The 255,000-nt window shown below is 35.1% G+C and overlaps 1 protein-coding gene across 2 annotated transcripts; it reads right to left on the bottom strand.

Annotated features, from left to right (window-relative positions):
* Window positions 1-98,775: 98,775 nt before the first annotated feature.
* Window positions 98,776-217,672, bottom strand: LOC149552258 (protein CONTINUOUS VASCULAR RING 1-like). 2 transcript variants are annotated; one of them, XM_089787781.1, is made up of 7 exons: window positions 217,318-217,672; window positions 182,778-182,830; window positions 182,497-182,606; window positions 143,400-143,567; window positions 142,853-142,950; window positions 142,509-142,635; window positions 98,776-99,304 (listed from the first exon to the last, which is right to left on the bottom strand). In XM_089787781.1, the coding sequence occupies exons 1-7, from the start codon at window positions 217,453-217,455 to the stop codon at window positions 99,210-99,212; spliced, it is 789 nt and encodes a 262-aa protein (XP_089643907.1). In that variant the 5' UTR covers window positions 217,456-217,672; the 3' UTR covers window positions 98,776-99,209. The 2 variants fall into 2 exon arrangements, with proteins under 2 accessions (XP_089643907.1, XP_089643908.1); XM_089787782.1 differs by having other exon boundaries at window positions 182,778-182,809.
* Window positions 217,673-255,000: the final 37,328 nt, after the last annotated feature.

Raw genomic sequence — 255,000 nt, 5'->3', positions numbered from 1 at the left:
ATTCATTTCTAAAATAGAAAGAAAACAAGCATATTTTCCTATCTCCAGTTCATTGGATTCTTGAAGTTGTCTCCATTCCTATCTATTCCTCATTGTATTTGATATTTGTGAAAAATAGAGTTTCAAGTATCTATTCTTGTTTTTGTTTTTTAATGGTGGATAAACTTGAGAATTAGTTAGTTATCTTCTAGCTCGGTCCCATTGAAAATTGAGCTCTTCATTCTTGCTCAGTCCCCTTAAAAACTGAGTTCCAATCCTAGCTTGGTCATTTATCCTATTTGTGTGTTGACCAAGTATTCCACCTATTAGTGTTGACCGAGTGCACTCATTCATTGTGTTAACTAAGCTCACTCAATCCTTACCTGACTGAGTTGTCCAAACTCACTCGGTTCCTTTTTTAACTAAGTTAACTCAGCTTAGTGTCCACAAAGTCTCAGTGTTGACCAAGCATACTCTCTCACTATAGTTGCTGAGCTAACTCATCACTCCTTGTTGTCACTTGACTCCTTATTTTAGCTAAGCTTGGTGCCCCCTTTTGGTCGGTCATCTCCCGACCTAGCAAATTTTTTTTGAATTTTTTTACATGGTATCAAATCTATAAGGCCCCACATCCTCATGATTTTAGGCATAGTTTTCTAGGTGTTTGACATGGTAGGAGATGTAGAAAAAATATGGCAACAACCAGCATCATTTAATGGACAAAATTATGACACTAGGTGAAGAAAATGAGAACCATTATGGTTTCAAATGACTAGTGGGAGTTTTTGGTGAGTGGTTTCAATGATGTAACTAACCTAGCACAATATGTTGCCCTCACCAATCATCAAAAGACTTGGCTAAAAGATTCAAAAAGAAGGGATGCAAAAGCATTAAGCTTGACTGAGGCATCCATGATAGAAACATTTTTTCCTAAGATAGCAGCAACTAACTATTGAAAGGAAGCATGAGATATTCTTGAGACAAACTTCAAAGGAACTGATAAAGTTCAAGTAGTGAAACTATAAATAATTAGAAGGGAGTTTGAGAACCTTAAAATGAAGGATAATGAACCTATTGTAAATCTCAACTCAAGAATCTCTAGTTTGATAAACTAGCTCAAATAAAATGGAGAAGAGTATGAAGAGCAAAGGATAGTGGAGAAGATATTGAGGAAGCATTTAGGAAGCAAAGGACCTCACCACATTGACAATAGATGAGTTGATGGGTACTCTTCAAACCCATGAGCACTGGATTAACAGGTCAATTACATATTTCCATGAGGAAGCTTTCAAAGCTCAAGAAAATTCAAGAGGTAGGGGGATAGGAAGAAATGACTCTGGTAGAGGCTCAAGAAGTATAGGTTGTGGAAGAAATGGTCAAAGGAATGCTAGAGGAGAAAGCTCAGGATGAGTAGGCAATCATGAGGGAGCAAGAAACTCTCATAATAACTTAGAGGAGGTAAGAAGAACTACAACTCTAACAAAAGAAATGTAGAATGCTATTAATATCATAAATTTGGGCATTATGCAAGTGCATGTTGGAAGAAGAAATGTGATCAGTCAAGGCAAATTAAAAATGTCACTAATGTGATCATGGGAAATTCAAATAATCCCACAAGCTTCATCATGTGTAAAATTGGTGAGGAAGGCAGCCTTGAGGTATGTTATTTGGACAGTGGTTATAGCAACCACATGAGTGGTAATGAAACCTTGTTTCCATTCATTGATAGAAATTCCAAGTCTAAAATTAAAATGAGAAATTATGGAACCATCCACATTATGGGCAAAGGATCTATCATGGTCTACACCAAGCAAGGTGAGAAGAAGGAGATATATAATGTTTATTTATCCCTAGATATGAAACAAAATTTGATGAGTGTTTGACAACTTATCCAAAATGGTTACAAGATGTTAATGGAAAATGACAAGTGTGTCATTCATGAAAAGGATGAGAGTAAAAAGATTCTAGCAGCAGTCCAAATGACAAAGAATCAAATGTTCCCATTGAAGATGGAGACATTTTTATCTTCTCAAGTCATTTTTGCACATCTCAAGCATGCATGTACAATAGTACATCATCAATTAGCTCTAAAGATTGTGATTGAAGACCCCTCCAAGCTATGATATCTTAGCTATGGACATCTATTCTAGAAGCAATTACCAACAATATTGGCTTTGCTAGTTTAAATTTATTGTCCAAGAAAAGAATGGTAGAAGGTTTGCCAAATATTACAAATTCATGTGATAAGTGTGAGGCTTGTATTTTGGGTAGGCAACATAGGCTTCCCTTTAATTTTGGTAATTCTAGAAGGGAAAGGGCACCATTAGAGTTCATGCATTTTGATTTAGTTTTCCCTATGAAAAACACTTCTATTGGGGGAGTACTTATTTTATGACATTCATAAATTATTTCAAGTGTAGGACATGGGTGTATTTTTTGAAAAGAAAATCAGAAGCATTTGATAAATTTGTTGAATTTAAAGCCTGGGCTGAATAGAAATATGGACACTATGTAAAAGTCTTAAGGTCAGATAGAGGAGGGAGTATACCTACAATTCTTTTGTATTTTTTTGTAGGAAAAATGGCATCAAGAAGGAGCTTACAACTAGTTATACTCTTCAGCAAAATGGAGTGGCTAAGAGGAAGAATAGGAACATTGTTGTGATGGCAAGGAGCATGATGAAAGCAAAGGGATTTTGAACTAAATATTGCAAAGAGGTTGTAGCAACAGCATTATACTTGATCAATAGGTGTCCTACAATGGCATTCTATGACAAGATTCTTTTTGAGGCATGGGCAAGATATAGATGAACAGTTGAGCACTTAAGAATTTTTGGGTGTGTAGCATATGCACACATGCCAAGGAGACAAAATGAAAAAGTTGGATGATAAAGGTGTGAAATGCATCTTCACAAGTTATAGTTTAGAATCAAAGGCCTATAGCTTGTATAATCCAATCACCAAGAAGATCATCATTTCAAGAGATGTTGAGTTTCTTGAAAATCAATCATGGAATGGCTCGGTGGATCAATCTTCAAGTACTTCAAGTAAAGTGTCAACTATTGATGAAGAAGATGATGTTGGTGATCGACAAGATGAAGGAGTAGCAAATATAGATAGCAATAGATAGAGGCAAAAAGGCAAGCAACCTCAAACATGCAGAGAATTAGTTCTTAGCATCTCTAGACAGCCCTGAATTGGTATGCAAAATAGTATCAGCAGCAATACTTAAAATTTTAATTCCACTCTCACCTTCCTATTGCCAAGTAATACTAAGAGTCTAAGGGATATATACCAAATGTATGATGAAGACTATGCTGAGAGTGTTAATTTTTCATTATTTTCTCATAGTGATCCAATCTATTTTGAAGAAGCCATGAAAGAGAAGAAATGGTGTAATGTCATGGATGAGGAAATAGATGCTATAGAAAGAAATAAAATATGGGAGTTAACTGATCTCCCTCCCAACAAACAAGTTATTGGAGTTAAATGGGTTTACAAGACCAAGTGCAATGTTGAAGGAAAAATAGATAAGCATAAGACATGATTAGTAATAGAGGGGTACAAGGAACAATATGGCAAAAGTTATGACAAGACTTATGCTCTAGATGCAAGAATGAAAACCATGCATGTTTTCATGGCAATTGAAACCCAACACAAATGGAAGATATATCAAATGGATGTGAAGTTTTCCTTCTTCAATGGTGTATTGAAAGAAGAGGTATATGTGGAGTAGCCACATGGTTATAAAGTTGCAAGTATGGAACACAAGGTGTATAGGTTGAAGAGAGCTCTTTCTAGGCTCAAGAAAGCTCCATGGGCATGGTATAGTAGGATTGACTCATACTTGATAAAAAAATGGCTTTAGCAAAAGTGATGGTGAGTCCACTCTCTACATCAAGGCAAAAAATGATAAGGTGTTGATTTTATCTTGTATATGATGACTTTATCTTCACTAGAAATGATAATTTCCTAATTGATGAGTTCAAATAGGCTATGAAGAGTAAATTAGAGATTATAGACTTAGGTCTTATGAAGTACTATCTAGGCATAGAAGTAAAAAAATGCATGATGACATCTTTATCTCTCAAGAGAAATATGCAAATTAGATCTTAGAGAGATTCAAAATGAAAAATGGTAAGGAAGCCCCTACACAAACAAGAGTAGGTATAAAGCTAAACAGGAAAGATTCAACAAAAAATTGAATCCAACATTATACAAAAGCATGGTTGGAAGTTTGATGTATTTGATAGCAACTCAACCTGACATAATGCATACAGTAAGTTTGATTCCAAACTCATGGAAACTCCAAAGGATTCCCATTGGCAAGCGAGAAAGAGTATCTTAAGATATGTGAATGGTACAAAGGGATTTGGAAGGAGTTTTTTATACTATTGATAATGACTTCAAGCTGATTGGTTACACTGACAGTGATTGTGGACTAGAAGTTTACATGATGGGAAGAGCACTTCCAGTTATATGTTTCATATGGGCTCAGGTGCAATTTCATGGGCATCCAAGAAGAAATCAATTGTTTCCCAATCTACAACAGAGGTTGAATATATAGTAGCAAATGCAATAGCATTTCAAGTTACTTGGCTAAGAAGAATCTTGCCATCTTTGAATGAAAAATAAGAGGATGGAACCACAATCTTTTGTGACAACATTTCCTCAATTGCATTGACAAAGAATCCTATCTTCCATGGGAGAAGAAAACACATTGAGATCAAATATTATTTAATCATAGAGTTAGTGGAGAATGGAGAAATCAAGATGGAATATTGTAAGTCTAAACAACAACTAGCATACATTTTCACTAAGGATTGGGCATAGAAATTTATGTTCACCTAAGAAGAAGTCTTGGCATAGTTGATTTGGATCAAAACTGATCCTTTTTTGTTTTCCTTGGTACAAAGAGGGAGTTTTGAAATATTAAACTATTATTTTTCACCTTGATCCAATTGCTCATTGTCATGTCCCCTTTTCAAATAAATAAAAATAATAAACTTTGTTAAGGCAAGCTGGCTCCAAAAAGGTGAAGTTTCAGCAAAAGGGGCTAATCTTTGGAAACCAATGGACTAATAAATAAAAATTATTATTAAATTATATTTTATTAACCCATCTTGGATGTGATTTAGGGTTATGCCCTCTTTTAAGGGGTTTGGAGGCATTTTGGGCTCATTCCAAAATTTGATTTTTGCTCGTTTCTTTGTTGTTCTTCAGAGGATGCCAAACCTGTGGAGAAGGAGACCCAAGAACAGGAGTTTGTAGATTTTTAGGAAGTATAAGGATAGGATTTTGAAGCCATTCCATGTGTATGCTCATGCAGAGTTTGCCTTTGTGTTGAATAGTGCAGATTTGTGGGTTTTCGGGTGTGTTTTTTTATAAGAGTTTGGTGTTTTCGGTTGAGTATTTCATATCAGTTTGGGTTGCTGCTGTATATTAGATATTTAGATGTTAAAATAAATCTGAATATATGTATTGGGATATGGTTAAATTCTGAGATAGATTATTAGTGTTTTTGTGGTGTTTCTGGGCATTTTTGTGCTAATTTCGAGAGCCTGATGAGCATGGTTTTTGTCCTACGTTTAGGAGCTGTTGTGTAAATGCTATATAGATCTGGAACTGTCATTTTGTAGGCTGTTATGCTGCTGAAATTTCTATAAAAATTTCCATTTTCAGATTTATTAATAATATGTGAAGTTGTGAAGTTTTTGGCACTATTTCGGACATACCCGATTTGGGGTTTATTGAGAAATTGGTAGATCTTTGTAATATTGGTTGTTTGATTTTGAAAATCTGATTAGGGGCTTGAAATATCATATAAAATCAAAGAAGGGACATTTCAATGGTATCAGAGCAATGATCTTGCGAGCCTGAGGGTTTGTAGAAGTTTGCATGTCAGTTTTGACAACTACCCAGATCTTGCATGTCATAATTTATGGTTGCATGCTACTTCTAATCATTTGTATGTTAGTTCTTGGTGAATTTGGTGGTTTCATGTTGCTTCTAATCAGTTGCATGTCAAAATTTATGGTCGCATGCAACTAAGTGAATGAGAAAAAAGATATTCGCAGCGAGAAAAGAATAAAGAATTTTTTATCAAACCTCCAGTTGAAAGTAAAAGTACAAAATCCAAGGAAGGGAAAAGTATGGCTGATCCAGATGAGATGGGAAAAAAAAATTTCCAAGACATCCAAAATACTCAGAAGAAAACAGTGGATAGTTTGGCAAAAACTAGAGAGGCTTTGCAAATATTGATAGAAAAACTACAAGGAGTTGCATCTATTAATGAGAAAGGGAGCACTTCAAAGGAGCCAAAAAATCTGAAATCCACACCATCTAAATCAACCAAAACTATTTTCTTGCCTGTAGATGAGCCACCAATACAAAATCTAGCCATTAATCTCATGCAAGAGGTTACAGGTAACTTGATTGCATTAAGAGCTACTTACAATGGCTTAGATTATGACTTTTGTAGTTTGGTTCCTTTTAGAGAATATGTGGATATGATGAACACTTTGATGCCCAAGAAAGAGAATAGGAGGGAGCATGACATAAGTGGAAGAGAGCTCAAAAATAAAATAAGCAAGTTTACAGCACCTACTTTTGATGGAACAAATAAAATTTCAGCTAGAGCATGGCTACAAAAATTACAGACTTTCTTCACACTTAACCCCATGAAGGAGAGTGATGTTGTTCAATTTGCAAGTCTACACTTGGAAGATGCAGCCTATGATTGGTGGTATCATGGAATGACTACTCAAGGTCATGATCAGGTAACTACATTTGATGATTTTAGTCAAAGAGTGATAGATAGATTTGACCTCAAGGATGATGAAGAATACTTTAAAGAATTATCAAAGTTGAGGCAAACCAAATCAGTTAATGAGTATATAGAAGAGTTTTAAAAAGTGGCTATTATGGTACCTGATGTGAGTGAAAAGAGGATTGTTTATCTTTTTCTTGATGGTTTAGAAGATTTTGTTAAGGGTTTGGTTAAGGCTTTCTCACCCTCAACCTTATAGGAAGCTATCAAAAGAAGCTTGCAACTTGAAACTTGCATACCTATGAAATCAGTCACTAATCAAAAACCCCCAAATCTTTGGCAACATAAGGGAAATTTTTAAAAAAAGACTTTCCCAACACTACCAACAAAAGATGTGATAAATGTGGTGAAAAAGAAGGTAGATGAAGAGACTAGGAGTGAATTATGAAGGTAAAAGCTTTGTTTTACTTGTAGAGAACCATGGGTTCCAGGACACAGATGTTTGGGAAAAGGTCAAGTACACTATATTGAAGTTGCTTTAGAATCTAATTCAGATAAGCATGAGGAATTTCATGACACTAAGGAGGAGGTAGAAGAAGAGAAAAAAAAATAAATCAGCAAGGATGGCACTTTAGCAGCATTATTAGGAGTCCCAAGATACCATCCCTTTTGAATTCGAGGGGTACTAGCAGGGAAAAGGTTGAAAATTCTTCTTGGTAGTGGGGCAACTCATAATTTTATTGATGAGGGAATTGTCATGAAAAGAGGGCTTAAAGCAGAAGATTTTGAGGGATTCAATGTTACTGTAGCTGATGGATTCACTATGCCTTGCACACGGGTGGTGAAACAACTCAAGATGACCTTAGGAGATTATGAGTTATGTGATGACTTCTATGTGGTTGGTATTGGGGAGACAGATCTTGTATTGGGTGTTCAATGGTTGCACTCTATTGGAGGCTATTACATGAACCATCAAACTATGGAATTTAAATTTCATTCCAATGGGAAAGAAGTCATATTGAGAGGCTTATCGAATGGAGCACCTAAGGCAGTCTCTGCAAAGAGGATGGAGAGGACTTTTCAAAGAGGACAAGTAGCATGGGCAGCAAGAGTCATAATCCATCCAACAAGCTCTCCAAAGAATCAAGATAATTTCCATTTTGAAATTCAAAATATTCTTGATAAGCATAGTATAGTTTTCAATGACTTGCCTCCAGGATTACCACCGGATAGAGGTTTTGAGCATGTTATAGAGTTAGAACAGGGTGCCAAGCTAGTTATAACAACCCCATACTACCATCTAAGAGGTTATAAGGAAGAAATTGAAAAAACTATTAAAGAACTCCTGGACATGGGATTCATGAGGCCCACTTTGTGTTCCTTAACATCTATCTCTGCTAATTGGAAAGTCTCCATAATTTCAGAGTATGCTAAAGATTCTTTTACCACTAAGATTTTGGATAAGTTAGTGGATGATAACAGGTACAAGGTTGTTGATGGATTGATTTATTAAAAGAACAGGATCTTCTTAGTGCCAGGATCAACAACTAAGGAGAGGATATTGAGGGCCTTTCATGACACACCTTTGGCTGGTCATCAGGGATACTTCAAGACATACAAAAAAATTTGAGAGTAGTTTTCATGGAAGGGTATGAAGGAGGATGTCCTTAAACACATTAAGGAATGTATGGTATGCCAACAAAGCAAGAGTGAGCAAAATTTTTCTGCAGGGTTGTTGCAGCCACTTTCTATTCTTGAAAAAAAATGGGAAAGTATTTCCATGGACTTCATCACTGGGTTGCCCAAGGTTTAAGGTAAGGATTGCATATATGTGGTGGTAGATATACTAACTAAGTATGCAAATTTCTTTCCTATCACATCTGATTTCAAGACATCACAAGTGGCCAAATTGTTCTTCAAAGAAATTTTTAGATCACATGGCTTGCCTAGAAACATTGTTAGTGACCAGGACAGTAGATTCCTCAGCTCTTTCTGGAAGGAGCTCTTTCATTTGGTAGGAACTGAACTCACTCCCAGTACTAGCTATCACCCTCAAACAGATGGACAAATAGAGATAGTTAATAAATGGATAGAGGGATATTTGAAGAACTATGTTTCAAATCAACAACATGCTTGGGTGAAATGGTTACACCTAGGGGATTATTGTTACAGTACATCTCATCACATGTCTATTGGTATGCCTCCTTTTCATGCTCTTTATGGTTATGATACCCTTTCCTTTGTTGATCTAATACTTTCTGATAGCAAAGTACCTATAGCAAGTGATTTCGTCAAGCAAAGCCAAGACATAATAAGGTCCCTCAAGGATAATCTACAACATACACAGAACCAAAAAAATTTATATGCTGATAGGAAAAGGATTGAAAGATCTTTTGAGGTGGGATATTTGGTATTTGGTAGGTTGCAACCATATAAGTAAAGCACCTTGAAGAGGAGTGGGGCAAAGAAACTCAAGCCAAGGTTCTATGGGCCTTATAAGATCATCAAGAAGGTAGGAGAGGTAGCTTATGAATTGGAGCTCCCACCAAATAGAAAAATACATAATATTTTAGATGTATCTCTCCTAAAGAAGGTTCTAGGCCAGAAAACCATGGTATCTATAGAATTACCACCTCTTGATGATGAAGAAAAATTAGTTTTGATACCAGAAGAGATTTTGGATACAAGAGAGAAAAGATTGAAAAACAGGAGCGTCATAGAGCATTTGGTCAAATGGAAAGGATTACCACTAGAGGATGCAACTTGGGAAGGAGCAAATATTCTTGAGAATTCCAACCTTCATTCCTTGAGGACAAGCAATATTTGGGAGGGGAGGATTTTTCATGTCCCCTTTTCAAATAAATAAAAATAATAAACTTTGCTAAGGCAGGCAGGAGCCAAAAAGGTGAAGTTTCGGCAAAAGGGGCTAATCTTTGGAAACCAATGGACTAATAAATAAAAATTATTATTAAATTATATTTTATTAACCCCTCTTGGACATGAGTTAGGGTTATGCCCTCTTTTAAGGGGTTTGGAGGCATTTTGGGCTCATTCCAAAACTTGATTTTTGCTCATTTCTTTGTTGTTCTTTAGAGGTTGCCAAACCTGTGGAGAAGGAGACCAAAGAACAAGAGTTTTCAAGTTTCTAAGAAGGCTAAGGACAGGAGTTTGAAGCCATTCCATGTGTATGCTCATGCAGAGTTTGCCTTTGTGCTGAACAGTGCAGATTTGTGGGTTTTCGGGTGTGTGTTTTTTAAGAGTTTGGTGTTTTCGGTTGAGTATTTCATATCAATTTGGGTTGCTTCTGTATATCAAATATTTAGATGTTAAAATAAAGCTGAATATATGTATTGGGATATGGTTAAATTTTTGAGATAGATTATTAGTTTTTTTGTGGTGTTTCTAGGCAGTTTTGTGCTAATTTCAAGAGCCCAATGAGCATGGTTTTTGTCCTACGTTTAGGAGCTGTTGTGTAAATGCTATATAGATTTAGAAATTTCATTTTGTAGGCCATTATTCTAATGAAATTTTTATAAAAAATTCTATTTTCAGATTTATTAATAATATGTGAAGTTGTGAATTTTTTGGTACTATTTCGGACATACCCGATTTGGGGTTTATTGAGAAATTGGTAGATCTTTGTAATATTGGTTGTTTGATTTTGAAAATCTGATTAGAGGCTTGAAATATCATATAAAATCAGAGAAGGGACATTTCATTGGTATCAGAGCAATGATCTTGCGAGCCTGAGGGTTTGTAGAAGTTTGCATGTCAGTTTTGACAACTACCCAGATCTTGCATGTCATAATTTATGGTTGCATGCTACTTCTAATCATTTGCATGTTAGTTCTTGTTGAATTTGGTGGTTTTATGTTGCTTCTAATCAGTTGCATGTCAAAATTTACGGTCACATGCAACTAAGTGAAAGAGAAAAAAGATATTTGCAACGAGAAAAGAATAAAGAAATTTTCATCAAACCTCCAGTTGAAAGTAAAAGTACAAAATCCAAGGAAGGGAAAAGTATGGCTGATCCAGATGAGATGGCAAAGAAATTTTTTCAAGACATCCAAAATACTCAGAAGAAAATAGTGGATAGTTTGGCAAAAACTAAAGAGGCTTTGCAAATATTGACAAAAAAACTACAAGGAGTTGCATCTATTAATGAGAAACGGAGCACTTCAAAGGAGCCAAGAAATCTGAAATCCACACCATCTAAATCAACCAAAACTATTTTTTTGCCTGCAGATGAGCCACCAATACCAAATCCAGCCATTAATCTCGTGGAAGAGATTACAGGTAACTTGATTGCATTAAGAGCTACTTACAATGGCTTAGATGATGACTTTTGTAGTTTGGTTCCTTTTAGAGAATATGTGGATATGATGAACACTTTGATGCCCAAGAAAGAGAATAGGAGGGAGCATGACATAAGTGGAAGAGAGCTCAAAAATAAAATAAGCAAGTTTACAGCACCTACTTTTGATGGAACAAATAAAATTTCAGCTAGAGCATGGCTACAAAAATTACAGACTTTCTTCACACTTAACCCCATGAAGGAGAGGGAAGATGTTCAATTTGCAAGTCTACACTTGGAAGATGCAGCCTATGATTGGTGGTATCATGGAATGACTACTCAAGGTCATGATCAGGTAACTACATTTGATGATTTTAGTCAAAGAGTGATAGATAGATTTGACCTCAAGGATGATGAAGAATACTTTAAAGAATTGTCAAAGTTGAAGCAAACCAAATCAATTAATGAGTATATAGAAGAGTTTCAAAAAGTGGCTATTATGGTACCTGATGTGAGTGAAAAGAGGATTGTTTATCTTTTTCTTGATGGTTTAGAAGATTTTGTTAAGGGTTTGGTTAAGGCTTTCTCACCCTCAACCTTACAGGAAGCTATCAAAAGAAGCTTGCAACTTGAAACTTGCATACCTATGAAATCAGTCACTAATCAAAAACCCCCAAATCTTTGGCAACATAAGGGAAATTTTCAAAAAAATACTTTTCCAACACTACCATCAAAAGATGTGATAAATGTGGGAAAAAAGAAGGTAGATGAAGAGACTAGGAGTGAATTATGAAGGAAAAAGCTTTGTTTTAATTATGAGAACCATGGGTTCCAGGACACAGATGTTTGGAGAAAGGTCAAGTACACTATATTGAAGTTGCTTTAGAATCTGATTCAGATGAGCATGAGGAATTTTATGACACTAAGGAGGAGGTAGAAGAAGAGAAAGAAAAAGAAATCAGCAAAGATGGCACTTTAGCAGCATTATTAGGAGTCCCAAGATACCATCTCTTTCGAATTCGAGGGGTACTAGCAGGGCAAAGGTTGACAATTCTTCTTGGTAGTGGGGCAACTCATAATTTTATTGATGAGGGAATTGTCATGAAAAGAGGGCTTAAAGCAGAAGATTTTAAGGGATTCAATGTTACTGTAGCTAATGGATTCACTATGCCTTGCACACGGGTGGTGAAACAACTCAAGATGACCTTAGGAGATTATGAGTTATGTGATGACTTCTATGTGATTGGTATTGGGGAGACAGATCTTGTATTGGGTGTTCAATGGTTGCACTCTATTGGAGGCTATTACATGAAACATCAAACTATGGAGTTTAAATTTCATTCCAATGGGAAAGAAGTCATATTGAGAGGCTTATGAAATGGAGCACCTAAGGAGGTCTCTACAAAGAGGATGGAGAGGACTTTTCAAAGAGGACAAGTAGCATGGGAAGAAGGAGTCATAATCCATCCAACAAGCTCTCCAAAGAATCAAGGTAATTTCCATTTTGAAATTCAAAATATTCTTGATAAGCATAGTATAGTTTTCAATGACTTGCCTCCAGGATTACCACCGGATAGAGGTTTTGAGCATGTTATAGAGTTAGAACAGGGTGCCAAGCTAGTTATAACAACCCCATACTACCATCCAAGAGGTTATAAGGAAGAAATTGAAAAAACTATTAAAGAACTCCTGGACATGGGATTCATAAGGCCCACTTTGTGTTCCTTAACATCTATCTCTGCTGATTGGAAAGTCTCCATAATTTTAGAGTATGCTAAAGATTCCTTTACCACCAAGATTTTGGATAAGTTAGTGGATGATAACAGGTACAAGGTTGTTGATGGATTGATTTATTACAAGAACAGGATCTTCTTAGTGCCAAGATCAAAAACTAAGGAGAGGATATTGACGGCCTTTCATGACACACCTTTGGCTGGTCATCAGGGATACTTCAAGACATACAAAAAAATTTGAGAGCAGTTTTCATGGAAGGGTATGAAGGAGGATGTCCTTAAACACATTAAGGAATGTATGGTATGCCAACAAAGCAAGAGTGAGCAAAATTTTTCTACAGGGTTGTTGCAGCCATTTCCTATTTCTGAACAAAAATGGAAAAGTATTTCCATGGACTTCATCACTGGGTTGCCCAAGGTTCAAGGTAAGGATTGCATATATGTGGTGGTAGATAGACTAACTAAGTATGTACATTTCTTTCCTATCACATCTGATTTCAAGGCATCACAAGTGGCCGAATTGTTCTTCAAAGAAATTTTTAGATTACATGGCTTGCCTAGAAACATTGTTAGTGACTGGGACAGTAGATTCCTCAACTCTTTCTGGAAGGAGCTCTTTCATTTGGTAGGAACTGAACTCACTCCCAGTACTAGCTATCACCCTCAAACAGATGGACAAATAGAGATAGTTAATAAATGGATAGAGGGATATTTGAGGAACTATGTTTCAAATCAACAACATGCTTGGGTGAAATGGTTACACCTAGGGGAGTATTGTTACAATACATCTCATGACATGTCTATTGGTATGCCTCCTTTTCATGTTCTTTATGGTTATGATGCCCTTTCCTTTGTTGATCTAATACTTTTCGATAGCAGAGTACCTATAGCAAGTGATTTTGTCAAGCAAAGCCAAGACATATTAAGGTCCCTCAAGGATAATCTACAACATGCACAGAACCAACAAAAGTTAGATGCTGATAGAAAAAGGATTGAAAGATCTTTTGAGGTGGGAGATTTGGTATTTGTTAGGTTGCAGCCATATAAGCAAAGCACCTTGAAGAGGAGTGGGGCAAAGAAACTCAAGCCAAGGTTCTATGGGCCTTATAAGATCATCAAGAAGGTAGGAGAGGTAGCTTATGAATTGGAGCTCCCACCAAATAGAAAAATACATAATATTTTAGATGTATCTTTCTTAAAGAAGGTTCTAGGCCAGAAAACCATAGTATCTACAAAATTACCACCTCTTGATGATGAAGGAAAATTAGTTTTGATACCAGAAGAGATTTGGGAAGGAGCACATATTCTTTAGAATTCCAACCTTCATTTCTTGAGGACAAGCAATATTTGGGAAGGGAGGACTTGTCATGTCCTCTTTTCAAATAAATAAAAATAATAAACTTTGCTAAGGCAGGCAGGCTCCAAAAAGGTGAAGTTTTGGAAAAAGGGGCTAATATTTGGAAACCAATGGACTAATAAATAAAAATTATTATTAAAATATATTTTATTAACCCCTCTTGGATGTGAGTTAGGGTTATGTCCTCTTTTAAGGAGTTTGGAGGCATTTTGGGCTCATTCGAGAACTTGATTTTTACTCATTTCTTTGTTGTTCTTCAGAGGCTGCCAAACCTGTGGAGAAGTAGACCCAAGAACGGGAGTTTGTAGGTTTCTAGGAAGGCTAAGGATAGGATTTTGAAGCCATTCCATGTGCATGGTCATGCAGAGTTTTCCTTTGTGCTGAACAGTGCAGATTTGTGGGTTTTCGGGTGTTTTTTTTGTAAGAGTTTGGTGTTTTCGGTTGAGTATTTCATATTAGTTTGGGTTTTTGCTATATATCAGACATTTAAATGTTAAAATAAAGCTGAATATATGTATTGGGATATGGTTAAACTTTTGAGATAGATTATTAGTGTTTTTGTGGTGTTTCTGGGCATTTTTGTGCTAATTTCGAGAGCCAGATGAGCATGGTTTTTGTCCTACGTTTAGGAGTTGTTGTGTAAATGCTATATAGATCTAGAAATTTCATTGTGTAGGCCATTATGCTGCTTAAATTTTATTTTAAATGTCCTTTTTTAGATTTATTAATGATATGTAAAGTTGTGAAGTTTTTTGCACTATTTCGGACATACCAAATTTGGGGTTTATTGAGAAATTGGTAGATCTTTGTAATATTGGTTGTTTGATTTTGAAAATCTGATTAGAGGATATAAATATCATATAAAATTAGAGAAGGGACATTTCACTCACCTACCTAGCAGACTATTTATCTCAATAGGTAAGTTCAAATTTGAAATGAGAGGGAAAATTTTGTGAGGATACAAATAGAAGGAATTTCTTCCATTTTTGCAATTAGAGAGAGATAGAAAAGTCAAAACATAGCAGAGATAGGAGAGTAGAAGGAGAAAGTTTTAGAGCAGCAATAGCAAAAGAATAATAGAGTTTGCAGCAGCAAGGTTGGATCTCTTTTTTGTATTCTACAAGTGAATGTTGTCCTATTGAAGAAATGATTGCTCCAAGACTTTATTATGTGTAACTCTTATAGTTGAAAGTTTATTTTAACAATAGGAGTAGCAGTTTAATGTATTTTGGTTCTGGTTTGAAGCCATATGCTCCTAGATCTATAATAGGTTAAATCATTTCTAAAATAGAAAGAAAACAAGCATATTTGCCTATCTCCAATTCATTGGATTCTTGTAGTTGTCTCCATTCCTATCTATTTTGCATTGTATTTTATATTTGTGCAAAATAGAGTTGCAATTCTCTATTCTTTCTTTTGTGTTTTAATGGTGGATAATCTAAATAGTTAGTTAGTTGTCTTCTAGCTCAGTCCCCTTGCAAATTGAGCTCGTCATTCTTGGTCAATCCCCTTGAAAATTGAGTTCCAATCCTAGCTCATTCCTTTGTCCTATTTGTGTATTGACTGAGAATTCCACCTAGTAGTGTTGATTGAGTTCACTCAATCACTATTTTAACCAAGCTCACTCAATTATTGTGTTAATCAAGCTCACTCGGTCACTATGTTAACTGGGCTCACTCAATTCCTTTCTATCAAGATAATCCAACTTAGTATCCACTAAGTCTCAGTGTTGACTAACCATACTTGGTCACTATAAGCACTGAGCTAACTCGTCACTCCTTGTTGTCACTCAACTCCTTGTTCTTGCTGAGCTCGATGCCCCTCTTGGTTGGTCATCTCCCAAGATGGTAGATTTTTTTTGAATTTTTTTACATAATGATGCACATCATGTAGGAATCTGGTGCAGTTATTAGAAATAAATAAAAACTACTTCGAACTACCAAAAAAATTTAACAATTGCATTAGCAATCTTCATTATTCTACAAATATTGTAAGTAAAAGAAACACATTGTTTGATAGACTATTGAAATATTTTTATCACCAAAAAATGAGTATTTGAAGAAAATTGTGAAGTGGGCTTGATTAACATATTGGCGGCAAGTTGAATAATCTTAAACAAAGTTTTCATTTCTAATGTGGATTTCATTAGTGCAGAATGTATTGTTATTTGTTGGAACCTCTTGAAATTCTCATGTGTGAGAAATTGATATTTTTTTTATCATTGGAATTAATAATCCATTAAGGGATTCAATATTTAATGAGACTTAAAGACTTGATTATTTTTCCATGAAGAGTAATCGAGTTTTTTCCTGGTGCATGAACTGGTGTTGGAAAAATATATTTAGTTTTCATTGTTGACCTAAAATTACATCAATATCAATAGTTTTCTAATGTGGCTTACAATTGATGTAGTTTTCTTCATTCTAAGGTTTAGTGGATGAACTATAGTTGTGTATGTGTATGCAGAGGTGATTGGCAAGTCATACTAGCACAAGTTTAACACTATTGCATGAACTTTTAGGATTATCGCAGAAATTGAAGAGAATACAATTCTTTAAGTCAAATATATGTTTGTATAAATCTATTGGCAAAAGCTAGGAATATGAACAAGAATTATTGAAAACTCTTTCCAAAATCAAAAAGTGTCACACTAAGAGAAGAGAACTTATGAACGGTCAAGTTACATTTTTTATGTTCTTGGTTTTTATGTATTCATTGTTGGACATAGAAATCATGTTTCCCTAATAGAGTGTTTAATATCAGTTCTAGTTTGAGGAACCTCTAATGTAAAAGACTGATGTTAATAATTGTCTTTATGCTCTAATCAACTAAACCTAGACTATATATTTTTCACAAGAAAATATGTATCTACTAATAGTGCACAGACACATCTCTACAAATAAGATTTTGTAACAATGATGAGTAAGTCATAGTCATACAAATGTTCATCATTGTAGATTCCTAAATCTGTGATAGCTCAAGCCATAAAGGAGGCTTTGAGATATTGTGAAAGACTTGCTATGAAGAGTGAAGTCAAAAAATCTTGAGCATTGGTGGAATCCATGTTCAAAGGCTAATATCAATTTAGGTGGATGCAGTGATTCCATAATACATGGACTTGAGAAACAACATCATTGATTATTTTTGCCATTGGGAGTATTTGTGTTGAAAAAAATAAATACAAAGTTGACTTGTTAAAAAAAATGAATAAATAGGAATTTTACATTGTGGGGGAATAATAATTAATATTTCATTTTAATGATCCTTAGATGGAGTATAGACAGAGTACTAAAACTATTAATATTATAAGAGTGGGAACTTCTCATTGTAGGGGGACATAATTTTTAACATTCTAGTCATGTTTATTATTAGTGACATACATTTATTTAGATTGTAAGTTCATACTAAGGATATTGTATAGTTAGCAATGTTAACCAAGCATTTTAGTTGTTACAAAGTTCTACAATTGCTACTGAGTCCTATGGATAGATTTCAATTTGCACTAAGAAATTACTTCTAAGGTGATGATCAACAGTGTAAACTGAGCATCTCAGTGTATGTCAAGTTTACCAGTGCAAACTAAGTTGTGCAGTGCTTACCAAGTTCAAAGTTGATGTGATGTGGGTCTAGTATTAACCAAGCTACTCAGTGTTAACCAAGTGACTCATTTTATACCAAGCTTCAGGTGATAGCATTGATCGAGCTATGTAGTGTGAATCAAGTGATTCAATTTATATGTTGAGTTTCACAGTATTTATTGAGTCACCAATACAGACCAAGTTTAAGACTACTTGGAAGTGATCAATATGGACTGAGCTTCTACATCTATCGAGTGCATGACAATGTCAAGCATTGATAGTGGATGTTAAGTATTAGAACCTTACTGAGTCAGTCTTCAGAACCCAAATTTCTACACTTTGGCCAACTTTGTAATATTTGTATAAACTTATATTGTGGCTAACTTTGTAATTGTGTAATTGGATTGATATATATGTAATATATTGTATAACATCAAAATCATCAAAGAGAAGTAATCCAATAATCAAAGAAGAGCAGAAGAGTGAATTACAAAGGCTATAGTAGTATAAGTAGCAGCAAAGATTTATCTATCACAACAAGGTGATTTGTACACTCAGAGGAATCTCATTCAACAAACTAAGTTGTAGATCAGAGATCAGCTACTACTTTATCCTAACAAGTGAATCAGTCAAATCCTTTAACAAGGTAGACCTAACAGTCTTATATAAATCTCTTTACCGAGTGCATACTTCATTGTATGTTTGTAAATCCTTTTGCAAGGTGGACCTAGCAATCCTTATTGTTCCTAATAGGGTAGATCATCTGAAATGATCATTGTAAGTCGTAATAGGCCAAATTTATACTACAATACTAAAGCTTTTGGGTATCATCCCCACCCCAATTTTACTTTCTATATGGAAGGTATTTGGGTCACCAAATCCTGTGTGTTAAAGTGTTGTGTATGCTTTCAAGTTTTTAGTTTCTCATGCATATAGTTAGATCAGAATATACATAAGGATTAAATGCTAATCAAGGATAAAGTTGTATAAAGTTTTATAAGTTACTGATTCACCCCTCCCCTCTTAGTAACTTAGCTTTTCATAATATTTCCAACAATAATAACCAATGTTTCATTCTCATTGTTTGGAAAATGCTTATATGGAGGCATTTTCTCACAAGTGACAGATATAGACCTTCATTAAAGCAACTTATCAAGGATGCATGGATAGATACTCATTATCTTTGAGTATTACATTTAATCTATTCATTGTATTTTGTCTCTTAATTGTATACGTACTATAAGAGTTATACACCTTGATCTTTTCCTTTGTGTCTCAAGATGTTCTTGTGGGAAAAGAAGGTTGTGATACTTTAAATACATGCTACCAAATATTGTGTAGACAATCATATGACAATAACTTTAAAGAAGCTTTGATCCAAAATTCATTAGTCATTTGATGATCAAACTGGATAAAGTAAGGATCCTTAAGAAAATATCTTTGATAATTTAGACTATGAGTACTCTTCTAGATTAAGAGGGAGTCTAACACTTCTTCAGAGGAAATGTAAAAAGATTGATATTCAGAAGGCACAAGTACATTTTGACTCATTTTTTGATGAAAACTGGTCAAATTTTTTACTCATGTTGGTCAAATTTTTGACAAACTATTGCTATTTTTTTCATTGAAATTTTGACCAATTTTCGCTTTAGTCAAAATTTTGACCAAAATGTCAATGATCGCTATATGTTATAGCAATAAGCCTCCTTTATCATTCAACAAAAACACTCATTTTCATGACTTATAGCAATATCTCCTCCCTTTCAATAAAAGAGTTTGCTATATTCTATAGCGATATCTCCTCCTTTTTTATCACTAAAACAATCATTGCCATGACTTATAGTGATATCTGCTACTTTTTGATAGAAGAGTTTGCTATATTCTATAATGATATCTCTACCTTTTCAATCACCAAAAACACTCATCACCATGACTTATAGAAATATCTCCTCCTTTTCATTAGAAGAGTTCACTATAATCTATAGCAAAATCTCCTCCTTTTCGATCACCAAAAAACCTCATCATCATGACTTATAGCGATATCTCCTCCTTTTTTATCACTGAAAACACTCATCACCATTACTTATAGCTATATCTCCTCCTTTTTAATAGAAAATATCAGTATATTCTATAATGATATCTCCTTTTCAATCATCAAAAACACTCATCTCCATGACTTATAGTGATATCTCCTCTTTTTCAATAGAAGAGTTTTCTATATTCTATAGCAATATCTCCTCCTTTTTATCACCAAAAAAACTCATCGTCGTGACTTATAGCAATACAACATCTCTATTGCTCATTACTATAATGATTATATTTTTTTCCATTTGTCAATGATCACTATATGTTATAGTGATAAGCCTCCCTTATCGCTCATCACTATATTATTTTTGTAGTTTCTTTGCATAGTGATAAAAGGGATTGCTATATGTCATAGGGATATGCTTTCTTCATTTCTCATCACTATGTCAAGATTGGGCCTTCTTCATATAGTGATAGAAGAGTTCACTATATTTAATAGCGATATCTCCTCCTTTTTATCACTAAAAATACTCGTTGCCATGACTTATAGCAATATCTCCTCCTTTTTGATAGAAGAGTTTTCTATATTCTATAGCGATATCTCCTCCTTTCCAATCACTAAAAAAGCTCATTTCCATGACTTATAGCAATACAACATCTCTATCACTCATCATTGTAATGATTATATTTGTTTTTCATTTGTCAATGATTACTATATTGTTTTTACAGTTTCTTCGCATAGTGATAAAAGGGATTGCTATATGTCATAGTGATATAATTTCCTCATCGCTCATCACTATATCAAGATCAAGCCTTCTTTGTATAGCGATAGAAGGGTTCGCTATATTCTATAGCAATATCTCTTCCTTTTTTATCACCAAAAATACTCATTGCCATGACTTATAGTGACACAACATCTCTATTACTCATCATTGTAATGATTATATTAGTTTTTCATTTTTTGATGATCGATATATGTTATGGTGATAAGCCTTTTTTATCGCTCATCACTACATTACTTTTGCGGTTTCTTTGCATAGTGACAAAAGGGATCACTATATATCATAGCGATATACTTTCCTCATCGCTCATTGTTATGTCAATACTAGGCCTTCTATGTATAGTGATAGAAGAGTTCGCTATATCTCATACTTTTTAATCATCAAAAACACTCATTTCCATGACTTATAGCAATACAACATCTCTATCGCTCATCATTGTAATGATTATATTTTTTATACATTTAATGATGATCACTATATGTTATAGCAATAAGCCTCCTTTATCACTCATCACTATATTGTTTTTGTTGTTTCTTCACATAGTGATAAAAAGGATTGCTATATGTCATAGCGACATACTTTCCTCATCACTCATTGCTATGTCAAAATTAGGCCTTTTCCATATAGCGATATAAGAGTTCACCATATTCTATAGTGATATACTACCCAAAATATCTTTTTACCATACTACAATTGCTATAGTGTATACCGACTCATGAAGCCTAATCAATGTAACTATAGTGGTATATGAAACATCGAATGAAGAAACAACATTTCTATCGATTGAGATTTTTGATGCACCTGTGCAAAATAAATCTCATTAACAATTAAATGAAATATTGAATAACAAATTCTAATCCTTATTCGATGGTTCGAGTGAGGTGGGGCATCAAAGAAATATATAGAGAAGTCAAGGCAAGGTTTGGATGAAACTATTATGTGTATAAATGTATCTGATTACATAATGAAAATATAGATGAAACTATTATGAATTTTTTAAATAATGACTCGTTAACAATATCAAAATATGGATGAAATGTAATGTGGTTTCAACCAACATGTTTTGTTTTAAAAAAAATACTGGAAGATAAATATCCCTAGAAATTATCGATGACAGGCTAGTTGGTGATTATTTTGGATATTTATCTTCAAGTCTTTGGTGGGTCTACCACAACCTTGAGATGAGATTTTAGAGGCATATATTGATGGCTCTACAAGTGGCTACAGATGGATGAGGTTCCCATCTATCAGGGTGTCTCATTCCCTACATCTAGACCATGAAGAGGAAGAAAATATATGTTGGGGTCGTAACATGATGGCCCACCTATACCATGAGTAGGCATGTGAGTTAATGTTATCCTATTGATGCTTAGCTCCCTCACACCCACATATATTCATAAAAATTAAGTAAAAAGGAACAAGGAACTAGTTTTCATGTAGGTCCTTGATCTAGGAACTCAGTATTTTGTGTCATGTGTATATTAAAATTTTAAGTCACCCTATGATTCATCATCAAGAAGATAACATAGTTTAAATAGAAACATTAATGCAAAAAAACATATAAAATTTTATCTACACTTTATATGAATACCATTGATACATATTTAGAATTAATATTGAACATTGAATGAGTAGAATATGTAAAAGGTAAACCAGAATAAACATGATTGAATCCGCACACAAAATAGAGGGTACCTAGTGCCACAATTGGTATCATATTCATAAAATGATTGAAGCTCCTACAAAAAAGGCCTTCAATAAATGATTAAAATGCCAAGATCAAATTGGGCCAATGTATTCGTATAATCACAGATAGCTTCTAGGAAAAGTTATTTTCAATGTTAGCAAAATATTAATTGATTCATTTTTTACATCATATGTTTTAGACAATGAGTTTCCATTTTGTTCTAGACAATTTTCCAATGAGCTTACACTAAATAAATCCCAATAAGAATTTCACAATGCACAGACCACAAATAGAATTTCATTAAATAATATTCCTCACTACTCTATGAAACTAGTACCCCCAATAAAAAAAATGATTGAATCCACACATAAAACAGAGAGTACCTGCCATATTTAATTTCATATTCATAAAATGATTAAAGCTCCTAGCATCACAAGGCCTCCACTAAATGATTAATGATTAAGGCACCAAGATTAAGTTGGCCCATGTATTTGTCTAATTATTGAATAAAACCCAATATGGCTTTCACAGTGCAAAGACCCCAAATAGAATTTTGTTAAAAATATTCCTCGCTGGTATAAGAATTCAATCTATTATTTATGCTCACATGCAAACAAAATGCAATCCATAAGTTGAAACTCTGAAGTTAATGCTTTCTTCATTTACATGTTTTCAAGGCATCATCATCACTTAAGATATTTTAGTTTCCCTTTAGCTTCTTTGATTTCTTCTTATTAGGATATTTAAGCCATAACTTTAATTGAGAAAAACTGAATGTAGAAGTTAAACATAAATTTTAACACCAAATCATTTAGGATGAAGGCAACTAGAATCTTATTATTGCAAGTACTCAATTTTTTTCAAGACGTCCATTCCCTCTATGACTTTTCCAAAAACAATGTGCTTGCTATAGAAAATCATAAAATGATTACTTTTTAGATAGTAAGGAGATGATAAAGATGGGAAGAGGCAAGAGAACCACATTTGTCAACCAAATATTAGCCTCACCCCATCAATATCATATATACCAATTGAACTGCACTATACGGAATAGCCTACAAAAGGTTATGAAGATTTGTAGGTCAGCTGTAAAAAATCAAAAAGGTGTTTGATGTTAATAGGAAACTACCTTTTTTTTAGAGGATAACAAAATTTTATTAGTTTGCACACAAACCCAATTTTCTATAAAACTAGAATTTATAAAAATAGGCAAAGCATGCCTTTTCAATAGTAAAACATAACCCGACTAACTACAAGCTTAGGATCAAGTAAATACCCATCAAGATGAGGTGTTGCAACAAAAGTAATAAAAAATTGAGATCCATTAATATATGCACCAGCATTTGTAATGGGCACCCTAGAAATACCCAAAAAATTGAACCAACTGCTGAAAACGATTTTAATGTCTTTGCATAGATTTCAATCCACATAACATGAACAAGAAGGAATTTATGAAAATTGAAGATTGAACCACTGCTAAAATCATATTAGTTCTCAAAATGATAAAATCAAATACATAGTAATGTAGTCCAAAGGCCAAACCCCAAGGTAATGACATCTAGAATTTTACAAGAGAGGATGAAAGTCCTCTAATGCCAAGACCAAATCTCTAACTCACACCTCCAAGCTTTTATCAAATGCAATTCACAATCATCCAATACTAAACAATGAGGCTCCCACCTCTATTTATACTTTCCCTACACCCTTCTAGAAGGAAATCAAATATAAATTAATTGCAAGTACTAGAGGCTTCCCCCTTCTAATAATTAATGCACTCTCTAGAAACTCCTCCCTTGCAATACAATAATTAATTGTGCTGCTAGAAAATTAAATTACTAGAGGCTTCCCTCTTTCCAATAACTAATACACACTCTAGAAGTTTCTCCCTTGTAATACAATAATTAATTTAATTAATTAAATATAATGTTACCTTTTAATTTTTAATTTATTTAATGACTTTATAGGAAATTAATCTAATTTTCTCTTATGCTCCACTTAGCCTTTAGAAAACGTGAAGGCTAAGAACTCCACTTAGTTACTAAAAATATGGGGACATTACAACATTTTTAATCAAAAGAATTCCAGTTTCCTCATGTTTTAACCAAAAATTATCATTTGCAAAGATTCAAAAAGTCAATTAAAATGCTAGCAATATGGTTTTACATTCAAAGTGAAGTAATAAATTATAATAGAGCAGACAATGACAAACCCGTAAACCTTCCACCATAAATACTTTCTCCACCAATACATGTATAAAAGGAAAGACCCAATCAACTAAAAGTCATTGAATCTAGATATCCAAGCACCTTTTCTATTTATTTCAAAAAAAAGCATACAGAATATATTTCTACTCATCATCATCATCACTATAAGAGTGGCCTAAAATTAGGCACTTTCCAAACACTTTTACAAAGACAATTGAAAAGATGGTCAAATAAAGTTGTACACACTAAAAAATTATTTGTTCAACCAAAATTATGTTAAAAATAAAGCTTGGTTAATTTCTTTAACAAAATGCTCCAAATTCCTAGTAACATCTATAATATTGAAAATTATATTGTTTGCTAGGTAGCATTATAGAAGTAGCTTTAATTTCATGCACAATTAGCACAAACAAAATATTTCCCATAGATGTTCAATAAATATTTTCATCATTTACACAGAAATGAAGAGAACTAAATATATGTGTCTAGAAAACAAGCATAAAGATTATATTTACCATTTCATAATCTTTTCAAACATTGTTCTCAAAAATATGCATTCAACAAAAAAGCAACCAGCTCTGATGAACAAATTGTCTTAGAAAAGAGGGGGAAACGAGATAATTTCATAATATATTATTTAGTATTAATATGTAAAACTTGAAAATATATTATATTCATATTATATAACCATATCTTCAACTTAAAGAAAATAAGAAATAACATATATTCATGGCACTCCAAAAATGGAGGAAAAACAATCAATCTAGAAACTAAAACTGATGGCCTTGGGTTCTACTTTAGCATTTGCAACATAAGTGTGATCCCCCTTAATAAGGAATTTGTATTAATTGTAATGGTTTCCAAACTATCTCTAATAAGAGAAAAGATTAGTTTTTTGTAAAATCTTTCCACAAGACAACAAATTTGAAGTGGAACTTTGTTCCAACTCAGAGTTAAGAAACTCAAGAGTTACACAGATCACTTACCAGTGTCCTTGTAAAGGAAGGAAAATATTTGTAGTCATGTCAATTGTTCTGAGTTCTAGAAATAGATACCCAATAAAATCATTTAGAATGACAATCTATTGTATGAACATTAAAGACAATAAAATTCACAAGACTAGAAACACCTATGCACTAGATGCAATAACTCTATCATCACCAAACAAATTTTGAGTTACAAATTATGTACATGAAAGCTTTAAAATAGGTCATGATGGGTTGTACTATTGAATTGCATCAAGTAAGACATTTTAGAATCATAGGTAGGAATTAATTTTTGAAGCATACTCTTCAAGCCCATTTTCCAACCCCACCACCCATCATCATAATGCTCCACATCTTCACTTTAGTTCACTTGTCATTGCCATGTGAACTTTGTATTGAAAAAGAAAACAAGAAAGAGGTGGACAACAATGCTGCTAGAATACCAGTTTTCTCAAATAACCAAGTTTCCACAAGACACAAGACTACTAGTACAAGTATAGGTTCAAGGATGGGAGCACCAATCAAATTAAGGTGTGCAAGAAAAAAAATGAGAAGAAAGCTATATTATATATAAATATGGTCACCAAAAAATATAGGAATGGGAACCCATACACTAACCACCTTTTAAAAATGGGGATTCTCAAAAACTAGGGTAGATAATTATAAGCAAAGGTAGGAGAGTCAAAAAAATGGATACAATATATAGTCACATGTATAAGTTGAATGTGCTCTATATATACATAAGATTCATCTATACAAATCACATAATCATCTAAGCCACAATTCATACTAATAAAGTGTTTAAAAGATAAAGCTTTGCACAAGAGTCCAACATCTATATGCTAAAATATTCAAATTTGGAAACATACCCCAATCTAGTAATAACCATAAGCAGCAAATTCCATAGTTTATTTTGTTAGGCTATGGAATTTTCATGTGTCAACTAAAATACCAAAAAAAAAAATGATGCAGGAGCATCCAGAGGTATAAGGGCAATCTTGTGTCACCCAAAAAAAAATGTACTTAGACTTATTTTTTGTTTCATGTGTTTTCATTTTTGGACACCCATTTGGGTCAAATAAAAGTTCCACTATCAGTGTGCTAGAAAATCTTAAAAAAATAGGAGCATGTAATTGGGCCATCATTTTGGTAAACTAGAAGGTGTGAATTGGTCAAATGAATGTAATTTTGATTTAGAATATTCCAAAAAAAGAATCAGGTCAAAAGGCCCCACAGTTTGAAAGTTATTGCAATTTTTTGAGTTTTGGAGACCTCCTAAGAATGCTTCAAAGTCAAGTTAGGGGCATTAAATGACCTCAAAAAGGGCCAAAAAATGGGGGACGAGTGAAGCTCATCCATAAGGCTATAGAGCACTTTGAGAGCTTTTCAAAAATGTAAACAGTTCGTCAATCAAAGCTACGGTTCAAAAGTTATGCCTCTTGAAAGTTCGATTACCGTTTTTGGATTCTTCTAGATTTGCGCCGACTTCTAACGCAGATTTTGGAGCCTTCTATTTGGTTGGTGGATGCCTACTAGCACCTTCTAGAATTTATTCCTAGTCCTTAACCCTCTGGGGTCTATTTAAGGAGATTCCTAGCATTGTAAAAGGCAGTTCGGAGTGGAGTTTGAGAGGAGGTACTGAAAGGAGAAATTATCTCCACATTTATGCTATTGTACGCCCTTAGGGCATGTTTTGAAGTTTATTTTCTCTGTACTGAATGTACTAGCTTATTTTTTAGTTAATAAAATTTCCCTTTTCTATTGTTTCCATTCTGTTCTTGGGTTGTGTTCCCATCAAGTGGTATCAGAGCCGATTTTCCTGAGTGTGTAGACAGAGCGCCGACTATGAGGCAGTTTGCACCAGGACTGTGTGGTTGTGGGTTCGAGTTAGAAGATGCCTCCATGAAGAGAACGTGGCAGAAGGGCCAGAGCTATTAATCCTAAGGAGGTTAGAGCCCTCCAAAGGTAGGTACAGACATTGCAAGAGGAGCTTCGTAGAGGAGCAAATGTTGTCGTAGGTGACGACAGTGAGGATGACAATGAAGAAGAAGAAATGGGACCAGAAGGGGAATTTGACAGGGAAGTTTTGAATCATGCAGAGGAAAGGCTTTTTAGGGCCATTACTAAGTTTGGGAGAAGACCTACAATTGAAGTGGGTGTATTTTCAGGAAATCTGAAACTAGATGAGTTGATCGATTGGATCAATGAACTGGAAGAATACTTTGAGAATGAGGATATCAGGGACCCAGATAGGGTTAAGTTTGCAAAGGCTAAACTGAAAGGCCATGCCAAAATTTGGTGGCAAGAGGTTCAATTGGAAAGAAATAGAAGAGGAAAGGAGAATATCACAAGATGGGATCGCATGGTGGACAAATTGAAGAAGCAGTTCATTCATGTGGACTACGGGCTTGATTTGTTTAAGAAGATGCATGGGTTAAAGCAAGCAGGAAGATTAGTCCAAGAATATACAGAGGAATTTTACCGACCCTTGATTAGAGTGGGGCATGCAGAAGCTAATAAAGAGAAGGTTGCTCATTATATTAGTGGGTTGCGACCTAGCATCCAGGAGGAATTAAGTCTGGTAAGAATGACCAGCATTAAAGAGGAATACCAATTTTCCCTATGAGTTGAAGAGAAGTTGAATAAAAGGTTTGAAGGAAGACAAAGAGGGTGTGGTCAAGGAGGAAGGGGAAGCAGTAGATCATCTGGAGGCCGCAATGAAACCCAAAATAAAAATGAAGATGTGGGTACTAGCAGGAACCAGAGGAATGAGGGTTCCAACCGCTCCCATGATCAAGACTTTGGAAATCAAAGAGGAAGAGGTAGAGGACATGGACAAGAAAGAGGCAGCTTCTGTGGTACCTATTTCCATTGCAATGAAGAAGGTCATTGTGCCTTTGAATGCCCTCAACAACAAGGAAGGACAAATAGGAGAGCTGAGGGCCAAGCTAGGGTTGCTCATGTGGATGAGGATGCACAATCATCACATTCAGAGGATGCAGAAAGAGGAGAGACCTTGGTAAATGAAAGAGTCCTACTAAGTGGTGAGATTGAACCAGGACAATGGAGGAGTTTGTTTCATACCAGATGCAAGTGTGAGGATAAATGTTGTGACGTGATCATTGATGGTGGTAGCAATGATAACTTGGTATCAGAAGAGATGGTCTCTAAGCTAAAGCATAAGAGGGAGAAACATCCCCAGCCCTATCGGATTGCTTGGGTAAAAGATGATCATAAGGTCCTGGTAAGTGAACAATGTTTAGTGAAATTTAAAATTGGGAGTTACCATGATGAAGTTCTCTGTGATATTATTCCGATGGATGTTTGCCATCTATTGTTGGGTAGACCATGGCAATTTGATAGACATGCAGTACATGATGGGCATGCAAACACATACTCTCTAACAAAGGATGGAGTTTGCCAAAAATTGAAGCCCATGAAAAAGGAAGGTGAAAAGGTATGTAGCAGTGCTAGGATTTGTCTTGTTGATGGAGGGAAGTTTTTAGATGGCATGAAACATCAACATATGTGCTATGCTTTGATTCCTAGGAAAGATAAAGAAGGTAGTAGTGAAATACCACTTGAAGTTTCAAATTTACTAGGGGAATTTGGAGATATTATCTTTGATAATGTTCTAGATGGATTGCCACCAGTAAGGAAAATCATTCATTAGATAGATCTAATTCCAGGAGCTAGTTTCCCTAACAAGGCTGCTCACAGGATGACTCCTGCTGAAATAGAGGAGCTAAATAGACAGGTTCAGGAGCTATTGTGGAAGGGCTTGATTTGAGAGAGCCTGAGTCCATGTGTAGTACCTACATTACTTACACCAAAGAAGGATGGAGAGTGGAGGATGTGTACAGATTCTCAAGCTATAAATAGGATAACCATCAAGTACCGATTTCCTTTGCCAAGGATGGATGATCTTATGGACTTCTTGAGTGGAGCTCAGTACTTCACAAAGATAGATCTCAAGAGTGGCTATCATTAGCTATGGATTCAAGAAGGAGATGAGTGGAAAATAGCCTTCAAGACCAAGAAGGGTCTTTATGAGTGGTTAGTCATGCCCTTTGGATTGATGAACGCCCCAAGCACCTTCATGCGGCTCATGGATGAGGTACTTAAGAAGTTCTTGGGAAAATTTGTTATTGTCTATTTGGATGATATTTTAATTTTTAGCAAGACTTTGGAAGAACATTTACTACATATTCGTAGTGTCCTTGAAAGGCTAAGAGAAGAGAAACTGTTAATTAATCTGAAGAAGTGTATCTTTGCAAAAAGGGAGTTAGTCTATTTGGGGTTTGTTATATCACCCGAAGGTCTCAAAATAGATCTAGAGAAGGTAAAAGCCATCTTGGAATGGCCTACTCCAAGGTGTTCTACTGAGGTAAGATCATTTCATGGTCTTGTTAGTTTTTACAGGAAGTTTATTAAGAATTTCAGTGGCATATGTGCACACCTAACTGATACAATAAGAGGGGATAGAAAAGAGTTCAAATGGACTGCAGCAGCTACGAGAAGTTTTGAATTGCTAAAGAAGAAGGTAACAGAACAACCTGTGTTGGCACTTCCAAATTTTAGAAAGGTTTTCCAGGTGGATTGTGATGTCAGTGGCAGTGCTATTGGGGCTGTATTAAGCCAAGAAGGTAAGCCTATTGCATATTTTAGTGAAAAATTGAATGATGCAAAGAAGAAGTATTCTGTTTATGATCAAGAGTTCTATGCAATAGTTCAGGCCTTAAAGAAATGGAGGCATTATTTATTTCCAAAAGAATTTGTTTTGTATACTGATCATCAAGCATTATAGTACCTAAATAGCCAAGGTAAATTGAATTAGAGGCATATGAAGTGGGTAGAATTCTTGCAGAGTTATACATTTGTGTTGAAGCATAGAAGTGGAAAATCTAACAGGGTTGCAGATGCACTAAGTAGGAGACAGTTGTTGCTTACAATAATGTAGGTTGAAGTAGCTGGGTTTGATGAACTCAAGAATTTGTACCTTGAGGATCTTGATTTTGTTGAAGCATGGAAATCTTGTAAAGAACCTATTGCTGTAGATAGAACCAAGTGGTTAGACTATTTGATTCAGGATGGCATGTTGTTCAAGGGTAGTCAATTGTGCATTCCAAGGAGTTCCATGAGGGAAAATCTGATTAAGGAGAAACACAGTGGAGGGATGGTAGGATATTTTGGTCGAGATAAGACCATTGCCATTCTTAGAGAACATTATTTTTGTCCTCAAATTTCATAGGATGTGAAGAATTTTGTACAAAGTTGCCAAGTTTGTCAAGTTGCCAAGGGGTTTAGTCACAATACTGGCCTATATCAGCCATTTCCTATTCCATCAAGGCCATGGGAGGACATAAGTATGGATTTTTTTCTTGGATTGCCAAGGACACAAGGGGTAATGACTCAGTATTCGTGGTGGTTGATAGGTTCTCCAAAATGGCACATTTCATTCCATGCCACAAAACTCATGATGTTGTCCATATTGCAAACTTGTTTTTCAAAGAGGTGGTAAGACTACATGGACTTCCAAGGAGTATAGTTTCTGACAGAGATACTAAATTTGTGGGGTATTTCTGGAGGACATTGTGGAAAAAGTTGAGAACAAACTTGAAATTTAGTTCCATGCATCACCCACAAACTGACGGCCAAACAAAAGTTTGGGCAATTTGCTGAGATGTTTAGTTGGGGATAAGCCCAAGGGATGGGATTTGATTCTACCACAAGTAGAGTTTTCTTACAATAACTCTATAAATAGGAGTACTGGAAAATCACCATTCCAAATTGTATATGGGAATAGCCCAAGGACTACACCAAAATTGAGGAAGATGGAGCAAGGGGAGAGGACAAGTGTTGAAGTGAAAGAATTTGCTGAACATATCAAGTGTCTACATGAGGAGGTTCAGGCACACATTACCAAGATGAATCAAGAGTATAAATCTAGGGCTGATCAAAGGAGAAGACATAAGGAATTCCAAGTAGGGGATCTAGTCATGGTGCACTTACGAAAAGAAAGATTTCTAGCCGGTACTTACAACAAGCTAAGAATGAAGAAATTTGGCCCTTGCAAAATTATGAAGAAACATGACTCAGGAAATGCATATGAGGTGGAGCTGCCAAATGGTATTCACATTTCTCCCATTTTCAACATTGCAAATTTAATAGAGTATCATGATGATGGTGCAGATGAGGAGCTAGTGTTAGAGCCATGGCCAATTCTTGCTTCTAAGAAGGAGGAGATAGAAGACATTCTAGATCATTGTGTGGGTAGGAGTACCAAAAATGGGCAGTATGAAGAGTATTTGGTCAAATGGAAAGGACGACCGATCGAGGACTCAACTTGGATTTCAGTAGCTGAGGTTTCCCATTTGGGATTTCCTCTGCCATTCATAAAGTGACAAGGTCACTTTTCAATCCACCCTGGGTGTCTGATGCAGGAGCATCCAGAGGTATAAGGGCAATCCTATGTCACCAAAAAAAAAATGTACTTAGACTTAGTTTCTGTTTCATGTCTTTTCATTTTTGGACACCCATTTGGGTCAAATAAAGGTTCCAACTCTCACAGTTCCACTATCAATGTGCTAGAAAATCCCAAAAAAATAGGAGCATGTAATTGGGCCATCATTTTGCTAAACTAGAAGGTGTGAATTGGCCAGATGAATCTAATTTTGATTTAGAACATTCCAGAAAAAGAATCAGGTCAAAAGGCCCCACGGTTTGAAAGTTATTGCAATTTTTTGGGTTTTGGAGACCTCCTAAGAATGCTTCAAATTCAAGTTAGGGGTATTAAATGACCTCAAAAAGGTCTGAAAAATGGGGGACGAGAAAAGCTCGTCCATAAGGCTATAGAGTGCTTCGAGAGCTTTTCAGAAATGTAAACGGTTTGTCAATTGGAGCTACGGTTCAAAAGTTATGCCTCTCGAAAGTTTGGTTACCATTTTTGGATTCTTCTAGATTTGTGCCGACTTCTAACACAGCTTCTAGAGCCTTCTATTTGGTCAGTGGATGCCTACTAGCACCTTCTAGAATGTATTCCTAGTCCTTAACCCTCTGGAGTCTATTTAAGGAGATTCCTGGCATTGTAAAAGGCAGTTCCAAGTGGAGTTTGAGAGGAGGTACTAAAAGGAGAAATTATCTCCACATTTATGCTATTGTACGCCCTTAGGGCATGTTTTGAAGTTTATTTTCTCTGTACTGAATGTACTAGCTTATTTTTCAATTAATACAATTTCTCTTTTCTGTTGTGTTCATTTTGTTCTTGGGTTGTGTTCCCATCAAAAAATATTGATGTGCTCCATAGAGTCTCATCTTGTGGAGGATGATGATGTAGGATAACACGCATAGGAGATGCTTGAGGTGTACCTAAAAAATTTATAGTATACTAATTGAATAGGCTAATGGCATGAGAACAAAAGCGGGTATAGGGGACCAGGAGGTTAGAGCTCAACAACATGAAACATAATTTCTTTGGAATCTATAAGATGACAAAAAGATATTCCATTAGAATAAAAGATGAGCCTTATATGAACTAATAGAGAATATTGTGCATCACCATAATGATTACAGACCACTAGCCACCAGGTGACATAGAGATCTACTTCATCTTGTGCTTGGATATGATGTTTATGATTGCTCAACAACCAATTACAAGAAAATTTAATAGTCTTGTGCATGAATACTAAAAAAATTTAATGGAATAAGAAACAAGGCCAGAAATACTATTGAACTGGAAATGAAGCTTTGATATCATCAATTGAATTTCAAATTCTAGTCTCCAAACATGAAAGTGGTATTAACAGGGTAGTGGTTGTTTATCCCCAAATGCCAACATAAGAAAACTCAAATGGATTATAGTATTAAATATCTTTGGAAACAAAAATAATAAAGTTATAAACATCATCTTTGTATATAACAAACTCTTGTAAAACACATTTCATGAGCCCTTTTCTAGGCCACAGAGTGATAGCATTAATTTTAATTTAAGTTACTTGATATTGAGACTACATAATTAAATTAGAGCATGATTATAAAATGAATTACAATTCATAGTTGAATCTAACATCACTCCAACCTAAGCTTCAAGCCAAAAATGTGATGGGAATATTCATTGCATAATAGCTCAACAATGAGGCAAATAATAACAACAATAACAACCCTCTGCAAATCACAATATCAGCTTACTACATAGGTTGTCAATGGCATAAAAAATAGCATGCAAAGAAAGGAGAACATAGCTACTAAGTGAACTCTATGGTCAAATGTATATATTGACAACACCCAAAAAATGTTACGCCAATATGTGTTAGCAAATCACATTGCTAAAGGAAAAATTAATAGGTAAGATAGCCCAGTCCACTTCCAAAGTCATTATATAAATTTAATTATTATCATAATTATGCTTCTATAATATTAGCAAGTATCAAAGAGAAATTAAAATTAAAATTCTCATATCATAAATTTATGTATCGTAAGAAGACATATAGATTAATAACATAATATATTAGTACTATTTAAATAATATAATATAACAAGTATTAATATGGAATAAGAGTTAATAAAAATACAATCAAATTACCCAAGGTTATGTGCAGGATCATGGTGTGCCAAAAAGTGGTGATGTGAAAAAAGTGGAGTTTGAAAACATATAAAAGCATTTCAAAATCTGCTCTGACTTTTTTCCACCCATCTTGATATCAAGGCTAAAAAGTTTGGGCCAAGCCTTTTCAAGTATCCAATCAGTAATCGGGTATCTAATTTCATATTAGATACCTGACATTATATCAAGTGTTTGATATGAATTTGGATACCTAAAACTTGTGACAAAGATTTTTAAAAAAAAATCGAGAGCTCTTTTCACATTGCATTTTTTTGTTTTATTGTTGAGCTCCACTTGGGTATCGGATTTCTGAACAGGTATTAGACAAAGGTAAGGTTGTTTTTTAATTTTTTGAATGAATATTATTATAAATTAGTTATTTTAATTTTAATTTGTTAAAAATTAAGTTTTTTAAATAAAAATTATTGAAATTTAGTTTATTTTTAATAGAAATTATGTTTTGCAAATTAATAGGTATGGCTGACCCAAATGATGATACTAAGGCAGGAAATAATGTTCCTTGTAACCATCCACCCAATGATCTAGTACCCCCTCAAAAATGTCCACCAAATGATCCCCTACCCCTCAAAACCCTCCTTGAATTGAAGATTTGATATTTGAAAATCTCATCAAATTGAGGGTTTTGTGAACCACATATATCGCTATACCTGCATTGGTTCCCATGTTATCCACATTAAACACCATAGTGGATAATATTAAAACACTTACCATTGAAAAAAATGCTACTCTTCACTGGCATGAGTAAATGCTTGCCATGTTTGATGATGGGTTAGACTATGATGAGGTTGTGGCCCTAAATATAACTAAAGATGATATAGTTAGCCTTTTGTCAACCCAAAAACTAGTAAAAAAGTAGAATGCACAAAGACTAAACTATCAATTAAATGGTGCACAAATGAGGCTATGTGTGCAAAATTTTGGGATTGTCGATGGATAGATTTTGAAATCCCTCGACATAGCAATTTAGAGGTGCCATTATATTTCAGTAAAAAATTGTATGCCAAATTTATGTTGCACCTCAAGGTGAACTATTTGAGCATAAGGCCCAACATGGGTGTGGGAGGAGGAGCTCCTAAGAATACACCCTTTTCCTAGTAGAAGAAAGCTAACACTTTTGTCCCCCCTACTGATGCCTCCCCCCTCCTCTAGTGCAGCATCCTGATATCATTGCAGAGGTTAGCTCTTAAACTATTGGAGCCCTCCATAGATTGAGTAGCCAATTGATATCCCAAGCTAGGTTAATGTTGCCTCCATGTGTTGATGATGTTGGTGTGAGTTCATCATCACATGTTTTTGTGCCCCATACTTGCAAAACATGCAAGAATATTTGTCTGAGTCCCATAGGTGATTTTTCTAAGTATCAATTTGTATTTGAGGAGGATACACCAGATGCATGTACAGATGCTACACACCCTAACATGAGAGAGGAGGGGCATGCAAAGGCATGGGATCCTTCTATGTCAGTATGTGTATATATTTTTTGTTGTGACATATGTGATTTAAAGTTAGTCTTTATAATAGAGTGATTTTAATTTTTAACCCATACTAACTTATACATGTATGTGATCTTCATTCATGTTTAGTTGATGATTGAGGAGTAGCTCGGACAAGTTGATAATGTCACACTCTTGACTATTTCATTTCGCCTTAAGACATCTATAGTACACTATGTTTTGTTCTTATTATTTTTTCTATTTGATATTGGATCATATATTGTTTCTAATCTTTCTTTTTTCTTGTAGGTATCACCTGTCAGTGGGGGGCAGAGTGTGGGGGATGAGGCACGGCCCATTGACAAGGGAAAGTTAATTAGGTGCTTTTAAAGTGGTTAAATATCAATGCATTCTTGTAAAATGTTTTTCGTAATGAAATTTAATTACATTATTTATTGTACAGGGTGTGGCTATTGGTCTAGACAGATTCCACGTCACAGACCCTTTGGCATTTCCATTCGCAATGAGAGCCCCATCGTATGTATAAGTATCATTTATTTTTTATTTTCCTTATTTTCATAAATAAATTCAAAACTTCCATGATTTTTATAACTATTATTTTGTATTTCATATGAAACACCTAGTGCACAAGAGGCTAGACACCAAATTTTTGTATCTTTGCTAATGTAGCCATTATATCCAGAGGAGGAGTTGGCAGAGCTAAGTTGTAGTTTGAATTCTTGATTCTATGTTATAAATCTAGCATGCTAAGAATTATAATGTTATAGTTAAGTTGTAGATTCATTTGACAAACATACTTGAACTTACACAGGACACAATCAATGAGGTTCAAGCATTTCTGAGGACATCTAAGAAGACTCCTAACTAGCATAGGAGATTGACGAGAGATGTATTTATGATGAAATTTTAATACTATAAATATTCATTAAGAAAAGGATCATCATGAATTTGAGTAATTCAATTTTAGATACATAGAATCATATAAATTTAGTAGTCTAACTTTGGGTTTTCCTTTTTTGTTTATGTAGGAGGCATCTGATCCACCTAGTGCAACAAAGAGGCTGCATTTTGATCATCCAACAGCAACATAGGATAGTATATTTGTCATAGGATGCATCATGAGACATTTTAATATGGAATATGCCACATTATATATAGAAACATTGATATTATACACATTTTGATGGCATGATCAACAACATTTTGTATATGGATCTATGTATTTTGATAAATATTTGCATAATTTTTCAATGGACACATGAACTTTGATATATATTTGTGTAATTTGTCTATGGATACATGTATTTTGATATATATTTTTATCATTTATGTGCACAATGATATACATATTAATTTAGTATAGTATTGTTCAATTTATCATGGATCATGTGTATTTTTCATGTTTATGCATATCATTCATTTTGATTATGTTTGTTATATTTGATTCAAATGCAATAATTTGTGAATAACATTTTTAAAAAATTATTATCAATTTTTGATGCAATGTTTAATTTTAAATTATCTCTGCAATCCTTAAGATGTCACTATGGTTCACTAGCCCAAACACACTTGGAGCATCTTGGAAATGAGATAGGTTATTGTAGGCCTCGGCATGACTGCCCTATAGCATTCAACATTTCATTGATAGCCCCAACAAGCTCTGAGTTATGAACCTTGGAAGCTCAACCTCAAAACACACTTAGAGCACCTTGGAGACTCTTTAGTATGTGGTGTTCATGAATGATGGAGGCTCTCTGTAGCTAGAAAAAGAGTGTCACTAGGGTTCACCTACCCATCTGGAGCTAATGGCACTGATGATTGAATGCCAAGATCATCTTACATTGTGATGCACCTATGAACTGAGGCACACTGCAAATTTTGGCATCAAGCAAGATCATTGTGTTGAATCCAAATGTAATGTAATCTCTCAAAATTGAGATAGGTTATTGTAAGCCTCAACATGACTATCCTATATCATTCAAAATTTCATTAATAGCCCCCACAAGCTTCAAGTTATGACCCTCAAAAGATCGACCTCGAAATGCACTTAGAGCACCTTGGAGACTCTTCGGTATGGGGTGGTCGTAAACAATGGAGGTTCTCCATGGCTAGAACAAGGGTGTCACTAGGGTTCACCCACCCATCTAGAGCTAATGGCACTAAAAATTTGATCCCAAGATGAGTAATTTCAAAGTTACGCTGTGATGCACCTATGAACTAAGGCACACTACGAGTTTTGGTATCGAACGAGATCGATGTGCCAAATACAAATAGAATTTGATCTCTTAAAAAAGAGATAGGTTATTGTAGGCATTGGCATGAGCATCCTACATCATTTTATATTTTGTCAATATCCCCCATGAGCTCTGAGTTATGACCCTCAAATTTCAACCTTGAAATTCACTTAGAGCACCTTGGAGACTCTTTGGTACAAGGTGGCTACGAAAGATGGAGGCTCTTTGTGGCTAGAAAAAGGGTGTCACTAGGGTTTGCCTACCCATCTAGAGCTAATTGTGATAATAATTCAATGCCAAGGTCAGCAATTTCAAAGTTACATTGTGATGCACCTATCAACTAAGGCACACTACAAGTTTTGGCATGGAGCGAGATCATTGTGTTGAATCCAAATGGAATGTGATCTCTCAAAAATGAGATAGGTTATTGTAGGAATTGACATTATCATCCTATAGTATTCTATGTTTCATCAATAACCCCCACAAGCTCTGAGTTATGACCCTCGAAAGATCAACCTTGAGATGCACCTAGAGCACCTTGGAGACTCTTCAGTATGGGGTGGCCCTGAATGATGGAGGCTCTCTACAGTCAAAAAAAGGGTATCACTAGGTTTTACCTGACCATTTGGAGCTAATGCAACTAATTATTCAATACCAAGATTAGTGGTTACAAAGTTATGCACCTATGAACTAAGACACACTGTGAGTTTTGGTATTGAGTGAGATCACCATGTCGAATCCAAATGGCATGTGATCTCTCAAAAGTGGGATAGTTCATATTAGGCCTCAGCATTATCATCCTATAGCACTCAATGTTTCATTGATATCCCCTACAAGCTCTAAGTTATGACCCTCGAAAGATCAACCTCAAAACACACTTAGAGCACCTTGGAGACTCTTCAGTACAGGATGGCCATGAATGATGGAGGCTCTTTGTGGCTAGAAAAAGGGTGTCACTAGGGTTCACCCACCCATCTAGAGCTAATTGCACTGATGATTTGATGGTAATATTATTATTTTCAAAGTTATGTTGTGATGCACCTATGAATTGAGGCACACTATGAGTTTTGCCATCGACCGAGATCGTTGTGCCAAATCCAAACAGAATGTGATCTCTCAAACATGAGATAGGTTATTGTATGCCTTGGCATGACCATCCTATAGCATTAAATATTTCATAAATAGCCCCCACAATCTCTGAATTATGACCCTTAGAAGATTGACCTCAAAATGTAGTTAGAGCACCTTGGAGACTCTTCGGTATGGGGTGGCCGTGAATGATGAATGCTCTCTACAAATAGAACAAGGGTGTTAGTAAAGTTCACTCACACATCTAGAGCTAATGTAATTGATGATTCAATGCAAAGATCAATGGTTTCAAAGTTATGCTATGATGCACCTATGAACTGAGGCACACTACAAGTTTCAGCATTGAGCAAGATCGGTGTACCGAATCCAAATGAAATGTGATCTGTCAAAAATGATATAGGTTATTGTAGGCCTTAACATTACCATCCTAAAAAATTTGACATTTCATTAATTTCTCCCACGAGCTCCAATTACGACCCTTGGAAGATTGATCTCAAAAAGCACTTAGAGCACCTTGAAGACTCTTCAGTATGAGGTGGCTGTGAATGATGGAGGCTCTCCATAGTCAAAAAAAGGGTGTCACTATGGCTCACCTACCCATATAGAGCTAATGGTACTGATTATTCAATGCCAAGATGAGTGGTCTCAAAGTTACACTATGATGCACCTGTGAACTAAGGCACACTATGAGTTTTGGCATCAAGTGAGATCGTTGTGCCAAATCCAAACAGAATATGATCTCTCAAAAATGAGATAGGTTATTTTAGGTCTCAGCATGACCATCCTATATCATTTGACATTTCATCAATATCCCTCATGAGCTCTAAGTTATGACCCTCATAATATCGTCCTCGAAATGCACTTAGAGTACCTTGGAAACACTTTGATACGAGGTGGCCACAAATGATGGAGGCTCTCCACGACCAGAAAAATGGTGTCACTAGGGTTCACCCACCCATAAAGAGCTAATGGAAATGAAAATTTGATGCCAAGATTAGCAGTTTCAAACTTACACTATGATGCACCTATGAACTGAGGCACATTGTGAGTTTTGGCATCAAGTGAGATTGCTGTACAAAATCCAAACAGAATGTGATCTCTCAAAAATGAGATAGGTTATTATAGGCTTTGATATGACCATCCTATAACATTCAATATTTCATTGATATCCCCCATGAGCTCTAAGTTACACCCCTCAAAAGATTGACCTCGAAATGCACTTAGAGCACCTTGGAGAGTCTTCGGTATAGGGTGGCCATGAACAATGGAGGCTCTCCACAGCTAGAAAAAGGGTGTCACTAGGGTTCACCCACCCATTTGAAGCTAATGGTATTGATGATTCAATGCCAAGGTCAATAATTTCAAAATTACATTGTGATGCACTTATGAACTGAGGCACACTGTGAGTTTTGGCATCAAGCAAGATCATTGTGCTAAATCCAAACTAAATGTGATCTCTGAAAAATGAGGTAGTTTATTATAGGCCTTGACATGATCATCTTGTAGCATTACAAATTTCATTGATAGATTCTACGAGCTCTGAGTTATGATGCTCAGAAGATCGACCACAAAAAGGACTTAGAGCACCTTGGAAACTCTTCGGTACAGGGTGGCCAGGAATGATGGAGGCTCTTCGTAGCTAGAACAAGGGTGTCACTAGGGTTAAATTTCCCATCTAGAGTTAATGGAACTAATGATTTGATTCCAAGATCAACAATTTCAAAGTTACATTGTGATGCACTTATGAATTGAGGCACACTACGAGATTTGGCATCGAGCAACATTGTTGTGCTGAATCCAAATGGAATGTGATCTCTAAAAAATGAGATAGTTTATTGTATGCCTTGACATGACCATCTTTTAGAATTCAACATTTAATGACTAGCCCCTACGAGCTCCAAGTTACGACCCTCCGAAGATTGACCTTGAAACACACTTAGAGCACCTTGGAGACTCTTTGGTACAAGGTGGCCACCAATGACAGAGGCTCTCCATGGTTGGACCAAGGGTATCACTAGGGTTCACCCACCCATCTAAAGCTAATGACACTGATGATTCAATTCCAAGATGAGTGGTTTTAGAGTTACACTGTGATGCACCTATGAATTGAGGCATACTCTAAGTTTGGGCATCAAGCGAGATTAGTGTGTCGAATCCAAAAAAAATGTGATCTCTTGAAAATGAGATAGGTTATTTTAGGCCAGGGAATGACCATCTTTTAGCATTTGACATTTCATTGATATCCCCCACAAGCTCTGAGTTATGACCCTTGGAAGATCAACCTCAAAATGTACTTAGATCACCTTGGAGACTCTTTGGTATGGGGTGGTCGTGAATGATGGAGGCTCTTCGTGGCCAAAAAAAGGGTGTCACTAGGGTTCACCCACCAATCTGGAGCTAATGGAACTAAAAATTTGATGTCAAGATTAGCAATTTCAAAGCTATGATGTGATGCACCTATGAACTAAGGCACACTACAAGTTTTGGCATCGAGTGAGATCATTGTGTTGAATCTAAACAAAATGTGATCTCTCAAAAATGAGATAGGTTATTATATGCCTTGACATGACCATCCTATAACATTTAATGTTTTATCGATAACCCCAATGAGCTTTGAGTTATGACCCTCAGAAGATCAACCTTGAAACACACTTAGAGCACCTTGGAGACTCTTCAATATGAGGTGGTCACGAATGATGGAGGCTCCTATGGCTGGAACTAGGGTTTCACTAGGGTTCACCCACCCATTTGGAGCTAATGGTACTAACAATTTAATTCCAAGATCAATTATTTCAAAGTTACGTTGTGATGCACCTATGAACTAAGGCACACTGTGAGTTTTGGCATCAAGCGAGATCGCTATGCTAAATCCAAATGGAATGTGAGCTCTCAAAAATGGGATAGGTTATTTTAGGCCATAGCATGACCATCCTATAGTATTTTTTGTTTCATCAATATCCCCCACAAGCTTCAAGTTATGACCCTTGGAAGATCAACCTCAGAACACATTTAGAGCACCTTGGAGACTCTTTAGTATAGGGTGGCCGCAAAAAATGGAGGCTCTCTGTGGCCAAAGCAAGGTTTTCACTAGGGTTCATGCACCCATATGGAGCTAATGGCACTGATTATTCGATGCTAAGATTAGCAATTTCAAGGTTATGCAATTATGCACCTATGAACTGAGGCCCACTGCGAGTTTTGGCATCAAGAGAGATCGGTGTGTTGAATCCAAATAGAATGTGATCTCTCAAAAATGAGATAGTTTATTATAGGAATCAATATGATCATCTTGCAACATTTGGCATTTCATCAATAGCCCCCATGAGCTCCGAGTTACAACCCTCTGAAGATCAACCTCAAAATGCACTTAAAGCACCTTGGAGACTCTTCAATACGGGGTAGCCACGAACAATGGAGGCTCTCCACAACTAGAACAAGGGTGCCACTAGGGTTCACCTACCCATCCAAAAATAATGGCACTAATTATTTGATGCCAAGATCAATGGTTTCAAAGTTATGCTATGATGCACCTATGAACTAAGGCATACTGCATGTTTTAGCATCAAGCGAGATCATTGTGCTGAATCCAAAGTGAATGTGATCTCTCAAAAATGAGATAGGTTATTTTAGGCATTGGCATTACTGTCTTGTATCATTTAACATTTCATTGATATTCCCCATGTGCTCTGAGTTACTACCTTCAAAAGATCAACCTCAAAATGCACTTAGAACACCTTGGAGACTCTTCGATACAGTGTGGCCATGAATGATGGAGGCTCTTTGTGGCTTGAAAAATGGTGTCACTAGGGTTCACCTACCCATCTAGAGCTCATGGCACAAATGATTTGATACCAAGATCAACGGTTTTAAAGTTACATTGTGATGCACCTATGAACTGAGGTACACTGTAAGTTTTGGCATCAAGCAAGATTGTTGTGTCAAATCCAAACAGAATGTGACCTCTCAAAAATGAGATAGGTTAATGTAGGCCTTGACATGACCATCTTATAGCATTCATTGTTTCATTGATATACCCCATGAGCTCCAAGTTATGACCCTTCAAAGATCAACTTATAAACGTACTTAGACCATCCTAGAGACTCTTTGGTACAAGTGCCCACGAATGATGGAGGCTCTTCACAGTCAAAACAAGAGTGTCACTAGGGTTCACCTAACCATCTAGAGCTAATGGAATTGACGATTCAATTCCAAGATCAGGGATTTCAAAGTTATGTTTTGATGCACCTATGAACCAAGGCACACTACAAGTTATGTTGTTCACCCGCCAATTCGAAGCTAATGGCGCTGATAATTTGATGCCAAGAATAGTAGTTTCAAAGTTACGCTATGATTCACCTATGAACTAAGGCACACTATGAGTTTGTGCATCAAGAAAGATCATTGTGTTGAATCCAAACTAAATGTGATCTCTCAAAAATGAGATAGGTTATTTTGGGTCTCAACATGACCTTCCTATAGCATTTGATGTTTCATTGATATCTCATATGAGCTCTAAGTTACGACCCTCGAAAGATTGACCTTGAAACACACTTAGAGCACCTTGGAGACTCTTCGGTATGGGGTGGCCGTGAACAATGGAAAATTTCTACGGCTGGAACAAGGGTGTCACTAGGGTTAGTATTAAGTAAAAATATTATTTTTTACCTCTCTCAAGTTTTTGGCATTGGGAACAATGCAAGTTTGGTGTTAGTATGTATTAAAATCATCTTTTTTAAGGTCCCTCCACATAAATTGCATTAAGTAAAATCATCTTCTTTTTTTTACATCAAATAAATGTGTTTATATTAAAATATCTCAAGTGTTTCATCATTATTACATCAATACACAACTATCAAAAATTGTAGTGTCAAAAATAGAATAGATTTTTCTTCATTCTGCTTCTTATTTAGTTTTTTATCTTCATTCATGGCTACTCTTCATGATGTACCTACATTTCAATATCATAAAAAATATTGGTAACTTATTTTATTAAAAAAGATAATCATTGGCTCATTGAATCATTATGAACAAAAGATTATAAGAAATAAATATACCTAGTCGAGTGTTCTAGTAGGGTCCTCTCTTTGTTTAAGGGTCTCCAATAGGGCTTCATGATCAACATTAGTAATAGTAAAAATTTCTTTTACTTTTGGTCTTCCTTGATGCTTCAAAAACTTCACATTTGTTGCTATAATAAGATATGAATATATAAGAATTCTTTTGTGCTTCTGATAGTCTTCGAATGCAGGAGTTCCATTCCTTCTAAGAATGTATGTTTGCAACCATGTTCTAGAAACAACAACTGAACTAGTAGGATATGTGAGTCCATCATCATCTATTATTGGTTGTGCAAGCTTTTGTTTACCTCTTTCATAACATGCTAACCAATAATTTGATTTCTCATCATTCCCCTATGGTGCAACCAATGCAAATACATGTCCTAGTTGAAGAAGATATTATAAATGGTTATGCTCAAGTGAACTTTCCATGTCATCATTTATGATAGAGGGTATGATAGATAATGGAGTAAGATAATGTGGAGCCCATGTGTCTACCCACTCACTCAACTCGCAGTGATCCCAACCACACTGAAAATAACTAGGACAAAAACAAGCTAGCTATCATGTCCAAATGGTCCATGTACTAGAATCAGAGCTCTGGAATGAATGTATTTTTTATGAGTCTCTCAATTTAGCACAATCTGATCTATCACCTATGGACCCTTTCTCAACAAACCAAAAGAACTTGCATACTACTGAATCAAGAGTCCCCCCTATGATAATGTTGAACTACACCAATCAACAATGCTATGAGCATCAAGAAGCTCTGCTTCTAAAATCTTCTATTGCTCCTTAACTAGAGCTCTCTTCACACATGCCCCTACTCCATCATGTTCCCTTTTCCCATGGCCAAACTCAAAAGTCTCCAAATATGAGGCATCCCCCTCTCTATATGCATCCTACACAACCAATAAAACATGTGAGAATTCTTGAATTGACCTGTGCAATTATCTGACCAAATGATATGTCTATCCATAATAATGTCATGCTCCTATGAGAAATCAAAATAATTCTCAAAACAATGTTTCACAAACTCATGAGAGTAAGATCTATCATTACTCATATAAAAATGGTATTCTCTATTAATTTTTCAATTATCTTCCACATTATCAGGGGCATGTCTATATGTTATGTGGACGAAAATAGCAATCTGAATGGAATTTTAATACTGAGATTGTGTCTCATTTTGAGGCTGCAATATGTAGTTCTCAACAAAGTCAACAACTAATATAATAGTGCAAATGGGAAAAGTCTCCTTACACATTCTAAATTGTTGATCCAACCACTGAGACCTGTGACTATGTCTTACATACTTGTAGAAAATATTTGTCTTGAAATATGAAATAAAACTAGCCGAACTAATTTTTTTTGCAACCAATTCACATCTAGAGCCCTCACCCCCACTCTTCAATGTTTATTTCATCATTTCATATACCATTTTTTTTACTATTGTCTTCCCAAGATCTTGTTCACACCCCTGATGGAAACATGTGTCAAACTTGGATAAGCCACCACATTCTGAACAATTCTCATTTAAGCAAGCATTTCTATAAAAGGAATAACCATCAACTCTACGATATAAAAATTGATCTAGCAAGTCTCTTGATGATTTTGGAAGCCCACTAGCACCACAATTGTCCAACATTTCTTTACTATGCAGAATAGAATGGATGGAGAGTAATAGCTCATGGTGTATAGAAAACTTGACATGATATTTGCAACAACATGTATTTTGAATTTTAAGTGCCACACAATAAAATAGCTTCAAAGATTCAAAAGCACTTTGTGATATATGCAATCTTGGATGACTCTCTCTAACTTCTTCGAACAACATAATTTGACTTACCTCCAAATAATATTTAGGATGTGGTATGCAGTCTCTGATGCCAATTCTCAACTTTAACACATCTTTAGCATTGGGTGATACTCTTGAGCTAGTGCAAAAACTATGTAATTTATTCCTTCACATCATCGGATAGCTTCTTATCAAAACATGGAAATCTCCCACCAAAAGCCCATGTTTCATTTTGAAGAGGATCATCAATTCTCTCTCATCTACCAAGTGCTCTTCTCAAAGTAGTACAATTTAGGTTCAAGTCAATACAAGTTTGTGTCATATATCTACCTTTTCTCAAATGATGACTTACCAAAGAGGTTATAAAAATCCTTTGAGTAGCTCTCTTATCCTTCTCCCTACTATTTTTCTCAATGCTATTGAGAGCACTGAAAAGATCACTATAATGGCATTTCTTTTTAATTTTTTATTGACATGAATCTTCAATTTGGAAAGCATAGGTCTCATATTTTGCATCTTTAATAAGTGCATAAAAAGTTGACATTGCTCCACCACTGTCTTGTTGTTGAAAAACATCTTATATAGTCTTGAAGCCCATAACCGAATGGTTCTTTGTGATTTTTTCCCTTCCAAATTGGTAATAATTATTTTATCAATTTTAATTATCCATTTTGGTGTTCTAGGACCTTCATGTCAATTATAATTAGGAGATATGTAACGTTCCCATGCATTGACATTTTTGCCATGGTCAATCATGCAATTTACATTATGAACTAGTAAAATTTCATTCTCTAAATTTTCCATCCCAACATTATCATTATCAATTGGTACATTTTCATTCCCCAACTGTACATATTCACTATCTGACTCTATGATTTCACCTTCGATCATACATCATCAACTTGACTCACATTTAACATACCTTGTCTCTTCCTTTGGTGATTTACCTTGTCCCTTTCCCTATATGTTGCAATGTCTTCATTTGATACCTTCCTTTTGCATTTAGCCTTTCAATGACCATTGTTCCCCATCTAGAAAATAATATCTGACACCTAATCATACATTATAGAACCTTTTTTTATCATATGGGCCCCAAGAAATCATTTTTCTCCAAATCTGTCAAAATGGCCCCCAAAATGTGATTGTTGGGTCTACAGTGACAGAGATTTTTTTTGAAAAAGTATGCCAGTATTTTGGGTACCTGATATGATACCAAGTACTTGAAATGGATGCCCAAATTTTGGAGGGAAGTCAAAATTTGGCAAGTGTGGGCAATGTGAACAAATTTGCACATTATTATATATTAGTATTTTATTAAATATAAGATTTTTATATAATTATTATTATGAATGTTATTATTATGATTATTATTATTATATTTAATAAGATATTATATATGATTATTATATTATATATGATTATTATTATTATATATGATTATTATATTATATTATTATGATTTTTACTATTATTATTAAATATAATATAGTAATATATATTATTATTGTTATTATTATTATGACCTATAAATATATATATTAATATATATATATGATTATTATTATTATATTTAATAAGATATTATATATGATTCAATCAAATGGGTCAAAATTTTGATGCATTTCATGACAATATTATATTTAATAATAATATAATACTATATATTTTAATATAATAATAATATATATTATATAACAATAATAATCATATATATTACTATATTATATTTAATAATCATCATCATATATATTACTATATATAATTATTATTATATAATATTACTATCTATATTTAATAATAATATTAATAATTATCATATATATTACTATATTATATTTAGTTATGATAATAATAATCATATTGTAATGTGCCCTGTTCGGACATTAAACTATTTAATATATATTTGTTGACAATTTGTTTTACAAACCAAATATTTCCTTTTTCCTTCAATAATTATTCATAGTTTTTTCATGATTTCCTTTCTTCATTATTTAATATTCTATATATATGCATTCTTAGGGTCATGTCCTCTCATAATGAATACCAATTATATTATATTAATAGTATAATTATATTAATTATATTTTATTAATAATATAATTATATTAATTATATATTATATTGTTAATATAAATTATATTTCTTATATTAATATTAATACTAATACATATAATACATAATGAATCTACTTTATGCATTTACATTATTAATCTAAATATTATATTTTATCACTTATGATTTCTAATGGCCATATTAATGTACTATACCATTATTAATATTATATTTTTATTATTTATTTAATTATATGGATCTTATCGATGGGGACATCACAATCCTCCCCTCTCAAATTTTCTTGTCCTCAAGAAATTTATAACTCACATTCATTCTTTTCCCTACATATGTGTTAAGCACTTGCAAAGTTCGCATGTTAGTAACCAATGAAAGAACATATGAACGAAGACACAAAGTAGACAAATTAATGTATGAAGACACAATGCAAATATGAGGTAGACACATGAATGCATGAAGACACAAAGTAGACACATTAGTGCATGAAGACACAATGCAAATACGAGGTAGACACATGAATGCATGAAGACACAAAGAAGACACAAAGCAAACATATTAATGCATGAAGACACAATGTAGACACATAGTATACATGTTAGAATCTTGCTTAAAATTTGAAATAAGAAAAGGGTAAGGAAATATTTTACCACTTTGGTCATGAATGTTGTACTCCTTTCCCCTTTTTTGAAATCAAAAGTTATTGAAAATGCATATTTTTAACAACTTTTCTATAGTTAGTACTATAATAGGATGTATAATTCCATAGTGAATGGTAGATTTACTATTGCTCGAGTTTGGACACACTCATCTTGGGGCTCCCTCAGACTTTTATCCATATTGGGATTCTCTTGCCCCAACGCAACCGATTTACTCCTCCCCCTGTGCACACTCCCTACCCATAGGAACATGTTTAATTTTATTATGAATGGAAAGTTTATTGCTACTTGAGTTTGGAGACGCTTAGCTTGGGGCTCCCTCATATCTTAAAATCCATATTAGGATTATTTTGCCCCAATGTGACCAATTTACTCCTCCCCCTGTGCACGCTCCCTACCCACTATGTACATGTTTAGTTTTATTATGGATGGAAAGTTTATTGTTGCTCAAGTTTGGAAACACTCAGCTTGGGGCTCCCTCAAATTTTAAAATCCATATTGGGATTCCCTTACCCCAATGCAACCAATTTACTCCTCCCCTATGCACACTCCCTATCCATTATGAATTCAAACACAATTGTTTTGAATAATGGGATCTTGATTAACTCTCTATAATTTAAAATTTGTTCCTCAAAATTGCAACTTACAACCTTCCTTTCCAAATTTATATTAAATGACCTACTTGAAATATCCTTTCAATTTGATCCTTTTGAGTACTTGTTCTCAACCTAAACATCTTCCCTTTTTCTTGGGAAATGCTTGTCTTTAGCATAAAGTTTAGTATGTACTTTCTCTTTAGGAAGTTGATATGCCATGGATTCCCAATTTTTATCATTACCCTTAATATTTACTTTGGTTATTATACATATTCAAACTGCCCAAGGTAAATGTTGATCATTCCATCTGTCAATTCTACTCTATTTTATGTTTTGCTAGCACCATCCGATAATGACCTAGGCTTAAATGATTCTCCAATGCACATAATTTAGCTGTGAAATAAAAATCCTATAGGAAAAAAATATCCTTTCTTAGATAATATAAATTATGTATCTAGACTTCTTTTTTCCTTCTTCTTTAGTAGTTGTTTTACTATAATCTTAAAGAATGTTTCCCTATTGAACCATAATTTGTTGAAACAGTGTCCCAGATTTTCGATGCTAGTGAAAGTGAAAGAATCTATTCAATAAGTTGGTATCTTCTTCATATAATTGGAAAGCATTTTTACACACTTGACATAAATTGAGATGACATATGAGCAAGCTAAAAGTCAAGAAGATGATTCAAAGGATTTGAAGGAAACCAATCCATATCAAGTGCAAGAAGAGGTACTTGCACTTACCCTAAAGGATAAATTTTTTTGCTTCTTTGATTATTTTGCATCAATTGACAAATTTTTTTTTCTGGGTTCACGTTTTGTACTTAAAGAGCTAACCATTTGAAATGTAAGATTTATGAATTGTATATTGTTCTAAGAAAGATTTGGTATCCTCTCTTTGAAGGATATACATTACCCTAAAGTCATCTAGGGCACAACCATGGACTCGTACATAACATAGAACTGAATGCTTTTTGATTTTCTTTTTCCTCATCCTAATGAAATTAGACATATATAGTTTATGTATATTGGTTAAGCATCTACTTTATAGTTCACAAATGAGAATCATTTCTTCACTAATGAATTTGAACTAGATTATTTGATGGGTCTAATTTTATTCAAACATCTTTCTTGAATTATTTATATGCTTGCTAATTACGGATTTAAGTTAGTTAATAGTTGGACATCTTGTCAACATTTTGTGCATAATTTCTATTTGAAGTATTGATGTGCATTTCATTACTAAATACCTAGTGCCATCAACTAGTTATTCAGATTTTGTAAGCAATGAAATTGAAGGATCAATTTCCCTACAAATGAAATAAGAATGTCACCATTTTGTATTTTCAATCATAACTAAGAATGAATTTTCTCCTCTATTATGATATGATTGTCTTATCTGCAGTTATGTAAATCTTCTAAATCTTAGCTATCCATCAGTGTCTTCCAAATACAGCCATATTTGTGTGTTTCTTTTGCAAACCATGCAGAGATAGCAAATTGGAAGGGACCAAGTTAGATTTGAGAACTTTAGTTACTTGAAGATTGTAGAGGATCATAGAGATCAGAGCTCGAGTTGGTCGGCTTGGTGTCACTTCAAAATGGAAATCTAAGGATTTGATCAATAAAATCTTTAAGTGTTTGATTTGTGTTTCAAAATTGTGTTCAACCTACTCATTTTATCACACTATGCCCATTTCTCCAATCGCATGTTTGGAAAAGGTAATTAAATCGGCTTTACACCTGCTATATTCATTTGCTTAAAAGTTTCTAATATATTTTGTATATATCCACTGTCATAAAAGACAAGACATCTGACATACTTCCTTATCTTTCCTTGAAATATAATTCTCTTGAGGCATGTTGATAAAAAAATTCACATGTTTTTACATATTTATTCTTTTATATATTGTGTTTGATTACTATTTGTATTTCCGTAGGCTGACATGATTATTTCTAATAATTATTTCCAATTGTAATGTCCTCAATCAAAAAAATAATATATTACTTCAAGTTTATCTACAAATTAATTTGATCTCTTTTCCTTTATCCATTTTCATATCCAGATTTTGAATCTTTAATAATATACCCTAAAAAATAATATCTTCCTATTTTCACTGACTCAAACTTTTTTCTTTACTCCTCTTAAACTTCATGTCTTTCCTATCTCCTCCTAATGAATCAAATATTTTCTAAGATATATGATTTGAAGATAATATTCTTTCTTATATTTATCCCTCTACTTATGATTGAGTTATATTCTACCAGTTTTATATATTATGCCAGTTGTATAAATTCATGTCTATTGTAAATTTTGATTTATAGAGTAACTACACAATGAAATATATGTAGAATTTTCCATGCAAAGGACCCAGTGTTGGTAATGGTTTGATTAATGTTCTTTAGTTCACTTTATTTTGATCATGCATATGAATCGGTGGCACAACCAGTGACATTGTAAAAGACAAGAAGCTCTTGTAAAGTATGCAAAGCATCTCCTAAATACTTTGACTAGTTGAAGCATGCAATGAAGTCATGAAGGTGACGTATTCCAAACATGTAATGATAGATTTGTTGGTCATTCCACATCATTTACTAACATTTCCTTAGATGTGGATTTCCCATATTGTTGGAATATTCAAATATGGAAAGAGTACTTATGAGAGGGGGGGGGGTGAATCATAATTATCACACTTTAGTCAATAAAACTTCTAACTTAAAGTAAATTGCATGCATGTAAATACATCAAATAAACATGTAACAAAACTCATGCATCAATAACTCATAACACTAAAATTTGGTAACCCAGAAACCCTCCAGGAATAAGAAGGTAAAACTAGGGTGGGGATGATACCCACAAAATTTACTCCAGCAATATTGTTCAACCACTTCTGATGGTTTGCCCTGTTAAAGGCTTTACACTGTATTAATAGTGACCTAGTTAGAGGATTTACAAACACTTAACATGAAGTGTCACCCTGTTAAAGGATTTGAATCACCTAATCAAAAGGATCTTAAAAAATAGCTGTAAAGCTAACCTATCACCATAGGATTTTTATTCTAACACAATTGCTAGAAAGTATTAGATACAATAAACCTGATAGATTACAATCCTTGATTGTTGAATGCAGGCTCCTTTTTCGCCTTCTCCTGAACTTGATCCTTTGTGATCTGATAACCCTTGCTTCTGAAAATGAATTTTTTTTTATGCACCCTTGTATATCTTTCCATATGTTTACAATGAAATTTCATCTTCCTTATAAAGACTGCAAACACTTAGGGTTTGATTTGGATCTACGATCCATATTGAATCTCAATTTCCTGCTCAATACTTGTTTTTACTTATTGGTTGCATGCCTTTATCCCCTTTTTTTATTGGTTGCATGTGAGTTGCACGGGAAAAATAAAAGATTTGATTTTATCATTAAATCCCTCGAAGTTTACCTTCTGTCGGCTGCAAAAACTGTTTGCATCATAGTTTGTGCAATTCCAAACTTTTATGCTGATCTACTGAGTTACTCAGGTCCTCAAGTATTTCTGATACTCAGAACATGCTATTTCCTGGATAGCTTGGCACCTAAACAAAACTATATCACTTGGCACATGTTGTACTCGGTACTTGTTATCACTCGGCACCTGTTATCACTCGGCACTTGTTATCACTTGGCACCTGTTATCACTTGGCACTTGTTATAGCTTGGAACTTTATCTTACTTGGCACTTACTCTTGATCTTGGTTAAGTGTATTGACACTCAGTTGTCAAATTTATTCTTTAAGCTAACAATCTCCCCCTTTGACATGAGTGGCGAAAACACTTAATTAAGATCCATGTGGCTCATGAATTTATCCTACATTCAAAATTTTCTATCTCAAAATTTGCTCCCAAAATTTTCTATCTCCCCCTTTTTGCTATCTCCCTCTTTTATTATACTTATCATTTCATTCCTGTACTTAACTCTTATTACTTATTCTCCCCCTTTTTGACACTTATGTCAAGGGTCTTACAATTAAATGCCATACTTAGCCAAAAATGTGCTATTTACTTCAAGGAGTACCTTCAAAGCTGCATCCCAATTTGCTAATGCGACATCTAATGTCTTATGCTGGATGTCAATCTTTGTTGCTAGGTGTACAAGTCCATCAGATGAAGAAAGATTGGGGTCTTTCCTGAGGACTGTCTCTGCATTTATCTGCTCCTTGTGAAGTAGTTCCAAATAAGGAGTAATTGACAATTGAATTTGTATCAATTTAGCTTTTTTGGTTGCCTCCTCTACTACTAAGACAGCTAACTCTCTTTGTGTGTGAAGCGATTGGACAAAATGCTTCTCACTCTGAGCTGGATTTGTGGGGAGTTGCATGCTAGAAATTTTTAGATTGTTTTCCAAGCTCAATATTTTCTAGCTAGTGTCCTGTGTGAATGTGGAAAAATCACACAACTTGTTGTATAGGGAAAAGATGTTTCCTAGTACAATTTTAACTATTTTAATTTTCTTTGTCAGTTCTTCTTTAGATGGTGCTATATCACCAAATATTTTACTATTTACCTTACCTTGGAACTTCTTTTCTAACCATTCAAGCAATCTGACATTTGTTTCCTGGTCTTCATTAGTCACCTGGTCAACTATATCAGATAGTTGCTCTATAATTGGTCTTGACTCATCTAGAGATTGTAAGCAAAAAGCTTCTGTGAATATATCTTTAATTTCATTCAATGTAAGCTTATGCTTGTATTCCTTTCTTAGTGCTTCTTGTCTCCTTCTTTTGTCCAATGCACTCTGAATTTCATTAATCTTTTCTTCAGTAAGAGTGCTAGATTCATAATATGGGATCTTTATTTCTTCATCAAGCTCAGGAACTCCATAGTGAAGTTTCCTAACTGCCTTTGATGAGCTCGAGCCTGGTGTCCTGATTTGCAGCTGTAATCCATCTGTGCTTGGTTGTTGAAGATTTTGTGTTGGAGTACCAAATTTTGGTAATGCAACCAGTGTTTGTATTATAGTCTCCTCCTTCTTCTTTGTCTCATCCTTTTCTTTAGCTTGAATATCCCTTTTATGATTGCTAGGTGGGGTTGAACATGTTGATTGTTCAGATGTTTCTTTTATTTCCCCTGCTGCTGTACTCAACATTTGGAGTGCATAAATGACTATACTTGGTGGAGATGATGGTGGAAGAAATAGAATACCAGTAGTTTGTATGGTCAAGGATGGCACTAGTGCTTTTACCTTGACTTCTGGATTCTATAATTCATCAACATTGACCAATACAGGATTTGAGCTTAATTTTGCTACTAGTGATGATTGGTCAAGGATTTCCAAATCCTCTACAGTTAATGGATTGATGTTTGGATTTGAAGTGTCTGTAACATCTTTTATTTTTATGTTATTTGCAAGTGTGATGGTGGCATGAGGAGGACTAGGAGGAGATACCTATATGTCTTGCATACTTTGATCTTGTGGCTCAGTTGTATCTTTCTCTTCCTCTTTCTCCTCATTATGTGCCTCTTCTTCCTTTTCTTCTTTTCTCTTTTTCTCCAATAGTTCCTTCTCTTTTTCTTTGGTTTTTGATACTTTCTTTTCCTTTGTCTTGGCACTTGCTTCTACCTTATATTCTTCATTATATACATCTTCTATTTTCTTATAAACAATTTTCCACAATTGTGTGGATTTGGTAACTACCTCTTCAATTTTATTCTGCAATATACTGAATGCTCTATACTTGGGAGTGAATCTGTTATTATGCCTTTTTACTGCATTTATTATTTGATCTTTAGTCAAATCAAGAAACAGTCTGGCTAATGTTGACTCCCTTATTTCTTTTTCCATTTGTAAACAAAAATGCCATTTATCCTCTACAATTTTATATAATTCTCTTGGCATAGATTCATCTAATTCTAGAGGTGTGTGCTTATATTCAGTCATCATAGCATACACAGATTCCTCTAGTTTATTTTTCTCTTCTTTGGTGAGCATAGAAAAATTTAGGTTCTTTAAACCTTTTAAATCATTATTTCTAATTTTTTAACATAATTTATCAACAGCAGTCCGGGGTTTGTGTCTTACCACTTGAAATTGACTATTGTCTTCTAACTCTGTTTTCTCCTCATCTATTTTAGGCTAGGGAATAAATTTCCTTTTCTTTGACTCAGCAGCAGTCTTCTTTGAGTCTTTCTTCTTTCCTTTTGCCTCTTCTTTGGCTTTTTGTGTTGTAGCCCTTGTGGTAGGTCTCTTTGGTGCAGGGGCAGTTACTTTCTTTCCCTTGGATTGAGGAGCAGAAGGAGTTGTGGTCTTTCTCTTAACTGGTGCTTCCTTGGCTTCTTCTACCTCAGCACTTTCCTCTTTGTCTTCTCCTAACCCTTGGGTCTGACCTTGAAGTTTATCTCCTTCTTCTTCAATGTCTTCTCCCTCTTCTTCTGTTGTTCCTTCTTCGTCTTCCGTGCCAAATTTTCTCTTGATTTGTCTCACCATTTTCTCTTTCTTCTTTACTGCTGAAGAAGTCTTCAAATCTATTATTACCTTTGATTTGACAACATCATAGGTTCCAAAAAAATTTTCATTTTTATCTGCTTCTTCTGCAACTAGGGCTGTTATTGCTGCAGAGGCTTGATCAACATCAAATTCATAACCTAGTGGCCTAAGCCATCTTACTCTAGGTATAACTACTTGTATGTAGGTATAATCTATATCTACAAGAAAACAAATGTCTTTTTCATATTTCTCAGTCAATGAGATTGGAATTCTCATTCTTTGTTTCATTAACTTTTTGAAGTCCTCAAAATAACCAGTCATTTGGGCATCAAAATTTTCACCCATCTATTCAATGTATCGATTAATTTGTTCAATAATTTTTTTATTTGGATTCCATCTTACCTTACCCATAGAAGGAAATTCTTTCATCAGATAGAAAAACATGCACATCAAAACTAATCCAAATTTGCATTGAGCTCCCTTGCTCTTCCTTATAGCTCCCAGATTTTTATTAATCTATTGAAACATGAGCTCTACCAAATCATAAGTGTGATCCCTTTTAATTATCTTGTATGCAACATCAACTACTATACAAGGTACATTGTTTAACCTGCTTGATTGATAGAATTTATGTGAAATGACTCTCACAGCAAAATCTAGTAGGGGATTTGTGACTGTGTTGATAGTCATTCCTCTATTGTTCCATTTGGCACCTGTATTTTTCTCTATTACTTCCCTTTTGTCACTTTGCAAGGTCTTTGGCCAATCTAGGGTTGGAATACCAGTAACCCTATGAACAGTTTTCTTGCTAAATTTTACTGGCCCTGACTCTAACCAAAAAGCTCCATCATGTATTTGGCTCAGAACTATCCGTACCCATTCAGTTTTGAAAATAGTCGAAAATGCTAGGGTTTTGGTTAATCCTTTTCTTTCTATTATTGAAAACTCATTTTTTAGTACTTTGTTTTCACGTAGTTTATCATATGCATTATAGATTTCTAAGTATCCTATGGCACCAATTTTGCAATTATAACATTTGCGAACATCTTGGACCATAACAACTTTATCCGGAATAACTGATAATGCACCTGCAGGATCATTCTTGTATGCTACTTTTGGAATGGGCTTAAATTCAGGTTGTTTAAATTCATTGCTAACCAACTAAACTTCATGTCTCTCTATACCCTTAGTGGTTCCTGACCCAAATGCCATTGTTTGCCAAACTAGGGTTTATGATTTAAACAATTTTATAAGTCCTATGTAGCTTGGCACTTAAGTAAAATACCTTAAATCGATGAAACTTGTCTTGAATTGCTGTTGAAATCTTCACAAATGGCTTCTGAGCTGATATTGATCTTCTCCACTTTTCTCGGCTTTTCTTCTTGTTCGAATGGTGGGAAAATGATCGAAAATCAGATTTATGTACTCTTCAAAATAGAGTAATAAATGCTTAGTACACTGCCAACTATCTACTCGGCACTTGAAAAGTTTCGTCATGACTCGGCTCCCATTGTGTTTTACTTTACTCGGCTCCTATTGATATTTCATAGCTCGGCATCAACTATCAACTTGGTCATTGTTTAGCAACTCGACTCCTGAAGGCAACTTTAACATATCTTCAAAAAGTTCTCAATTTTGACTTAGCATCTTTGCTTATGTTGATTTCATTTTTTATTGCAGTTCTTATATGTCTTGGGACTGATTTATGAGGTAGCTTGGTTTATCAATCCCACACATTTGTTCTTTGCTTAATTTGATGAAGTGTGATCACTTGACCTATTAGGTGAAGTGATCTTTGTACTTTATTTGCTAGACTCATCTTTCTTCCTCCATTTCTTATTCATTTCACTTCCGATATATCCAACATCTATCTTTGCTTTTCCATTGTTGAACTCAGAACTTGATGCCTTTGACCTTGTTGGGCAATTCCTGCTGACATGACCAATTTTTAAGCAACTAAAACATGTAATTTGACTCAACCATCTTTTGTAGTTCCCTCTAAAATGTGTTCTTATGCATTTTTGTGGGATATGTCCATATTCTTGACAATAGTGACAGCTGTACCTGGTGTTGTAATCCCAAAATTCATGGTTTGATGTCTTTGTTGGTTGATTTACTATCCACATAGACTTTGATCTACATTCAAAAGCTCTATGTCCATACTTCTTGCAATTATAACAATGTCCATCAAATCTTGATGTCTTGATAGTTTGGGTTCTGCATTCATATGCTTGATGACCTTGCTTCTTGCATTTATGACAATGATTTATTCTTTTGGGTTTGTCATGCTGATGGGCATTCTTGCTTCTACAAACATTAGATGTATGTCCTTTCTTTCCACAGAAATGACATGTAGGTTTAACATCTTTACCTTTTTCACTTCTTTGTTCTACACTTTTTGCTGATTCTCCTACTTCAGTGCTGTTATATCCAAGCCCTGTTGTATCATGGGTTGATCTTGGAGATTTTAGTATTTGCTCAAAATATTTGATGGCTTCACTTGATTTGTTGAGATTTTTTGCCACCTCTCTTTCTCTGTTCAATTCATTCTGCATTTTTTCCTTCTGCATCTTCAAAGTAGAGATCTCAATATCTTTCATATTGAGTTCATGATGAAGATTCATCATTTGAGCAAGTGTATCCATCTGCATGTTTGAGATCCTTGTCAATTCAGTACATTTTTCTTCAAGTCTGTTTGCAAGATTCCTTTTGTCATTTTCCATCATGACCTTATCATCAACTGCTCTTTTCTTTTGTTCAGTAATTTCACATATCATTATAGCCTGTGATTCATGTTCCATCTTGAGAGTTCTTATCTCATCTGCTTGAATTTTATTTTTCTCCATTAGTTCTGCTTTTGTTGCATCAAACTCTTTAGTGTCTCCACTGGAAAATATGTTGGTGGTATCAATCTCCTTGTAGTGTATATCATTTTCAGCTATGGCTAGATCCTTCCTCTTTTTTAATGAGTTTCTCAATTTGTTTCTGAATTCCTCCAATCTGTGCATAGCAAGTTGCACATCTATCACCTGATTTTCAGTGATCTTTCCAAGTTTGAAAGCTTCCATCTTTGGATCTTTTCCTCCAAGCTGTTAGGCTTTTCCTTGTGAGAACCTGGATGGCTCTGATACCAATTTTTGGAATATTCAAATATGGAAAGAGTACTTATGAGAGGGGGGGGTGAATCATAAGTATCACACTTTAATCAATAAAACTTCTAACTTAAAGTAAATTGCATGCATGTAAATACATCAAATAAACATGTAACAAAACTCATGCATCAACAACTCATAACACTGGAATTTAGTAACCCAGAAACCCTCCAGGAATAAGAAGGTAAAACTGGGGTGGGGATGACACCCACAAAATTTATTGCAGCAATATTGTTCAACCACTTCTGATGGTTTGCCCTATTAAAGGCTTTACACTGTATTAATAGTGACCTGGTTAGAGGATTTACAAACACTTAACATGAAGTGTCACCCTATTAAAGGATTTGAATCACCTAATCAAAAGGATCTTACAAAATAGCTGTAAAGCTAACCTATCACCATAGGATTTTCATTCTAACACAATTTCTAGAGAGTATTAGATACAATAAAACTGATAGATTACAATCCTTGATTGCTGAATGCAGCCTCCTTTTTTGCCTTCTCCTGAACTTGATCCTTTGTGATCTGATAACCCTTGCTTTTGAAAATGGATTTTTTTTTATGCACCCTTGTATATCTTTCCATATGTTTACAATGAAATTTTGTCTTCCTTATAAAGACTGCAAAGACTTAGGGTTTGATTTGGATCTACGATCCATATTGAATCTCAATTTTCCACTCAATACTTTTTTTTACTGATTGGTTGCATGCCTTTATCCCCTTTTCTTATTGGCTGCATGTGAGTTGCATGGGAAAAATAAAAGATTTGATTTTATCATTAAACCCCTCGAAGTTTACCTTCTTTCGGCTGCAAAAACTATTCGCAATTCCAAACTTTTATGCTGATCTACTGAGTTACTCGGGTCCTAAAGTATTTCTAATACTCGGCACATGTTGTTTCCTAGATAGCTCGACACCTGAACAAAACTATATCACTCGGCACATGTTGTACTTGGCACTTGTTATCACTTGGCACATGTTATCACTCGGCACTTGTTATCACTCAGCACCTGTTATCACTCGGCACTTGTTATAGCTCGGCACTTTATCTTACTCGGCACTTACTCTTGATCTTGGTTAAGTGTATTGACACTCAGTTGTCAAATTTATTCTTTAAGCTAACACATATGATTTATACACTCCACATCATCTCTTTCTTTTGGCGGTTACCTTCGGCTTTCCATAGGGTCTTCTTTATTTATTCAATCCATTAATAATTCCATCAGACTTTGAGCTCAATAAATTTATCATAATCCTTCTCACCATTATAATTTTTAGCCAATATAAGCATTGATGTGTAATCAAAGTCTTTAATCAATATTATTTACGGCAGTAGCATCAATTTCAAAGTAGTCATATTAAATTAAATCAGATCAAATCCAAATTTTTCAATAGACATATACCATTGCCAAATAAATCCACCTATGCCTATTTTAATATGAAAACATCATCTTAGTATTGGGAATAACAATTTAATAGAAGAAAGCATGCACCCACATGCACAATACCATACCTCATACTTGCTAACAAGCACATATTGGAAGGAGATACATTGGATATATTTAATATCAAAGATAGACTTCTAAGATAAAACATTTAATAGGAGTCACTTTAATCATATTGATAGCGATTAAAGATAGTTCAGAGACTAAAGGGGGCTCTGTTGCAATAACAAGTAAATGGGGTAAATTGGCATACTCTTTTTCTTTTCTTTTTTACTGTTACAAGTATTTCATTAACCAGTAGAACATAACATGCATTTTTCTTACCTGACAATGCCACATCATGTATAATAACATTTTGATCTGCCACCACCTCAACATGTTGAACACTTTAAACATTCTCCACCCATTCACCATGATGTTCAACATGCTCTAAAATATTTTAAAAAAGGTTACACGTCAAATTGCAATTGAAGATGTTAAATTCTATTCATAATTGTGTAATTAATTTCCAATAGAAAATTAATACCTCCACCACTATGATGGACATCATGGCATTCATCATGCACAGGTTGTGTGATAGGATTTGAAGGCTGCAGTGAAATGTTATGTGCATTGTTATCATTTTTTGATATATAAAATAGAAATAGTCAATTTATGTTGGAAACTAACACCAAAAAAGAAATTTCTCAACTATCCAATTTGATTTACTTTTCATTTGATTAATTTACCTATGTCTCATCTAGTGCACCAAATTTTTGGCTTTGACTTTTAGATTCTTGGCGTAGGTGTGTAGCCACAACTTTATAGCCTTCTTTTGAGGCAATTTTTTTATCTCCATCCATGGGCTCTACATTGAATTTAGTGCCCTATATTTTTTTCTCAATAAAGTCAATTTTGCATGTATGATTTGATTAAACAAAATTTTTTGCAACATTATATTTAAAAAAATTATATGAAATTCCATTGTTGCTACTTATAAATTGAGAGTGAAGTTTAATATAGCCACCAGAGCCAAGTTTGTGTTGCCAACCTTTTGTAGTCTCACTTCTGTAGCTTTTGATGTGTCTTGAAGTCTATAAAAAGTTTTAAACATGTTAGATTATATATTTACAAAGATCACTAATTAGTGCATAATTACATTCTACTTAATACTATCATGACATACTTTATTTTGCCCTCTTCTAGTTCAATTCATTTATTCTATAGTCTTTTCTCTTTTGCATCTTCTATTATTTCATTCCACTCCATCAATGGAATCATAAGAGGATGCTTGTAATTTGGGTTAGCCTTTAGAGCCCTTCTACATTGGTCTCTCAGAGTCTTTATATGTTTGGATGCTCTTTTAAGAAGTAGGGCACTATCAAAACTATGTTTTCCAAAGAAGTTCTCAAAAGATGTAATGAGCTGATTTCTTTTAATTCACGACCCTATTCATTCCACCTTTTTTGAAAAAATAAAAATTTTAGATCAATAATTTTAATATAGTAAAATAAATGGAAGAAAAGAAAAATATTGTAGAAATGATATAAAACTATGTACCTTTTATGTATGGTGGGTCCAAATAGCTTCAGCGTCATTTCAAAAAGAGTATCATAGAAAATATCATTTCCTACAAAAATGCCATGGGATTATAAGTCCAAAATGAGTTATGTATAAGTAAACTACAATTACACTTTAAATAATAACAATTTTAAAGCATTGTGTTCAACAACAATGTCCTTGCAAATGAACCAGTACTAGTCACATGGGCTGCTCTAGAAAATGGTTGAGCTTCACTATTAGTGGTCTATGTTGCTCTATCAACTGTAGGTGTATCTATTAGTTCACAAAATAGGTCCATAAGCATAAAATCTACCCAAAAAAAAAAAAACAATGCATGATTAGCACATAACAAAATATAGCAAAACGAGTTTTTAGCAGTTGTACTTGGTATAGTCGAAGATGTATACAAGCTCATTTTTGTTGACAATGCAATCAACAATATTGGAGCAGTGAATGAAGGAGGCATCAGCACTTCATCATGAGCTGAAGAATACATTGTTAGCAAATAAATTTGCAATGGATAATAATCAAATGGGATACTAGCTAGAAGCATCCAAAAGGTTAAATGAATGGTTAAAGGTTCAAGGATTATTTACATGAAGGTTGTGCACTACAACCCTCACCATATTGACCACACGATCTCACCTATGCCACAAAATATTGTAAGAACACATAATGTTTTAGATCATGATCCATAAGATACAATAAAATATAAATATCTATTGAACTTTTATTACTGCTTAAGATTAGTTATTGCTTACCCGCAAAGAATTGACTCTAAGTATCAATTCATCTTTCAATGCCTCTATCTCCTCAGTTTTGTTTTAGTCGAGGACAAGGGTTGAGAATTTCATCACTATATTTTTTCATAAGATTGTGGGCCATGAAGATCGGTCAATGCTATAGGTGATAAAAATGACGTCTAAATTTTAGATCGCATTTGTTCTGTCGTCATTTGAGCTTTTCCCTATCAATAAGTATCAAGTTGTGACATCAATATTAGTAAAATTCTATCAAAATGACTTTGAAGTCATAAATAAAAGAACGTAATTTTTTTTTCTATATAATTTGTACAATTACACTAATTAAGGTTTACCTTTGTTGAAGGTGTGTGAGGTACATCCCCGCCTATGCTTTGTGGTGTATCCATGTTGCCCTATGAAAAAGATTAGTAATTCTTAGCAATCAGTAGTGAAATGAAAATAATAGACAATCAAAATTTTATGGAACAATCCATTTCATAAACAATCATAAAGTTGTACAAAACAATCAACATTTTATGAAGGGAAAAACCTAAGACCAAATTTTGATTCAATCAGAAAATCAAAAGGTACATCACTCATACTTATTTGGATTTGTGATTCCCTCATTGTTAACCTAAGAACAAGATAGAAACCAAACACATGTGGTCAAGGGGTGGCAGACCTTGAACACCTCAAGATACTAAATAGAAATTGGCAAATTGTACATAGTGGTTAGAAGTTCAAGAAGGTAATTTGTATGCTCTTTCAATAAATTCAATAGTATCAAGGTTTTATCAAGGAAAATCGTGAAGTCATTCATATATATATATATATATATATATATATATATATATATATATATATATATATATATATATATATATATATATATATGATGATGATGATGATGATGATGATGATGATTCTCCTATCTAACTTCAAGTAAGTGCACAAAAGAATTGAGATCAAGTGATGTGAGCCAGGGTTGAAGATATCAAGTACCTTTGTCAGCATAGAACCAAAGTATGATCCAAACATGGAGCTCATATGTTGTCAAGTACAACAATCATTTGGGTGCCCGATACCCACCTTATCAGTATTTGAATCATGACTTTAGTAATAGATGATAATTCCATAATCCGCTAGGTCCTTAAGATGACACCCTTTAGGCCTCGTTTGGTTGAAGGAATTAGGTCAAAATAGGAAAATCTAAATACCTGCATTTTCCAATTTGATATTTGTTTGCAAAATACAAAATTGGAATTAGAATTTTCCTATCCTAATTTGACCCCAAAATGAGCATAGTAAAATTCCTTTAAAAGTTGGAATAAGAATAGCTTATTCTTATTCCAGTTTTTAATAAACCCAATTTGATGGGTTGTCGGGTCCATGACTTTTGCATTTGATTGGTTTTTTCCACTCAAATGTATTTTTGGACTATTTTCTTTCTTCATAATTAGAAATAAACTAGGTTAACATTATTTAATGTTTAATATGTATTTTTTATAAATGACAAAAGAGACGAATATCAAATTTGATATATTTTCAAAACTTTCATAAAATTATCTTTACAAATAAATCTTATATCTTATAACTAAAACTATGTTGAAAGATCATTTAAATATCATATTAATGATCTCAACTTATTTGTATTTTTTATTTTCTTTAATATATTTAAAATAAAATGATTTTAGTTTTGATCTTATACTCATTAAAATAATTTGATTTAATTTAGAATTATAGTAATATATACAATATATTGTCCTTTAAATTTTGATGAATTTCAAAGGTGGTATATATTTCACTTATAAAGTTAATTTAAAAATTAAAATAAAGGCTAATTAAAATAATTTGGCTTTTAAAAATTTAATAAAAAAGCTAGTTTTCATAAATAAAAATCTCATTTATTTAAAATATTAGCAAACTAAAAATATTAATTTAATTATTAAAGTTTTAAAAAAAATCTTATTTCAATTCCTATTTCAATTGTTGCAACCAAACATAGAATATGCATCTTTCGAATCCTCTTCTAGGTCAACCAAATAGGTCCAAATGATATTCTAGGACTTATTTTAAGAATGCACTAATACTAGAAGAGAACTTATTCCAGCATAGATGAATGTCCCAAACAAGCCCTTATCGATCATCATCGAGAAAACATGGAGTATGATTCCTAATGAAGATATGGGTATCACATCATAGAATCCATCCATTGATCATATATGAATACAAATCCTTATCATTAATCATACAAAGATGAGATAATAAAGTTAGCAAGAAATGTGATAAGACAAGTAGCATGATCATCCAACAATTATTATTGCTGAGGAGATATGCAAATAGAGAATCAATTACCAAACCAATCTGCAATAAATGGTAATGTTAACCATGAAATATTAGTTAGCAATCATGTCAAGATTATCACCTTATTGCTCAAATAATCATCATAATCACCCATCAATTATGACCATTACAAGAGGTATTGATTAGAAATATTGAACATCAAAGGACCAAATTTTGTCACACCATTCAAGTATTCCCATGTTCACATCAAACAACATAACATCCATAGTTGTGTGTGTACATGTATATGTAGTTTCCTATCAGCAAATAGACCATCACATTATCAACAATCAACATGATATTATCTTTATCACGGAGGATTAATCAATGACAAGCAAAGTGAAAAAATTAATTAGTAGTAATTATTCATAACTATGCAAAGACAATGATTAACCATCAAATGCCCATTTTTGAAAAAATAAAAGTATTATCCTAACCTATGGGCACAAGTATCCAACAACAATGAGATCTATTATAAGAATTAATCCCATTGTCAAAGACATCATCAAGTATTTTTGATCAGCTATTTATCCTTATTGGCTTTCTCAAGGGAGTACTTGCCTTTCAAAAATCAGTTTGCAAAAACTAAAGTAAAGTAATCATGAAGAGCCCACTATCTTTTATATTTCTAAAGACAAGATAGACATAACAATATTGATGAAAATTGCATATGTATAACATACAAATCAGAATTAGCAATATCATCGCTATAAGTGATGTTGGAGACAAGTACAATTAAGAAACAACTATATTAATGCTATAAGTGATATTGAGATATTTTTGTACTTATAAGATAGATCAGGAACAACAAGAGCATTATTGCTATAAGAAATAAAAGTAGGCTTCAGCATATTAGTGCCATATCAGAGTCAGCTATCAACACATTGAGAAGACTTGTAGTATATATTATATTGATATATTAGAAGCAAATAGCAGCAATTGGAAGGAGACTTCACACAATTCATATTGTTATAATTGAAGTGTAGATCTAATATATAGTAGAGATCATCTTGGCATAAATCTCATCAATATATCTAAGATAGTTGTGATAATATATTTTATTGATAATTAATATATCTTATAACATCATATTATAAGCAATATCAATTTTTAATCATAATTTTTCATTCTTACATTAATTGGTGTCAATTATCATCATTACAAGTCTTGTAAAGGACTTTTAGAGTCTTCTTGGAAGGAAGTGTCTTGCCATTTTTTGTGAGTTAATTGTCCCTAATTCCTAAGAATTAATAGAATGGGATATTACATAATGTTAAAAGGACTCTTCACTAACAAATTGGTTTTAAAGTTAGTGATTATAGAATAGAGTAGGGTTGGAGAGACCTATCTTTCATTTCAGATGACCTCAAGTCGGTTATGATAATGCTAAACTCTATGATTCTTAATGACAAGAGGGATGAATTAATATGGGGAGACAACCCTAATGTTTATTACTTAGTTGCATCAAGATATAACTCTCTTTGGAGCTTGAATGAGAAGCCCCCTTGGGCTAAAGCCTGGTTACCTAGTCTTACCCCAAAGATTAATATATTTTTCTAGCTTCCTTTACAAGACAAAATTCTTACCCAGGATAATTTAATCAAAAGAGGACAGTATATTCCTAATAGATGTATACTATGTAAACATCAAATGGAATTGGCTAATCATATGTTTATCCATTTTCTTTATTCAAGGGAGATTTGGGATAGCTTAACCAAGAACCTTGGGGTAAGTTGGTGCAAGCCAAGTAATGTACTAGATTTCTTTTGTCAATGGAATAGTATGTTTAAAGGCACATATTTGGAAGATTTGAGTGCTTGGTCTTTGTCTCATTTTTGTTGGGGAGTTTGGAAGGAAAGAAACAATAGAATCTTCAGAGATAGAGAGGAACCTGCTTTTGTTCTGGCAGAAAAGATATATAGAAACATGAAGGAAAATTACCAAGTTAGAAAGGGGGGAGATATTGAAAATGGTGGTAATAAGAAGGAGAAAGATAAGGACAAGAGGACTAAAACATAGGAGGTGAAATGGATGCTCACTCCTAATGGATGGCATAAAGAAAACTTTGATGGTGCGGCTAAAGGAAACCCTAGACCTTTAGGTTGTGGAGGTATCATTAGAAATAGCTATGGTGGAGATGTGGCATCTTTTTCCCATCCTTTGAGTTATCAGATAAACCATTATGAAAAAGCCAATGCTACATGCCACACGATGAAATTAGCTTTGGACATGGGAGTTCAAAAATTATGGTTGCAAGGGGATTCGAATAACATCATAAGGTGTATTAAAGGAGTCACCCAACCATCATGGTCCATAGCTAATATTATTGAAGAGACAAGCTCCTTTCTTGGAAATTTTGTAAGTGTCCATGTCACCCATGCATACAGGGAGGCAAATTTTGTGGTAGATTGGTTTTCCAATGAAGCAGTTAGGCAAGAAAAGGGGATGATTTGGAATTTGGGTGGAAATATCCTAAAAGAAGTGAAAAGCCTAATTGAGCTGGAGAAAATCTAGGGAGGTATGATCAATATCTAGTTGTTATAATGGTTATTAATGAGAGTTGGGGTTTGAGTATTTTTAATTATGGCATTTACAAAAAATGCAATCAGATGAGGTTATTAGTGTCAAATCAACACATTTCTTAAGTCAATTTTTTTCTCTTCCTTTACCATTTTTGGGGAAAAGAAAGACATATCGAGGATTATCAGAGAGGTGGTCATAAGGGGTTTCAGAGGTTGGAGAAGGGATATTAGAGGTTAGAGTTTATGAGAATAGTTAGTGTTGAGAATACATAAATGGTGGGGGAAAGAAGTAGAAAGGAACCTGTTGGTGAAGCAAATAAATGGAAGCAAAGGACTAAAGTCTGGGAAAAGTTAGAGAAGGGTGGTATAGCCAACTATATTTCTAAACTTCATGGCTTTTACGCTGTGATCACTAATAGTATGGTTGACTCATGGAAGGATGGGAGGGTTAAAGTTGATGGGGTTTCATTTCAAGTCACTGAGGAAGTCATTGCTCTTGTAACTAAAATTTTGGCAAAGGGGTTGGAGTTTTATAGAGATAAGAAGGTGTCAATGAACATTGTGAAGTATTTTGCAAAAAATACTAAGGAGAGAAATGAACTAGTAAAGTGTGAAACTTACTACGAAATAGATTCAATCAAGAAGTTATGGAGGTATATTTTACGGGCTATTGTAGATTATATTTCTTTGGACAGTAGATTTGATAGAGTAAGAACACACCATTTTGTTTTACTCAATCACTTTTGCTATGGTATCAAGATTTCATTCCCTTTTTATTTATATATTTAAATGTTTAAGGGTATTTATGGGCACAAGAAGAAACCCTCTGTGAATTTGACCCTACATGAGGGGTTATTACTTCTAATTTATGAGCATTTCAAGGCTCAGACCATAAGAAAAACCCCCTACAAGGTGTGGATGCATCTGTGGATATGAGAAGTTCTAGTTTCTCATTTGATTCGAAGGATGTCCAAAGTATTAGTTTGAAGGGTGAAGAAAACTTTTCACCTGGAAAGAAGGCCAAGGATTTAGAGAAGAAATCTCCCTCATCAATTAAAACCCTGAGCAAGAAGAGCCCTAGAGGGCACGGGTCTAAAGCTTTAGGCCAAGGAGATGAAGAGTACAATGAGGAAGGGGAGGATATGAAAACTAATGAAGAGGATGATGAGGAGGCAGAAACTAAGAAAGAGGAGCCGGTGGCTAGAAAATAGAGGAGGTCTAAAGAGAAGGATGCAGAGGGGATTTTGGATTCTAGGCTAGAGCTCTCTACCATTCCTCTTTCCCCTATTCATCCTCAGGAATAGGACAAGGAGAAGAAAGATGGTGAGGAAGGAGAGGTGGTAATTAAGGACAGGCACATGGCCTAGAGAGATTTTAATGTAAGAACTTCCAAAATGGGTATTGTAAGAGAGGCTATGAACCCCCAAATTTTAGAAGAAAAATAGGGTCAGCTCTCGTTGGAGGATCTCATTGATCTAGCAATGGTGGCTATTACGGATAATGCAAGGGAAACTTGCATGAATTTTCTTAATAATGCTAGAAATAATATGATTGACAATTTTAGGTCAATAAAATGGATTTACCATGAATTGAAGGAGTTCAGAGAAAAGATAGGCTAGCTAGAAAACAAAAGGAAGATGCCAGATTGTTGAAATTTGAATGAATAGGGGGATCGACCTAGTTTGGTTGAGAAGAGAATCTAGAATTTGGAAAACTACAATCATAACTTGGAAAATCAGATGATATCCATTCTAACTTCTATCAATGAAAATATCTTGTCCCTTACTGGAATGTTGAAATCCAAAGGTCTTATGCATGAAAATGAGGAAAAGGACAGAGAAAGAGCCAGATTGGAAGAGGATGTGATGACTGACATTACCTTTAGCTACATGGATTGGGATGGTCAGAAGAAGTAGGAGCAGATGGCTAAGGAGATTAACAAAGTCCATGAAGCAATGGAAATGATGCAAGAGCTCGAAAGAAAGATAGAGGATTAACTTTGGTTTTTCTTTTCCTATCTTTTGAACTATTAGACTGTTGTAGGTTTTTGGTTAGTTGGCTTTTTGTCTATCTATTGGATTGGCCCTTTGGTTGGCCTTCATTTTTTGGTTGGGCTTTAAATTCTTATTATCAGCCTTTTGATATGTTTTAACTTTTGGGTTTCAAGATCCCTGTAAAACATATTTTTCTTATCAAAAATAAATTGTTTCTACAAATAAAACTAGTTTATGTTCATTTCAAACTATTTGATAGGAAGGAATCAGTCTCATAATAATAGATGTACACAAGATTCTTGGCTCTCTATATTTTTCATAGCTTAATTTTTTATACCTTCTAAACAGATTGCATAATTTTAGGTTCTCGTTTCTTAATGGGAACACTAACCATGAGCATTATAGATTATTATTATCTTTTATTATGATATTTCTATGTATGCTAGCAGTGTGGTCTCACTTCAGCATGTCTTAATTCTCAACAAGTCAACAATACCCATGAAGTAAAGGCCTTTTTTGTAGATGGAGAATGATGATAGATAAATTAAACTTAAGCAAGTCTAGTGAACTCACTCTAATTAAAAATCCATAGATTTTCCCTCATAGTATTTCCATCCATTTAATAACATCTCTTAAAACTAAAGAAATTTTATTTGGAAAGATAATGTATGGGATAGTTAAAGAGACTTTATTTGAAGATAATGTATGGGATAAGGAAAATACAAACTTCATATTAGAGAATAAATTATGTACATACTTTCATAGTTTACAAGGATTTTGTCACCCAAAAAATGCTTTTCAATGGAGGCAAACATTATGGGGGACATCATTATGGCATAGTTGTTTCTCCCTGTTTCTAAAGTAAATTTAAGATTATTGAACTTGCTACAATAATTGTTTATCATAGATGGGAAGATTGAATAGTCCCAAACTCACTAAATTATCTATCTCAAAATTTAATAAATTGATTTGTGGTTCTCTTACAATCATTTGAGCATAGTATATCTATGATAGGATTATTAACCCATGTACACAATTAAAGAATAGATAAAAAGTATACAAACTCATTTCCTCTGTGCAAACAACTCCGATGAAACAACTGCAAGATTCAGAAAGAAATCACTTACTATTTAGATAGAAGACACATTTTCTAACAAATCCTTAGACCCAAAATTGAAATGTAATCTAATAATATTCAAAATTCAAATAATGATATAAAATACAATAAAACCAAGATAAAAACAAGATTATTATTATAAATGTGGCTTGAAACTTGCTCAAATTTGAAATGCTTGTAGGAGATCCTAAAATGAAAAATCATATGAGATAAAAAGATAAGAAGCACTGATTTGTAGGTATGAGCTAGTAAATCCATAGGGTTTTAGTTTTTCCCTTGAAGCTCTCCTTTTTTTCATTTCATGGCTGCCAAGGTTTGGCTCTGGTTAGAAATGAGGGTTTTATGCATTCACTTTCTTTCTACCTCCTACAACTTATAACCTCCTTTTGCATTCACTTGCTTTCTACCATTACTAAAAACAAAAATGAGCTTGATTTCTTTGTGATTAGATCACTTGCATTCAAAATCATGCATCCTTTTGCATTCACTTTCATCTGAAATGGCATGGGGTTGATGATTTAGTAGAGAAATTGATAATGCACTCGTAGCTCGATCCCTCCTTCCATGCCCACGAGTGAATAGATGTAGTGAAAATCCCTCCTCCTACACACTTTTCTCATTTTTTCATTTATAATCCATTTTGACCAAACAAACGCATGTTAATCAACTTTTTGACCAACTAGGAAGATCAACAAAAAAATGTTAAAATCAAATGGAAAATGGAATAAGATCAAAAATTAAGGTCAAAAATTAACACCAAATCTACTAGTGAGGAGTCTAAAAATACATATGTACCTAACTGCATGATTTTGATGGGCCTACCCTTATATACATCATGAGGAATAAATGACTTGTCACTAGAAAGTCAAAAGTTTGATATCAAATTCATAGGGAGTCCAAAAGGTATCCTTGGACAAAGAGGACCTATAAGGGGGTAACTAGAGGACTGACTTCCTAGGATCATTATTCAGAGGGAGAATTTTGAGGTGAGATCCCTTGTTAATGATCTTTTTTCTATGAGGGAGAATTTTGAATTGAAATTATTTGTAATGTAATCTCCTCTATGCAAGAGAGTTATGAGTTGAACACCCTTTTTCCACACTCTAGGAACAACTATTGTGGATCCACCCTCTGACTTGGTTCCTAGTGGATATCATGTGAGTTACTACATGATGTTGTTATGATTTATGTCATGAAAAATGATGATCTTTCATTTGATATATGTGTGAGATAGTTATTGTGAAATGATGATCTTAGCAATAGCCTAACCATGTTATCATGATAGATTTCATTAAGTTGTTGTCCTAGAATGTATTAGTAATCATGTTAACAAAATGTATCATGATCGAATACATTGAATTGGTGTCTCAGAATAATCATGATATTATGGTTGTGTTGTATTCATGATCCATTTTCATGATAGACTACATTAACTTGTTGTCCTAGATTTTGTTGGAAGTCATGACAACAAGTAAATCATGTTAGTCTTAGATTGAGCCAGAAATCATGAAATCAAGACTATCTATCAGATTGACTATGTTTGTGTCCTATAATGTGTTGAAAATCAAATAGTATGTATTCTTTTTTGGGTAGATATTTTGCAATTGGCAATTTTGGATAAAATCTAGTCATAAAATAGGATAACTAGCCATAGCACATGATACATAGTCTCTCCTACCTTAAAGAGAAGGATCCCACTTCTCACCATTCCTTGGATCAACTCAAGGTAAGCAAGAAGTTGAGAGATTTGAAAGGGTATTACAAATATTCTTTCCTCTTAGCTTTCAAGAAATAATCCACTTACCCATAGAGCGAGTAATGGGAAAGATGAAACCTCAAGGTACACTTCTATCTAAAGTTATAAATGATGATACTAATAAACCAACACTAACTCAAAGGCTAGCTAAAAGTGTACTAGTTTGGCTCTAGGTCTTGTTTTAACCTATTCTATAAGAATAACCTCTACCATTGGGGCACAAAGACTTCCAGAATTAGGAAATTTTAACTATTTTTTGTGAATTTGAGATGGTAATACAAGCTATAGTCAAATCTCCTAGTCTATGTGTTGCCACAACCAATCTCAATCAAAACTTCAACTCTGATTCCTTCTTAAATCACGATTTTCTATTATTGAACACACAAAAATAACATGAATCAAAGGCAATAGGAAAAAATTACATTCAAAGCTTCTGATTTTCTCTATCACAATTTCTTCCAGTCAAAGCTTAGAATCCAATTACTTATTTTATTCACTTTTCTCCTAAATTCGTACTACACAATCAAAGTTATGCTTGCACAAGTGTGGAAGAGCTTTCTTCCATACAAAAAAAGATGATTTTTACAATGAGGGGGGCACTCCTTATATAGGAAAAGGTGTTGAGAAAATGATGGAGGAAAAAGTGGGAGCAACTCAACCAACTTTGACCTGGTCTAACTAACAAGATAAATTATTGGATTACATGTCATTACACATGTAAGTTGTATTACATATAATTACACATTTGTATGTAATACATCCTTTTCAATTAAAAACATGAAATAAGAAGAAGAAAGATGGAAAAGAATTGAAACAATAATAGGGACTATTTTGAAGGGCCTTGTGCTTGGTGATGTTATCATGGATGATCACAAGAACAAGAGTTCTTGTATTTCATGTCACTACATTCACCTTGATAACCATGGTGTTGCATCTTTTCATAGCCTCTTACTCTCTTTGATGAATTGTTCATTGTCATTTGAAAACTTGATGTGATCAAGCTTTTCTCGATCAAGTTTTCATGAATTCTCCTTTGTATATTGGTACATTCTGGAGTCTCTGACACTTTGAAAACCTTCTTGATGGTGTCCGGATGTAAAATTGAAACAACTTTCTAACAAGCATCTACAACTTCTTTTTCTTTTCTTTTTTGAAACAAAGTTATTCACACATTCTCACATGAACTCAAGTTCTCAAACAACCATTGGGAAAATGAAGTGAAATGAATTATTGCTTCTTAAGAATCAAAACATGCCTTCTTGATGAGAAATCTCTTATTTTTAAAGTAGTTTTGATGTATCTTAAAGAGTGTGTCACAACATGAAGATGATAACATCTTCCAATGAGATTGAATATCTGAGAACTTTGGTATTTGAGTTACAATGATGAATCGATGAGGGGTAGGTATTTAAAGTATGGATTAGACACTTACGGAACACATATGATGGCTGAAAATGAGTCTCAAAGATATGTATTTGGATGGAAAGGGACAAAGTCAGACTTGGAAAGATGGATTGCATGTTGGCACTGATGGGATTTTGTGGGTATGGCCAAGGATGCAAGTTGGGATGCATATGAATGCATGCAAATAATAAGTTTTGATCTGAAAAGTGTGACCTTTAGTCAAAAATGGGTTCTCTAGATGTCATTACATGCAAAGTGGATTACATGTAAAACAAACAAGCATTTAGGTTCAAAATATGGAAATGCATGTAAATGGGAATGAAGGACAAGATTGCACATAAATGTGGATGGAGGGTGAGATTACATGTAATCGCATGTGGAGAATGACATGCAGTGTGTCATGACATGGAAAGTGGAATTACATGTAATTGTTCTTGAAGTGTAATTTCATATGAAAGGAATAGATGCAATGCGCCTTGGCATATAATGGAGAATATGGAATGAAATGATGCATTTGTATGAAGAGGAGAAAAGTGGAGTCACAACAACATTTGGGGTCAAATTCTTATGGGAATTTGTGATGGCAGTGTAATTTATGGTGATTTTCATGTTTCTTTTTGCAATTATCCATGACATCATCACAATACTAACATTGGCATCATAATTGTGACACCCCCATGAGTATGAAAAAAAAATGACATAAATCATTCTCCATTATTTTATTGTGGAGAATTGTGCCCAAAAGAAGGTGGAGATCTTTAAATGAGGGTGGAAAGCTCTAAACATTGTCGTGCCCTTGTAATTGGTGCATTTTTTTCCTATGATCTCTGCATTTTGTTACCATACCCTTACTCTATGATTTCATTGATGTGATCTCTACATTTCATGGTTGTGCCCTTACTTTACAATTTCATTGCCGTACCCTTGTGATCTTTACATTTCATATGTGTTCCCTTGCTCTACAATTTTGTTGTCATGCCCTTGCTTTGCGATTTTGTTGAGATGTCGTGCCCTTGCTCTGTGATTTCATTTTTGTCTTGTGCCTTTGTTTTGCAATTTTTTTGTCAAAACCTTGCTATGTAATTTTCTTCAAGGGCTATGTAAATGTTCATTTCTTTTCCTTCTAAACATGCATCTCTTTATATTTCCTTGTGAACATGTATATCTTAGAGATATTTTTTAAGGTGCTTATTACATCTTAGCACAATAGAAAAATTGATACATCTTCATACATATTCTAGAATCCAAATAATAAAACAATAAAACTCACTCAACCCATTCTAAGTGACTTGTCTAGTGCCTCTCGTGTTTGCAGTTTGTACCTTGTTATATTTTGATCTAAGAGATACTTGTTACTCATGTGATGGCTTATATTTGAGATGACCTCATGGTTAGGTGTTGTACTTTGATTTCCAGTAGCATAGATGTTAGATTTCTATGTTGTTCAGTTGATCATATCTACATGATGATGTCATTTTTGAGATGACAATATATTTTATGATGATATCTGGTTATCTGGTATTTAGACATATCCTCTGATGACATTTATATGTTGGTTTTGATGTTATTATTATTTACTTCATTCCTTCTTTGTGATACTTTATGTGAAAGTGAGTGATGTAAACATATTATTTTAGTATAATTAAATAAATGGTTAAATTAGCTTATTTAAGGCATTCATTGCTTCAGCTATGTTATTATATGCAATTGCACATGATCATGTGTTTTAGTGTGTAGGATTATATCCCTGGCAATGACACATGGAGTTGGTGATTTAGCTATTCATATTTCACCAATTTTGTCCATCTATGGTCGAGGTATCCTAATTAAATTGTTTAAATCAAACCCTCATGTGATTTAATAAATCTAGACTCATTTGCATTATGTAATTAGACCCATGAGCATGTCTGTGCATTTAGAGGTTCACATTTGTCAGTAAAGTTATTATGGAATTCTGTGATTTTGGTTTAAGGGATTTTTTGGGCTTTATTTTAATTAATTTTAACTCCTGACAGCTTTGTTGCAGTTGAATTTCAATATTTACTTGGAATAGCCTATTTTCATTTGGGTTTAATTAGGGTTTAACTAGGTGACTTGGTTATTTTTCCTAATCCATCATTCACTTGAAAAGTGAATAAGTATCCAAAAGGAATTTTATTTCTCACATTCTTCTATATGATTGTGTTTTTGTTCACTGTAGGAGCTACGGGCATGGGATTGTCGCAAGATCAGTCTCGTTGGATCCAGCTCGGGGAGACCTAAGATCATCACAATTTTGGCAACTTTTGTACGATTTTTATTTTATTATCCTAATTCTCATTTTGACCCTTTTGGTTGTTAGGTAGGGCTCTCATGTTGTCTCATTTGAGCTCTATTTTTGTTTCCATTTTTGGTAGTTTTATGTTAGGAGGTTGAGAACTAGTGTTCCTCCTCTATTTTTTATTGTTATCTCTGCATAGTTGGTTAGGTATGAACATTTCCCTAATTTTTGGGATACGGGTTTGGGGTTTCACATCATTATGTTATTCATTTTTGCATACAATTTTTGAACCTAATTTTTATTGGTTTTTTGTGGCTCATTCATCCTTGGGTTGAATTAGTTTTATTTTCATTGATTTTTGTCAATGTTGGTTTTTTGAGGTTTTCACCTCAATTTGTGTGCTACCCAGTTTTCTCAAGTTTTATTGGCATGATGTTGGTCATGGATTTGGATTATCTATAGGATATCAATCTGGCCATTGTTACACTTTTAAGTTGCATAGGGATTCATGTCACATCCATACTCTCGAGCTTGTTTTTAGTTGAGTGTTATTTTGCTTGTGTTCTCATCCAGCCCTTGTTGTTATGATCTTCGTAATGGTGGTGCACCCACACATGAGCACATGCACTTGCATTTTTTAGGTTCTTACGAGGCCCAATCTTTCAGTTTTTATCAGTGGAGTTATGTTCATTGGGGTTGGGTTGGGAATATGCATTTCCTACGGGCACTCATCATGTGATTAGCATGGGTATGTAGAGTAGCAACTTGGAGGGGCTTCTCTCATAACCTTAGTGACTATTTCCCAAGTTGGTGTGAGGAAGTTTATAAATAAGTGATAACTAAATAAATTACTAGGTAATAAATATAAGATAATAAAAATAGTGAGCACCTGATTTGATTCAAGGACACTTAAAATGTGAGCACTTGGTTTGGTCTAGGAACACAATACATAAGCCTCCCCAGGGGAGTTGATTCCATACAATATTTAGCTTGGGCTACTTGATGCCAAGAGACTTACCCTCCATTGAGTCCCTACATAGTTGACCCATAAAGTGTCTGACTAGGACATTTTGTACTTGCATTGTCTCATGATCTTGGTTGTAGTTCTCTGTACTATTTGGCATGAGTGTTAGCCATGGATGTTTGCTTTATGTGTTTTTGTGGTTGGTCCACTATCTCCATCTACACAGTGGGAGTGGACTCATGGGTTTCACATGGTTGGGAGGCATAGCTACCTATACCACTATTGGGGACCAATGTATAGAGACAGTCTATTCCTAGTTGTGATTAATGCTTGGTGTTTCACTTGGTTTATCTGAGTTTCTAGAGTATGTTCCCTTGTGATTTATGCTTTAGTTGGAATTCTTGGATATCATATTTAGATGATGTTATTTTTATTGATGCATTCCTTATTATGATGTTAGCATATGGTTAGATGATGTGATTCACTCTTAGTTGGAATATATATTTCTTTATTGGATTAGCATGTTAAATCTTCTTGTTCTTATGATGTTTTATGTTGTAGTAATGATGCCCTCATAAGAAAGCTCTAACTATCTAGTTGGAAATTTGGGAAGTTACGTGCAAGAAATGGCTAGGGCATTTGAGGTATCATGATGCTATTATGGTTGGGAGGAACCGTGCATGAGTTTAGTTGTTTATGTACATTGTGATATTGCTTTCAATGTGTTTTTCATTACTACTATGGTTTAGATGTTTTTTTGTGTTTCTATCATGTTATTCCATTGTTTGAGTGTCTAAGCCTCGATTTGTGGATCCAATACTCCCTAGTGTGGAGGTTTTATCTCTATTCTATTTCTTTGATTGTTTGTCAAATTGTTTCCTTGCATCCCTAGGTGATAGTGCTTTAGCATTGGGCGATACTAGTGAAGTATGGCACATCTTAAAGAGGTCTACCATATGATACTTAAAAGTATTGCATGCCTTAGGAAGTTCTATCATACAATACTAGAAAAGTATTGCACAACTTTGGAAAAGTCTATCATATGGCCCCTAAAAGTATCACATGGCCTTGTGAGAAATGTCGTGTGATATTGGACAACTATCGCACAACTATATGAAAGTATCGCCTGGCTATTGTGACAAATATCACCTAACTTTAGTGAGAAATATCGCATGAGTTTGTGGGTAAACCTGCCCAAGCGACCAGTGAGCACTTTTTGACTTGACCGAAAGGTTTTGAGAGGTGATTTGGATACCCTCTATAGATTTCTTGAACCCTGGTGTTGGATCTTTTGAATCTAGGATGTTTCTAATCTGAATATGTTTTTGATCTTTGTAGCTTTGTCATTTTTGGTCAGTAGTAGCACATTGATATCATTGGTGTTTGTATGTTTGTTTAATCTTCTAATGCGATCTTTGTGATCCTTGTATGTTGATTGTCATGTGGATCCATACTTGTTTACAAAAAAAATATTTGCTTTTATTTATCCTTGTTCCAAGGATCTCTGAGCAGGGCATAACAATTTACCTCAAGATCCTACACAAAAATAATATTGCAAACCAAGAAAAAAGGGCAGAGTTGTTAAGAAATTCTACAAAAACATATCATAGCAAATATTTCCAAAAAGAGACTAGCCATAACCTAGTTAAATGGGTCTACTTGTTGATTATTTGGGTTGATTACAAATTCCCATAGAATTGTCATTAGATTAGGTACAATGGTTGGGAGGAACTGTGCTATTATGGTTGGGAGGAACCGTGCATGAGTTTAGTTGTTTATGTACATTGTGATATTGCTTTCAGTGTGTTTTTCATTACTACTATGGTTTACATGGTTTTTTGTGTTTCTATCATGTTATTCCATTGTTTGAGTGTCTAAGCATCGATTTGTGGACCCAATACTCCCTAGTGTGGAGGTTTTATCTCTATTCTATTTCTTTGATTGTTTGTCAAATTGTTTCCTTGCATCCCTAGGTGATAGTGCTTTAGCATTGGGTGATACTAGTGAAGTATGGCATGTCTTAAAGAGGTCTACCATATGATACTTTAAAGTATTGCATGCCTTAGGAAGTTCTATCATATGATACTAGAAGAGTATCGCAAAACTTTGGAAAAGTCTATCATATGGCCCCTAAAAGTATCATATGGCCCCTAAAATTATCACATGGTCTTGTGAGAAATATCGTGTGATATTGGAAAACTATCGCACAACTATATGAAAGTATCGTCTAGCTATTGTGACAAATATCGCCTAACTTTAGTGAGAAATATCACATGAGTTTGTGGGTAAACCTGCTTAGGCGACCAGTGAGCACTTTTTGACTTGACCGAAAGGTTTTGAGAGGTGATTTGGATTCCTTCTATAGATTTCTTGAACCCTAGTGTTGGATCTTTTGAATCTAGGATGTTTCTAATCTGAATATGTTTTTGACCTTTGTAGCTTTGTCATTTTTGGTTAGTAGTAGCACATTGATATCATTGGTGTTTTTTTGCTTAATCTTCTAATGTGATCTTTGTGATCCTTGTATGTTGATTGTCATGTGGATCCATACTTGTTTACAAAAAAAATATTTTCTTTTATTTATCCTTGTTCCAAGGATCTCTAAGTGGGGCATAACAATTTACCTCAAGATCCTACACAAAAATAATATTGCAGACCAAGAAAAAAGGGCAGAGTTGTTAAGAAATTTTACAAAAACATATCATAGAAGATATTTCCAGAAAGAGACTAGCCATAACCTAGTTAAATGGGTCTACTTGTTGATTATTTGGGTTGATTACAAATTCCCATAGAATTGTCATTAGATTAGGTACAATAAAATGAACAATCAATTGTTCCTAGCTAGCAAGATCAAATACAGTATTCCAAGGTGATAAAATTGCATATGCAGATACATCACTTGCATCTTAGGCATGAAGTGCATTCCCCAATTAATAATGAATGGTTGGATATAAAGGCTCCATATGCTAGCTCAAAAATTGAAGCCAAGTATGTAACCATGCATATGTTGGCACACTCTCCCTACGAGGATCCCAAGTATATATTGTTTTTGTTAATTTGGGCATCACTATATGATCCAAAATGTTATGAAAAATTGAATCCATTAGTAATTTATCCCATGTCTCCAAAAAATGTAGCATAGGTTCAGGACCCCTTGGCTCCCGGGAATTTGTAGCATTTATTCTCACTACTGGAAGATTAACTTCAATAAAGAGTTGAGTCTAAGGAATTGAAGAAGTAAGTTATGCTTCTGTGTAAATGACATAATCACGAGGCTCATCCCCTTGCAAAAGCCTCTACCACAATGACATTACCTCTAAATGTTGAAGTGGTTCCCAACCTTGAAACACTCTTATAAGAATTTGATACTTGGGATCATCACAGGGAGATTCTGCCAATACTTGAAACACTCTTATAAGAAAATGCAGATGCAATACATGAAAAATTGCACAACTTGGAGTCCTCTCGATATTTGGAATATAAATTCTCAAAGACACTTGCAAGTGATTCCAATGCCATAGTACCTATTGCAACACTTTCTTGGATTCCATCTGATGGCTCCCATTATATTCTCTATGTTGTCTAGTTGTTATTTTTGTCGTGCAGTCTCTTTCTAAAGCCACTCCTTCTACTTCTCTTTCTAAAGTCACTTCTTCTCCTTCGCTTGCCTGCCTTAAATTTTGATTATCAAACTTCTAAATATCTACCTCTACCATATCTAAAATCAACTTCACATTTTGTTGTAACTTTGGCATAGGTGTTTGATCATTGATAGCTTTCATTTCAGCATTCAAGTTTTCAAGATTGGTCAACACCCTCTCATGTCAAGCACTTTCTATACTATTTCAACACCATGTTCTTGCTTCTAAGATAATAGTTCTTCAAGTGCATTTTCTTGTAAAAAATTAATTTTGTTGAACAATTGTAAACTCTTAAAAAGTGCATTGTTGTTTTCATGTATATGTGTATATATGTATGTATGTATATATATGTATGTATGTATATGTATGTATGTATATACATATGTATATGTATATGTATATATATGTTTCTATGTATGGATGTATGTATATATATAAAGAGATCTTGTGGATTGTGGATTATGGATTATAAACAAAAAAAGAAAAGAAAAAAATGACATCAATCATTCCCCATTTTTTTTGACTGATTGTGGAGAGTTGCGCACAAAAGAGGGTGGAGACCTTCAAACGAGGGTGGAGAGATATGAACATTGGTGGAGATCAATGGAGATCTAGGATTTTGTTGTCATTCTCTTGTGATCACTGCATTTCATTTCTATGTTGTGCCCTTTTGATCTTTGTGCCCTTTCTCTGTGATTTTCATCAAGGGGAGAAGAGGTACCTATGTAAATGTTCTTTTTTTTCCTTATAAACATGTATCTCTTGTTCATATATATTAGCTTTGTTCAAAATCAAGGATAAGTAATTATGGTGATTGTATGCATATGTCCATGTATGTATGTATATCAGTTCACTATGTGAACTGCTTTACATGCATACATACACACTTGCATAGTACTTGTCCTAAATTAATTAATTATTCATGTCTTGAATTCACACAAGCAATTATCCTTGCACTCAATCAAAACTATTCATACCAAACTAAGTATGCAGAAATATGTACTTACAGATTATATTATCTCTTGGTGATTAAGTAAAGATCTCATGCATAATATCATCCAGGTAATGATCGGATGCATTCACATCAAGTCATAATAGGATCGAGTAGATGATCCATTTATGTCACTTCATACTTATTTTATTGAACATTTTGTTTAACATAATCAGTAATACTATAATTATATAGCTACACCTAGTACTCTTGTTTATTTTATTTAATCATATACATTTAAGACTATTATTTTTCTTAAAATTGGACTGTATATTTGTAATAGGCCGTATGGAGTACTCTGTAAAATAAACAAAAAAGAAAAGAAAACACAACATTAATCATTCCCCATTTGTTTTGATTGATTGTGGAGAGTTGCGCACGAAAGAGGGTGGAGAGCTCTGAACGAGGGTGGAGAGCTTTGAATATTGGTGGAGATCAGTGGAGATCTATATTTTGTTGTTGTTCCCTTGTGATCATTTTTTCCATGTCATGCCCTTGTGATCTATGTGTCTTTGCTCGGCAATTTTCTTCAAGGGGAGAAGAGGTACCTATGTAAAAATTAAAAAAAAATCCTTCTAAACATGTATCTCTTGTTCATATATAATAGCTTTCGTTAGATTCAAGGATAACTGATTATGATGATTATATGCAAATTTGCATGTATTGTGTATCAGTTCACTATGTGAACTGCTTTGCATGCATACATACACACTTACATAGTACTTGTGCTAAATTAAATTAATCATTCATGTATTGAATTCATACAAGCAATTATCCTTGCATTCAATCAAAACTATTCATACCAAACTAAGTATGCAGAAATCTGTACTTACATATTATATTATCTCTTTGTGATTGAGTAAAGATCTCGTGCATAATATTGTCTAAGTAATGGTCAGATGCATTCATATTAAGTCATAATAGGATCGAGTAGATGATCCATTTATGTTACTTCATACTTGATTTATTGAACATTTTGTTTAACATAATCAGTAATAGTAGAATTATATAGCTATAGCTAGTACTCTTGTTTATTTTATTTTATCATATATATTTAAGACTATTATTTTTCTTAAAATTAGACTATATATTTGTAATAGGACATATGGAGGATTGAGTAAAATAAACAAAAATGAAAAGAAAACATGACATTAATCATTCCCCATTTTTTTTGATTGCTTGTGGAGAGTTGTGCGTGAAAGAGGGTGGACAGCTCTGAACATTGGTGGAGATCAGTCGAGATCTAAGATTTTGTTGCCGTTCCCTTTTGATCATTGCCATTTTTTTTTGTTTCATTCCCTTGTGATCTATGTGCCCTTTCTCTACGATTTTCTTCAAGGGGAGAAGAGGTACCTATGTAAATGTTCTTTTTTTTTCTCCTTCTAAACATGTATCTCTTTTTCATATATAATAGCTTTGGTCAAGTTCAAGGATAATTGATTATAATGATTGTATGCATATGTGCATGTATATATGTATATCAGTTCACTATGTGAATTTTTTTATATGCATACATACACACTTGCATAGTACTTGTGCTAAATTAAATTAATCATTCATGTCTTGAATTTACATAAGAAATCTTGAATTTACATAAGAAATTATCCTTACATTCAATCAAAACTGTTCATACCAAACTAAGTATGTAGAAATTTGTACTTATAGATTATATTCTCTCTTGGTGATTGAGTAAAGATCTCCTACATAATATCATCTAGGTAATGATCGAATGCATTCACATTAAGTCATAATAGAATAGAGCAAATAATCCATTTATGCTACTTCATACTTGTTTTATTGAATATTTTGTTTAACATAATCAGTAATTATACAATTATACAACTACAGCTAGTACTCTTGTTTGTTTTATTTAATCATATACATTTAAGATTATTATTTTTCTTTAAAAAATATTGTATATTTGTAATAGGCCATATGGAGGACTATGTAAAATAAAAGACCATGTGTAGGTCAGCAAATAATGCCTATGTAATTCATGTCTATATTTGACCATGTGAACATTAGAGAATAAGGGTTGTGTGTAGCTCTTGTCCCTGCCTATGGTGGGATTGAAGGAAGGTGTGTATGGATAGATTTGGGAAATTAAAGATGACAATAATATCTAGAGGAAGGAAATGATAGAGAGTAATATCTAGAAACAAATGCAAGAAATTCTAATCAATCACTATTCATATCTTTGAAACAAAATGCAAATAACTGCAGACCTAAATTTTACTAACATAGAATGTGAAAAAAAGTAAAGGGCTTTTAGAGATGGCATACAATTTCTCACTCAAGGTCGAATACTTGTTCCAATGGTAGAAGAAAGTTTTGTAACTAGGGGTTTTTTCATGAAAAGTGTATGATACACATGAATACCTTTGGCCTATGATTTAGTTGTTTGCAAAACAACATCACAATAATTTTATTTAAATCTCATCGCAAGATTTTATCTCCCCTAGAAGAAAATCTCAAAGCAAGGGAACAGAGATCACAAGGGCATGGCACGAAAATAAAATCGTAGAGAAAGGGCACAAAGATCACAAGGGCACGACAATGAAATGCACAGATCACAAGAGCACGACAATGAAATGCAGTGATCACAATGGCATGGAAATGAAATCTTGGATCTCCATTGATCTCCATCAAGGGTGGCAACGAAATGCAGAGATCATAAGGGCATAGCGACAAAATGCAGTGATCACAAGGGCACAGAAATAAAATCTCCACCAACATTCAAAGCTCTACACCCTTGTTCAAAGCTCTCCACCCTCATTCATGTGCATCTATCCACAATCAAACCAAATGGGGAATTATTTATGTCATTTTTTCTTATGTGTGTGTGTGGAATCAACTCCACATTATGTTGTAACTCTGGCATAGGTGTTTGGTCCTCGATAGATTTCATTTTAGCATTTCAAAATTCAAGTTTTCAAATTTCATCTTCATTATATGTTTGGTTTATCAATGATTTCCTCTAGTTCGATTACATCTCAACTAGTTGCTTCAATGATGCAATCGCCCATCTATCTCTAGATTATGCAAGCACTTTTTGTTTTATAGAATCTAGATAGATACTGAGTGTTCCAAAGCTATAAACCTAAAGACCGTCATGTGTGCATCCCACTTTAGGGAAAATTTGGATGGCATGTTCTTGTGCATATATTTCAATCACTTCCTTCAAACTCAACTGAGGTGCACCCATGGAATTATTTAGTTGAATCCCACTGCCCATGGAAGTTGAGGCTTGCTATTGAGCATATGATGTTTTTCTTTTTGTTGTTGAAGTGCCTCAAGTTGGCATTGCTTTGTCACCCTAAGATAGCTTAGATTCTCTCTAGCCCCAAGTTGTTCCACATTCGTACCCTCTACAGATTGATTTATCACTTCAAGGGCTATATTTAGCTGACTTCTGTTACTCTCATTAGCAAGAAGCTCAAGGCAAAATAGTCCTTTCCACCCTAAAAATCACTTTTTTACCCCATTAAAATTAGGATTTGAACAAAGCTAATGATCAAATACAATTTTCATAGTGATAAAATTGCATATGTAGATGCATCACTTGCATGTCAAAAATGAAGCACATTCCCCAATTTATAATGAATGGTTGGATATAAAGGCTCCATATGTTGGCCCAACAATGGAAGCCAGGGATGTACCCATGCATGTATTGGCATAGTCTCCCTGTGATGATCCCAAGTATCTACTAATACTATTAATTTGTGCATCACTATCTGATCCAGAATGTTATGAAGTACTGAAGCTGGTAGTAACTTCTCCCAAGTCTCTAGAAAATGTAACATAGGTTCAGGGTCCCTTGGCTTTCAGGAATTTGTACAAGCTATTCTCACTACTAGAAGAATAACTTTCATAAAGAGTTGAGTGTAAGGAATTGAAGAAGCAAGTTCTACTTCTGTGTAAATGTCATAATCACGAGGCTCATTCCCTTGCAGAATCCTCAGCCACAATGATATTACCTCTAAACCATGTAAAGGATGCAGATGTATGCATGTATGTATGTATGTGTATGTATATATATTTGTATATATATATGTATGTATGTATGTATGTATGTATGTGTGTGTGTATGTATGTATATATATGTGTGTGTGTGTGTGTGTGTGTGTGTGTGTACATATTTACATAGACTAGGAAAAATGGGCAGAGTTAATGTCATTGTTAATGGGCATTATATTTCCCCTACATACATACATCATATATATACATATTGCCAATTAACTCTGCATTTTGAGGTACAAGATTTTGAGGTAAGTCACTTAGCATGGGTTGAGTGAGCTTTAGTGTTTTATTAGTTGGATTTTGGAATATGTATGTAGTTGGATCAATTTTTTGTTGTGCTCAGAGGTAATAAGCACCTTAAAAAAGATCTCTTTGTATATATACATACATACATACATGTATATGTATTATGTGTGTGTATGTGTGTGTGTGTGTGTATGTATATGTATGTATGTATGTATGTATATAAATACATATATACATATATATATGTATATATGTGTATATGTGTATATATACATACATACACAATCATATGTGTCTACGTCTATGTATGTATGTGTCGTGTCCTTGTGATCTTTGCATCTAATTGTTGTGCCCTTGTGATCTCTACATCTCATTTGTTTTATTGTACCTAATCTGATGAGAGTTCTACAGGAATTTGTAAGCAACCTAGATAATCAGCAAGTAGACCCATTTAACTGGGTTATGGCTTGTTTCTTTCTAAAAATATATGCTATGATATATTTTTTAAAATTTCTTGCGAACTATGCCAATTTTTCTTGGTCTGCATTATTTGTGTGCAAGATCTTGAGGTACGTCACTTAGCACCTTTAAAAAGATCTATTTGTATATATACATACATACATACATGTATATATGTATGTATATATGTATGTACGTATGTATGTATATATATCTATGTGTGTGTGTGTATTTATATGTATGTATGTATGTGCCCTTTGTGATCACTATATTTCATTAGTGTGCCTTTGTGATCTCTACATCTCATTGGTGTGCCCTTGTGATCTCTATATATGTATGTATGTATGATACATATATGTATATACATTTGTATATCTATATGCATATATATACATATGTATATATATGTATATATGGGTATATATACATACATACACACATATGTGTTTGTCTATGTATGTATGTATATAAATAGAGAGACCTTGGTACAACAGAAAAATAGTAATACTCACTCAACACGTAGCATGGCCATAGATGCAATGGCAATGCCTATTGGTAAGTAGATTCCTTCTTTTCTCTCTCATTTTTCATGTGTTTATTTCACTTGAACTATTATTTCTTAGGGGGTATTTTGTAATATTGGATTCATTTTATGCAAGACGTGATGAGGACATTCCTAGATTTACCCATTTTAGATGTATGAGAATCACTAAAGAATTGTGATGAATTTCTTGTGAGCAATGAAAATGGACTTCCCCTGAGAGTAGCAGGAGGCAATGAGGACATTCTAGGCACTTTAAAGATTAAACCTTTCTTTAAAAATTTAGATGTTAACAAAAAAATTAGATGTTAGGGGTGGGGGATGAGGCCAAATAAGATTTCACCTTCACATGGTTCACCCTGATTAGTAAGGAATATTAAACTATTCTCAAAACCAAGTGAAGCTCAACATTAACCTATGATTGCATGACAACTAACTACATCAATCGATTGGTTTCAAGCAATGCAGAAGGACCTCATAATTCAATATGCAATCTCAATTCATATGTATACAATATTAGGTGGAGCTAAAAAAACCCAATAGGTTTGCATTTTTGTTAGAGGTTTGCATAGCCCTATTAAATAAATGTAAACATAGTAGGTTTTTTTAGCTCTGCCTATTGTCCATGCATATAGAACGTAATTGCACATGCATTCTTGATTTAGAGTGGCATTCTGAAGTTTATCAAATCAATGGTATGATGTTAACAAGGAATTCATTAATGGAACGAATGAATTTTATTAATGAATGAATGAATTTTAGATGTTAACAGGGAATTTAGATGATGGGGTGGGAGGCAAATAAGTTTCCACCTTGACATGATTGGCCCTGATTAGTAGAGAATATTAAACTATTTTCCAAACCAAGTGAAGCTCAACATTAACCTATGATTGCATGACAACTAACTGTGAGAGTCTATTGTTATTCCTCGGGCTTGTATTGCTTGTTGAATTATCAAAGTAAACATAAGAAATATTTTATAGCTCATTATAACTAGAGAAGTTGGGTGCCCTATCCATGATTATTAAAGCCATAAAAAAGAAGGCATTGACTTCACCTATTGAGGAGGAATACCTTGAGACCAAAGGTGAAACCATGCCATGCCTAATAAATCCATACAAGAAGGCATTGACTTCACCTTGATAACCTACTTTGGAGACCAAAGGCGGTATGGTTTTTGTTTATTTGCAATGTCCCTCCCCATGTCCCTCAAGTGATCGTGCATTCTTATCCAACAATCTTCGTCCTCCTCAACAAGACATCTATTGAAAAGAGTTCCCCAACCAAGTGTTCCATGAAACTCAGTGTCTCATGTTGCAATGGTTGCACTTCTTCTTTCTCTAATGAAGAAAAATGTTGCATCCAAGAACATCTCTTTCTCTTGCTTCCCTAAACCATCATAGCTGACTTTGAGCCTCTTTGTGATGTCCTCGTGGGGAATCTGAGAATACTTATTCAACATTTTTTGACACATTTTTTTAATAATTTAGCATGTTATCGTAATTGTGATGGATTGTTCTAACAAATAGTCGTTGCTCCCACAACACCACTATCGCACAACCATGGCAATTGGGATGGCAAAGTGAAAACCTAAGGTGTCATCTTTGTGATAGTTTACTATCACAATTGTGGTAGTGTGAAGATGAACACTTTTCCTTGCCTTCTCCCAAGTTACGAAAGCTTTATCTGTCGCAATTGCGACCAATACCCTTTTCATCATAATTTGCGATAGAAAAAGTCAGGCGCTTGTTCGACGAGATCCAATCTGTGGTACTGTCGCTCAAGGAATGTGTGGCCATTATAATTGTGATGGTCTGGCATCATAATTCGGGGCCTGCTCAAGTTCTTAGGAAATAACTTGCAACTTCTTCCAAATGGAAAAGCAAGCAAACAAATAATGAAAACAAAACACAAAAGAAACACGTACCTTCAAACATGTTAACAAGCAAGATACCTCAACATGCAAACTCGAATTTAGAATTTGGGAATAAACCAAAAGTATGAAAATGAGACTTTTCATCATTTTTAAAGAGAAAATGCACTTTTCATGGCATGTATATCAACAAATGTGCAACATCAAGCTAAAATATGCATGAAAATGCCAAGATAAGCATGAATTGATGAGCAAGTTTGAAAATGTCTACTTATTTGGAGGTTAATGAGCCAAAATAGCAAGATTTATAGACATCAAGACAAATTCCCCTTCAAATCTAGATTTTCAAATGACTACTTGATTTCTTTCATACTTGCATTTAACAAATATTAATGAGCAATGAAGGGTTGAATTTGACATGAAAATTTCAAATACATGGTCTCCAAAGGCAATAGCATGCATTAAAACTCAAAAAAAAAAACCCTATTGATCCAAACGTATGGGTTGGAAATATCATTTTTTGAGTGTTTTTAACAAAAATGTGCCCTCTTCATGCAAAAATTTGGGTCATTTTTGCAAAAACATGGCTCACAAATACATATATATTGATCATTTTTTACTTGTGAATGCAAAAATGATTTTCCCAAATGCTATACATAGACCCAAATACAAAAACTTGGCTCCAAAATGCAAAAAGGTGAATGAAAAAATCCAAATTTTTGGGCATTTTTAGCAACAACATAATTCATAGAAGGCATGAAATGAAGCATTTTTGGCATCTAAAGGAAAAAATGTGTTCTTCGATAGCAAATATATGGATCAAAACCTCAAAATAACTTCTATTTGAGCCAAAATGTGATCAAAATTGCCCCAAATCTGGGCATTTTAAACAAAAATGTGGCTAAAAAAATGCAAAAATTTGAGTCATTTTTGTCTTGGATATGCAAAATCATAACCCCCCAAATGCATGTATATGCATTAGAACTTAAAAATGCCCCCCTTGTGATGGATTTCAAGCCATTATATGGGCAAGTCTAAGCATTTTTTATGAAAAATGTGTTCTTGGAGGAGGAAAACATCAAGTTTTTTGCCCTTGAATCTTCAATTTCGGGTTCTATGAAGGCATATGCATATATTAAAAGTAAATCACACCTTTTGGATGCAATTGCATGTTTTAAAAACACATGTAATGGAGTCCATAAACAAAGTGCACCGTTTGGATGCATATACATTTTTTAAAACACTCAAATATGTATGTCTTGCCTTTTGGGAGTCATTGCATATTTTGAAAACACTCAAATATGCATGTCTCATCTTTTGGGAGTCATTGCATATTTTAGAACACATGTAATGACATGTTTTATGTATTTTCAGATGGCATTTTCATTCAAAATCGCACCTTTTGGGTATAAATGAATATTTTGATGAAAATGTGTTTGTAGACATATTATGCACAACTTAAGAAATGAATTAAGCACATGTCAATTTATTTTTTGAAGAAATATTACTCAAATGGGTCATAAATAATATTTACACTATCTAGTTAATATAGTATGTGCAAATATCATCTTAAAAGTAATATTTATTAAGATGTTTTGATTTAAAACTCAAAATTAAAATTAAAGTATATAGTTAATATAGTCACTTAAGTGAAAAATTAAAAAGAAATTCAACTTAAAATATAACATAAAGTGCACTATAGTTACTTTAAGTGAAAAAATGAAATGATAAAGTAACTTAAAAACATAGCATAAAATGAATTTATGTTGTATTTTTCAAAAAGTGAATGTCAACTTCAAAATATAACATGATATTTTTAATTCGTGAAGTTACACCTAAAAGGTCCACTTTTTGGGTACTAAAACGATCATGGCTTTTTATTGCCAACTCCAATTAAGCCCTATATTGAATGAAAAACCGAAAGCAATAACTTGAGCAAAACCAAATAACCAAAAACCAACAAACACTCTCAAAAATAAGGAAAAGGGCATTGAAGACTTCAAAAATCAAACATAGGCTCAACAAACAGAAAAACTAAAAAAACTTGATGAAAACCTTCAGTAAGACGAATCATTATATCAATTGGGGTTGATTGATTGATCAATACTAACCAATTAAATAATGAACTAAACTCGGAGAAACTGCAAAACTATGTTGAAAAAGTTTTGTATTGTTACCTACATTTTGAGGTGAGATCCCTTGTTAATGATCTTTTCTCTATGAGGGAGAAGTTTGAAGTGAAATTCTTTGTAATGTACTCTCCTCTGCAAGAGAGAATTCTGAGGTGAACACCGTTGTTCCACACTCTAGGAACAGTTATGGTAGATCCACCCTTTGACATGGTTCATGGTAGATATCATGTGAGTTACTATATGATGTTGTTATAATTTATGTCATGATAGGTGGCGATCTTTTATTTGATATATGTGTGAGGTCGCTATTGTAAGATGATGATCTTAGCAATAGCTTAACCATGTTTTTGATTAAGGAAAACAGGTTTTGAAGGGTACTTGAAACCCTTTACAAATCATAAAATTTTCAATGAAGTCCAAACCAAAAAAAACTATGGCCCAAAGGTGGAACAGGTCACCGACCAAGACAAGGTGACCAGGGTGGCATCACAAATAACACAGTACTCTTTATCCACAAAAACTGGTTTTGAACAAGTGAAATAAACAATAAGTCCCTTACCATGTCAAACTACAAAGAACAACAGGCCAAATAGCCAGGAGAACCAAAGATGGAACAACCACAACAGGGACTCAAGCTTTCCCTTTCAGTCTCGTCTTTTGAGATCATAATGCCATATCAAAAGGAGTGGAGGGCTTAACCTTTTTACTTTTTACTGTGGTCCAGCCATCCTCCACCATACTAGCGGCCTTCTACCACACAAAGTTAGCAACACCACAACCAACCCCCAAAACCCCTGCAGTCAGGGGATGGACCACGGTAGAAGAAGGGACAGCAACATCCTAAGATGGAGTGGCAACATCCAAAGACGGAGTCACGGGAGGGGCAGCAATAGCTTGACCATGTTATTATGATAGACTTCGTTAAGTTGTTGTCCTAGAATGTGTTAATAAATTGTTGTCTCGGAATGAGCCAAAAACCATGATACTATGGTTGTGTTGTATTCTTGATCCATTGTCATGATAGACTACATTAACTTGTTGTCCCGAACTGTGTTGGAAGTCATGACAACAAGTAAATCATGATAGTCCCAGATTGAGCCAAAAATCATGAGATCAAGACTATCTATCTGATCGACTATGTTTGTGTCTCGGAATGTGTCAGAAATCAAAGAGTATGTATTCTTAAAGGGATATAATTGTGTATAAACATTTTTCATGCTAACTCAAATATGAGATTATTGAGATTAAGAAATTTATCATATCCTCCATCGCTAAGAGAGAGTGTTAAAGTAATAGCTTTGGTTGGATCTGATATCAATATATGAAACATATATATGTGTATGTAGATGTAAATACATGCATATCTAAATACACATGTTTGATTTACTTCACATACTAACATCTCATGCTATTCGATACCTTGTGATCATGCCCTGATCAAGATGTATATATTAATATAGATACTATGATAGTTCCTATAATGTATCAGGCATTGATTCATGACATTAATAATACTATATTTGTTCTTGTTTTGTTATCTAATAGACTACATTCAATTATTGTCCTAGAATGTCGGAGATTAGATAACGCACACCTTTTTAAGATATAACATCTAACTTGATGGATATATGTTGATATGTCATTCCACAAATATCATATTGAGATTATATCTCTCTATATGCTTGAGCATAGTATGTTCTATAACAATCCTCCCAAGCTAAGAGGGAGTGTTAAGATTGTAGCTTCAGTCGGATTAAATTGAACTAAAGATAATTCTTGTATTGTTATTGGGAAATCATCATTTAGACAAATATATTGTTGAGAATATTAGTCTCATAGTAAATTGAAGCAAATATAATATATGGTAATTTACTAGACTGGTGATAAATATGTGTATGAAGGTCCGATAATATATATATATATATATATATATATATATATATATATATATATATATATATATATATATATATATATATATATATATATATATATATATATATATATATATATATATATATATATATCATCATCATAATATTATATTTAATATTCCAAAGTTACCAATAGTATGTAGTGGTTATAATCTTACCATCTTGAAAACAAATGTATCAATGTCGATTACATTGGTATCAGGCATTGGTAATTACCGATAATATGTTTTTGTGTAACGGTGTTTCTAACTTTGTTTGAATACTAATCTCACCAATATTATTGGTATCGTCAGTAATATGTGAATCGGTTCCTTCAATAGTCATATTGTATATGTATTGAAGCATGACCACGTAGGATATGCCCCTATGTGATCATGTCTCAATGCATATATAATATGCATTTACGTCTGCTGAGATATATCAATAACAATTGGCAATATAATCTCAATCTATAAAATCAGAACTGCACTCATATATATACTTGTATTAAATATATAAAAATACTATAGAAGGAAGGTTTGCTCACATCAACAAAATTATTATTATCAAATACAAGATATATATATATATATATATAAAAGAACTCAGAATCAGAGCTAAAGATTGCTCAAATATTGAAAATACAATTCAATTAGTCTCCACCAAAAATGATCAAATAAATTTATATGGTATCAAAGCCAAATTGGTAGAGAGACTGCTAAACTAAATTCATAAAATTAAAAGGGACATCATGTCAAACAATGTTAGAGTCGAGGATAGACTTGAAGGAGTAATAAACTTCTTCACATGGAAAATTTGAATCATAACAATCATTGAAGAATTGGAGTTGGAATCATTCATTGAATTAGACATTTCAATACCTAGAGATGAGGTAGAAAAAGCCACTTCGAAAAGACAAAATAACAAAGCCAGGAAGATCATTGTTGATCAATAAAAAACCATATTTTTCCTTCCATATCAAACCTCAAGAAAGCATTTGAAGTATTTAAAACAATTAAGGATACATTCGAGATCAACAACACAAGTAGATTGCTTACATTAAAAAATCAACTTATGAATATAAAAATGAATAAAGGAGAGTTAATCAACTATCTTCTATTCAGAACAAAGTAGAAGATCAAGAATTATCAATAATAGCACTCAAAGGATTACTTATATCTTGGGAAACATTCATCCAAGACATTAGCAGACTGTCAATACCAATTTTTAATCAACTTAAAAATGATTGCACCTCAGAAGAATCAAGACTCGTTTCTAGAGGGATCATTTCAAATCAAGAGCAAGAAAATCAAGCTCTTTTCTTAGTCTCTAATAACAAAGGGAAGAAGAAAAAATTCGAAGGAAAGAAAATTGATAAACAAAAAGTAAACAATAATTACAAAAGAAATGATTACTCCAAAGTTCAGTGTTACAAGTGTGAGAAATTCAGACATACCTTCAGACCTTGTCTAAAAATGGAAAGAATTCTAGCCACCTTAGTCGAAACAAAAAAAAGGAAGAAAATCTATTATTCTACTCAACTCTATCAAGTGAGATGTAATCCAATGAAAATGTGTGGATAATAGAGAGTGGTACATCCCGTCAAATAACAGGATTGAGAGATAATTTCAAAACCTTTGGAAGTTATACCACTGAAGGAGTCACCATTGGAGATAACTCCACCTATCCAATAAAAGGAATTGGGACCTATTCTATACAACTGAAAACTGGGATTACTCTAAAATTGAAAGATGTTTTATTGGTATCCGGCATAAAAATGAATTTAGTATCCATCTCTAGATTTGTTAATGAAGGGTATCAAGCTACCTTTAATAGAGACAAAGTGTTCTACTGGCCTAAAAACCCTAACCTCAAGAATGTCATCGCCATAGGGTCTAGAGATGGAACTCTATATAAACTATTGAACATCTAAAAGCAAGCCATAAATCATGATATAACAAACCCTAATGAAATATGGCATAGAAGAGTTGGACATATTGGATTCAATACACTACTAAATATAGAAAAAATCACCATTGGAACACCTAACTTAAATTCAACCCATATATGCATTTGTAAAGGATGTGACCTAGGGAAGAATGGAAAAAGACCTTTTCCTCTTAGCGAAAACAAGTCTAAATCAATTATGGAACTAGTCCACACTGATTTATGTGGACCAATGCAAACACTTTCTTTAGGAGGATTCTCATATTATATAATCTTTATTGATAATTTTTCTACGAAAACTTGGATCTATTATCTAAAAGTCAAAGAATGAAATGAGGTTCTTTTAAAGTTTGAAGAGTTCAAAGCAATTGTGAAAAATCAAACATCAAAAAAAAAAAACTCTAAGATCATACAATTGGGGTGAATATACCTCTGAAAACTTCAAAGACTTATGCACCTCTATTGGGATTAAGAGGGAGTATATTGTACTTTATAATCCGCAACAAAATGGGGTGCTAGAAAGGAAAAACAGAACCATTGTTGAAGCAGCAAAAGTCATGTTGCATGATCAAAATTTACACTTCTCATTCTGGGCGGAGGCCACTAATAGTGTTGTATATATTCAAAACAGATGCCCACACTCTATCCTAGAAAACATAACTCCTAAAGAAGTCTTTACAGAAATTAAACTTGATCTAAGTCATTTCAGAATATTTGGTTGTCTCGTTTACATTCACATACCTAAAGAAAAGAGAACCAAGTTAAAACAATCCGAGAAGAAAAGAATATTTGTTGGGTACATTGAAAACACCAAAGGGTATAGAGTTTATATACCTGGGCAAAGATCAATTAAATTAGTAGAGATGTCAAATTTGAAAAAAATATTGCGTTAAAACTATCCACTAGTACTAAAGATGAGCCCATCATAGAATTAGATGAAAACCTGTGAATTGAAAATCAGAGGGAGAACATATCATAAAAGAATGAACTACAACTGAACACTAAAACTAGAGACATCTCTAATATCAAGAAAAGGCCTTTATGGGCAAGAAAAATGATTGAAGAAAATAATGTTGAACTAGATAAAATCTCCAAAGAGAGCAAGAAAACTAGAAATAAATCTTGTTACATTACACTAGTAAGTGAGCTTACAAAATCTAAACCATCAACTGTTGAAGAAGCCCTATCTTGTCAAGCATGGAAAGATGATATGGTCGAAGAATACTAATCCATATTACAACATGATGTTTGGAATATTGTACCTACACCTAAAAAAAAATCAGTTGTTTCTTCAAAGTGGTTATACAAAATCAAATATGCATCAAATGGCAATATTGAATAACATAAAACAAGACTTGTTGCTTGAGGTTTTTGCCCATAAGGCAAGCATTGATTATGAGGAAACTTTTGCTCCAATTGCTCGATACACTTCAGTGAGGACAATTATTGCAATTGCAACATTCAAAGGATGGAAGATAAATCAAATGGATGCCAAAACCGAACTTCTAAATGGTGTCATTAATGAGAAAGTATATATTGAACAACTTGAAGGCTTTGTTATAAAAGATAAAAATCTATGTGTGTAAACTAAAGAAAGATCTTTATGGCCTTAAACAAGCACCAGGAGCTTGGTATGAAAGAATAGATAGCTACCTCTCGAAACTAGTATACTCCAAAAATGAAGTTGATCCTAACATATATTTCAAAATACCTGATGGTGACATCTTAATACTTGTCTTATATGTTGATGATCTATTGATAACAGGTGAAGATCACTTAATTGAAAGATGCAAACAAGATCTTATAGTTGAATTTGAAATGAAGAAGCTAAGCCTACTACACTATTTTTTGTGTCTAGAAGTATGTCAAAAGAAAGATCATATTTTTATAAATCAAAGAAAGTACACCCATGACATCTTAGCTAAATTTAGGATGATGGACAACAATCCTCTAACAACTCTAATGGAAACAAATCTACACAAGCTAAAAGAAGCTATGAATTCAGAGTCTATTGATCTCACTATCTATAGACAAAGCATTGGATCACTTATGTATCTAGTAAATATTGGGTCTGATATCTACTATGCCACCAATGTCTTAAGTCATTTCATGTGTGAACCAAAGAAGATTCAATTGATGATTGTCGAATATATCTTGAGATATCTACATGGCACTACTGGTCTTGGTTTGAAGTATAAAAATGTTGAGATTAAGCTTGAAGGATATACTAATTCTAATTGGATCGGTTACTCCATAAGCCGCGAGAGTACTATATGGTGTTGCTTCAATTTTGGATCAGCAATGATATTATGCTTAAGTAGAAAACAAACTACAATTGCCTTGAGCTCCACCAAAGCTGAATATATGGCAGCATCAATGGGATCCAGCGAAGCAATATAGCTGAGAACGCTATTTTATGGACTCTTTGGAAAACAACTAAGTCCCACGATGATTCATTGTGATAACCAGAGTTGCATCAAACTTTCTGCTAATTCTATCTTCCACAATCGATCAAAGCACATCGAGACTCCTTACTATTACATAAGAGACATGGTTGACAAAAATGTTATCAAGCTGATTTATATCAAAACTGAGCAAAATGCTAACATTTTCACCAAGCCTCTTGCAAGGTTAAAAACAGAGTACTTCAAAAGTAAACTTGGTATGACAAATTTGTAAATACATTTGTAAGTTATATATATTCATAAATAATCAAAAATTAAATCGTTTGCAAACTCGTGTTATGAAAAGTGACGATCTTTCATATGTGTAAGGTCACTATTGTAGGGTGACGACCTTATCAATAGTTGATATATCTTAACACCAAATGTGTTGGAACAAAGTGTTATCATTAATATATAATCAAACCTTCACACACACACACGCACACACATCATCATCATCATATTATATTTAATATTCCAAAGTTAACGATCATATGTATTGGTTATAATCTTACCATCTTGAACAAGCAATGTATTAATGTCGATTACATTAGTATCAGGCATTGGTAATTACCAATAATATGTTTTTGTGTATCTGTGCTTCTGACTTTGTTTGAATATTAATCTCACCAATATTATTGGTATCGCCGGTAATATGTGAATCGGTGCCTTCAATAATCATATTGTATATGTATTGAGGCATGACCACATAAGGTCATGCCCCTACATGATCATGTCTCAATGCATATATAATATGCATTTACATCTGTTGAGATATCACAATAATTATTGGCAATATAATCTCAAAATATAAAATCATAACTGCATCCATATATATATATATATATATAAAACAATGATTAACCATAGAGACATGTCTCCTCTCATATTTATAAGTTATGCATATCTACATTTGGAACATGCCAATCAATTGTGGCAATGTTATTACATTTGCAGAAGCGCTCATTATTACTCAACACTTCAAAATCTATTTTTCCCTTAATCAAAAAAAATTACAACATATATTTTATCGAATTCAACATTCCACTACTACTATTGTCAAGCCACCCATGGAGAAACCTAGCCTCATCCCCAATCTGAAGATTTAAAAGATATATTTCTTGAGCAACTGTACAAAATTAAAATAACGCTGTTCCCTCATTGTTGTCCTAGCCTCATACTAGAGTGAAGGTGTGAAATTGAAAAGAGGGATCTGGTAATGTTTAACCTGTAATTTTTCTCCCAACCTCATACAAAAAGTGAATGTGTGAAATTGACAAGGGTTGGATCTGGTACTGTTCAATCTCGATCCTTAGATCATCTTTGTCCCATATCTCATGCTCCTGATTCCATTTCCACGTTGACTGCTTCACTATTTTTTATCAATATTAAAAACAGTTTAAGATATCTATTCTTTCATAATTTAAGAACATGAAATCACGTGAAACTATGAAGTACAACCAAACACATTACAGGCAAGACCCGTTACAGGTATTTTTTTAAGGTTCCCCAACAGCTTTTCAAGAGAATGGTGCCTGGATGAAGAGGAATTCACCCTTATAAGGTTCAATATTATCAAGAACCTAGTATGCCATTATGATTTCAGACAATACAAATTTTCTCTTTTATTTTTAGCATTTGATATTACTGTTTATTCAAATAACTGCTAACAAGTCACTTTTGAATTGGCACTCACTAATACTAATAGCTCTAGTTACAAGAGATGAAAAATATTCGTGGCTAAGAAATTTCCTTTCTCTAAAGATGATTTTATTTGAAATCTGAACCAAAAAATAATTGCTCAGGCTGCAAATTCTACCTCTAACATAATAAAGTTTCTTTTTTTTACCGAAATACATATTGCCTGTGATTTCTACCTCATTAGAAGTTAATTACAAAATGCAAACAACCTATTATAAATATTGTCAAGGTCATGCTAATACTTCCCATATTTCCTGAGAGAAGTTACGGAGAAAGAGAAGATACAAATCCCCACTGAGGAAAAAAAGGTTGTCTTGTCTGCAAAGCCTTTACTTTTCGAGTAAAAAATCGAACATCAATTGTGTCACACTCCAACAAACTGTTTGATTTAATCTGTCACGGACTGAAATCTAAGAATCTCCAGATTTATCCAAGTTTGAGACCCTACCATTGACTCGACTTAATGTTACATTCTTTAAGCTACAATATACACAGATCTGACCAATTCAATGTTTAGTCTACTAAAATACAAAGAACATGAGCTTTACATGAGTGGAAGCTCTGTGTATGTAAGTGCATCTACATGACAATGCACGGTTAACCACAGTTGTACGAATATGAATCTTCATCCTCTGTTTATCCGGATTCTCTCTGCTGGTAATGTTCTTTCTGAAGGAGAGATCACTTGTGGCATTGTCATACCCCCAGATACAACAATCTCTGCATTTTAGGGAAAACAAACATTGTCAGCAGTAATGTGAAATCCTGAGAAGAAATTCAACAAATAGAGCAAAGAAGTATTTAGAGTAATTATTTTTTGTACAGTAGGAAAGAAATCATTTTTTCAAATGCCATTCTATCAATAAATTTCTTACTGTGCTTTTAGAACAGTGCCGCTACCAATAATTTTTTCAATAGAATTTCAAAAAATGCAGCACAAAAGGACAAAGGCAAAGCACATGCAGTAAAGATCACAAGAAAAGTTCAAGGCTTATAATAATTGTACAGTGGATGGATAAAAACTATGTTACCAGGTGATTTTCAGCAACATCTACCCAGTGATCAAAATACACTTTTGACTACCTTTTCTGTATTCATTAATTAATTTGAAAGTCAGAATATACTAGTTTTGAAAAAAATATTGTTATTAAATAGAAAAATAAGTAGAGTCAATGGTGCATTCTGATCCCTGGATAGGCAAGTCACAAATCTGTGTTGCTACTATGATTTGAGGATGATGATAACTTTCTGTGGATTCTCCCATTGAAGTTTCCACATACATTATTTTGTTGTGTTCTTATATGCATGATTGCTGAAAATTAGCGAATAATGCTATTGTAATTGAGAAGTTTAAACCAAAGTTCCTAGACTCTGACTTGGCTCAGACTCAGCAAAGCTAACTTGACTCATAACTCATCTCTCAGCCAAAAAAAAACTCAGCAAAGTGAAAAAAAAACTTGTTTCATGCCCCCGTTATTGAATATACCTTAAAGACAATAACATCATCAAATAGATTATAGAAGCTAATTTGATTACATAAATATATATACATTGATCCCATAAGTAAAAATGCAAATTAATACATTGAAGACAATAAATACACTAATAGATAACCAATATTATCAAACACAACTACAGGCATTTAATGCCGACTACATCCTCCCCAAGGGAAAAGTCAGACAAGTATATATCAAGTAATATTCAAGAACACTAATTGGCAAGATTATAGACAATGACTCGTATTGCACAAACTCAAACTTGTAATGTACTTCAAAAAGAAAAAGGCAGTCAAGGAGCAGTGCCCCTTGTAGGGTCTGGGGTAGGGTGGGGTCAAGCGGCAATGCTCCTACTGCCAAGACCAAAATAGCCCCTTAAGAACCACATAAAAATCCATAGTGTGCATCGTCTTCTTGAATTTAAGATGCCAAAAACTGGTGTAACACGGGCGTGCACCAGGCCCCACACCCACCTGAACCAGGTTCTAGGATATCCCTGAGACGGGTACGCCACGCACTCAAGCACCCCGATTGTTGCCACATTGCTGTCGTCCCCATCCATGTCCGATACTCTGAGACGTGGGTGCAGCGGGACAATACCTGGGGACTGCCCAGTCGTCCTTTGACTGCACCCGGGACAGGACGGGATGCGGTCAGTGACATGGGTGCAAAAAGAAACAAAAAAATTGATTTTTTATTTTTGTTCCTGTTGACCCCTAAATCTGTGGGTTTCAAAATGCATGTTATACTTAATTTTGCATTATTATTTTTGCAACAGCTCAGAGAAAAGTGAGAAGAGTTTGAAAGAGTTTGGAGAGTGATTTTACAAGTGATTGCAAGAGCTGTTGGAGGAAGACGAGCAAGAAGATTCAATCTTGCAAGTGATTTCAGCAAGCACAAGGTAAGTTTTAAATTTTTTTTGCTATTTCCTTTGTTTTGCATTTTGATTTATTTTTAGATTTTCATTCTAGTTTGTTGCAATTTTTTTCAAAAACTACATGTTCAAATTTGTCATTAGAAATTTAGAACGCATTGTTTGAGTTAAGAGTTTAAAATTTTAAATCTTTAAGATTTGTGATGGTAACATGGTATTTTTTTTGTTGTTAAGATTTCAATTTTGATTGAATTATCATTATGTCATTATACCGAAAATAGTTTTTGGTTATTAAGTATTTAATTTATGCTGAAACCTGTTTGAATTTCTAAACTAGACTGGAAGTAGTTAGGTTTTTTTTACTAATTAGGCTGAAATCTATGATTTTGTGAAATGAAATGTATAAATGGCCTCTAGTCAAAGTGTAGAAGACATGGAAGTGCATGAGTGAAGTCAAAGTGTTAGTTTATTCGAGTATGAGCCTGAGCATGAGGCTGATCCAGAGGCACAATCTGAACCTCCTTATGTTGCACCAGGAGTACCTTCTATTGAATGCCCCTCTAAGATTTTGGCACCATTTGCTAGGGATCCTTTTGACCCAAAATCCCCTCTAAAACAATTTACTATCTCAGTGTCACTTCCTAGAGCTCATTCACACCTCTCTTGAACTGGATATGGTATGAGTGCTTGCAAATTCCTGGGAAATGCTGAAAATGTGGAGTACAATATTGAAATAAACAAACTGTGGGGCATTCCTCCTGATGATAGTGCAGTTCTAGTACCTAAATCTTTGACTGGTAGGCAACAGGTTAAGGCTATTCAACAGTCATAGGGGCAGCGAGATACTTCTACATATATCTCACATCAGAGAGTAAAAACATATTTACAATCAGCTTCCATTCCTTCATCCATTCATAGTTCAGCAATGGACAGCAGCAGGGGGAAAAGTAAGGCATGAAGTTCTAGCACTAATAACCCCATTGCTGATTTGTTTAACATGCACGTGAAGGATCAGCTAGATGATGTCATTGGTGAATTCTTATTTGCCAATGGCACCTCTTATTTGCCAATGGCACCCCATATCTCCCGGCTATAGAAAGATGATGTCCATGATGGCAAAGGACAGAGGGCCATCATTTGTGCCACCGAGTGAGTACAAATTGAGGACCACAATCTTCGATAGGCAGTATAAGAAAGTTGGCATTTTGATGGAGACAATGAAGGCATGTTGAATGGAGTCGGCCTGCGGCATTATTATGGATGGGTAGACAGATATTAGGTATCGTACACTCATCAAAATCATGGTCACAAGTGTTGAGGGCCCATACTTTCTAAAGGCAGATGATTGTTCAGGACATGGAAAAGACGCTCATTTTCAGTTTCACATCCTTAGGGAGACCATTAAGGAGCTTGAACCACCAATAACAAATGTTGCACATGTGCGCAAAGCTGCAGAGAGGCTTGTTGAGGCAGCCTATACAGATATTTAGTGGACTCCATGTTGTGTGCATGCCATGAACAATGCACTCAAAGACGTGGGGAAAATCAACTGGATTAGACGAGTGGTCAATAATGGTAGAGAGATGCAAATGTTTCTCTGCAATCACCATACTTCACTTGCACTCTTCAAGGACTTCGCGAGTTGTTCCTAAAACTAGTTGAGACTAGATATGCTTCATATTACATTCTCTTGGAGAGAATGCTTGAGTTGCAAGAGCCACTACAACTCATGGTTTTGACACGGGAATGAAATTGGTGGGTTGAGTAGAAAACAAAGAAGGGGATGAGGGTGAAGAGTGATCAGTTTCAAGCTGATACAAAATATATAGTCTCCATTATTTCTCCAGTTTTTGAGGTCATCGGATATGGTGATGGGGACTCACCTACCCTTGGAAAGGTTTATGAGTGCATTGATTCTGTGCTTGGCTAGATGAGGAGGGTTGTGTGTGAGGGAACCCACTCTAGCATTCTATACTGAGCACATTCAACCTATCATTCACCGCAGGTGGGAGAAGCCGAACACTCCTTTGCACATGGCTGCCTATGCATTGAATCATAAATGGTACACTCCTAGGCCTAGTAGATTTGCACAACTTCAAGATGATGAGGTGAAGGCCGGGTTCTTCTGATGCATCGATAAGATATTTGATGACGATTTTGCTTCCCAGATTTGCCCAGAGTGGACGGAACTTCCCATTCTTAAAGGTAATTGTTAATTCAATATTCAGTAGTATCTAGAGATAGGTAACATTACAAATTTTTAATTAATTTTACTGTTGGGTATGTTTATAAAACATGACATTATTTTAACTTATTATGTTCCCGGATACTCAGATTTGGCAAAAATGGATCTTAGAACTACGGCACACAAGCATCCCATATTGTGGTGGAAATGCCATTGACCACAAAGGGCAAAGATTACCACACTAGCCACCCGATTCCTTTCTCAGATTTATAGTTCTCCGTCTTTATAAGTTATAACCTATTCAAGTTTTTAAATATTAAATTTTAGAGTTTTAGTTTTCTAATTTCTGAACTTCACAATGACCATTTGTTTGCTATCTTAGGAATCTAGTTCCACGGTTGCAGAAAGGAATTCATCTGCATAGGAATTTGTCTGCATACAGATTCATCCACTCTCTTAAGAGGAATAGACTTACCTCTAAGACGGCAGAGAAGCCAGTTGTTGTACACAGGGTCTTGTGTATTGTAGATCGTAAAACACGTGGGTACAAAGAGAGCTCAGCAGCACGATGGAATGTAGAGCCAGAGCATCAAGCTCAGATTGGTAAGGAAGAGATTGCAGCAGAGGCCGATGAAGGGCTAGTTGGCATTCCTTTGACAGAACTTGATGAAGACATTGAGTCAAGTACTTCTAGTGATGAGGACTTTGGCTTGTGGGATGATTAATCATTAGAGGCCTCCCATTAATACATTTTGTCATTTTGACGTGACACTGATTTTAGATTTTGACATTTGTAGAACTTTGTAGTTCATGCTCACTTTGAGTTTGATATTGATTATGATTCACTACATCATGCCATGGTACTCTCCTTATTGTAATCATGATCATCTTTAGACTTTATGATATATAATATTTACTGCATATTTGATTACGATGTTACTATGTTGAATGTTGCATGGTTCTCGTTCATTTTGCAATTTTGCTGTGTACAAACTTCAAATATATTGTATTTGGTGTGTTATACTGAAACATCTTTTCATAATTATCATTTTAAGTTATATATGTATAGCATGCAGCCCCCACCCTCGTCGTCCGGAAATTGAGGCCCTTTTCCCACACCCAAAACTCGTCTGACCGTCCCCCCACACTAATGTTTCACTGCCAAAAACAGTACTGATAAAGCCCAAAAATGCAATTTCCAAATCTCTTCCTACCAAAACTTGTACTTTTCAAGCAAAGCACAACTCAAGGAATTACAGCTGGCATAGAGAAGGGTGGCATTTGTGTAGTGGTACAACAGAAGGGTGGCGTTCATGTAGTGGTACAACATACGGCTCGATAAAAACAACTTAACACATTCATTTTTTATTTTCTATTTGCAAAAAAAGAAGATGGCTGTCGATCAAGTCCTGTCATCGGGACTCAACAAGTCACTCACTAGAGTCACCCCAGTCCAAATTCCTGTGACTCGGCATAGGCTTCCCAACTTGCCAATTGCCAAGTCTGGGCGAGTCATAGCCACTTCGGGAACACTGGTGTAGACTGGTAAAAATCATTGTTATAGTGATCACCCCTCTCAATATACACATATGCTCTTCATCCTTCACTCACAAGACCTTATATTCCTCCCACCAACTTCATCATAAGTCATCATACATGTTGAATGTCTAAACTTTAGATGCATAACAAAGAAGACAAACTTAAAATATGAACAAGAAGATCATAAATCATATAAAGACATATTGCAAATGATAAACTTCTAGTTCTAACTTGAACAGAAAATGAAAAAACAGTTTAGTAGTTTATATTGTTAATCAATATTGTATTAAAGTTTCAAACTGATTACATATTGAATTAAGCTTGATAAACAGCAAGCTGATATGCAAATGAAATACTGAAGTAAAAATCAGGCATCTTAATCTACGTGGCAGTTTTTTAAAATTTTGCAAGGGGGAAGAAACTTGTGAGCTGAGGTGAAGTTTCTGGCTGCAGGGTATGTACCTAGGCAAGTACCCGGTACGGGATAAGCGTACCAAGACCCAATACTCGTACCCGTGCAACCTTGGTAAATTATAACAATATAGCAACAATTTTGGTTGCAAACACAAAATACAAGAATCTAAATTATGAACTGCGTTCCCCAAACCTGGTTTTGTGTTTAAGATTATATCTAATGTTCAGAGTGTTCACTCTTTGGCAAATAAAGTTTTTTAAAAAGAATCAAATTATCAGAGGTTTAACAATAAATCAACAATTGAACTCATTAGACATTATTTGTATCACATCTTCTAGACACCATAACTTAAGCACACAGACTCCATTTGAGATCATTTTCAAAAAGTGGGAGAGAATTCAAAGCTCTTCGCAACAAAGTACTTTTCATTCACTTTTGTTTTCTGTGATGTATTTTCACCACATAGAGCTGGTTCAAGAAGTTCATATACTGGTGGGACAAGGTTATTAATCATAGATTTCAAACACAGATGCTGCTTCGCAACTTAAGGGCTTGTAATAAGTTGCTCATGGATTTGCCAAAATTCAGTTTGTTTTTTTCCATTTTTTTGGATTTTTTTTGGTTTTTTCTGATTTTTTGGCTTTTGGTTATTTGCTTGATGATTTGGCCAAATGAAAAGAACTGCAAAGATGAACAAAGTAGAAATGCAAAAGGTACAAAAGGAAATAATGCAGCAAAGACAATTTTGAATTTCTATTTGCATCGAACAATCACAACATACCCATACAATCAAATACAGATCTGATATATAAATCTAGGTAGCAACTTGATCATTCCATGCTTAAAATGATCACCATGAGGCACACCCTGAAGTCTGATCTGTAAATGGGACAAATTTTCAAGTCCAATCTGACTCTTAATAGAACTGAAACCCTACATCCAGCTAGGGTTCACTGCAATCATACAATGGAAAGTATGGCTGGCTGGGTTTGCTGATAATCGCTGAAATTTACTGTTGAATCAAACCAGACCTGCAATTTCCATTTCAAATAAGCTGATAATGAAGGATGCCCTATAAAAATACCCTTGGCTGATCTCACACACCGAGAAGTACTCAATCTTTAGAGAGTTTTCGTTCTCAAAAAGCCCGATCCACTGCTGAAACCCTAAGTTGCAGGGTTTGTACCCACAAGGCACGAACCAGCTTTAGGTATTCACCCAATACAGGTGCTACTGTGGGTACATGCTGGGTGCCAACAGGTTACACGTCGAACACTGCGGGTGTGTAAACTTGTGCACCCAGCATAGACCCAAGCACACCTATGTGGACACATGGGCCTACCTTATGTGGATACATGCTGGCTGACAACAGGTTACACATTGAACACTGTGGGTTTGTCAGGATGTGCAAACTTCTGCACCCAGCATAGACCCGGGCGCACCTATTTGGACACATTGGCCTACCTTAAAAAAGTGAGCCAAGACATGATTAAAAAAAGAAAGAAACTCCTTCCTAACCCTAAAGTGGCCCAATATGTGGCCTTCAAAGCATAGTTCCGAGAACCGCTGGTTTGGCGATTCAATTCAAGATGGGCGATTTTTTATTAGTCGTGAATCGGTTCAGCCAATTTTTTCCATGGATCCCCGATTCATGGAAAAAATCGCCTCAATCGGCTCCATTAATCGGCAGAAAAAAAAAACAAAAAAAAAAACATAATTAAATTAAGAACCATAGTAGAAATCAACAGCTTGAATCCAAAGTAGGAGTGATGAGACATCGAATGAAAAGAGAAGATAAACATAATTAAACTAAGAACCATAGTAGAAAATTAAAATCAACAACGTGAATCCAATGTAGTGTGGAATTAATGTTTTCCAAAGAGGACCAATACATCAGTTTGTCAAACTACAGACCCATCAACATCTTGGTATGGGCAGTTCGACATCAAAGGAATCCACGAACTAGCAGTCAGAGTCTCATACCAACCGAGCAATAGACAAAGGAGATAGTGCAATAAGACATATGTCCCAGCCAAACATTCATCGCGTCAGCCTCATATACTCCCCTTCGCCATTCAATCATCATAATAACCTTGGTCATGGAGGGAAGAACACAATCAACATTGCTTGAGTTGCCAAAATAGAGTCAAAGGGGTACACATTAACACCACATATATATTGAAACTATCACTTAGCATCATCGTATCTCTACAATAGCTACAGAAGTCACGCCTCTCACTTGACTAAAATAGAAAATCATTCATCTCTAGTAAGGAATAGAACTATCAGTTTTCCACTCACCAAGGAAAAATTCAAAATCTCCCCACAATGTCAGGATTTGACAACTCAGAAAGAGAAACATCCAAAGAATACGTACTCATACACGTGCAACAAATACAATTGGGATAATTATATCAGTGATGTCATACAAAAGAACAGTGAGACAACATAGTTATGAATTCATATGGACCACTAGAACATTGAATATTCATACAAATAACACTCTCATTCTTGGCAAATATAATACATCTGAAAAATCCAATTACAGAAATCAGGCCTAGGACTGATATATTCGTAATATACGTTATATTCAATAAAGGGTGCATGAAATAAGTTTTAAATTGTTAAATATCTCTAAATTTAAAGGAATATTTTTTAATTTGCCAATTCATAGCTGATTTGATTCCGATTCATGGCCGATTCACAACTCGATTCGGCCTTGCCAATTCTGATTCTCGTTACTTTGCAGTTCAAACACACATACATTTCATTTCTACCTCTCATTTTGCTATCACAATATTCCCTCTCCATCTTTGCATTTTGAAGGAAGGTGTTTGTATTCGATGGAGATCGATTGTGGAGTGCCAAATAGCTTTCACAAAGGACACAATCTCCAATAAACGACGATTTTTCAGTAATCCCTTTGATGACTAATGAACATTGAATCGTATGTCATGAACTACATTTTACATGTCAAACACTATGTGTGTGTTAGGGTGTGCAACCCTGTGCACCCAGCATAGACCCAAGTGCACCTAGGTGGACACATGGGCCTACCTTATGTGGGTACATGTTGGGTGACAATAAGTTACACGTCGAACATTGTGGGTGTGTCAGGGTATGCAAACTTCTGCACCTAGCATAGACCCAAACACACCTAAGTGGACACATGGGCCTACCTTAAAAAAGTGAGCCGAGACATGATTAAACAAAAAAACAAATTCCTTCCTAACCCTAAAGCGGCCCAATATGTGGCCTTCAAACACACATACATTTCATTGTTACCTCTCATTTTGCTCTCACAATATTTACTCTCCATCTTCACATTTTGAAGGAAGGTGATTGTATTCGAAGGAGATCGATTGTGTAGTGTCAAATAACTTTCACAAAGGAGACAATCTCCAATAAACGCTGATTTTTTAATAATCCCTTCAATGACTGATGAACATTGAATCATGTCATGAACTACATTTTGTAAATCATTAACTATAATGATGTTCATTGGAATTGTGAACTGTTAGGTGGATATTTTGCAACCAAAAGTTTTGTTAAAATCAAGTCACAAAATAGGATGACCAGCCACAACGTGTGAGACAAAGTCTCTCCTACCTTAAGGGGAAGGCTCCCCCTTCTCACCGTTCCTTGGATCAACTCAGGGTAAGCAAGAAGTTGAGAGATTTGTAAAGGTATTACCAATATTCTTTCCTCTTAGCTTTCAGGAAAGAATCCACTTACCCGCAGAGCAAGTAATGGGCAAGATGAAATCTCTAACTACAATTCTATCTAGTAGCTAGAAATAGTGATACCAATAAACCAACACCAACTCAAAGGTTGATTGAAAGCATACCAGCTTGGCTCTAGGTCCTGTTTGTCTAATTTATAAGAAAAATCACTACCATTGGGGCGCAAAGAATTCCAAAAGTAGATGACCTTTATTCTATAACTTATTTTTAGTTTTAATCTATTCTATAAGAAAAACATCTACCATGGGGCGTAAAGCTTTCCAGAAGTAGGGAAATTCTAACTATTTTTTGTGAATTTGAGATGATAACACAAGCTATAGTCAAAGCTTCTAGTCTATGTATTACCACAACCGCTCCCTCAAAGCTTCAGCTCTGATTGCTTCTTAACTCACAATGCTCTATTATTGAACACACAATAATAACATGAATCAAAGACAATAGGCACAAATTACAATCAAAGGTTCTAATTTTCTCTATCACAATTGCTTCCACTCAAAACTTCGAATCCAATTGCTTCTTTTATTCACTTTTCTCCCAAATTCGTACTACACAATCAAAGTTATGCTTGCACAAGTTTGGCAGAGCTTTCTTGCACACAAATAAAGATGATGTTTACAATGAGGGGGCACTCCTTTATATAGGCAAAGGAGTTGAGAAAAAAGGGGGGGAAAAAGTGGGAGCAACTCAACCAACTTTGACCTGATCAAACTAAGTGAGAGAAGTTATTGGAATACATGTCATAAAGATATTTCATGTAATTACATAATCTCATGCAATTCATTCTCTGTAACTATAAACATGAAAAACACTTAAAGAAACTGTTAAGGCTATTGATTCTAAATAAATCAATCCTGTAGATTGTCAGTAAAGGCCTTGTACTTGATGATGCAATACCGGATGATCACAGGATTGGAAGTTCCTGTTTTTGTGCCACTATATTCAACTTGATAACCATGGTGTTGTGTCTTTTGATAGTCTCTGACTCTCTTTGATGAATTGCCCATTGTCATTTGAAAACTTGATGTGATCAAGATTTTTCTCGTTCGGGTTGTCATGAATTCTCCTTTGTATATTGGCACATTTTGGAGTCTTCGACACTTTGAAAACCTTCTCAATGGTGTATGAATGTAAACTCGGAACAACTTTCTATCAGCACCTTTAACATTCTTTTTTTTGAAGCGAAGTGCTTGGGCGCATTCCTACACGAACTCAGGTTCTCAAACAAACATGGAGATCAAATGAATAATTGTTTCCTAAGAATCAAAGCATGTCTTCTTGACAGGACGTCTATGTTGTTTAAAAAAGTTCTGACAAATCTTGGAGAGTGCACCGCAACATGAAGATGAAAACATCTTCCAATGAGATTGGATCCATGAAAACTTTGGGATTTGAGTTACAATGACGAATCCATGAGTGTTCGAAGTATGGATTAGATACTTATGGAACACATATAATGGCTGGAAATGAATTGGAAACAATGTGTATTTGGGTGAAAAGGGCCAAAATCAAACTCTCAATGGTGGATTGCATGCGGGAAAAGATGAGTTTTTCTGGGTATGGCCAAGAATGAGAGTTGGAATGTATATGGATGCGTGCAACTGGCTACTTTGATGTTTAAAAGTGTGACCTTTTACTAAAATTGAGTCCTCTAGAGGTAATTACATGTTAAGTAATTTACATGTAATTGTTACTTGATGTAAACATGTAATTAGGTTCAAAGGATGGAATTCCAGGTAAATGTGGATGAAGAATGAGATTGCATTAAATGCATATGGAGAATGAGATGCAAAGTGCTTTGGAATATGTTGATGAATATGGAATGACGTGATACACTTGCATGAAATAGTAGAAAGTGAAATGGAGTGAAATGCTCTCACGTTCTTGGGAAAGAACTTGGAACCTCTTCAAAAATAAGGAAAACAAAACAGCAAGCAAACAACAAACGAAACTAAACACAAAACAAAAACATACCTTTAGTTTTTGACTAAAACATGTCAAAAAAACAATTTGCTCTCTTACGCAAATTTGAATTTAGAGTTTGGGGAAATTCCAAACACTAAAAAATGGAAGATCTCATCTTATTTAAAGAAAAAATGCACAATACATGTATATATTTGGACAAATGTACAAGGATGAATAACAATATGCAATGTAATAAAAAAGGATTGAAAACTTCAATTTACTTACTGATCAAGGAGCCAAAAGTGGAAGATTAATAGGTTTAAAAAATGTTTCTCCTACAAATTCGAACCTTCAACCAACTATATTGACTTCCTCAGTACTTGCAAATGATGGCTTTTAATGAGCAATCGATGAGGCATTTTTGCAAGGATATGCCAAAAATGGGCCCTTTCATCCCCAACATGCAAGATATTCTTTGAAAATGCCAAGTATTTGGACTTTTTTTACCAAAAATATGGTCTGAACATGCAATGATATGAATCGTTTTTAGCATGGGAATGAAAAAACGTGATCGTTAATAGCAATAATAAGGATCCAAACTCCAAAACGACTCCTTGGCTAAAAATGTGGGCTTTAAACACCAAAACTAGATTTTCTTTGGAAAAATATGGCTTCAAAATGCCATGAAATTCAATGTTTTTTGCATGAAATCAAATGCCTAATGCATGAGAATGCATGAAGATGCAAAATTGACCCTAGTTAGAGATATTTCATGCCATGGAATGAGCAAATTTGGGCATTTTTTCCTCAAAAACATGTTCTTCAAGGGTGAGAACGTGGACGTTTTTACTCTTGGAGGCAAAATCATGGTTTTAGGTTGCAAATAAATGTGTAGGAAAATCCAAACGCATTCTTGGAGTGCTTTTGCATGTTTTGAAATGCATGCTTTTTGAATCAAGACACAAATCGCACTCTTGAAGACTTATTACATGTTTTCAAATTGTCAAAACAATGCAAGTAGTGCAAAATTGCACTCTCTGAGGCCCTTTACATGTTTTAAAAACAATGCATTTACATGTCTTGAAGCCTTTTGATGCAAATCACACTCGTGTAGACCCAATGCATGTTTTAAAAACAATGCATTTACATGTTTTAAGTATTTCAAAATGCCTCTCTAGTGCAAAATCGCATTCTCTAATGGCATTTACATGTAAATGGGTTGGAAAACATGTCTTTAAATAAATTAAGTGATCAATTAAGCACATGTCTAATTGATTTTTGAGGAAATATCACTTAATTGGGTCAAAAATAACACTTGCACTATATAGTTTAATATATTATGTGCACATATCATTCACAAAGTAACATTAACTTAGATATTTTGAATTAAAACATAAAGTAACTAAACAAATAAATCAAACTATATAGTTAATAAAGTCACTTAAGTGAAGAATTTAAAACACAACTCAACATGAAAATATAACATAAAGTGTTCTATAGTCACTTACATGATAAAGTAACTTAAAAACATAACATAAAGTGAATATTTTTCAAAAAGTGAGTGTCAAAATTAATATTTAACATGATATGTTATATTTTTCAAAAAGTGAGTGTCAATATTAATATTTAACATGATATTTTAAATTATGCAATTGCATCTAGAGAGTCCACCTTTTGGGGACTTAAATGGTCATATCTTTTGATTGCCAAGTCCGATTAAGCCCTAAGATATACCGAATCGAAGGGAAAACTGCAAACAATGGTTTGAGCAAAACCAAAACACCAAAAGCAAACAAACACACTCAAAAAACGAGAAAAAGGACGTTGAAGGCTTCATAAATCAAGCATAAGCTTAATAAAACAAAAAACAAAAAAAGACTTGATGAAAGCCTTCAGTAAAAGAGTTCATTACACAAATCGGGGTCGATTGATTGATCAATGCTAGCCAATTAAGTAATGAACTATCTCAGAGAAATGCGAAACTAAGTTGAGAAAGTTTCAAACTGTTACCTACATTTTGTGGTGACAAAATGCTGGACAACATGAATGACATATATAATATAACTATTAGGGCTTATTCAATTAATTTTCAACTATCAATTGCCATGTAATATTTACATTTGGCATTTGGCATTGATCAATGATCAAGTATCATACTTGAAATGATTTAGTTTTACAATTTGTATGTCTCTTTTTTTGTATATATAATGCATATAATACACCCAAAACCCTAAAAAATAATTTCACGCACCCACGGAGCAAGTTTGTGGACTTAAAGTAGTCCCTAACCCTGAACCGAGAACATAGCTGAAACCCCTGCAAAAGCTCCAATCCCTAGCTGCTCCTACAAGATATGAATTTCATAATGCCAAATGAAACCCTCTGCATGTTACTTTATTGTCCTCCAACCTTAATCAACTTCATTAAGGTTTGTTCCCTTTTATTAAATAAAACTTCATTTATTCTCACCCTTTGAGGTTTGAACTTCCACTAGGATACTTTATTCATTAATATTTTTCCACCTGTTTTAAAACAATGTTGAGGCTTCTAGGGATGTGTCAAGGGGCCACTCAATATAATATTATAATATAATTTTTTTTTAAATCCCTTCTACTCTATTCTAAATAAAACATTAAAGCAATGGCTTTCACAATTATTCTTGGATCCATCATCCCAAACTCTCAAACTAATAATTGAAGTTGCTACTACTCCAAAGATGATGTCTGAATTAAACAGGCCAACTGGCAGCCTCCTAAAAATGGGCAATCTTCAAAAAAGTAAAAGCTTGCTTCTAAATGTCCAAAATGGTTCATAAAGTCTCCTACTCAACTCCACTACTACAGGTGGTCAACGAGTGAACTAACAGTTTCCTAAAAAATAGGGATGTAACTAAAATTTAGTCAGTTGTCTCTAAACATCCGAAATGGCTCATAAAGCCTCTTGCCGGTCTCCTCCACAAAATGAGCCCCCCCCCCATAAAAAATAGAAGCCTCTTCTAAAATTTGGGAAGCTGTCTCTAACCCCTAGCGACATTAGATAAACTCTTGAAATGTAGTCAAAAGATGTCTTGTGTGAATGTGCAACCCTTGAATGAGTTCTCTATTTATCTCATTGGCCTACAAAACTGTTGAAAGGCCAATCCCTAAAAAATAGTTGATGTTAGGCAAGGGTCAGAAAATGGACCATTACAATCTACACTCCCTAAAATTACTTGCCCACAAGTAATCATACGAATCGGCCTTGTAGCATGCTCACACGCTCTAACTAATACTCGATCCCAAACTAATCTACAGTGCACAAGATACATCTCTTGCATCACTCTCCCACAACTATCAATGACACTATGCCCCAACTTGTGAAGCAACTCCTCCTAACCCAAGAAATAATACACTGAATATGCCAATGTCAGAATCCAAAATCATTTTCTCACCTGTGTTGAAGGCGACGAGATTAATGTATCTCATCGTAAGAACATCATTAACTCTCTGCCTATAATGGTAAGCTATCATGAGGATATAAGAAATATCCATCATAAATGGGTAAAGATAATGTACCACTCCACCCCATGATGCTGATATAAATTAAAATAACATCCATATTGCTAAGAATTATCACTAGCAATGTTGCAAGTTTGCAACTAATATATACAATGGTGGGAGAAGATGAAATCTCAACACTTAACCAATTTCTAACAAAGAATAGATGAACCCAAACTTCCAAAGTCATCCATCTAGTTGTTGTCCTTGAGGATCAAGTCGAAGCCTTTGTAATCGGAAGCATAGAACCTCCATATCCTAAAAAATAGGAGATTGTCTCTAAACATCCAAAATGGCTTATAACGCCTCTGACTAAACTCCACTAGGTCCAAGTGGTCAACTGGCAAATTGACAATCTCCTAAAAACTAGGGATCTCGCTTAAATTTAGGAAGTTGCCTCCAAGCATTCAAAACGCCTCACAAAGCCTCTTGCAATTCTCCACAAAATTATGCCCCTTTCTAAAAATTAGGGGCCCCTGACAGAAGCTGTCATGTGTGAATCTGCAACCCCTCAATGGGTTCACTATCTATCACATTGGCCTATGAGACACCATTGATAGGCCAATCACTAGAAAATAGTTGACGTTCATAAAGGGTCCAAAGTGGGGACATAACATGCAAGGCCTATATGATGTGTTTCTCTCCACCACCTTTACCAAGGTTGTGATAATGCCCCATGGAAAATCTATGGCACATGGCCTATAGAAGAAACACATGATTTTAGGTATGCATAGTCCTAAGCAACAATCTAAATTCAATATAGGCAAAGTGAAGCTTTGTTTTCCCTATTTGTAATTCCCTCAATCTCTTTATCATGACCAAACACAACACTCAGATGGTATAAACATGCATAATATGTTATTGCAATCACATATTCCTATGTCCATATATTAAATCAAATCTTAGATAATGAATCCGAATAATATATTTTACGCTACAATAGATATCATAAACAGCAGTATTTATTAAATCAGAAGCATGCAGATGTATGCATGTATAATTTTGCAATATAAGAAATCAGGTAAAAGTATCACACTCCTAAAGTGTATATGCAATTTAGTAATGAGTAGTCATAAATAGAATCATTAATATATATATATATATAGCTTGCACAAATACATGAGTAGGCTTGGCCTATGGATTTGCTCCACATAGGTCTTGCGTTCGACTCCCTCCCAAGTTTAAGAGGGGGACCGCTTGTAGGTTGTAATTCCCCCCACCCCAAGAAGACTAGTCTCACCTTTACTCGTCCCTTCCTAGACCCCAACTTGGCCATTTGTAAGTCCAAGGTAAGTCAATTTGGGCAGTTGGGCTAGGTCGTGGGGATACCCCTAGCTTAACAAATGTACTAAGTTACCAAATTCTCTGTTGGACCTAGAAATTCTTGGTTCAATTCTCTCAAAAGTCTAGTCCTCGACAGAATCTATCAAAAGTCTGCTAGGGAGCAAATTTTGCTACGAATTCTCTGAGAGGAACCCTGATAGAATTCAGACGACTTTTGTGCAACTTTGGTTTCTAGCAGAGGAAACTGGACAGAATTTCGGAGAATTTTGAGAGAATTTGGTCCAAATATACCTTTTGTTTACTTTTTCAACTTTTTTTTTGCCAAATCAGACTCGAGTTACTAATCATATTTAATTTGAATTCAATGCTACCAACGCTACTTGAGAGGAAGAATCAAGATGTATAAAAGTGCCATGCATCTTTAATGAAATGTATGTAATACCATAATTCATGCTTATAGCCTAACATGTATGGAAAACTATGGATTGAACAAAACCTAAAGAGATCTTTACCATGGATAATTCTAGATCCAAATCCTGCTTTCCTGGTTTTATCCAGTCTGATCCAATGTTGCTTTCTTTGAATCATCCAATATGATAGTTACTATGTGAAGCTTGCAATGTGGTAAAAACCACAACCTTGGCCTTAAATTGGCCTATAGCATTACTTTTTGTGCTTCTAATTTGCAACAGCAAAATGATGATGATTTACTTGATGGTTTTTGATGATATTTGATCAATCATGGCTGATTATTAATGTTGACATTATTGTTTTTGAACGGAAACATTAATATAGTGGTGTATTTTGCTATGTTGTTATAATATTAGCATAGTGGCATATGAGAATTTATTTCTTGTTGCATCTATGTACACACATATATATAAAACATATATTATTGTCTGTACGAACCCAAAACAAATCCAAACCCAACCCAAAAAAAATTGAACGAATTTCGAAGGCGAATCTCGAACTCGAGTCAGTACCCAAATCTGAGCCAGCAATTTAGCAAATATACACACACACGCACCCCAAGAATCACAGAATTAAATTAAACTGCTACATTTCTTGATTTTGTTGATTTGGTAATCAGATTTATTGATTTAATTCAATATAAATTTACTGAATTCAAATATAAGAGTTCAATCCTATTTACAAATTTATATAAATTCAAATTTAAATTCACTGGACTTATTGATTAATTCAGTTGATCCTTAATTCTTGAATGCCTTATTGTACTTGCTTGACTTTATATATGGTATTCCTCATCTTTTGCTAATCACTTTACATTATAATGAAGGAATGGTCCTTCTCAATTTTGCCTCTGCGTGGCTTAATTTTAGTTGTTTTATATAAACCTTTTGTAGGCTTTGTAAATCAGCAACCGAGGATTGAAGGCCATTTAATATGCAATGTGTTTCGATGTTTATAGAAGTTTGGTCAGCTGCACATAAATAAGGAGGCGCATGTCTCCTACATGGGAGGCACGTCCTTTCACTGACGTGTCTCCCTCATTTAACGTACGGTGAAACAAACTTTTCCCTCCGTAATTACATTTAATCACTTAGGTTTGATTTAAAGCGTGCAATTATGATATGTCCAATTGCATTAAATTTGATGGTAAAATTATTTGACATGATTAATGTGAAAGGTTAGTAAATTTTATACATATATATTCTTCTAAATGTCAAATCATATACACATAAGATTCATATCATATTTCATTTGATTTCACAATTTGTTTATTTGACTAAACTATAACACTAACACTCCCTCTTAGTTTAGGAGGATAAAGACGTAGATAAATATTACACCATTGGTAATATTAGAAATGACACATTTAAGGAAATCTTTGATCAGAAGATCTCCACCAGTTTGATATCATGAGTATATGGCCTCTGAAATATCAACATATGATCTTCACCAAATACTCTAAGTAATGGCCTGCAGAATATCAACACGTGATATTCACCACGTACTCAATGAGGTAATGTCCTACAAAATATCAACACATGATATTCACCAAATACATTCAAACAACTCATAGACCGTCAAGTGAATGACATCTAACACTTAGTTGTTGATTTACAAGATATAATTTATAATGATTTGTTTCATCATTTACATAAAATGTATATCCTAATTTAAGTTATTGTAAGATCGTCACCTTCCAATAACTTCTGCAAATACAAGTATTGATCATTTGAAAGTTGTCACTTTCTTATGATGTACATAGGCTCAAATAGTAATAACATGTCATTTATAAATAATACAGTACAATAATCAATTAGTCTAAGACTCTATCTCAGAAATTATAACTATGGCAAGTTCACTATAAAAGTGTTCCGCATTTATTTTGCAATAGGTTAGGTGAGAATGATAAAGAATGGAGTACTCCCTCTTAACCCAATATTTCACACATGTTATAGATATTTTGCAGTTCTTTAGAAAGGACATCTCTCTGAATGTGTACCAGATTTGCAGCCTTTGGCAAAGGATGCTTGATGTTACAGTCTATCAGGGCATTGTAGTACTGAGTGAACCATTGTTGTCGCATCTAAGGCATTGCATTTTAGAGTAGTTCATATGTTTCCTTTTCCCTTTGAATGTAGGTTTCTTCCTTTTATCAACTTGAGCTATGAGAATCTGAATATCACCTCTAGTAGAAGTATCACCAATTCCTCGAGAGATTAACATGCACTCCTCTTGTATGTTGTCAACCTTAAGTCGATCAAGTTTAGGAAGCTTGGATCGAGAACATACTCCTTGTCTAAAAGTTTCCCATGATGTTGGTTGTCCTTTTAGTGCTATCATGGTTAATTATTTGCCATCATAGATGTGACCAATTGTAGAGAGTTGGCTCCTTAGTTATTTTATCCTCATGAAATATGAAGCGATGGAATCTCCTTAATTCATCTTGATGTCAGAGAGTTTGTCTTTTAGTGTGAGAATTTTGTCAGTATTGTTTATCTCAAACATCTCTTCCAGTGCTTTGAGCATTTCATGTATTGTGTCTAGTTTTGTAATGACAGAAAGTAGATGATCCTTAACACCATCCAAAAGTAATTTCATAGCCTTAGTTTTGTCTTTTAATCAATTCATCACCCCCAATAAACTGTTTTAGATCATGCTCCTTCAAGATTAACATTATTCGCAATTTCAATGCTGCAAAATTTGAGTAAAATTCAAGTCTTCCCTCTAATCTCATACTATTCACTATTTTGGCAAATGTAGGGTTTCAGAAAATTTGAGCGCACTGGAAAAATAAATCTGATCAAGATCGTCTCTTAGACCTGCTCTGATACCATGTTAATTTTGGTAATCAGATTTATTTGATTTGATTCAATATTAATTCACTAAATTCAAATATAAGAGTTCAACCCTAAAACTCACCTTGATTTTGATATGATCAAGATCTTCAAAGATCAACTAAAACATATCTTCTATCTGCTCCTTCAGACGGATGTGTCAGACTCCCTCTTTTTCTTGCAAGAACATCCTCAAAGGAAAGGATCAAGGCAAATAGCTCTTATAGTACATATTGAAATAATAAGAGAGAGACTAATATAATATTCAATAATAATGGATAATTTTCATAAAATCATTCCAATATAATGTAGATAAATGTCTAATTTAAATATATACAAATTGAACATATATGTGCATATATTCCATCTTAATATATATACTTTAATCTATATTATCAACTCAATAGACATTATAATACTGACTAGAGTTAAATAACTAAGAATTGTTATTATATATGTAACTATAATGGTATATCCCCTCCCTACATGAATTTATTTCTAATCTTATCCTAATGTTATTTATATCCCATAACATTAGAATTCATGAGCTCAACCTATAATATTTGTTTGGGGGATTAAAATACAAATTATATTTTCCTATCTATAGTAAAACAATGCTATTAATTTCATTAAGTATTACCTAATATACCCTTGTACCTTTCCAATGTAATGACTAACGTCACTATACATAATGGAGAGTTTAGTTGAAAAGAGTATGTACCATCAAATAGATTACCTTGCCCAATTATGTGAGCCCACTGAGTCATTTTGTCTTGACCATCACCTTTTTAAATGTACAATGTCCTTGCCTAGTTCGGTGTCTTTGCTTCATCTTGGTTTGTGGGTGTTGTTTTATAATGTGCAATTAACAAGTCTATTTCGTGTTCGTGTTATTATGACCATTGTTAATGATCAATGGTCTTATATGACCTATCATGTCATCTCACGTGTATCCCAAATAATATATGGTGATTCCATCATTTTTGTTTCGTTTTGAGAGGAAAATCATCATTTTTGTTTCATTTTGAGAGGACCAGATTTTTGCCAAAATCACATAGGAGACACTATGTTGTATGTGCAGTGGTGATGTCTAATGGGAATTAAATGACTGATGTAAAGATCGTCCCTCAATTGCAGTGTCAAGATGATCGGGTGTGCTCAAAGTTTCCATTGCCTTCTAGCCGAATTTGTCGTCAACCAACAAATAGTGTCTGCCATAGATTAATGTTTTGATCATCTTCTTAATTGATCGATGGTATATTTTACTTGAGGATGTTGACTCACTGTTTTATATATTTCTTCTATATGCCCATTGTCTGTGTACTACCAACTTAAATTCATATGCACTGGAAGTTTATCAAATCATCTTTCTAGTTGTTAGTAACCCTTTTAATATTGTTGTCTATGTTGTGTATGCTATTAAAAACATTTGTATGAATGTGACTCGCTCATTTCTATTACTGCAGCTTATCTCCTATTATATTAAACCTGATTACATTGATGTTGCAAGCAATGTGCAGATACAAATGATATATGACTATATCGTAGTTTGCCTTAGGTGGTGATAGATTCATAACTGAGCTGCTACTAAGATTCTAATTGTCTCATTCCCTCATTTGTTCCTTCCCACCGATTTCTTTTGCAGTGTTATATGTTGTATTTTACGACTGCTCCAGCAACGTGCATAACAAGAAAAAATGTACTAAGCACTTCCATGCATTTGGTACGTGTTTTCCAAATGGCAGCAACCTCTAATTTATAATGAGAAAAAGCTTATGAAGAGACATGTCCCTTCATGGGATGTCTATTGGATATTAGATATTACTATAATAACAAATAATAATACCTCCCATAATAATATATTATATCTCACACATATATAATATATATTTATATATCTGCATTTTAGTCTCATAGTTTATCCAACTGAAGCCACCAAACATCAACAAGTTGATCTTTAGTTCTTGATTGCGTTATTGTACTTGCCCAATGACATGGGCCCGCTGCAAGTTGTTTGAATGCTTAACTTCATATCTAGCATTCCTTATCTTTTGCCGATCACTTTATAATATAATGTGTTAATTATTGTGGATCTCTGATAGATAAAACAATTACAAAATAAATGCTTGCAGAGAATATCTTACTTGAATAATGCAGAATGTATTTACTTTTCTTTTGGCAGCGATCACAATATTATCTTCCTTCTTCAAACTGTAACTGTAACAACTAAAGTGTTGTATAACTGATGAAATAATAATAACAACAGTAAGCAATGTTTATACAATATTATTTATTGACTACAGGTACTTTGAATGCCGTGGATTGATTGATTTCCCTGTGGCAGAGTGCTCATATATATATGTGAGTAGAGGACACGACTCCGAAGAGTCATGTCTCTACGTGGCCCATGCCTCTTCGGAGGCATGTTCGTTTACAACAATAACAAACAACCTTAATATATATGTGCCCGATAACAACAATATAACATGGCACGATAATGAGTTGTCTCCCGATAATAAAGGAGCCCGATCATAATGAAGGCTGCCGATAATCAATGAAACTTGATCACAGTATTGCCGATAATCCATATAATATTATTTGCATATGCCAGAACATTACATTATGCTTCAATGATAAGATCTCCTCATTACAATGCTTCTCGAAGGGGTTATAAATACTTCCCGAAGAACTTTTCCGAAGGAGTCCGTCGGCCACATACAACATGTCGCTACATAACAAAGCCTTTCCGAAGGGACCCGTCGGCTACATAATAAGAACCTTTCCGAAGGGATCCGTCGGCTAATACACAATTTCCATTCCGAAGGGACCCGTCGACTGATACATAATTTCCTTTCCGAAGGAACCTGTCAGCTACATAACAAGAACCTTTCCGAAGGGACTAGTCGGCTGATACACAATTTCCACTGACGACAGTATATGTATATGTATATGTATATGTATATGTATATGTATATGTATATGTATATGTATGTGATTTATGGAGTCAACAATAATTTTCAGTGTATCAAGTAATCCATGTTTTGCTTCTTCTAACGCTAAACATTAACACTCCGTCTTTAGCAAGGGAGAAGTAAAACATCAATAAGTCAGAATCATCATTTAATCAACACAATATGAACAGTAAATGATCTCTACTTGCACTTAAGCAATGTCCAGAGATATCCATGATACACTCATAATCTCTATTTGCACTTAAGAAATGTCTAGAGATGTTCATGATACACTCATAATCTCTACTTGCACTTAAGCAATGTCTAGAGATGCACATATAATCTCTACTTGCACTTAAGAAATGTCTAGAGATGCTCATATAATATACACACAGGTTTATTATTTACAAGATCGTCACCTTGTAAATAATTTCCTTCAAATAAATGTCCATGAAAGATCGTCACCTTTCATTACATATCAAATGCTACTAAGTAACCAATAGAAGCATAAACTTAAATGAAATAAATATTTTATTTCAAAAATTTATCATTACAATTAATCATACCAAGTTTTTCTCTGAAGTATTTCAGTTTCACTTTAGCAAGAGGCTTGGTAAGGATATCAGTTGTTTGCTCATTTGTACATATGTATTCCAATTCAATAACTCCTCGATTCACCATATCTCTGATATAGTGAAATGGAATTTCAATATGTTTGGAGTGGTTGTGAAATACTAGATTAGAAGAAAGCTTGATACAACTTTGATTATCACAATAAATCATAGTGGGCTTCAAATGTCTTTTGAAGAGATCTGATAGCAACTTTCGTAGCCATATTGCTTCTCTAGCACCCAAGGAAGGTGCAATGTACTCAACTTTGATGGAACTCAATGCTACTGAAGTTTGTCTTTGACTAGACCAAGAAATCATACCAGATCCAAGATTGAAACAATATCCTGAAGTATTCTTCCGCTCAATGGAGCTTCCAGCTCAATCAGAATCTGAATATACAAGTAGTTCAATGTTGACTTTGTCATATTTGATTCCCATTCCAATAGTACCCTTTAGATATCTCAATATCTGCATGTAAGTGTATCTTCTTAGGAGCACACATAAATTGACTCAAGGTGTGGGTTGCATATAGCATATGTCAAGACGAGTATTGACCAAATACATCAGGGATCCAATAATTTGTATGTAGTAAGTAGGATCTACAGCCTCAAATTTGTTCATATCATCTTTTAATTTGTGTAGATTTATTTCTATAGGAGTAGCAGCCGGTTTACATTCCATCATTCCAAATTTGGTTAAGATATCAATTGTATATTTTCCCTGATTTAGTATAATACAGTTGTCTTGTTGCCAAACTTCTAATCCCAGAAAGTAGTGAAGTAACCCTAAGTCTTTCATTTCAAATTCTGCAGTGAGTTCTTGCTTACATTTCTTTATGAGATGTTCCTCACCTGTAATTAGCAAATCATCAACATATAATACAAGAATAATCATATCAACACCTTCAGTTTTGAAGTACAAATTTGGGTCAGCTTCATTTTTGGCATATCCTAATTTCAATAGGTGATTATCTATTCTTTCAAACCAGGCTCTGGGAGCCTGTTTGAGTCCATAAAGTGCTTTCTTTAATTTACAAACATGAGTCTTGTTGTCATAAGTACTGAACCCTTCTGGTTGTTCAATGTAAACTTCTTCAATCTTGTCATTGAGAAATGTTGTTTTGACATCCATCTGATGTACTTCCATCCTTTAGATGCTGCAATTGCTACGATTGTTCTCACTGAAGTGTACCTGGCAACAGGGGCAAAGGTTTCTTCATAATCAATACCTTCTTTCTAAGAGAAAACTCGGGCTACAAATCTTGCCTTGTATATTTCAATACTACCATCTGAAGCATGTTTAATATTGAATAACTATTTAAAAGAGACAACTGATTTGTTCTTAGGTCTTGGTACAACATCCCATACGTCATTCTTCAATATAGAGTTATATTCCTCAATCATTGCTTCCTTCCATGATTGATGTTAAAGTGCTTCTTCAATATTAGTAGGTTCAGATTTTATGAGTTCAAATAGTAATGCAACATAACAAGATTGATTTTTGGTCCTTTTGCTTTCCTGAATTACTTCATATGGATCAACTTGATTTTCTTCTAACATTTTTCTAGCCCAAAGAGGTCTCTTTTTATTGTTATTGTTGATGTTTTTAGGTTCTATATGATTAGACATGGAAGAGAAGTCAGAATCATCCTCCCTCTCAATTTCTGTAGTTTGATCTTCAAAAATAGATTCATCACTATTACTAGAAATTTTAAAAATTGTGTCTTCTTCAAATATTACATCTCTATTAATTCCAATTGTCCTTTGCCCAGGAATGTAGAGCCTGTATTCTTTTGCAGTTTCACTATATCCAATGCATATTCCCTTTTTCCCAGAAGGCTCCAATTTCGTTCTTTTCTCTTTTGGTATGTGAATATAGACTGGACATCCGAAAATTCTCAGGTGACTTAAATCTGGTTTAATGCCGGTAAATACTTCTTCTAAGGTGGTATTTTCTAATATGGAGTGAGGGCATCAATTTTGTATGTCGACTGCAGTATTAGATGCTTCAACCTAAAATGAGTAATGAAGAATTTGATCATGTAACATGGCTCTAGCTGATTCAACAATAGATCTATTTTTCCTTTCAACTATTCCATTCTGTTGAGGATTATAAGGCACAGAAAACTCCTTCTTAATCCCAACAGAAATACAAAATTTTTTAAAGATATCAGATATGTATTCACCTCCATTGTCAAACCTTAGGGTTTTGATCTTTTGACCTGATTGATTTTCAACTAAAGCTTTAAACTCTTTAAATTTGGATAAGACTTCAGATGACTCCTTTTGTTTCAGAAAATAGATCCAGGTTCTCCTAGAGTAATCATCAATAAAAATTATGTAGTAAAGACACCCATTAAGAGAGGGGACTGACATAGAACCACAAAGATCTATATGAATCAATTCAAAAATGGATTTAGATTTATGATCACTTTTGGGGAAGAAATGTTTAGTATTTTTACCTAATGCACACCCTTTACAAATACTTGAATGATCTGCTTTCAGATTAAGTAGACCTTTTACAATTTTTCCTATAGATGATAAGACTCGAAAGTTAAGATGACCTAGTCTCCTATGCCAGATTTCAGAGGAACTTGACTTATCATTACTAAGGGTTAAGTTTAAATTAGGATTTTGGTTATTACAAAGCTTATAAAGACTTCCATCTCTGACTCCAATGGAGATGGCTTTCTTAATAGTTGAGTTCTTAGGCCAAGATAGAACTCTATCTTCTTGAAATGCAATTATGTACCCTTCATCAGCAAGTCCGGTGATGGAGACAAGATTTTTTTTGATCCCTCGTACATATAGGACATTCTTGAGTTGAAGTGTGATTCCAAAATTCAGTTATATAGAACAAGAACCAATTCCTTTAATAAGGTGAGAGGAATTATCTCCAATGGTTACTTCTTTTCATTCATGATTTGAGAAGGTTTCAAACTTATCCTTAAATCTGGTGATGTGATGAGAAGTTCCACTATCTATGATCCAAGTATTGTGATTAGTGTTTAATTCGCTTGAGAGGGCTACGAGGAATGCATAATTTTCTTTATCCACTTTCTCAACATTTTCTTCTTTAACTTCTGCTAAAGCTGCTTGAATTTTCTGCTTTTCTAGACACATAATAAGAGTGACCAAGCTTATCACATTTAAAACATCATACTTTGGACCAGTCACGTTGTTTGTGAGATTTGTGATTTTTGTTGAAATCCTTATTGTTATTTTTAAACTTTCTTTTCTTATTTGATTTGGTTTATAGTGTTTGGATGTCTCTCTCTTGATTTGAACTTAGTCCTCTGGAAGCTAGTCTAGACTCCTCTTGAGTGCATTCATTCTTTAGTTGATCAAATTTCGAAAGTTCGGATCGTGATCTTGAACCTCGAATGAAGGTTTCCCATGACAGAGGAAGATCTCTAAGAGCAATTATGCTTAGTTTCTTATCATCCACTTGGTTTTTCATAGTTGCAAGTTGATCTTTTAATTCAATAATTCTTAAGAAATATGAGGTTATCGATTCTCCACTTTTCATCTTTATATAAAGTAGATCTTTTTTTAAGTTAATAATCTACTTGTATTGTTGATTTCAAATGTATTTTGAATGAAGGAGAACATTTCAAATGCAGTTTGAAGATTAGCTATAGATGGAAGTATATGATCCTTTACTGAATCTATAATGATCTTCATTGTTTTATTATTATGCCTTTTCCATGTTACTTTCTCAGATTCACTTTCAGGCATGGGTAAATTTGATTCAATGTATTTTTCTAATTCCATTTCTCTTAGCACTATTAATAATTTGATTTTCCAAGATGAGAAGTTTGATGCTCCATCTAGCCTATCTTCTATTTTTACGTGATTCACCATTTTAATGCTTAGATTTTAAAACCTCTTTCTTTAACTTTTGAAATTTAGATTAGAATGAATACTTTGCAAAAGTTTTCCTATCAGTATAGCTCTGATACCATGTTAATTATTGTGGATCTTTGATAGATAAAACAATTACAAAAAAAATGCTTGCAGAGAATATCTTACTTGAATAATGTAGAATGTATTTACTTTTCTTTTGGCAGCGATCACAGTATTATCTTCTTTCTTCAAACTGTAACTGTAATAACTGAAGTGTTGTATAACTGATGAAATAATAATAACAACAGTGAGCAATGTTTATACAATATTATTTATTGACTGCAAGTACTTTGAATGCTATGGATTGATTGCTTTCCCTACGGCAGAGTGCTCATATATATATATATATATGTGAGTAGAGGACATGACTCCAAAGAGCCACATAGAGACATGCCTCTTCGGAGGCATGTTCGTTTACAACGATAACAAACAACCTTAATATATATGTGCCCGATGACAACAATATAACATGTCACAATAATGAGTTGTCTCCCGATAATAAAGGAGCCCGATCATAATGAAGGCTGCCTATAATCAATGAAACTTGATCACAATATTGCCGATAATCCATATAATATTACAAAGACATAGGCATATATATATGTATATGTATATTAATATATACACACACACACACACACACACACATATATATATATTAATATATATACATATATATATGCTTATATCCATGTGATTTATGGAGTCAGCAGTAATTTTCAGTATATCAAGTAATCCATGTTTGGCTTCTTCTAACACTAAACATTAACATAATGAAGGAATGGTTCTCGGTTCTGCCTTGACATGGCTTCTTTTTATTTGCTTTATATAAACTTTTTGTAGGCTTTGTTGATCAGCAACCGAAGACTGAAGACCATTTAATATGGAAATGTGTTTCGATGTTTATAGAAGTTTGGTCAACTACACATAAATAAGGAGGCAAATAAGCTTTGGAGACCTGCCCCTGAATGGATGTATCTCCTTTGTGGGAGGCACATTCATTCAATGACGAGTCTCCCTCATTTAACATACTGTGAAACAAACTTTGCCCTCCATGATTACATTTAATCACTTACTCAGGTTTGATTTAAAGCATGCGATTATCATGTCCAGATTACATTAAATTGAAAGATAAAATGATTTGACATAATTTATATGAATGGTTAGAAAATATATATATATATATACATTTCTAAATGTCGAATCATACACACATAAGATTCATATCATATTTCATTTGATTTCACAATTTATGTTTATTTGACTAAAATATATCATTAACAGCTGTAATGTCCCTTGCTTCCCTGGTTATCTTTCGATCTTCCAAGCTGATGTACCGGCAAATGTGTCAGTATCCCAATAGATTATATATATATATATATATATATATATATATATAATTACAACAAGACAAATTTAATCTAGGAGACCTAATACTCCTAATTCTCATCTAATTCCTTCGTGAGGAGAGAGTCGGTGGTCAGGCACTTAGTTAGGCTTCCTGGGGCTCTAATCAAATAGAACAGCTCTTCACTGAGAAACTTCTTCCCACTACGTGTCTTCTCTTCATGTTCTTATGGATAGTCGGTTTTAGATCTATCCATCCTTCCTAGAATGGATCTTCCTCATTCTAGGCCTCCAAGATATTCCTCCTAGATATATCCATTCCTCTATATGCATATGTCTTAATCTATAGTATATGCTGACCTTCAGAGATTTGCATCTCTGCCTTAGATATTATAACACTTACTGGGAATGTTCATGTTTTCTTCTTATTAATGATCACTTTAAGATTTTGTGTAATTTGTGCTTAATTTATGTTTTATATGTGAGATGTATTTGGACTTGTTCTTCTAATAGTTCTAAACATCAATGAGACTCCTTGCTGGTTGTGTGGTTTCTCTTCTTATTATTCTTGAGTTTTGGAGGATGGTTGAGTGTGTAGAACGTCTTGGTGGTATCCACTGATGATCCTTCTTGTGTTGTACCCATCTTTATTGTTCCAGACTACCCATGTAAGATGCATGTTTCTGTGTTTGCCTTCATGTATCCTTCTTCAGCTTCGGTCAGCTATGTAAGACTTCTTGTGTCGAGATTCACTTCCTTGGCTACGTGTGACCTCTCCTATGATTGTTCCTTCATTGATCTTTATTCGATCCAAACATTCTTCTGCCTACCCCGTTTAGTTCCTCTTTCATCGGATTTCCATTTGTTTGTGCTCATTCGTGGAGGGTCATGACTATTGTCTATGGTCATGTCTTGTTTACAAATTGTCTTTTTTTGGCTTTAATAATAATCGATTACCATTGTTATTATTATTATATATTCTTTATTGTCTTTTGTGACTATTATTATTTATTAATAATAGTTTATTGTCATTTAATTTATTATTATTATTTTGATTTAAAATAAAGAGTTAATAGAGTTATTATTTTGATTTAGAATAAAGAGTTTCTATTTGATTAATAAAAAAATAATGATTGTTATATGTATTGAATCTTCAATGTAATTGTTTAACTATGATTTTTAGCGGTTATCACAATCCCTCCCGCTTGATTTTGCGTGTCCTCAAGCAATTTGATAGTTTCTTCTTTCTCCCATGCGGCATCCTCCTTGGGTAAATTCCTCCATTGAACTAAGTACTCTGTTATAGTCCGATTTCTCAACTTCCTTCTTCGGGTCTCAGGTTCCAAAACAAGCTGGCCTTCGTCATTCAATAGGGGTAATTCTATACTGGGTTTTATTTGTTTTCCCAATACTTTCTTAAAGCGTAAGACATGGAAAATATTGTGTATTCTACTTCCTTCAGGCAACAATAGTTCATATGCTACTTCTCCAATCTTCCTTGCTATTTGATATGGTCCATAGAATCATGGTTTGAGTTTTTTTGCTCCATTTCTTTTGATTGATGTTTGTTTATATGTTTGTAATCTTAGGAATATTAGATCTCCCGTTGAAAATGTCCTTTCGCTGCGTTTCTTGTCGGCATAAATCTTTTATTGTTTCTGGGCTTCTTGTAAGTTTTTCGTAAGTGTTTTTAGAATGCATGTACTCTGCTAAATAAGATCTTGTGCACTTAGTACTTGACTTTCTTGAGGAATCAGATTTGCAAATGTAGGTGCATCGTTACCATATAAAGCTTTAAAAGGAGACATTCCAATGGACATGTGATGCATTGTATTATAGCAAAATTCCCTTAAATGTAGCCATTTGATCCATGCCTTCTATTGTCGGTTACATAGTTCCTCAAATATCCTTCCAACCACTTATTTATTATCTCGGTTTGACCATCTGTTTGCGGGTGATAACTCGTACTAGGTGTCAAGCTCGTTCCTGATAACTTGAATAATTCCTGCCAAAACTAACTAACAAATTTACTATCTTTGTCACTGACTATGTTTTGGGGGAGACCGTGGAGTCTAAAAATCTCTCTAATTAATAGTTCAGCTAATTGGTGCGCAAATGATTTGGTGGTAACTGGGAAGAAATGCGCATATTCGGTGAGCCTATCCACCACCACATAGATACTATTCTTCCCTTGTACTTTGGGTAGTCCGGTTATGAAATCCATCGAAATGCTTTCCCATTTCCCATTTGGAATGGGTAATGGTTGTAGGAGCCCTGCTGGATGTGTTTGTTCAGCCTTATTTCGTTGATATGTCATGCATTCTTGTACATGCTTTTAGATGTCTTTCTTCAGTCCTTTACATGAAATTTTTTCCCTTATCTGTTTATGTCTTGAAATATCCTTGATGGCCGAACAAGGGGTTATCATGATACTCTTTTAGGATGGTTTCTTTTACCTTTGACTATGGAGTTAGAAATACTCTCCCTTTGTAGAGTAGCAGTTCATCTCAGATTTTGAAATCTTCATTTGAAATTTTTCCTTCTAATATTTCATTGTCTTCAGAGTCCTTTGCGTACTCAACAATGATATCTCCCTTCCAATTTCTTGAAATACTAGTCATCACTTGGAGTTGGGGACATCTAGATAACGCGTCAAAACTCCGTTGTTAATTCCTTTTACATACTCTATGTCGAAATTATATGCTTGAAACTTGCTTACCCATTTTTGTTGTCGGTCATTAAGGTGTTTTTGGTTCAGGAAGAATCATAGGCTATTATGATCGGTCTTCACAATGAACTCCCCACAAACTAAATATTATCGAAATTTGGCTAAGGCATGCATTATAGCCAACATTTCTTTATCGTATATAGAATAGTGCTTTTATGATTCTGTAAGTTTGCTACTTTCAAAGGCTATAGGATGTTTCTTTTGCATGAGAATTGCTCCACTCCCTTCTCCTGATGCATCACATTGAACTTCAAAAGGCAACAAAAAATCCAGTATGGCTAAGAGAGGACATGAACTCATTGTTTCTTTTAATTGTTCGAATGCTTGTTGTGCCTTCTCGTTCCATGTAAAAGCACCTTTCTTGGTTAGGTCTGTAAGGGGGGAAGCTAGGTTAGACAAGCCTCTTACAAACCTCCTGTAATAACTACATAATCCAACAAATCCTCGAAGTTGAGTTAGTGTCTTTGGCTCCAGCCACTCTTTAATGGCTTTGATCTTCTCTTCATCTATGCTTACTCCCTTGGCATTAATCTTATGCCCTAAGTAAAGGATCTCATTTAGGCTGAACTAGCATTTTGAGAATTTGGCATATAGTGACTCTATTTCTAAAATATTTAAGATTTCCTTAACATGTTACAAGTGTTCTTCCCATGTTTTACTATAAGTGAGAATGTCGTCAAATAATATGAGGAATCTTCTTAATTGTTGTCTGAAGATACGGTTTATACATGATTGGCAGGTAGCAAGGCCATTTGTAAGACCAAAGGGATGTACTAAGAAATCAAAATGCCCATAATGGCACCTACAATCTGTTTTTGGAATGTCTTCCTTCCTCATCCTAATTTGGTGATATCCAAATCTTAGATCAATTTTTGAGAAATATTTAGCACCATGTAATTCATCCATTAGTTCATCTATGTTGGGGATTGGATATCTGTTCTTGATAGTTTTCTTGTTTAAGGCCCGGTAATCGATGCACATCCTCATGGTTCCATCTTTTTTCTTGACGAGTACTACAGAAGACACAAATGGGTTGCTGTTGAGGTTGGATGTGTCCCATTTCTAGTAATTCCTTAATAGTTTTTTCAATCTCCTCTTTGTGTTTATGGGGTTGTCTGTATGGAGTGGTTATGACTGGTTTGGCACCTTCTTTTAATTCTATGGAGTGCTCAAAACCCATTTTTGGTGGCAGCCCTGGTGGGATATCTTCAAAGAATCTTTTTTGTCTTTCTAGGATGGGGCATATTTCTGCATGAATCATAGTTTCATGGATGGGTGATTTATTCATAATAATACATTCGGCTATCCATTCTCCTTGACCCTGTCTCAATATACATTTGATTCTATTGCAAGAGACTATTTCGGAGGATCCGTCTAGTAAACCTTTTAATGATATGTCCCTCCCATCGTGTTTGAAAGTTACTTCCAGCTTGGGTTTGTCTATAGGAAAACATCCCAACGAATCAATCCATGGCATCCCAATAATGATATCATTTTGTAATCTGACCATAAAAAAAAACCTGCATTTATAGTGTAGTTATTTAAAGTAATTTCTAATTGGGGGGTGATCTCCATACATTGATCAATAGTACCATTGCCCATCATTACCTTGAAGCCTTGGAATTTTTGAGTTTTAAACCTTCTCTTGGTTACTAGGTCCTGGCTGATAAAGTCGTGCGATGCTCCCGAGTCTATTAATGCAATTACCTTCTGGCCCTTTATTGTTCCTTTGACAAAAAAGAGTCTCTTTCCACTTTCTTGTGTAACCACTACTAGAGTCCCACATTCCTTTTCAGTCACCTTAATTCTTTTGTTTGGTGCTTCATCTTCATCTATTTCTTCCATTCTATGTAATTGTCCCCTTTTACATTGGTAGTCTCGGCCCCAAGGTTCCTTGCATTTGAAGCACAACCCCCTTTTTGATAATTCATCCTTGTTTCTAATGGCTTCTTTTCCCTAGCATCAGTGCCTTGGGTTACATGGTTCTTTGCAAAAGTAACATGTTTTATCTTTATTCTCCTTTCTTGATCCTTCTTGCTTACCTTTAGGAGGATGAGTTCTAAATCTTTCCTTGTATACGTTGGATTCCTTCTTCCTAGCCTTTTGGATTGCTTCTTCCACTGTTTGAGGTTCTAAAGGATTAACTATATTCTTAAATGGATCTTTAAGACCTTCCACAAATAAGTAAGTCTTTTTTGGGATAAGTCGGGTACCATGATTGAAAGTTTTTGGAACTCATTTGCAAATTCTTCTATTGTTCCATGCTGTTTTAAATGAGTTAATTCTTTGAAATACCATTCAGATTCGATTTGATCGAATCTTCTAATAAGTTTCTAAGAGAACTTTTGGTACGATGTTATGTTTTGGTGGCCTAGGGATAGTAGGCCATTATACCACCATTCATGTGTTGTTCCTTCTCAATGTAATATGGCGAATTGAAGGGCATCTTCTTCTGTCATCGGGCTGAGGGTAAAAGAGGAGTTTAATTTTTGGCGCCAAGCATGGGCTATCATCTTTCTTGACCCACCAAAATTTGGTAGGCTCACTTTGTTCACTTTATCCTTGAGATCTTTGTTTGCATATCTCCTTGTCCTTTTTGGGGCCTCATATTTCTGACCTTCACAAAAATCTGCGAAAGTTATAAGTTTCCTAATTTCAGGTTCAAGACTTGCATATGCCCTTGCGTACTATTAGTGGGTTGATCTACCCCTGCTTCCTCCATTGGTATTTCTTCCCTTCGTAGAAACAGTGGCCTCAGGATTCAAGAAGACGATGACTCATTAATATCTGGTCCATTTGAACTTATATCTCTCCCATGGGAAGAGTTATTCTTCAGGCTATTAATAGAGTTTCCCATGTTTTGTATTGCATTTAGAAGGGCCTGATTGGATTTATCTAGTATTTCGACTCATGAGGGTTTGGTTAGTTCATTTCATGAAGGTCCTTAATTCGTTAGCCATTTCATTCATAGTCATCTTCTTGGTTCTTCTTTCGTAGGTTTGCATTAACTATTAATCACAGGATGGCAAGATAGATGATCTAATACCACTGTAACGTCCCTTGCTTCCTTGGTTATCTTCCAAACTTCCTAGCTGATGTACCTGCAAATATGTCAATATCTCAATAGATTGTGTGTGTGTGTGTGTGTGTGTGGGTGTGCGTGCGTGTGTGCGCGTGTGTGCGTGGTGTGCGTGTGCGTGCGTGTGTGTGTGTGCCTGTGCGTGTGTGTGTGCGTGCGCGTGCGTGTGCATGTGCGTGTGTGGGTGCATGTGTGGGCGCGTGTGTGTGTGCGTGCATGTCTGTGCGTGCGTCCGTGTGTGTGTGCGTGTGCGTGCGCGCGAGTGTCGTGTGTGCGTGCGTGCGTGGGCGTGTGTGTGCGTGTGCGTGTTTGTGCGTGTGTCTGTGCGTGTGCGTGCGTGCGTGCGTGCATGCGTGCGTGCGTGTGCGTGTGTGCGTGCGTGTCTGCCTGCGTGTGTGTGCGTGTGGGTGCGTGTGTGTGCGTGCGTGTGTGTGCGTGTGTGGGTGTGTGTGTGCGCGTGTGTGTGCGTGCGTGTGGGTGTGTGCGTGTGTGTGTGCGTGTGGGTGCATGTGTGCGTGCGTGCGTGCATGCGTGTGTGCGCATGCATGTGCGCGTGCGCGTGCGCGCATGCGTGTGCGTGTGCCTGTGCGTGTGTGTGTGTGTGTGTGTAATTACAAGACAAATTTAATCTAGGGGACCTAATACTCCTAATTCTCATCTAATTCCTTCTTGAGGAGAGAGTTGGTGGTCAGGCACTAAGTTAGGCTTCCTAGGGCTCTAATCTAATAGAACAGCTCTTCACCAAGAACCTTCTTCCAACTACGTGTCTTCTCTTCAAGTCCTTATGGATAGTCGGTTTTAGATCTATCCATACATCCTAGAAGGGATCTTCCCCATTCTAGGTCTCCCGAATATTCCTCCTAGATATATCCAATCCTCGATATGCATATGTCTTAATCTTGTAGTGAACCTGCTCAAATCTGATCTTAAAATGATGATAAAGAATTGCTCAATGAAAACTACAAATGATCAGCAAAATCAATGTCTCTTATTTCAACACAATGATCCAATACAATGCTCATCCATAAGACAACACTCTTGGCATTAACAAGAAATTCAAATATATGATATGCTGGTATGAAAATGCACTCCTACAGCTGTAACTAAAAGTTATGAAATGATGGACTGTATGCAATAAAACTTGGTTGGCTTGAAGCTCCCTTGTGAATAGATGAAGAAGCAACCCTTTATTCAGATAAGTACAATAATACATCAGCTATTGTACTCGAATATTTTTTCTCAATGTAGCACAAGTAGAAGGCTGAAGTATCTTCCTCCCAGCTGCAATAATTCAAGTGATCTTTCACACCCTCAAAATTGCATACCAATTGAGAGTTTTCGTTCTCAATGGCCAATCATGACTACTGCAGAAACCCTAGGCTCCACAATGCACATCAACAAATATCAACAATAAATCTGGATGATAGACAATGAGCCCTGAATGCCTATTTATTCTTTTTCCTCAATAGGTCGGCCTCCTTGAACTTTTCTTAAGTCACCTTCTAGAAGGAATATTATTTTATTAATTGTTTCTCCGCTTCTTCCAGCAACGTCTAGAACATTATTTTATTAAGTGACTTTATAAAATATTTTATAATTCAAGTCACTTTATTAAATTAATTAAATATAAAGTTACCTTTTAATATTTATTTATTTGACAACTTTATAAATAATTAACTCCTCCAAAATGGGGACATTACAGTCCGCCCCTCCTAAAATTGCTTGGCCTCAAGCAATTTCAATGCCGGATGCTGCAAAGTCGCTTCTCCCTCCCAAGTAGCATCTTCAACAAGTAAATCTTTCCACTTAACCAAATACTCTTTGATTACTCTCCTTCAAAGTTGCTTCTCTCTGTTATCCAAAATGGATTCTGGCACTAAGATCAATTTTCCCTCATCATCTAAGGGAGGTAATACTATAGAAGGCACCACATTCTGACCCAACACCTTTTTGAGGCGCGATACATGAAACACATTGTGCACTCTACTATCTGCGGGAAGCTCCAACTCATAAGCCACCTCACCAACTCACCTGATGATCCTGAATGGTCCATAATAGCGTGGCTTGAGTTTCTCTACACAACTCTTCTTGAGAGTGGACTGCCTATATGGCTGCAACATGAGGTAAACCATATCATCTACCTCAAAACTACGCTCAGTCCTCTTCTTGTCTGCATACTGCTTTTGAGCTCTAGCAATGTTGTCCATGAGAGTAGCAACTATATCCTTACTCTCCCATAATAATTCACCTGCACGAGGTACCCGACTGTCTCCCAACAACAAATCTAAGAAATTGGATGCCTCATAACCGTAAAGTGCCATGAAGGGTGCCATTTGTATAGTCATATGGTATGTAGTATTGTAGCAATACTCACAGAGATATATCCATCTGACCCAAGCTCGCTGCTAATCTACCACATAATTCCTCAAATACCCTTCCACCCAAATGTTCACAATCTCCATCTGACCATCGGTCTGTGGGTGATAACTGGTGCTAGGTGTAAGCTTCGTGCCACACAACCGAAATACCTCCTACCAGAAGTGACTCATGAAACGGCTATCCCTGTCACTCACAACGTTCCGAGGCAAACCATGTAATCTGAAAACCTCCTTGAAGAAGACCTCTGCCACCTGAGCTACCGAGCATGTAGTAGCGATAGGGAAGAAGTGAGCATATTTTGTCAGCCTATCCACCACCACATAGATACAATCGCACCCTTGCGCCTTGGGCAAGCTCATGATAAAATCCATAGAGATGCACTCCCACTTCCTGTCGGGAATAGGAAGTGGCTATAGGAGCCCTGCTAGATAAGTGTGCTCTTGTTTGTTCTGTTGGCAAACAAGACACTCACACACATACTGCAAAACATCACCCTTAAGCCCCTTCCACGTAAACCGCTCCCATACTAACCTGTAAGTCTTGAAATAACCGGAATGGCCTGCTGTAGGTGAATCATGGACTGCTCTCAAAATCAACTACTTCACTTTCAATCCTGGGACTAAGTAAATCCTGTTCTTGTAAATGATCAAGTCATCTACAAGAGTGTACCTGATGTCAATCAATGTTCCCTCCACTATATCAGAGGCCCATGTGACTCTGACATATTCTACTACAATCAAGTGTCGCCAATCCTCTGATATCTGAATCATAGAAGTGAGTTGTGGCTTGCGGAATAAAGCATCTGCAATAACATTTTGTGTCCCCTTAACATATGTGATATCAAAATCATAGACCTGTGACTTACTCACCCACTTCTGTTGATGATCATTCAGGTCCCGCTGTCCCAAAAAGTGCCTCAAACTGTTATGATCAGTTTTAATACAAAATTTGTTGCCTACAAAATACTGTCTAAATTTGGCCAAGGCATGCATGATGGCCAAAATCTCCTTATCATATATGTTGAATGATCTCTCAGGCCCTCTGAGTTTCCTTCTCTCGTAAGCTATAGGATGTTTCTCTTGCATGAATACAGCACCAACTCCCTCTCCAGAAGCATCACATTGAAGCTCAAATGGCTTCGTAAAATCAGGCAATGCTAATATTGGGCATGTAGTCATTATTTCCTTGAACTGCATAAAATAGTCCTGTGTCTCCCAAGTCCACACAAATGCCCCTTTCTTCAACAAATTTGTCATGGGTGTTGCGTGCCGTGAGTAGCCACTGACAAACCTGCGATAGAATCCACATAGACCAAGGAACCCCCTCAACTGTGTAAGGTTCTCTAGTGGTGGCCAATCAACAATAGTGCGGATCTTTTCAAGATCCATCTGCACTCTCTCCGCACTAATTATGTGTCCAAGATACAACACCTCTGTCATCCCCAAATCACATTTGGACTCCTTGGCATACAAGGACTCCCTCTGTAAAATGCTCAATACTATCTCCAAGTGCTCTAAATGCTCCTGCCATGTCCAGCTATAGATCAAAATATAATCAAAGAACACCAGCACAAATTTCCTCAACTGATGGTGGAAGACCTTGTTCATAGTGGACTGAAAGGTGGCAGGTGCATTAGTCAAACCAAAAGGCATGACTACAAACTCGAAGTGCCCACAATGACATCTGAAAGCAATTTTCTCAATATCTTGCTCTCGAACTCAGCTCTGGTGATAGCCTGATCTCAAATCAATTTTTTGTGAAATAACAAGCCCCATGCAATTCATCTATCAACTCATCGATGTGTGGGATGGGATACCTGTTCTTTATAGTTCTTTTATTCAACACCCTGTAATCAATACACATCCGTAGAGTACCACCCTTCTTTTTTACCAAAACAACAAAAGACGCAAAAAGTGACTTACTTGGTCGGATGTGTCCCTTTGCTAGCAACTCCTTGACAGTCCTCTCGATCTCATCTTTGAGTCGTTTTGGGTGCCGGTATGGTGTGATCATGACAGGCTTAGTGCCTTCCTCCAACTCGATAATGTGCTCAATGCCTCTGTCTGGTGGCCTGCCTGGTGGAATCTCGCTGAATACCTTCTCATACTTTATTCTCAATTTTTGAATATCCGGATGATATTTAGCCTTATGTTGCTCCACTTGGGTAGGCATCAAGGCGCATATTGTCGCCCACTATATTATTATGCCTAGTTAATCTCTCCAACCGCCTAAATGAGATAGTCCTGACATCACCATTACGGATAGCCTTTAGCACATGAGTCCTGCCATCCACCTCGAATTGTATCTCCATATCCTCCAATCTCAGGGTAACCTCCTTCAAAGAATGTAGCCACTGCATCCCAAGCACTATGTCCATGTCACCCATGTTAACCACATGATAGTCTGCCTTGAACTCATAGTTGTTCAGGCGCAAAGGTAAATCTCGCACCATCATGTTACAACGAAGAGTATATCCATCAACTACCTTGACTCTCAATCCCTTGAACTTCTCAGTAATGAGTCCACGCCTCTCCACAAATCGTGCCTCGATAAAATTATGCGTGGCACCTATATCCAACAAAGTAATAACCTTGTATCTCGCTAAGACTCCCTGAAGTCTGAAAGATCCCTCTCTTTGAATACTAAACAAACGTGCCTCCTGTAAATGTAGCTCTAGAGCCTCTTTTTTCTCAGCACTATCTACCTCCTGTTCACCCTCTGCCTCATCATGGTGCTCTAAGCTGTCTGAATCTGAACCCTCGTAATAAGCCCACATCACCCGGTTAGCCTTCCCCTTAGGCCTCATAGGATAGTCATGACCAAACTCATAGGGACCTTTGCAAAAGAAGCATAGCTTCTTCCTACGCAGGTTATTAAGCATTTCCTTATCCAGAGGTGCAGCTGACTTGCCTTTTGAGTCACTAACCTTCTCTTTACCTTTGCTGAATTCCCCTTTGTTATCTCTAAATGATGAAGAACCCTTCGAACTAAACTGGTTTGCCGGAGTTGCAAGTTCCACACTACGGGCTTTCTTCATGGCTTCCTGTAATGTAGGAGGATCAAAGGCCTTTACACACCCCTTGAGTGGTTCAGTTAATCCCTCTTTGAATAAAATGACTAGCCTCCGTTCTGAAATGTCAAGGACCATCACCGCAAGCTTTTGGAAGTCACTGATGAATTGTTCTAAGCCTCCTGACTGTCTCAACTGGGCTAACTCCCGGAAATAAACTTCAGGGTTTCTTTTATCAAACCTTTCTATCAATCTATCCACGAACTCCTGATAAGTGGTTACCTGATTGTGTTGCAATGTGATCATGCCATGTGTCAACCAGTAATGAGTTGCCCCATCTAAGTGTAAAGTGGAATACTTGAGTGCTTCAAATTCTGTCATAGTCTTCAGACATAGGAAAGTATCCACCTTATGAATCCAAGCACCAACAATCATTTTCCCACTGTCATCAAATGTGGGTAATGCCAATTGTTGGTGACCTATTGCAACTCGCTATGTTTATCTGCTTGCTTCTGCCTGGCACCTCTATGGTTCAGGTACCTATCAAATGTCCATCCGTCCTATACATTTGTTGGTAATGAATCCCACTCATTCCTCGCTTGTCGGAGTTCATCTACAATATTTGTTACCATAGCATCAGGTGTGAGTGTTGGAGTTTCTTCCCTGAATGTAGGACATGTGGGTCTGTCAGTTGTTCCAAACCGTGTCCTATGTTGTGATCCTGCTATGCCCCTGTCATTCTGGTCATTATTATGATTATTTCTCCTGTTTTCCCCAATCAAATGTTGCATCATAACCATCATTACCTGTGTACTTGCCTCTATTGACTGTAGAAGCCTATCCTAATGCTGGAAAGCCTCATCATCTCGCATCATTATGGATGGGCTTTGAGAGTGTCTCTCAGCCATGTTCTCAGTTGCGTTGGTTCCCTGTGTAAATAGAACCCTTTTGCTTTTTGACTTTTGTAAACTACATTGAATGGTGGTTGCATAAACCCTATCAGGCTGGCAGAAAATTGCTCTGATACCACTGTAGTGAACCTGCTCAAATCTAATCTTAAAATAATGATAAAGAATTGCTCAATGACACTACAAATGATCAGCAAAATCAGTGTCTCTTATTTCAACACAATGATCCAATACAATGTTCATCCATAAGACAAGACTCTTGGCATTAACAAGAAATTCAAATATATGATATGCTGGTATGAAAATGCACTCGTACAGCTGTAACTAAAAGTTATGAAATGATGGACTAGATGTAATGAAACCTGGTTGGCTTGAAGCTCCCTTGTGAATAGATGAAGAAGCAACTCTTTATTCAGATAAGTACAATAATACATCAGCTATTGTACTCGAATATTTTTTCTCAATGTAGCACAAGTAGAAGACTGAAGTATCTTCCTCCCAGCTGCAATAATTGAAGTGATCTTTCACACCCTCAAAATTGCGTACCAATTGAGAGTTTTTGTTTTCAATGGCCAATTGTGGCTATTGCAGAAACCCTAGGCTCCACAATGCACATCAACAAATATCAACAATAAATCTAGAGGATATAGACAATGAGCCCTCAATACCTATTTATTCTTTTTCCTCAATAGGTCAGCCTCCTTCTTGAACTTTTCTTAAGTCACCTTCTAGAAGGAATATTATTTTATTAATTGTTTCTCCGCTTCTTCCAGCAACCTCTAAAACATTATTTTATTAAGTGACTTTATAAAATATTTTATAATTCAAGTCACTTTATTAAATTAATTAAATATAAAGTTACCTTTTAATATTTATTTATTTGATAGCTTTGTAAATAATTAACTCCTCCAAAATGGGGACATTACAAATCTACAGTATATACTGACCTTAAGAGATTTGTGTCTCTGCCGTAGATATTATAACACTCACTGGGAATGTTCCTGTTTTCTTCTTCTTATTTAATGATCCCTTTAAGATTCTATGTAATTTGTGCTTAATTTATGTCTTATATGTGAGATGTATCTGGACTTGTTCTTCTAGTAGTTTTAAACATCAATGAGACTCCTTGCTGGTTGTGTGGTTTTACTCCTGCTGTTATTCCTGAGTTCTGGAGGATGGCTGAGTGTGCAGAACGTCTTGGTGGCATCCGCTGATGATCCTTCTTGTGTTGTAACCGTCTTTATTGCTCCAGGCTACCTGTGTAAGATGCACGTTTCTGTGCTTGCCTTTCTGTACCCTTCTTCAGCTTTGGCCTGCTGTGTAAGACTTATGTGTCGAGATTCACCTCCTTGGCTACATGTGACCTCTCCTGCGATTGCTCCTCCATTGATTTTTATTTGATTCCAATATTATTTTGCCTGCCCCATTTAGTTCCTCTTTCAACAGATTTATATTTGTTTGTGCTCATTCGTTGAGGGTCACGACTATTATCTATGGTTTTGTCTTGTTTACGAATTGTCTTTTTTGGCTTTAATAATAATCAATTACCATTGTTATTAATATTATATATTCTTTATTGTCTTTTCTGACTATTATTATTTATTAAAAATAGTTTATTATCATTTAATTTATTATTATTATTATTATTTTGATTTAAAATAAAGAGTTAATAGAGTTATTATTTTGATTTAGAATAAAGAGTTTCTATTTGATTAATAAAAAAATGATGATTGTTATATGTATTGAATCTTCAATGCAATTGTTTAACTATGATTTTTAGGGGTTATCACAACAGCTTTTTACCAATGTCTATCTATTTTCCTTATGATATCCCGTTATTTCATTCGATAAAAGTATATATTATTATATCCTTCGAATGGTAATGTCTTTGGAGACGCATCCTTTCACAAAAAGTTGTTTCAATTAATCCCAGCACATCTCCTCAATGTAATCGGTTCCTTTAATAATTATGTGCTAATCCTCAACTAATTGTTGTCTTCTGTGATTACTGCTGATATGACAAACCACTGTTATTTATCTAAATTGCTGCCACTTAATAACAATTCCTTGTTTCTTGATTTGTGATGAATAAATGATTAGTTATTTGTTCTATTATAAATATATTTGACTGTCGATGGTCAACACTAATCAATGATTAGTCAACTTCTTAGATTGATATCTTTAATTGAGCATTGAAGATTTAAGACTTGGCAGAAACGTATTGTGGTGCAACTACTGATTTCAGTGTACAAATCTTACTTCAGACTTGGGTTTTAGAAGATTGCATTTCACTCGGACAGTGATGTATTTATCGTGGGGCATAACAGAAATTGTTTAAGTCTCACTACTGTGAGACAAATTCTATTCAGATATCCTGGAATCTGGTCGGGACATAACAGACACTACAGGGTTCAACAGTCCATAGATATTGAAGGCAAAAAGATTTTTAGGAAAACAGTGTGTGTATAGATTTTAAATGAACAAATGCAATTTTCAAGATCAGCCCACATACATGCATCAAATACAAGTAGAATTGATATTTCATTTGAGGTGAGCTTTAGAACAATCCAGCACATCAAAGAGTTACAAAAATTGGATGAAGCATCCAAGGGAAAATCCAAAGATGGAGAAACACAATTTTAACTCTACAGCTTATTTAGGTGGAAGAGAGGATAAAGCACACATTAAAAATGGATGAACATTGACAATGCAGGAAGTGATCTTACCTATGCCTTCACGAACAGACAAATTTGGTCGAATGATATCTTTAGAGTTTATAAGCAAGATGTCACCAATATATAAATGATTTGTAGGAACATAGACACTGCATAGTTCTTCATCTCCAGAGTCAGCCTAAATACACAGAAATAAATCTCCTCAGGCCAAATCGCTACCAAAGAGTCTTTGCATATGCAAATATACGGAGAGCTTTCACACATTTTGAATGTGGCAGAATAAAATAAAACAGATAGAAATCCCTCGAGATAAAATTGTCGAACTAAATGTTGTAAGTAAATAGAAAACCAATACCATGTAATATACTAGGATATATCCAACTTGAGCCGATTACCTGCAGAATCAGTGACGATGTGATAAAACCAAATGCATATTCACCTATTCGTGGGTGGCGTATAATAGCAACCTCTTTGAATGCCCTTGTATTTTGATCTGAAAAGAATAAACCATGAGAGAAGAGACTCGGTAATAGAACAAGTTGTGTAATGCATATATCCATGGGATAGGTCTTTATATGCAGTTATATTCCAGCAGTTCATGACTAACTTTGTCTAGGGCTAAATTATTAAGCACATTACATTTTCTTAGTATCTAAGGGAAAGCTTAGGAAATAAGGTCAAAAAAATCTTTGCAAAAACTGTATATAAGAACCATACCCTCAATCAGGAAGCTATGTAATTACAAAATCAGGGAAAAGAAAAAAATTCCTTAAATATCTTTGAATGTATATATGCAGGATGATCGTGTATACAATGAATGGTGTATGAAAACACCAATCGCCCAAAGCTCAAACATGCTGGACACCAAAGAAATCTGAGCCTCTGGCAATGGGTTTATGCAGTCTGTCATGCAAATGATATTTTTGAATAATCAAATGATACCTGGAGAAATGGCACCACTTATTTGCTTTGATGCTGAGTAAATGTGCCTCACAAGAGGCATCTTCTTTATAAACCATTCTCCAACCCAGAGAACAGAGGCTCCCATCCAAGAAGATAAAAAAACACCCATCAAGAATATAAAGATCAATGAGGTAAGGAATCCAAGACCTGAAATAGTTTTGCCAGAAGCGAATGTCAGCAAAGGACGTGCTGTAAGCTTAACCGGCTAGACTGTCATAAAAAAGAAATTTAATGTGCCATCACCTTGCATTGGAAAGTAATTGTACAATTAGACAAAAAAGCATAAACATGTTAATCTCTGTGAGCAACAAGCAATGCTTAAGCAGAATATGAGTAAAGAATGCATGATGACACAGCAACCAATTTGTGTGAAAAGGCCAATCTCATCTCACAAAGCAGAAAACACAGAGGGGACACTAGGACCCCAACTATAGCCAGGCACGGGGGGAACTATAGGATGCCCGGTGCCCCAGCTCCTATTGGAAATATTATTTTAAGGGGCCATAGAATAGTAGGGGCTGGTGCAGTGGGAGATTAAGTCCTCTGCATCCTGCATGCCCTACTATTCTAAAGGAAGGTTACGAATCTAACTAAAGTCCCCAGCAAATATAGAATACTCAAATTCTGCAAGAAGCAAGAATTATTACAGAGATAACAATTCTAAGGAACGAAAACCCATACACGTACACTTTTTACTAAAAAGGTGATTAGTACAGTAAATAAATTTTTGATTTTATATTCACATTGGAAATGCAATGTTTGGAAAGCAAAACCCTAATTCTGCTAATATTGTACATTCAAAGTTTAGTGTTTTTTCTAGGGTTTTCTCCCTAGCTTTAATCTATCTGATGCCAAATAAATATCATGATAATTTAACAGTCTGTATGTTGCAGCTGTATTGAGGCTTGATGACACAATGCGACAATTCCAACAATATCAAAGTAATATTGAAATCCAACATGGATAGCATCTTCTCCTCCTCAGCTTGCTCAATTTGTCAGATAATTTACAAACAGAGACAATGTTTTCCTCCTCTATATGAACTTTATCTCACTTTCTGACACCTTGTAGGAATTTTGAGACATTGGACAATTGATGGTTCATTTTTGTAAATTAAAGTCTTATAATTTTGAGATAAGACTTATTATAAATAACCATTAAATAATAATATTTTAATAAGGAAATAAACAAATAAATATTATAATATAACCATAATCATAATATAAAAAAATAAATATTTTAAATGTATAATATATAATTAATTATTAAAGTAATATAATTATTTACTTGTACGTAATATTATATCAATGTTAAGCATAATGTAGACAAATATTAATATCATCACATGCTATATGTAATCATCTAAATCTACATAAATTGTACCAATAAATAATAAAACATAAATTATATATAACAAAATAAATAATAAAATATAGAATCTAAACTAGCGACCAAAGCTTGCAACTTTAGGAAAGACCACACAGAATACATATATATGATATAACCAACAAAAAGAGAGAATGAAATAGGGAGGATTATTATTGAATACAAACACAGTAATCAAGAGATATTGCGATTAAATACTGGCAGTGGTTATATACGACAGCCTATATTTTTAGTGAGATCAATATTAATTCAGGGAGAATGGATCTATATTTAAATAGAATGACAGGCAGGAACCATCAGAGGGTATCAGCTACAAATTCTCTGAGCTTTCTTTATAGGAAACAAAGGAAGGAAGTTGCAGCAGTAGGGTATAGAGGATATTAACAGAAGATATACACAACCAGCGATAGGTAAAAGGATAAAAAGCATATACTATGGAGGGAGAATGCAAAAGACGGATATCATAGACAGCGTTGAGTATGAAGAAATGACAGAAAGACTACACAATAGTTCAACATCGCATATGAAAACCAACAAACTATATTCCATGTGAAGACAGCAAAAGATGGACGCCTTCTTCCTTAGAAGTGACTAACGTCTTGAAAGCACTAATCTTATTTGATAAAGGGCAGCGATTACCAATTACATAGATATTCATATTGGAATAACAGCAGTGAGTAGAATACACAGAAAATGCCAAACAGTGAGGCAATAAGAAGTTAAGACAAACAAAAAAAGAAATTGAAACCTAGGTCAAGAGATTATCTTCAGCGACAGATCAGACAGTATATTTGGAGATTGGGACAGAGAAGGCAGAATAGCAACACGGGAGTTACAGGTTAAAATAAGTCAAAGACCCCAATTATAGGCAGCGACTGTAATTGAATTGAATACAAGAAACTAATAGTACAGAACCAGTTTATATAGGAGGTAGCAAAAGATAAGAAAAGACAAATAAGGATATCAATTAACCATACTAGTGACAAGATTACCGGATGAGACAAGGGAAAAGGAAGTGAACAGAGATTTCATTTGCAGTCTGTGACAGTATACAGAAAACAATGAACAGATAGATATAAGCTTAGTTGCCGATTCGGGATACGAATCCGATTCGGGCAAGTGAATCACATCCATGAATTCGCGATTATATATATATATATATATATATATATATATATATATATATATATATATATATATATATATATATATCTGTGTGTGTATATGTATACGTATATATACATAATTCAAAAAATTTCATTTCATAGTATGAATCTATGGTTCTAGTATGGATCTACGAATCTAGTATACTTGATCATTGATCTATTTTCACGACTATAAAGAAACTAGTATACTTGATCATTGATCATTGACATTGAATTCCTGAATTACAAAATCAAATTATGAAAATTTCAAATATAGATTATTAGACTTAAAGTTTGTAGCATGATTCACTGATAAAAGAGTCAATTTGAGGTGAAATATATTTGGATGTTGAATAAAAGGGTCATTTTAGGGATCAAAGGCAGAAAAAATATTTCAAAACTCATTTTAAATAAGTTGGACCCTCTTAAAACCTTGGCCTGCAAAATGGATCCTCGAGGATTTGTGTTGGATCCTTGAGGATTCACACAAGATCCTTGAATTACACAATGGATTCGTCCGGATTCGCATAGATACGCACTAGAACCTCGAGGATTTGCACAGGATCCTTGTTTTACACAGTGGATTTGTCCGAATTCGCGAGATTTGTCCAGATTTGCGTAGATCCGTGCTAGAACCTTGAGGATTTGCACACGATCCTTGTTTTATGCAAAAGATTTGTGGGGATTCGCAAGCCCACAAATCTGGATGAATCCACTGTGTAAAACAAGGATCCTGCTTGGATCAGCACGAATCTGAATACGGATCGGATCTAGACTTGAATTTGGCCTCCCAAGCACAAATCCGGTAACTAGGGATATATTTGAGGTGAAATGTATTTGTATAAGGGTCACTAGGGATATAATTGTAACATGACTCACTCATAAAACTTTAAAAGAGTCAATTTGGAGTGAAATGTATTTGGATGTTGAATAAAAGGGTCGTTTTAGGATTAGAAGGCAGAAAAAAAATTTAAAAACTCAATTTTAATAAGTTGGACACACTTAAAATTTTGGTCTGCCAATGGATTCTCGAGGATTCGCATAGATTCGCATTGGATCCTCGAGGATTTGCGTCCAATTAGTGCAAGATCCTTGTTTTACACAGTGGATTCTTCTGGATTCGCGCCACTGTGTAAAACAAGGAACCTGCTAATCAGCACAAATCCAAATCTGGATTGGATCCAGACCTGAATCCAGCCTCCTGAGCATGAATCCAGTAACTAAGGATATAAACCATTGAGACTAAGGGAGGCTATTATGTTTCAGAGATTAAGACAGAATAAGGATACAGAGACAATAATATTAAGAATTCAAAGAAAATTCAGAGACCACAAGGGGATCCCATGTTCATTCCTCAATGCTAGAACAGGGGACGTAACACGAGTTTTCAACACCGCCAAGGAAACAATCAGCCCACATGCAATTCAGTGAACCTCTCAGCAAAAAAGAAAAATCCAAACCTCACGTAAAGACAAATAGTTATGCTTCATTGCCCATATTTTCATCCATGACAAAGCTCTTTCATTTTTCACTTTATAGTATTTGTTATGTTTCTCCCAAGTTTCCAAGGTACTGGTACAAAGGGCATAGAGGTGCATTTCTCAGTTTGTTAATTTTCTCAAAATTTGATATAAAAGTGATGACTAGGTAAACACTAGTAAGGCAGAAATTTTTGTATGGGGTTGGGTACATTTTTGGTACGTTCATACAAATATACATGTGTGTGTGTATGTGTATCTGTATGTATGTATCTATATATGCAGCTTAAAATAGAATTAAGAAAGTCATATACCTATATATATTCTAAACAAAACCATTACGAATTTCAAATTTTGAAGCATATAATTCTAATTTAAATTCAAGTTTCTATATCAAGAAGATCAAGCCAGAATCTCCAATCAGAGTTCAGAGTTCATTAATCAGCAATCTAGGTCATAAAAATATCTAAAAGATCAAAGTCAAACTAGAACACTAAAAATTTCAGCATTTAAAAACACAAATCTCCGATGTGTACCCACAGGAGATTCGATTCAGAATCAGATTCCAGTAAGTTTCATACCCAGAAACACCTAAAAAAGTCTCACAATTCAGCAACTTATATACATATTTAATACAAGAAAAATATAAAAATAAATATTTAATGCGGATATTCTCCGTTGGTTGCTCTGTAAAGATAATTAGTTATGCTTCACTCCTAAGAGTTTTATCCGTAATGCAGCTCTTCCATTTTCTTGCTTAATGCGCAGAATTTATTATGTTTCTCCCCCTGTCACAATGTTTGCCGAATTTTCAGCTTCTAGTTTGAAATTCAGCAAACAAATGTAAAACTCATGAAATTCGGCAAAAATTTCGTACAGAAATAGGGCAACTTCAGTTTTAATAAAAATTATTTTTATAAAGTGTTTTTTAAGGGCTTTTCGATAGCTTTTTCCAGCCATCGGCTTAAAAACAAATCTACAGTGTTTTTAAAGCGTTTTTCGATAGCTTTTTCTAGCCATCAGTGGCTAAGGCACAGTGAATAAAGAGGGTCGAGCGCTTTGAAGGAACAAGTTTGTATTTAACAACCCGACAATGTTTATCAAAATGATCATGGAGTGGAAGCGAAGGAGGCTAGGGTTTCGTGATCCCAGAGCTGGAGCAGATGACCATGGAGGTCGTGTGCATGGTGGAGATCCTAGGCGGCCGTGGTTTTGTCCTAGGAACAAAAATGCAATCAAACAATAGGAGGGATGTGGCTTTGTGGGTATAGAAACACGGCAGGAGAGGGCCCATCGCATCAAATGGGATTATTCCAAAATGATGAATGGTAATAGAGGAGGTTTCAAGCCATTAGAGAAAAAGATTTGGAAGTGCCAGGATGAGGTACAGGAAACAAATCATTCATCGTTGACAAAAGAAAAGCCAACTATTTGTGATAAAAGAACGGTGGATATAAGGATAGACTTGGCAGCAAGGAAGGAATCGGTCAATATATGGTAGGAAAGGGTTCTTTTAATCAAATTGGGAGGGGGTTGACCACCGCTTCCCAAGATTCGGAAATGGATGGAAGACACTTGGGGTCTACAGGCTGTGCTAAAAATCCTGGTCATCATGGGCTCGGCGAGGGAGAAAATTGGAATGATGTACAATGGCCCTTTTTAATAAACAGCATTGACTTTTTCAACAAGGATTTGATCCCTAAATTCAGTCCTAAACAAGCCTCAATTGAAGAAGTACCCATTTTGGGTTAGATTGTACAACTTACCCCATGAGTATTGGAACAAAGAAACTTTCAAAGCAACTGGGGACAGGATTGGAAGGTTCATCAAGTCTGATGAAGCCGTAGACAGAGATGATTTCAGCATGTATGCCACAATTTGTGTACTGTTGAAAACACAATCCCTTCTCCCGCATGCTATAGAGTTGAGACCCTCTCAAGGTTATTGGTGGCAAGAGATTAAAATAGAGGAGATTGTAGGTAAGTGTCAAGGCTATAAGGAGTGGAGACACAAGGTACACTAAAAGATCCCTGATGGATCTTTTCTGCTAATCTGTTGTAAATTTATACTTTTAAATTTGTTTTCCCTGTTTATTAAAATTTTCTTGCAGAGCTAGAAAGAAGTTGCAGAAGGGTTTGATTGTTTTGTATTTTTGATGATTTTCAATAAGTAATAACAGAAGTACAATAACATGAACCAGTTCTGAAAATGTATTCCGAATATATTTAAAACAAAGTCGCTTCAAGCAGATTTTCCTGAATATATGCCTAATAAGTAACCAGATGAAGATTTATAATCATATATAGATGAATACAACCAAGGACAAAGCCAACCTGAAGGCGCAAATGAGAAATATGAGCCCAGAAAGAAGTTACGGCCAGATTCCAGCTCTTCAAGTGCTGCACGTGGAAAAGAATATGGCTGCCAGGCGTGACCGTACAGCTGCAAAGTGTCCACACGTGGATAAAATGTCCAAATTCCAGCTAAAACTCTGACTCAATACTACATTTACCTGAAGAAACAATGCACAATCTCCAAGATGCTTCTGACTGCTAAGAATCCAAACCACTGTTTTGGGGGCTACATCCTGTTAGATTTAGGATCTCTGCAAATGTAATAACATTGTTGTAATTGTATGTGTTTCAATTGCAGATTTCCAAGATATATAAATATATCTTCAAGAGGCATGTCTTGTGAAGAGACATGTCTCTATGGTTATATATATTAATTTATCATTAATTAAAACATTATTAATTATAACATATTTATATTATATAGAAATATATTATATATAATATATAGCATACTATATATATATATATATATATATATATATATATATATATATATATATATATATATTAGAGTATGTATAATTAATGATTAACAATAACCATAGAAAAAATTTAACTCTAGGACAATTCAATCCGACAGAAGCTACAATTTAACACTCCCTCTTAGCTCAGGAGGATTGTTATAGAATACATTATCATGATAATCTTAGAATGTCATATTAAAGACCTTAATATATATATCACACTAGATACATTATCCTTTGATAATATAAGTCTCAACAAGAATTCTATATAATAAGTGAGATCTTTTTATAGTAGACATCACTTCACGAAATGTGTCAAAACAAACATGCCAACAATATCTAATTTTAACAATGATATGTATATCAATTGTTTTCTACCATAGCTATGACTTAGATACAATCGAAGCTATCTCAACACTCCCTCTTTATTTGGGAAGATTGATATATAACATACTATGTTCTTGAGAATAAGGAGATATCATCTCACTATGATATCCCTAAAATGGCATATCAATATGAATTCATCAACAGACATATGTAAATTAACATATGGAATTTACTTCAATACACTAAGAGGCTAGAATCCTCAATACTCCCCTCTTAAGCAAAGAGAAAATGAAATAATTTTAACTGACACAATAAGGTGTAATCATCATTATGTTTTAAACTAAGAGAGAGAAAAAAGAAAGAAAACATAATGGATTTTCATGGTGTCCGGCTATCGCCCAAAAAGACCAATGAAGGTTATCAATGTGTCCGGCAAAATCCAGCCCAAAGAACAAGGATAACCCACACTTTCAAAACAATGGGTTTTCATGGTGTCCGGCTATCGCCCAAAAGACCCATGAAGGTTATCAATGTGTCCGGCAAAATCCAGCCTGAAAGATAACACCAAATTCAACCATTGTTTGAAAACAGATCAACTAAAATAAAGTCGTCACTTTATAATAGGATCAGAACACACGAACGGTCGTCACCTTTCACAAGAAAAGTCGTCACTTTTCATAATACAAGCTTGCAAGCAAAAATAAATTTTATATTCATGAATATATAGTTTAATAAATGCATTTACAACAAAGTCATATCAATTTTACCTCTGAAGTACACAATTTCAACTTTGTAAGAGGCTTGGTAAAAATATCAGCACTTTGCTCATCTGTACTAATATAACTCATCCTCGTGATAAATGCACCAGTATCACAAGGTCACATGACATTAAGTCATGGAGCATTTTCTACAAGAATAGATTTATCACTATATGCATATAATCATCAACCATATGATAGTCAATAAGTGCATAAGAAACAATAATCATTAGTCATGTCAAGTTTACCTCTGAAGTGATATGATCTACTCCTTCTGAATAAAAATTTGACAAAATCATATTCTTATTTGCTCCCTCTTAATCTGAAGCAATGTTAGATTTCTTCTTCATAATCTTAATCATAAAAGATGTTCACTTCCAGAGTCTGCACAATAAACCTGGTAGCAAATGTACCAACTTTCCTTTTCTGCAAGAGCATTTGTAGATATAAAAGAAAAGATCAATGCAATTTAACTCTTATAGTATGTATAAGTTTATAACCGAGAAAGAGAGAGACTATAGTAAGTAGATAATTGTAATATTCAAGAGTAAGAATTACTTATCTTTCTATGACAATCCATAAATGTCAAATCATTAAATCCCCTCTCTAAAGATGATTTCAAGTGGGAATTTGAACATTGTTTATTAAATTTACCCCCCACTGTGAAATTCCAACTTTTATATCATCGAACAATTTTACGTACTCGGTACTTAGTGTATGATCATGCAAGTTATTTAAGGATCTTTTCATTTTCTTATGATGTTCACAAGGTGTGGCCCATTAAAATCATTTTGTTACTCATAAAAACTTTTGAACTTCCTTTATTAATCTTTTCAACCTTCAAGTGATAAGTCAATACTTCCTCATGATGTACATAGAAGTAGGCCCATCAAAATCACGAAGTCATACACATGTATTTCTAGACTCCCTTTGAGTATCAATCTTCTAAGCTCCAGCATTGCCTTCGAAAAAGTGTCATACTCCCTCTTAACATAGAAGTATCTCATAATCTTAATCATCAAAGATGTTTTCTTCAAGAGCCTCAGTTTATCCATCTTAATCATCAGGGTCTTTGGAACTGCTATCATTAGATTTAGTCTGCACAATATTTGGTAGCATATGTGAAGTACCAACCTTCTTTTCCTATAAGAATATCCTCATAAATAAAGGAAAAGATCAAAACAAATAACCCTTATAGTAAGTATAGAATTACAAATCAATGAATAGATAAATGTAAGAGATAAAAGTACTTATTTGCCCACGAGGGTAATGGAATATCTCCTTTCCTAAGGATGGTTCAAGTGAGAATGAAACATTGGTTATTATTCCCCCCACAATGTAAAATTCCCACTCTTGCATCTTTGAACACTTTTGCATCACATTAAATTCGATGACTTCTTTCTAAGTTCCAACTTGCTCTTTTCATCCATTGAAGCTCCAAACATTCATTAAGCTTAATAGTAGAAGCACACATGTCCTTCCATTAAACTCATCCACGATTCTTAATCTCCCTCTTTTTTCTGCAAGAACATTCTCGGAAGAAAGATCAAGGCAAAATAGCTCCTATAGCACGTATAGAAATAAGAGAGAGACTACAATGATTAAATAAATAAAATACTCAGGAACAATAAGTACTCATTTTTATATCAATATCCTTTTGTTTCATATCATTAGGTATTAATATTGTAATTGAAAATAATTTTATATTAATTAATTTCATTACGATAATTAATTAATTTTCTACATAACTCTCCAATATAACCATGAGTCATAGATATATGAATGTTGACAATTCATACTAACAAAATATGTTAATAGATCAATTTTAATAGATAAACATGCTACCATTAATATAACATACATGCTTACCTTATTTCTACTTACCTTTCCAATTGATAATATGGGCCACTACCTGCTATTTTCCCTTTGGTGGTGATTGTACCCATTAGCACTCTTTCTTTATTTCTAATTCATACTTCCTCCCTGTTATAACATTGGAACATATAATCTATCAAAAATATTTATAAAAATAGATATATACCTGTCCACTTACCTTGATGGACCTCTGTTTTACCTAATGCCTTCAACAATTATTGGTGTTCCTTGTTCCATGTTATAATTGCAAGTCCATGGTTATTTAGTTTAAACCCTTTTCTTATGCAAATCTTGACTTCTTGATCTTCTTCCTTATACTCGACGTATGCATTGGTTAGATTGTTACTGACTTATTTTTCCCTCACGGCGTGCAGCTTAGTGGACATCAAACACCATCCTTCCTATCAAAATATTTTGAGACTATTAAAACCATGAATATTATCGGCAACCTTAACCATATATTATTGTTTTGTCATGATCGATGTATTTGATTGCACAGTTAAGATGTAGCATGTGATACCATACGATCCTTTGCCAGTTCAATCTCTTCATAGTCATTGCTTCTCTTTATCTTTCCATGTTAATATATTTCTTCATTATTGCATCTTCTCGTTGCTATATGATTTCGTGTCTTATTCTGAAAGCTCTCGATATTTATGGTCTTCTCGGTTATCGTTTAAACCTCTCCCAAGAATGGTCACCAATCGTTGCTTTTATGTTAAATTCTTCTCTTAATTGGTATTCCAATAGAAATAACAAAGACTTGTATATTTGTTGCTCAAGCCCAAATTCGATCATGACTTTTTTTATCATTGTTTGATTCCAGGATTCCATACTTACTCAAGTTCTTATGGCATCTTTAATAATTAACATGTCTTTTGTATCATGGCTCCAAGAGTCGCTGAGGTTTGATCGCTGCATAACAAATTTGAAATTGACTGCACAGGATATGTCGTTGATTCTAGTACTGATAGATTGATTCTTTTGTTGAATCGCTGCCTTTTTCTGTAGATTATTAGTCTTCAATATGCTTTATGAGACTTGATAAAGATATCCCTAATAGAGTCGTCGATGGCTATTGATCTTACCTTCATCCACCATTTCATCTATTAACTCTGACGGTTATTATATTTTCTAGCAAACATTAAACATTAAACACTTTGTACTATTATTGTTTAGCATCTTTGCCCAATTTTCTTATATATAGTTTTCAAAGTCTCCTTCACATTTGTAATACTCCTCGTCTAATGAATGGAGAACCCTCCAACACCTTTTAAGATGATATGCAAAGTTCTCAGCCTCATTATCCGGGTCTACTTCGTAAGTAGATTTTTGTATCATAATTTCATTTTCCAAATTAGAAACCTCACGGCTTATGTCGGCTAAACGGCAGCTAAGATCATCTCTTCCATTATTCCCGATCTAATCTACTTCTCCTTGCTCTGCCATTTTTGTTTCATGTCATTCCCATATAATCCATATGTTGAATCTAAGATATTCTTGGTTTTCTATCCTCGCACGGATTTTTTTGTATTTCAAAGTCACGATATAAACAAGGTTGTATCATCCTGATAATTTTCACTTCCTCTTACGTACACCAATACTTCTCACAGTATGTATTTGTCTTTAACATCTGCTATGACTTGTTCAGTATCATGATTCATTCCTGAGACTTTCCTTATGCCCTCTATGCTTCTTGTCGGGGCTGTGTCATTTATAAAGTTGTGTGAATTCTTTATTCAACAGCATACGTTATTCTTTCTTTCATTTGCAGTTTGGCTCTAATACCATGTTAGATTTAGGATCTCTGCAAATGTAATAACATTGTTGTAATTGTATGTGTTTCAATTGCAGATTTCCAAGCTATATAAATATATCTTCAAGAGGCATGTCTTGTGAAGAGACATGTCTCTATGGTTATATATATTAATTTATCATTAATTATAACATATCTATATTATATAGAAATATATTATATATAATATATAGCATACAATATATATATATAGATCTATTAGAGTATGTATAATTAATGATTAACAATAACCATAGAAAGGATTAACTCTAGGACAATTCAATCCGACAGAAGCTACAATTTAACACGTCCCAAACAGGCAAAGCAAGAGGGTTTGGCGTCCCAAATGCTAAAAGCTCAATCAGAGCCGAAAACCCAAATCCAAAATGTAATATGTCAATAATACCTTCGAACTTTGTCTTCATCTCCTTATAACCCACCAGACTTAGCTCAAACCCTAAAAGTGTCTCCATGTGGCGTTGGGTTATGAAAGAATATATTTCTCATTTTTAAAGTGGTTAAGTATCCAAAAAATGACCTTTTTCCCAAAAGAAAGAAATTTGTTCACCGAAATGCTTTCAGTCAAAAGAGAAATATTTGGAAAAGTTCAAGACCTTTCCAGTGAGCGCTATTACACCAAGGGATAAGCAATCCAGATGAGGCCAAAAACCCCTTTTTACTCCAAAATGGCTATAACGTAGCCTTATTTAATTATTAAACGTAAGAAATATTAAAAATATAACCCAAATAGCCACAAAATGCCCAACTGACATCACAAACCATAAAATCATCCTATCACCTGTCTGTGACTAAAGTCGGAAATCAAGGATACACTGGCAGTCTCATCACTAAAATCTAGGGATGCTCCTAAAATTTAGGAAACAAGCCCTATCCCTCTAAAACTGAACCCAAAGAGTAATCTCATGGAGACTTAACCCTGGGCAAGATCATACCTCCTAAAAAGTAGGAACTACCTCCTAAAAACAAGGAACGTCTCCCAACTGATCAATAACTGCCAGAACATCAAGTCCCCAACACTGAATATTAAATAACCATACTGGGTCTCTATCCAACCCTGTCAGCCTACAAGACCCCATAATAAGCTGACTCACATGTCTCTGCTAGATTGAGCTAAAAGAGGGGACATGACAGTACATGAATGTCTAGCGGCCCAAAAAGGGAAGGACAAAATGGAGGATACTCACGAAATCCTTTCAGAGGATGGTAATCAAGAAGCTGGAGGGGAAATCCCAAAGGGAGAAAAGGGAGACAAGGAGCATTCAAATGACCTCTCTTTGGTAGAGTTGAAGCTCAGATTTAGCTATCTATTGAACTAGAACATCTGTTTGTTGATGTAGCAAAGGAAACGGGAGTTCTTGAAATGTTTTTTTACAAGAACGGGGTGGGCAAGAGGTTCTTGTATAGACAATAGGGGTGACCACTATCACTTTGTCTCTTGGTCAGCATTTGGGGATTGGAATGGTTGAGTCTAGAGAGGAAGGTAGAGGAGATGGTGGAGAGGATGGTTGCCTAGAACAAGGGAAGAGAATGGCAGAAGAGAGTGGCGAAAGTATCTCGAGAGGCTCTAGAGGGGTTAATAGAATTTGTTGAACCCTCTTTGATAGAAATGGGTGAAAGAATGTTCAAAGACATTCGTATGTCACCAACAAGAACGAACCTAGTTCGCCCATTGAGCCAAGTGGAGGATGCAGTGTTAGGGGAGGAGGACTTCTTCAGACTACATGAGGAAGTTGGGATTAAGGAGCCTAGGTCAATCCTACAATCTAAGGCCCCTTCCACTAAAATCAATCTGGGTAGTCAACGTGTTAGAGGTAGAAAACCAATTAGGAAGCTGACTGAAGATGCAGGCTATTATGGTAAAATAATGAATGTGTTATTAAACAAAGATCATAAATGATCTATATATACAAGATACAAGAGAATGTTTCTATAACGAACAAGAGAGAACAAATAGAAACATTCTTGTAGAGTGAAAAAGAAAGTTTCCATAACAAACAGAAGCAGTTTATGGAACATTACAAAAAGAGTGACCATTAAAAAAAGATGGAAGGGAGAGAAAATAGAACCTATCTAATATCGTAATACCCTCCCTTAATGGTCAATCTATCTTCAAGAAGCAAAAATTTACGTGTCTCAAAAAGCAAAAATGCAGCCTCGGGTCGATGAGAGAGTTTTGCACGTTCTACAATGTTGGTCTGTGGTAGCATTGTGGTAGCACAAGTCTTAGTACCCAGAACAAGCGCCTCAAGCCAACAGTACTTGAAGATCATCATCATTCTCTATTTCCAGGTGTTGTAGTTCTTTCGGTTGAAACGTTGACTAGCTTCTAGCATGAGACTAGTGAGAGATGCCATTGCACGTTTCTCAATTAAAAGGCGTGAAAAATCTGATATGGCACGAACTTCAAGACAAATTGACGGAAGACCCAAAAAAGTTTGAGACACAGGGATAAGAGCTCGAAAAACCCACAAAGAATTTGAAATTATTTTTTGATTTTGCTGCCTCAAAAATTGAGGCACAGAAAACAATGCACCTAGGAAAAATAGAGACCGACCCAATTGAGATCTACAAAAAGCCATCAAGAATCTCCAAAAAGCTTTTAAAACTAGCACGATAAAATAGAGTTTTGAAAGAAACCCTAGCCATTTTTTAAAAAACCAAAAAAAAGAAGATTTGACTGTTAATAAATGGGAAAATGAAACTAGTGGACGAAAATCGGAGACAAATGGTTTAAAACACCCTAGATGCCACCCTCTGCAGAAGATGTGCAAAAAAAGTCAGCTTCAAAATGCCCTAAATGAAGGCCACGAAATTGTAGAAAAAAATTGGACACCGAATCCCTAGTCAGGTTTGGAGGACAAAAAAGATGCAAATTTTGAACACAATGGCAAATATTTCGAAAATTTTGAACTAATAATTTCAAAATGAAATTAAAAAATTTTGAAGAGCCCAGGAATTTGCTCTGGTACCATATTATGGTAAGATAATGAATGTGTTATTAAAAGAAGATCATGAATGATCTATATATACAAGATACGAGAATATTTCTATAACAAGCAAGAGAGAGGAAATGGAAAATTCTTGTAGAGTGAAAAAGAAAGTTTGCATAACGAACATGGAGTTTATGGAAACATTACAAAAGCATGATTATTAGAAAAAGACAGAAGAGAGAGAAAATACAAACTATCTAATATCGTAATATAGGCAATATGAAAGGTCAAACCAAGCTAAAAAATTTGTTGGAGGAGGCAAGGAACATTTTAGGCCAAACTAAGCTTTAGATCCAGGAGAGACATGTTCTCTCCTGGGCAGCCATGAAGTTCCTAATGTGGAAAGTCAGGGGCTGCAATGCCCCTGACAAGAGGCGATTGATCAAATGGGGCTTTAATCAAGCAAAAGTAGATGTGATTTGGGTTCAAGAGACGAAGATGGAAGTTGAGGCTGCAACTAGGATTTTTGGAGTTCGAACAAGATGGTCTAGATTCTTTCTGGAATTGGAAGGTGCTTCTGGAGGGTTGGGTATCCTTTGGAATCCTCGTAGAGTGAAGGTAGAGGCGATTGTGAAATCAAGGTATAGGCAAGTAATCAAATTTAGCTCCCTTCCTATGAACTTTGTTGGCTTTCTGGTTAATGTGTATGGGCCTAGTAAGCCAGAAGATAAGAAGAGAGTGGGACCAGATCTCCGCAATTTTGAAAGGTTTGCGTAATGAAGTCACTTCAGTTGTGGGGGATTTCAATGCAGTTTTGGCGTTGACCGATAAAAGGGGAGGTGTGGGTTCAGTTGGTACCATGCAGAGGGAACTTTGTTGACACAAATAGTTTGTGGGAAGTTGAAGCTATGGGTGGGTATTTTACATGGACAAATCATAAAGCTGGCTTTCTAAATATTGCTGAGAAGTTGGATTGTTTTTTAATTGCAGGCCCGTGGAATCAACGTTTCTATTATTTGAGGCAAGGGTGCTTGAGTTGACGGGATCAGATCATTTACCAGTCTCTCTTTTAGTGAAGCAAGATGGCATCCCCTCTAGATGCCCATTTAAAATGGAACTTCTGTGGTTTAGAAAAGAAGGCTTTACGGAGATGGTTGGCAACTGGGGGAGTATTGCACCAGGGGTTGAAGGTAATATTGCTTTCAAGTTCTTTCAAAGGCTAGAGTTCATTAAGCAGAATTTGAAAGTTTGGAATAGAGAACACTTTGGGAATATCTTTAGAGATAAGGTTGTGGTGGAGGCAGATTTGGAGGCCTTAAACAGTAAGGTCTTGGCTGATGGTATAGATGAAGAGGATTATGCAAATGAGAAGGTTTTGTTGGCAAAATATAATGAGATCCTTCAGACAGAAGATATATATATTAAATATAAATCTAGGGAAGATTGGCTCAAAGAAGGAGATCGAAATATTTAAAAAAATTCACAGCTCGATGAAGTCACGAAGGTGCATCAACAGAATATTGTCTGTTACTAGCGGTTATGGGACAATTTTGGAGGATCCCACTGTCATAAACCAGGAGGCAGTGGACTTTTTCAAGCAGCTCTGGACAGCAGATAATGAGCTAAGAAGACTAGAGCAAGACGAGGTGTTGGGAGTTTTCCCAAGCTTAGTAACCGGAAGGGATGATAGGACGTCAGTGGAAGATGTCAAGATCAATGAATTGAAGGCTGTTGTTTCCGAACTAGGAGGGGAGAAGGCCCTAGGCCTGGATGGGTTTCAAGGTTTTTTTTACCAAAAGTTTTGGGAAGTGATCTAGAATGATCTATTGGTGATAGTGGAGGAATCAAGAAGAGAAAAATTCATTCTTAAAGATTTTAACAATACCTTGGTGGCTCTTATTCCCAGGAAGCAAGGTTGCCCAGGGATAGGGGTACTTGGGGTACTTAGGGTACGGGTACAACTATTTTTTCATAATAGGGGATAGAGGTACTTGGGTATGTCAAACTTTATTTTTTATTATACTTTTATATTTATAGAAAATCAGAAATTATGAGTCATGACAATGGTTTTTCACATAGTTTGCAAACTCTTCAAGTACTCTCAGAGTTGTCGAGTACTCTCAAATTTGCTATATGTTTGTAATAATAATATATGATAAATGATTAGATGCATAACAGAGAAGGCAGACTTTAAACATGAACAAGAAGATCATGAATCATATGACAATGACATATTGCGAATAATAAACTTCTGACTTGAACAGTGATAAAGTTTATAGTTAATCAAAGTTTCAAACTAATTAGGTATTGAATTAAGCTTGATAAACAACAAGCTGATACACAATCCAAAAACCGAAAACCTTAATCAAGGTCCTTAGCTATGATGGTCTCCGCTGAGTACCTGCTACTTAGGATACGTGTATTCGGTACTTGGGTACATGGGTACAAGTACAAGGTGTGTGGGTACGAGTACTAGGGGTGTGGGTAAGACTACCCATGCAACCTTGTCAAGAAGGAGACGCCGTCTTCCTTTGAAGAGTTTTGACCTATATCTCTGTGTAACACAGTCTACAAGATCATCTCTAAAGTGGCGGCCAACAGGTTGAAGAAGTTGTTAGATAAGCTGATCTCTCCAGAACAGAGTGGGTTTACACCTAACAAGAACATAGTAGATGGAATTATTGTGGCACACGAAGCGATTCAATCAGCCCAAGCCAGCAAGCAGCGCAAAATAATGTTGAAGTTGGATATTAGGAAAGCATATGATAGAATGGACAAGGGTTTTCTTTTTGGACTAATGTGGAAATTTGATTTTGGAGAAGGATGGGTGAAATGGATTAAAGGTTATACTGTCAGACTATTCCGCTTCAGTACTTGTTAACAGCAGCCTGCGGGGCTTTTCCCAGACTTCCAAGGGTCTGCATCAAGGGGACCCTATTTTTCCGTTTCTGTTTATTCTTTTGGTGGAAGTGTTGGGTTGTACTATTACCAAAAAGAGAGAGCTTGGACATTGGAAAGGTATTTTGATAGCAAGGGGCATTAAGGCCACAACGCACTCTCAATTTGTTGATGACCCATGTTTCTTTGGGGTGGCTTTGATGGATGAGTCAGGATTATGAAGAAAGTACTAGATACCTAAAACAAGGCATCAGGTCAAGTGGTAAATTGGAATAAATCTGAAGTGCATTTCTTCAACACGGAGATGGGATGGCAGAGGATTGTTGCAAGAACCTCTGTTTGAAGGTTTTGGCAAAGCTGAGGTGTGGAAAGAGTTAGTGGAAGGTTGCACCCAAAAGATGGACAGCTGGAAGGGGCGATGGCTAACACTTGCAAGAAGATTACTCATGCTTCCTACTTTGATTTCTACGATGCCAATTTTTTCAATGGTGTGTTTTAGAATTCCTAAGAAGGTTATTGGTTTGATTCAGCAGCGCATGCGCAAATTCCTTTGGAATGAAACGCAAGAGGTAGAGAAAGTTCCTTTGATTGCATGGGATCGGGTGTGTCAGCCCAAGGGGGTAGGTGTCGAGCATTGTAACTAGATGTTATTGAATACATCGATGGGGGCAAAATTGATTTGCCAAATGTACATGGAATGTAAACAAAGGTGGACAAGAGTGTTGCGAGCCAAATATATGGACAATGCAGAGGAAAGGATTCTCACGATTGCCAACCCCCCTATAGGTTCAACACTTTGGAGTGATTCCTGGGATGGTCATAGAGTTTTGGAAAATGGTGAAGTTCCGCAACAAATTATTAAGGCATCTAAACAATGGTGGAGGGTTGGGGTGTATGATTATGTCGAACATAGATCCTTTGGGTTGGGTCGAAAGCTGAAATGACGAGATCCGAATGTATTGGAGCTAGAGTGTAGAGATACAGACATTTTAAGAAAGATTTTTGAGGAACCTTAATTTGTAGGATCTAGGGAGCAAGACGTTATTCGATGGTGCGGCTCTATGAGCAGGCAATACTCAATTAAGATTGGATACACATTGTTGGAAGGTGCTCACAGAAAGGTAGACTGGGAAGAGAAATTATGCTGGAACAGTGCATACCTACCAAAAGCGGGAGCTTTCGCATGGCTGGGAATAGGAGGATCTTGACGGGAGATCAATTGCTGGAATGGGGTTCCATAGCTCTTTTAGATGTGTTCTATGTGAAAAGGCAAAGGAAACTGTCAATTTGCCAGGATCTACTGCAAATGTAATGGCATTGCCTTGTAATCAAGTATATGTTTTCCATATGCAACATCCTCTCATTTATATTGAGCATGGGTAAATGAATAGACATGTCTATTCAATAAACAGATAATTAATATTAAAAACTTAATTACGTTATATATATATATATATATATATATATATATATATATATATATATATATATATATATATATATATATATATATATATATATATATATAAAAGCTTATATCTCACATAATATTATATGAATAACCATAAAGTTGTTCGACAGAAGCTACCAAACATTAACACTCCCTCTTAGCAAAGGAGGATAAGCACAAGACAAATATTACACCATTGGTAATATCTCAGAAGTTTTCTACCATTAATATCGCATACGATATCAAGAGTATTGATCTCCAAAATATCAACATATGATATTCATCAATTACTCAAACTTACGGTAAGATATCACATTTGATATCAAGAGTCTTGATCTCCCAGAATATCAACATCCGATATTCATCAAGTACTCAAAAACAAAGTTTTATATCACATTTGATATCAAGAGTATTGGTCTCCCAGAATATCGACATTCAATATTCACCAAGTACTCAAAATCATTTAGATATCACATTTGATATCGAGTATTGGCCTCTCAAAATATTAATGATATTCACCACTTACTCAAAACATTTAGATATCACATTTGATATCAAGAGTATTGGCCTCCCAGAATATCAATGATATTCACCACTTACTCAAAATGTTTTTAGATACCACATTTGATATCAAGAGTATTGGCCTCCCAGAATATCAATGATATTCACCAAGTACTCTAAGAGTAATGGCCTCCCAGAATGTTGAGATACAAGACATTCACCATTTACTCAATTTATTAGATCTCATAATACAAGTTGATTGTAAGATCGTCACCTTACAACTTCTCCCAAATACAAGTGATGATCATTTGGAAGTCGTCACTTCCTCATGATATACACAGGGGATAGGCCCATACATAGTCATAGTCCTCTAGATTGAGACAACTTAATGAACTTTTAGAGAGACCATCTCAACATGGTTTACTCCCTCTTAATCAATAAGATCAGGTTCGTTGAAGGTTAACCAAATAGCATCCTCAGTCTTCTCCCTCTGAATCTTAATCTCCCTCTTTTTCCTGCAAGAACATTCTCAAAGGAAAAGATCAAGGCAAATAACTCATATATATAAAAACATCAATAGTGAGTAGACAAATGTAATACTCAGTAATAATAATTACTTATCTCGTGTAGATAAGGAATGACACCAGAATGATGCATCTCCTTAAGATTTGATATTGGTAAAAGAGTTCCTCCTCATCAAGACTCTTTAGACTAACCAATCAACCAATTTCTTCAACAAAGCCATTAATTTACCCGATACTTCCACATAATTTATATAATCCACGGGCATTGAAGGTGACGAGCATTAAACTTTCATCTATCTCATAGTCTAAATATTATTTTTCGGTCTTTGTCCATCAGTCATAATTATAAAAAAAATTCATTGAATGTATGTGAAAAATATATTAGTTTGATGTCTCACTCAAAATGTGGCAACACCGAAAATTGCCATGAAAGATCATACATCTCCAGCCGCAAAATAGAAGACTTTTCCATATGAGAAGACTTTTGATATGAGTTGAATTGTAATTATGAAGTGAATTATTGTGCCATGTGGCTCTCGTATTAATATCATCATCATGTGTGAGATGATAGACTCTTGGTTTTCCTCCGTGCAATCCTTTCAGCTACTGTCAATTCTACTCATCATACGCCCACAACAAGTGAAAAATTATAAAGATGACTTATGTGTTATTATTATCAATATGAACCTTTCATCACATCAGGGAGGAGAACCATCGTTTGTGAGCAGCTAGAGATCCTCATCGCCTTTGCTGTCATTTTTCCACTCTTGGGTTTCTGAACAACCCCATCACTAACGTGGATTTCACTTAATCAAAACGAATCTGCAACCAAGGATGTGAAATTTGGCTTCTCTTGGTGGCTTTTAAATCACAACAATGTCGCTGGTTCGATTCCCTTCGTTCCACCACGCAAACTGGCCTTTTCACGTCGTTATTATTATCATTTCAATTATGGGTCACGTCTATATTTTGTCTACCAAACACTAATCAACCAGTCAGATAAATTTGTAAATTCGTTTTAAGAATATTCTGAACATGTTGTTCAACCATAAAAAACCGAACGTATTTCCAGGTCTGGAATTTGATATCGCTGTCTGTAACGTGAACCTGATGGCTTATGCAATACTGTATTTGCAAAATAATGTCCTCCTTTATATGGATTGCTCTCTCTCTATATAGACTGCAATGTATATTTAACATCTTACATCTATTCCTTAATATATTCAATCTTTTATCATTCATTTATACATTTTCTGTTAGGCTCTGATACCATGTTAAGTTTCCAGGATCTACTGCAAATGTAATGGCATTGCCTTGTAATCAAGTATATGTTTTCCATATGCAACATCCTCTCATTTATATTGAGCATGGGTAAATGAATAGACATGTCTATTCAATAAACAGATAATTAATAATAAAAACTTAATTACGTTATATATATATATATATATATATATATATATATCTCAAATAATAAGCTTCTATCTCACATAATATTATATCTCATATATAATTATATGAATAACCATAAAGTTATCTGATAGAAGCTACCAAACATTAACAAAAACAATTGATCATTTGTTCTTGAATTGTGATTTTGCCCAATCAGTTTGGAGTTTTGTAATGCAAAAGTTGAATTGGCAGAGTCTACTACCAAATAGGTTGTTGGATTCACGAGAAGCTTGGCCAGCAGCTAATAATTCCTCAACCTTCGCAGCCATTTGGAAGATTATTCCTTCAACCACTTTGTGAGAGTTGTGGAAGGAAAGAAACCATAGGGTCTTTCAAGAGAGGTGGAACAAAAAGAAAGGTTCGTGAAGAGGGTGAAAAAAGTGATTCTAGAGGTAGTTTTCAATGCTGCAGCAAAAGTGAATCTCCGGAAAATTCCCTTTCCAAGACAGGATGTACCGGTGCAAGGAAGTTTCCTTGTGATCAAGTTCAGACTCGTTAATAGGTTAGCTACGGTTGATCCTTCCAACAGGCAAGATAAGTGTTTTTGGTGTCCCCCCAAAGGAGGATGGGTCAAGATCAATTTTGACGGTGCCTCTAAGGGCAACCCGAGGGTCTCAGGATGTGGCAACGTAGCAAGAGACGAGAAAGAGAATGTCACTACTTTGGGGGCAAAAATATTGCCAGATGGGATGAATAATGCGACAGAGTGCCAAGCAGTTGTAGAGGCAGTTCTGATGGGATCGGTTGGGTGTCAAAAAACTACACCTTGAAGGTGATTCTCAGATTGTGGTTAATGGTTTATTGAAGGGCCAATTGGATATGTCGCAATTAAATAAATATGTAAAACAAGTCAAGACACTTTTAGCAGAGGTTAAAGATTTTTGAGTGGCACATCTATAGAGAAGCAAACGACATAGCAGATAAATTGATTAAAAATGTAGCAGTTGAATCATTGGAAAACAAATTTGAACTTTTTGAGGAGATTTGATCCATCAACTTGGAGATTGGATATTAAAAAGTACGTCAACCTTGATACATTATCATCAATCCTTGCTTTTTTTGTGATTGTCGATTAACGATGGCAGACTTGGAGGCAAAAAGGATGGATAAATTTGGCATCTGATTGGGCAGAGGGACATGTGAGTTTTTACATGAAAACAAGATTGAACAGCTTCACTTTTGACACTTCTGGAGAGTTATGAGGAGATATAAGGGGATGGTAGTGCAAGATTTCGCAAGGGTCCTCGATTAAGCGGAGGAGAAAATGGAGGCCAATTTCTGTCTAAAAACCAATGGGCAGATTCCTGGTTTTGATTGGTAGATTTTGGGGTGGATAGATAACGTTTTTAAGATTCGGGATGAAGATTTTAAGCAACTTGTTAGAATGATGTTTGGGCTGGAGTATCTGGACAATGCATGGAGGTCGCGCTTCAATGCTAAGGTAGCTTCTCTGTTATTGGCAATGAGGTTAATCGTGTGCGATCAAGCAAGGAGTAAGTAAGGTATATTGCTCAAGCATGTTTGGAGCCACTGTTGGCGAGTGGGATGGAGGACATAGTTGATCGAGTCGTTCTAGGTAAGGGCTTGGATATGGGGAAGGGCCCATGGCAAATGGTAGGTACCAGCAATTCCCTAATTCAGCCTCTCATTATCAAGTTGTCCTCTTCTCCGTTCTTGGTCCAATTGTTGAAGGTGGAGGAATGGGAGAAAGTGAAATCCATTGTGGATGCACAAGACCAGAATAGGGGCGTGGAACAGATTCAACCAGTGGAACGAGGGAGTGTGAATGACAATTGTGGCTCGAAGAGAAAATGCACTGACCATAGCAATGTTACCGCAGATTATGGGGTGGATGTTTTGCTTCTTCAATAGTGTCGAAAACGTGGGAAAGGCCAAGTGGAGGCACTCGCTAAGAAAATTGATGAAGGCATCCCCAATTTCACAAGGGAGGAGGCGGCGAAGTGGTTCCGTGATTGAGGTGGTCCTACGTTGTTTGTCATTTTTTGTAGATTGTTAAGCAGTTTGTGTTTTGGTTTGTCTCTGCTAGTCCAAATTTTCTACCTCTAATGTAAAAATGAATTTAAAGTGTAAAGGATGGTTGAGTGTTATCGTCTTTCGGAACCTGAGAGCTTTTGGAGTTAATCCCTAGTTTTGTTTGGTGGAACAACGTGTGGTGGGATGTCATGGGTAGGGTTGCATAGGTGGGCACAGTTGTCTCTCGCCAATTTTGTCGAGGTGGCATATGGATAGATTTTTCAATGTAAAACGATGTATATCTTTTCTAATTAATAGAATTATCAAGTTACCAATCAAAAGAAGAAAAACAAATTTGTATTAGACATTGTCATTTTGCTGTAAACTTTGACATTCAAACTTTTTGACATCCATGACCATTCCACGAGCGAAGTATCGCCAAGATTTCATCACAAATATATTATTGCAATTTTCCCCACGCCACATTACTTGAAGTTTAGGTTTGGTCAATTGTTTTATATTTATTAAATTTCACACATTCTTTTAAAATCTTTTGATTAATTAATTTTTTGATGAATAAGTAGTCGCTCCAGGTCAATAAACCATACTAATCGAATTGGGCTATAAATCTACTTGAGCTATATGTAGTAGCTCTATTCTAGATGAATAAATAATTAAATATTTAATATTTTAAATTTAAATCTTAATCTATTTTAAAATAAAATGAAGATGAGTATTTTGATTTTGGTTTTTAAAATTAAATAAAAAATAAGACATCTTTATTTTAGGCTTCTAAAAATAAGCTGAATTAATATTTCTATTTTGTTTTCGAAGTTAAAAATATTTAGTACAAAACAATTCAGTATTTGTATTTATATTTTTGTGTTAAAAATAAAACAATTATATAGTAGATTTAATGTTTTCAGCATTGAAAATTTCTGATTGCTTTATTTTTATTTCATTTCAAAAATATTAATGGTAGGAATAAAGAAATTTGTTCTTTGAATAAAATCAGTATTAAAGCTAAGTGTCTTATTCTGCTTTTAAAGTTAAAAATATAAATATATAAAATTTTCTATTTTATTTTTATTAAAATAAAATTTAGCATCTTGAAACAAACATCATTATATTACTTATATTTAACAATGTTAAATTATTTTGATAATATTTTGGTTTGATAGTTATATTTTTCCAAAAATAATCATATTAAGGCAAATTTAATGTTGATATTTTTTTCTATTTTTTTACCCTTGTCAAACTTCATCTGAATTTTGTTGTTGTTGACCTCAAATTCAAATTTGAGCCACGTGACTTAGGTTACTCCAAGTTTACAAGGCAGTGGTACAAGGGGTATAGGAATGTATTTCTCAGTTTGTTAAATTTCTCACATTTTGAGGATGGAAGAGTGATGACTAAGGAATGGTAATAATCTGAGTTTCAGGGTTTGGACCCTGCCAGTCAGGGATGGATTCGTAATGGGTCCGTGGTTGGTATGGGCACAATCTATGGCGCAGACCCTACCCAAACCTGCCACGGATCCCCAAGGTCCCAAGAGGACTCTCAAGGACCCCTACACAGACCCACATCCCATGAGGCCAAAAAGTATGTTGAAAACAAAAAAAAACTTTTTTTTTATGGTACAACTCATATATGTGTGTGTGTGTGTGTGTGTGTGTGTGCATGAACCCCACCCCCCTCCAAACAAACTCAAATGGATTTTTTTTTTTTGCCCAAACCCACGAACCCGAAACCCGAATCCAAACCTAAAGCAGCAACTTAGGACTTATAATAGAAGAATACCATAAAGAAATATTTCATATGGATACACTTCACTACATGCTCTGTAAAGACAATTAGTCAGTGTTACCTGGGGATGCGTCCCCGATATATTTTCAGTTGTCCTAGAAGCGTCTTGGAAACTTGGGGACACCTAGGGGACCTTGACATTGGACTCTCAAAGTAACAAAAATTTGGCATATAACTTCTGCTATTTCTCATATTTTAAGGTTCTATTATGTATAAGTCCATGCTTTATCCAAGTTTTCATATACATATTTTAATTTTCTCTAGTGTTATATAGATGTCCCCATTTGTCAGGCCCTCCATCCCCAAAGGCTGCAAAAAAATTTGCCATCCCAGAAACCTGTCCCATTGTCCCTTGTCGTCCCCATTCCAGAAACTTGGGGGAACATGGCAATTAGTTAAGCTCCATTCCTAATATTTTAATTTTTATCCATGACCAAGCTCTTCTAAGTTCTCCCTTAACCTACAAGATTTGTTATGCATCTCCAAGTTTCCAACACAACGGTACAAGGGGCATAGGTATGCATTTCTCAGTTCTTAGATTTTGAGGACAGATGAGCGATGACTAGGGAACGAGGGAATGGCTATATGTATTGAAAATATAAGGCAACTATAAAAAAACTTTTTAATAACTTTTCACCTATAAAATAGAAACATCAAACATCATTAATAATCTCTAGTGCTGATTTACAAAAACTTAACCAAAACATTGTATAGGTATAAATGTCATATTTATATAGATTTGAAGAAAGAGATGTACTCATAAACAGATTTATCTTTAAGTAAATTAGTTGATTTTTGTAATGTCCCCTGTCCTATAGAGTCCTTTCAAATTTTGATGTTCCTTCAAATGCTTCAAGGTCTGGGGCCAATAACCTTTACTCGCTTGTCATTGGAAGATGCCAAGCAAGCTAATGTTCTTTTGTAAGCTTCGTATTCACCGTATAGTATGTCAAGATCTTAAAAATCTTGATGTTGATAGGAGTTAATATCTGCAAACTTGAATGTCTTGGTCTTAAGGTGTATTCAAATATGGTCATGGGTACCCGCCTTGGCCAAAATCTGCAGCACCTTAATTTATTTCGCCTGGTCTCACATTTTTATACATAGATGCCAATGGAAATGATATCAAGAACCATGCGTGCTTACTGCATTCAATGCTGGTTTGAGAATCACTTGATTTGCCGCATGCTACTCTACTGTCTATTATTATGAAGATTCATCGAGTGGTTTTAATCTTATTGTTGTACATGGCTTGACTTCATCTTGCTCGCAATGGATTATGTCTGATGATGAATGTCCGCTGACTGGATAATATATTGCCTCGTCCACAATCAGAATGATCCTGGTGTTGAACACGGTATTGTAATTTGATTAGAATTTGTTTTCTATGATGTTTCCATATCTTAGATGATGGCCACCGGTATATTACTTCTATCAGATCGCAAGCTGCTCATTGTCTTCACTGCCAATTATGTTATAGTGTAACAATATACTATGGTCCAATATATTATTTTGCAGTCACACAAACAGCTCCTGTAAGAATCAGGAGCACCCAAGCATAAATCTTCAGCAATACAGCACAAACAATCACATATACAAACATGAATATTTCTCGTCATTAAGATATTGCAGATGCAAAGAGGAACTTCAACACAAAGCATATACCAAAAATGAATGGCTGCAAATAGAATTAATGTATTTCCAGATAATAGGGGTTGTATCTGATTGCAAATTTGTCTTCAAAAGAAGACTTCACAAATTTGTGCCAACACAAACAGACTAAAGTGAGGAGTTACTCCCATGAAACCCATGAAAAAACCTACAGCCTCCAGCTACTGGTAACTCAAACAAGAGATCAATAACATTTCATGATTAGTTACATTGCCTTGCCACTACCTTTGTCATGTCCCCTCTTTAGTCTGACTAGCAGAGTTATGTGAGTTAGCCTATCATGGGGGTCTCGTAGACTAATAGTTGTGGATAGAGACTCATACATGATATTCAATGACTGGGCTTGACTTTATAGGCAGTTGGGAGGCAATTGGGTGCAGTTCCTTGATTTTAAAGGGTATCCCTACATCTTAGGAGGATGTGGCAATTTCCAGATGTGAGGTTCCACAGGACCATTCCATGATTTCAGTTTCAGGATGACAAGGTGTGTTTCCTACTTTCTAGGAGCATCCCTAGATTATAAGGAGGGACGGCCAGTTGACCCATCTCGTCCGATATCAGTCACAGATAGGTGACATGGTCAGTTTCACGTTTATTTGATTGGTTTGGGCTTTCAGAGGCAAAATGGGGAATATTTTAATATATTTGAATATTTCCTAAGTTAGCATTTAAATAATTTATAATAAGGCTATTTATATAGCCATTTCGGAGTAATAAGGGGAATATGGCTTTGTTTGGTCAGATGTTACCCTTGTGTTAAAGCTCGTTGGAAAGGTCTTGAATTATAAACTATTTTCACAATCCAAGGAGTTTTTAGCGCTTTGAGTTATGACATTATAATAAAGTAATGTTTTTCCTATAGCCTGGATGCCTTTATTTGGGAAAATGTTATTTTATTATAAAGTGCAAAAGTATTCTCATTTAGGGTTTGATTTGCACTTGGGAGGAGTTATAAGGAGATAAAGACCTAATTGTGGAGTATCTTTTGACATTTGAAACTCGTGAGAATGAAAATTGCTCTAGTCAAGCAATTCAGAGGCTTGGGACGAAAACCTAAGTCTGGAGTGTTGGGATGCAAACCTCAACAAGGATTTGGTGATTCGGTATTGGAGTTGGAAGGTACTATTCTCTGTGGCAAGGATCGACATTCTTCATAGCACCATTTATCAAAAGGAACATCACATTCAGCTAGGCGGCCAGCCTATTCCAGCTTGGGCGTTTCTTCCAAAGGCAGCTCGGGTTTGTATTGTGGACGCCATTCCTTATTAGCAGCCACGTTTTGCAGTTTGGAGATCATACAGGGTTTTGACAGCAAGCTCTCCATCTTTTGTGATTGTAAAACCCTTCCACAGCTGGCATCAAATTCATTGTAAACAATAGCAAATCCATTTGATATATTTGTTTCTTTGACTGCAAAAATCTGAATATTATGCCTGGTACGATTTGAATCATTTCCAGATTGTTAAGTGTTTTCAATATTTGAATGCTGCTCATCATTGTTAGTTTGAAGTTATTTGTTATTTGTTATTTGTTATTTACTTGCATATATCTTCAAAAACACCTAAAAACTTGAGAAGGAGGAAAAACCAAAAAGAAACCAGAATTCTATAAAGTCTATTCAGAGGTACAAAATTCTGATCAAAGTCTCGAATTTTGAAACAAACATCAATTTCCAAGGTAACCGGGATTGGGGATTTTCAACCTTATAGCCCATAAAAATTAAATTAGATTAGGTTGAGATTATTATTTTATGCCCTTTCATTTTACAATCAAACTAATTAAACAAAGTTGTCAGTTCAGATTTGGGTTCAAATGTCGATTCAAATTCAGGTTCGAATGTGGGTTTGGATTCGAGTTCGAAATTTGTTCAAACTTTTTTTGTGGTAGGTTCGAATTTGTTTCAGGTTTGTCCATACAAAAACTTGCTTTTTCTTAAAATGTGTGTGTATGTATATTTTGTATATGAATATATATGCAGCAACAAATAAGTTTATAAACCACTATGCTAATAGTAAAGCAACATAGCAAAATACAGCACCATATATATATATATATATATATATATATTAATCAATTATTCCAAATGACAAATGTTTTACCCTTTTGGCCTTTTTAGTGGTCTATTTTAAAATAGCTGGAGCGTTGGATTGACTAAACTAGACTAAATAAAAACTTTTTAAAAGTCAAAAAAAAAATCCATTTTTTGGCCAAATTCAGCCCAGGTCCTGCTGCAGATTTGCATATTCACAATAAAAACAATAAAATTCATGCTGACTTTATCTGACAGAATTTGGGCACACTTTGAAGGTAGGTCTACAGCAGACTTTTGGAAGAATATGACAAAGAACAGACTTTTGCAAGAAACGAACAAGACTTTGCGGTTCCTAGGGAAGAATTTGGTAACATGGTAATTAATTAAAGAAGCCTTTATTAATTAAATTTTAAGCCCACTTAATTAAGTCAAGAGAGCCACTTTTAAATATTTGGGAACATTACAGTCCTCCCAGCCAAAGATTGCTTGCCCTCGAGCAAATCAGCCATCAAAACTGAGAATCCTCCAAAAAGTTCGAGAATTCCAAACCAGGCATGTATGCTGGAACAAATATATGTTAAAGTCTCTATGCTGCATCGTGACTGCAAGTGCTATCTCCTTAGCTCTCCCGTTAGTAGGCTGAAGAAATCCTCCAATGTTGTGCAGGTCCCATCAAGCTTTGCATTGTTCTATTCTAAAATAGTATTGCCATGCTTGGAATTGCAAAACAACTCACCAAGATCCCAACAATGCAAAAAATCAAATATGTCGGTGTCACATTCTCCAGCCATCATGCTATCACACCATTTAGTTGTTGTCCAAAACAGAAAATCTGGAGTCTTCAAACTTAGCTGCAACTTGCTTCCAACATATAGTTACCACTCACTGTGGGAGGTGTCAATAGTGCATGCCCCATGCCCAACCCAAATCTGCATCTCCATTATTTTCTTTGCCTCCTACAAAAGCCATGATGAACCAAACATTGTCATATTGTAGGACCTTATTGTTAGGCCATCACCTACACTATAAAATCAGCTCTCTAAGCCAAAACACCTCATACGATCTAAATAAGCCTTCTTCCCGAGCAACAATCAATTGTAAAGCTGGCTCATTCAAACAAATATTGGTAGGGTCCATGTATCCAAGTGACTGACCAATCATTGTTGACTTGGAAAACTTTATGCAAGCACCTTCTTCAACCTTGGGGCTACCATGTAGGCTTATGCGTTCTCCACTTCTAGGTGCAATAGTTGTCTCTTGTTTGTCCATATCCTCATGCAGTTGTAAGTGAACTCGTAAGCACATCTTCATCCACCTTAGGGCTCATGTGTAGCCAATCATCTATGTCAAATTGTTGTTGTAGTCTTTATTACCTTGGGAGTGTAGTACCTCTCCCAATTGCATTTTGCATGTCATCCTAATGGATGTAACCTTGATTAGGCCTGTCGATTGATCATGTTGGGAGCAATGAGTGCTCTACACCCTTGGAGTGATTTGACTTAAGTTATTGCATCAATAGATTGGTCATGCTTTATGTCTCGCATATGAGACTTATGAGGTGTTTGATGGTTTCGAAAAGGTATGTGCTAGTGGTTACCTAGATTTGTATGGTATCACAATGTTATCCTGTGAGTACCCATGAGATATGAACAATGGTTGCACTGTGTGATGCATCTGACTATTGCACACAATTCCAGTTCCTACAAGTGTTGAATTATATGTTAGATTATGTTGTTAGTAGTATCTCAATCATATGTATATGATGATGCCTTATGATGTTATCTGGTGTACTTTGCATTTGACATTATGGATGTTGTTTTAGGATGATTTTTATGGGATTATGTGATATACTATGCCTTGCATGTTGTTGTGTATTTCAGTTATTTAGTTTCATTGATATATGCTTAAAATAATCAGGAAATGGTTATTTGTATTCAAGTTTGGATTATGATTTCTGTATCTAGAGGATGTTCATTTGGATTCATGGTTATTTTTTCTTTATGTTGTGGATATTTCTCTTTTACTTTCAATAGATATATGCTCAAATGACTGTAAATGATTATTTAAAAGTTTTAATTTAATTGTGATATCATGTGATTATGTTGTTATGTTGTCATGCACCACTGCTATGCATTTTTCCCATTGGTGCCAATAAAAAGTAGGGGCAGTGTCGTAATCGCTTGCTTGCGAGATCTACACGGTGTCCAATTCTCCTTCAACTATGATTATGTGTTTATGTGCTTCGACTATTTATATATTGAGCATCTACACATGATGCTTGCTTGTTTACTGAATAGGTACCAGGTACATTCATCTTGAACTGCAAGAATTGGGTGTACACTTATATCCCCGACAATGGCTCTAGGAGATATTGACTTTGACCTTTCATTTTGAGCCAATGTCAACCCCGTATGGACGACATATCCTTATTATATATTATTACCCCGTCAGTACATGTTGGTAAATCTAGATTTCATAATGCATATGTGATTAGACCAGTGAGCGTGTTTGTGAACTTAGGGTTTTGCAGTTGTCGCAAAAGTTTTTAAATTAAAATGTTGATTCAATTATATTTGGGGGTTTTTATTTATTTTATTATATACCGGCTAACTGGCCATAGTCCGATTTCATATGCCTAAATCGAATTATTTAATTGGGAAAAAAGGGCCAATAGATTATTAAATGGGCTAATAATCTATTTTATAAGTCACTTTTGTAAAAGTGCTTATATTATGCTAAAAAGTGAGTTCTACTCTCACTTCTCATCTTGGATGTTATGAAATTTTGGGGATTTTCCTCCAAACCCTCTTGGAGAAAATACTTCATCTACTCGTTGTGTTTCATCTAGTTGTCAGATTTGTGTGTGGAGCAGCTCATTGGATTTGTCTCAGGATTACCCCACTTTGCTGAAAATTTCAAACAATTCAGTGGAGTCTTCATTTTTCTTTCCCGTTTCTATGTTTTTACCATTTGTATGAGGTAGGGCTCTTCGTATCTTTTGATTTGCTCTGTCTTTTTGAATGAAATAAAGTGCTTTAGTATCATGGGTTGAGAGCTACTGTTCCCCCATAATTTAATGCATTTATAATTTTACATCACCCAATTGGACAAGAATGAGTATTTTATGTTTTTATGTTTTTCAGAAATGAAGCTTTCCTCTTGTTGTGTTGTCAGATTTTGTACATGTGCTCCAAACTTGAATTTTATTTTATTTTTGGGAGTTTAGGCACATGGATAACTATAGTAGTGAATGTTTGCAAATTGGCGAATTTCACTTATCATGGACCCTAAATTTGGCGAAAAAATTGCACTTTCTGCTTGGCCATGTAGCCCCCACTTTATGTAAATTGGGTCCCATGCTTAGGCCAATCGCCAAAAATGATACATAATTATTTGTATTTTAGTGATGACTTTGCCAATAAAATCTAATCTTTCCACACGATAAATTAAATATTTTCGACTACAATTTCCAAGGCTTGTCTTAGTTGATGGTCGTATTTGCCAATATGGGTGAAAATTCCGAAGACTTTCCATCGAACTTTTTATCCTTTCTCGCTTTGGCCCGAAATAGATTTGATTGCGGCCACGTGTCTTTATTTCAAGGACTTTCTCTAAAACTTGGTGTCCTTTAAAAGTTTGGTCGAAAATAGGAATTAGGCCATTGATTTAGGATCATCCAATGGTTATGAAAAATAGAATTTCTATATTGTAGATGATATAATATTAACTCATGGCACCTTATTAAAATATTAAAAGTCTTTTGAGCTTACAAGGAGCATTGCCTCATAACCCTATCTTGGGGGTCTTGCCCCCAAACCCGCATTCAATAATTTGGAGAGACTGCAGCAATAAAATTGGGCTAAATTTAACCTTCCAATCTAATAATTAATTAGGCTCCATATAATAATAATAGTGAAATGATGGTTACTAGGTATGTGTACTTCTTACTGCAATTTTCTTCAATAATGAAAGATTTGCCAAGATTTTATCGCCAATAAAATTAAATTTTTCCTACTTTGAAAAAAAAATTGCCAATAGAAATTAATTTTTTTGTCCTGAAATAATGTTTGCATTCAAGCATGTTTTGGAAGTGAATTTTCAATTTTGTTGAATTCTGAAAAGGTTGAATTTTGAATATTTTGTGTGTTCCCTAGCTTGGCGTGCCACCCAAAACCTATGTCGCCATGTTGGCTTGATTGGAATAATTTTGTTCCTTGTTGGATTTTGCTGGAATTTGAATATTGGTTGCTTTTGAGCATGTTGTGTCGTCCTTGTGTGTTAACCTTACCCCAAGTTTCCCGGAACGTGGGGATAGGGAAACGGGTTTCCGAGAAGTGTTTTTTTTTTTGGCCGGAGTAGGGGACGGCTCTCTCTCTCTCTCTCTCTCTCTCTCTCTCTCTCTCTCTCTCTCTCTATATATATATATATATATATATATATATGAATTTTCAAATATATTCATCAATTTTACATTCATCACAACAACATAGTTTAAAACTATCAATTTCACTCATCAAAGAATGATACATCAATGATCATAAAGCATAGCAACTTGCATCTAATCAAAAATAGCATTATTCTCAATCATCATCTAAGTATGCCAATAGTAAGTCATCAAATGAGAGAATGAAAAGCATCATAAATTCATACCACAAGGCTGCTGTTTTCAACTTTCAACAAATGAAAACATTGAAATGTTAAGGACTTTAAACTTTTAAAGTATCAACTATAATCTATCAATGATCATATAATCATTCCATCAAGTGTCAAGATTCAACTATCAATGATCATATAATGTTGAGACAAAACACTCCAAGTCCGAAACATCATAGTCAAAATGAAAACAAAGACACTATGACAGCTGCCCCTAATCATCCATATCAAAGTCACAATCACTGTCATCCTAAGCCCCAAGGGATCCACCATCCAATGGAATATCAAGCAATCCCTTCAAGCACCATTCACCTGCAGCCTGCGGTCAATATCCAGCCTCCACTACATTCACCTACAGGCTGTGATCAATGCATCCAAAGCTGTGTTCAAAACCAGCATTCATGCGTGAGTAGAGAAATGACAAAAAGCGATGAACATTAAAAACTTCGTTATAACTTTAAAGTCTTAAGTTTCATTTTATAATTTATTTTATAATGTTTATGACTTCCAAGTGTAGGCCCATAAATGGCCCAAAAATCAAAAATATTATGCTTTTTTTAGTTAATACTTTTTTTTAATAGGAAACTTTTCTGCAGTCCCCGGGACACTTAGGAAACCACAACAAAGGCCCTAGGACGGTCCACAAAGGCCCTCGTCCCCATTTCCGAAACTTGTGGCTTAGGTCTGGAAACGCGTCCCCGGGATATATAGGTGTTAAGGAGATGCATAATGGATTCCATGGGAATCTATGCTCATGGCAAAGAGGTAGATTGAGCTATGTATTATTGTACCTCTTTATGATTTCCACTTAGTTGTTTTCTTGAGTGTGTTTACGATTTTTTCTTGTGATGTTGCATTGTTGATCAATCTAGCCCCTTGCATTGTTATTATATTACATGGATAAGCATGGAGTTGGTTATGCCCACCCACAAGAAATTGAGTGTACCTTGTCGAGATCTTTAAAAACCAGAACTCTTAGATATAGGCCAATTGAGTATTTGAGCATTGGGGTTGGGTTGGGAAATGCAATGCCTTGTGGCACATTGTATGACAAGAAGGGTATGTATAGGTAGCTGTGTGAATTGACTTGACGCGATTACCCCGACTTGGAAGCGGCCAACAAGGTAACATGAAGAGGTTCTAAAGAAGTAATAACCAATTAAAACACATCGATTAATAAAATCTTACGCAAGATAAGAGATATACCCATACAAACGGTAGTCATGTGTCCTGAGGGAGCCGGTGACAAGGTGTTGTGTCGAGATGGTTGCCACTCTTTTGCAGAAGTTGGTGCGAGGGCACGGTATGAGGCCTCCCGAGGGATTTGATTTACCATACCCATATACTACTTGGGCTAGTACAAGCCAAGTGATGACACTCCACTAGAGTCCCCACATAGTAGTATCCTATAGAGTACTTTAAGTAGTGACCTAGAATATTGCATTAGCATTCATGAGCATGTGTACATTGAGTCATGCATTGGTTGGTGTGTGTGTAGCCTCGTGTGTCTTTCCTTTGTGATTGTGGTCGAGTCATTATATCCATGAGCATGGTGGAGGGGCTTGCGAAATCCACATGGTTGGGAGGCATTGCTAACCTATACCATTGTTAGGGATCGGGTACAAAGATGGTCTTCCTCGAGCTTGCTTGCTCACTCATCTCTTCCTATTTATGCACTTAATGATGCACATGTATATGTACTTGATGTTGTTATTCTTATGGTGAATGATTAGAATGTAGATGTATGATGTTAGATGAACTAGACTCTCTTATGGATGTTGTATTCATGCTTTTGATGCAATTATGTGTTTACGTTCTCGATATACGTGTTTTTGGCACTCATTGGTATGGAATTTATTTATTTTCATTCTCTTTTTCCCCCAAAGTTTATTAAAAACTCATTTTTTGAATCCTGGGTCACATCCAATAAATCTTGAGCCGTATCCTATAACTCTAGGATTCCCAACTTGCCTATTCGCTATAAAAAGTTGCATCTCGTATTTTGAGTAGTATCTAGTTGGATTCAGAGCCGTATCCTAGATTCCAAGTCGCATTTGGTTAGTAGTTTCTCAGACTGTGAGCATTTCCACACGTGTGTTAAACCAGATCTTTGCATATTTGAGTACCCTTTTGGGAGATGCATTTGTTGAATTCAAAACAGATCAATTAACGATCACTTTGGTATTAAGTAAATGTGAATCCATGTTGGCCTATGAGGTTAGATCAGTAAATGAACTTGTATGTTTAACCATGGGAGGTATTGTACTTTGGGCCTAAATGTTAATCACTTAAACAATAGTGAACTAATGGACGTGTGTAACTATCCCATGGACTTTGTTGAAGCCTTGGAATCTTTGGCGGTGTTGTTGGACTTCCATTTGCGTTATGTTATGTATGTAAATGCTTATGTTGTACTGTTGATCCTTAGTATCCAAGGATCCTAGGTGAGGCATTATAGGGACAATGGAACCCTCCATCATGGTTAAGGTGGTGATCCCTTAAACAATCTCACCAGCCTCTTTCTATAATCTAGGTCATCTTTCATAGCTTAATTTGTGTTGGCTTCCATAATAAATTTTATATTTATGTCAGCCTACGAACAAACCTAACAAGCCTTTAAAGTGGAATGTTATTTAATGCATGTATTTGGTAATAATAAGGGTTAAGACCTTATTAGTAAGGTTATGTTTCATCCTAACACCCTAGGACATGACAATAAATGCATTAGATAAAATGAAATAAGCCCACCTACTATTTTTAGTGTTTCATGAAATTATGATGGAGGTTAGGCTCCAATATGTAACCGAATTTATCATTGCCAATATATTAAATTGTGTGATGGCAAAAAAATATTTATGAATAAATAACCTACATTATTTTGGAGTCCATATGTAGTACAATGTCTTCATAGACCTAAAGAACATTGGCAAACGTAAGTGGGTTAAATCTATATCAGAGAAAGAGAAATCTATTACAAAGTTTGTATATAACCACAATAGTGTGTTGAGCACTATGAGAACCTTGACCAAGGGAAAGAAGATCATGAGGCCGGGTACAACAAAGTGTCACTAATTTCTTAGCATTGCATGATTTATGTGCCAAAAGACGAATTGAAACACATACTTGTTTCATTGGATTGAAGAGTGAGCTCTTTTGCTAGGGCCATGGTTTGTATTGCCATTTTGTGACTTCAGTTATAATGGATGAGGCATTTTCAGCATATGCACATGAAATTGTGCAAATTTCAAAGCCATTTATTAAGAGTGTTAAAATAGATTGATAGGTAAAAACCTCAAAATGGATTTTTTTATAAGCCCATGGGCAAAGCAAAGGAGGCCAAATGGTCCAAAATGTCAAATGACGAGATGAGGTGCCTACCAATTTGGAAGATCATTGCTGCTAGATCAGATCACCAAACATATTGATAGCTCCATGCTGCAAGGCAATTCTTGAATCATTCAATTTTTTATAGTCCATACAAGGAGGAGGAGAAGTGAAAGCCAAGTTATTTAAGTACATTACCACTTTCTTTTGCAATGCAGAGGAAAGACAAGAGAAATAGTTGTGAAGTTGTCACCTTACAAGTAGGCAAAGGGCTTCTCTTCTTACATGAGCACAATGTAATCAAGTAACATGAAGTATTAAATTTTATTTCATACTTTGCAATCAGATTTCAGCTGCTAACATTTTGCTGGAATACAACATTCCTCTATTTATTATGTTTTACTTTTGCAACTAATCTAATGTCTTCACAATATAATAAATACTTTGGTAGCAATGCCAAATCACTTTCTTGAATGGCAATATGAATTCTAACCATGCAATTCTTTTGCTTGAGAGCATTCTTCGAGTGTGTGCACAATTACTCTAAATACACAAGCACTTGAACCAACAGTAGACAAATTATTTGGTTTTCATTCACCACAAGTTTCATCTTGGCTTGAAAAATATTCAAAATTAGAAACTTTCCAATTTACAAAATTCAACAATTTCCTAATTTTCTAGCAAACACTAGTAGGTTGGGAATTTGCGATTTGATGAAATTGATCCAAAAAATTTAGATTAATTGTAGCTAAGGAGATGCCTTATTTCAATGAAGTTAATTTGGTTGTAATGCATGTGGCTTGGGATGACTTTGACTACAGCCATATGGCGGAGGGCACAAAGATGTAGGGGCATCAACATTCACTTCATGTTTCTAGTCTAGGAGGCTATGAGCATTGTTGTATTTGGTTTGTAAATGTACTCAAGGCCTCAAAATTGGTCACTCGAGGATAATTTGAGAGGATTTAGCAACATTGAATCTTTAATTATGTCTATTAATTGAGCTTTATTTCTCTTTCTAAAAACTCTAATTGGCATGAAATAAATCACTGCAGTTTTTTTTCCATATTTTAACAAGTCATTCAAGCTTCTTCAGTTTGTCATGTTCATCTCAATTTGAACTCATGTAATGACTGCCCAAATTAGTATTCAAAAAGAACATCCAATTTCTTCAACGTTGATAATTGCCAGTGTTTATCATTGAAAATTAAATTAATTAAAATTTGAAAGCAGTGATTCAAAATTATTGGTTTATAAATTCCTACATATCTATTGGAAGGTAATGTAAATCTACAATCTAAGGGTCTCAAATTGTTTAGAATAGTTTGAAGAATTATTCCAATATTTCATATTATCCTAATGTATGTCTAAGCATTGATCTGTTTAGGCACCTTATTGCCTTGAATCACTGCCAATCAAGAGAGGGTTGGTGTAAATAGGGTTTCGTACCTAACTTATGTCTTAGTGAGGTCCTATTCACATGTTAACTTAGGTCTTTTGTATCTGTCTAGAAGACTTAGTTGTTGATGGGATTTTATCTCATTTGCTTCTGTCGTAGGTCATTAACTATTTGTTTGTTTCATGTTATACAATTCAGACACCTGTCAACATCTCATCTAAACCTATCACTCAACTTACCTACACAATCAAGGTTATTGTACACTTGGTGACATATCTCACAGATCATAATATCAAGTAAGATCATTTCTTGCATACTCTCGTGGAGGGTTTCTTGTGTAATATCAAGCAAGATCATTTCTTGCATACTCTCATGGAGGGTTTCTTGTGTTCATGCAGGTGATCATGAAGTGTTGAGCTAATCTTCAGCTCCTATAGTGTGTAGATGAGAAGACTCAACTTTACCTATACAATCAAGGTTATTGTACACTTGGTGACATATCTCACAGATCATAATATCAAGCAAGATCATTTCTTGCATTAGTCTCGAGGAGGGTTTCTTGTGTTCTTGCAGATGATCATGAAGTGTTGAAGCTAATCTTCAGCTCCTATAGTGTGTAGATGAGAAGAACATCAAGGAAGCATTCACTGCAAGCAATAGCTCATATAGCTGAACAGAACTTATAAATAGATGTTAACATATATGTATGCTGATGAAGTTGTATCTGTCCACACTTATTTATATTGCAAGCAAAAAGCACATAACATATAAAAACGGATACAAAATTAGTTGCAACAAATTTCTTCATAAGTCCAGTTTTGAAAACTGCAGTTAGGGAAGAGGACTTTGAGAAACATACCAAATATGTTTAGTCCCAATCTCACATATATTGGTTTAAAGAAACCATCGACAAACTGAATAAACCACCAGGTGATATAGAAAGTTATTGCAACTGGAAACAGAACCACACTGCAAAATTGTGTTCAACATTTCAATCCCACAATCATCTAGTACAAATTTCAACATAAATTCATAAAGCCCAAATCCTTATTAGAACTAAAATTTGAAACAAACGAAATGATCTATCGACCAATAGGTTTCAAAATGCAATGCAACAAATGGAAAAAAATGCCTTCTTACCATCCACTGATGAACTTTTTTGAAACCCAGCTCTGCAGAACAGCATAAAAAGCCTGGTCAATACAAAACCACACAACCTTGAATTAAGAAACTGTTCAAGAATTTACTGCATTTTTCACAACAATGAAAGAAAAGATTATGAATTGAATAATTGGAAATAACATCACAACTGCCCTGTGTTAGAGAGACAAATAAGGGTATGAATGAATTTGCCTAGATTCATAGTTCAGTTGCTACTCTTATGAAAATAAACACTTCTACAAAAATCTACAGAGACTTGACAATTGCCAATCACCATGGATTCAAATTATCAACACTAATATCAAAATGCATGCCACATGTAAAGATAGCCACAACATGAAGCTAGCTTATTAGCCATTGCAATAAGATGCAACAATTTGTTTCTAACAATGTAAAAATATGGTATTACACTGGATAAAAAACAAAAAGGCAAAACTTGCATTAAAGCCTAACTCTTGCCAAGTAAATTTCAAACAAAATACAAAAAATCAGTTCAACAAATGGAATTTTTAAAACCTTTATATTGACATACAGACAACCACAAAACCAAATGTAAACAGAAGAAGCATACACAAACAAAGGTCTATAATGCAACAAGCAACATTTTACATGCTATTTCTACTTTAAATTCAGTTACCATCACAGTTAATCGGGGTCCTGTGTCCCTCTTAATCTTCATCATTACATGAGTTGCTTCAAATGATAAGATAACAAATACTTAGGTATAGCTCAAATGTGCTTACAGGGCTACTTGAAAAAATAACTAACCAACCATCAAAGATTCAAAAGTAATAACAAGGATATAGAATCATCCTTAGGTCCCATGTGCGCCTATGACCTAGCTGTGACACAAGTTGGGAGAGAGGCATAGAAAAATCAAATAGCAAAAAAGCTCAGATCATATGTTTAAAATTAATCATTAACCAATCTGTTTCCATATCCTAAAATCCAGCTTGATGCAACAGCTCCTAAGATTCAAGTGACAACCCTGCACATGACATGAAGAGGTAGCATCCTTAGGGAATGTGAAAGATATTCCAAGTAGCAAAACATATGCCTGTATTTGAAATTAACAAAAGCTGACTGCAAAGCTAATTTGAGTTTCACAATATTATGTCATCAAAAACTAAAATTGGAGTTACACTGTAAAATTAAGAATTGCTTTTATCAGTTTATCTGTTGATATGCTATAATATGCAGAAGTTGATGGCATTGCCTCTGATGTTCCTATTATCATGTTCAAGAATGTGATTATGCCATCAAGGACATCATGGAATTCATCCCTTATTGAATGTCTTAAGAACAACCTTAAACCCTTTTTTGTCAGCCAATCAAATGATGGAAACCTATTTCAAACATGCTTCTTAGTTTACTATCCCATTGTGCTTAATTCGGACATAGTAATAAATCAAAAAGTCTCTAGGCTGAATCTAGCCCGTATTTGCTCCATCAAGACATGTGATTTCCCTTGTGACCCCATTATATAATTGTGTGGTTATGAGAACACACTCGGGAGTTTAATGGGAGGCAAAGAATGTTAAATCATCCAAAATACCAAAGAAACAAATATTCTTGGCTGGTATATCCTCCTTTTAGCTTTTTCTATTAAATTTTCCCTTAACAGATCTATGTGCTTTATTTCAATATCTCAAATATTGACCAAATCTCTCTAAGGAAAAATAGGGTGAGGAAGACCTTGGTATTAGTATTTCATTTTAGTAGTCTTAACAAGTATTCGTTTGATGTTTCTGTCACAATCCAACTATGTAGTTTTGAGTCAAACGCATCAACCCACAGTACAGGAGTAATGGTTCACATGAACTCATCTATCATTAGAACGAATAGTCCACTTAGCACTCATTGCATTTAGGCACATTTGTTCTATGTCTTAAGGCAAAACAGACAACGGGAGACAAGGGGCATGCTTAATACCCCTTTTGGTATGTTGGCACTTTGTGCCAAAAGTGCCATCTTGACAACTGAAACCTAAGGCGCCTTTTCTTTTTTCCTTTTTTGTTTATTGTTTGAAGCTTTTGCTTATGCTAGTGATACATTATCATAACTTTTGACAAAAGTGCACATTGTGCCTTTTGTAGTCAAAATGAATTTTACCATCCTAATTAGTAAAAGCAAACTTCACTTTGATCTTTTAGGTCAGCAAGCATATCAACAAAGTGTTTTCTGCAATTTTAAGTCCATGAAACTTTGTTCCATTATTCAACTGCACTAACAAACTCAAACCAAAATATACATTCCCCAACAAAATTTCAGCAAAATGTAACAAAATTAACATTTTAGGATTTTCGCACAACTAGCAGCAATTTTGGTACTTCCATATGCCTCCATTTTTAGGGTCAAATATCTCTTGTTTTCTTTTTCTTTCAATCAGTTCCAAGTTCCAATATTAGCATTGTGATATTGCTATCAAGATTCAACTATGTAGCTTTTGAGTCAAATTCACTGACCCATGTTTCATGAGTAGTGGTTCACACGAACCCATCTATCATGAGTAGTGGTTCACATGAATCCATCTCTCATGAGAATAAATGGAGAACTCATTGGATCTAGGTGGTGCTCATAGAGGTGAAGAATCGGGACTTCTCAGGAGGTCAACCGCACTAACCATAGAGGAGTTTCCTCTATGGTTAGTGCACTCGAGCTGGAGTAGTATTGGAACACTCCTCTATGGTTAGTGCGCTCGAGCTAGAGTAGTATTGGGATGGTTGACCTCCTGAGAAGTCCCGATTCTTCGCCTCTATGAGCACCACCTAGATCCAATGAGTTCTCCATTTATTCTCATGAGAGATGGATTCATGTGAACCACTACTCATGAAACAAGGGTCAATGAGTTTGACTCAAAAGCTATACAATTGATCTTGATAGCAATATCACAATTTCACTGGTTCTGGAAAATATCTCCTACTAATCAATTGATGAGCTTTAGGGGCATTCTAATGAATGGTCCATAAGGCACAACACTTGGTGAAGGTTTTGCAAATGGGGTTGCAAGCGGAGTGGGTTTGACCATGGAGGAAACTTCGTAGTTAAGCACAATCAAGCTAGAGTAATATCGGGATGGGTGACCTCCTGGGAAGTCTCAATGCTTCACCTTTGTGAGCATCAGCTAGATCCAATGAGGGCTAAGTGTTCCATTTATTCTCATGATCATGAAACATGGGTCAATGAGTTTGACTCAAACTACACAATTGGATCCTAATAGCAATATCACAATTTGACTTGTTCTAGAAAATATCTCCTACTTATTAGTTGATGAGCTTAAGGGGCTTTCTAATGAATGGTTCATAAGGCACAACACTTGGTAAAGGTTTTGCAAATGGGGTTGCAAGTGGAGTGGGTTTAACCATAGAGGAAACTCTATGGTTAAGAGCACTCAAGCTGTAGCATTGGGATATGGGTAACCTCCCAGTAAGTCTTGGTGCTTCACCTCTGTGAGCATCACCTAGATCCAATGAGTGTTAGCCAAGTGCTCCATTTATTCTCATGAGAGATGGGTTTGTGCGAACCACTACTCATGAACATGGGTCAATGAGTTTGACTCAAAAACTACACAATTGAATCCTGATAGCAATATCACAATTTGACTTGTGGAAAATACCTCCTACTTATCAATATTAGCATTGTTCTACGGAGATACGTTGTTAAATTATAAACCAAAATAACATAAACAAAGAACAGATATCTTTTAAAAAAAAAGAACAAGTAGACACAATGATTTATCTTGGGAAAGCCCGCCACATAAGGGTGAAAAATCAAGACACCCCAAGAACAATCTTTTATTGAATAATAATAATAGTCCAAATCATAGCAACGAGACTTGTTGCAAGTCACCCGAGTCGGCAAGTCAAGTTACCCCTGCTGGGTCAAAATGACTCATGACCCTGACCTGCCAAGTCGTCAAATATTTTATATTTCTCTAAGGTATTTCTATTAATATACCATGACTTGCCGAGCCACTGTCGAGTTATGACTGAGTTCGAGCTGGGTCACAAATCGAATTGCCCTTGCCGAGACAACGCTAGGTCCGAATCTCGTTACTTTGGTCCAAATACAAAGCTTAAAGTAATTATACTGCACACCCTTAAATGACACCCAATTATTTTCCCTTTACAATAATATAGTCTTAAATATCCATAACACACACAGAAGAATGAATAAATTCTCACAATACTAAACACACAAAATGAATGACGATAAATTGCAATCAGACAAATCACGATATACTACTCAATGATTACCAATAGGAAAAATCACAATATACTCAACATTGTGCACAATAGTTTCACACACAGATTGTCATGCACGATGAACACTAACTCTCACTTGTTGCAAACGTTGAATCTCAAAACAAATACAATATGCAACGTACACATTAGCCAAAGTCGTTGTATATCATGGAATGCATACAATCCTAAAACGAAAGGCTAGAGTTGTCGTTATGCCTTTTGTGTCAAATGTAGATACGAACATTACAAACAATGATTAAGCTTCCACTTCTAAAAATGACGAACACTTCATATGCATTCTCGTGAACTTTCAACTGTTATCGTTAAATACTCTTCATAGTCTTGAATGATTGTCACAAAAAATTGTAACTCTTCAAATGTTGTTGTAACCCTTCACATTGATGAAGCGATCAGCAAGGAAGACTCTTCCCAGTCTTAAGTCACCTGTACAATAACCCAACCATCAAATAGATATCTAGTAACTTTTGCAACTACCAATCCTCAATACTCCCTCTTAGCAAAGGAAATATCTTTTCCAAATCCTCAAGTCATGGAATCTCTCAACATGACACTCATAATGGCTTCACCCATTTGTCAGAGAAACAAAAGTCATCACAAAGTCCCTCAACGTGATAGCACCATGGAGCCACTCAACATGATGTTCACCATGGCTACTCCCATGTGTAAAATAAATGTAAACACAAGCTCTCATCATAGAGTCACTCGACATGATACTATCATGGAGTCTCTCAACATGACATCCACTATGGCTACTCCCATGAGTGAAAAGAGCAATATGTCCATCTCAGAGGCAAACAAGGGCTTTCACCTCAAGTTTCTCTGTTTCAAAGAAAAATGCATCACAAGGGCATTTACCTCACATTTCTTTGTAACATAGAAATATGCATTATTAGCAAGTAGAAAGAATCATTGATGTTAAGACTCTTAGCAAGAGCATCATTCTCCACAATACCAAGCTTGTCTCAAAAATATGAGAACTTCACTTTGGAAAGTGTCTTGGTGAGAATGTCAGATGTCTACTCATCAGTACAAATATACTTAGTTGAATTGCTTTTCTTTAAGCCAATCTCTTATATAATGATATTTAATCTCCACATGTTTTGTTCTATTATGAAATATTGGGTTAACAAAAGGCTACACACAACTTTAACCATCACAATGAATCACACTTGGTTCTAAAGTCTGCCCAAACAGTCTGGCAAGAAGTTTTTGAAGCCACACTGCTTCTCAAGCTGCAATATATTCAGCTTCTGCAATACTTAGAGCCACACATGAATGTTTCTTGCTGCACCAAGAAATCATGGCAGATCCTAAGCTGAAACAACAACCAGAAATGCTCTTCCTGTTGGTTACACTTCCAGCCCAATCAGAATCAAAGTGACCTTGTTATTTCAAATATTCACAAGAAGTATATTTTAGACCATATCCTGCTATAACACGCAAATATCTCACCATATGCTTTGTTGAAACAAAATGAATTTGTCTAGGCTCACACATGAATTGACTGAGAGTATTTACAGCATAACAAATATTTGGTCTAGTACTAACTAGATACATCAACGATCCAATCAATTGTCTATAAATGGTGGGATCTACTAGATCTAAACTGGTTGCATGTTTATTTGATTTTTCAAATTCATTTCCATAGGAGTTGACACGGACTTGCAATCCAGCGTACGAAATCTTTTCAAAATGTCTATAGAGTATTTCCCTTGACAGAGAATAATCTCATTAGCCCTTTGCCTCACTTCAAGTCCTAGAAAGTAATGCGTAAGACCGAAATCCTTTATCTCAAATTCAGAAGTTAAATCTTTCTTACATTTGATAATCAGATTATCTACCCCAATAAGAAATAAATCATCAACATAAAGAGCTAGAATTAAAGCTTTAACATCAATTATCTTGAAGTAAATATTTGGACCTACATCATTCTTGGAGAATCCCAAGCTCGTTAAGCATTGATAAATCCTTCCATACCATGCATAATGTGCATGCTTAAAGCCATACAAGGTCGTTTTCAATCTGCATACTTCCCATGAATCACAAAACCATCTGGTTCTTCAATCACACCATTTAAAAATGCAGCCTTTACATCCATTTGGCAGTAAGTTGTAGATTCAATGTGGGTTTGGATGCGGTGTGCAAATGCGCGAAATTTTTTTTTTTAAAATTGGGGAGGTGGGGTGGTATTTGGATGTGTCTATATGTGGGTGTGTACTTTTAAAATTATATTTTATATACATGTATGCAAAGAATTACAAGAAATATACAAAATTAAAACATTTGATAGTATAATTCTTCATTATTGATTAAGGCAAATATTAAATGTCAATTAATAGTTCACAAATATTCAAATTGAAATATTTTGCATTGCTCAAGATGGTGCGTCCCTTTATTTATCTATTTTGGCCAACAAATTTATGGCAGGACTTTGGTATATATATTGTTTCATTATGTGTGTATCTTATATATCAATATATGCGAAAGTTGTCAAGCATGTGAAGTTGGCAGCTCACGTTTCTTTGTAATGGAAGTGTGAACCACTCAAAAAACTTGATCAAGGAGTTACAGGCTCTTCATAAGTGGCCAAATGCTATCTTGTGTTTCGGTTATACTTTTCATTCTAGCAATGAGCCTTTTTGTATTTCGGCTCGTAGCTACTCTGGCAATTAGCCTACGAGCAGTACCCCTTCTTTCTGGCAATTAGTCTTGTTGTATCAAATCACCTAATCGGTGGTGGTGTTCATTTCATGAGAATTAGTTTCTTCATAGCTTTTCCCAATATGGGTTTCCAAGTCATATTTGGTGTTCATTGTGTCAGTGTACCTATGTTCTTAATGTTTATCATTTGATGATGTATTATTGTGCATTAATTGAAATATCTCTATTAGCAATGCATGTATTATTTTTTATAACCAACAATCGGAAAAGTTCCTATGAGTGTGTGGAATAACTCACTCACCCCCCCACCCCCCCTCTATTATTCGAATTGTTTAACAAAATGGTGTCCAAAAGATATGGTCATACTTATTACTAACCCTTAACCAAAGCACCTGCACACATACAATTTTTGGCATTGTTTGTAATCACTTGGACCACATTCTCACTACCCACAATCTCTATGGCCTCAATGAGAATTTTAGAAATAAATTGTGCATTGTTCACTTCCCCTTCACAATTAACTGTCCTCGAAAGAATTGCCCCTTTGAAGGACATTGTAATCACATTAGTCAATGGTTTGGTTTCTTGTATCTATCCATCCATCAAAAACAATAGAAACACCCAAAGTTTTCCAAGAATTTCTAATTGGTTGAAGAGATCTCTCTATAGAATTCCTCCCTTTTTGCAATAGGGTGGTATGCACCTTTTCATACTCAGGACCTGTGTAATCACTCGGTGCCTTATTAATGGTTGTCACCATCTCCTTTAAATATGGTGATCTCACCAAGTCGAAAGGAAGACCACTAGCATAGAGGTAACATGCAATGGTTTGATCAACAAGTTCCCTTGCCTCCATTTTAAATGGTGTGTCCAATGGACCTCTTTTGCGGCCGATAATGTCTACTTCTTCCCCTTCCTCTTCTGGTACAAGTACTTGCCAAAATGGATATTTAGAGCATATGATTCAGTGGGTAATTGTATTTTTTCTTTCCAAGTTGAGGCCAATAACAAGTTCGTTTTGATCTTCTAATTGACTTATCAAATTCTTCATGTTCTTGCATATATTTTGCTATTTGTGTTTTAGACATCCCATCTTTTTTTTGTGCATTCCCATTCCTTTACCAAAATGGCCAATAAAATGAAGTTTGACCCAAGAATATGAGCTATTGGATGGTTTGTTACTATCACATACATTAAACTTCCAAAGATATGACCCACCTCCTAAAACTTGAGATATCTTGTAGTATGTCTCTATAAAGATCCTATATTAATTTTGAATTTATTGGCTCCTTGCACTCCCACTGAACTTTGAATACCGTTAGCGGCCATTCAACCTAAATTCTTGCTATTATAAGTTATTATATATATTTAAATTAGAAACAAACTATGAACATCAAGCATACAAGCGCAAAAAAAAAGATACAAAAATATTAATATAGATAGCTAAAATTATTTCCTTAAAAAATTTGAAAAAACTTGAAAATTCTACCCAAACTTCAAAAAATTCATCAAAATTTCAAATAAATACATTAAAGGACTCGAAAATGAGATCAAATACTTACCCTAGATGCTTAGATATCCTTTGTGGAAGCTATTTGACGCCCCACAAACAATCCTCTTTGAAAATGATCACCTTGACTTCAAATTGTCTCAATGGAGACCAAATGAGAAGAGAGTCTAGCTGCAAACAATATGAGATGCAAAAATAATGAATAGGCTCTATTAGGGCTATTTTAGGGTTTAGAACAAAAAATATTGATTAAAAATGTTAGTAAACACATTTTTAAAGTGCATTTAAGTTGTTTTTACATCAAAAACGATGTTTTCCAGCCCGTATGCGTTGATGTACTCAAGCACATCACTTGTGCATCTGGCTCCACCTTCAGATGCATCCAAGGTGGGCGGGTGGGGGGAGGGGGGGGGGGAGGGTGGGGGGCGGAGAAAATCTAATAACAATAGCGATGATAGTTTTGTTAAGTACTATAAGCTACATGAGAAAATGTCTGCTTATAATCTATAGATTCCTTTTGAGAGAAACCTCTTGCCACAAATCTCGCTCTATACTTCAATACTCCCATCAACTGCATGCTTTACTTTGAATAGACACATAGAAGGAACAATAAATTTTTCTTAAGGCCTAGGAACATCCCAAACGCCATTCTTGATGATAGATTGATATTCTTCAATCATAACAACTCTTCATAATTGTTGATTTGATGACTTCTCAAAACTTGAAAGCTTTGACTCAATGATAGAACTCCTTAATGCAACATATCTTAGAAACTTATATGGTATCTTGCATTCTCTGAAGGTGCTACGAGGAGCTGCATATTTTCAGCCTCTTGCATTGTATGTCTTGCTCATGAAGGTCTCTTTCTATCTAATGGAACATTACTTGGTCCATTGGTTGGTTTAATGGGATCAACTAGATCAATAGATTCTCTCTAAATCTCACAAGGAGAATCAAGGGCAGCAATGTTGATATCTTGAGATGACTCTTGTTCTTCTCTATCTATCTTTGTCAAAAACCCTTTGGATCTTTTGAAGGCTACTGCTTCAAATGATACATCCATGTTAATTTCAATCTGTTTTCATCCTAGAATATAGATCTTATAGGCCTTTGAAGACTACTCACTGTAACCAAAAAAAATGCCTTTCTTGCCTAAAGGTTCTAGCTTAGATCTTTATCTTAGGCACATGAATATAAATAAGACACCCAAAAATTCTAAAATCACTAACTTCAGGTTTAATACCTGTGAATGCCTCTTTAAGAGTCAAAATATCCAAAATTTGATGTCGACTTCAATTTTGAACATAAACAATTAATCTGCAAACTTTTGCCCAAAGAAAAATTTGCAAATTCTAATCATGAATCATAGCTTTTGCTGCCTCGGCAATGGATCTATTCTTTCATTCTGCAACTCCATTTTGTTGTACGTTATACGGAACACAAAACTCCCTCTTGATCCCTACCTCAATATAAAATATTTAATAAACTCCAAAAGCATATTCGCCTCCATTATCTGACCTAAAACTTTGATCATTTTTTCAGTCATGTTCTCAACTTTAGCTCTGAGCTCTCTTTAAACCTAGAAAGTACTTCATCAAACTCTTTAGATTTCAAAAAACAAATTAAAGTCTTACGATAAAAATCATTATTAAAGATCACATGGTACCAAAAAAACTCAAAAATGTAACAGACATAGGTCCACATAAATCAGAATGAATCAGATCTAGAATTTCTATTGCTCTAATTTCACTATTGTAAAAGGACCTTTAACATTCTTACCTAGAGCACAACCATTGCATGTACAATCATGCTCTTGATAAAGCTTCGGAAAACCAACCACCATCTTCTCCATGGAAGAAAGAGTTCTGAAATTTATGTGAGCAAATACTCTATGCCACTGCTCACTTGTACTACTGGAATCATGTACAAAAGCTTGAATAGGACAAACAGAAAGTCTGCATACTCTCTTGATGAACGCCAATTTCACAAGTTGTCTTAATGCTAGTGTTTTAATTCCATGCAAACACTTTACCGTCAGTATGCAACTTGATATCCTTTGTCTTCCAATGCTGAAATTCAAATCAGACTTCTCTTGATTCCTAAAACAAACAAGGCACCACTCAAATGAAGAGGGATGCCTAAATCTAGATAAAAAGTAGTTCCAGCACCTTTCACTGAATAACAAGCATCATCACCAATAATTACTTGCAAATGAGTTTATTTTCCACCAAGTTAAAAAGATGCTCTCGATATCTAGTAATTTAACAAGAAGCAACACTATCAATCAACCAAGTATTACTATCACTTGTAACCTTGCTTGAAAGAGATGAGATAAATAAAAATCCCTTTAAATTGTCACTAGATTCTTTATGAGGTGAAGCATCATCAACATTTGCAGCAGCAACATGATCTTTGGGTCTTGTTAAACAATCTCACACAAAGTGACAAACTTGTCACATCTTAAAGCATTAAATTCTAGAAAGACCCTTCTTCGTCTTTTGTTCAGGAGTTGAATCTGAATTCCTATCTCTGTTTCTCCTGAAATTTCCTTTTCTTCCTTTCCTTTTAGACATTTGAGTAACAAGACCATGAACTCTTTCATCATGAGATTTTTGTCCATTGCCTCCTACTTCTTATCTGAATTCCTCTTGAATGCAATCAACTCTCAGATGATCAAACTTGGGTAATTCATCTTTTCCAGTAATGCCTTGAATAAAAAACTCCCAAGAATGAGGGAGTGATGAAAGGCCACACCACCCTTACCATCTCATAACCAAGAATGCAACAATATGGAGACCAAGATAAAATGCTTCCCAAGCAATTTTATTATAATTGAAAATCCTTACAATATTCCCCAAATGAGAGAACCCCAAATTCTTACAATATGAGAGAGCTTTCAAAACCAAGAGCTTCCAACTATCTTGTACACCAAGAGCTTCTACAAGAAACTACACTTGAACACTTCTACTTCCCGAACTTCTACTTGAAGAGCTACACCTTGAGAGCTTGCTTACAAATGTTCATATGGCTTGCTTAAATAGGCACTTCCAACCCAAGACATTACAAACACAGCCAATGTGGGATAAAAGGTAAATGCAACTACCTTACAACAAATATTAAATTCCCACCCAAATACAACTAAGCACCACCATGTGGCCCAATTAGAAAATTACATTTCCTTTATGGATCACAACAAATATTAAATGCATGATTTAAGGAACTTTCCACAAGCTTCTAAGATGCCACCTACACACTTCGATAAATGGAATGACAACCATTTTCTTATTTTTTCTATTTACGCCACCTATGCACCTTGAAAAATAGAAATTCCTCTTTTCCTATTTTTTCTATTTTCTATTTTCTATTATTTTTCTTCCTATTTTCGTCACTTTCTCTCTCCTCCAATTTTATTTTTATTTATTTTTTTAATTTCTCATGCAAGATGCTCCTGCATCAAGGAGACCATTCATGGCCAACATTACTAGATCTTTATCTTCAATTGTCCAATGGCACTAAGCTGATCAATCAATTTTGTAATCTTCATGAAGAAGGAGATAATGGATTCTTCTCTAGCCATTTTTATATGAAGCTGACGTCTTAAGCGTAGAAATCTGCTAGTGTTGTTGAGTTCATATAAGCTTTGAAGTTTCTCAAACATTTCTTTAGCTGAATTCAACTTTAATATAATAAGCGCAGGATGATCCTTTATAGAGTCAAACAATATCTTCCTTGCCATAAAGTTATTCTTTATTGAGCTTTCTCAATATCGTCAGTTGGCTCAAGCACATCACTCTTCACATAGTTTAGATGATCATTTTCTTCTAGAGCAATAAAGACTCTTTATTTTCACGATGTGAAATTTGATGCAACATCCATCCTATCTTCAACCTTGAGTCCATTCATCATTTTGAAACCTGAAAGAATCAATCTAGAATAGAAGAAAGGATATTTTGATGCTTTAATAGTTCTAGTTTTGGATCTTTCTTAAACCCACTCTAATACCATGTTAAATTATAAACTAGAATAACATAAAAGAAGAGTAGATATCTTGAAAAAAGAAGAACATAGAGTACAAAAGTTTATCCTGGGAAAACCCTCCACTTGAGGATGAAAATCTCAGCCACATCAAGAATAATCATTTATTGAATAATAATGATAGTCCAAATACAACACACAAAATACTTAGACTGCACACTCTTAAAGAACACCACATTATAATATAGTCTCAAATATTCATAACACCCATAGAAGAATGAATGTATTCTCACAATATTGAACGCACAAAATGAATGACGAGAAATTGGAATCAGATGAATCAAGATATACTACACAATGATTACCAACAGGAAAACTCAAGCTATACTCAGCATTGTGCACAATAGTTCACACAGATTATCATGCACGATGGTTACTAACTCTCACTTGTTGTAGACACGAAATCTCAAAACAAATACAATATACAACCTACACACATTAGCCAAAGATGTTGCATATCATTGAATGCATACTATTCCAAAAAGCAAGACTAGAGTTGTTGTTCTCCCTTGTGTGTCAAATGTAGATGCAGACATTACTAGAAGTGATTAAGCTTCTACTTCTGGCAACAACGAACAATTCATATGCACTATCGTGAACTTTCAACTGTTGTCGTTGAAGACTCTTCATAGTCTTCAATGATTCTCACCAAAAAGCATGAATCTTGAAATGTTGTTGTGACTCTTCATATTGATAAACCAATCAGCAAGGAAGACTCTTCGCACTATTAAGTCATCTGTATGCAGAAGCTACCATCACAGATATATCTCAAAGCCCCTTCAGCTACTAATCTTCAACATACATCCCCAAAAAAAAATTATCCCCTTTCCAAGACTTAGGAACTTGGCAGAAATGTCATTCCAAAAAGCCACAAACCTCTATCACATCCATCGTAAATGCTGCCAAATCACTTGCTATATGGCACATGCCATTATACTACTTGCAGCCTTTAACTTCAGAAAATTAGTTTGCCTTTCATTGAGCACTTGCAAAGATGTTATATTGCAGATTTGCCTAGAAGATTTCAATTCCCCTCAATTTGTGTGCCAATGCCATCTCCCACCACTGCTCCGCTGCCATTCCCTTGCCATCCCCAGATTTAGACCCTTTGTCCCCCCATCTCCGAAACCCATCCCCTTGTCGGCAAACTCTATGGAAATATAAATATTAAGAATAGCGTAGAAACTTTACAGCATTTACTAGGCTTATAACATGTCTAGGTCACAAAAATGAAGCGGTGGCATCATAAATGGTTTAAACGAGGTAAAACAAAGATATTCTATGTGGGTGTTTCTGTAGGCATACCAAAAGATTGTGGAGTGCGCTGAGCTAAAGCAATAAAACTTGAGCCTTTCAAATATTAATAGACATGACTCATTAACGAGATAAGAGAACCTGAAATTTGTAAGTGACCAATTTGCCAATCCCCTTCTAACAAAGGTTATTTGGAGCTGAATTTTTATAAATCCTCAAATGTCAACCAAGTATAACAGGTACTCCAAATATTATCAAAGATAAGAAAAGTATGCTTGTTATAGCTTGTACAGAGCACATTCCTCAAGCAACAAACAATGAAGCATAAGCCTTAAAACCCATGGTCATCTCAAGCTCTCCCACATTTTAAAGATATAACTTCAAAAGACAAAAGTAACTCCCTTATAGTTATATATAACTTCAGAAGACAAAAGTTGACTCCCTTATAGTTATCAATGTAAGGGTAACGGGAAACATTCAAAGTTGGAAACTCAACATGTGTTTTAAGAGGCAAACCAAGCAGCTGATCAGCTAGCCAATAGGTGCCTCGCTCGCTACCTATTCAAACTTCAAAGTGATCCAATACTCTCATGGTAGACTTCAAGACCTGATCCCTCTAATGTGATCCTATTCCTTTCCACCCTTGTTTATTATTACTCAATAGAAAAAACAAATAAATAGATGAAAGTTGTCAATTATAAGGAGGATTCCAAGAAAGCTTTCCGTAAGTATAGAGATCGAGCATATTAATTGCCCCTTTAAAGTAGAGTACACCATAAAAACTATACTTCCACTGCCACTTGCACAAGGCCTAAATATAAAACCAAAATGACTGATCAACATTCTTGCATGGTAAAGCAGGTAAAATGTGCATTGGAAATGTAATAGCATTGCCTTAATGGTATGTGTTTTTCAAATGCATCGATCTCTTTGAATTTGTATGAGGAATAAACCGAGAAGAGATGTGTCCCTTCATGGGACATGTCTATTCATTAACATAATTAATATAATGGCACACTTAATTAAAATTGTGTCTGTATGTATATGTATGTCTATATGTATGTGTGTGTGTGTATAGATACATATATTTCTCTTTGATCTCACAAGCTTATCCTACTAAAGCTACCAAAACATCAACACTATATATATATATATATATATATATATATCATTGTAATTATATGAATTTCTCTTTGATCTCACAGGTTTATCCTACTAAAGCTACCAAAACATCAACACTCCATCGTAGCAAGCGAGGATAAACACATGACACGTATTACACCACTGGTAATATTAGGTATGGCAAATTTTAAAGATATCTTTAATTAGGAGATATCCACCATTTTCATATCACATTTGATATCATGAGTATTGGTCTTCCAGAATATCAACACATGATATTCACCCAAGTACACCATTGGTAATATTAGGTGTGGCAAATTTTAAAGATATCTTTGATTAGGAGATATACACCATTTTCATATCGCACTTGATATCATGAGTATTGGTCTTCTAGAATATCAACACATGATATTCACCAAGTACTCAAAAGGTTTGATATCACATCTGATATCATGAGTATTGGTCTCCCATAATACATGGTATTCACCAATTACTCAAAAATGTTTGATGTCACTATGATATCATGAGTATTGGTCTCCCAAAATATTAATGATATTCACCAAGCATTGTGAGTAATGGCCTTCCAGAACATCAAGTTGCATGATATTCACCAAGTACTCTGTGTAATGGCCCTCCAGAGCATCAATTTGCATAACATTCACCATGTACTCAAAAAAATGTTTATAAGGTATGTGCACACGCATTCTCATAATGTTTACCATATAAACATCCACCATGCAAAGTATAATCTATCATGATCTACATAGACATTGTAAGATATCCATCATAATAGAAAATTAAGTTATTGTAAGATCATCACCTTTCTATAACTTCTGCAAGTACAAGTGAAATCATTTGGAGGTCGTCACTTCCTCATGATGTACACAGGGGTAGGCCCATTAAAATCATGTAGTCATGAGCTATATCCATGAATCACAATCCTCTTGACTGCTACAATTTATTGATCACCGAAAAATCAATCTCAACTTGGTTTACTCCCTTTAAATCAATATGACCGAGATCACCGAAGGTTGACTAAATCATATCCTCTACCTACTCCCTCTCTTTCAAGGTTGCCTCCAATGAAATGTCAGGGCTGTTAGCCGACTGGATGGGTCCGGCGGTGCTTTTGTAGCCGACGGGGTGATGTCCGACGATGTTTTCTGTAGCCGACGGGGTGATGTCCGGCGGTGTTTCTGTATTCTGTAGCCGACGGGTAAATAGTTTGTAGCGGATGTAATGTTGTGGCCGACGGACTCCTTTAGGAAGGTTCGGCGGTAGTATTTATATCCCGTCTGGGATCATTGTAAATTATCAATCATCTACTATTGCGAATATTATGAAGCATAATGTATGTCTGGCATATGTGAATAAATTCTACTATTCTGTTCTATTGTCTATATGTATTGATTTCTTTACCAGTACGGTAAACATTTGTGCGGGCATAGAACTTAGAAAACTCCTTCAGCCAGAAGACTTCTGTGCGAGAATACAAGATTTCGATGCGCTTTCTTGGGTTTTCTCTGTGCTTCAGTTGAACAACGTAACTGGCGTCGGCATACGGGGGAAGGTTGTTCTCATTTTTCGAGCAATTGGCCATCATTCTTTTGTCGTTGGCGGTTCTCAATTTGTGCGCTCAGCAGTTTCCGCCAAGAGGCACACTAATTTCATCAGGAAGGAGAAATTGCAAAAAAAGAAAAAAAGAAAAAAAAAAAACAACGACAAATTCAAGTTGTTCAGAATGAGTTACAGATGATGCCAAAGGAAAGGGGACGCATCTGTGGTTGTCAGAAAGCGTGCAGAATTGACAGAAATGGTGGGTTCCGTGCATTTCTGTGTGGGTTGCGAAGTGCTAATTTGGTCTTGGCAGCGAGGGGCGCTGCCCCTCGACCCCGCCCTGTACTGCAACAGGGAGCGCACCTGGGGCGCTGCCCCAGGACCCCGCGGGGGCGCTACCCCTCGACCTCACTGGGGGCGCTACCCCCTGGACCCCCAGTCGTTGTAGATATCAGTCGTGGGAGTCTGACCAGTTCAAAAGAGTTGAAGTTGCTGCAGGCATGCACTGTTTGTGTATCGAGGCATTGGGAGTAGGTGTTGGCTGGGAGGCTGTGTTGGTGGATGCGTAGAGAGCTCGGGAGGAGCTAATCATCTAGTTGGAGGCAGTGCAACGACACTTGGCTCAGGGTACCATGGAATTGAAAACAGAGAAAGCAGCACAGGTGGCTATCAAGGTCAGCTTCATCAAGGAGGCAGTGTTGTGTTAGCAGAGGCTAGAGGCACGGGACGAAGGTGACAGTGAGGTGTTAGAAGCAGATTTCTCTTGTTGTAGTCACTCTGTTAATGTATTTTATTTGTTAATTTGTCTCAGATATTTTGTCAGTCGTCAGGAGACGACTTTTCTTTTTGGGGGGGATGGTGTTAGCCGACTGGATGGGTCCAGCGGTGTTTCTGTAGCCGACGGGGTGATGTCCGGCGGTGTTTTCTGTAGCCGACGAGGTGATGTCCGGCGGTGTTTCTATATTTTGTAGCCGACGGGTAAATAGTTTGTAGCAGATGTAATGTTGTGGCCGACAGACTCCTTCGGGAAGGTTCGGCGATAGTATTTGTATCCCGTCTGGGATCATTATAAATTATCAATCATCTACTATTGCGAATATTATGAAGCATAATGTATGTCTGGCATATGCGAATAAATTCTGCTATTCTGTTCTATTGTCTGTATGTATTGATTTCTTTACCAGTACGGTAAACAAGGCCCCCTTTCAATCTCAATCTCTCTCTTCCTACATAACATTCTCTAAGGAAAAGATCAAGGCGCATAACTCTTATTGTGTATAAATAAGCATGTCAACATTAATTAGAATGTTAGTAATTTAAGTTATTCCCATTACTAACAACATAAATGATTAGAACAACTCTCTTTACTTTCAATAATAAAATTAAGATAACACAATACTTAATTTCTATATAAATAACTTCCCTTTAGTTGACATATTCTCCTAGAAATTCAATATTTATAATTTTATTGAAATTAACATATTTTCATAAACATGTTATTGAAATTTATACTTATTCCATTAAATAAATCATATTTACCTTTAATACCTTATTGAAAGTTGTCGTTATCTTTACCAATGCATTTATCTACATTTCTTTAAATCGTTTGTCCTTTGTATTTACTTTCGTTCTTCTCTATTACTTTGCTTAAAATTGGGTGGGTCCAATTTACTTTCCATTTCTTTCTAAGTTTCCACCGCTCAAGTTGGGGTGAGTCCACTCTGCCCACATGACATATCAGTTGATAAATGTGATATTCAATGATAAGAAATGCTTACCTTCTTTATATTGGTCGTGACTCATCTTCGAGCACATTTAATATTTCATTTTTGGAATTCGCTTATAATTATTCCAATAAGTATTATCTTGGCATGCGCCTAATTTGTCAAACTTCATACAATTTCGATTGATGGATTTCATAATATGTTCCACACATAAGTTTCTATTATGATATAGTAATGTTTGTATTTATCGATGTTGTTTTCCTAAATCATTCGTCGTCCTCGATGTATGAGGTTTTCAAATTTAAACTTACGGCCCATGTAATAATGGGCTTGATGAATATGAAAAAGTCACCCCTTTTAAATGATTTGACATATGTATTTTCAGGGGGCTTTATAAAGACTCGGAACTGTTTTTACTACTCACAAGGTGGAAACTACGCGGCAGTACCATGCATTGGTGGTAGTATTAAATTTTCTTCCTTCCATAATGCGTCAAGCCAATGAGAGGGTTGTTCTCTTCATTACTGTTATGTTTATTTGTTTATTTTCCAAGTCTTTTCCCATCGATGGGTAATACAAATTGTATTTATATTAGATTTATACACTTCAAGATGTGCTTCCTTTGCAATGTAGTAGAGAATTTCCGAAGACTACCCTAGTTTTATTTTTATTTTTCAAGTAAAATATACCTCAATCCTTGTTGTCTTTTACTTTTCCTTTAAATAGATATCTGAGCTAAATTTATTTCATTTTGAATCTTTCATCATCATTCATTTAAAGAATTCCTCCATTTCATGAAGATTATATATCTCAACAAGCGGAGCCTATAGGTGTGTGCCTTCCAAGAGCTAGTGTAAGAGGCCAAAAAAAAGATGCTCTATCCTTTCAATATTGCAGGTATTCCCAGCCACTTCACTTTAGTGGGAACCGATATGTTTAATTTCTCAACAGCACTCATTATCGCCTCTAAAAGTCCCATCCCGCCAAAGGATGAAATTGAGGTAGTGCGAGCCTTTTTGCTTTCCTTTATAAAAGCAGCACTTATGTTGCTCTTACTTTTCAACTTGGCATTCTGAAGCTGAAAATATTTGAGGTGCCTCAATTTTAGTTTCAAAAAAAAGGAAATTGCACGAGTCTGTTGAGTATTACCGCTGCCATCAACTTCTTCATTGGAATTATTTTCCAAGTGCGGTAGCTGAGGAGGACGAGTATGAAGCACATGTTACTGTCAATCCCTCTTATGCAAATTCGATGATTCTAATGAGTGATTATCGACCTCCCAATATGGAATCAGCACTATTGTCTCTTGTTTTCCTACATTTGCAGGTTGGCTCTGATACCATGTTAGTTTTCTTGATAGCACTACAAATGTAATAGCACTGCCTTTATGGTATGTGTTTTTCAAATGCATCGATCTCTTTGAATTTGTATGAGGAATAAACTGAGAAGAGACATGTCCCTTCAAGGGACATGTTTATTCATTAATCTAATGGCAAACTTAATTATAGTTGTGTGTGTGTGCGTTTCATTGTAATTATATTAATTTCTCTTTGATCTCACAAGTTTATCCTACTAAAGCTACCAAAACATCAACATAAAATGAGTAGCCCTATTTAGGGGCTTGCATTTATCTCTATTCTCTTGATTTTTTTCTCAGTTCATTATTTTCTCTGCACCCTCCCTTTCATTTTCACTGTCTCTTCCTAGCTTTTCTTCTGTTAGTGCAAGTAAATTCTAGTGGAATTGTTGCACAATGGAAGATACACTTGCCAAATATAGCCATTATACTGGGGCAATGTTTAATAGGAGGCTCTGTAAGACTTTTCATGTTGCGATAGTTGTACCGTTGGAATGATAAAACAAGCATCAGGAACAATGCACTTAGCCAATAAAGCTCAGACAGACAAGGACAATGATAGGAGAGGACTTTTAGTTCAAATTGGTGTCAATGTAAAAAAAAATTGCTTAGTTGTGGATCCTTAAAAGATAAAATTATATCAAGGTAAACAGGTTTTAGTCATATATAAGTTATTTCATCGTCCTAGGTCAATGGTGGTGCAAAATCAGGGTTTGGTGATGTTGGGTGGATATTTTGCAACCGACAATTTTGTAAAAATCCAATTGCAAAACAAGTACACCAACCACAGCATATAAGACAAACTCTCTCCTACCTTTAAGAGAAGGTTCCCCCTTCTCACCGTTCCTTGGATCAACTCAAGGTAAGCAAGAAGTTGAGAGATTTGTAAGGGGTGTTACCAATATTCTTTCCTCTTGCTTACCTTGAGTTGATCCAAGGGACGGTGAGAAGGGGGAACCTTCCCTTAAAGGTAGGAGAGATTTTATCTCATATGTTGTGGCTGGTCTACCTATTTTGCAGCTGGATTTTCACAAAACTATCGATTGCAAAATATTCACCCAACTATTTTTTGGCAACTCTACTGGGAACAAGACGTGCATTTGAGAGCCTCATGCTTTCATTTGAAGCAGACTCGTGTCCTTTTTCATTGTAAATATTTATTGTAATTTTATTTCTTGAAGTTGTTTCAAGCATTTACCAAGGACATGTAAATTGCCCAAGGTCCTTGGGGAAATGCTTTTGGACCGTTGTATCTAGCTCCATCTCTACATAATCTTCCTGATGGGTCACAAAAGAACTTTCCCAAGTTTTTTGGTGATGAAGAACAACACCCTAATGAGCATATTGTTGCTTTCTACATTGCATGTGATGTTCAAGTTATTGGATATGAGGACATGTCTATAAGCTTATTCATGGAAACTCTACAAGGCGTGGCTACTAATTGGTTTTACCATTTACCACCACGTATTATCACAAACTGTGCTACTCACATAGCCAAGTTTGAGGAAAGGTTAAAGCCTCCTAAAGATGCTCATTCATTGTTAGCCCAACTTACTTAGTTGAAGAAGTCAATTCACATGCCTATGCATGAATTTGATGCTCATTTCAACAAATTGACAAAGAATTCTAGATGCTTCTCAACCTACAAATGCCAATTTGAAGTGTTTCTTTGTCAATGCACAAATTCCTGAAGTCAGTTTTCTATTAAGGAAAGCAGCCCCAACTACTCTTGCAACTGCCCAAGCGTTGGCGAATGAAATTGAAGATGATCTTATTCTTGTAGGAAAGATAAGAATTGAAGCAAGTGGGTTTAAAGAGAGTCATCATTCTTCTAATTTAATTTTCTTCCAACACAAAGACGGATCATGCGGTACAAAGGTTAGTAAATGAGTTGCTTGCCCTCAAAAAGTAAACAGCTCAAGGCATGTTCTTCGTTCCTCATGAAGATGTGCAAAGCAGGCCTCTTCCAATTGTTCCTCATAAATTGGTTTCACCATTAAATAAGCTTGAAATTGAGGAACCATTAGCGAAGACAACAATGAAGCATCCTATATTTGAAGCTAGTGATCTTGTTATTCTCTTCCAGGAAAAGGAAGAAGACATAGCTAGCGACTCTCATATCTAGTGCACACAGTCTCAGAAGGCCAACAATGAAAAAATGAAGGAAAGTAGTATTTAAAGGAAATATGCAAGCAAGTATTGATCAAGCTGAAAATGATGTATTTGTGTCTCAAGGTCATGAACTTGAGTACACTTTACATAAATGTTCTACCTCGGAGCTTGAAAAGGAATTTCTCATAAACAATAAAGATTTTCCCAAGTCAGAAGTTTGTGAGTAGTATGTTGAGTCAGGTAGTGCAATCGTGTCATTACTAAAATCGCGTGAGCAAGGTTTTCTTGATCATCCTGAGGTGTTGGTGATTGATGGACCAGACAAGCAAGTTGCAATTGGCAAGAAGAATGCAAAAGTTTTTCAATCAAGGGGATGTCCAATTCAACATATTGCTTGGTTGGAGGCTAATGGAAAGCTAGAGATTCCACATCTGCCTAAACATGATAATACCATTCAAGAAGACATCAACGAAGCATGCTCAGTTTTGGAGAAGCACTATCAATTCATTGACTTATCTTGGAGCCGCAATCCACATGATTCATCTCAAAAAGGTGAATGTTTCCATCTCTTCCAAGTTGTGTTACATCAGGCACTAACATCATTGCTCCAATCGTTAACATTCCATCAATATGAAGTTGCCTATGAACATGCAAAGTACTACAAGCTACTGAAAAAAGGTACCTATTTGTTGAACCAGTAAATGGTTTCATCTAAAAATTTACATTTTTCGCTAGTTTTACTTAGGTAGGTTTTTCTTTATTTTTAATAAGTGTGCTTGCACATTTTTTGTTTTAATTGATTTGCTTTTCTTTAGTCGCGTTGGTTTAGTTTTTATCGTTGGTCGCCTGACTCTATAACCCAATGGAGTAGATGAAGACACTTAGAGAACTGGATTCTATGTCACTTTTTGTTTCGAAGGACAAACGAGTAACATTCCCCATACAAAGTCAGTTGTTGTCCTACATTTTGTCACCACAAAATGTAGGTAACAATATGAAACTTTTCCAACTTAATTTCTCATTTCTCTGAGTTAGTTTGTTATTTAATTGGATAACATTGATTAGTCAATTGACTCCAATTGATGTAATGAATTCTTTTACTGAAGGCTTTCGTCAAATCTTTTTAGTTTTATTGTTTGTTAAGCCTATGCTTTATTTTTTAAGCCTTCAACATCCTTTTTCTCATTTTTTATTGTGTGTTTGTTAGTTTTTGGTCTTTTGGTTTTGCTCGAATCATTGCTTTTGATTTTTCCTTTGATTTGGTCTATCTTAGGGCTTAATGGGAGTTAGCAACCAAAAGATATGATCATTTTGGACTCTCCAAGTATAACTGCATGATTTAAAAAATCATGTTTTTTCTAATGTTGACATTCACTTTTTAAAAAGTATAACATAAAATCACTTTGTGTTATCTTTTTAAGCAGTCTATCACAAGTACTCACACCCCCTCCCAAACCTTGAAGTACTCATCCCCGAGACATCCCCGCACCAAGTAATTGCATACCCAAGTACCCCCACCTCCACCATTCCACAACCATGTTGTTGTTGGGATGGGTACTTGAATTTCTATTTGATTTTTGATTTTTGAATGTTACTATGTTGAATGTTCAATGGTTCTAGTTCATGCGGCAATTTTTCTATCTACAAGTATTTTAATTTTGTATGTTCTACTGAAATGTCATTTCATAACAAGCATTTCAAGTTCTATATGTATACTATACAACACCCCTCCCTTCCCCATCCTCCCCTTTGTCATCTCCCGTCGTCCCAAAAATGAGGCTTATTTTCTCTTCGTTCCGAAAACTCGTCCCAACGTACCCCAGTACTGGGGTTATTACTTTATCATTTAAATTTATCACTTGAAGAACTATAGAGCACTTTATGTTACATTTTTAAATTGAGTTGTTTTTTAATTTTTCACTTAAGTGACTATATTTACTATATAGTTTGATTTATTTTTGGAGAAACTTTATGTTTTATTTAAAACATATAAGTTAAATATTACTTTTTGAAATGATATTTGCTCATAATATGTTAATTCTATTATGCAAATGTTATTTTTCACCCAAGTAAGTGATATTTGCTCAAAAATCAATTAGTCATGTGCTTAATTGATCACTTAAATTGTTCAATTACTTGTATTTCAACCCATTTATATGTAAATATGCAAAGGCCTCTAGAGACCACGATTTTGCACTCAAAAGACATTTTAAAACACTTCAAACATATAAATGCATGCATTTCAAACTGACAATGGGTCTCCAAAAGTGATATCTTGGAGTCTTTTTAAAATATATAGTGACCCTTGGAGAGTGCAGTTTTGCACTAAAAGCTTATTTTGACAAATTTTCAAACTATGCAAAGGCACTTCTAGAGTGTGATTTGCATAAGAGACCAAGTCTCATGCATTTTAAAACATGCTAAATGCCCTTCTAGAGTTCAATTTCACTAAAACATGTAATATGCAAATACATGTTTAGAGTCTGATTTTAAACATGTAAATGCATATTTGAAATATGTAATGAACTTCTTAAGAGTCCATTCACATGTAAATGCACTTCCAACCAATGGATTTTATATGTAACGTGTCTTGGAGAATCCGATTTTGCATTCAAAACTCATATAATCACCCTCATAAACCCCGTTTTGCACTCCAAAGCCAAAAATGTCCAAACACATGGCATGTATTACATATTTCAAATATGTAATGAGGTCTTGAGAGTGCGATTTGCACTTCCAGCCATCATATGAATTTATTTTAAACATGTAAATGCATCCATAGACCCCCATTTTGCATTCCAACACATGCAATGCGTTTTTGCTTTTCTAAGTCAAAAACACTTCAACAACTTCCATTTTTTGGCCACGTTTTTGCTAAAAAGCCCAGGAAATTGGGTTTTTCATCCGCGTTTTTGCATTTTTCTTCGACATTTTTGCTTTCGGATCCATGTTTTATCATTTGGGCAAGTCATTTTTGCATTCACAAGTCAAAACTGATAAATATATTTGTATTTGTGAGCCATGTTTTTGCAAAAACGACCCAGATTTTTGCTTGAAAAGAGCACATTTTTTATAGAAATGCCCTAAAATCAAAGTTTCCAGCCCATAAATATGCATTAGGAAGGGGCGTTTTTGAGTTTTAATGCTTGCATATGCATTTGTAGATCACGTTTTTGCCATATCTTGTCAAAAACGACTCATTTACATACATTTGGAGGGCATGTTTTTGCCGAAAAATGTCCCAATAGATGCATTTCATCAAAAACATTTTACATTTGGGGGTTTAAAGATCATGCTTTTTACATTTACATACAAAACATTTCATACTATGCTCATCAATATTCATCACTTGCAAGATTGAAAGAGTCAAGTTAGTTGTTTGTGGATCCGGATTTGGAGGAGAATTGGTCTTCAAGTCTATAAATCTTGCTATTTTGGCTCTTTGATCTCTAAGTGGACATTTTCAATCTTGCTCATTAATTCATGCTTATCTTGCTATTTTGTTGCATATTATGACTTGTTATTGCACATTTGTCCAAAGACATGCCATGAAAAGTGCATTTTTCCTATAAATAAGATGAAAACCTTCATTTTCACATGTTTGAAATTTCCCCAAATTCCAATTTCGAAATTGCATATAGGAGAGCAACTTAATATTTTGTCAAGTTTGAGTCAAAGCAAGGGATATTTTTCTGTTTTGCTTGTTTGTTTGCTTGCTTCTTTTGGAAGAAAGCTGAAGAGTTTTTCCCAAGAACACAAGTGCATATTGCACTTTTTCACTTACCACCTTTCCATGCAAATGCATCACATCATTTCATATTCCACTAATGCTTTCTAAAGCACATTGCATCCATTTTTCAATCTACGCAAATACATTCATTTTATTTACATGTAATCTCATTCTCCATCCACATTTACATGTAATCTCATCCTCCATCCACATTCACGTGTGATTCCGTCCTCCGAACCTAATTACATGTTTGCATCAAGTAATGATCACATGTAAATCAATTTACTTGTAATTGCATCCAGAGAACTTGATTTTGGCTAAAGGTCACTCTTTAAAAGTCCAAAGACATCATTTGCACGCATCCCTATATGATGAGCTTGCATTCATGGCCATTTACATGAAAACTCATCTTTGCTCACATGCAATTCATCCTTCTAAGTCTGACTTTGACCCTTTCCATTCAGATACATATGCTTTCTGATTCATTTTCACCCATCATATGTGTTCCATAAGTATATAATCCATATTTCAAATACCCACCCCTCTTGGATTCATCACTGTTAACTCAAATCCAAAGGTCTTCATAGATCTAATCTCATGGGAAGATGTTTTCATTTTCATGTTGAGGCGCACTCTTCAAGATATGTCAAAACTTCTTCAAAGAACAAAGATATCCCGTCAAGAAGACATGCTTTGATTCTCAAGAAGCAGTAATTCATTTGATCTTCATTTTCCTAATGGTTGTCCGAGAACCTAAGTTCGTGTGAGAATGAGCCAAGCACTTTGCATCAAGCCAAAAAAAAAAGTAGTTGCAGAGGCTAATGGAAAAATTTGTTCTAATTCTACATCCAGACATCATCAAGAAGGTTTTCAAAGGGTCAAAAACTCCAGTTGCGCTGATCTACAAAGGAGAATTCAAGACAACTTGAACAAGGAAAAGCTTGATCACAACAAGTTTTCAAATAACAACAGATAATTCATCAAAGAGAGTCAGAGGCTATCAAAAGACGCAATACCATGATTATCAAGGTGAATGCAGTGGCACGAAATACAGGAACTCCTGATCATGTCATCACCTAAGATTGCATCATCAAGTACAAGGCCTTTGCCGACAATCTACAAGATTGATTCATTCAAAATCAACAGTTTTAACTTTCTTCTTCTTCTTTCATGTTTGTAGATTGGAAAGGATGTATTGCATGAAATTGTGTAATTACATATAATTTGATTTACATGTCCTTGTGACATGTAATCCAATAATTTCTCTTGTTTAGTTTAAAAAAAGGCCAAAGTTGATTGAATTGCTCCCACTTTTTCCTCCATCTTTTTCTCAACTCCTTTGTCTATATAAAAGAGTGCCCCCTCATTGTAAAAATCATCTTTTGTTGTATGCAAGAAAGCTCTACCAAACTTGTGCAAACATAACTTTGATTGTGTAGTACAAATTTGGGAGAAAAGTAAATAACAAAAGCAACTGGATTCGAAACTTTGACTAGAAGCAATTGTGAATAAGCAAATTAGAAGCTGTGACTATAATTTGTGCCTATTGTCTTCGATTCATGTTATTATTGTGTGTTCAATAATAAAGCATAGTGATTTAAGAAGCAATCGGAGCCAAAGATTTGACTGGGAGCGATTGTGGTGATACATAGACTAGAAGCCTTGATTGTAGCTAGCATTACCATCTCAAATTCACAAAAAAAAAAAGAATAGAGATCATCTATTTCTAGAAGTCTTTACACCCCAATGGTAGAGGTTTTTCTTATAGAATAGATTAAAACTACAAATAAGTTACAGAACAGAAATCATCTACTTCTGAAAGTCTTTGTGCCCCAATGGTAGTGATTTTTCTTATAAATTAGACAAACAAGACTTAAAGCCAAACCTTTATGCTTTCAATCAGCCCTCGAGTTGGTGTTGGTTTATCGATATCACCGTTTCCAACTACTAGATAGAAGTGTAGTTAAAGATTTCATCTACCCATTACTCACTTTGCGGATAAGGAGCGAGTAAGTGGATTCTTTCCTAAAAGCTAAGAGGAAAGAATATTGGTAACACCCCTTACGAATCTCTCAACTTCTTGCTTGCCTTGAGTTGATCCAAGGAACAATGAGAAGGGGGAACCTTCCCTTAAAGGTGAGAGAGACTTTGTCTCATGTGTTGTGGCTGGTCTACCTTTTTTGCGACTGGATTTTCACAAAACTGTCAGTTTCAAAATATCCACCCAACATGTGAAACTCTCGTTCTAACCAGTTCTGAATGTCTAGAGGCTAACAAGCATAGCATTGGAATCAACTGCTATGATTGGATCTTGATGCATGATCAGAAGCTCATTTGTGGTCACTTTCACTCAAGAAGATGACACAAACTCTGACAACTCAAGATCCTTGCTACAGCAGCTTCAAAGCAAACCAATTACTTCTTAGTGATGAAGATAACTTTGGGTTCCCCCACAATTTCTTAGGGAAGTCAGAAAACGGTGGAAATTAGGAGAAAATAGAGTATTTCAGAGTTGATGTTTACACCACAGGTTTTAGCAAGGGGCAGTTTTGCAATCATCCCAATGATTTCAGAATAAACCAGCAGTTGAGTAACCACTAGTCTACCTGAAGCGGTGGTTTTACTCACATTATCCACGCAAGAAGACCAACAGTTGCAAACATTGTGTCTTCGTCTCCAGATAGTCTGAACAAAACATTTCCCTGATAGCAAGATCCTTCATGTTCTGTAATCATTTGTAAGGCCATGTGCAAAGGCTGGTCAAACAAAAACTATCTTCTCATGTGTTAATGTATGCCTGTGTCAGGCAGAAGGACATGGATGTCATAGCGTTGATGACATATTCAAAAGAGGAACTCGGTTATCATTAATAACATGAGTTCCATATAATCATTGGGACATTAAAATCATTTGTAAGACTAGAAAATATAGTGACTTGAAGAATCTTGGCCTGCTCTCACTTAAGTCTTTACAATTTTACTTAAGTCTTTACAATTTATACAGGTTTCTCCAAGTGGACGTTCTGTTCTCTATCCTATCCATTATCTGTTTTGCATCCATTGTTTTCATCCACTGACTTACAATCTAACTTGAATGGGTAATCGACTAGACTGAATAATTGAAAATTTCGAGCTTGCTTTTGTTCCATGGAAGTGACAATAGAAATCTGTACTTGAGAACATATCCACTCTAACTTACAGATCAGGGATTCGTATCCAAAGCAATATGAGCTCATAGAATTTTTAGTGGTCTGGGAAACTACCTTCAGGGCCCTCATGTTGTCGATCAAAATAGTGTTACGGGAATTGCCTGCTTGGAAACTCTATCAGTCTTCACTGTTGACGGACTCACTTCCTTTCCAAAGGGAGGGTTCCAAGTGTTACGTGGCAAGTGTGAGATTCCTCTTGCAAAATAATCAGCCTCAGAAGCTGGTACTGCTCCAGCTTACCACTCTCCCTCGGATGGATAGAGCCTGCATGTTCCCTCCTCACTCTCTCATCTGCTAGTTTTATGTAAATCCACACAAGGAAATGTTGTGTCTATTACAATAATAGATAAGATGTCTATTATTAGTTAATGGTTATCTTGTAAATATCTTTAGCTTTAGTTTGCTTTCGTTTTTTGCTTTCTCTGGAATAGAATGTTTCTATTCTTTACGATCGTTTCCTAAGGAAACATCGTCTCTTCCTTTTGTATAAATTGACCTTTCGGTCTCTGTTATTAATAAGCAAGTATTTACCAATTACCTCGTAATATGGTATCAGAGCTAAATACTTAAATTTTTTCGGAAAAATTTATAATTTCTTCTTGAAATTATTTGTCTAAATTTTTCCAAAATTATTTCAGCTAATTTCTCCAAAACCCACCTAGGGTTTTTCTGCTTGGAGAAATTCCCGAATTACAGGTCTGCAAATCGCGTGGAAATCGTGGCCATTTTTTGAAGACTCACGTTTTTGGGGTGAAAATCTGCATGTTTCTGTATCAAATCTTCATGCTCTTAGCTGTCTCAATCTGTCATCGTGCTCTGGGAAGCAGATTCGACCATTTTTCATCAAGAAATCTGAAGTTTTTTCAAGCTTTTTCAGCTAGGGCCATTTTTTTTCGAAACCCTAATTCTTGGGGTCGAAAAAATTCTTTGTTTGCAGATTCTTGGTGGGTTTTTCGAGAGCTCAACTGGGTTGTCGTTCGTTTTTTCTGGGTGCCTCGATTTTTGTGCCTCGATTTTCGAGCCAGCGGATTCAAAAAACGACAGCAGATTCCTTTTGGGTTTTTCGAGCTCTCTTTTGGGTCATTCTCTGATTCTTCTGGGTCTTCCGTATTTTTGCCTCAAAGAACGTGCCTTCACAGATTTTCACAGTTTTTCATTGAAAAACATGCCATGGCATCTCTGACAAATATTTTGCTCGAGCATAATTCCAAATTCAATGGTCGCAATTATGGAACCTGGAAGCAGCGCATCATCGCAATCTTTGAATATGAAAACACCGATCAACTTGTTCTGGGTGTTAAGCAGCGTCCGACTTCTCTGGGTCCTGATCAAGATACATGGGATCTGAACAATCGAGAGGCAGTAATGCTTCTCAAGCTCTCCGTAGCTGATGACCAGCTTTCTCAGATTCCATCTGGCAAGACAGCAGCCGAAATCTGGACACATCTAAAAGGTCTTCATGAGACTTCCGACAAGAGCAGAGCCTTCTTTCTGAAAAACACTCTGTTTTCTATTGTCATGGATGAGCGCACCTCGCTCCAGGCACACCTGAATCGGATTCAGGAAATTCGTGATCAGTTACTTGCCATCGGTCGCAAGATGGAGGAAGAGGATATTGTGGTAATCACTCTTCGGAGTTTACCAAATTCCTATGAGCATTTTATCGAGACTCTCAACATCACATCTACTGGTGTTGATCTAAAGTTCACTGATCTCTGCACCCTGCTACTTCAGCAAGATCAGTGGAAACAACAGTTCGGTAGCAGCTCCAGTTCCACCTCCACTGAGCAAGCCTTTGCTGCGAAACCCTTTCAGAAGGATAAGGGCAAGTTTCAGCAACCATCTCAGCAGAAGTCTTCTGCTCCTACATCCGATGGTACCAAAAAGAAGAACATTCAATGCAACTATTGCCACAAGTATGGTCACATGAAGGTTGCATGTCAGAAACGCTTAGCTGCCCAGTCTAAGCAATCAGGTTCGCAACCCAAAGCGAACAGTGCAGAGCACACTGAGCAGGTGGAATCTGCCTTTTATGCCTTCATGGCTAAAAGACCCGCAGATCATGTACAGTGATCTGCCTGGTACATTGATTCATGTGCCTCTCGACATTTCACTCACCGTAGAGACTGGTTTACTGACTACCAGCCTTATTCAGATTCTGTTATCTTTGGTGGTGGAGAAGAGTACACGGTTGTTGGTAAAGGCAACATTCAAATTCAGTCTGTTGGGAGGAAGCTCATATTCCTTGATGTGTACTATGTTCCAAGGATGGAACTAAATCTACTCTCGGTCAGTTCGTTGCTGCGACATTCTCCACACTTGGCAGTCACCTTCAGTTCACATCAGTGCACCATCACTGATCGGGCAACTAAGTCTACTATTGCAGTTGGTCTTGAGGATCATGGTCTTTTCAGACTTACTGATTCTGGTGATTCTCAGGATTTAGCTATGGCTGCTCGGCGATCTTCCATTAGCTCACTTTGGCATCAGCGATATGGGCACTTAAATGTGCATTATCTCTCACAACTTACTCGGGATGAGCTTGTTCTTGGTTTGCCAGAGATTCAAACCCAACACCTTGGAGTTTGTGACACATGTCAGGCTGGGAAGCAACATCGCACACCCTTCCCCAGTGGCGATTCTTGGCGAGCTTCTCAAGTACTTCAGCTTGTTCATGCTGATATATGCGGCCCTATGGCCACTCCTTTTGTTCTTGGGTACAAGTATTTTCTGTTGTTTGTAGATGATTTCAGTAGAAAAATGTGGGTGTATTTCCTTAAAAAGAAATCCGATGCATTTATTGTATTTCAGAAGTTTAAACCCTTAGTTGAAAAAGAGTCTGGGAAATCTATTATTACTCTTAGATCAGACAATGGGGGGGAATTTTGTTCTAATGTTTTCTCCAGCTTCTTGGATACACATGGCATCCAACGCCAGTTCACCACACCCCACACGCCACAACAGAACAGTGTAGTTGAACGTCGGAACAGGACAATCACCGAGATGGCTCGTTCCATGCTCGAACACAGACATGTTCTGAAGCGTTTTTGGGCAGAAGCAGTTAACACTGCAGTTTATCTGTTGAACCGGTCACCCACAGTGGCGGTCAAAGGTAAAACTCCGAAAGAGGCCTGGTCAGGTCGCAAGCCCAGAATCAGTCACCTGAAAGTTTTTGGCTCTCTTGCTTTTGTTTGGATCCTTGATGCTTCACACACCAAGTTGGATGCCAAGAGTCAGAAACTGATGCTTGCTGGATATAGCAGTCTTCACAAAGCCTACCGCCTTATTGATGTTGAGACATCTCGTCTCATATACAGTCGCGATGTAGTCTTTGATGAGCAGCGAGGACCATTCATGCCTGTTTCTCCTGTTCCTGATCCAGCAGTCCAGCCTATGCAAGTTCATGATTTGGGAGTTCGGCTTCCATTAGGTCCACCTGATGGGAGGGCTCCAGTAGCTCCTACAGCTCCAGTCCTTCCAGTGATACCTGTACAGCCACCTCCGGCTTCTCCTGCAGGATCACCTCGTTTTGAAGATGCTTCACCTGAGTTTGATCCAGATTCTTTTGATCAGGATCTTGCTGATCAAGCATCTCCTAGTACTATTGTTGGTCATTCTCCTCTCCGGCCTAAGTGGTGGGCTAAGCCACTTGCTGATCTTCATGATGATGAGCTCATTGATGGGAGAACTACTCGGAAAAAGAGCAAAACTATAGATTCTGTTAACTTTGCTCTTATGGCCAACATTCACAGTGTGTTTGAACCTCAAACATATTCCGAGGTTAAAGGAATTCCAGAGTGGGAACAGGCCATGCAATCTGAACACCAGAGCCTGCTAAAGAACAACACTTGGGTCCTTTCTGATCTTCCCCCAGGGAAGAAACCCATTAGCTGCAAATGGGTCTACAAAATCAAATACAAATCAGATGGTACTTTGGATAAGTACAAAGCTCGTTTAGTGGCAAAGGGCTTTTCTCAGCGTCAGGGCATTGATTATGAGGAGACCTTTGCTCCTACTGCAAAGATGAGCACCATCAGATTAGTCTTAGCCATGGCAGCACAGTTTGGCTGGAAGGTCCATCAGATGGACGTAAAGAGTGCTTTCCTGAATGGTGATCTCCATGAAGAGGTCTACATGACGCAGCCTCCTGGTTTCAAGGTTGCTGGTAAAGACCATCAGGTTCTCAGATTGGTAAAAGCTCTCTATGGTTTGAAGCAGGCCCCTCGGGCATGGTACATCAAGATTGATACGTACCTCAGTGATCAAGGCTTCAAGAGGAGTTCTTCAGACTCAAATCTGTACATCAAGACTACTAACAGTGACATCATCCTTCTGGTTATCTATGTGGATGATCTGATCATCACTGGCAGTTCGGCATCTTTGATTCAGGGAATCAAACAACACTTATGCCAATCTTTTGATATGATTGACCTTGGGCTCATGCATTATTGCTTAGGTGTTGAAGTTTGGCAACAGCCTTCTGGTATATTCATCTCTCAGTCCAAATATGCCAGAGCCTTGTTAGACAAATTCTGAATACAGGATTGCAAACCTGCATCTACACCTATGGAGAAAGGTCTCAAGTTATCAGCCAAGTCTGATTCTCCTTCCGTTGATGATACTACGTATAGGCAACTAGTAGGCAGCCTCATCTACCTATCTGCTACTAGGCCTGATATCAGCTTCGCAGTCAGCTATATTTCACACTTTATGACAGCTCCTAAGGCTGATCATTGGATGACAGCAAAGCGTGTGCTTCGTTATGTGAAGGGCACTTCTGATTATGGACTTCTGTATTCTCGGAGTTCTAATCCTAAACTCAGTGGGTTCACAGATTCAGATTGGGCAGGCTCTGTTAATGATAAAAAGTCAACATCTGGATATGTGTTCAGTTTGGGATCCGGTGCAGTCACATGGACCAGCAAGAAGCAGCAGGCAGTTTTTCTCTCTTCTACAGAGGCTGAATATAGAGGGACTGTTAAGGCAGGATGTGAAGCTGTCTGGCTTCGTCGGATGCTTGGGGATATGCAGATGTCACCAGCAGGACCGACTACTCTGTTTGTTGATAACGAAGGCATTATCAAGTTAGCACGGAATCCAGTCTTCCATGAACGAACCAAGCATGTGGATGTTCATTGTCATTACATACGACAGCTGGTTGAAGACAGGACTATAGATCTACAGTATGTTCCTACCTCAGATCAGACTGCAGACATTCTCACCAAGCCTCTTGGTCCTGATAAGTTTGTCAAATTCAGAGGACAGCTTGGTGTGTTAGATAGATTAACCATTAAGGGAGGGTATTACAATAATAGATAAGACGTCTATTATTAGTTAATGGTTATCTTGTAAATATCTTTAGCTTTAGTTTGCTTTCGTTTTTTGCTTTCTCTGGAATAGAATGTTTCTATTCTTTACGATCGTTTCCTAAGGAAACATTGTCTCTTCCTTTTGTATAAATTGACCTTTTGGTCTCTATTATTAATAAGCAAGTATTTACCAATTACCTCGTAATAGTGTCATGTTCAGGACCGTATACGTTTTCTTAAATACCCCTCCTCTTTTAGCTTGATTTCATCAGTTTTACTCTACCTTTGTTTCGAGGGCGTAATAGACAAAAAACCAAAACCCTCCTTGTAACAGATCACAGAAATATGAAGCTCAAGTTGTCATCCTAGAAATCTGTTTTAATTTATCTACGTAGACTGTTACATGTATATCTATGAAAAGAAGTATACAGCTGGACAGCTTGTGGTGATCTGTGAACAATTGTAAGTTTCTGACATCTACCATATTTTGTATAACTGTTTTTTTCACTTATTAGTTGGGCGGTCAGGGTCTGCAAAGAACCCTCGAGTTTGCGATCAAAAGCAAAAGCAAAAACCCCTCAATTTTCAAGGCATTATGATGATCGATTTGTGGTTTCCAAGGCCAAGCAGAATCAGAACACCGAAATTCATAGTAGAGTGAAGTGAGAGAAAAACCTCGCGGCTGGAATTATAAGTACGGGGAGAAACCAGGGAAGGCTTGGCAGGATCCTCCAAATCGTCAGCACTGTGAATGAGCATCTCTCTCTCTTCCCTCGCCGTCCCCGACGGACTCGCTGCCTTCTCCTCGCCCATCACTTGGTATTCTTTACCCTTCTTCTTCTGACGCACACTGCCCTGCGTGTAAGACGTTAGTTGCTATCCTTTCCCAAGAGCACCCATTAGATTGCTCTTCTTCACTCCCTTCCTGCAACTCCAAAAAATTCTCTTCGTCCCTGTCCCAACAAACAATTAATTTTTTTTTTTTGCGTGTTTGACCGGGCTCGCTATGACGCAAATGATTTTCAAAATTAAAAAAGCCGTAATTTTTCTCGAATTTATTCGCCGATCGTAAAGATATGCCAGTTTTGAGATCAAATTCTTATCCGGTGGTGGAGATGTGAAGCGGGTTTTTCCAAATATTTGAGGAATTGATGGTTGTTAATATATCAATGAAGTTTCAAAATGATATTGTGATGGTAGATTTTTTTTGTATGTACCAAACGAGACCACTACCACTTGCGTCTTCGTATGTCATGGGCATTGTACAAGAGTTTTATAAGATCAATTAAGAAAATAATAATATATTTATTATATATTTGTAGAATATATGAGGTAAATTGATAAGTCATTTAGTAAGGAGAGATGGTATTTCACCATACTTAAATTAGTATTTGTTCAAAAGGTACAAGTCGATAGTAAATTATACTAAATAAAATATAAAAGTTGAAGAAAGTGAACTAAGAATTTAAACAAAAACTCTAAATAAAATTTGTAGAAAAATAACATTCATACTTTGTGTCCAAAGCTTAAATTTGGGAAAATAAAAATAAGTAAAATAGTATCATTATTTGGAAGTGACAATATCTTTCAATGATTAAAATAATTTTTTTAGAGATAATCACTTTATTTAAGAAGGTTAAATCCTAACACTAACTATAATTAAATTAATGGAAAGCCTATTATCAAGAATAGGATATTGTTTTGACAAATAAAAGGATTAATTATTTTAAAATAACATTGCAATAATACATCCATATAAGAATCTAATTGTATAGATGAATTTAATTTAATATTTTCTTTTATAAAAAAGTTGAAAGTTAGAATAGTTGAAATGAAAGTGTAATAGAATTTTATTTCTTTTCATTTGAAAGTCTATTGATTGCCATCTCTTTTCTTTTTCCTACAAGATATCACAGAGATGCAACTTTTTCAATATTTTATTTATTTCATTTAAAAAGAGTATAATTTTAATTCTCTTTGATATTATAATAGTTTAGAAACTGGATATAATCAATTTGGTTGAATATGATCACCATAAAAAATCAAAACTTATGTAGCTACTTCAACATCCAAACACAACAATGTTATACAAATGATTACATATCAAATAAGTATCCCATATATCCAAAATGGGAATTATATAGAATACAAAGAGTTCAGAGCAGCAACATAAGGCTCACAGTATAGCACATGTTAAAATGTCTCAAAAATAATAAGAAAAGTGATATTCATTCTTCATTTGGGCCATAACCATCATTAGTATCGAGATATTGTAGAAATTTTGTATCAAATAATTCATCAGTCCAGCTTGCAAGGATATATTCTTTAGGTGTATTGTCACTAGGGCCTGTGGAATCTTCATGGTCACTTATAGCACTAGCAAAACTCTAAGCATCACTAGAAATGTGTAAATCTTCCATCATCTTCCCAAGTTGGTTTAATTCAGTAGGGTCCAGCATGTCCTTGAACTAATCTAGATATTGAAAAGCCTTGACCTCTTCTTTGTGAATCAAGAACATTCCATCTAAACTAAGATCATAAATTGAGCCTTTAAAATCTCTAAAGAATGAAAGACATGTGACATGATGAAAAATGGGTGAGTTTACTTGTAAACCCAGTAAGTCTTTTGTCTTTCTTCTGAAAGACCTCGTTGCTCGCAATTCATAGGACCATAAAATCTCATAGGTAAGAACAAACCAAAAATGGTTAAGTTTATAATCAAAGGATTCAACATAGCCTACTAAGATTTTACTCCTATAAAGAGCAGGTTTTGAATTCCACACAATTGGATTTCCTAAAAATTTGACCAAACCATAATGGAAAAATTGCATTGAAAGAAGATAGGTTCAAAAGATTTAGTTGAATCACAAATCTTGCAATGACTGGGACTAAGACCTAAGGACTCCATATTGGAACCTAAGCTGAGTTTTTTGAGTAACAAAAGCAACCTAAAACATAACTTTTTTGATTCAACTTTTGACTACCAAAAATACTGCAAAAAGAAACACCGATAAGAAAATGGAGAGCAAAATCCCCAACCTTGGATCACTCTTTGGTAGATGTTTGGGTTTGAAACAAGCATATTATAGATTTCTTTTAAAGTTACCTCATTAAGCACTATCCCATCACACCACTTCATCTGTTTGAGGAAGCTATCTGAATCAAATGTGTTAGAGAAGTTACAATTGTCAAGTGCCTTAATAATTAGTGTATAGGTTTTGTCATGAGTTTGAGGGGTGCCAAACATGTCTCTAATTTACACCCAGGTTTCCAACCAATTATTAATCATTAAGTCACTAATTAGTGAAATACTAATATCATCCCAATGCTTAGTTGAACAACTTTGTGTAAGTGCCAATGCTTTCTCATTTAAATACAAACCCCACCAAAGTGCTCTATCAGAGACAATATAGGATGGAGAACCAACAATAACTCTGGTTGGAAGGAATATCTTTGCACGGGACCAAGCCTTCCATTTAGTAACAAAAATATTAGAGCCAAATATCTTAACTTCAAAATCCCCACCAATATGTCACAAAATAGGATATTCCTCCATTGTTTACCCTTGAATTTAGTGGAGCATTGAATATTATATCTAATAAGAACTTTCCAAGGCTCATTGCCATGCATAGCCTTTAAAATCCACTTAGAAGCAAGAGAAATAGCATACTTTTTTTAATCCTTCAGCCCAAGGCCTCCATAATGTTTGGGTTTACAACACCAATTCCAATTCACAGAATGTCTTTTTTATTTCCCATATCATCAAACCATAGAAAATCTCTTAGAACCTTTTCTATCTTGTTCATTTGGTAATTTTCCATCAACCAAGTAGAAGCTAAGTATAAGTGATGAGAGGACAACACCTTCTAAACAACTTGAACCTTGGCAAATAGGGAGAGATGGTGAGTTTTCCATTTAATATGTTTTTTTCTGAATTTTATCAAATACTTGTTGCCACATGTCTTTGGTTGAGTGGTTAATAGCATAAGGAATACCAAGGTATCTGACAATGTCATTTGGACATTCCCAATGCCAACCCATTGAATGAATCCAATTAGGAGGAGAAAAACTAACCCATAATAGAAGATTTATGAGAAGCAACTTTAGCACCTGAGGCTAAACAAAAGACCCCAAGTCTATCCAAGGAATTAGAGAAATTATTTTCCTCTAATTCTAAAAAAAGTAGTGCCATCAACAAACTAAGAGTTCACAAGGATATCATCATAGGAAAGAGAAGATTGTTCATAGGAGGACCAAGAGAAAAGTCTCAAAGGATGTAAAATAGGGCATCAACAACTATCATAAAAAGGGAAGGGGCAATAGGGCAACCCTGCCTAGTTGATCTCCCAAGAGGAATGGGATTGGTTAGATTGTCATTCACATCAATAACTATAGAGGAATCTCTAAACAGCACCTCAATCCAATTGTGAAAAAAATTTGGGAAACCAAATGCTTTAAGCATTCCAATAACAAATGGCCACTCAATGCTGCCATATGCTTAATTTTGATTCTTTTTATTTAACATTCTAATTTAAAAATAAAATAAAATTATATATGTCAGAAAATTATATATGCAAAATTCTTACCATCTAAGCAAGTTCAAGGAAGCCATAAAAACATATTGCATTTATTGTGCAAACTGAAAAAATATAGTGTAGCTATACTTTTATTATGATTGTTTTTTTTATGAGTAGTCAAAACAATATGACATTTTTGTATAACATTAACTATATCCAAATTAGTTGCTAACAACAAAAGCAATCTCCTTGTACACCCTTAGATTGGACAAATGGGCCTTCCATTCACTTAAAATGTTGTACCTTAAATGCAGAGCTCTGGAAGTAAAATTGAAGAGATATAAAGAAAAGAGGAGGAGAGGGGGTTGAAGGAGAAGGAGGTAGAGAAGAGGGGAAATGTAGACTTGATTGAAGATTTGAAGAACATAATTGACAACATGAAAAAGGTGACTAGAGATGCCCTCACTAGATGCTAGGGTCTTCCTGAAACTTATGTTGATTGCATGAATAAAGTGATGGGTAAAGTGGTCAAAGATAAGGAGGTGAAACTTGTGTTTGACCTAGAGGAAGCTGAGAAGGAAACAAAGGATGTTGGACTTGGGAAACACACTCATTCCAACACCAAGAAGAGGCAAAAGAAAAGCCCCTAATTTGACAAAAAGGACATTAAAGAAGTCACTAATAAGATCAAAGTTGTTCAACAAGAGCTGAAAGATAAGGTGGAAGAGTTAATTTAGCCTCTTTCATTTGTGTGTTTTTTTCTTTTCGTATGTTGTTGTCAGTTAGTTTGTGTTTTAGGTCAAGTTGGTTTATTTATGTTGATTATTGGTTAGTTAATGTTGTTTTTAAATGTCGATGTGTCTAATGTAGTGGACACTATTACATTTTGTGACCTTGTTTAATTTTTTTGTAAGACATTTAGGGTTTCAAGTCCCTTGTAAAAACCTTATTTTATCCTTAATCAAAAACTATGTCCAAAGTTATAATTTTTTTTAAAATTAAGAAATCTAAATTGAAAAAGGGTATAATTAGTCATGCCCTACAATTTTGGGTGTGGCATGCTTCAAGTAAGAAATTGTAGGCCTTGCCTATAATCTCCTTATTTTTGTTCTCCTTATGGTTCATGTTCTTCTTCTTCTTCTTCCACTTCATCTTCCCCTTCTCATCCTTCTTTTTTATCTTCCTTTTTTCCTCTTTCTTCTTTGTCTTCACCTCCTCCTTCTCCTTTGTCGTTTTCTTCTTTTCTATTTTCTTCTTCCTCTCTTTTTTCTTTATTCTTCATGTTTGTCAAATATGAGAGAAACCAAAAAAAAAAATAACATATATGTATGTAAATGAAAATTGGAAAAGATTGTTCAAAAGTGAGAGTAAGAAAACGGGTTTTTCTTCACTTGTTATTTTTTAACTACACTTTGATTTTTTCCCATCTATCTATCTATCTATCTATAATATAGATACCTTTTTTTTTCTAATTTATATTTCCTTCTCTAGGTTTTTTGCAATCATTAAAACTATAATTTAGTTACTAACTTATTTTTTGTGTATTTAATATTTTACTTATTTTCTTTTGATTTTTTGAATAATTTGTCTTTAAACTTTTCCATTTTAATACATTTTATCCTTTCTTATTGTTTTTCACAACTATATTAATAATTATAATTTTTTAGTTATTCACTTATATTTTTAGTTATCCACATTTATACATTTTAATTTTTTCATCAATCCTTTAATACATATCTTCTTTACCCCTCCTTTTAAAAATATTTTTCCATTCTTTATATGTGTCGATTCACATTTCTATATTTTGACTTTTTTTACATAAATTTAGCTTTCCTTTTATATATGCATCCACATGTTCTTACATATATGTCTATGGATATATAATTTTATTATTCTATTAATTAACATGATTTCATATGATTTTGATATGTTCATTAATTCCAATGTTTCTTGATCTAATTCATATGTGAGGTTTGTTTTGAAATAATACTATTCTTTGCAAAAATATTAATTATTAATATGATTTTATAGGAATTGATTTTTTTAATGTTGTTCATTAGTCATCACCATAACATGCATTACTCTTAAATATTGACACATTAGTTCTTTCCAAATTGAAACCTATATGATCAAATCAAATAACACTGTTAACTCAAAAAGTGCCAAAAAAAACTGATTTTGGAGAAATATAAAATAAAACAATAAGAAAATAGCCATATCAACTTTACCAGTACTCAAAGATAATGTTCTCATGTGTTTACCTTGCCAAAAAGATTAATCTTAAGAAATTTTGACATTGTTATCTTTAACTTTTTGAAAATTACTCGGCACAATAAATGAGTTTACTCATTGCAACATTCATTGTGGAGTGGCTAAAAGGATCCCAATGTTGAAATCTCATTCTTCCAGTAGCTTTCCTTTGTTCACGAGTTTGACAAGGATGAAAATACTTTTTAAAATGTAACATTGTTGTGCGCAGTGAAAACACAACAAAATCAACATGAATTGTAATTATCGATTTGATGTTATATTTGTTTGATTTTTTTTCAACAACGAAATGATGAGAAATGTAAATTTTTAATTTATTTTTAAAGTGTGGCAATTCATATGAATGTGTTCTTCCCCTTATTTTCATCATCACCAGATTTACATCCCCATCACGTTGTAACTCTGTTAGAAAGTTTGGGTCAATTGACAAATCCGCGTTTCCATTAGTGTTAAAGTTGTACAACCTATCCAGAAAAAAGTAGTCACTTTTTCCAATTCAATGTGCCACTCCAAATAACATTTGTGGACACCATGTTAACTTTTTGCCACAGTTTCGATGGGCGGTTTTTTTATTTTTATGGGTGAAACATCTTATAAACTAGTAAAAAAAGTTTTTAAAAAGTGGATGACATGTAATTTAAAATTGCAATGCAATAAAAATGTAGTTTTATATTAGTGTTTAATTTTTTAAAACATATATATAATATAAATAATTTTTTTAAAAAATATTTGTATAAATTATTCAATTGAAGATAAATTTTACATAAATTAACAATTATTTTGAACAACTTATAGCTACAATTTTGTACTTTTAAATCATTAGGGCATAAAATATTGTTCTTGGACAATAAACAACACATCAACAAACATATGCACACAAGTAATGTTGTTAAATGAAGTAGATGTTGAATTGATAATTAGAAGAAGAAGAAGCTGACGAAGAAAAAATGGGAGAAGGAGGAGGAGGAGAAATGGAAAATTAGAAGAAGTAAAAGAGGGAAAAGGAGGAGGAGGAAGAAGAAGATTGTCCATGAGAAATCTTGACATATTTGGTCATAGTGCAATATTATGGTTAGAAATAATGTGTGTCATATTATAGTTATCATATAATTTAGGATAGCATCAGTGGTTGGGAATGATAAGGGTATAAATTAGTATTATATTAAGAATCTAAATGTGAAGGGATCAATTATTTAGGTTGTATAATAATGATAAAGATAAAACTTTGAAGCTTATTTTCAAACATAGTTTATTCCATCCATATTTTTGTTGAATATTTATATATGTGTCCACACATTTGTACGTATATGTTTGTGGATATATAATTTTATTATTCTATTAATTGATATGATTTCATATGATTCTAGTATGTTCATAAATTCCAATGTTTCATGGTCTAATTCTTCCATGAGGTTTATTTTGAAATAATACTATTCTTTGCAGAGATAATAATTATTAATATGATTTTACAAGAATTGGTTTTTATGTTGTTCATTGGTTATCGCCATATTATGCATCACATTTAAATGTTGGCCCATCAGTTGTTCCCAAAATTGAAACTTGTAAGATCAGATCAAATAACACAGTTATCTCAATAAGTGCCAAAAAAAAGATTTTGAAAAGAAAAAAAATGCACACATTTTTTTCCTTTCGGCTTTTATCAACTTGATGATGGATCACAGAGTATGATTCAAAACATTGATGTTAAAAATACACAAACAATCAAATCCCATAAATTATCTCCCATCAGTTATGGATTGTGGAAATCCATTTGCAAAAATAAAAAAAAACCAAATCAACTTTACAAGTACCCAAAGATAACATTCTGATGTGCTATACCTTGCCAATAAGATTCATCTTAAAAAAAATTGACATCGTTATCTTTAACTTTTTGAAATTTACCTGGCACAATAAATGAGTTTATTCATTGCAACATTCATTGCAGAGCAGGTAAAAGGATCCCAATGCCAAAATCTCATTCTTTTGGTAGTTTTCCTTTGTCAACGAGTTTGACATGGATGGAAATACTTTTTAAAATGTAACATTGTTGTACATAGAGAAAACACACAAAAAAAAGCATGAATTGTAATTGTCGGTTTGATGTTATGTTTATCTAATTATTTTTGTTGGTAACAGAATGACCAAAAATATAAATATTTCAATTCTTTAAAGATTGGCAATTCATATGAATGTGTTCTTCATCTAATTTTCTTCATCATCACCAAATTTACATCCCCAACCAATTATAACTTTGTCAAAAAGTATGGGCCAATTGATGAATCCATGTTTCCATTGGCGTCAAAGTTGTACAGCCTGTCCAGAAAAAAGAAGTCACTTTTTCCAATTCTATGTGGTGCTCCAAATAATATTTGTAAATACCATGTTAACTTTTTAGCACAATTCCAGTGACTTATTTTTTATTTTTGCGGGTAAGACATCTTATAAATCGGTCAAATATCCCCATATAATAACCTTTTGGCTAATAATAGATTGAGATGATACATACAATGCAAACACCTTATATAAATAATAGAGTTGTGATGAGGTAGTGATAGTCATTATTAAACTATTATTTACAAAAAAAAATTGCACTTTAAACATATTAAATAAAGTGAAGTTAATCACAACTAATATTTAATAAGGTAATATTTTGACTACCTAAGTAAAAACTCAAGTCTACACCAACACCCCGACTTAAGTGCAACATTGGGAGATTATTATGAAATATGGGTCCTTGTAAAAAAGCTACATTAGATATCCATGCACAACTAAATTGCAATACAATGCAATCTCTCATAAACAAGGTAAGGGAGAAAAAACATTGTGGGAAAGAAATCCTCTTCAAAAGAGAGAAAATTTGGTAAGTGATCAAAAGAAAAAGCGAAGGACATTATAATCAAAATTACTCCCTTATCCTATATTATTTTGTGCAGACTAGTGCGGTGAGATGATCACTCGCAAAAAGAAATCATTCGAGACTCTATCAAACCCATTTATAGAATATAACACTGCCATCAAGATGTAAATTAATTATGATTTCCTTTGAGATAGTTCAAAACACTACAATGAAAGAAATGTTTTTGTTGTTTTTAATATGCCTTGAGCAATAAAATATCAACATTGTTTGCAATGTTTCTTTTTTTACTGTCAGACTTGATGTTTGAATAGTTGGTCACAAGATGAAGCTTTGTGAAAAGGCTTTCAATTTGTTCATAATTCAAAATAACGTTATGTTTATTTTTAATTATTTCATGTTAATCGAACAATTATAAACATTTGATGATAAGCTTCATGATGCACTTGATCAAAATTTTAATCGACAGTAACCAATGGGGAAGCCTATTAAAGATATACCAATTTGAACCATTGAAAAGAAAAGCATAGTAAGTTGGTCATGCTTGGGCCCAATGTCTTCCCATGCTTATTAAGATACCCCATATTTGAAACCTAGATATGAAGAAAATTTTTGAAATGGAATGCACAATAGTGATAGAAGAGAACCAAAGCACTCCCCCTAATTATTGGAGAACCAAAAAAGTTATCTTAACCCAAATTTATAAAATTCTCCAACTGTCAACAATTCCTTAACATGAGTATAAACAAAAACAAGCTTTCATTTTAGATCACAAAAATTCAATGACAATTTAAGTCAATAATCATTGTTTCTAGTTTTTACAACATCTCAAATACAAAACTAAACCTATGAAAAAAACATTATGTTGGCCTCCTAAGGGGAAGTACAATTAAAATACCCCCAAAAATCAACATCCATCTTGAATCATCACACAAATTTGAAACATTAGCTCACTTGAAAACACAAGATCTAGATACACTTCATGCATGATAAACCATAATTCAAAAGAAAAAATTAACAAATAATATGGTATGGAAATCATGCTCTTATGACTAGATTTTGCCCAATTTAGTAGAAAAACCATGACATACAGTTAATCATGCAAAAAAATAACGTGTATTACAAAAACTTAACAATTATAGTAGATGAGCTTCTTAGAGAGCTAGAAGCTCCCAGAACTTTCTCAAAGATGGAAAGCAATCCAATTTCTCGATGTTGTTGTCTTGTGTATGGTGAATTATGTTTGAGTGGCTCTGGTTTGTTTAATCCCTTAACAATGTATGTTAGAAAATGTAAGAGGTTTTTTTCCTTTTTTTTGGGTTGATATGAGGCCAAAGCAAACATTAATTATTAGTTATATATCTTGTGATTAATTATTATTATTATCATATATTAAGCTCAAGTAGATTCAAACCTAAGACCTCCTAGATAAGAGGCTCACAATTTATAGTTATGTTGTAATGCCTAGCCAGGGAACCCAAAAGAAACTAACCTAAAGATTTACTAATTTTGCCAAACATTTTTTTTATAAAGATAATAACTCAACAACAACAGATATAATACAATGGAAGCATTAACATACACATATACACATACCATAAAACAGATTACATCTCTAATGGTTATGTTACGTTGAATCACATTTAAGTTTAATTAATAATAAAACTGATATATAACACATCCATATTAAAGAATAACTACAAGTACAAATTCCATTTAAATAATATACAATTATATAAGATGCCACTTGGCAATAAATAGAATGTACAATCATCCATTGTACAGGTCACAAGGTATGAAAGGCTGAAATAATATTTATCATGAAATAGATTACATCTTCTTGTAAGATCTATGAAATCAAATATAAATCACTTAGAGTATAACCATCCATCATAGAATTACAAGATCAGATAAAAAGGAACATCTACACAAACACATCTAGCAACGACATCCAACGATCAGATCTCAATGGTATAAGAAAAAGCACTACCACCTGACCTCGTGGAACCCAAAAAGGTCCACTCCCATTGCGCTGAGGAGATAAACTCAAGTCCCAAATAGGATAACAAACTCAAAAGTAGGATGACTGGTGCATGGTCAAGAAGGAAAAGAAGAACCAGAAGAAAATTTCCTCCCCCCCCCCTATCGCCTGCTTCAACCAGAAGTAGGGTTAAAGCTAATATTGGATCACCCCCCAAGGGAGCAGGAAGAAAGAACTTAAATTAGATACTCCAAGAAGAAACAAGAAGGAACCTGGCAGATGGCAGCCAGAGGTTCATCAAGGATTTCTCAGGAACTAAGAAATGAAAGTTATCTCATGGAACATAAGGGGCCTAAATGGGGCTCACAAACAGGAACTCATTAGAAATATGATTAGAGACCAAAGACCTGACTTTCTATTGTTACAGGAAACTAAGATGAAAAGGGACCTAGTAAGAAGGATATCTTTCAATAAAACTTTTTGCTGCAAAGCGTCTAATTCAGATGGAGCTTCAGGTGGTGTCCTAACCTTGTATAACACCAGAGCTTTCAAATTAACTACTCTTTACAGCTCAACTAATGCTCTTCTTTGTAATGTTTTTCACATCCAAAGCAATGATTCTTGGATTATCCTTAACCTGTACGCCCCCAATACCAAGAAAGAAAGGAATTGCTTCTGGACTAAGCTCCTTGGCATCTTATCTAATTGTAACTTGAATAAAGGGATTATAATGGGGGACTTCAACTCGCCTCTATCTGATGCAGACAAAAGGGGGGGTCAGGCCCCGGATCAAGATAGCAAACGCGACCTTGCTTCTTTCATTCAGAATCTTGCTTTCCTGGATTTGGACCTTCAAGGTGGCAGCTTCACTTGGTCTAATAAAAGAATTGGGGGTGATAGTATCCAGGTTCATCTTGATAGAGCCCTCATTTCCCCCGAATGGCTCCTCTCCCACTCCTGTAGATTATCCCTCCTCCCTAGGGTGGGCTCTGATCACTCCCTGATTTCCCTTTCTGCCTCCCCCCTTTCCAGCAACAAGGCCTTCCCTTTTCGCTTTGAGAAAATGTGGCTCTCACACCCTGCGCTAGAAGAGAATATTTCCCATTGATGGAGCATTGAGGTTGAAGGCACTGCTATGTACAGAGTTGCCCAAAAGCTGAAAAATGTGAAAAGAAACATCAAATCATGGAATAGAACTGACTTTGGCCACATTTTCCAGGAGAAAGATGAGGTTTCTGATCAACTCTCTTCTATTCAGGATGAAATCCAACATTCAGGATACAATGCACATAATAGCTAGCAAGAAAAGGCCATCCTTTCGGATCTGCACAACATCATATCTAAGGAAGAGCTTTTCTGGAAGCAGAGATCAAGAGTCAATTGGTTGAAGGAAGGAGATCGCAATACCAAATTTTTTCACCTGACCACCCTCAAGCACCGAGCTAATAATAGAATATCCAACATTGTAAAGGGCCAGGCTCAGATTACCAAAGAGGATGAAATTGAGAAGGAAGCTGTCTGCTACTTCTCATCTCTCCTCTCTATTGATCCTTCCCTCTCTGGGTCTGAACAAGAGGAAATCCTTGCGACCATTCCCCCAATTCTTCAAGACTACCATAACTCCATGCTGAAAGCTATCCCCTCCTTGGAGGAAATCCATCAAGCCCTCTTCTCTCTCCCGGGGGATAAAGCTCCTAGCCCGGATGGCTTCCCTACTTTCTTCTTTCAGATCTTTTGGAATGTTGTGAAATTGGATGTGGTTAAAGCAGTTTAGGAGTTCTTTGGAGCCAGGAATTTGCTTAAAGAACTTAATGCTACCTTTCTGGTTCTCATCCCTAAAATCTCAGGTGTTGATTCTCTGGATAAATTTAGGCCCATTAGCCTCTGCAATTCCTTCTATAAGATCATTGCCAAGGTTCTCACTTCCAGGCTCATCAGAGTTCTCCCTCTGATTATCTCTCCTCAGCAAACTGGCTTTGTTCTAGGCAGGCAGATCCTTGATTCAACTGTTTCGGTTCATGAGGTCATCCACTCTCTTGAGGTGGGTAAAAAGGAAGGATTCCTTCTTAAGCTGGACCTGTCAAAAGCTTATGATAGGGTTGACTGGAAGTTTCTCTTTGCTATTCTTAGTGCCTTTGGCCTCGATGATCAGGTTTGCAAACTCATCTCTCAGCTTGTGTCTTCTCCCTCTTTGTTGGTTCTGGTCAATGGCCACCCCTCTCCTTTTTTCTCCCCCTCTGGGGGTCTAAGGCAAGGAGACCCCATCTCTCCAGTCCTATTTGTTATCATGGCGGAATGCCTTGGCAGATTCATTCAGGAGAAGATCAGGGACAGGTGTTTAATGGGTTTGAGGCCTTCTTCGGGTCCTTCCTCTTTCACTCATCAGCAATTTGTGGATGACACTATTTTGGGGGGAGAAGCTTCAGTCCGGGAGGCCAGAACCTTTAAAAGCATCCTTAATTCCTACACCTGGGGTTCTAGCCAAGCTATTAAGTTAGACAAAAGCTCTATCTTTTTCCTCAACACTCCTCTAGAGAGGCAGAGGAAAATTGCTTGAATTATGGGTTTTGGCATTGGGTCCCTACTGGAGACTTATCTTGGGCTTCCTCTAGGCTCCAAACCCCTAGAATCCTTTTGGACTAGCATTATTGACAACTTCAACAAGAAACTTGCTGGCTGGAAAGGGGCCACCCTCAGTCAGGCAGGTAAATGCACCCTGGTTAACTCGATTCTCCAGAACCTTCCCACCTATGCCCTCAGTCTCTTTGGAATTTCGGCTAAGTTCGCGGACAGAATGGAGAGAATTCAGAGGGACTTTCTCTGGATTGGAACTGATGACCACAAGAGATATCACCTGGTAGCTTGGGACCAGGTTTGCTTGCCCAAAAGTCAGGGAGGTCTTGGAATCAAGAAAATTTCTCACCTCAATCAATCCCTCTTAGCTAAACTCCCTTGGTGCATCTTCCAAGGCGCAAGGGTCTAGAGGGACATTTTGGCTGAGAAATACCTGCGAGGCCTGTCTCTCTCCTCCATTTTCTAGGGGGTCGAGCTGTCGTTGGGTTCTTACATTTGGAAAGGTATTCTAAAGGCCCTTCCCCTTGCCAAATCCAGGGCCAAATGGGAAGCTGGAATGGGAGACAAAATCCTTTTTTGGCAGGACAGTTGGCTTTTTCAGGAACCTCTCATTAACCATCCTTCATTTGGCAGATGGGTTGATCAGGCAATAGGCAGATATGGCTTGCTGGTTAGGAACTACAGAAATGGGAATGATTGGCACAATCTGGCAAAATTTTCGTAGGATCTCGAGCCTTTGATGGCCTCTTTGAATGCTATTAACATCAACCAGATAGGTGACGTCTTAGTTTGGGGAGACTCTTCTGGAGGCCATTATACTATAGCCTCAGGCTATCTTTCCCTTGTGGGAACAGGGGAGAAACCTATTTGGGCCAAGGCCTAGATCCTTGGATTAACGCCCAAAATCAACATTTTCTTTTGGCTCCTCTTGCAAGACAAGATCCTTACCCTGGATAATTTAGCCAAAAGAGGCCAAATTATTCCCAACAGATGTTGCCTCTATAAAAATGACCTGGAAATGGTTAATCACATTTTCATTCACTGCCCCTTCTCCTCTAGAGTGTGGAGTCTTCTGACTTCCAATATGAACTCCTACTGGTGCTCGCCAGCCAGCATCCAGAATTTCTTCATTCAGTGGAGAAGCAACCACAAAGGCCTGGAATCCCAAATTTTGAGTTCCTAGATTATCCCACACTTCTGCTGGGGAATCTGGAAGGAGCGCAACAACAGGATTTTCAGAGACAGAGAAGCTCTTGAGGGTATAATAGCAGAGAAAATTGATAGCCTCATGAAAAAGAACTATGCCATAACTAGAGATGGAAACATAAAGGACGGAGGGAAAATTAAGACCAAGAAAGAAGATAGGATCAAAAGAAGATAGCAGGCTTCTTGGTCCTTCCCCCCCAAAAATTGGCATAAAGCCAATTTCGATGGAGCAGCTAAGGGGAACCCAGGCCCCACTGGATGCGATGGAATCATAAGAAACATCTTGGGAGGGGGCATTGATGCTATCTCCTCCCCTATTGGTCACCAAACCAACCATTTGGCTGAAGCCAGTGCGACCAGACTCACTGTTAAGCTGGCCCTGGACTTAGGAATCGAACAACTGTGGCTTGAAGGTGACTCCCTAAATATAATTAATTGTATTTTAGGAGTTACCAAACCATCATGGACCATTGAAAACATAATTGAGGACCTAAAAATGAACTTGAGCAAATTTAAAAATTACCACATCAGCCACGTCTACCGTGAAGCTAATGTGGTTGCTGATTGGTTCGCCAACGCAGTGGTTATATTAAACTCGGTGATGACGTGGGGCAACAATACTCATTTTCTGACGGCGGCTATTGAGCTCATCCAAAAGGAGCAAATTCAAGGTACCAACTCAAAATCTTTTTATGATGATGACACATGCTAAATCATGTTTTAAAAAGGGAATTAATTGGAGTTATGCGAAACCCCCACCGTTTCATAACAACGTGTACGGATTACACGAGCAGAAGAAAGCCAGAGTTAAACCCAAAAACATGCGCATTAATGCTCTCGTCCTTAGCGATTTGTCCATCTTTGAGCTCTGCAATTATGTTCAGGGTTTAGGGTTAGAGCGACATAATTTTGCTATGGTGGGAGAAAGGATTTGAAGAGAGCCATGGGGAGAAACAGAGAGCTGGAAAGAAAAAGGGAAGGTTTGGAAAAAACTCCAGAAGGGCGGCATAACTAGCTTCATGGAGAAGCTCCATCGACGCGGGGGTTACCAAGATTATGGTTGAAACCTGGCATAACGGAAAGGTCATAATTGATGGTGTCTCCCACCAAATCACAGAGGGTCTCATTGCGGAAGTGACAGGCTTCTCCCAGGAAGGCATTAGCTTCTTCAGGGATAAGAAGATATCCGCCAATGCTATCAACGCTTTCGTTAAGAACGACAAGGAGAAAAGCAAACTGGTGAAGATTGACACCTTCTATGACATAGAGTCCATCAAGAAGTTCTGGGGGCTTGTTCTGAGGATCATCATAGAGTATGTCACTTTGGAGCCTAGGTTTGATCGAGTTAGAACCCATCATTTTGTTCTGCTTAATCATTTTAGACATAAAGTGAAAATCTCATTTCCTTTCTATATTTTTACTTCTATGACTAAGAATATAGAGACTTATAAAAAATGTCCTATCAAAAATCTCGCCCTTCATGAAGGTCTTTTGCTCCTCATTTTTGAATTTTTGAAAACCCAAACAAGAGTCAGGCCCATTGGGGCTTCGGGTGGCTCCTCGAAGGACACTGCTAGCTCTGAATCAAGGGAAGTGTGCGTTGTGAAATCTATCAAGTCTAAAACCCCAAAAGCCAAACCCTCTCCCCGCTTCCCTAGCAGGAAGTGCCCCAAGTGCCCTCCCCCTAACCCCCCTACCCCTCTTCCTAAGGAGTCTAGTGAGGAGTCAGATATGAAGTCGGAGGAAGCGGATTCGGTGGCAGAGAAGGAAAGTGAGTTTGAAGACGATAAGGAAAAAGATAATGACAAGAAGGAGGCGACCCCCTTGGTAACCCAGGATAACCCCAAAAAAAAAAAAAAATTGGACCAAACCTCTACCCATGATCATCTCAGCGATAACGCTGATTTGCCCCCCAGCCCCACTAAGCCCACCTCCTCCCTGGAGGTCCCCATTTCGTCCCCAGAAGAGATGATAGAAATTATGGTTGAAAAGGGAGGGGAGGCCATCGAGAAAAATAAGATGAGAGCCTGGCGAAATTTCAATATGGATAGTGTTAGTATGGGCATTGTTAGAGAACCTGCTAAAATCCAGGTGTTGGGGGATCTCGACAGCAACACCCACTATGACGAGCTCCTTGACCCGACTCTTTTGGTTCTCTCTGACAATGCCCATGAAATAGGTTTCAACTTCCTTAACAATGCAAAGAACAACCTGATTGACAATTTTCGCTCCATCAAGTGGCTTTTTCAGGAAATTGAGACTCTGAAGGACAGGTCCAACCAGACCAACAATAGGAGGGAAGTCAAGGATCATGAGGCCAGAGGAAGTAAAGACCAAGTGGGCAGCCAAGAAAAAGACAGAAGCAAGGACCCCAGTGATAATCAGGAGGATAGAATTACCCGGCTTAAGCAGAAGGTCCAAAGGTTGGACTCCATCCACCAGGTTGTGACTAAACAGATTGTGGATACCCTCCACACATTGAATGAAAACATTGTCAATCTAGGGGACTATCTGACCGATACTGATCTCCTGGGGAACGTGGAGCAAAGCACAGAGAACGAAACCAGCCGGGAGGATCCTCAGAAAGAGTCTGGAATCCAGGAAAGCCAGGGGGATCAGTTGCATTTCCCCCCCATGACCCAGGAGGAGGAGGCCATCCAAAAGGAAAGTGACACTGTAGAAATCCTACAGGCAATGGAGAAGAAGGGACACTAGTCTGCCCACCAGGCTCGTTTCCTGGCCTTTATTTCCCTAGCTTCGGGCCTTTTTGATTCTGGCCTTCTGAGGCTGTTTATGTTTTTTCTGACTTTTATGCTTTAAGTTGTTTAATGCTATAATACTTTGGGTTTCAGGATCCTTGTAAAACCTGTTTTCCACATAAAAAACAAACTCAAAAGCCAAAACCAACAACTAGGTTCAAGGAATCACCTGAAAGCAAACTATCTCAAGGGTACCAAGACAAGTATCAACTAAACCCAGAGGCAACAAAGATGCGTAGTAAATCTACTATGTAAGTGGGCAAGTGTCATCGCATGAGCCAACTCTAAGGTTATACTGATAGTCTCTCTCGACTCTGGCCCCCTAGTGTCTCTATGTGGGATTAGTATCCTTTTACATAGACAAGGCATAGTAATGAGTCAACTCTAAGGTTACCCCAGTAGTCTCTCAGGACTCTGGCCCCCTAGTGACTTTATGTGGTACCATATCTTAATAATTCATTTTAAATCCATTTAATAAAATGTTATCACTTATTAAACAACCTACAATGGGTTACCCAGGCAACCTCTTTAGGGCTCCAGACTCGATTGCAAGCCACTTCCCAACATGACATACAAATAACCTACCCTAAGCTCAAAAAAAGCAAAAGATCACAAATAGCCGTAAACCACACATCAATTCTTAAATAAGTAGCTAAAACGTACTGAAAACATTACTAATCATAATCACAGATTCCACTAATATGATCATCCTAACAGGATTGATCCAAAATCAAGTATACATAAACCAATTCCATGTCACAACATGACATCACCAAAACAAATCATTTAATCACCTCAATCCTGTACAAGCAACTGGGGAACAATCACAGATAACTAATTGAAGACTCAAAAGGTTATACCAGAAAAGTCACACCATTCACTTCAGTTCTACTCAAGAGATACTGGAAAGCCATAACAACCATATGAACAAATTCCTCATAGAATACACATGACAAATCACCATGGTTGGGTATAAAAGATCATTTACAAAATATCATCATGACATTACTGAACAAACTCCCAAGCCTCTGGTAAACATCTTGACTAGTCAAAGCTGAGTCAAACGCCAAAAATCTAACACCAATAAATCACGTCACATGAAGTACATACAAAAGTGGATTTCATAATTCACTGGGTTTTGGAAAACACAAAAGTTTAATTTTCAATTATAGGTTTCCAAGTTCTCATTTTCATTTTCAAGTATAGTAGTTCATAATGTTTTCAATCTCAATCAGGGTTTTAGTTTCCATTTCTCTAGTTACTAGATTTACTATGGTTTCCGATTCAACTAGAATCCCAAATGATTAAAAATTTCTTATAAAGTCATTTAAACATTGTTCATAGTTCAATTCGTTATCAAAACATAAGAGTTCAGGTTTTCATTTCTAAATTTTCAACTTTATAAAGTTTATAAATTTCCCCTATAGTAGAACCCATTTCTACTTTTAAATTCGATCACCCAATTACCACTAGAATTTGCAAAATTATCGTCTCTATAGGATCATATATTAAATAATTAACCAATAATTATTTAACAATATCAAATAATAATAATAAAATTCATTAAATAATTTCCTTCTCATGTCGTATTAACAAATTAATTAATTAAATTAATTACTAATAACATAAATTTTTAAAGCGATACTTAATAAATTAACATACTTTAATAGTTAAAAGAAAACTATTAATAAAAACTATTAATATATTAAGTTTTAATTAAACTAAAATTTAAATTAAATTTAAATTAAATTTAAATTTAAATTAATTAAAATTTAAATACATTTAAATTAAATTTAAAAAACATTAAAAATTAAACTTTTAAGACTCACTGGACATATATGGCAAAGTTGCCATGGTAGTGTCGTTGTTGTAGCAATAGTAGTGTACTGTTGTAAAGGCAGTACTTGTTGCTACGACAACACCCACAGCTGTCGTGCAGTCCCGGGTGGGGGTTTGGTGGCCCCGCCCACCATTTTATTATATATACATATATGATTTTGTTTTAAAAACAAAACAACCCCCCTGCACCCCCCCACCATTAAATTCGCTTTTAATAATGTAATTACATAGTAATTACAAATTACTATGTAATTGCATTATTTAATATATATTTTTTAATAAATTTCCAAATAAGAATATGGTAGAGAGACCTAGATTAGACAATCGAAATCAATAAAAAAAATTCATTTTCTTTACAAAACCCACAACCTGATTTAACAATCCAAAACAACCCTTCAAATCCATCGAACAAGGGTTTCAAAACTGTAATCATTCACAAATTTTCTCTATAAACGAAGATCAATAATCTCAATAGAAGGGTTTTCAAATTCTCAAAGCATAAACAAATATTTCTCAATCAAAGAACAATCAACTCGCATACAAGGGTTTCAACCTAATAACATTCTGAAACCAGAACACGCAACAAACATGGAGAAGATAGAAGTTCAAAGAACGAAAACCACTATACAAATAAACCACAAGATATTACCTGGATCTGATGCTAAAATGACAATCGCACGGAGCACGCAAACAATCCCCTTTTTCTCTGAAACGCTTCCTCTTGGAAAATTGCCCCTCCAAAAACTTGGTTCTTGAAAAATGAGCTCTAGACCTCTGATAAAGATTTCTTCCCTAATTTGGGGCTCTGATTGTGCAATCATGTGAGGGAACTTGTTGATCAATTTCTTTTATTATTTTATTATATTTTACATTTTCATGCACAAACTTTTAGATATTTAATAATAAAATATCTTTATTAAATTAATTTTCTTTCTCTCTTTAATTTAATTTATCATATACTTTTTTCATGCATAAGGTTTATGCAATTTAATTAAAATAAACTTTATTAAATTATTGCTTACTCTCTCTTATTAATTTGTGAGATGTTTTTAATAATATATTTATTAATTTAACTAATAATGTTATTTAGAGTTTATTATTAAAATAAATCTCCTAAATAAATTACTATCAAATTAAAAAAAACATACAATGCCAAAATTAGAACTTTAATAAAATCTTTTAAATTTAATTCTTATATTTAATTAATTAAATATAATTAATTATCAAATTTTTATATAAAATTTCTATTAAATTAAATCATTAAATTAACTTTTAATTTGATTTAATTATAACAGAAAATCACAACAGACCCACAAAATCAAATACGACAACTCAACTGAAAGTCAAAGAACAAAGTCAAACTCTAGGGTCAAAGTCATGAATTCATGTCATTTGACAAATTCAGAAAGGTGAACAACTCCAATACTTGTCCTACATTCTAGGACAATTGGCTTATGTTAGGGTTTAGACTCAAGAATTATCTCCTCACTTATACCGTTGAGATACTACAATAGGGTATGCTTATCCTCGCAATTCAGGGAAGTCGATACCCAGTACCTACAATCTGCATAAAATACATGCATGTACATACTCATTTATTCTAAACTAAATAAGCAATGGCGGGGAGTGGTACATCATGTAGATCCCTACTAGTAGGTGACTACAACTCCCTCCCTCAACCACATAAGAAACGTCAAACATAAAGAAAATATACACGTACACCATACACATGCAAGTATGGGGTAAGTAACCATAGAAACTGCATATAAATCATTCATCTAACTAACATCATGAAATAACTGAAAGTCACTAAATGAAGATATATATCCTTATCAAAATAATGATAAACAAAAACATAAAATAGGCCTAAAAGAATCTGACAATACAATCTAAAAAGTCAACTAGAGGTAGGCATTACATCTGTTGTAGGCTCTTGCCTAAATGTAATAGGTTTATAATAAAACTATCGTAATTGAAAAAAAAATATGTAACATTTTATTTATATCTAAATTATTTTATAAGAATATAATTTCTAAAAAGGCAAAAATCTTGGTAAAAAATATAAAATGGAATTGCAGATGTAAAATAGGGTAGGAAAAATGCCTAGTGTGTACTTTGTGTTGAACTGGATTTTCTGTTGAATACAGGATAAAAATGGGTTTGTTTTATTAGTTTCCTATTTTGTTACTATTTTGGGGTTTACTCTTCTTACCATGAGGATAAATTGGTTGATTGAAGATGATTGTTGTATTAGGTCAGCGTGTGGGGTTGTAGGATGAAGTTGTATATTAAGTGTAGACCATTATAATCTGTGCTTGAGATTTAAGTGTATAAATTTAACCTTCTTGTCATCCTTCTACAAAGAAACTATGGAAGCTTCAAGATATGTCAAGAAGGGAAGTAGAGAAATGCGACAAAGGCAAGAAGCTTCTCGAGGGAAGCTTCAATTTTTTTAATTTTTTTTTTATTGTTCTAATGTTAAAAAATTTGTATTTTTAGCAAGAAAAAATAAATTTTCTTCTTACTCAAACCAATGAAAAATTAAATAAGTAATGTTTTTTATTATTAAAAATAAATATTAATATTTCTCTATTATATTTTTATGAAATAAATTTTATTTATTTTTTGATCGATAAACAACCAAGGCCTTAATAAATTTTATTAATTATCAAAAAATAAATTACAATAGCTTAACTCCGTTCAAACGGGCACTGGTAGGAAAGAACAGAAAATAAAACTTCTAGTCTAGCTTGGGACAGATGTCCTATATTATTACATTTTAAAAGGGGCATACCCCAGTAAAATCATTAGTATTACATGTTTAAATTACATTCATAATAGGGGCATGCCCCTAATATATTACACTAGCTTTGAAAATATTGACATTACAATTGTCATTATAAAACCTGATCAAGAGTTGAAAACCACCTTAGTGCTTTCACGCCCCCCTTACTGATTACATATTTTGCCTTCCAAGCTAATCAATCAATGAGGTTGGAGAACATATAGAGCATGAGAGTAAAGGCCAACTAACCAAGGACTACAAAAGGATCATGATTCCTATCTTAAAAAAATTAAAAACTTATATTAAGAACATTATGAAGCACTACCTAAAGAGTTAGAGTTTCTTAAATTAATCCTGATAAAACACTGAGGAAGGATGCCATCTAAAAGAATCACTTTGAAATCCTCTACAAAGCTAGATCCTTTAAACTCCAACCCAATAAGATGAGTTCTCATAGAAAGCACCAATCATTAACATTAACATCCATATATCGAAAACTCTATAAGAATATGTATGCTTTACACAAAACACAATATAACCAAGAAGATTTAGGAGACAAATCAAAGGACATACCCACTCTGATAGAGCCAATATGCTTACATACTCTGAATAGAGCATCCAAAAAGGATGCAAGATATGAGTAACCACTGAAGACCACTCCGTTAAGATACCAATTCTAATAAACAACCCATAATTGGTAGATCGAAAATAAACCTATACTTAAATGATTCCATCAAAACCCACGAGAGGTAGAGAATAATATATAAACAAAAAATACAAACTTTTGGAATTCTCATAAAGGGAAATCTGCATACACCATAAAATAAGATGACATAACGATAAAAAGGAAATACCAAAGAAAACATAATACCCTCATCTAGCCTTAAAAAACCAGCATCCAAAACACCTAATTACCGCTTACATACACATTCCAAAGGCCAATCCAGTTAATCCAAAACAAAGCACTGGATACAACACAATTAATCCATCGTAGACCAGAAATGATATAATACCGACAAGTTTATATTAAACTTTTTATTAAATAAAATTTAATACCACAATATCATTGGTTGATTAAAAAGTCCAATAAAATAAATTGCACCTAACTAAATGCATTAGTTATGAGTCATAGGCACGACTCATAACCATTAACATTTAACAACAATTGACAATAATTAATTTATATCATATTCATTTATTACTAAGATAAATCTAAATTTTATATGAGGCAATTAATTGAAATACAATAAATGGGGATATCTCCAGCTCTAATTAGAATACATATTCATTCATATTAACATTAGATAAAATTTCTAAAATTAACTTTCATTCAAGTGTATGAAATCATTGATCGAAAGTCAATTTAATTAAATCATGATTACTTAATATTTAGACTAATTCACACACACACACACACACACACACACACACACACACACACATGTATGTATTTTATTATTATTATTAGTAATAGGTTTTTTGTATTAATTAAAAAAGTAAGAACATTACATTAAGTAACAATCCATCTATCCTCTACCCTTGCTTCTCTACATCCCTACATTGTTATCTTTCCCATATTTGTTTATATTCACCTATAAGCTCATCCTCTATTCTACACATTAACTATTAAAAGTCTTACAATCTTTACAATGTCTAGCAATGCATAAAAATAAATATGCTAAGAGCTCCTATGTTTTCACAAAATTTGAGCTATGTCACTTGGCTGACTATAAGTTCTTTCCTTTCTTCTATCATCTTCTTGTCAGCTTCAAACATTCAAAATCTTCCCATCTCACACCTCCTACAAGCCAAAGCCCACCAAAACTGTTTATCCATTTATCTTTGAGCAACCAATCTCATTCTCCACTTGAGCACAACTAGGAGCCACCATTGCTTCTTTGGCATCGAGGGACATTCCTCTAAGGCCCAACGTTAGTTGCTTTCTCTACCCATTCCACACAGCCCAATTCCCTTACTACTCTCAGTTATGCCTCCTCAACTTTCTTATACATTAATGGTTTCTTAGCCCTTGCCTTCCAGTGTAAGAAGGACACATATCCAACATGGCAAGCCTCATCTTCATCAGCAAAACACTCACTAATGTCTTGCCCAATTCCAAGGATCAACCACTCCATGATTGACCCCAACCCATCTAGCATATCATCAGTAATTAGAGCTCGTGCAATAGATTTCACTTCATAAGTGCTCTTGTTCAACTCCAAACCCCACACAATGAAGATTGAGATCACGTCTAGGTTTGTGTGCCTTTTTATTGCTATTTCTTGAAATTGGTTTCCAATCACCCCTAACACTATCGAGATCATCTCCTCTGTCTTTATTTTTAATAACCCTTTCACCCTTTCCCATCCTGTAGGTCCTTTAGACGCCTTCATCTATTTGTCTGAATCAACTGAGAATATAGCTTACATCTTCTTTCTATCTCTTTGCTTCAAAGCCTTACTTTCTTTCCTTCTTTCACTTTGCCAATGATAAATAAATTTAGAGTAGCTTTCTCTTCACTGTACCTTTCACATGCTTCAACCGTCACTCATCATTAGGGTAACTCTATCACCGGAAACCTCAGCATGTACTTCTATGCATCAACCTTAAATGTATCACATAATTACAACCTGTTGGTACATCTCCCACCTCTTTGAAAGGATGTCATTATCATTTTGGCATTACTCATCACTAGGACAATCACTAAATTTATCCATCATCATATCGCCAATGTTGGGTAACAATATTGCATAATTTGCTAATTTATCAGCTTTGTGGTTTGCCTCTCTAAAAATGTGAGTAATTTAAAAGTTGCTAAACCTATTCAACAATGCAATTATTTCCTCTATTTGGCTTTATAAAAACCAACTATGTGATTTTCCTTTTTTTATAGCACATTAACAATGATTTCTGGGTCACCCTCCAAATGGATATTATTTACATTCAACTTTGCTCCTAATTGTATAGCTAGAAGAGCTGCCTATACTTCTGCAACATTGTTAGTTCCATCCAATAAACTTACTATTGTTATAGCTAAGTTTCCTCCATTTGCCATTCTTATAATTTCCCTTGCTCCTGAAACTCCTGGGTTTCCTTTGGAGGACCCATCAAAATTAATTTTTATCCAATCTTCATCTAGCAGTTTCCATAAGGCGTTTTCCCTACTAATGTTTTTGTCCATTCTCTTGTTTCCATCTTTAAACCAATTGATTCTAATCTCTGGCCAATTTCTTTGAATCAAGCAATCCCAAGAGGATAAATTCCTATTATTCTACTCCCTAGATGTAATAACTAGCAGTGTTTCACCCATTGTTATGTGAATTCTGTCCCAAGCTCTATCCATAGATTCTGTCTTGTCTTGAAAAATCTGCTCGTTTGTCTCCTTCCACACCCCCCAAATCACTATTGAGGGACTTATTATCCACAATTTTGAAAAATTACACTCCTTGAAGTCCTTTGGCCATCCTTGGAACAAAGGCCATAACTTGTTTGTAAATAGGTTGAACCAATTTAGATGTTGTCTTAAATTATGCCAACATGTCTCTATAAATTCACTTTGAACTAATAAATGATATGTATCGTCCTCCTCCTCCTGACATAAAATACATTGAGTTGGTCCAATGAATCCATATTTCTTTCGTCTTTCACAAGTTAATATCCTTCCTTGTATTGCTAACCAAGCAAAAGCCCTTGCCTTCTATAAACAATCCTTATCCCAACATAGTTTTGATGGCCACTCTTCTAAACATTCTACTCTACGTAACATCTGATATCCTAATCTTGCTGACTAAGCCTCACTCTTTGTAGCATACTATATGATCTTATCATCTTTCTCCCTATACATCACTCTCCTATCTCTAAAAATCCTCTGCATCACTCTATTATGATCTGTTGTTAGTCTCAATGGTCTCTAGTCTTTTCATCCCCAGTAAGAGCCTACAAGAGATTCATTTCTTTCCACTTAATCGACAACTTTACCCCCCCAAGCTCTTACAAATATATCTTTCACCCCTTCGACCTCATTAGATTCTACGAGAACTAGTGCTCCATCCAGGAATCATCCCAAAAGGAGGCCAATTTTCCATTCCCTATTTGCCAAGATAAGTGATTTTTTATGACCTGTTTACATTCTAAAATAAAATTTTGAACAACAAAACCTTTGGGTGAATTTCTAACTGTTAAAATTATAAAAGCCTCCATAGAATCGAGATATTTGGCCTGTAGCATCTACACCCATAACTAAGAAGGGTTAGCATACATATCCTGCACCAATTTGGCTCCAAGTGCTTTATTTAGCAACTACCATATTCTTAGACCCGCTCCTCCTTACTTCTTTGGATTACAAATCCTCTCCCATGCTATAAGGGGAATCTTCTCCTCCTATTGTGCCCCATTCCAAACAAATTTCCTCATCCTTTGTTCAATATATCTCAACACTTTTATGGTAATATTTAGGCAACTCATTACAAAGATAGGAATAGTCGAGATAATCGATTGTAACAATAAAATTCTACCAACATATGTCAACCATTTCCATTTCCAGCTATATAATCTTTTGACATAGGAATCTATTAGCTCCTTCCATTGATTAGCTTTATTAGCTCCCTTGAAAAGAGGGATCCCAAGATACTTATTAGGCAGGAAGCTCTGCTTCATACCCAAAATTTTACTAATATGCTCTTGGGTGAGGATAAGGGTATTAAAGAAAAAGATTTCAAATTTAGTCCAATTAATGAACTATCCTAAAGCATTACTATATTTCTCCAAAACCAATTTAATACATCTAACTTCAAGAACATAAGCTTCCCCCATTGAAAAATTATCATCAACAAATTGCAAGTGAGTAATTAGATCAATACCCCTAGTAATAGTTAAGCCTTTCCACACCCTATTCAAATTATCATTTTTTATGGACCACCCCAAGACCTTTGCCATGATAATAAATAGAAATAGGGAAATAGGGTACCCTTGTCTAATACCAGTGGTTGTCTCAAAAAAAGCCTATGGGCTTCCATTGATCAATATGAAGATCCTTGGTGTAGAGACACAACTACAAATCCATGTACACTAGTCAGAAGCAAAACCAAACTAATTCAGAACATGAAGAAGGAAGGCTCTACTAACATTATCATACACTTTCTTGATATCCAATTTAATCATCATTCTCATATCTCTTGCCACTTTTGGAGAGTGAATAGCTTCATGTACCACAATAATCCCTTCGTAGATAGATCTACCTAGAGAAAACCCAGTTTTCTCCCTTGAAATGATAGTTGACAAGACTATTTTCAATCTATTAGCAATCATGTTGGCTATAACTTTGTATGTAGTATTATAGAGGGCAGTTGGTCGGAAATCCTCAAACAAGTCCTTGGCCCCTTTTTTTGGAATCATTGTTAAAAAGGTGTTATTAAATTGTTTAAACACAAAACCTCCTTTTCAAGATTCTTCCACCACCTCCCATAAGTCCTTTCCAATCACATTCCATGCCTTTTGAAAAAATAGTGTTGGGAATCTGTCCAACCCTGGGGATTTATCACTTCCCAGACTGAAAACAACATTTTTAACCTCCCCCTTTGAAATAGGTTTAATTAACATGGCATTTTGGTCCTCATTTATTAGTTTGGGAATTCCATCCAACAAATCATCAATATCATTATGCTCCTGAATGTTTTTTGCAAAAATATCTAAGAAGAAACTTATAGATTCCTTATTAATATCATCTGCCTCCTCTAACAATCTACCTTTTTTTTCCTTGATAGTAAATATCTTATTGACTACTCTTCTATCTTTGATTGAGTTGTGAAAAAACTTTGTGTTTCTGTCTCCCTTTCTTAGCCATAACTCCCATGATTTTTGTCTCCAAAATGATTCCTCTCTATGTAAAACCTCATTATATTTCTTTTTCAAACTTACTTCTTGATTATACAAGGATTCATCCTTTCCATAATTCATAACTGTTTCATTTACATCTCCTAGCTCTTTTTCAATTTTCTTCTTTTCATCAAATATATTTTTGAAAACTACTCTATTCCAAATCTTTAATTGATCATTCACAAATTGAAGTTTCTTGAAGAAAATAAAGGCTAAGTTCCCTGATATTTTTGGCATAGCACTCCAACAATTTTGAATTAAATCTATAAGCCCCTCTTCCCTTAGCCACATTTTTTCAAATTGAAAGGGGCCCCTCTCTATAATAAAATTATCCCAAACCCGTAGACATATAGGGAAGTGATTAGATCCACTTAATGACATCACTTTAGCTTGGCATAGCTATTTTGTGTCATTCTAAGACCCCCCAAGTAGTAATATTGTTAGCATTAAGGTCAATTTGTCTATCAGTGACTCAAAACTTAGTCAAATGGTTATATTTCTATCGAACTTATCATTCATCCAATGCACCAAGTGTCTCAATTGCTACCAAGCTAAACAAATAGTTTGTAGTTCATGTCAAGCTACACAACATCTACCAAGCATCAGAGACAGTTTACAGTATAGCCTGAGCTTAGTAGTGTCTACCTTTCTATTGAGTGGATGTGATGAAGACTCAAGTGTTAATTGAGCTCCATAGTATTAACCAAGCTCTATATTGTCTACCGAGCTCATATTGTTAACTCAGTGAATCTAGTGTTGACTGAGTCATTCAGTGTCAACTGAGTGATTCAGTAGCTACTGAGTTTCTTAGTGTTCAACAAGTCACATAGTGTTGATTGAGTTCAAGCTACTTGAAACTGATCAATATGGATTGAGCTTCAACTTCAACTAAGTGCTAGAGTTTTCCAAGTGTTGACAATGTTTGTCACCGAGTTTGTCTTCAAAACTTGAGTTATAGTAGTTGGACCGACTTTGTGAATTATGATGAATTTGGTATTGTAGCCAACTCCAGTAAGTAGTTATTTGGATTGATATATGTAAATCATTATATCATATCCAAATGTGTATGTGAAAAAGAATGAGAAGGATATGAGTGTGAATTGAAGAGGGCTACAAAGCAGTATAAGGGACAACAAATATTTATCTATCATAGCCTGTCATCATTATAATACAAGGAATCTCATTCAACAAATCAAATTTGTAGATTAGAGATCAACCATTAACTCATCCTAATAGGTGCATTAGTCAAATCCTTTAACATGGTAGACTTAACAATTTTTTTCTAAATCTCCTAACATAATGCATACTTCAGTGTATGTTTGTAAATCCTTTAACAAGGTGGACCTAATAGTCCTTATTGCTCCTAACATGGCAGATCACTAAAAGCAGTCAATTGCTAGCCTTAACAGGTTAACTTTATATTGTAGTACTAGAGCTTGCAGGTATCATCCCCACCCTAGTTTTACTTTCTAATTGGAAGGTTTCTAGGTCACCATATCTCGTGTCAAAGTGTTATGAATTTTTATTACTTTCATTCTTTCATGAATGCAATTAGATCAGAATAATATATGAAGGATTAATTGGTGAAATAAGATAAAGTTTTATTGGTTTCTAATTCATCCCTCCCCTCTTAGTAACCTAGCCTACCTTATATTTCCAACAATTGGTATTAGAGCATTTAGTTCTCACATCAAAATTTTTACAGCTTGAGATAAGATCAGAGACAATGGAGGTATATAGGCTAGATAAGGCTATTGAGAATGAAAAGTTGGATCTAGAATTGGCCATTGGACAACTCAAGAAATCAAAGGAGAAACTTTCTCAATCATTGAAAAGAAGGAAAAATCTTGCAGTACAAATGGATGACAATCTCTACATTGAAAGAAGTATTGAGGATTTGTGTACATAAAGAAATTCAAATGAAGCTAATACAGTAATCAAAGATCTATTAGAGAAGAATTCCAATCTTCAAGAAGAAGTCAAAAAGATGAAAAGAGAGCAAGAAATCAAATCAGTCATATTATTGAAGTCATGGAAGAAAAAGACAAAGCCAAAGAAGTGATAGAAGAAAAAAATAATGAAATTCAACAACTATCCCTTTGGCATGCAGACTTTATTGATCAACTGAATGATGCAAATCAAGATCTTATCAATCTAAGGACATAGAATGAAAGACTATAGAATGATCTTAGCATTGAAAAGCAAAGCAATGAGAGATTGATGAAATCTCAGGAAAGCATGATTCAATTGAATGAGCAAAATCAATATAGACATAAAAGAAAAGTTGGATTAGGATATACAAAAGAAGGTGAATCATCTCAGAAAGGAGCTCAAAAGAACAAAAGGACTACTTACAATCATTGTGGTAAGATAGGTCATACATCAAAAAAATGATTGAGCAAAGGTAAAGCAAAATTTAATGGAAAGTGTTACAGCTGCAACAAGCATGGAAATAGAGCAAGTGAATGAATAGAGAAACCTAAGTTTGAAGGAAAGTTTTACAATTGAAATAAACAAGGACACAAATCTTTAGAGTGCAAGACCAAGAAGTGGAACCCAACATAACAAATTGTGAAAGTAATATTTGGATGGGATTACAACACATGGTGTAGATGTCACTATAGTGGTGAGTTTGGGCACATTGGAGCAAACTATGTGAAACATCACATGAGGAAAAGAGATACTACAAAGAGATGTTTTATTTGTATAGAACTTGGATATCTTGCCAAGAACTAAATGAAAATTGGCATGGTTGAAGATGAAATGAAAGCCAAAGCTGACAATATTAGAAAACAAATGAAGCAACAATGGGTATCGAAATCTCCTGAGAATGCAAGCCAAAATCATTAAGTGGATGACGCCTAAGTCAATGAGTTGGGTGGCTCAAACATTTCAACTTAGTTCCTTATGGAGATCATTAGAACTATGATTCAAAAGAAGTCATCCAACATTAGTTTCAACCAACAAGCAGAAAGATCCATATAAGCATTCAAGATGCATAAGGATCACTGAGAGATAACAAGGGTCACAAGACCTTACCAAGCATGGTCAGGTTACATACTATTTCATAATGCATACATTGAGTTGGTGACTCTACTAAGTACCAAGTTCAGACTGAATGGTGGTAATGTTATCGAGTTTTGAAGTTCTTTGAGTTAGTAGTTCCTACCGAGTGAGAAGACCTTACTGAGTTGAAGGTGTCTTCCGAGCACTAAAGACCAAACAAAGTGGAGGACAACCTATCACTGAGTGAGTATACATACAAAGCATTAACAGTGATCAAAATGAGGAAATACGTTAAAAGGAGGAGATCAATTATTTTGTTTTATCGCAAATTTTCAGAGCACAAAGTGAAGAGAAAATTTAGAGTTGCTAAGTGACTTGAATTTTTTTTTGTTGAAGATTCTCTTGCATTCAAAACCCTACCGACCGATGGTATCTTCGAGCAGCAAAGTTAAGAAAGGATCATAATGTTGGTTTGTGGAGTGGATTGCAAGGCTCCTCACATTCAAATTGATTCCAAAAATTACAAAAACATTAGACCGCACTGAAGCGCAATCACAAATTTTTCCCCAAGGTACTTGTCCACAATATACATTTGTTTTATCATTGTTCTATTCAAGAACTTGGAACCTTGGAAACTAATGAAGCATTCAATAAGTTGTGTGTGGATGACATTCTCAAACCCAAACATAATCATTTGGAAATAAAGGGCTTAACACATATTCTACACATGCCAAAGGATTTTCAAGTCAAGTGGATCAAATTTATTCTGAGTCGAGTTAATAATGGATAGTTGTGGTTAGATCTCCCTATCTTGATAACAAAGAAAATGATACACAAAATCACTAGATTTTACATGTTGAATAAAGCTAAGACCACTAAAACCCTAGGTTGGGCTGAACTGACAAAGTGTACTCTTGTCGAGTGGGACGGAAGAGGCATGAAGCTAAGTGGTGTGATAGACATGGAGTTGAAGTTTGGGATCCATGATTGCTCACAAGATATACAACTCAACTTGGTTGAACAACTTGTCATGTGAAATTGTTGATTTGGTATACAAGGTGGTGAGGAATAACTTGTCTTTCAACCTTTAGAGCTATTGCTGATACAATTCAACAAGAATATAGAAAGCATTAGAGTGTCAAAGAATAACCCATGTAAGTTTGGTTCTCTTTTGACATTTCTATTTTTCTTTGTTCAAAAGTTTTTTTCCTTCCAAAGGATTTGTAGTATGGAGAAAGGATGTTCCAGTATTATACCAAATCAATGAATACATAGCAGAAATGGGTGAAAATTTTAGTAGCATTATGGATAATTACTTTGAGTCATTCAAGGAAAAGATGCAAAGTAGATTTAGGATACCCAAGAATCTTGTAGAAGACTATGAGTAAGATATCTATTTCATGGTTGATTGGGACAAAGTTTATATTCAAGTAGTCAGACCTAGAGTGGCATGGGTTAAGCCTTTGGAATATGAGGTTAACATTGATGACACTAAGGATATCACTAAAGCTCCACTTAATGAGCTTGTGGATTCTAAAGCCACTTATTTTGGAACATATGATGAGGCTAAGGCTAGAATTAAGCTTGAGATAAAGCTACCTCAAGCAGTGAATAGAGGAAGGAAGAAGATAGAGAAAATAATCAAGAATACTAAGTCATCAAGCTCTCCTCTAATGCTTATTGAGGGTAAAGAAGATGATGTAGATGATGAAGAGAATGAAGCAGAGGAAACTAAATCTAAGAAAGAAGAGCCTCCCAAGAAGAAGGGAAAGGTTATTAAAACCAAACCTGCTTAGTCCTCCCTTGTAGTATTTACAAGAAGAGCAACTAAATCCAAGAAAAAGTTGAAGTTTGGTGAAGATGAAGCCGAACAGAACATCTTTAAAAGGTTTGCACCTACACTTCAAGAAAAATTGAAGAAGATGGAAGAAGGATCTAACATGGCATGTTTTAAGTCTCTTAAGTATGAGACTGGAAATGAAGAAGAGAAAAAGAAGATTAAGGATACATTGTAGCAAAATTGGGCAAGTGGAAATACTCACCTTATGAGCTTCGCAACAAATTTTTGATGAAATTTTGAAAGCAGTTAAACCTAGATGGGAAAGTGTAATGAAGATTGCTAAGGACATCTATGAACAAACTTTGAGATAGCTTATGTCGAGTCTTAGTGAGAAAGAGGTGAAGGAATCCTTGAAGCAGAATGAGAAGAAGCTCACTCTCAAATTCTATACATGTATGATATTGCTTAAGGACATTGAATTTGTTGCATAGTTTACTACTACCATATGGAGAAACATCTATGGGTTGCAAAAACCTAGTGACTTTGTGGTGCATGTTGATGACAAGGATGGTGAAGATGAGGATGTAGAAGAAGTAGAAATAATGAATGATAAGATATATGATGTTGATCTTGATGATGAGGAGGAAGACCAAGAAGTCACTAAGGAAAGTCTTCCAGAAATAGAAAGTATTAGAGAAACTGATGAAGAAAATATTGCAACATTAGTTATGACTTCATTTCCTCACTCTCTGAGCAAAGCTTTTGTGCAATCAGGCCTAAAGAAGGCTTCTACCAAGTTGGTTGAGGTCAAAACTACTACACCAAGCACACAACCAATCTCTGGATCTCTACTACCAAGTGCTACATTGATTGAAGTGCCCAACACTTCATCTATTGAGCAACAAGTTCTTCCAACATCACACTTGACCGAGCAACAACAAGGTATTCCTATTGTTAGTGTTGTTTCTACATTTATTGCTATTCCATCTATTTCTACAATTGTTTCAATATTGAATGTATCCATAGCCAGTGCAATGACAATTGAGAATCAGTCTCAACCAAGCACTAAAGTTCTCAATAAGGGTAAACAGATTGTTTCTACCATTTCAAAGGTTAAGGGTAAAGAAGAAGAGGAAGAAATTGATGTGGATGAGGACATTGTTATTCCAAATTGGGATATCTCCATCCTCACTCCTGATCAAATGGATACCCTAGGAGAACTCTTAAATGAAAGGGCTAAGAAAAAAAAGGTTGGAGAAGAGAAGAAGAAGAAAAATCAAGTCCTTGAGGAAATAAAGAGCATATTTTTTGATGCTCTGAGTATTGAGGTTGATAGAAAACAACCTATTCTAGACCAGTTAGCTAAAATTGTCCACAAGTATAATGAAGATTTGAGTGGACAAGAAAAATTGCTACAAAGAGCTGAAAGAAAATTTGAAAACAAAGTGTTTGAGCAAGTTGCACCAAAGGTTGCAATAGATCAAGTAGAACTATCTAACATTCTTGCTACATAGAAACATCTGTAAATAATGTTGTTTCATTGTTTGTCAAACTGAGTGACACATCTATCTTCACAAAGGAGATCAAGGATAAATTGTTCAAGATAGATGTGGATATAAAGGCAATTGCATAGAAGTTGTCACTTGATCTAAGTTATAGTTTTTCACATTTCACAAAGATCAGATATCTGACAAATCTTTAGGCAAAATTATTGAGGGAAGAAGCCAAAATTAGGGCTACACTTGCAAAAATTCAGGGCATGATTCTTCCAAATATGGATGCACTGCAAAAGCACACTGAACATGCAAAGACTCTCATTAATGATAATAACTTCTCCATAGTTAACCACATGATGGAACTATCAACAGAAGTGCAAATAGCCTTGCATACAAGTAAGGTATTGCAAGAGAATCGGGACAAGACTACAGTACTAATTCTGAAGGTACATTCTGATTTATTGTCACATTTTGGTATTAACTTGTAGATATTATACACCTTTGGCATTTATGTCAAAATTGGGAAAAGTAAATATGCTTAGGGGAGAAGAAATAAGAGAAGAAGATTATCTGTATAGAGTATGTTATGATATACTATTGATAATGGGGGAGAAGTGTCTATATATAGAGAAGAATAATATACTCCATATATATGTAGATAGGAGAGATATATGTATGGGAGAGTAATATAGTAATATGCAGATACATGTATAGATAAGTAGAAAATATCTTTACAAAAGAAATTTTGAAAAAATAGAAAAATAAAGTATTTTACTAAGCTATAACAATAGGAAGTTAAAATCGAGTTGAAGACAGAGAATGTTGATAAAGGAAGTTTTTTTTTTGACTTGTAATTTTGAGTATTCATATTTTTGGTTTGATAAGTATTTTTGTCGCTAATGCCAAGGGGAGACTGTTGACATTAAGGTCAATTTGTCTATTAGTGACTCAACACTTAGTCAAATGGTTATATTGCTACTGATCTTATCATTCATCAACAGTGTTAACCAAGTGTCTTAGTTGCTACCTAGCTAAACAAACAATTTTTAGTTCATATCGAGCTACACAAAATCTACTGAGCATCAGAGATAAATTATAATAGAGCTTGATCATAGCAGTGTCTACCAAGCTATCTAGTGGATGTGATGAAGACTCCAGTGTTAGTTGAGCTCTATAGTGTTAACCAAGCTCTATAGTGTCTACTAAGCTCTACAGTGTCTACCAAGCTTGTAGTATTAACTTAGTGAATCTACTGTTGACTGAGTCATTCAGTGTCAACCAAGTGATTTAGCAGCTACTAAGTTTCTTAGTGTTCACCAAGTCACATAGTGCTAATCAAGTTCAAGCTACTCGAAAGTGATCAGTATGGACCAAGCTTTCACTTCAACCAAGTGCTAGAGTTTTTTGAGCATTGACAGTGTTTTTCATGTATCATAACATCACTGAGTTTGTCTTAAGAACCCGAGTTACAATAGTTTTGCCGACTTTGTGAATTATGATGAATTTCGTATTGTAGCTGACTCTAGTAAGTAGTTATTTGGATTGATATATATGTAACTCATTGTATCATATCCAAATGTGTATGTGAAGAAGACCAAGAAGGATATGAGTGTGAATTGAAGAAGGCTACAAAGCAGTATAAGGGACAACAAAGATTTACCTATCACAGCTAAGTGATCATTGTAATACAAGGAATCTTATTTAACAAATTGAAGGTGCAGATCAGAGATCAACCACTGATTCATCCTAACAAGTGCATCGGTAAAATCCTTTAATAGGGTAGACTTAACATTTATTCACTAAATCTCCTAACAAAGTGCATACTTCAGTGTATGTTTGTAAATCCTTTAACAAGGTGGACCTAATAGTCCTCATTGCTCCTAATAGGGAAGATCACCAGAAGTGGTCAATTATAAGCCTTAATAGGTTAACTTTATATTGCAGCACTAAAGGTTGTGGGTATCATCCCCACCCTAGTTTTACTTTCTAATTGGAAGGTTTCTGGGTCACCATATCTTGTGTCAAAGTGTTATGTATTTTTATTGCTTTCACTCTTTCATGCATGCAATTAGATCAGAATAATATATGAAGGATTAATTGGTGAAATAAGATAATATTTTATTGGTTCTTGATACACCCCTCCTGTCTTAGTAACCTAGCCTACCTTATATTTCCAACAAATCTATCATTTCTTTCAGCTATATTTGTAAACTTTCTGATAGTTTTTCCATGTGAATATACCATTATTTAAATCCATGTCCTGTAATCCATTAACTGATACAAAATCTATAAATTCCACATGGCTTTGGTTGAGGCAACCTTTACCTCCTAATTTTTCCACTAGCGACAAAATAACATTGAATTCTCCACCTAAAAAAAAAACTTTTTTTCACATTATTACATTTATCAATCAAAGTTGCCCATACCAGAGACTTTAAAGTTCGATTGCATGGTCCATAAACATTGAAAGCAAAGAAACCAATTTTCAGCTGAAAGGTTTGCACTTTAATCAACTGCCAAATTGTGTCTAAATCTATCAATTGGACACTTACTAAGGCTTTCTTCCACAAGATACATAGACCTCCAAAAGCTCCATCCACCTCTACAAATAAACTCCCCCACATCCTAAACTTTTTAGAAAAGGATTGTATACTATCCTAACTTTGTCTCTTGAAGAAAAATCAAATCTCGCTGGGTTTCATCAAGACCTCATTTGATCAAATGCCTTTTGTCAAAGGCATTTCAACCTCTGACATTCCATGAAAGGGTCTTCATTGCTTCTGGGAAGAGGCATATCCTCTTTCCCATCTCAACAATTTTTCTGGTCTGTTGCATTACCAACTATGACAAGTTTAACTTTTGTCAATTTAGGACCTCTTTTCTTCTTCTCCTTATAGTTAGGTTTTTGAATTTGAGAGGTGGCTTGGGAGATAGTTCTATTTTTTTTTCTATGTCTACTTGACCCTATAGTTCTATTTTTTTTTTAATGTCTACTTGATCCTCCATTCCATATCCATCCTATTCATTATCCTCCTCATGAGAATAGTAATCTGACTTTGAAACTAAGCTGTCTCCCCCACTATCTCTAGCTCTCTGTATGACCATTTCAAAATCTTTAATAGGTGAGATTTGTATGTCTTTGAATCCTTTTGCATATCCAACCCTATTTCCTTTTGGGGTAGAGGCATCGCTTGTTGTAATATCCATCCCTGATTTGAGATCTAGTTTTTCTCCTCTATCCTCTAGAATAACTTTTAAGCTGGGGAGATTCTGATCCACTTCCTGATTTGAGATCTGGTTTTTGTCCTCTATCCTCTAGAATAACTTCTAAGTTGAGGAGATTCTGATCCACTTCCTGATTTGAGATCTGGTTTTTGTCCTCTATCCTCTATAATACCTTATAAGCTAGGGAGGTTTTG

Source organism: Cupressus sempervirens, chromosome 6, assembly GCF_028749045.1.
Source record: "Cupressus sempervirens isolate cs-2001-9-10 chromosome 6, ASM2874904v1, whole genome shotgun sequence".
Taxonomy (NCBI): domain Eukaryota; kingdom Viridiplantae; phylum Streptophyta; class Pinopsida; order Cupressales; family Cupressaceae; genus Cupressus; species Cupressus sempervirens.
This window is presented reverse-complemented; position numbering and strand designations above follow the sequence as displayed.

What these genes read in the sequence shown, in the direction of transcription:
- LOC149552258 (XM_089787781.1), bottom strand. Translation starts at nt 217,455, where the DNA reads ATGGGCGAGGAGAAGGCAGCGAGTCCGTCGGGGACGGCGAGGGAAGAG. An exon ending in CTTATAATTCCAGCCGCGAG is followed by an intron (nt 182,831 to 217,317) that starts GTTTTTCTCTCA and finishes TGTATTGACCAG; the next exon opens with GCTTTTTATGCTGTTCTGCA. An exon ending in GTCTGTTCGTGAAGGCATAG is followed by an intron (nt 99,305 to 142,508) that starts GTAAGATCACTT and finishes CCTAAAATGCAG; the next exon opens with AGATTGTTGTATCTGGGGGT.